The following is a 288,358-nucleotide window of genomic DNA, read 5'->3' on the forward strand; positions in this document are numbered from 1 at the left end:
AGTTGATGAAACCTACAAGAGAGAACTGTGTCCTCAAAGCTTAATTACCTATGAAATTGGGTGAGAAGCTGCCCTCCTGTTCTTTTAGTTTAATTCTAGGAAAATAAGAAATAAAATAGCACTGTTCAACTGAAAGTGAGTGGGTTGGAACCAAACATAATTTAACATCAGTTGTAGTAATCACTTACCCTCTGACTACCCTTTTAAAGAGGACAAAGTACATTCATATCAACTGTATGATTTGTTTTTGCTAGTAACCCTCACAGCAAGGCAGATATTGGAAATTATTTTTTTGTACTTATTTCTTTAACATAAAATAAACATATTTGTATACCAGAAAGTATATAAACTAGAGAAGAGGAGAAACTAAAGCAATAACCCATTATGTCCATGTAGGCTTTTTCATTTTTATTTATTATGGAGACAAGATTTTACCATGTTGCCCAGGCTGGCCTCAAACTCAAGGGATCCTCCTGCCTTGGCCTCCAGAACTGCTGGAATGACAGGCCTGAGTCATCACACTTAGTCTGTGTCATCTTTAAACATATATCTTTTTCTTGTTATATACCTGTAATCAATTTGAACCTTGCTTTCTTCACTTAATGTTGTATCCTAAGCTTTGTCTATGTTTTTTGTCTATGTTCTTTGTCTATGTTGTCTATCCTAAGTCATAACTTTTGATGGATTTATCACATTTTACTCTACAGTTCATTCATTTTCAATATTTGTCATTCTAAATAATATTAAGAGGGGCATTTTAGTGTACATAAGTTCTGGTGTTTAAGATTTCTCCCAAAGATTGAATTCTTGGAATTGTAATGATTAGATCAAAAGGTGCAAACATTTCTAGTGGCTTTTTATTTTTACTTTCAAATTTCTCTGCAAAGAGGCTGAGTAAGCGGTACACATCCTGCTTCACGTGAACCAATTCTCCACGTGCTAGCTAGAAACCAGATATGAGATGCTTAAGTTACTAATTTAATAGTGCGAAATGAATATTTGTTGGTATTCTCAGTTGAAGTCTTCCCAATGTAAAATTATCTTTCCATGTTTGTTTTCCGGTCCCATTTGACACACAGACAGTCCATGCTCACTGGAGAGAAAAGGACACAGGTTCTGAAACAGGGACTGGCTTGCCTGTGGCAGCAAAGCAGCATGTTGAAATCAGCTCCTGGGGCTTCCAGCTCTCAGTCCAGACCCCGTCTGCTTGAGGACTGGCCCTGCTCTGCCACTCTTCACTTGTGCAGAACTCTCCTTTCTTTGAGCCTCACTCTCCATTTGGAAAATAAAGTGCTCGGACTGTAATCAGTGGATTTCATCTTTAAATATTATTAAATTGAGGAAGATCTTCTTCAAATGAATGTGTGCTGAAACCCAGTATAGAAACTGTGAATGCAAAGCTTCTCTGAGTTGATTGGCAAGAGGATTGGAGGCCCCTGGTCACCTCCTTTTCTGTTTCAGAAAATCTCCATTCTTAATGTGCCTCCTTGAAATACTTAGATATCACCTAGTCCAAGGGGTTTCCAGGCAGCGCTCCCATCATCTTATCCAGCTTTGATTTTCCATCAGCTATCACAACTCAAACTCTCCAGGATGTATTTTAAACTGACTTTCGCATCTCTTTGCTAGCTTGCTCCCAAGCAGTTGGTATCTGGGAACTCTAGACTCGAATGATACAGTGAAAAGAAAACTAGGTGACTCAACAAGAAAAGAAAACTTCAGGCCAATATCCATGATTAACATAGATGCAAAAATCTTTAATAAAATACTGGCAAACCGATTGCAACAGCACATCAAAAAACTTATCCACCATGATCAAGTAGGCTTCATCCCAGGGATGCAAGGCCGGTTCAACATATGCAAGTCTATAAACAGAACCAAAGACCAAAAAAGAAAAAAAGAAAACTCAGTGTTGAGCCAGGACACCCAAGTTCTCTACCTACAACATGGGGTCTTTCCGTTGTTGATTTCCTCACCTAAAACAGAAATAATCACCTCTGGTTCTCCTGTCTTGCGGAGTTGTGAGGATCACAGGTGTTAAATTGTGTGTGCTGTTCTTCCCTCGTTCCAGGCGCATGGCAGGTTAACTTCCCTGTTGGAGATGACCATGTGATTCGCCAGCCAGTGATGCACCTGTGGAGATGATGTGTGTCATTTCTGGGAGGGGTGAGTTTTAAGAGCTGGTGCTTGATTCTCTGTGTTCTTTCTTCTCCTGCAGCAACTGTAGAAGCACATGTCAAAACTCGTTTCCAGTAAGCACGAATTTAAGAGTGATCAGTTTTAGCGGAAATTCCAGCATAACCAAACCGTCCTGGAGCATAACCAAAAAATAAAGCTTTGCTGCGTTGAGCCCTTAGATATTAGGGTTGTTTGCTATTACAGCAAAACCTAGCCCATCCTAACCAGTCCAGTGTGTGTGAGGATAATTAACATTGATATTCACATTATTCCTTAAACTTCTAGAGTTGCTGAAGCACATAGAGCTTCCAAAACCTAAAAAAAAAAAACGTTTCTCTGAAGACTGCCTTTGAATTGGACAGTTCAAAACACATTTAACAATTAGCCTAACATTTGTAAAAGCTTTTTTCTTGCATATTGGAAGCCAAAAATGTTAGTGAAACAAAGCGTTGGTCAGATATTTGGCTTTTCTCTCCCTCTCCAAATACTGGATCTTCAGGAGCTTAAAGGACTGTTTTTTTTTTTTTCCCTCCTACAGAGATTCAAGATGTCTAAACTAATCTCTTACTAATCCTCTTACTCTTCCAGCGAGTTCATGAAATCAGTGAGTTAAGCATTGCAGAGCATGCACGGTTATGAGAACAGCATGTTAGGGAAGGAAGCTGGTTTGCAAAAAGATTTCACCTGTGCTTTATCTTGACACAGCAGCCATAATACAAAAACAGTGCTTTAATTAGTGTTACTGATAGGAAATAAATTCATCCTGACCTTACAAAGCGTGAAGGTGATGCTTTGTAGAAGTTACGAAGGTGAACAGGGCCTGGTACAGGCAGCTCTGGAGTGGAGCTGGTTTTCTGACTTACACCAAGGGATCCTGCACAACTCAGAGATTGGAAGACTACATATTGGGTACTACGTTCACTACCTGCATGATGGGATCCATACCCAAACCTCAGGATCATGCAATATTCCTTGCACATGTCCTCCCTGTATCTGAAACAAAAGTTGAAATCGAAAAGAAAAATAAACATGAAAGGGAATCTGATTGCAAACCCACCTGAAAACTCCAGGAAGTCCAGTGCTATTTCAGTTCTTTCTCTCTCCTGTGTTTCCTGCATTCTGGCTCTATTCACAGGCTGCCTCTTTCCATGTGGTGACCTCTGCAGGCTCCAGGTCACGGAAGACGGAATGTTTCTCTGGACTAAAACCCCAACATTGAGTCACACTGGCTTGTATTGGGTTATGAATGTATTTCTGGACTTTCTGGACATGTAAGGAGAGGAGGATCCTTCTACCTTTCTTTTTGAGTCCTGAGCTCTGAAGAGGCCAGTTGCCACCCCCAGCAGCTGGCATTGGAGCCTGACAGGCAGCCCTGTTGACATTTCAACCACAGTTTCTGTTTACAGCCAGAATTCAAGGGTCTTCAGGAAGCCTCAGGGACCTTCCCTCTGCAGATGCAGCCACATAGCTGGACCTACGAGACATGGTGAGAAGGCAGAAAAGGGCACCATCTTTGTTGTTGAATTGCAAGAATGCATTTCATTTTTAATTTTAGATTCAGGACATACATGTGTATGTGCGTGTTTGTTACGTGGGTATATTGCATATTGGTGGGGATTGGGCTTCTAGTGTATCCATCACCCAAATATTGAACTTTGCCTCCAACCTTTAACCTTCTCTTCATCCCCCCTTTTGGAGTTCCTAGTGTGTATTATTTTCATCTTTATGTCCATGGGTACACAGTGTTTAGCTCCCACTTATAATTAAGAACATGTGGCATTTGGTTTTCCATTCCTGTGTTAGTTTGCTTAGGATCATGGCCTCCAGCTTCATCCATGTTGCTGCAAAGGGCATGGTTTCATTCTTTCTTATGGCTGCTTGTATTCATTCTGTAGTTCGCTGGAGTGTACCTTGGAAACCATCCCAAGGAGAATTCATACAGACGCAGTAACTGACTGTTATGCGGAAGAAAGAAATGTCTTCCCATCAAGTTCTCCCACATTCCCGTCCCCCACGGCCACCTGGGAAGGAGTCGGGAGAATTTATCCATGCAGACTTTGCATATGTGGCACTGAGTGAGGTGCTGTGGAGGATGTTGGAGACAGGGGATAGCAATGAGCTTTGCCCTGGGTGATTCTTATGTTATTAGAGCTGAAACTTAAACACAGGAAATGTCTAGAGACCATCAGGAAGATGTTAGACGTAGTTAGGTATGTGTACTCAGGAAGGGAGGAAGCAATGGTTACTGGAGGTGGAAAAGGAAGGGCCCGCAGGGGATGGATGGAGAGATGGTTAGAAAACAGTTGTGTTCACACCGAGCACGGTGGCTCATGCCTATAATCCCAGCACTTTGGGAGGCCGAGACGGGTGGATCACGAGGTCAAGAGATCGAGACCATCCTGGTCAACATGGTGAAACCCCGTCTCTACTAAAAATACAAAAAAAAAATTAGCTGGGCATGGTGGCGCGTGCCTGTAATCCCAGCTACTTAGGAGGCTGAGGCAGGAGAATTGCCTGAACCCAGGAGGCGGAGGTCGCGGTGAGCCGAGATCACGCCATTGCACTCCAGCCTGGGTAACGAGAGCGAAACACCGCCTCAAAAAAAAAAAGAAAAAAAATACAAAAATTAGCTGGGCTTGGTGGTGCGTGCCTGTAATCCCAGCTTCTCGGGAGGCTGAGGCAGGAGAATTGCCTGAACCCAGGAGGCGGAGGTTGCGGTGAGCCGAGATCATGCCATTGCACTCCAGCCTGGGTAACAAGAGCGAAACTCCGCCTCAAAAAAAAAAAAAAAAAAAAAAAAACAGTTGTGTTCACTATGGGCTGTGCGCTCACTGTGGGCTGTACACTCACTGTGGGCCATGCAACTACTGAGCACTTTGCATCATCCGTACATTCTCTCCCTCTCTCCTGTAGCTGAGGTAGTGCTAACAAGACAGTTTTGTAAATACACAGTCAGCTCAGAGAGGTTAAGGCCACCCAGCTGGTCGTGGCAGAGCCAAAGCCCAGTGACCTGAACATCGTCTACCGCTTCAGCCTCAGCTACTCCTGTGACAACTTTGGGTCAAAGTCTTGTCATGATCAACCTTCGTGATCCTGGCTCTTGGCTAGGATGTGCCAGGATGAGCAATTCAAATGATTGGTTTAGCCACAGGCTTCAAAGTTGTTTTTAAAGTAACATTTTTAGTGATTGAATGTCCTTTATATTAAAATATTTTTTTTTACATTAAAGAATAGTTAAACTTTTAGGACTTTAAGTAGAATTATGTAGATTATAATTAATCTAATATGGAAAACATTCCATGAAAATTGGGAATTTGTATTCAAGTATATAGCAGATTTTATTTTTTCTTTAAATTTACAACTGTGAAATTAGGATATTTGGGACAATCAAGACAGTATCTTTCGCTGAACTGGAAAACCCAGTAACACAGCATTCTCCCAGGCTAGAAGATGCCAGATTACTGAATTTTCACGGTATATTTCATTCTTGAAGATTGAAATGGCATATACTTGTGCTTAATACTTAGTTTCTGAAAACTCTAGTAGTAACAACAGCTCAATTTACTTAAAACATCGTTTTTTACTTATTTGATCAGAGATAAAACTGAAATCTCAACAAAAAAACTTTAAAAACACGGCTTATGGTCCTATAACAAGACAGTCAGATGTAATGAAATGACAGAATTAAGTCAGTAGCTTAACAATATCTTCAAGCATGCAGGCTCAGGCCGGGTGCTGTGGTTCATGCCCATAATCCCAGCACTCTGGGAGGCTGAGGCATGAGGATTGCTTGACCCCAGTAGTTCAGACCAGCCTGGGCAACACAGGGAGACTCCATCTCTACAAAAAATAGAATAATTACCCTGGCATGGTGGCATATACCTGTGGTCCCCGCTACTCAGGAACAGAACCCAGGCACCCCTGATCCCTTATGTGTGGGATGGGGGCTCCTGAGACAAGCTCGCGCTGTGGACTCTGGACATGACCCAAGAGAAATGGTGCACCTGGTTGGCTTTTTACATTGTGGAAGTAGCAATGCCCCTTGACTTGCCTGCTTCACCAAAGCCTCTTCTATCCAGAACTGCCTACCTACTTGTAGTCTCGGGCTGCCCATCTCATCAAGGTCATCCTCACTTGTGAAAAAAGAGTTACGGCAGCACCTCAGTTCTCCGTGAGCCAGGGACAGAGGAACATGAGCACCCTGCTTTCTTATCTCATCCTTGGATCACAGGCAATGTTTCTGTGTGTTCAAAAAATGCAACTCTGTCTTTTTTTTTTTTTTTTTTGAATTTTAATTTTTGAGACAGTTTCACTCTTATTGCCCAGGCTGGAGTGCAATGGCACAATCTCAGCTCACTGCAACTGCTATCTCCAGGGTTCAAGTGATTCTCCTGCCTCAGCCTCCTGAGTAGCTGGGATTACAGACATGCACCACCATGCCTAGCTAGTTTTTTCATATTTTTAGTACAAACGGGGTTTCTCCATGTTGGTCAGGCTGGTCTCGAACCCCTGACCTCAGGTGATTTGCCCGCCTCGGCCTCCCAAAGTGCTGGGATTATAGGCCTGAGCCATTGCGCCCAGCCAACTCTGCCTGGTTTTTTTTTTTTTTAATAGCTGAACTTAATTTCTTTTGTGAACCTTTATTCTTAGGGGCCATGGAAATTCCAGCTAATGAGAGTTTTTGCAATTTCAAAGAGGTTGCATCTAGTTCTGAGGGGCTTCTGCGGTGTGGGGGGAACAGGTTCTCCCCATCATCCTTGTCTACTTGGTGACTGCTGAGCATGTGTTTAGCCTGGGTTCCCTTGAAAGCAGACTTGAAGTAAGAATTTGTGTGCAGGTGGTTTATTTGGGAGCTGACCCCAGGAAATGAGTGATGCTGGGAAGGATCAGAACGTGGTGTGTTATTGAGTTGGTCATGCTGGGGACAGCTGGAGCTCCGTCCAACCAGGATGCTCTGAAGAATATGATGAAGGCATCTTGGAGTTGTTCATGTGAGGTCAACTTTCCCAGCCACTTTCCTTCCCACTGGTGGAGGGTTGTCTGGAGGGTGGGGCGCCTCCCTCACACTTCTCTGTTGCTCCTATGTTCCTGTGGCTGGGTTCCCACCTGCCCATCTCCTCCCCTGCTGGCAGTGTTGGGGAAGCCTTGGTGCAGAAAAGGAAAGGAGCTCAGCGTGCACTTGGGCAGGATGCTGTCAGTCTGATAACGATCAAAACCACTGCAAACTCAGGAGTGCAGCCGAGGTAGGAGGCGGGCACACAAGTGTCCTCTCCAGGGTACGAGACATGTCTGGCCCTCTTGCCCTACCTGGGACAGATGGGGAGCAGGGCCGAACGGTGCCCTGCTCCTGAGCCTCTGTGGTTATGGAGTCCTTGTGCTCATCAGCTTTCCATGAGGATGCCCAGTGTGGTCAGCCTAGACTTCCCAGGCAGCTTGTTTTTTTTCCCAAGTTTCCTGGGATCTCCCTGGCTCCAACTAGAGAGGACAGCCCAGGTCATGCTTCTCTTGAGACTCCTGAACTCCCTGGAGTTTCTTTTTCTCTCCCTACTTGGCTCAGAACGGTGTGGGGGAGGTGGTGACAGAGTACAAGCGTCACTTTCTCAGGAAGTCTGAAGGTCCCAGCATCCTGGCTTTCTTGGCTCCAAAATCCAGGAATCTTTTCTAGTTCAGAGATGGAAATGCTATTATTTCCGATCGTTATTATTCTATGCTTTGAGTTCCTTGGGGCTTAAATGTTGAGACTTAACATGAAGAATTTTTTTTTTTTTTTTGAGACGGAGTTTCGCTCTTGTTACCCAGGCTGGAGTGCAATGGCGCGATCTCGGCTCACTGCACCTTGTTGACCAGGATGGTCTCAATTTCTTGACCTCGTGATCCACCTGCCTCTGCCTCCCAAAGTGCTGGGATTACATCTTTGCTTTCTTTTCTTTCTTTCTTTTTTTGAGATGGAGTTTCGCTCTTGTTACTCAGGCTGGAGTGCAATGGCGCAATCTTGGCTCACTGCAACCTCCGCCTCCTGGGTTCAAGCAATTCTCCTGCATCAGCCTCCCAAGTAGCTGGGACTACAGGCACGCGCCACCATGCCCAGCTAATTTTTTTGTATTTTTAGTAGAGATGGGGTTTCACCATGTTGGCCAGGATGGGCTGGATCTCTTGACCTTGTGATCCACCTGCCTCGGCCTCCCAAAGTGCTGGGATGACAGGTGTGAGCCACAAGATGAAGAATTGAGTCCTGCCTTAGGCTGGCTTCCTCCTAGGAGCAGACTTGAAGAAGAAGGTTTCAGTACAAGTAGTTTATTTGGGATTTGGTTCTAGGAAGTGCGAGTAGTGAAGCAGGGAAGGGGAGAGAAAGCAGCCAGCAAAATGTGTATCATCAAACCAGTGACCACTGTGTGTGGCTGGGGTTTAATCCTGCTGGAGTGCTCTGAGAGCTGGCATAGAATACACGCCTCCTGCAGCCGTGAAAAAAAAAAAAAATCATTTTCTGTCCAGTGACATGGGTGCAGCTGGAGGCCATTGTCCTAAGAGAATTAAGGCAGAAACAGAAAACCAAATACCACATGTTCTCCCTTATAAGTAGGAGCTGAGCACTGGGGACACAGAAGTGCAAAGAGGAGAACAATAGACACTGAGAGGAAGGAAGGGAGACAAGGTGTGGAAAACTACCTATCGAGTGCTCTGTCCACTGTTTGCATGATGGGATACAGGCATTGGGTAAATACAGCCATTCCAAATGGAAAAAAAAGGGCCAAAACAAAGGGGTTATAGGTCCATGCAAGTCCAAAATCCAGCAGGGCAGTCAAATCTTAAAGCTTCAAAATGATCTTATTTGACTCCATGTCTCACATTCAGGTCATGCTGATGCAAGGAGTGGTCTCACATGGCCTTGGGAAGCTCTGCTTCTGTGGCTTTGCAGGGTACAGCCACCCTCCCAGCTGCTTTCACAGGCTGGTGTTGAGTGTCTTTGACTTTTCCAGGAGCACATTGTAAACTGTCAATGGATCTACCATTCCAGAGTCTGGAGGATAGTGGCCCTCTTCTCACAGCTTCACTAGGCAGTGCCCCAGTAAAAACTCTGACCCCATATTTTCCTTCTACACTGCCATGGCAGAGGTTCTCCATGAGGGCCCTGCCCCTGAAGCAAACCTCTGACTGGACATCCAGGTATTTGCATACATTCTCCGAAATCCAGGCAGAGGTTCCCAAACTTCAAGTACTGACAGCTGCCAGGGCTTGAGGCTTGTATCCTCTGAAGCCACGACCCAAGCTCTTCATTGGCCTCTTTCAGCCACGGCTGGAGCAACTGGGACATAAAGCACCAAGTCCCTAGGCTTCATAAAGCATAGGGACCCTGGGCCCATCCCATGAGACCACTGATTCCTCCTAGGCCTCCAGGCCTGTGATGGGAGGGGCCTCTGTGAAGTCTCCTGATATGCCCTGGAGACATTTTCCCTGTTGTCTTGGGGATTAACATTTGGCTCCTCCTTATGCAAATTTCTGCAGCTGGCTTGAATTTCCCCTCAGAAAATAAGATTTTCTTTTTTATTGCATCATCAGGCTACAAATTTTCCAAACTTTTATGCTCTGTGTCCCTTTTGAAACTGAATGCCTTTAACAGCACCTGAGTCACCTCCAGAATGCTTTGCTTCTTAGAAATTTCTTCCTCCAGATACTCTAAATCATCTTTCTCAAGTTCAAAGTTCCAAAAATCTCTAGGGTGGGGCAAAATGCTGCCAGTCTCTGCTAAAATGTAGCAAGAGTCACCTTTGCTTCAGTTTCCAGCAAGTTCCTCATCTCCATCTAAAACCACTTCAACTTTGAACTTATTGTTCATATCTCAATCAGCATTTTTGTCAAAGCTGTTCAACAAATCTCTTGGAAGTTCTAAACTTTCCCACATTTTCCTGTCTTCTTCTGAGCCCTTCAAACTGTTCTAACCTCTGCCTGTTACCCAGTTCCAAACTTGCTTCCAAAATATTCGGGTATCTTCTCAGCAGTGACCTAATGTACTGGTACGAATGTACTGTATTAGTCTGTTTTCATGCTACTGATAAAGACATACCTGAGACTGGGCAATTTACAAAAAATAGAGGTTTAATTGGACTTACAGTTCCACATGGCTGGGGAAGCCTCACAATCATGGTGAAAGGCAAGGAGGAGCAAGTTATGTCTTACATGGATGGCAGTAGGCAAAGAGAGAGCTTGCACAGAAAAACTTGTTTTTAAAACTGTCAGATCTTATAAGACTTATTACCTATCATGAGAACAGCATGGGAAAGACTTGTCCATGTGATTCAATTACCTCCCACTGTGTCCCTCCGACAACATCCGGAAATTCAAGATGAGATTTGGGTGGGGACACAGCTGTACCATATCAGAGGGTTTGCAAAGAAAAAAAAGTCAACTCACAAAAGTCAGATTAATTAGAGAAAAGGCATATAAATGTATTAATGTGCAATGGAAGGAGAAACACAAAGTAAGGACTCCTACCCACAAAGGGGTTCAGAAGCTTACATGCCATCTTGAAGCTCAGAAAAAATGAGACTTGCCATCAACAGTGGATTGGATAAAGAAATCTACATTTGTGGATTTATATGTGGTACATATATACCATAGAATACTACACAGCCATAAAAAGGACTAAAGGCATGTTCTTTGCAGCAGCATGGATGCAGCTGGAGGCCCTTATCCTAAGCTTATCTGTGTAGGAACAGAAAACCAAATACTGCATGTTCTCACTTCTAAGTGGGAGCTAAGCATTGGGCACTCGTGGACATAAAAATGGGAACAACAGACACTGGGGACTTTGCAAGGGGGAGGAAGGGAGAGGGACAGGGTTTGAAAACTATCTATTGGGAACTCTGCTCACCACCTGGGTAATGGGTTCAGTCATGCTACATCCCCTGAATCTAAAATAAAAATTGAAATTAAAAATAATAGCATAGGTAGGCTTGTTAAGTAGATGAAACTTCACAAGCGGCTGTCCTCAGAGGGGGTAGGTGGTAGATCGTTTTCTGAGACCCTTACAGGTGCCAGGCTCTCAATGTATCTTTCCTAGAGCCAGAAAAGAACAAGGAGAGGCCTCAGAGAAAACCTGACTGCGTCAGTTCAGACTCCCTACAGATGCACATCTCCCCCCACAGAATACAGCTTTGCAGGGAGACTTTGTTTGCTGGCTCTCTGAACAGCCATCTCAAATTATTTCAAAAATAGATTTTGGGATAAAATATTTGGTTTCCCTAAGTGATCACACTTGTATCGCTAGATCCTTAAGAATTTGCATAGATTGTAGCATCTCTAAGTGGCAGGTTCTGCTATCACCTCTACTTTACAAGTGAGGAAACTGAGGCTCAGGGAGTTTAAGTCACTGGCCAAGTGCACCATAGCAAGTAGTTAGTGAAGCTCTTTACCTGCTGTGCTTGGAATCTTCTTTTTCAGCCATACTCTTCCTTGTGCCTCGCCTCCTTCAAACCTGGAGGGCAGGGCATCATTTCAGACTGCCTTCTGCCCAGGCACAGTGGGAGATAAGCATTAATGCGGGCTTAGTATGTGTTTAATAAGTAAAAGCATGAATGCATGAATGCTAAGAACAGCTCAACTGTGATACGAAGGTGAGCTGTATTCACAGTTCATATTTAGTTGGGGTGGGGGTTAGGCAGGTATTATATATAATGTTGGATGCAAGCTGAAAAGCAATTGATGAGTGCTTACAGTGAAGCCAGCATGGCTGTCACTAGATAAAAGGGTACTTCTCCAGCCTGGAGCTATAAATATCATCTTTGCAAGTTTGCATGGCTTTTCCCAAGTCTTTTCCGAAGACCTGCGTGGCAGGAAGTCTAAATGAGTTTCCTCTCGGTTACTAGACACTTTGGAAGGGAGCTGTTGCCCAGATTTGCCATGCAATTCGCTGCCAGAAGCCTCCATCATCCTTTCCCTCCTCAGAGAGCAAGTTTTCCCATGTAATTATCCAAAGCCGTAGCTGGGAATCTAAGCAGAAGCTGGAGGGTTTCCACACAGTTGCTGCAGACTACCTGCCTGTCTTTGAAGACAGTGGCATGACAATTTGAGGAGGCACTACAGATTTCCTTAGCAGTGTCACCTCAACTGTGATCTGCCAAAGCCATTTATATGTGGATGAGACCACAATCCAACCTCAACAGTAGCGTAAGTTTAGTTCTAGACAGAAAGGGCCCCTACAAAATGCCAGTTCTGACAACTCTGCCTGCAGGTTTTGATTTTATTTAAATGAATGCTCATTGTTGGCAAGATATACCGATAAGCCCACATTTTCAAGATCAACCCACAGATGTAAAACACGAGCAGATGCTGCAGAGAGCCCTTTGATTCCCGGAAACTGCCATGTTCTGTAGGCAAAGGTTCATTCTCTTTTTTATGTTGCTGGAGGTGCTCTGGATTTTAACCCAAGTGCTCCTAACTTACACAGGGAAGAGTCACTTAGAGACTTCCTGTGTCCATAGCAGCTTTATGAGGATAGAGGGATTTTAAAGGAAAGCACAACTTGCATGCAATACCTGGAGTAATTCTGCAACTTAGTAAAAGTTTCTTTTTTTTTTTTTTTTTTTTTTTTGAGACGAAGTTTTGCTCTTGTTACCCACACTGGAGTGCAGTGGCATGATCTCGGCTCACCGCAACCTCCGCCTCCTGGGTTCAAGCAATTCTCCTGCCTCAGCCTCCCTAGTAGCTGGGACTACAGGCACGTGCCACCATGCCCAGCTAATGTTTTGTATTTTTAGTAGAGACGGGGTTTCACCATGTTGACCAGGATGGTCTGGATCTCTTGACCTCGTGATCCACCCGCCTCGGCCTCCCAAAGTGCTGGGATTATAGGCGTGAGCCACCGCGCCCGGCCCACTGGGGTATTTTTTTTTAAGACAGATTAACTGATTGCCAGGGTACTCTAAATAAGAGTTGATAATATGAATTCTCTTTGCATTCAAAGTCAATGAATCTTAAAAACAGAAAAGGGAACTAAGATGTTGGTCCTGAAGTTGCTAATGGAGACTGTCACTGGGGCCTCCTGGTAAAACACTGGCCTTTATTTCTCTCCTCCTTCTTTCCTCCCGTTTATCCATTCATCCAAGCAGGATGTGTCTTACTAGAGGCTCTATTCCCACCGCTGTTCGTAATGGAGGCACGTGGCAGTGAGGAAGGCAGGTAAGACCCTACTCATCAAATTTCATCCTAAGGCATGACGGTGTGGGAAAGGCAGGAAATATACAAGTAAGCAGATGAATAAAGAAGGTATTTTCTATGTGAAAAGGGCTATGAATAAAAATTAAATTTGTGTCTTGTAGAGAGTGCCGTGTGGAGTGCAGTGGCTACTGTAGATGGAGTGAGTTGAGAAGAGTTTCCAGAGGAGGTAACCTCTCAGCCAGTACCCGGGTGGTGAGGACGCCGCATATCAGAGGGGCTGAGGAAAGGGCGCTCCACACAGAGGACAAGCCAGGCGACCCTGACCTGAGGCTGCTCACTGCCTCCTGGGAAAAGGCTAAAGAATGATCTGAGAAAGTCATGAGTTGAAAATGTGGAGTTTGTCCGTGCCCACTAGGACGAAGAGGGGAACCAGAGCACTGTGGATGATTCTCCTTCAAGGGCTTCCATGTGAATTTCACTTTTGGAAAATGTTTTTTCAGGTATTGGTTATTTTTCTTCTTGGCCACTTGATGACACTGTTGCACCATGTAGTTTTACTAGGTCCCTTTTGAGGATGGTGTTGGAAATAATGACAGTGTATCTTCCTGAGACAGAGACAATCTTTTTTTTTTTCCATGTTAAGCAATAATTTGCTACTGTTGAAATTCTTTTCCACTAGAAAGGACAGCTTTCACCCAAAACCTAGAAAAGGGTTGCCATGTCTGTAGAGGCCAATCTTGATGGATTCTGGAACCCCAAAACCACCAAATTCTCTGTCTCAATAAAACTGCCCCATGACTCACCTCACCCTTGCAAACCAAAAAGTCTCTGAGGCAAGTCTCAATCCGTTTAGAGGTTGACTTTGCCAAGGTTAAGGACATGCCTGTGACACCCTCGGGATGTCCTGATGACGTGCCCATTCACGAAGTCACTCTCTGTTGAACAGCTGGCATCAATTAAACTTAGTGGCCTGGAAGAGGCAGAGCTGAATAAGATGTAGTCCCATGAGGAAGGAGACCCAGGCATCTAGAATGACCTCCCCCTTGACTTCCACACTGCATTTCAATAGAAAAAAAGGCTGGCTGACTGGCACCTCCTAAATTGCCTTCCTATAGATGGCAGGCATAGTATGGGGGGACTCTCTCCGGAAGGCATTGTTTTACTTAAACAAGCTCAAACCCGCACCCCACTCTTCCATCGAGCAAGACCCTTTCACATGTGATTTCCAAGACTAAACCCAAGACCCTTTCATGTGTTATTCACGTGTAATATCTAGAGTGTAAGCTTGTATAAAGGCAGAGCTTCTCTTTGTTTCTTTTTTTTTTTGAGATGGAGTTTTGCGCTTGTTACCCAGGCTGGAGTGCAATGGCGTGATCTTGGCTCACCGCAACCTCCGTCTCCTGGGTTCAGGCAATTCTCCTGCTTCAGCCTCCTGAGTAGCTGGGATTACAGGCACGCACCACCATGCCCAGCTAATTTTTTGTCGGGGTTTCACCATGTTGACCAGGATGGTCTCGATCTCTTGACCTCGTGATCCATCCGCCTCGGCCTCCCAAAGTGCTGGGATTACAGGCTTGAGCCACCGCGCCAGGCCGCTTCTCTTTGTTAAATGAGCTTGGCTGTTAGACAAATTGTTGCCTTGCTCCGGGCTGTGATAATAAAACACCTCTTCCTTCCTAGTTTGGTGTCTGAGAGGTCTGTTTCTCAAGGCTGTTCCTGATGGAGGAGAAGGAGGCAGGCAGCACCTCATGGCTCAGGGGCTCTGAGGAAGTGGTGTGCAATGATGCCCGCAGACATCCTGAGCAAGGTGGCATTTGGGTTCAGTGGGTTTGGGCAACGGTATTTATCCTCATAAATATTCTTGATTTAAAGATCTTTTAAATATTTTTTATTTGCATTTTGTACAATAGCTGTAGGGATACAAATAGTTTTGGTTACATAGATGAATTGTATAGTGTTGAAGTTGGAGATTTTAGTGCGCCTGTCACCTGAGTAGTGTACATTGTACTCATTGAGTAGTTTATTATCACTCACCTTCCTCCCACCCTCCTGCTTTTGAGTCTCCACAGTTCGTTATATTCCTCTGTATGTCTTTGCATACCCATGGCTTAGCTCCCACTTATAAGTGAGAATGTTCAATACTTGGTTTTCCATTCCTGACTTACTTCACTTAAAATAATGGCCTCTAGCTCCATTGAAGTTGTTGCAAAAGACATTATTTTATTCCTTTGTACGGATGAGTAGTATTTCATGGTGTGTGTGTGTTTGTGTACACACACCACACTTTATCCACTCATCGGTTGATGGGTACTTAGGTTGATTCCATGTAGTTGCAATTGTGAATTGTGCTGTAATAAAGATATGCATGCAGCTGTTTTTTGATGTAGTGACTTTTTGGGGAGCCGGATCCCAGGCACAGAATTTCTGGATAGAATAATAGACCTACATTAAGTTCTTTGACAAAAATCCACACCATTTTCCACAGAGGTTTTGCTAATTTACAGTCCCACCAGCTGTGTTTAAGTGTTCCATTTTCACTACATCCATACCAACATCTGTTGCTTTTTGACTTTTTTTAAATGGCCATTCTGACTGGGATAAAGTGGGGCCTCATTATGCTTCTAATTGCATTTCTCTGACGATTAGTGATGTTGAGCATTTTTTTCACATGTCTTTTGGCTTTCTGCATGTCTTCTTTTGAGAAATGTGTATTCACTTGACTCAGGGATTTTTATCCTTGCTCTTGTTTCTTCCTGGAATGTTCTTGCTTTACCTACCTAGGTGTCTTCTCTTCATTCAGGTCTCAATGCCAAGGTTTTCCCTGACGACCTGATCTAGCTTCTCTTTCCCCATTGAGATGGAGCAGGAGGCCCCTTTATTAGCAAATCCCAAGCATGAAAATCAAGGAGAATCATGAGATTTCAGGCACCTAGCTAGCTCCAGAAGTCAATAAGTTACTTGTTAATAAAGAAGGCAATAGTAGACTAAAGGGCACCTGAGGAAATTAGAGTCCTTGAGATGTTTGCTTTCCCTAAAGAACCCAAGGAGAACATCTTAACCTGTGCTCCTGAACTGTCTTTCAGAAACTCAGAACTCCACTGGGGGCCCCCAGTGAAGGGATCAGCCAACATGCAGACCTCAGGTAAGTGGGAAGTGAAGATGAACTTTAATCATCATCTTTTGTTATGAGTTTCTTTCTGGGGGGCTTGGAGGAAGTCACTCACCCTAGCCAGTTGACATTCTTCTACTGGTTGGTAAGGTAGCTATGCCTGTAATGCCAGCACTTTGGGAGGTCAAGGTGGGAGGATTGCTTGAGGCCAGGAGCTTGAGACCAGCTGAGCAACATAGTGACATTCCACCTCACTATGGTTTGGTTTTTTTTTTTTTTTTTTTGAAAAATTAAAAAATTAGGCACTGGGTTGCACACCTGTAGTCCCAGCTGCTCGAGAGGCTGAGGCAGGAGGCTGCAGTGAGCTATAATCATGCCACTGCACTCCAGCCTGGGTGACAGAGTGAGACACTGTCTCAAAAAATAAAAGGACATTTTTCTACTGACCCCAAATTTTTGAATAAAGCTGCTCTTTCGTCACCAATTGCAAATTGCAAAGTTTTTGAATCTACCTATAACCTGTAAGTCCTCACTTCAAGATACCACACCCTTCTAGGTCTAAACCAATGTGTAACCTCCATATATTAAATTGATGGTTTTGCCTGTGGCTTCTGTTTTCCTGTAATTTACCCCTTCCTTTAAAAATCTGTGCCTGCAAGCCATCGGGGAGGTTACGATCTGAGCAATAGCTGCCTGGTCATCTTTGCTTGGCATTTGCAATAAAAGCCTTTCTATTGCTGAAAAACCTCAGTGTGAGTATCTGGTTTTACTGCACCCAGGCTAGCAGCCCCCAGTGGGGTTCTAAAACATCATTTCCCTCCCTCCTACTGCTTTTTAATTATCTTCCCAGGACTAGTGGTTATCTGTAGATGCCTTAGTTACTTTTTTCTTTATTGTATGCCTCTTGTTTCCTGGCTCCCACTTGAATACAAACCCCTTAAGACCAGGCACCTCATCTGTCTTACACCTCTACCCCAGGGCTGGGATCAGTCCTGCATGTGGTTGGTCCTCAATAACTATCTGTTGAGTGAATAAATAAACTGACAGAAGACACACGTGGGAGATTGATTCCCCATTGCTTTGCTCTCTGCCTCAGTGGTACCACATTCCCCATGCTCTCCCTACCTCCCGCCCCCACTGCACCTTCCTATTCTGTGACTGAGCTTGGCTTGGCCGACCTGAGCCAATAGGGTTTTTTTTTTCCCCCTCCCAGGAGCACATTCCGGAGAACACACTGCTTGCAAAGGAACTGGGCAAATGAAGGGCTCGCTCTCTTTTATCTGGCTGGAGCAGGCTTGCAAAAGCACTTCCTTCTAGCACCCATGAGGTCATTGCCTAGTCCTGGAGGTAAGGAGAGGGTCCAGTGAGCCCTGAACCGAAAGGTTCTAAGCTCCTCTTCTCTGGGGGACCTGAGTGTGGGCCAGATGTTACCTGAAAATAACCAGGATCTGTCTGCCTGGTGAGTGACAAACTACTCTCCATGAGAAGGCAGAAAAGGCAGGTATTGAACAACAGGAGTTTTATTATTCGGCACATGTAAGGAGGACACGAGCGTATTCTCCAAAGCAGTGTGTCCCTGAGGGAAAGGGAAGGGAGGGTTTGATGGGGTGACGGGGAAGGAGGAGGGAGCACCATAGCATGGAGAGGAGGGTTCCCAGTGGTGCTGACACAGCAAGTCCATGCCAGCACATGGCGCGCGTGTTATGGTGATGAAACTGTGGCTCCTCCTGGGACGGACACTTTAGCGTGGTCATGAGGAAAGCTCACTATAAGTTACCAGGCTCAGCCAGGACCTGGTTTTAATCAAGCAGGTGACCGTATTTCACACAGAGCTTAAGAGAAATGGTGCAGGGTAGGAGGCTGTGCACCAGGCCGATGGCTCACACTGATTGAATTCCTATGATCTGGGGAGACCACCCCCCGTTTGCTTACACAGCCCCTCGAAGCAGAGTCCAAGAGAAAAAAGGCACCCACTGATTTTTCTACTTTTAAAACTTCAATGTAGTGTTACTATTATTTTTCTTTACATTAACCAAATAACAGAAGAGCTGCCAGATTGTGAATGGTTAGAGAAGGCGTGCCCTAGAAGGTGCATGAGTGAAACAATTCAAACACACATGGGATGAATTCTCCAAATCTCACATGTTCCCCAGATATGTGCAATCATGTATCAATGAAGACATTAAAAATATGCATGGGGAAGGTGTACTTTTTGTTTTAACCTACTTGGCTAAAACTGAGCACTAGGTTGATTCCTGAGTGTAGGAAAACATCTCTTATAGAGAGACCAGGTAGAGCAATGCCAAATTCATATCACAAAAGCAGTATTTCCCAGTCAGGTGTGGTGGCTCATTCCTGCAATCCCAGTACTTTGGGAGGCCAAGGTAGGCGGATCACTTGAGGTCAGAAGTTTGAGATCAGCCTGGCCAATATGGTGAAACCCCATCTCTGCTAAAATACAAATAAAATTAGCCAGATATGGTGGCTTATGCCTATAATCCCAGCTACTCAGGAGGCTGAAGCAGGAGAATTGCTTGAACTCAAAATGTCTTATCCTAAGGCTGTGAAAAAAAAGAAACAGTTTAGGCACAAAGCTCACTGCCAAAGAGTGCTCTGCCACCTCTGCTTGTCAGGGACGGAAGGGGTCTTGCTGGCAACACATTCCCACGGTTGGACGGGCCCCTGCTGAGCTGCACAGCACAGGAGGAGCAGACACTGAGATCCCTTATGTGGATGTGAGACCTGGCTGCCCACTCACACGACCTGGCGAGCTTGAAATCAGCATCTAAAATGCCCCAGGAGAACTAGGCACTGGCTCTGACAGGTTAAGAAGGCAAAAGTCTGCTGCTCTGGGGTGATGGGGGTAATTGGGGTGAGTGTTGTGAACAGAAATCATACATTTTTCAGACATTTTTTACCATCGTCAGATTTAAACTCCCATCTCCAAGTCTATGATCTTTCTTCTTCCCTCTGAAATGTGTTCTCTAGTAGGGAGTTTTCTGAGGTATGTGCCAAGGGCACATTCTGGTACAGCTTGCCCGCCCTGCCTTTCCATTGCTCCAGGAGCAGTCAGGATTTGGTAAAGGTTGGGAACGAATCTCAGAGCTCAGCTTTGAGAGTCCACACCCTGCAGTCACATCCTGGGGAGGTCACCACCCTGACTCTCTGGGTGGAGCAAACAGGCCAAGAAGACAATGGCTCCAAAGGTGTTAGGACACAGCAGCCACTGGGGACTGGGTCTAGCAGCTCAGCAGGGGGGCCAGGGAAGGGCCATGAGTCTTTTGCATTGGGAAATAGTTAGGTCTGAGACTTCCGGTGAGGGCCACAGGCAGCCTAAGCAATCTTGTGCTGGAAGAGGTGCTTCTAATCACAAAAAGGGCAGTAAGATGGTTGTTTTTTGCCTGGGAAGGACAGGTGACAAGGTGAAGGTCACAGGCAAGGTCATGGTCTTTTCCTATGTGTGGGGATGCCGAATGCTGACATCTCCATGTCCCACCTTTCTATATCCAGATGAATAATGAAGCATTTTCTCTGTGGAGGACAATATGTGGTGTATGCAGCTCTTTCTATCAGGCATGGAGATTTGCAAGCCCCGGGCTGATCTCTACCCAGCCACTTCTGCCTGGATTCGGTAAGGGCAGGTCTAGATTCCCCTATCTGCTGAGCTGTGAGAACTGCCGTCTTCAGTGTATGAGTCTTCATGGGAGCAGAGGCGTGGGCTAAGAGTTTAATATTATCACTTAAAACTTAAAAACTGGGTTGGAGCTAAGTTAGAACAAACCAAAAAGGAACTATTCTTAAGACTCGGAGGGAAATATGTGACAATGACTCATTTTAAACTAGAATCCAGTGGGGTGATGAGCTCCCTTTTGAGCATTTGACAGTGTCTATACATTCTCAAATGCAGGCATCATTAAGGGAGATGCGTCTGACAGCAGCAAGAGTCATTTTAATTGAGAAAGTGGTTTCACACAGATATATAGGAATGAAATGGATATGTCTACACACATTTAGATGTATAGACATCTATGCATAGATGTGAATCTACAACTGTGTATCGACACAGATTCTGTCCTCTTCCCTCCTTCCTTCCCTCTTTCCACAGTCAAGGTTGAGTCTAAAAGATGTTAAGAGCATCAGTTGAAAAGTAAAGCTCATTTTAAACTAGTTACTCAACTTTACGTACTGCATGTTTTCTAAAGTCAGAATATTTTTAAAGGTTCTGATTTTACTCCACAACTGAAAGAGAGCCTCTTCCTTCTTTCTTGTTTGTCTTTCTTCACCCCTTCCTGTTCTGAAGGTTTGGGAAGGACAGGACCTCCATCAGTCGCACTGGAAATGACCCTGCCCCCAGCCTTAGTTTGTGACTGACTGAAATTCCTGTGTCCTCAAAGCGGAGGTCTTCCGTTTGCACTGATTCATCGATACTCATGGTGTTGTGGGACTTTTGTGAATCTGCCGGGATATGCCATGTTATCGGCTGCAGGTTCGTGTAAAGATCTGACCCCTGAACACATCTTTTGTGAACTAACAGAGAAACAGATGCTAATAGATGTGTGTGTGTGTGTGCGTGTGTCATCCATACCTAGGGAGACAACAGGGGTGCCAACCCCCAAGAGCAGATCCCTGGCAGGGCTCAAACTGCAGGGGAGATGCTGCGGGGGTCTGTGGTTACTTTTGTGCTGAAGACCTTCTTCAATGGTGCCACTTTATCTGCAATTGTAATTATTTATCTGGAAACTAGGGACCTAGGCTTTTATGAAGTAATAAAGCTAATTAGGCACAACAAATCCTGTCTATGCTTAGTTTGCTCAGGACTGCATAGTGCATATTAGTTTGCTTGGTAGGAAACTTGGTAGGAGCCTCTGCTGTGGCATGACAGTGCTGCAGTCCTCCCAGGCTGCTTCAGCCCCACCAGAAAAGAAAATGAAACAATGCATTCGAGGCACGAGCCTGCTCAGATCACCGATTAATTACCCACTGAGCTGTGAGCCAGCCAAAGGGCTTTGTCAGCTTGCACCTTGAAGCCAATGGCAGAATTCTAGGTGCTGCAATTGGGAATATGGAACTGTGGTCAACGTACATGGCCACTGGGTACAGTCTAGGGCAAGGAGGAAGAAGTCAAGGTCACGCCAAAACCCAGGAAGAACATGGGCACCAGCCACTCAGACTTGCCACAAAACCCATCTGCTTTGACCAGTCTTGCAACGTGAGGACATTGAAAAGAAATCACCTCAACAGAGTGAGACTCTGTCTCAAAAAAAGTGGGAAAAAAAGAAAAGAAAAGAAAAAGAAAGAAATCGCCTGTACAGCTGTAAACTCCTGGGCGTTTTTGCCTAGGGCAGTTCCCAGGGGCTAGAGAAATACCACAAGAATAAAGGTGACTCATAAAACGATCATGCATGTAAATTAGAAGCAGAAAGTGTATTTTAATTAGACTTGGTTACTACTTTCACCCGAGTTTCAAGCATTAAATTTTCTCTTTCATTTCCTGCGTGAGTAATCCTGGCCCTGATTAATTGAAAACACTAGGTCCTGGCTACTCCCACACATTCCCCACGGAGGGGACTGTGCTTCCATGACAAATGGTCACAGAATGTGCTGCATTATCATTCCTCGGCAGAGCAAATAAAGAGGGGAAATCATTTATTCCCAGCATCCCCCAAGCAGCCTTCGGGGATGGCAGTGGCCAGCTCTGACACCGGCTGATTGATGGTGGCGGCACTGATTTATGTTACCCGCAGACAGAGCCCATGCCCTCTCACTCCATTAGCCAAGTCAGAAACATCAAACTTTTACGGAATCCATTTCAGCTGAAACAACAGACTCCTTTATCATTGTAGTAAGTGTTAGGAATTATATTTCCTCTGGAAAATTAATATCTTTAATGGGCCAAGTTGATAATTCAGAAAATTTTTTTGATGCCAAAATCGTTGCATTTTTACCCCGAAGAGAAGGAGTGGAAGTGGGGACTCTGTTGGTTTCTTGAGGAACTAGAAATGAGGCTCTCCCAGTGTGCCAGTGTTTGCCAACACGCTTGGCACTTTTGCAGTGCTATGGGTCAGGCACCAGATAATGCTGCCGGACCACTTTAACTTTCAAAAAAAAGTCTGTCCTTGAAGTTCAGTCTCATAAAAATGAACAAATGATTTGTGCCCTTTCTTAAGCTTTTTTTTTTTTTTTTTTTTTTTTAAATAAAAATGAATGTCTTGAAGGTCCATTTTCCAAGTGTGGATAGTTCTGTTTCTTGCTTGACATTAAAGCGAATCCTATAATTACTTTCTTCTGATCTTATTCAAGATGGTCAAAGTTGGGGTGAGACATACACAGCCTACTGTGGTTACATGATTAGTTTTGTGCGACCACCTGCTGGGCAGGTTCCTGAAGTGGTGCTTAGCTGATTACTCCACCGAGTGCTGGACAAACGGGTCAGAATGTTAGCTTTTGGCATCTTTCATATAATTTATAATGCAAAACACCTCTGGGGGTTGTAAATTTTTTTTTACTTAATTTATTCTTAAATAAAATGATAGACGACGTTCCTCTTCATTGAAAGCAAATGTTTAAAAGGTCTTTTTTTTTTCTTGTTTTTCCACATAGTGCAGATAAACACACTCAGGGACAGGGGGTAGCTGCTCAGGCATTTCCAGGTGAGATGTATCCTGTTGAAAAATAACAGCTCTCCAGAGAAGCGCCCGTCTGTGAACGGTGGTGTAGATGCACTGATCTGGCAGGGGGAGTGATCTAGGGACTGACAGCAGCCACCACATAAGATTTCCTGAAGACTGGCAGTCAGCCCTGACATTGTCATCTTCGCAAGCCCCAGAATTAGATCGGCTAAGTCAGTGTCTGCAGGATCTGCCTTCCTAGATGAGGCTTCTTGGCGCTTGTACTGATTATTTGTTGTGTGGGGGGACTCCCAGCCTCCAAGTCCCTCTATGCAACAACATGACACCTTCCTTGTAAGGAACCATTTATTCGTCCTTTAGGACCACCTTGGTGGGGCTGTTAATCAGAGTACACAGACCTTCCCTGGCCAATGAGCAGACTTGGAGTAGGTGTCTCCCAGCATTTCCAGCTGAGAGCCCAGAGCAGACTCTGACCTACGTATTTATTCTTGACGTTCCAGTGACAAGTTTTACAAGCGGATGCTCTGTATTCTGTCATTGGTTAAAGGTAAACTAACCAGGCAGCTAGTATATGTTTACTATAGGCTAAAGATAAACGAGAAAGCGCTCTTTAGAGAGAACACAGGAAAAAATCACATATCCTGCGTTCAAAGAACTAATTCATCTGGTGTGAGACATACTCATATTGGTTACTGTGTTATCATCCTTTTAGCAGTTCTCCGCTTTTGGGGGTTGGCTAGGTTTTCCTTGCCACCGCTCTCAGCAAGCAATATGATTTCTCACACACGTCAGAATTTGCTCTCAACAAGTTGGTAAGAGTAAGCACAGAAGACTGAGTTTAAGATTCCAAAGAGGCCAGGCGCGGTGGCTCAAGCCTGTAATCCCAGCACTTTGGGAGGCCGAGGCGGGTAGATCACGAGGTCAAGAGATTGAGACCATCCTGGTCAACATGGTGAAACCCCGTCTCTACTAAAAATACAAAAAATTAGCTGGGCATGGTGGCACGTGCCTGTAATCCCACCTACTCAGGAGGCTGAGGCAGGAGAATTGCCTGAACCCAGGAGGCAGAGGTTGCAGTGAGCCGAGATAGCGCCATTGCACTCCAGCCTGGGTAACAAGAGTGAAACTCCATCTCAAAAAAAAAGAAAAAAAAAATTCCAAAGAACACAGAGTTATTAGGGGCAAAAGACATCTCTAACAGTTGGATAAGTATTGCTTGTATCCATTTTCCCTTGAAAAGCAGGGCTATGCTATTAGTTACAAATGCAGGGTGCGTGTAACAGCCCGGATGTGTATTGTTTTGACGTGGATATCCGTGCTGAGCTTTAGAAACAAGCCTTGGGGAATGCTGATGAGAAGGTGAGGCTGAGTGAGGGAGAGAGGGAGAAGTGGCAGATGACTCACCAAGGAGTATATTCTAAAATCTCAAAGGAAAGCTCCGTTCTGCTGTGTACGCACTCCCAGGGGGAGGATGGTCTCCTGTCCCTAAATTCTCCCAATAGCCACATTGTGGACTCTGGCTACCAGTCGCATCTACAAAAGAACTCTTGCCTCTATCCACTTCATAGGATGGCGAGGAGTGTCTATGTGAGATTTTAATTTCCTTTTGTGTAAGATAATGAAAGCGACGTCACAGTAATATTGACAAAAGTAAGTAAAAAAGAGTGCAGAAAGTACTTAGCACAATACAGTACTGGAAAAGTGCCCGATCATTTCCTCCTGTTAATGTTTCATTGGGGCAGAAAACTCACTGCTAGAGAAAAAGAGATCAGAACTCAAAGAATGAGCTAATTCTCCAGCTGTATGATTCTGTGAAGCTGAAGCACACATATGTCAGGAAAAAAAAAATTCAATCTGTTCAAAAACGAATTTTCATGTTTGGGTCCTGGAATCAATTGTGAAACAGCTCTGTTGAGATGACACATCAGATGTCTCCCTGCCTCTATACTGCATCAGGCCAGCTTCCGTCTCCTATTTCCTTTTCTTTCCTTTTTTTTCTTTTTCTTTTTTTTTTTTTAAAGGCAGAGTCTCACTCTTTCCCCCAGGCTGGAGTGCAGTTGGTATGCTCCAGCCTCCAGCCTCAGCCTCCAGGTTTCAAGTGATCCTCCAGCCTCAGCCTCCAGGGTTCAAGTGATCCTCCAGCCTCAGCCTTCTGAGTAGTTGGGACTGCAGGTGTGCAACATCATGCCCAGCTAATTTGCTTAAAAAATTATTTTTAGTAGAGACAGGGTTTTGCTGTGTGGCCCAGGCTGGTCTCAAACTCCCGGCCTAAGGCTATATTTCTGCTTTGGTATCTTCCTGTCCTGTGCCTTGCATTCCAAGCATGAGATACCACGTCCTGCCTTTATCTCTGTCTCAATCCAGGAATAGATCCATTATCTTGAGTCTGAAAGGACTTACGCCAGGCTGAGTTTTCCCTTAGAAACAACCCCAAAACCAAGATTTTAATGCAAGTGTTTATTCAGGAGACAAACCCAGAAAGTGCAGTTGAGAAGGGCAAAGAGGCAGAGGGAGGAGAGAGGAGACACTGTGTGTTAAAGAGCTGGCCACTGTTGTGGACAGTGGGGCTCAGCTGAAACTCCGGAGGACCTGTGGAGCCCGAGCCACAGAGCTATGCCCCCTGAGGGGAGGAGTCTGCCGCATCCATCCTTCAGTCCTGCCCATCAAAGGCTTAGGGCATCAGCTCCTCGGCGCTTCCTGCCCGCCTTGCGTGGGGACCCTGATGTTTCTTAGAAAGCTCTCCAGGGACAGTCTCAGGCCCCACAGCAGGAAACCATCAGCACACATTGAACCCCGAAGGGAAACAGGCAGGGCACAGAGAGAGCCTCTGGAGAACTCAGCGTTTTCTGTGATTCAGGTTGCATCCGATGGCTCCGGAGCTTCATTCACGTGTCTGTTTCATTAGCACAGGCTCTGAAGTGGAAGTGCCCAAAGTCCATGTTGGAATGTCACTGTCAGCAGCAGCAACGATTAAGAATAACCTGGACCACCATCCCTCTGAAAAAGCACCTCCTGTGAGCCTAACCCTACATAATAAGGAAGAATGGGCTTGGGGCTGACTCACACTAGACGCTTTGAGTTGTGCCTACCTCCTGTGCCAACCACACAACCAGGTGGGTAGAAACCCCCAATGGGCCAGGTCTAAGTGGTGTGCCAAAGTCTGAAATTACTGGCAGGGTCACGCTCTGCCTTCACTCTTACTCAGAAAACTGCGAGTAGAGAGGCATAATTTTCCCAAAGGAAAGATGAGTTATGGCTGCTAGGAGAGGGAAAACCAAGGCTGAGCAGGCAAAAGCTACTGATCCCCACTTATCTGGTAGATGCATATGTGTCCTCATTTTTATTTTATGTTTTATTGTTATAATCTCGGCTTTCATTTCAGATTTGAGGGTACAGGTGCAGGTTAATTACATGGGTAATTTACGTGATGCTGAGGTTTGGGGTACAACTGATTCCATCACTCGGGTAGTGACCATCAAACCCAGTATGTTGTTTTCAACGTTTACCGCTGTCCTCCCCCTGAGTAGCCCCCAGTGTCTATTGTTCTTATCTTTATGTCCATGTGTACCCAATGTTGAGCTCCCACTTATAAGTAAGAACATGTGGTATTTGGTTTTCTGTTCCTGTGTCAGTTTGCTTAGGATAATAGCCTCCAGCTGCACATCTATGTTGCTGCAAAGGATGTGGCCTCACTCTCTTTTATGTCTGTGTCTTATTCCATGGTGTAGATGTACCACATTTTATTTACCCAGTCCACTGAGGGACACTTAGGTTGATTCTATGTCTTTGACATATGCCACCATTTTCAGAGAGGAACTTTTTGCGGATGCAGAAACCAGAGCTCAGGGAAGTTAAGAGATGTGCCTGAAGCCTCGCAGGTGGTAAAAGCTACAGCTAGAGTCTGACCAGGAAGGACACTTGGTCTTCAGAGCTTTTGCTGCAACAATGAACGTTACGGTCTCCTAAACATGGCCTGGGCGTAATCCAAGGTGCAATACGACTTAAAGGAGACAGTCAATAAAAGCATCAGCATTTCCATGGGGTGCACATATGTGTAGTTTGGTTGGTCCAATGCTAAGAAGAAAGACGGACGGAGGAATTACACTTCTCCTAGACTGACTTCTTTAGAGATCGACTCAGCCAAAAGCTGACAATAACTTCAGCTTACTTCTGAGTTACTTCTGAGTAAATGCGACTTCAGAGAAACCTCCGGAGTCAGAACAGTTTGGGGCAGAGCTCAGTTTTCTCCCTACCATCTGTTTACACTGGGCTGAAGGGGAGTGAGTCCAGTAGATGTATACATCACTGAAACATGATGATGTGGCCTCTAAGACCCCCTTACCTGAAGGATCCAACTCTTCCAGACAGAAAGATGTAGCAACAGCGGATGAAAGCTCAGGAAGATGGTCATGCTGGGTTTTACTCCAATCCCACAAATGGTTATAAAACATGACTTGGTAGAAGTCCCTCTAATTTGTAGTAGGTTGAAAATGAAACCTAGCAGAGACAGGGGAGAAAATCGAATGCAGCTGGCACCTGTTATATTAAGACCCAGAACTACCGTGATTGGGAACGGCGGCTCAGGACATCTGACCGCTGGAGTTGCAAACGGAATAGGTTTCTGCCTGAAATGGACCAGGTTCCCAGGAGGTAATGAGACTGCGTTTTGTGGATCACTGTAGGCTCTGAAACAGTCTCTGTGTCTTGCAGCTGTGGCAGAACATTTCACAATCAGAAGTGCTTTATGGTTCTGAACATTTATGTCTAAATGTTCACCTGCCACCACTTGGCAGGCCAGTGGAATTTTGGCAGTGGCTAAAACAAAAGGCCGTCTTTCTTCTCTGAGGAAGACAAGAGCCTCAGGACACTGAGTCCCTTTGTCAGAGGTGTCTCGGCTCTGGAGGCCTAATGTGAATCCCCCGAGAAGATGCGGAGTTCACATTTCCTGGACGTTTACTGCTACCTCTGGCCTGAGAGCAAGACAGAAGCCAGGGGTGGTGGGTATCTTGTCAGCAAGTGCTGCCCGGCATCTGGGCCTTCCAGTAAGCTTGAGAAGAGTTTGGAGAAGCTGTAAGTAAGTTCACAGAAAGATGGTCTCTGCTTCGAACTCTTGACACCAAAGGCCTTGGCTTATCCAGCCCCCTCCCTGCATTCCATGGCTTTTCAAAATGTGCCATGGTGGAGAAGACTCTTGAGCACCTGTAACTCGGTCACCAACTGGCTTCATCACAAAAAGAATTTATCCCTTAGAGGCCTGAAAAGTCCTAGGGCTAGGCGTGGGGTCAGCTCACCAACGTCCCCCCAACCCCACACCCATGAGCTGGAAGCAGAGGATGGGGTGCCGCACAGGAAAGCCCCCGGGAGAGGAACAGACGGTGCTCAGGCAGTAGCGGGTGCTCCGAGCTCCTCCTGCTGGGTTGGGCTCCTCCTTCGCCCAGGTCCACTCCTCTGGGACGGCGCCCATGGCCTCTGAAGACCCTCATGGCTCTCCCTCCTGACTCCCCTGCAGGGCAAAGCTTTTTCTGCCAGCACTCAGCATTTGTAGACTTTACGACTTGTCACACATTATGTGTTAAGTAAAATTATTTATTTATTTTTATTTATTTATTTATTTAAATTTCAATCGCTTTGGGGGTGCCAGTGGTTCCGGTTACATGGGTGAATTGTATAGTGGTGGAGTGTGGCATTTTAGCCACCCATCAGCACAATAGGTACTCAAGAGGTGACAAACGAATCAATCAAATCAGAAATCAGTAACAAAAATAGCTCTAGGAAATACTCAAATATTTGGAAAGTAAGTAATACACATCCAAATACATATCCTAGTCAAAAAAGTAATGGAAAATAAATTAGAAAATATTTTTCACTAAGTAAAAATGAAAATACAACATGTCAAAAATTGTAGAATACAGCTATAACTTAAATACAAATCTTCAGCAGTGAACATTTATATTAGAAGAGTCTCAAATCAATGACTTACACTTCTACCTTAAGAAACCAGTAAAAAGCAGATAAAATTAAACATAAAGGATGTAGATGAAAAAAACTTACGAACATCTCTGGCGGTCTGAATGTTGTGTCCTCTCAAAATTTATAAACTAAAACCAAATCACAGAGGTGTTGTTATTAGAAGGTGGGCTTTTTGGAAGTGATTAGTTCATGGGGGCCAAGTTCTTATGAATAAATTAGTGCCCTTACTCATGAGACCCCAAAGGGCCCCTTCACCCCTTTTGCCTTGTGAGGACATAGGAAAAAAGAATGCATCTATGAACCATCAACTAGTCCCTCATCAGAAATCAAATCTAACAGCACCTTGATCTTGGACTTTGTAACTTCCAGAATCGAGAAATCAATTGGTTTGGTTAATGAGATACCAGGGCTATAATATCTTTTAAAATAATGAGCCTGAGGGACCAAGTCATCAAAGATGAAATTAATAGGGAAGAAAAGCAGTAAAGTCAACATCAAACATTTTGAGATCAGTAAAAGCAATAAATCTCTGTCTAGCCAGGTTGCTCAGGAAAAAAAGAAGACACAAATTACCGACTTTAGAATTGAGTAACGTGACATTATTACAGATTCTAAAGATACTACAAAAAGGTAATATTATTAAATTTTTGTGAATCAGCATGACAACTTAAATAAAATTGGAAAATTTCTTGGAAAAGTACAACTACCAAAATATAAATAAAGAATAGATAACCTGCATTCCCCTGTATCTATAAAATAAAATAATAGTTGAAAACCCTTCTACAAATAAAATTTGAAGCCCAGCCAGCTAGGCTGGTGAATCCTTCCAAATGTAGAAAAAAATAATAATATTCTACACAAACTTTGCCCTTCAAGATAAAAAGAAGTATATCCGAACTTCTAAAATGCTAGCATCACCACGAACCAAAAGCAAAGATACTACAAACAAAACAATTTTCTCATAAGCATAGATATAAAAATTCAATCAATTTATGAAGCAACCAGGATACCTTCTAACATGTGAATGAGTAACATGTCCTACAGCCATACAATGGAATATTACTCAGTGCTAAAATGAAATGAGCTGTCGAGCCATTAAAAGACACGAAGGAAACTTCAATGTATATTACCAAGTGAAATAAGCCAATTTCATCATAAAGAATGCTGGATTTTGTCAAATGCTTTTTCTATGTCTATTGAAATGATTATACAATTTTTAAAAAATTCTGTTGATGTTTCATATTTATTGACATACGTAAATTGTATGTTTATTATAAGTTTTAACAATCTATGTATGATAGTTTGACGTGTAAGTCATCATTTTCATGTTCAATTGCATTAGAATATTTAATTTCTGAACCAATTTTGAAGGAATGAACTCTCATCATAAAACTATACATGAATAAAATTTCTAAGGACAATTAGTTTACTACAAATTTTCTTTTCTTTTTTTCTGAGACAGAGTCTTACTCTTGTTGCCCAGGCTAGAGTGTAGTGGCTGGATCTCAGCTCACTGCAACCTCTGCCTCCTGGTTTCCAGTGATTCTCCTGCCTCAGCCTCCTTAGTAGCTGGGATTACAGGTGTGCACCACCTTGCCTGGCTAATTTTTGTATTTTTAGAGGAGATGGAGTTTTACCATGTTGGCCAGGCTGGTCTCAAACTCCTGACCTCAGATGATCTGTCCACCTCAGCCTCCCAAAGTGCTGGGATTACAGGCATGATATTATCAATCTTTAAAAGATAATAAATCAAGCTTTGTAAGGCTTAGACAAAAAATAAAATTACATTTCATAAACATGACCTTTTCTACCAGACCATTTCCAAGAGCAAACAGAACATACTCCAATAGCTTCTATTTTAAATTTTACAAGGAAAGAGAATGTCATTGAATTCCACATTCTTCAGTTATTACCCATTTCTCTGTTTTCTTTCCCAGTAAAAGTTCTCTCAAGAATTGTCTATGCTTATTCATTCCAGTCAGGATTCTCTGGGAGCTTTTTATTGAATTGTTCCTCGTTAAAATCACTAGTACTCATCTTAATATTTCAGCAGCTCTGATATAGTTCAGAATCCTCCAGCTTTGGCTGACTAAACTATTCTATTTCTCGAGAAAGTGACCATTGTGAACATTGTTTCACAGGGAAGTTAACTTACAAGTTTTACCTTCCTTCATCTTCAATGATTTTACTTAAATGGCTGTCATCTTTCACTTGCAGCAGACCACCATGAATAAATTGGCCTTCTCAAACACTGGTTTAATCCCAGCGTCTTTGGAGCTACAGTTTTAATTTTCATGTTTCTCTACCGCATTTACATGTAAAGAAGTGTCACTACTCTAAAAAAATCCATTAAAATGTCGATCTTTTAAAAATAACTCGATGACAAAGTATTTTAAAAACATTTTTTGTGATAAGAAGTGTCACTACTCTAAAAAAATCCATTAAAATGTCGATCTTTTAAAAATAACTCGATGACAAAGTATTTTAAAAACATTTTTTGTGATAAGAAGTGTCACTACTCTAAAAAAATCCATTAAAATGTCGATCTTTTAAAAATAACTCGATGACAAAGTATTTTAAAAACATTTTTTGTGAAATTCAAAATGTTCCCCATTTTAACTATTCCAAAATCTGTTATGAGCAATATATATTGTTTCAACAATATACAAGCAAATATATATTATCTGCTTTAGAAACAGGCAAATATACAATGATGATACAATGTGATACATAAGAGTTGATTTGTGACAAGTTATATCTGAATAAGAGGCCAAAAAAAAAAAAAAGTGTGAGAAAACTATTTTTTTTACAGTATAGAATATAAGCACAAAGATTAGGCACGAGGCATCTAGATGTTTCCTAGGAACTCAAAAAATTGTGTAAAACACATGAAAGCAAATACTGCGAAACCGATGCTATCCTAAACTGGAATACCACACTCAAAGGCTGGTGCTCACTGCCCACAAGCAAGGACTCACATACGTGAGAGTCATAATTGGATTGTTGTTATATTTTTGGTCTTATTTTAAAATATGATAATGTTTTATTTAAATTAAGTTCTTAAAAATTAGATAAAACACATATAACCTAAAAAGCAACAAAGTGAAAATATACCGTGTGGGGAGAACTTTAAAAATATTTATAATGTCGGCAGGCACGGTGGCTCACGCCTGTAATCCCAGCACTTTGGGAGGCCGAGGCGGGCGGATCACAAGGTCAAGGGATCGAGACCATCCTGACCAACATGGTGAAACCCTGTCTCTACTAAAAATACAAAAAAATTAGCTGGGCGTGGTGGCACGCGCCTGTAGTCCCAGCTACTCGAGAGGCCGAGGCAGGAGAATTGCTTGAACCTGGGAGGCAGAGGTTGCAGTGAGCCGAGCCTGGCACCTGGTGATGCAGTTAGACTCTGTCTCAGAAAAATAAATTTATTTATTTATTTATTTATTTATTTTTTGAGACGGAGTTTCGCTCGTTACCCAGGCTGGAGTGCAATGGCACGATCTCGGCTCACCGCAACCTCCGCCTCCTGGATTCAGGCAATTCTGCTGCCTCAGCCTCCTGAGTAGCTAGGATTACAGGCGCGCGCCACCATGCCCAGCTAATTTTTTGTATTTTTAGTAGAGACGGGGTTTCACCATGTTGACCAGGATGGTCTTGATCTCTTGACCTCGTGATCCACCCGCCTCGGCCTCCCAAAGTGCTGGGATTACAGGCTTGGGCCACCGCGCCCGGCCCAGAAAAATAAATTTAAAAATATATTTATAATGTCATTATGTATAGTTCAAAAATAGCATATTCTGATTATTTGTGATTGTTTGAAAATAATTTTGAAACCTTTATACTGTTTTAGCCTTGTATCTAATCCTAATAGAAAAATTTATATTTTAAGAAAAAAATTGTAATTACATTTCTATAAAATAAACAAATGCATAATCATATCACTATTATATAACCTACATTATTTGCAAAGAGACTAAAACTTTCTACTGGGGATTATGATGTTAGTTCATCCTCAGCCTCTAAAACACACACATACAGAAGTAAAAGTAACAATTATTTAATGAAAAATAACTATAGGTAACTCTCCTAGTTAAGAATGAGCATCTTAAAGAAGGGGAGAGGGGAATCTTTTTGAGAGCAGTTATTAAACAATTCCTCTTTATCCAAACTTCAAAAATACGTCGATGTTTCTGGAATATAAAAAACAATTATTTTGAACATAGTTGGTGGAAGGCAACTTTGAAACAGAAAACATCTAATGAAAGTTGCCTCAAACTTAGGAAAGGTCTGATCTGTAGCCCCTGAACTGTAGCCCTGATAACAGGCAGCCACACAGAAGTCGTTTTAAATCTAGACACATAATCAATGACCACTAGCCTGTTTCCCCAACCAATCAATGTCAGCCGCTCGCTTCTGAAAGATAGCCAGTCTGAGACAAACTTACTTTAATTAGCATGCCTGGGAATGCCAACATTTCCACAACAGTTGTCCTCTGGGAACTACACTGCACCAGGCAGGTGGTGTCCAACCACTCACATCTGTGAGAGTTGGCCAAGCTTTTAACTTCACTCTTCCCCCAAATAATGTATAAGATCAGTAGCTGCTTAATCAGAAGAGACTATGCGTCACAAGAAGAGCTTTCTTTCTTACTATGAAAAGCAATAAATTCCAACTTTGTCTTTTCATATCAGATATTAAAGGCTCATAACCTTTTGAAAAAACATTTACATTTATTGCATTTACTACCCTTATATTTTATTATTCCTAATAAAAACAAGTAAAGTTTGCAACTCCTTTGACTCATTTTACCATAATTAAAACTATCATAAAAATCAGTAAAAGAAAAAATAGTCATTGTAATATTGGGCTTTACTTCCTAAATGGAAGAATATAAATATAGAAAAAATAGAGTATTAAAAATAACTAAAATCACCCCCAAAATGCACATAATGCCAAGTAAACTTGTCAGAATTAACCCATGTCATACTGCTTCTTAAGTGACAATTTGTGTTAAAAATGACACACCAGGGTAAACGCTATTCACCTATTTGATAAATACGTATTGAGTTGCTCCTTGCTATATGCTAACCCTTTTTCTACGCACTAAGGATATGGTAATGAACGGACAAAAATCCTGATCACGAGAGTGAAGTGAACACACAATAACGATAAACAGCATAAATAAATGTATATGTTAAAGGAGAAAAACTAAAACAGGAGAATAAAATATGTGTCGGAGGAGAGGGGTGGTGGAAATATTAAAAGGTCAGATATGGCCTTGCTGAGAAAGTGACTTTCAATGGAAGAACTGAAGAAATGGAGGGAGCGAGCTGGGAGGAGCTCTGTGGGAAAAGCCCTCCATACAGAGTGAGCTTCCAGGTACAGAGGGGTGCTGAATATGCTTTAAAGATTCCGAGAAGCTCAGCATGGCTGCAGTAGAGTGAAACAAACAGAAAAGTAGACATTTAAGTCAGAGAGATACCAGGTTAGATCATGTGCTGCCTTTTGGGTATTAGAAAGAAATTTGAAATGGGAATTGATTAGAAAATTTTGGGCAGAGAAGTGACATAATCTGGCATGTTTCCATAGGCCCCTGGTTTAAGAATAAATGGGAGAGGATTAAAAATAAAGAAACAAGACCAATTAGCAGTCTACTCACTCATGGAGGCAGCGGATGGTGGTGGCTAGGACATGGAACATCTGACTGGCTTCTGGTTGTATTTTGAAGGTAGACCTAACTAGATTGGCTGGCTGACAGATTAGGTGTGAGGTGTCAGAGACAGCGAAGTCAAGGATGACCCCAGGGTTTATGGTAGAGTTGCTGGAAGAGGTACCATTAATGCAAGGAGACTACATGAGGAATACGCATAAGAAAAAACATCAGGAGCCCAATTTTGGACCTGAAAGCATTGTAATACCCAGCAGCTGACTAAAAAGACATGTCAAGTAAGCAGTTTGACATCGATATCTGGAACTCAATAAAGAACCCTGGACTGGAAATATACATATGGAAATCATTGGCATGTACAAGGTAATAAATGTTATGAGAAAGACCCCGGCATAGGTCCTGGGACATTTCAATGTGTGACAGAGAAGGGACAAGGAGAAGCAAGAAAAATAGATGATGGTACATGAATGCGAAACGCAGAAGGAAAAACCAGGTGAGTGAGACCCTGAGAGCCAAGTGAAGAGAGTGTTACAGAGGAGAGAGTTTTCAGCTGGGTCACACATTGCTGACAGGTTAAAGAAAATGAGATCTAAGTAGCTGTGCCCAGCTTTATTAGAGTGAAAATCAGTGGCAAATTTAAGAATAACAATTCTAGAGGAGAAGTCTGGGGGGGGTGGATTATAGGAGTGAGGCTTATTATTTAATAGTACAACAGGGTAACTATAGTCAGTAACAATATAATTATACATTTAAAAATAACAGACTATGATTGGATTCCTTGTAGCACATACACACAAAAAAATTATTGAGGGGATAGATACCTCATTCTCCATGATGTAATTATTTTGCTTTGCATCCCTGTGTCAAAACATTTCTTGTTCATTTATGTACCTAAATCTACCCACAAAAATGTTTTAAAATTTTTTTAAAGTAAATGAAAGGGAAATATGATTTTGTGAGTAACAGAAAGTTTGATTTCAAAGACATCAGATCCAAGTGGCATGATTGTGGATGATTTAATTTTCTTCTTGTTCAGCTGTACTTTTCAACTGTTTTATGATGATTAATTATATAGCTTTTGCTTTTGTTTGAGCTGGACTCTCATTCTGTCACTCAGGCTGGAGTGCAATGATGCAATCTCGGCTTACTGCAACATCCATCTCCTGGGTTCAAGCAATTCTCCCTGCCTTAGCCTCCTGAGTAGCTGGGATTACAGGTGGCCGCCACCATACCTGGCCAATTCTTGTATTTTTAGTGAGATGGGGTTTTACTAGTTGGCCAGGCTGGTCTTGAACTCCTGACTTCAGGTGATCTGCCCACCTTGGCCTCCCAAAGTGCTGGAATTACAGGTGTGAGCCACCACACCTGGCCAATTATATATATTTTTAAAACTATATACATATGGCATTTTTTAAAAATAGTGAAACCAAGATACTAGATAATAAATTCATAAAATTATAGAACCAAAAGGACCCCTGAACATTTCTAAATTATTTAAGTTGATTATAATTTTTCTCATGTTTATGTAATAAAAACCACAGAAAAAATAAAAATTTCCTGGGCTGTATTTTTTGCTCTATACCAATACCATGCTGTTTTGGTGACTATAACCTTGTAGCATAGTTTGAAGTAGGATAATGTGATACCACCAGATTTGTTCTTTTTTTGCTGAGTGTTGCTATGGCTATGTACCTATAACCCCCAGAGCCTAAGGGAGAAGGAGACAGCAGTGGACAGAAACCTGAAAGAAGAATGATGTAGGTTAAGATCTCCTTGAATAGGAGCAAGGCCCCTACTGAGGGATCTATCAGCCTCAGCAAAGAAGCCAAGGTCTCCTAGCAGACCTGTTTCCTTCTTTGCTGTGTTCTTTGGCTGGAGAAGCAGAGGGCCGGAAGCCTACAGTCCATCATTGGAGCAGGGAGGAGAGGAGGGAGAGCTCTTGAGGAGCCCATAGAAGATATTCCAGGCCGCATGTAAACTACAAGGGCCAGGGGAACAATGGCCCTGAGTGTGATGTGCATTGCACAGAGAAGGCAAAAACAGTGAAGAAAAACCATGAGAAAAGTGTGTGGATCTGATTTGTGAATAATTAGCCCGAAGAATTTGCAAATATTTTGTTGCTTGTTCTGGTTAAGTTAAACAAAAAAACTATTGTACAAATGTTCAGAAGTACATCTCTCTTCATAAAAACTTCTAAGGTGAAATGCATTCACCATGGTTTCACCACGGAGGAAGAATATGGCATGTGAATTTACTGCCTTTTCTTTTTAACCAGTCAAGTATGCTGCGATTTGCAATCTCAAATACAGAGAGTTAAATGATTTATCGTCCTTGGGGTATATACTTAGTAATGAGATTACTGGGTCAAAGGGCAGTTCTGTCTTATATTCTTCGAGAACTCTCCAAATTGTTTTTCACAGGGACTGAAATAATTTATGTTTTATCAACAGGGCATCAGCTATCCTTTTTCTCCACAGCCTTGCCAGCTTCTGTTATTTTATGACTTTGCAATAATAGCCCTTTGACTATTTGTGAGATGTGTGAGATGGTATCTCACTGTGGTTTTGATTTGCATTTATCTGATGATCAGTGAAGTTGAGTATGTTTTAATGTTTCTTGGCCACTTGTATGTCTTCTTTTTGAGAAATACCTGTTCATGTCCTTTGCCCACTTTTTATAGGGTTTTTTTTTTTTGCTTGTGGAGTCAAGTTACTTATAGAGTCTGGATATTAGACCTTTGTTAGATACATAGTTTGTAACAAATCTACACATGTAAGCCCTTGATCTAAAACAGAAGTTGAAATTATTTTTTAAAATAGTAAATACCAATAACGTAATGCTCAATACTTAATCGAATACTTCTTAGATGCCATAAGCGCTTTATTACTCAATCCTCACACAATTAAAGGAGGTAGGTACTTTGATTTTTCCCTATTTTGCAAGTGAATTGTCTGAGCACAGTTGTGACACTTGACCAACATCAGTAGCAGACTGGGGTCTGACAGCAGCCTGTATAACCTGGGACCTGAGGTGGTAGCCTCTGTCAAGTCTCACCTTGGAGCCGGCCTAGATTTCTAGCTCTGTGGCCAGAGGGTTCTGGCCCAGCCATCTTACAAGTTGTGCAAAAGCCTGCAGTGAATCACTCAACTTTCTCAAGATCAAGTACTTTCAGAAAGCATCAAAGGCAGGCTTCAGGGAAAAAAATCACTTTAAAGTCCATAAGCATAATTGCATTGAGATCGCAGTGAATTATATGAGGACACCTCATGACCCTCTTCCCCATCATCACTCCAGTGGAAAGGGCCCTCCATAGTGCTGAATTTTCTGAGAGAGACTGTTTCTCCCCATTATCTCCAATAAACTGGATCTATTCCATAGAGCACTTAAGTTAATAGTGCCTGATGACACTCTCTGAGGCTTTCAATGAAATTAAAATGATTACAAACTAAGTGGGGCTGTCTGTACACTTACAAGGAATCTACATACACACTTGACTGGGTTGTTATCAGCTGTTAGAATTTATTCGTGCATCATGGCAAGAATGAATACAGGAAGAGAAAATATCGGGGAATGAAATGCGTTGAGATGCAGATGAACGGTGAGCATGGATGTGGGGTCCTGCATTCTTTTTGCTCCCACCCACAGCCCAGAGCCCTCTCTCCCTCCCACCTACTCCCAGGAACGCCGCTGAAACATTGTCTTTTTTACAGTTAATTGAAGGCTGGCTTATTGGCAGCACCATCCACGAAATTAAGCAGGGAGCTGAAAGATGGAGGTAAGAAACCTGCTATCTGGATTTCCTCCAAGGAGGGTTTGATTCTTATTCTCCTGTCAGATGGGCAAATTAACTTTGAAATGTCTGGGAACTGTGACCATTTTGCTGTTCACTGCTGAAGGCGCTGAAACACTGGCAAGCATTCCAAGAGACAGCCGGATAGAACAAAAAATGCCTCTGACCAGGAACAGAGGGCTGTGGAGTCCAGCCACACCCCTGCTCCAGGAGCCTGTGACCAGGGCCAGCCACTTGCTGTCAGACCTCAATTTCCTTGTCTGAGAAATGGAGATGACTGAAGCTGCCCTGCTTTCCCATTTTACAGGCTGTTCTGCTGTCTAAGTGAGGTAATGAGAGAGAAACTGCTTTGAAAAGTACAAAGTGAACCACAAGCCTTTATCCCTACTACCCAACCCTGATTTCAGAGTTATTTTGATCAAGAGGAGTGGAGAAGCGGAGGAGTGAGGGAGCAGCGGGACTCTATCCCGCCTGCCTGCCTTCTCGTGAAATGTCCCGGCTGAGACACTGATCTCGCCAAGCCTCAGATCTGTCGGCAGTAAGAGCAGGTATTGGACATCAGTGAGCCTGTTTCAAACAGACTTGTTTTCAGAATGTAATAATAATAAGAGCTAACTTCTATTAGCATACTTGCGATATACAAGATTAAAAAGTGTAAATCAATCGTATCAAAACACTCCCTTTTGTTCTAAGATAGCTTCCAGCTTTCATGCCATGCCTGTCCCTACACTGACATAAATGATTACAAAATATTTAGAAAATAGTTTTTTCTATTACTTACAGGGTTTTGTGCATTTCGTTCATTAAACCATCTAGAGAATATTTTTGTTCATGGTATTGGGTATATAATCTAATTGCTCTAATTTAACTTTTCCAAAGTGGATAAATACGGTCATGTGAATTTACTCTTTTTTCCACCAATTCAAAATGTCATTTCTGTCACACTCTAAATTCCCCACAGATCTGTTTCTGGATTCCTAATTGTATTCAACTGATCTCTTTAATTGATTTCAGTGTCAATACCACACCATTGAAATTACCATAATGGTAATACATTGGACAGGGTATTTGTCATTATTCTTTTCTTCTCTGTGGAATGCTGCCATATTTTCTTTTCCAGAGGGACCATAGCATTTGTCTCCTTCCTGGAACATATACCAATATCTCACATGCCATGAGCTGTCATTGTTCATAAAGTTGGCTTGGGTCCTGCCATCTGTAAGGTCACAATAGGATGTTTCTTCTTTACATGTTTCCACAGGGGAATAAATGCGGCTTCATAACTGCTTGCTGGATAGAAAGTGCTCTCTGTGACAGCCGGGAGCCCGTGCCTTTTCCAAAGAGGAGATTTCATTTCTGGTGACATTGGCTGCCCTGTGCTGGATTTTTACTGGCTTCCTCTTTAGAATCCAGCTCTCTCCATGCTGCCACACTGCCTACCTGCCCTCATCTCTCAGGGTAGGAGTGGTGGACCTAGATTCCAATCCAATTATGCCAGCCCCAATTTTGGGAATCTAAACAATTCCCTGTACCTCGCTGTACACCTTGGTTTCCTCATCTGCCTGTTGTTTCTGGCTTCTGGTAATACAAAATAGCCCAGCATTGGGCTGGTAACAGCTGCTTGTAGTTTCCATTTACTGCATTCTTTTTTAAAAAATTTATTTATTATACGTAAGTTCTGGAATGTGCAGGTTTGTTACATAGGTATACATGTGCCATGGTGGTTTGCTACATCCATCACCCCTTCATCTACATTAGGTGTTTCTCCTAATGCTATCCCTCCCCAATCCCGCCACCTGCTCTTCCTCCCCTAGCTCCCCACCCCCGAAAGGCCTGGGTGTGTGATGTTCCCCTCCCTGTGTCCGTGTGTTCTCGGTGTTCAACACCCACTTATGAGTGAGAACATCCAGCATTTGGTTTTCTGTTCTTGTGTCAGTTTGCTGAGAATGATGGTTTCCAGCTTCAACCATGTCCCTGCAAAGGACATGAACTCATCCTTTTTTATGGCTGCATAGTATTTCATTATGTGGAATATTATGCAGCCATAAAATATACAAATGTGTATATGTGCCACATTTTCTTTATCTGGTCTATCATTGATGGGCATTTGGGTTCGTTCCAAGTCTTTGCTATTTTGAACAGTGCCACAATAAACATACGTGTGCATGTGTCTTTATAATAGAATAATTTATATTCCTTTGGGTATATGCCCAGTAATGGGATTGCTGAGTCAAATGGTATTTCTAGTTCTAGATCCTTCAGGAATCGTCACACTGTCTTCCACAATGGTTGAACTAATTTACACTCCCACCAAGAGTATAAAAGCGTTCCTATTTCTCTACATCCTCTCCAGCATCTGTTGTCTCCTGATTTTTTAATGAGCGCCATTCTTTTTTTTTTTTTTTTTTTTTTTTGAGACAAAGACTTACTCTGTCACCAGGCACCAGGCTGGAGTGCAGTCAGGCAATCTCAGCTCACTGCAACCTCCGCCTCCTGGGTTCAAGCAATTCTCCTCCCTCAGCCTCCCGAGTAGCTGGGACTACAGGCACATGCCACCATACCAAGCTAATTTTTGTATTTTTAGTAGAGATGGGGTTTCACCATGTTGGCCAGGATGGTCTTGATCTCTTGACCTCGTGATCTGCCTGCCTCAGCCTCCCAAAGTGCTGGGATTACAGGCGTAAGCCACTGCTTCCGGCCTTAATGATCGTCATCTAACTGGCGTGAGATGGGATCTCAGTGTGATACAGAAAAAGGCGCAATGGGGTCAGATCGTGCAAAAGCGGCAACAGGACTTTGCCTGGATTTGATTCTTTACTCTGCCTGCTTTGCAGATTGCTTGTGCCTCAGAGTCCTCATTTGGAAATGGGGATCATAGAACCAGCAACCACATGGGCATTCAGCACAGGGCTCCGCACATGGAAAGTGCTCATTAAAAGTGATTACTGTTGTTAGAAAAAGAGAGAGTCAATGGGGTGTGCCAGACTCAGGGTTTCGGACTCTATGAAGGCTGGCAGGGAGCTGAGGAAGTGGGGAAAAAGCAGGAAAGGCTTCAGCAGTGAAGCCCTGGAAACAGATCTTCCTCACAGTCCATCGTGCTTCCAATGCCAAGGCTGATGCTGGCTGTTTGACAGACTTCTCCCTCCCAAACAAATTCCCATAAACCCAAGTTAATCTGAACAGCACACCGACGGCTTCAGGGGCTTCGGCGGCTAACTGGGGGCAAAGTGCTGAGAGGCTTGAGTGATGATGGATCCATCTCTTGGAAAGACTTTTCTGGAGGAGATCAAGGAAAGAAGCGGTAAAGCTGAACAAGCTATGATGGGCTGGGTATAGGGCAGAGGTGGCTGCCTCTTCCCGGTAGCCCTCTGCTCTTATGCAACATAGATTAGTGAAATCTAATTTCAGGATTTCCCATGGTTTAGGCTTTCTCTCCTATTTATTTATCTATGCTCTGTAATTTGTCTCTCACCACTGCAGAATACTTATGAATATCAATCCTGTCAGTTCCTGTACTCCAGAGTTTAATTCTTTCAGCTCTGAGGGCAAAAGCACCTTTGGATTCTTTTTTCCCCCTCTGGGCTCCTGAAGTGTTTGACTGCAACCTGGGTCTGTTCCAGGAGAGCAGACACTGGTGGGTGTTGACATCATGATATTTTTAAAAGTGGGTAACATCTGTTTAATTGTCTTAACAATTTTATGAGGTCAGTACTATTATGAGGAAACTGCGGCACTGGGAGAGAAAGAAACTTGTTTGAGGTCACATCGTAATGACTGAAGCTGGATGTGGGCCCGGGTGGCCTTGTCCAGGTCATCCCACTGTGGCAGATGCTGTCAGTGTGTCACCTACGTCTCCTGAGGGCTTTCTCTGGCCACTAAGGTGCCTGGGCAATGTACAGGCTGGCTTGAAGTTCTAGGGAGTCAGGGCCCCGGAACATCCCTCAGCAGAAGGTGGTGGACTGACACCCAGCCCTCTTGGCCTGCTAGGTTGGAGAGTTTCCAGGCGTTTTTCTGTGTCATCTCCCAGAGGTCCCCCGTGAGACTGAGCCCCTTTCTGCTGTGATAACCTGCTCACCAGCACACTTTTTCCCGTCTATTCCTCCATTCCCCTTCTTCCCTACAGGTACTTTCTAGGGTCTCCTTTCAGGAAAAAAACTTGCACAAAAATCCTTGTCTCAGAATCTGCTTCTAGGGAAACCCAGACTAAGACATACACCGGGCCAGTCTTTTCTATCTCTGGCTTATATAGTTTTAATATTTCACGTTGAACTGGCCTCCAGCCTGCCAACTGTCTGCGTGAGGCCATCCTAAACCATCCAGCTATCATGGACCCACTGCCAATGAGATTGTCTAGCAGACATCCTAATCTGGACCAGAACCACTCAGCTGACCACAGAGTCATGAGAAATAATAAAGCCATGTTGCTTTAAGCCAGTAAGTTTGAGACCATTTTGTTAGGCAGCAAAAGCTGACATGTAAGTCAGCCAGCATCTCACATGTCTCAAACCAGGGCATCTCAAGTGACACAGGGGCCAGACGACCCCAGGGAGTGAGTCTTCTGCTTCTTTCATCCACAGGCCTGACTGGCTTAGTTCAGCCAGGAGCCTTCCTAGACTCCTAGGAGGTGCGCAGGCTACCAACAACAGGAAGAAAAGTGAATTCAGATTTTATTTATGACCTGCATTAGCTTCATGTCAGAACATAAATAATTCCTCCCAAATACTGAAGCACAAAATTCATCTGCAGAGATCAAGGACAGTGTGGCCTATGCAGAGAAGACTTTATACAATCTGGCTTCCCCTAAAGCATTTCATATATTCAGAGAGCTAATTGTTCCACTGAGGTTTCTTTTGATTTCATTATATTTGAAAACAACCAGGGAGAGCAAAGAAGTTAGCTGGATCTGAAGCCAAGCAGAATGGTGCATAGGCCTGTCAGCAGGATGAGGGACACAGGACCTTCCTTCATCCTCCTTGGGTCATCTGCCTAGGGACAACTCACTCCCAGAGAGAGCAAGTGCTCCATAAATGTGCCTGCTTGGTCAACACAGTCATGGAAAGGGTGCCTGGGGTTGCCTTTGGAGATGCATTTCTACTCAGAGCTAAAAAAATTTTGAAAATGGAGCAAATGCCTCTATGCCTGGTAAGAATGCAAGAAATTTCCAGAAATTCTGGGTCTCGTACTAGGCACAGCTGAGAGAAACACAACGGAGCTGCCCCGTTAGGTGGGAAATGGGGTCGCTCTGCCCCCCGTGTTTGCTTCCACTAGGTCAGGGTGCTAGGTCCATTCACTAGCGCATAGCCCCTGAGAGCAAAGAGTTTCACTTGTGCCTCAAAGGGACCAATCCAATTCCATTTCCAAATGTTGACCAGCCACAAAGCTTTCATTGGAAACTTGTCACTAAGCATGGTGGTTCATGTGGTCTTGCTGTTGATATAACCAGTTACCTACCAATTCACACCACCAATACCCAGTGTGAGGTCTCACTTCTCGTTACTAATTTCTTCCATAGATTTAGCCTGCGTTCATTCAGGCACAGCAGTAGCCAGTCTGTGTTGGGTGATGAGGTTTGATTCATACTTCCAGGATTGTGGATCTCCTCCAAATATGGACTGTTTGCACTGAGTCATTCAATGTAAGCACAACACCTACGTTTCTAATGCTGCCATGTTAGTGAGACAGGTCCCAGCTTACAGTCTGGCCATCGTGACTGTACCTATGCTGTGGCATCAGCTGCAGTAGTCAGATTCTCTTTAACAGGTACTGTCTGCCTGAATAATTGCTGTGGATTTGTTTTAACATGCTCTCTGGAGAAGCTACACATTCTTATTCTGCGCAGACATTCTATATACGTCTTGGTTGATTAGTTTTAGATTAGGCATTTAATGAAAATAAAATGTATTTGGAGAGCTTGGAAGCCACTGTCAGTTTATCAGGAGCGCTGCAGATATAAAAACACAATTATTTGGTGGGATCCTCCTCCTTAATGGGAATGTCATGCTACAGGCAGCTCCTTGGGATGATGAAAGGAGCTGGGTGTAAAATGTAAACACGCAATTAAGGAGGCCTAGCTGTTTGGTGTGTTTATCTGCTGTGTAATTCTCCAAACTAGTTAATTTTGTGCTAAAATGCATGAAATCTAGATAATTCAGGCCTGATTTGATTATCCATCTCTTAAAAAAGAAAACTCCTTGTGTCAAATCTTTCTCCGCTGGCAAGCAGGTTGCTCGTGGGGGCTGGGTTACTTTAGTGTTTGATCTCAGACTAAATTGATGGGGGAGGAAGGGCTGCATGCCAGCAAAATGTTTGTGAAAATCTCGGTGTTATTCTATTCCAATGCAGAATGAACATGCTGAGGCCTCTTGAGTGGTCAGAGAAGTCTTGTAAATCCTAAGTTTGTAAGAAATAAAGGTGAGCTGTCTATTCTAACATTTCTCCTTCTCATTCCGAACTGCTGGTTCCAGGAGTGATGGGTAGGGAGGGTGGCTTCTCTGTGTGTCTTGCGTCTAGCCCTTGGAGAGGTGTTTTTTTGCATGTGAGCCCAACTTTATTTGAGAGTTGATGGTCTCTGAATGTTATGATTCATGACATTAAATGTTTTGTTTTGTTTTGTTTTGTTTTGCTGAGACAGGGTCTCACTCTGTTGCCCAGGCTGGAGTGCAGTGGAGCAATCACAGTTCACTGCAGCCTTGAACTCCTGTGCTCAAGAGATCCTCCCACCTCAGTCTTTCAAGTGGCTTGGACTACAGGCATTCACCACCATGCTTGTCTAATTTATTATTATTATTATTATTATTATTATTATTATTATTTGTAGAGATGGGGGTCTCACTATATTGCCCAGGCTGGTCTTGAACCCTGGGCTCAAGGGATCTCCCTGCTTTGGCCTCCCAAAGTGCTGTGATTACAAGTATAAGCCACCTTGCCCAGCCCTAAATAATACTCTTAATCTTAAATTCCTGACTAATTGATGCTTAAAAGTCTTCCATTTGCAATTCTATTGCCTCATTCTAGGTTATGAATGCTCCCAAAAGGGTAATGCAAATCTCTTTGATACAACGTAGCTCCCTCTGTCTCCTGACATGGATGGAATTTTGGAAGTTTCTTAATGATTTTCCAGCTGGTCTGGAGTTAGCAGCTTGGAATAGAGATTTACCATGAAAAATTACAAGACAGTACATATTTCTCCATGGGGAAGCCGAGTCAGAGAGGCCCGAGTCATGCAAGTTCATGTTTCACCTTTGTCATAACTGTTCTAATGACACGGTAACAAGAAGCAGATGGCTTTCCTTACAGGAGCCCTCTAGAAATCAGAGGGTGTGAACATCTGAGACAGACAGGGACTTGTTGGTGAGGGGAGCAGTAAATGAGGGAAGAGCCACAGGCTCTGACCTATACTAGGTTTCAAGGCTTATCAAACTGAGATGTACACCTGGGGTGTCCATTTAGACAGAGATGATCATTGCACTGTCTGGTCAGTGGGGTCTCTCTGAAAATGATGCCTCCCGGGATGGAGGCAGAGACCTTCCTTTCAGCCTCATCCCCATGGTCTCCCATGTCACACGAGCAACACATCTGTTTGCTACTTCCTGAAAGAGAGTGTAAGAGAACTCATGGTCACTATGAAAGGTGTGGATGCCAGAAGTCATCCAGATATTTCAGACATTCAGATATTCATGGTTAAATATATTTGTAGCCCAAAACCGTTGAAGAGTTTAAAGAGCAAAATGCATGAAATTGTTGTGATCAAATAATTTGTACAGTGACATTTAAGCTTTGTACACAAATCATATTCATTAAATATCACATTGAACCTCTAATGTTGAATTCCTCTGGATTAAGTCCTGGCCTGTTTCTCTCCTCTCTTCTTCTCCATTCTTTTACCAATTTCTCTCATTTATCCCTGAGGCTTTCAATACCTTCTGGTCACCATTGATGCCCATACAGCTAGGCTGGATGCCTCTTCTGAAAGACAAAAGTAAACCATATGTTTGATAAAGGGTTACTATTCAAAATATATCGGGAACACATACAACTCAATAGCAACCAACCAATCAAACAAATAATCCGATGTAAAAATGGGCAAATAACCTGAATAGACATTTTTCTAAGGAAGACATTCAAGTGGCCAACAGGTACAAGGGAAGGTACTCGTATCATTAACCATCAGGGAAATGCAAACCAAAAACCACAATGAAATATTACCTCACACCTGGTGAGATGGCTATTACCAAAGAAACAAAAGATAAGAAGCATGTGGGGCAAGCATGTGGGAAAAGGGGCACCCTTGTGTATTGTCGATAGGATTGTACATTTGTACAGCTATTATGAAAAATATGGAAGTTCCTAAAAAATAGAACTACCATATGATCTGCAATCCCACTTCTGGGTATACATCCAAAAGAAACAAAATCAAAGACATATCTGCACTCCCACGGCCAGTGCAGCATTATTCACTGTGGCCACGTTATGGAATCAACAATCTAAGTGTCCAGTGATAGAAGAATGGCTACAGGAAAGTGATGTTTACGTTCAATGGAATATCATTCAGCCACACAGGAAGGAAATCCTGCCACGTGTGATAATATGAATGAACCCCAAGAAGATCGTGCTACGTGAAGTAAGCCATTTAGTTACCTGTTTTTGTGTGTGTGGAGAAACACTTAAGATTGCTCTTAAATCACAAGTAAACCATACAACATTATTAACTGTAGTCACCATGTTGTAAAACAGGTCTCTGTAACTTTTTATTCTCATAACTGATGGTTTGTGCCATTTGACCAAGACCACTGGAGTATCTGTGAGCATCTGTGAAGTTCTGGAAATTTCTGTGTGCTTGGGGGATCCAATGGCTGTTATGACCAAAACTGGATTTAGCTAGTTTCTGTGGGACCCTGAGAACTGGGACGAAAAAAACAGAAATTGAATGAGTGATGCCACCAAATGCTTACTTAATGTCTGTCCATGCTCACAGCTCAGGACGAGGACAGTTTTGTTGACTAACAGCTTCGATTTCCAGAATGAAATATCTAGCGGTTGTTTGAACTGTGAAATCCTCATTATGTGAAATGCCAGATGCGAAGCCCCAGCGTGTTACCTTCTCCTGGACAGTAATGCTTCTGAACAGAAAGGGCATCTTACCCGAAGTGAGCACGCAATTAGTCTTGACAAAAAGAATTGAAAATGAAATCCTAATTTGTGCTGTGTTTATCGATCTGTGCTGCTGTTTTCGCTGCAGTCTTGAAGCTTGTCTCTATCAGCACCTCCTTCCCAGGGACAGCTCCTTTTACCTCCGGCCTGGTCACCCCTAATTGGAGTCTTGCTGTTGGTCTCCCAGAGCTTCAGGAATCTCAATTCAGCCTCAGTTAAAACAAGGGAGTTGGGTTTCCCCAACGGGACTTTGGAAAATGAATCACGGTGGTTGCTGATATTTTTGTTGGTTTTTTTTTTTTTTTTTTTTTTTTTTTTTTTTTTTTTTTTTTTTTTTCAGAAAGAGCCAATGCCGTGACAACTAGGAAGGGCCACTGCTGAATATCAAAGGAGGCGGCGGTCCTTGCAGGGAGACCAGATGATAGGACAAGGTTAGGGGTTGTTTTATGGTTTCCCTCCCCTCTGTTTCTAGAACTCACACAGAGTGTGTGAGCCCCTGAAAAGTGATTACTCTTTTGCTTGGGATGATTTTCCCAGCACATGTATAACTGACCGTGTCTCATCATTCAGGTCTGCTCAAGCACTGCATCCTCAAAGAGGCCTTCTCTGGCCATCCTATATAAAGCATCCTACCTTCCTGGGCATTCTTGCTCATGCCTTCTCAGTTTATTTACTCATATAATTTGTTGTTCTGTAAAACTGCCTCATTTATTGTCTATCCAGCTGGAATATTCCATGAGGCCAGAGACTCAGTTTGGTTTCTGCTGTCTGCTGAGCATAACTGGTCCTGGATAGATGATTGCTTAGTGAACGAATAAGTGAGCAAATTAATAAAGTCCATTATAGAGGCAGCTAATCAGGGGGGCTTTCCTTCTGTTTCAGCTGGCAGATTTTGAGAGTGAAACCCAGAATATCTCTCCAGAAAAGCCTAAGATGAGGCAAGGTTTGAATAAAGTCTAGGGGGATAGAGCTTAGTGGTGAATAAAAGGAGTCTTTTACTGCTTCCCTTAACTTCAGCTGAAAATCTTTCCTGAGGCAACATTGTCAAGCCCATTACTTTGGCTATTTTACAAGTCATCAGAGGGTCTGCAGTGGGAGATCTGTGTTGTCAGGAGACTAAACAAATGCAATTCCCTAATTAGCTTCTACACGGAAACTGCATCCAGCCCTGAGCCCAGAGCGATTTATCTTGTGTGCAGGACAGTGGTGCAGAGAGGAGGAGGAGTGGGCCAGCATCGGAAAGGGATAGATTGAGTTTAGGTGTTTAGAAATAACTGCTTTGTCAGATGAATCAGGCAGTGGGACCATCTGATTAACGATCACAGAATAATTATTTGGTGCTTTAAAGGAAGCCTAGAAGTACTAAGAGAACAAAGAATGAGAAATAGAGGGGCAAGATGAGAAAAAGTTTTCTCATTCTGCTTTGTTCCCACCATCTACCTGGGGCCACCCCCTTGTAAAAGGGAAGCTGTGTTCACACACAGATGAGTTTCAAAGAGTGTGAAATCTCACTTGAAACTGGCATTAAGATGCATCTTATGCTTAATATTTTTTTTTAATTAAGGTATAATGCAGGCAGTAAACTTTGCAAAGTGCACTAATCTTAAATGTACGGCTCAATTAATTTTTATCTCTAAAATCACCAGCCAGACAAGACATAAAGCATTTCCAGCTCCCCAGAAGAATTCCTTTTGCTTCTTTCCAGTTAATATCTCCCAGAAGTATCCACTGCCCTGAATTATACCCTCATACACTATGCAGTCTTTTGAGTCTGGTTTATTTTGTTCAGTTGCGAAAACAACGTCTGTGAGACTTACCCGTGTTATTATGTTTATTAGCAGTTTATTATTTTTAATTTGTGTCATTTTCCATTGTATACCTACACTCAATTTATTCATTTAGTCTCTTGCTGATGAACATTTGAATTGTTTCCAATTTTTGGCTATTATAAATACATTTAAAATAAATGTTTCCAATAAATGTTGGAAATATGCTTGGATATTTTATTGACTCTGCGGGTAGCCAGGAGGGTTGGCGATTGGAACTTGGAACCAAAGTCTCTAACATAAAATTTGCATCAATACCACCCTCTAGTGTCCAGCAGCCCTCCATATAGCAGAAATAACCATAATCTCTGGACCTTGCACCCAGGAAAACAATTTATCTAACCTAGGCAGCCAAAATGTTGACAATTCATTCCTCCTTATACATGATGAGTCACAAGCAAGAATAACACCTTAATATCCAACATTTATTAAACACACATTATATCCCAAGCCTTTGCAAAACTCTGCCTGGGTTACCTCATTCATTCTTATTTACAACTTACAACATAGGCATATTTTTAGCTCTCTCTCTTTTTTTTTTAAAGATGAGAGGATGTAAAAAAGATCATTCAAAGGCAAAGTACTAAGATAATATAATCTTAAATCCATTAATAATCGTAGACTCCAACAGTAACAATTTAAAATAGATGGAGTGGACAGGGTGTGTTAGGACAGAGTTAGCCATCTAGAAGTCTGTCCCCAGATAAGTCAGGACCTGGGCAAACAGCTCTATGGCACGTGTTCCAGTGTAGCTTCCTCTTTGTAGACTGACTAGCTGTGTAAGTGAGTAGTTTGTAGGCTCAGGGACGTCTGCACACGCGTGAGTTGAATGCTTCATGAAATTGCCAGTTCCTTGGTTATGCCCCAAGGTGACTGAATCAGAATTTTGGAGGATGGCTCTCAGGCATCCTGTTTTAACATGCACCTGAGATGATGCTTATGGGTATCCAGGGTGGATGTCTCTAGGGCCCCCTCCAGCACTGCCTTTTGAAGCTCTTCATCGTTCTCTCATCTGTCCAACGTGTGGGTGATTGACTGGGCCTTTGAATGCATTGACCAAGATGACTTGATGTAACAATGCCTTAATCACTAACTTTACATATATCTACTTTCACGTATACTATAACCGTTCAATTCTCCAATGCCTGCTTTTATTTGCACAAAAGTCAAGACTCACACAATGCTTAAGAGTTTGGGTCACGTGTTTTGGCTTTTGAAGTTTCTCTTTTTAATTTTCAGTAATGGAGATTGAATTAGCGGAGCATAATTTCCTTTAGAACCTAATTTTTTACTTTCTAAGTTCAAGGCTCATGATGACCTAGTTTTTCAGGGAGCAGTAATGATACAGTGTTTACATTTCATAAAGAATGCCCATGTTGGAGATGATAACATATGCTCCTTTCCTTGCTGCTGTTGTATTTGGAGGGTATTTTATAAAAGTGTCAAGCTAGTGAGTAACATATCCTTATCCATATTCAAAATTTCCAGGAAGTGATCTACAAATGGCTTCCAGTAATTTAAAGTAACTTAATATACTGTAAGCAAAAACTCCTTTTCTCATTTGTTTTCTGAAGTGAGAGAAGTATCACCTAAATATTTTATTAATAGGACTCTCAAAAAGCTTACCTGTGTCTCCAGAAAGACCAACAGCTACTGGAGGATCTTGTCCTTGGCCCAAGGGATTTCAGGAGAAGCATCTGTCTTCCAGGTGTATCATTAAGGTCAGGAAGGTGTGTCTCGATGGGTTGCAGGGAATGGTCCTCAGCTACTCCAGGCTTCCTTAGTTCCAGTCTAGGGAGCTGGGAAGGGGTCAATCTTGTGCAAGATGAGTGGCGATGCGAATGGCAGCATCGGAGGAGCTGGTGCTTGAGTGGAAGAGAAAATCAAACAGCCTGGGTTTGGGTTCCGGTCCCAGCACATACTGACTGTACACCCTTGGGCAAGTTATCTAACCTTTTTGTGCACGCACTGATTTGTAAAATGTGCATGACGATGATACAGCATCAGCCTCCACAGGGTTGCTGTTCGCACTCCACGGGAATCTGCACGAAGCTACAAGCTCAGTGCCAGCCAGCAGTCACTTTTCTTACTGTATCTGGGGCTGCAGACCCTGGTTCTCTTTACTAGGGGACCATATGAGTGTTCAGCCATGACGTTTTTACAATGTACAAATAAGTTGCTGATTTGTTCAGTTTCGGTTGGCACTTGGACTTTGCTTTCTTTTTTGTTTGTTTGTTTTGAGACAGCGTTTTGCTCTGTTGACCAGGCTGGAGTGCAGTTGCACAATCACGACTCATTGCAGACTTGAACTACTGAGCTCAAGCAATTCTCCCATCTCAGTCTCCCAAGTAATCATGACAACAGGCACATGCCATCATGTCAGGCTAATTTTTCAATTTTTTTTTTTTTTTTTTTTTTTTTTTTTTTTTTTTTTTTTTTAGGAAGAGAGTCTCGCTATGTTGTTTAGGCTTGGATAGTCTTCATAACAAAAAGTCACACAGCAGGAAAGTTGCAGTGGGCATTTCACAGCATGTTGATAAACTGAATTGTATGATTTAGATGGATGGATTAGAGTAGGGGCTTGATGGAATAAAGCCTCTCTAGACAGACTATTCATCTCTCCAACTTGCCTGTGGGTCCCATATTCCACCATTGTGATGTGCGAGAGTGTGTGGCGGCAGGTGACAGTTGTCCTGATGAAGCCCAGCGCTACCTGGCAGAATCTTGGGAGAATAAGACGCACGTGTCCTATGGGAAAAATGTGCAGCGACATGGGTGCCATGGAGCTGTCTGGAGCCAGTGAGCCAGGAAGGGCAGCCAGGTCTGCAGAGACGTGTCACTCACGGCTGCAGCCCTTCCAGCCCACATGCTCCAGCTTGCAGGTACCTGCTAACCATGTGTCTGCAGAGGAGAGACCCTCCAGCAGGTCCTTCCAACACTCCTCGGATCTGAAGGATTCTTTTTTCTCTCTCACACTCAGCCTATCTCTTCTAAATTTCAGCTTAGCCAAAGCTCTCCAGTATTTAAACATAGATTGAATCTGAATGTCTTGGGACGGTCTGTGCCACAGTTACCTCCGTTCCTACTGCTTGCCACTCCCAGCTTCACTTTTCGATTCCTGCTGATCCCTCTGGGAACTTAACTGGGCTGCCTTTGGGAAGATATGAGTTTTTCCAGGGAACCTCGCCTGCTGCCCCAGGAATCTAGTGTTTCTTTGGACTTCTGCAGCCTCCCGCATTTTCCATCCATGCTTCCCACATCGGTGTTTCTTTAAACCATTTATTAGAAAATAGTTATAGATTAGAGAAGCTGCCAAACAGGTACAGAACATTATACCCAGCTTCCGCCTATGGTAACATTTTACATAACTGTAGTGCGTTATAAAAACCAGGAACTTGGCATTGGCACAATATGATTTTGATGCATAGATAAGTTACTGATTTGTTCAGTTTTTGTTTACACTTGAATTTTTTTTTTTTTTAAATTTTAGAAACAGGGTCTTGCTCTGTTGCCCAGACTGACGTGCAGTTGCAGAATCACAACTCATTGCCACCTTGAACACCTGGACTCAATCAATTGACCTGGTCTACTCAGATTTCAGCAGTTTTTACATGGACTCCCTTTCTTTGTGTTTTGTGCACAGTTCTGTGGTGTCACCTGTATGGAGATTTGTATAGACACCACCACAATCAACATACAGAATTGTTTCCTCACCATAAGGAACGCCCTCCCCATACTGTCTGTGTCTTAATTTCCTCTTTACCTGTCTGACTTCTCCAGCAGGTGGTGAGCCTGCTCCGATCAGGATTCTGCTCACTGCTGAACCTTCTAGGACACAGAGTAGATGCTCAGAATACAGGAGTTGAACAACGAGTGAACGAATCCGGAAGTCTTTCCAGGTGAACTGCGCATGCCCAGCCCTGTGCTGTGGGGGCTTCCGGGAGAGTGCGATGTGGCTTCCGGGAGAGTGCGATGTGGCCTCCGGGAGAGTGAGATGTGGCCTCCGGGAGAGTGAGATGTGGGCTCCCGGAGAGTGAGATGTGGCCTCCGGGAGAGAGAGATGTGGCTTCCTGTCCTCTGGTGGTGACTGAGGACCTGGGCCTCTTGCAGGGAGGAGACTGCAGTTCCGAGCCTGTGACTTCCAGCGGCGAACAGGTGAGCCCAAAGCCGACGGTGCAAGACGAGCCATTTTCTGCTTCTCATGTTTGGTTTTAGGACACCCATGATGGGCATCTTGTAAGGGACATAGTTGGGGTTCCTGAGATCTTCACTCTTGCCTCATAAGCCTGACTACACTCAGAGTCCAGCACCACCACCCCCACCCCCCCACCCCCCCCCGGAAAGTCCAAAGCCATTTCTACCGCTCAGATAAAACGTTATTTTTGTTGTCTTTTGACAAAAAGACAGTAACTGAGGCACTTCTCAAGCAGTTGTGTGGGGTCCTTTTAAAAGATTAATCCGTGCTCACAATTTTCCCAGCCAAACAGTTGAGAGTGGAGAAGCCCCTCTCTTTTCACCACCATCTCTAGCTCCACGTTGTAGGTGTCTTTGGATTTATATCCTGCCTGGCTACATAGAAGAGTTTAAAAAACAGACCCCGGAGGAACATTGCTTTTTGAGGCTTTTGTTTTGCTTTTGCTCGTTTCCTCCCTGTTTTATTTACTTGTTTGCAAACTCGCAGTTATTGGAAGAAATTTTCTGAGCACACATCGTGTAGACAAGATTAATTTTGTTCCCCAATCAATTTTATTTCTGTGACTAAAAAAAAAAAAAAAATTATCTTAGGTTTCAAAGGGTCTGGTGAATAAAATTAATTGCATCAACTAAATAAAATGCATTCTGTCCAATGCATATAGATGTTCTGTCCACAAGACAAATGGACTCGGTAGTAGAAGTCTCTCTGTGGGTGAAATGCATAATAATGTAATTACTTTGCCAACAAAATGCTAACTTGCTTTAATCATTCTGTTCACAGTATAATGTAAAGTGATTTAGTGAGTAAAATGAATCCACTACAAATTGTTTTATGGTCATAATGCAGCCCTTTGGTGGAATGTAAATTGATGATAATAATTTTATGGGCAAATGATTTTTCAATTAAAATGTCTTTTTATAGACAGAATGGGAGTGTTACAAATGGCTCCCAATAACCATGTGCCAAGTCACAGGCAGAACGGGCTGTCACCTGCATTAACCAAGCCTCAATTGAAAAGACTCAAAAGCTCAAAAGGTGATTTATTTTCATCAAAACTGTAATTTCCTTCCCTCCCACTTGAGAAGTATTTTCTTCCTGCCTTTACTGACCTAATAACAAAAATTAAATCTAGGGACCAACCCACCAATCACCAGCAGCCACATTTCCTTCCTGTGCCTTAATATACTACAACGGTATTGTTCATTAATAAGCTTTTAAACCAGGGCAATTGTTACTGCTATCTAACGTGGGCCCCATTATCTCTAGTGCAATAATTACGGCACCCATGAAAATGAAATAAATTATTAGGGTGGTTTTGAATTTGAAGGCTATGGATGAAGGAAATAAGGTTTTTACCCAGGCTAATTGTCATAATTTCTTTTTAGAAAGGTGTCATTTCTGACCAGTTATGACTTTGCTGTTTCAGCTTCCTAGGTGTTTGGAAACAGCCCCTTCTACAATGAGTTTGCCTAGGTAGGGAGAAGAGCTGTGTCCTTAAGCAGCCCCATTTGCTCTGCATCAGGCTGATCACACGAGTGAAGGGCCCTGGGTGCCCCCTTCTGCCCTTGTCCCATCCAGAAAGGTTGGAAACTTGGTCACCACCATCCTTTTCTCCTTAAGCAAGGCAGCTTCATTGCTGTCCTTGTTGAGGGTTCCACATTCTTTGCAATATCCTTTTCTGAAGGCCACACCCACTGTGAATGAAGCAAATGTCTTTTAAGGCTGCACAGAGAAGAGGTCATGTCAGAGACGGTGGGTAGTTGGTTATGTCAAAGGTGGCAGAAAGGTGAGTGAGGGCAGAGACAAAGTCACTAGAGCTGGGCTGGGAAGAAGCTGGCTCTGCTTCTTCCTGGCTGTGTGATCTTGAGCCATTCTCTCTGCTGTTATTTTTTCTTTCTTTCTTTTGAGACAGAGTCTCGCTTTTGTTGCGCAGGCTAGAGTGCAGTGGCACAATCTCGGCTCACTGAACCTCTACCTCCTGGGGTCAAGCAATTCTCTTCCCTCAGCCTCCTGAGTAGCTGGGATTATAGGCGCCCACCACCACACCCGGCTAATTTGTGTGTGTGTGTGTGTGTGTGTGTGTGTTTGTGTGTGTGTGTGTATTTTTAGTAAGGACAGGGTTTCACCATGTTGGACAGGCTGGTCTCGAATTCCTGGCCTCTGGTGATCTACCTGCCTTGGCCACCCAAAGTGCTGGGATTACAGGCTTGAACCACCATGCCTGGCCCATTCACTCTGCTTTTCTGAGCCTGCCTTTCTGCATCTACAGAGTAGGGATAAAATAGTACCTACTTGTAGATTATGGAGAAGATTGAATGAGACAATGTCCAGAAAGCACTCACATACAGCCATACACAGTAAGCAATGGCTGTTATTGTCACTGCAGTCACTACCACTCAGCTAGGCCCTGGAAATTATTCGATGGGGAAATAAGACAAACTATATAAGGAATAGCCCTCCTCTTAGGAAGCATGATCTAGGTGGGAACTTACTGATTTGGTGGAGTGAAAGATTCAGATGTTCTTTATCCTCTTCTGTTTTATGTGGAATCTCAACTTCCTGTGTTTTGGGGACTCACTGGAGTTTCTGACTGCACTCACAGCTCTCAAATTTTCTTCTTCTCTTCTTCCGAGGCTGTCAGAGTCCCTCAAAGGCGATTGCTCACCCCAACAGCATTGTTCATACCCATGGGAAGAACGCCAGGGCATTGCTCAAGGTATTGTCACCTTGGGCTCCTGAAGTTTGAGATGAGTTGTACTCTTAGCTGATTAGTGAGCATCCCCTTTCTCTATTCTGGTTCACAGTTGGTCGAATTCAAGATCAGAGGCAGGGCTGCTGCAGGCCCAGGGGGCTCCTTCTGAAGCCAGCTCTGCAGCCTCCGTCTAAAGACTTTCTTTGCGCAAAATAGCAGGGCTGGTGGAGCTGGGTGGGCCAGGCAGCAGGCATTCTTGTCTTCTTGTAAAAGCACATGATAGGTGAGAGGGAGCTACTTTTCTCCTCTCAGTTCAATTAGCCAAGCTTTGTTTCTCTGGGAGCCATGATGAGTTCCAGCAAGGGAACATGACCAGTGTGTTTACTGCCAGACGGTGGCTTGCTGTGCTGATGAAATCATGAGCCACCCATGGGTGGGACTACACTGAGCATCCAGGGCCTAGCGCAGGACTGAGCAGGGGCTTGGGCAGGTACTGCGTCCATCCGCAAACAGGCCCATTTGGCAGAAACTTAAAGAAAGATAAGCAGAGAGGAGATTACTGTCTTCTCTTCGGATTCCCTCTCTGCCCCATGGTAGCTCCCCAGGACCTGTCCTATCTCCCCTTTCATTAGTTTGGGTGATCAGACCTGCGGTTGCCTCCATGAGCAGTGGCTTCAGGTGGGAGGCCAGGAGGTGGCCAGGGAGCTGAGTGGACTCAGGGCAAACGGTTACCAGCATGCTTATATTTACGCCTCACAACAGCCCTATGAGGTACTGTTATCAGCCAGAGCTTACACAGTTAGTGAGCCTGAGAGCCCAGTTTTGGACTGGCTTCAGAGGCTTCGTTCTCTCTCCCACGATGCAGCTCCTAATGAGATAGGTTAAATGGAAATCAGCCATCCACCCACTTACTTCTTCTTCAATCACTGCACATTTCTCAGTCATCTGTTACTCATCAGGGAAGATGGGGACAAAGTGGAGCAGGACACAGTCACAGCACCGAGAAACTCAAAGACGGTAGGAAGAGGGAGACATCCCAGAGAAATGAATAACTTCAGTGTGGAATTTCTTTTGAAACCTCCTTCTCTTAAGGAAGATGATTTTTAAAAGACTAAACAGAAGAAAACACATAGTTATACCTGTTCAAAAATTCTAAAATGTGGTCATCGCCTGCTAATTCCTGTTGAGATGACCTAAAACGATTGCATTTTAGCAAACACTGAATTGTGTCAAACACCTAGGCATTCCTGAAAACCGGCTTTTAGAGAATTGGAGAATCCCAGTGATGGCACAAGCCTTGGTGAGACTCCAGCCGTCAGGGCATTCCTCTCGGTGGGTTTCAGTCAAGTGGGAGAGGAGACCAATGGGACCTGCCCAGGTCTGCTAAGCTGGCTCCTCCTCTGCTCACTTTTGGGTCACTCTGGGAAAAAAAGTCCTATTTGAAACTGTGCTTTTAGGAAGTCACAAACTTTTTTTTAAAATGCTTCATTGAGATATAATTCATTTTATTTTATTTTACTTTTTTGTTTGAGAACGAAGAGATGAAGATTTTCATGCACACTCACACTTAAGATAGTTGTAATTTTTTGAAATCAGATAATCTTTCTTGAAGATTATTTTTGGCCTTTTCTGATTTACTGGATAAATTCCAGGGGGAAAAAAAAAAAGTTCAAATGTAGAGTAACAGGAAGCCATTTGTTAATTAAGCTGAGAAAGAGTAGCAAATAGATTAAAGAAACCTGAAGTCCTGTTTCTGAGGAGTCATTTCAAGTTCTGCTCAGCTCGGTGGAGAGCTATACAACGCAGCTCCGAGCTGCCATGAAGATGTGCATAGGAATGCGGCTGTCAACACTCAGATGAACTTGCATGCATGACTCAAACCGAAACGTTAACCAGCCTCACAGAATCTATTAAAAAGCCAATCAGCAGGACAAGAGAGGGAGCCAGAGCCTGGTGCAAAGAAGACTTTCAGTGCAACGTGACCCAGTTCTGCAGCAAAAATGCCGCTCTGCCTTGAATCAGTGTTTTGAAAAATCAGTGACTGACTTGGGGAAGACAATGTGGAAAATTAGTGTCCCATTGGACGGTTTTTCTGCTTCTGCACCAACTCTGCAACCTGCCTCGGTCAGACCAGGCTCAGGAACTGAAAACGGCGATTTCTTTATGGTACCTTCCTTAGACTGGTGTCAAAGCTCAGATACGATTCTGGTTTTATTTGTTTATTTCCTGCTGATAAGGGTAGGATCAGTAATTTAAAAGCCAAGTTTTCCTTTGTTTTGTATTTTGGGCATTGTGTTAAATATGTATAATTACTTTTGTTTTTTGAATCTCATGATAAAATAACCTTGATATAGAAGGTTTTTTTTTTATAGTATTTTATTTTTCTGCCTCATTTATTTATTCCAACTAACTCAGTCTAGTTCAGTTTTTTTCATGCACTCCATTAGTAAAGACTTTTCAGCCTGTCCTCTCAGTAGATCAGTATTTATTTATTTATCAACTATAAATATGTACTACTATTATTTTTATCTAATTTCTAAAGGCACAATTGGCACCTAGGACCTATTATTATTAATAAAAAAAGATATAAATTATCTTGAGTGTTTTGTTCATTTTTGTTGACCTTTTTGGACCAGTAACGTAATGAGCTAATCAGGGTTTTTAACCTCACAATGTGGCTAAGAAGGAGTCTAAACTGGGCGTCGGAGTTCCATCACCCTGTTTTGCTGTTGGTCCGTTGTGCTCATATTATCAGTACAGAGATAAGGCAGAAACCCTTTCTGAGGAGCCTGCCAGCCCCATCACCCCAAGCATGGGAATAAATAAAAATCCTGAGTTCCTTCAAGGAAACTTCAAAGCATCTAGTGAGCCATGAGAAGTAAATAAACAACTTGATAAGCAAGAAAGTAATAAATAGGAGCTTAAAACAATGGTGGAGGAAGTTAGAGTTAGGAGATGTTTGGTTTCTATAGAAACTAAAGATAACATCTTATATGATCCTGAGTTGTGTTTTGGAAAGTATGCTTCCCACTGAGGACCCACATCAAATAGATCTACGGGCATTAGACTTCGGAGAGAGGAAAACTGAAGACTCAGCTCTGACCACTTTTCTTTCTTCTAAATTGCTTCCTGGAGTAAGTCATGGCCGTGGACCAGATATCATGTTTCTTTTTCTGCGGATCTCGGCTATTTAAACAAAGCTTCTCTTCCTTAACTAATTGCAGATGAGAAAATCTTCGAATCTACCTATGACCTGTAAACCCTCGCTTCAAGATATTTTAGTCCAGATGAATATATATATATATTTTTTTAAGCAAGAAAACACATTTAATTGAAAGATTGTTGGGAGAAGTCTCAGAATCAAGTTCGGGAGGAGAGACAGAGGATTAGCTCCAAAGAATCTGTTGAAAGAACTCTTCTCCAGAGTGGTGTCATTAAGTGATTGGGCTCCTGGGTAGCTGTCTTGAAGTTTCACATTTTTGAGAGATGGGCTGTCTTGGCTTAGGTCAAGTGCCTGTCTTATTTATTTATTTTTTTAATTATTTTTTTATTGCATTTTAGGTTTTGGGGTACATGTGAAGAACATGCAAGATTGTTGCATAGGTACACACAAGGCAGTGTGGTTTGCTGTCTTCCGTCCCCTCACCTGTATCTGTCATTTCTCCCCATGCTATCTCTTCCCACCTCCCCACCCCCCCATCCCTCCCCCATTTCCCCCCAACGGACCCCAGTGTGTAGTGCTCCCCTCCCTGTGTCCATGTGTTCTCATTGTTCAACACCCGCCTATGAGTGAGAATATACGGTGTTTGATTTTCTGCTCTTGTATCAGATTGCTGAGAATGATGGTTTCCAGGTTCATCCATGTCCCTACAAAGGACGTGAACTCATCGTTTTTGATGGCTGCGTAATATTCCATGGTGTATATGTACCACATTTTCCCTATCCAGTCTATCATCGTTGGGCATTTGAGTTGGTTCCAGGTCTTTGCTATTGTAAACAGTGCTGCAGTGAACATTCGTGTGCACGTGTCCTTGTAGTAGAATGATTTATAATCCTTTGGATATATACCCAGTAATGGGATTGCTGGGTCAAATGGGATTTCTATTTTTAGGTCCTTGAGGAATCGCCACACTGTCTTCCACAATGGTTGAATTAATTTACATTCCCACCAACAGTGTAAAAGTGTTCCTATTTCTCCACATCCTCTCCAGCATCTGTTGTTTCCAGATTTTTTAATGATCGCCATTCTAACTGATGTGAGATGGTATCTCAATGTGGTTTTGACTTGCATTTCTCTGATGACCAGTGATGATGAGCATTTTTTCATATGTTTGTTGGCCTCCTGTATGTCTTCTTTTGTAAAGTATCTGTTCATATCCTTCGCCCATTTTTGAATGGGCTTGTTTGTTTTTTTCTTGTAGATCTGCTTTAGTTCTGTGTAAATTCTGGATATCAGCCCCTTGTCAGATGGGTAGACTGCAAAAGTTTTTTCCCATTCTGTTGGTTGCCGATTCACTCTACTGACTGTTTTTTTGCCGTGCAGAAGCTGTGGAGTTTGATTAGGTCCCATTTGTCTATTTTGGCTTTTGTTGCCATTGCTTTTGGCGTTTTGGTCATGAAGTCCTTGCCTACACCTATGTCCTGAATGGTTTTGCCTAGATTTTCTTCTAGGGTTTTTATGGTGTTAGGTCTGATGTTTAAGTCTTTAATCCATCTGGAGTTAATTTTGGTGTAAGGTGTCAGGAAGGGGTCCTGTTTCTGCTTTCTGCACATGGCTAGCCAGTTTTCCCAACACCATTTATTAAACAGGGAGTCCTTTCCCCATTGCTTGTTTTTGTCAGGTTTGTCGAAGATCAGATGGTTGTGGGTATGTTGTATTTCCTCTGAGGCCTCTGTTCTGTTCCATTGGTCTATATCTCTGTTTTGGTACCAGTACCATGCTGTTTTGATTACTGTAGCCTTGTAGTATAGTTTGAAGTCGGTAGTGTGATGCCTCCTGCTTTGTTCTTTTTGCTTAGAATTGACTTGGCTATGCGGGCTCTCTTTTGGTTCCATATGAAGTTTAAGGTGTTTTTTTCCAGTTCTGTGAAGAAGATCATTGGTAGCTTGATGGGAATAGCGTTGAATCTGTAAATTACTTTGGGCAGTATGGCCATTTTCACAATGTTGATTCTTCCTAACCATGAACATGGAATGTTTCTCCATCTGTTTGTATCCTCTCTTACTTCGTTGAGCAATGGCTTGTAGTTCTCCTTGAAAAGGTCCTTTATGTTCCTTGTTAGTTGTATTCCTAGGTATTTTATTCTCTTTGTAGCAATTGTGAATGGCAGTTCGTTCTTGATTTGGCTCTCTTTAAGTCTGTTACTGGTGTATAGGAATGCTTGTGATTTTTGCACGTTGATTTTGTATCCTGAGACTTTGCTGAAGTTGTTTATCAGTTTCAGGAGACTTTGGGCTGAGATGGTGGGGTCTTCCAGATATACAATCATGTCATCTGCAAATAGAGACAATTTGACTTCCTCCTTTCCAATTTGGATACCCTTTATTTCTTTTTCTTGCCTGATTGCTCTCGCTAGAACTTCCAGTACTACATTGAATAGGAGTGGTGAGAGAGGGCATCCTTGTCTAGTGCCAGATTTCAAAGGGAATGCTTCCAGTTTTTGCCCATTCAGTATGATATTGGCTGTTGGTTTGTCGTAAATAGCTTTTATTGTTTTGAGATACGTTCTGTCAATACCTAGTTTATTGAGGGTTTTTAGCATAAAGGGTTGTTGGATTTTGTCAAAAGCCTTCTCTGCATCAATTGAGATAATCATGTGGTTTTTGTCTTTGGTTCTGTTTATGTGGTGAATTACGTTTATGGACTTGCGTATGTTGAACCAGCCTTGCATCCCCGGGATGAATCCTACTTGATCATGGTGGATGAGCTTTTTGATATGCTGTTGCAATCGGTTTGCCAGTATTTTATTGAAGATTTTTGCATCTATGTTCATCATGGATATTGGCCTGAAGTTTTCTTTTCTTGTTGAGTCTCTGCCGGGTTTTGGTATCAGGATGATGTTGGTCTCGTAAAATGATTTGGGAAGGATTCCCTCTTTTTGGATTGTCTGGAATAGTTTCAGAAGGAATGGTATCAGCTCCTCTTTGTATGTCTGGTAGAATTCAGCTGTGAACCCATCTGGACCTGGGCTTTTTTTGGGTGGTAGGCTCTTTATTGCTGCCTCCACTTCAGACCATGTTATTGGTCTATTCAGTGTTTCGGCTTCTTCCAGGTTTAGGCTTGGGAGGATGCAGGTGTCCAGGAATTTATCCATTTCTTCCAGGTTTACTAGTTTATGTGCATAGAGTTGTTTGTAATAATCTCTGATGATGGTTTGGATTTCTGTGGAATCTGTGGTGATATCCCCTTTATCGTTTTTTATTGCATCAATTTGGTTATTCTCTCTTTTCTTTTTTATTAATCTGGCTAGTGGTCTGTCTATTTTGTTGATCTTTTCAAAAAACCAGCTCCTGGATTTATTGATTTTTTGAAGAGTTTTTTGTGTCTCTATTTCCTTCAGTTCTGCTCTGATCTTAGTTATTTCCTGTCTTCTGCTAGGTTTTGAGTTTTTTTGATCTTGCTCCTCTAGCTCTTTCAATTTTGATGATAGGGTGTCAATTTTACATCTCTCCTTTCTTCTCATGTGGGCACTCATTGCTATATATTTTCCTCTAGAGACTGCTTTAAAAGTGTCCCAGAGATTCTGGTATGTTGTGTCTTCGTTCTCATTGGTTTCGAAGAACATCTTTATTTCTGCCTTCATTTCATTGTTTATCCAGTCAACATTCAAGAGCAAGTTGTTCAGTTTCCATGAAGCTGTGCGATTCTGAGTTAGTTTCTGCGTTCTGAGTTCTAACTCGATTACACTGTGGTCTGAGAGACTGTTTGTTATGATTTCTGTTCTTTTGCATTGCTGAGGAGTGATTTATTGCCAATTATGTGGTCAATTTTAGAGTAGGTATGATGTGGTGCTGAGAAGAATGTATATTCTGTAGATTTGGGGTGGAGAGTTCTGTAAATATCTATTAGGTTTGCTTGCTCCAGGTCTGAGTTCAGGTCCTGGATATCCTTGTTGATTTTCTGTCTGATTGATCTGTCTAATATTGACAATGGGGTGTTAAAGTCTCCCACTACTATTGTGTGGGAGTCTAAGTCTCTTTGTAAGTCATTAAGAACTTGCCTTATGTATCTGGGTGGTCCTGTATTGGGTGCGTATATATTTAGGATTGTTAGCTCTTCTTGTTGCAGTGATCCTTTTACCATTATGTAATGTCCTTCTTTGTCTCTTTTGATCTTTATTGCTTTAAAGTCTATTTTATCAGAGATGAGAATTGCAACTCCTGCTTTTTTTTGCTCTCCATTTGCATGGTAGATCTTCCTCCATCCCTTTATTTTGAGCCTTTGTGTATCCTTGCATGTAAGATGGGTTTCCTGGATACAGCACACTGATGGGTTTTGGCTTTTTATCCAGTTTTCCAGTCTGTCTTTTGATTGGGGCATTTAGTCCATTGACATTTAGGGATAGTATTGTTATGTGTGAATTTGATACTGTCATTTTGATGCTACCTGGCGGTTTTGTTGGTTAGTTGATGCAGATTCTTGATTGTGTTGATGCTTTTTTACCATTTGGTGTGTTTTTGGAATGACTGGTACTGGTTGTTCCTTTCTATGTGTAGAGCCTCTTTCAGGAGTTCTTGTAGGGCAGGTTTGGTGGTGACGAAATCTCTGAGTGCTTGCTTGTTCACAAAGGATTTTATTTTTCCTTCACTTATGAAGCTTAGTTTGGCTGGGTAGGAGATTCTGGGTTGAAAGTTCTTTTCTTTAAGGATGTTGAATATTGGCCCCCAATCTCTTCTGGCTTGTAGGGTTTCCACTGAGAGATCTGCTGTGAGTCTAATAGGCTTCCCTTTGTGGGTAACCCGACCTTTCTCTCTGGCTGCCCTTAGCATTTTCTCTTTCATTTCAACCCTGGTGAATCTGACGATTATGTGCCTTGGGGTTGCTCTTCTTGAGGAATATCTTTGTGGTGTTCTCTGTATTTCCTGGATTTGAATATTTGTCTGCCTTGCTAGGTTGGGGAAGTTTTCCTGGATAATATCCTGAAGAGTATTTTCCAGCTTGGATTCATTCTCTTCATCACATTCAGGTACACCTATCAGACGTAGATTGGGTCTTTTCACATAGTCCCACATTTCTTGAAGATTTTGTTCATTCCTTTTTGTGCTTTTTTCTCTGTTCTTGCCTTCTCTTTTTATTTCATTGAGTTGATCTTCGACCTCTGATATCCTTTCTTCTGCTTGGTCAATTTGGCTGTTGAAGCTTGTGCATGCTTCAAGAAGTTCTCGTGTTGTGTTTTTCAGCTCCATCAATTCTCTTATATTCCTCTCTATGCTGTCCATTCTCGTTAGCAATTCGTCCAATCTTTTTTCAAGGTTCCTATTTTCTTTGCGTTCGGTTAGAACATGTTCTTTTAGCTCACTGTAGTTTCTTACTACCCACCTTCTGAAGTCTGATTCTGTCATTTCATCACCCTCCTTCTCCATCCGGTCTGGTTCCCTTGCTGGTGAGGAGTTGTGATCCCTTTTAGGAGGAGAGGTGTTCTGGTTTCGGGAGTTTTCTTCCTTTTTGCGCTGGTTTCTTCCCATTTTTGTGGGTTTATCCACCTGTTGTCTTTGTAATTACTGTCTTTCAGATTGGGTCTCTGAGTGAGCTTCTAGTTCGTGGATGCTGAAGTTACTTCTTCTTTTTTTTTTTTTTTTTTTTTTAAGCTTTCCTTCTAACAGTCTGGCCCCTCTGCTGTAGGACTGCTGAGGTCCTCTCCAGGCCCTGCTTTCCTGGGGGTCACCTGCAGCAGCTGCAGAACAGTAAGGGTTGCTGCCAGTTTCCTCTTCTGCTATCTTTGTCCCAGAAGGATGCTCGCCTACTGTCAGTCCGTTCTCTCCTTTATGAGGTGCGTCTTTGGATCTATGGGGGTCAGGGAGCTACTTGAGGAGACAGTCTATCTTTTATTGGGGCTTAAGTCCTGAGTTGTGAGCTCCGTTGTTCGTTCAGAGCTGCTGGGCAGGTATGTTTAGGTCTCCTGCAGCTGAACTCATAAAGCACTTTTTGTTGCCAGGCGCTCTGTCCCAGGGAGTTGGAGCTTTATGAGTTTCCGTTGCACTGCTGCCTTTTTTGATTTTTCTTTCAGGTCTGACCCACCCAGCTAGCAGCACGCCTAGCCACTGCCTGCCCGCAGGGGCTTTGCTGAGCTGCTGTGGGCTCCACTCAGCTGCCCTGCGCTCTTCCCTGCAGTCCTGTTTATATGGGCGTAATTAGAACTGTCTCGGCAACGGTGGCCCCGCCTCTGTTATGGTGGACTCTCTCTGTTGTGGCGGGTTGCCTCGGCAATGGCAGCCTGCCTCCGTAGGGGTGGAGAGTCTCAGTAATGGCGGAAGCCCCTCCCCCACCGAGCCGGACCATCCCGGTTCAGCTGTGCTTGGTTTGAAGGGCTCAACCCAGAGGGTTTCCAATCACTGTTTTTGTTTTCGTTGTTGCTGGGGGTGGAGGGGTGGGACCATCCGAGCCTGATCACCTGGCTCCGGGACTCAGAGTCTTTTCTTTTAAGTTGAACGACCGCGCCTTCCAGTCGCTTGTTGAAAAGGCGCCGGGATCTCCCGTGCTGCGACTCACTGAGTCGGCTCGAACTGCGGAGCCGGCTCCTGGCAGATTTTTTGCCTAGGAATCTCCTGGCCTGGCTCGCTATTTCAGATGAATGGGCAACTCTGCCGTCTCAGGGCTCCGATCGCCAGCTAAGAGGGCTCCCAGACCAGTGTCTTTTGTAAGGAGAACCGCAGCAACAGGGCGTGGTCACAGCAGCCGCGCGGGCGGAATCAGCCCCACGGGGGCCAAAACAGCCGCACCGGCTGGGACTGCAACGCTGGCGACTCCTCTGCCTGGGTATCTCCTGGGCTGTGGGCAATAAGAGTTCATTTGGAAATGCGGCGTCCACTCACCCTCTGCACTTTCACTGGAAGCCGAAGTCCTGAGCTGTTCTTAGGCGGCCATCTTCCCAGCATTCAAGTGCCTGTCTTGATCCAAACTATGCTGGGATGCAGAGTTCCCAAATGAATATATTACCTTCAGTCTTAATTTATAACTTTGCCTATAGCTTCTGCTTTTCTGAAATTTACCCCTGCCTTTAAAAACCCATGCTTGTGAGTCACTGGGGAGGTCAGGTGTTAAGCGTGATCTTCCTGATGTGTTTTGTTTGGTGCCCTGCAAATAAATGACCTTGTTTCTCCTGCTGCAACACCTCAGCGTGGATGTGTGTCTTTACTGTGCAAACCTCAGTTCAGCTCAGAAACAATATCATCTCTAGTCTACAGTTTCTCTGCAGGAATCTTCATAAGCCTTCTGTCCATTGGTGAATGTTGGTTTGGTTAAAACATGACGTCACCATCCATAAGTCCACTAACCAAGCCAAGTAACCTGCAAAAACTCCACTTGCTTCTGATCTGTGAAACCCCTCCCTCTCTCAAGGGACCTCATGGACCACATGGGACTTGTGTTCATCTGATAAAAATATCTGAGAGCAAGATCCAGAGACAATCATGTATTAAATATTAGTAAACACAGCTTTTCTTGTTAAATGTTTTCCTCCTGAGCCCAGTGGATGGTCCTGTGCATCCCTTGAGGTGCATGTAATTCCTCTGGAGAAGATGTCTGACTCCATCGGCCTCTCTCCGGATCTGAGGACCCTGCAAACACACCACAGTGGGGAGGCTTGGGGAATGCGAGCTGGTCAAGGGAGTTCTGAGATTAGCAGGGCGTGGGCCATGTGGTTACCAAATTCCTGACATGAACATGACGTCAGGAAAGAACTTGTGAGATGTGAAATTGTCAAGGAAAACCTTCACCTGCATCACAATTTTTGTAGCAGAAAATGACCACAAACTCCCTTTCGAACACTGAACCAGGAAGGAAGTGGTGATTTATTTGGCCAGGAGCTTCGGTGGGCCCGAATGTCCTGCTAACTGAGCTCCTTGAAAAAGAAAATCCTTGTCTTTTTAAAGGCTTACAATTCTAGAAATTATGTGTGAAAGGGTCTTGATCTTACAACTCTAGAAATTACATGTGAAAGAGTTTTGATCCATGAAGTAGGCATGGGGTACTTGACTTAGGTGAGGGTCTGGTATGTTTAAGTAAAAGCAATGCCTCTAGAAAGATTCCTCTATATCATATCTATGATTTATAGAGGGGATCGTGGTTAGCAGTAAGGGTCTTATCCTTAACCTGGCCAGCGGTGCCAGCCAGTCCCTCTTCTGGCTGACTTCTAACTTCTCCTTTTGAGATGCAATGTAGAAGGCTGAAGGGGAAATGGCCTTAGAAGCTGAAGACAATTAAGGGTCTCCTTCCTCATTTTGACTTCATATTTTTGGGTATTAAACCGTGTGAGTTAAACCTTCTTTCTTCTGCCTGACGCTCTGGTCTTTGACTTGGTTTTGAATCTGATGGTACAGTACCACCAAATTACCATGTGAACTGTAAACATGGTAAGCTCCCATATATGTTCAACCATAGCATTTAATGTCAGGTAGTATTGATGGATCTTTAAGTTCAACAATAAAAAACTTAATTGGGGCCGGGCGCAGTGGCTCAAGCCTGTAATCCCAGCACTTTGGGAGGCTGAGGCGGGTGGATCACGAGGTCAAGAGATCGAGACCATCCTGGTCAACATGGTGAAACCTCGTCTCTACTAAAAATACAAAACATTAGCTGGGCATTGTGGCGCATGCCTGTAATCCCAGCTACTCAGGAGACTGAGGCAGGAGAATTGCCTGAACCCAGGCGGCGGAGGTTGCGCTGAGCCGAGATCGCGCCATTGCACTTCCAGCCTGGGTAACAAAAGTGAAACTCCGTCTCAAAAAAAAAAAAAAAAAACTTAATTGGGTTTTGTTTTTCTTTAAAATCTTGTGCCTCTTCAATCTTAGCAGCCTTTTGTTCCTGCCTGTTACATGGATGTGTGCTATATCTTGCCACCCACCAGGCCATCTAGTCTGAGTTCCTCATATAACCCAGGAAAATGCGAGGCATAGAGTGGGTTCTAAAACAAAACTTTACATCAGAAGATAGAAACTGGCCACACACAGGAAAATGCAGCCGTGAGATGCATATCCCTGCAGATGTTAACGTGGTTTTTGTTAGTTGCCAGCATTTGTAAGTTACAGATGTTGCTTGAAGAGCCAGATATCCAGCTTTCTTGAGAAAGAGAAGACCTAGGGAGGCTCACCTGCACTCCTGGGGGGAAACTATCAGCTGGAGCTGACCTGTCACTGCCCTTCTCTGCAATTCAGACACTCACCAGGCTGTCCCACTAGTGGGACACAACACCACTCCCTGTTGATCCCTGACATGAAAATGGAGCATCCGTTGCTCATTTACCATAGTTCCTGTGCTTTGGGTTTGACTAGAAGAGAGATAGGCTGATCGACTCTTCGTTGACCCTGTAGCAGATGCTCTTGGTGCCCTGTGTGTCTGCTCCATGCTCCCCTCTCATGCCTAAGGCAGCTTATTAATGGTCATGGTCACACTAGTTCATTTTTCTGTGTGTGGCTGCATTTTCCTGTGTGTGGCCAGTTTCTGTCTTCTGATGTAAAGTTTTGTTTTAGAACCCACTCTGTGCCTAGCATTTCCCTGGATTATATGAGGAACTCAGACCAGATGGCCTGGTGGGTGGCAAGATATAGCACACATCCATTCCATGCAACAGGCAGGAACAAAAGGCTGCGAAGATTGAAGAGGCACAAGATTTTAAAGAAAAACAAAACCAAATTAAGTTTTTTATTGTGGAACTTAAAGATCCATCAATACTGCCTGACATTAGATGCTACACATATATGGGAGCTTACCATGTTTACGGTTCACATGGTAATTTGGTGGTACTGTACCATCAGATTCAAAACCAAGTTAAAGACCAGAGCGTCAGGCAGAAGAAAGAAGGTTTAACTCACACGGTTTAATACCCAAAAATATGAAGTCAAAATGAGGAAGGAGACCCTTAATTGTCTTCAGCTTCTAAGGCCATTTCCCCTTCAGCCTTCTACATTGCATCTCAAAAGGAGAAGTTAGAAGTCAGCCAGAGGAGGGACCGGTTGGCACCACTGGCCAGGTTAAGGATAAGACCCTTACTGCTAACCACAATACTAGTTCAGACCAGAAGTGCTTGCAAGTTACTGCTGCCCAGAGCAGCCAATAACCAATGACAAATAGAAGTTGGTGGGTAAAAAGAAGAGTCCTCACTGCCTTGCCTCCAGGTGAAGTATCTGCAGCAAGCTCCATTCTTCGTCCGAGAGTCCCCGGCTTCCAGGGGTGAATGGAGCCCGATTGCCTGAGTGCTTGAGAGCTCATTCTTCATGGCCTCCCTTCCTCTCTTGTCCTGTCTGACCTCTCCTCACCGGAGGATCACTTCCCAGAGAAATGACTTATTTCCAAACCCTTGTCTCAGAATTTTGTGTTTAGAAAATCCGAACTCACGCTCTTGTTTCTATCAGAAGTGAAGGAAAGATTGTGAGAACTCCATGTTTCAAGAAACTTGGAATTAAATCATACCTTTATTAGCTTAATGGACATGTGCAAATAGACTTTACTTTCACATGTATCTGTTAAAGAATATCCCCAGACCACTTCACCTACTCACATTACAGTTGTATAGGCATCTAAATTGGAAAATCCTGTTTTAATAGACTAAATAAAGAGCAAAAATATCTAAATTACCTCTTACTGTTCTTAAGCTTTTTAAAAGCTTTCTGAGCTTTAAGAAAGCTTCTGAGATTGAAATAAAAGCTACAACATGAAATACAATTAAAACCCCTTTTACTCTTCTAGAACTCACATCAAGGCCAGTTCCCTGCAGCCTCAAAACAAATACAAGCTAAGAGTTGAAATAGTCCCTATGCAGTCACTAGAGTTTCAGGGCATGGGTGCTTCTTGGTGTCTGCTTTGCCTAAGCATGTCATGGTAGATGCACAAGCCTTTAAAATAACTTTTTCTCATTTTCTGATCAATGAGTTTGATGATGAAGCCCTTTGAAGTGCCTGTAGTCCCAGCTACTTGGGAGGCTGTGGTGGGAGAATCACTTGAACCTGGCAAGCAGAGGTTGCAGTGAGCTGAAACCATGCCACTGCACTCCAGTCTGGGCAACAGAGTAAGATTTCATCTTAAAAGCAAAAAACAGGCCGGGTGCAGTGGCTCGTGCCTTTAATCCCAGCACTCTGGGGAGGCTGAGGCAGGCGGGTGGATCATGAGGTCAAGAGATCGAGACCATCCTGGTCAACACGGTGAAAACCCATCTCTACTAAAAATACAAAAATTGGCTGGGCATGGTGGCGCGTGCCTGTAATCCCAGCTACTCGGGAAGCTGAGGTAGGAGAATTGCCTGAACCCAGGAGGCGGAGGCTGCAGTGAGCTGAGATTGCGCCACTGCACTCCAGCCTGCACCTGGCAACAGAGGAAGACTCTGTCTCAAAAAAACAAAAACGAAAAACAAGAAAAACAGAAGAAACGTTGCAACCATTATACTATATATCTCTATCTACCTAATAAAAATAGTAAAGAAAACTTAAATTATTGTCTTCATTTAGGTTTTCAACTGCCTTCAAGCAGAAAAGCTTTTTCTTTTCTCATGTTGGCTCTAAGAATGGAGAGAAGGTAGAGAAGAAGCAGAAAATATTAAAGTTCATTAAGGAACTTGTGTTTTTTGGCAACAACAGCAGAGTGGAGATTTGCACCTTTGCCATTAAGAGGCAGAAGAAGTCGCGAAGCTCCAGGTCGCTGAAGTGGAGCCCGTCTCTGAGCCGGGGTGGGCTTCTGACATTGCGACGTATTTAAAGCATTCTGGCTCTCTGTGAGGTCATCGGGCAAATGAGTCCTCGTTACCAGGCAACCTAGTCAGGCAAATAAAAGACAATGTGTACAATCTTAGGACCTGTGTAAAATTTCACAGAACCTAGAAGAAACCTGGCCCTGAGTGCATGAGAAAGTTAGCACTACAAGGAATTGATGCCATGGACTCATTTGTTTCATCCATTAAAATGAGTGATGTGAAATTGCCATTTTTACAGATGAGCCCTCAACGTGGGCAAGCACTGTCTGGGCAGCTGAGCCACAGATAGGGTGAAAAAACAGAAGAATTCATTCTTCCCTCTCTCTCTCCCCTGGAGCTGAACACTGTTCTTCTCCTGTCCTTAACACTCTGTGTCCACCAGCCTTTGGACTCTGAGACTTGCACCAGTGGCACCAGAAATCCCAGTCTGAAAGCCTGGGACTGAGTGTTGCTTAATGGACTGAGTCAACAATGGCTGAATCATGTCAATTTCATGTGGCTTCACCTAATATTTAAAAAAACTGACATAGATAACTAAAGGCTACGTTTGCCATATTGATTAAGGATGACCTAAGAAGAAACACGACTTAATCAGAACGTGGCTCTGCCCTCTAGATGCTCGCAGAAACCACCAATCTCAAGCTACCCACAAAAGATCCACTGCCAAGCTGCAGGGCATGTGGCATCAGGGAGGTGAACCTCGTCTGGGGCATCTGGTGGGCCTGCTGGTGGGAGACGCTGTGAATGGAGCTGGAAAGAAGAGGGGCATTTGGTGTACGGCCGGGTGATGGTGGTGCCGGGTCTCCTATATGTCCTGTTCTTTCTGTTTTGTTTTTTAGTTGTTTAAGCTTTTAAGTTCAGGGGTACAGGTGCAGGTTTGTTGGATAGGTAAACTTGGATCATGGGAGTTTGTTGTACAGATTATTTCATCACCAGGATATTAAGCCTAGTGGCCATTAGGTACTTTTCCTGATCCTCTCCCTCCTCCCTCGCCCCCTGCTCTTTAATAAGTCCCAGTGTGTGTTGTTCCCCTCTGTGTGTCCATGTGTTCTCATCACGTAGCTTCCATTTATAAGTGAGAACATACGTAAGTGGTTTCTGTTCCTTTGTTCTTTACATGTAACTATCCAGATGCTACGTCTTGTGTGGGAGAGCACTGGCATGTTTGTCAACATATGGACATTAATATTAAAGTAAAAATTGAGGTAGAGTGACCCAGAAGGAAGTGCAGGCTCACCAAGAAATAAATGAGTCCCTGTACTGGTGATGGAGGGCACTTTGTAATGAATATAGTATAAACTAACTTTTTTGCTTTTCCCCCTTTCCTTCCAAGGTTAATCTTTAAGAGCCAGCAGCATAGAAGAGCATTAAGATTTATTTGTCTCGTACACTCTGAGCTGTGGTTGTGACTTAAGTTTTTCATTTTGATGATAACTAAAAATCGCTTGTGTTCATTTCCATCTCAGCAGCCAGGGATCACTTGGATAGTATCTTCAATTTCTTTTGGGTACCATTTTCCGCTGGGGGTTGTTACCAGAACTCTAGCAAGAATGATAATTTGTTATAGCATGTGAACATGTCTGTAAATCCTTAAGGGCTTGTCATATTAGAAAGAATTTAACTGCATGATATGGGCAAAGAGCTGTAGAATCAATGATAAGAAAAAATAAGGAATGGCAGGTGGTTCAAATTGATATTGACATTGCACCGTGCGATCTGTCTCTACCCCATTATATCTGCCCTCACCCTGGAGGGATGTGGAGGCTCACTGACGCTGTGTCAAGGAAGAAAGGTTAAAGAGCATCGGTTTTGAATATGCTACATATTAGTTTCTTTTGTGAACGTGTGTTGGGAATGGCTGTCCCCAAAGCTGTAATTTGTATTTTAGCTTCAGGTCTCTTAAAGATGTAGAGATTGTGTTTGTCTGAAAACAGATGAGGATTTCAAACAAAGCTAGGCTATCATAGATAATGTGCTTCCTGTCAGTCAAAATACATCTGTGGTGGGAATTCTAGGCAGACTGATTATTTTTCTGCAAAAAATAAAATAAAATTTCCAGTTGGAATGAAAAAATGTTGGTGCAGGGAAACTGAAGGAAGATGCGCCTGATATTTCCAGAAAGGAATGTGTGATTTTCATCCTTTAAGACCCTCTGAAATAAAAGCCCTGTCCAGATCTGCGTGGGGTATGTTGATTAGGAGTCCCTAGCCCCTGGGGCTGGCTGGAACACACAGACACGAATCCAGCTTGGTTCAGGATGGTCCTTCCAGCTCTTTTGTCTTTATATGTTTAATCGAGGAGTAACCTTCCAAAAAAGTGAAGATTTAGCTTGGCCACTGGGAGCTAGAAAATGTTTTCATTTCTCTAGTGCCTCTCAGTTCTGATCTCCTTTGTTGTCTGTTCAATTTTAAAGCAGACCATTCATCTACCAAGAGGTAAACACAAATCTCTCTGTCGCATTTGATAGCAGTTTGAAATTAGTGGTGAATTAAATTTGGAATTCAGTGGTCCTGTGAATGATCAGATAGCACAAGCAGCGCCTTCATGAAAAGCAAGGAACTTTCTGTTGGATATAGGAGCAGAGCTGAGCCCATGCGTCTTGGACTGGGGCATGGCTACTTGAAGAGACACTCATTTTCTATTTGTGTTTTTCTTCTGCTGTTGGTTGGAGCCTGCTTGTTTTACAGGCTCAGGTCCTGGAGGTGTTGAACAAAGGGGCTGCATTCTCTGCAGATCAATTTCCTGAAGGTGATGCAATACAGAGGCCTTAGAAACCCCACCCTGCCACAGTAAAGTCCTAGAAGAAGAGCAAACAGCAATATGAATAAATTCATATGAAAAAAGTATTCTAGAAGCAGATTCTTCTTACATTGAGTTTTATAGAAAGAAAAGGTGACTTTTTGTGAATTAACTTTTCTGCTACATATTTACCAGAAAATCTGCAGATAACTATTTGATGCCAACACCCATTAAAATATTAGTACAGTTAATGGATGAGATGATGAAATACTCAGAGATGTGGTTCATAAGCATTGGGCAGCTAAACCTGGGATCAGAGCCCCCTGGGGATTGGAGGAAAAAATGTTATCTTGGGTGTGTGTGTGTGTGTGTGTGTGTGTGTCTGTGTGTGAAAGGGAGAAGAGCCACAAATACCTTTTGAAGATCTGGGAGACCTGTCCAGCGCAGTCTCTGAGCAGAGTTTCAGAACTACTTAGAGACATACAGTGCCTGTCTCTGCCTCCATGTTTGCGGCAGAAGTGCCGGATTGAATCAATTATTCTTCAGATTCATTCCAGCCTTGTTCTCAGAAATTAAAATTAATGCTTAAAACATATTTAAAAAAATCCTCGTCACTAATCATCTGATAAATGCAAATCTAAACCACAGTGAGACACCATCTCACACCAGTCAGAATGTTTTTTGTTAGAGAAAAGCAGACACTTCTGCTCCAGGAGTGGGAATGTAAATCACTCCAGCCACAGCGGAAAGCTGTTTGGAGATTTCTCAAAGAACTAAGAGTTGAACTATGATTTGATGCTGTAATCTCATTACTGGGTATATACCCACAGGAAAATAAATCTTTCAACCAAAAGGACACATGCACCCCTATCTTCATCACAGCACTATTCACAATAGCAAATACGTGGACCCAACCTGGATGCCTGTGAATGGTGGATTGGATAAAGAAAATGTGGTGTATACATACCACGAAATATGATGCATCCATAAAAAAAGGACAAAATCGTGTTCTTTGCAGAAACGTGAATATCATTAGAGGCCATAATCCTAAGTGGATTAATACAAGAACAGAAAGTCAAATACTGCATGCTCTCATAAGTGGGAGCTAAACGCTGAGGACACATGGATATAAAGATGGCAACAGTAGACACTGGGGACTAAGTAAGGGGAGAAGGAGGGAGAGAGGAAGGGAGGGAGAAGGGCTGGAGAACTTCCTAATGGGTACTATGCTCACTGCCTGGGTGAAGGGTTCAATCATACCTCAAATCTCAGCATTATGCAATATATTAATACTTCCATGACAATTCTGTTCATGTGCCCCCGATTCTAAAATATAAGTTGCAAAAAAGAAAAAGCAGCAAAAAATGAAATTAATATGTAAGAAAAACTGCTAGAAATTTTCAAAATCTGATAATGGCCATGGTGAGGAAAGGAAAGCGGGCTGGTGCAGCATTGAAGAGAATTTACAGAGATGGGGAGAATCAGACACTTCCCCCAGGAGACTGAGCCAGGGTGTGACTGCTTGTCCCCTCTACCATGAACTCAGGTCCAGCACAGTGCCCACCATAGGTCATGATTCGGTGCACAAAGAAATACAAAGAAAACAGTCATTGAGAAACCACCTTCCTGAAAGTCCTAACCAATGTTGTAACAGTAATTACAACATTGTTATTATTAGCATTTGACACCACTAGGAAGCAGCTCTGGGCCAGGTCCTGAGCTAAGTACCTCACATGCATTATCTGGTTTAATTGTCTCACGTACACCAAATCTAAAGTAAGTGGGGGCCATTTTCTTCTCCACGATGAAACAAAAGCTTAAACAGGATAAGTCGCTCAGCCGGAGTCCATGCTCCTAGCCATGGTGTTCCACTGTCATGCCTTGAGGTTCCTGCTGGGGTTGCCCAGGCTCAGTAATTTTCACTTCTGTGAGATGTAAGCTGCGTAGGTGCAGGAACCACGTCTGGCACCAACACTGCTGTGTCCCCAGAGTCTGGCACTGCACCTGGCACGTAGTGCGGGTGCATTCATGAGGATTGAATGGATGTTGGAGGGTTGCAGAGGTGCGGATACACACTGGGAGGCCCAAGTGGCATGGCCGGGCTGCAGAACGCTGTCCCTCCCTCTGCCTTAGCTCAGGGGCAGATCTCCCCCTACGGTAGCCACTGGTGGTACCCCACCCAGGAGCCTTTGATCTGGCCAGTGCAACCACTTCTCGCCTGCTGTGGGTGTCAGCTAAAAATGGCTCACACCTGGAAATGGCTCACACCTGCACCTTTTCAGGAGCATTATTATCGCTGGTGATGTCTCAGGGTTAGGCACCACCCCTCTTTTCTCTCCTTATAAGGATGGACCGTGCTCACGTCTGCGATGCAATTCACTCTCCAGAATTAGGATCAGGTGGAACAGAGACTGCTCCTGATAGCACATGGCTGCTTCTCCCTCCCTCATTTTCTAGCAAACTTACCTGAGAGCATCTCTCAAATGATGACTTGTCCAAGAATCCGTGTCTCAGGCTTGCGGTTAGAAAACATGACCTTGGATACTCTAGAATGTAAACCTTGGAAAGGAGGTTCCTGTGTATCTCCTATCACCTCTCTATCATACTCATGGAATATTCCAGCATCTTTCCGGACTTTTTGCTGAGGCCATATGGGGTGGTTATTGCTGCCTGTTCTCTAAAGGAGTTTAACACACACAAATCCCAATCTTCTTATATTTATTAGTGAAAAGGAAGGAGAGTGACATCAAACTCGGAAACTAGAAGGAGTTTCTGCAATACCCCAGTGCCTGCAGGGTGTGGGTATCTTGGTCTAAGATGGTGACGAAGATTGGATAACAGTACTGTCAAAAGCTCAAAATGCATCCCTGCTACAGGCTGGAACTCCTGTGTGTCACACCGAAGAAGGTGGATTATCTGCAAGCAGCACCCAAAGGAGCCCCTATACGGTTCTCAGGAAAAAGACACACAGCTCTTCTTACTGACAAGGATTCAATGGCAGACTCAGATTCTGTTCAAATTTAGCAAGACCTGAAACGACTTTGAAGTGGTTAAGGGGACCTTTTGGCTGTACTGATAAACACAGAGAGTCCAGAACGAGAGAGGACAAAGTGCCACCTTGCCTGGTGTGGCTGGCCTGCAGATGGGATGGTGGAGTCAGTTAGAGAGGCATCTGTTAGGCCGGTGACTGGCAGTCTACGTGGGAAAGGGCCAGAAGGAAAGGGCCTGGGAATCAGGTCACCTGGAGGACTGAGGATGCCGAGCCTGAAAAAAGAGGCAGAGTGGGGCCTGGCCGAGGAAGGCCTGGTGCTTCTGGAAGGGTGCCAGGTGGCTGCAGAGGGACATTTCACAGTGGGTGGAAGCTGCATAAGAGTTTGACCTCAGCATCAAGAAGTCTTTCCAGCAAAGTCACTCCTGCATTTGAAGGCTGCCCTGGTGGCTTCCCAGCAAGAGCTGTTCGAGCTGAGGCTTGAGGGCTGTTTGCTTGTGCTGAGGAATGGGACAGTGTGTGCTATGCACTGGTCTATATGAGGTGGCCTCTGGGTTCCCTTTGACTCTTTAAGACTCAGATTCTCTACATTGGGTTTGAATAGAGCCATATCTGGTGGAGATGCTCTGTTTACCTAAACACATTTGTGGGGAAAAGTCTTGAGAAAAATGTGTGGATAAAACCAAGACAAGACTCAGTCCATGACATTTATAAGATTTTTCAGCCTCAGCCCTCCAGCTTGGGCAGTGAGGCTGATGCTAGGGCAGCTGGACACATATCTTAAGCCCCTGAGGCAGCCTGTCTCCTTGGGAGCTGTGCTGTGCTTCCAGAGGGTTCCAAGGAAGCACGCCTTGGAAAATACCATCAGTGAAACATCCAGATGTGTTAGTTCTGCTGTTCCTGAGCCTTCTGACCTTGGAAAAGCCCTCTAAGTCTCTGTTTCCTGTGAAGATGACAATTTCTGCTGTGTCTACAGATGAGACATAAGAGGAGATGGGAAGAAACCCAGATAGGACTTCACATTTGCAGGCTCAGCAGGGTCAGAACCAGCCTGCTTCCCATCAGAAACCCTATGGCGTTTGCCGTGGAAGGTAGCAAGTTCCTTACGAGACCTGGTGAGGCTGCTGGGAAGATGGGAAACTGGGTCAGTGATGATAGGACCCAGGTAGGAGAGAATCAGAGCTCCCGGGCCCAGGAATCTGGAAGGCACTTCGAAGTGACCTCTGAGGCCCCATGAGTGGATGACCCCTGAGGGGAAAGCATGCAGGGAAAGAGCAGGTTCCCCAGGAACAGCTTGGAGTCAGAGAAGTCAGGCAGTGGGGGATTTACAGGACTGATCAAGGAGCTCAAAACGGGGAGTAGAAGCTGGAGAATCTGGAGAGGGGAAGAAAGAAAGCTGCCGACGTGTGGATTCATACAAGCCTACGATTACCAGCAGTGGATGTCAGGGATCATGGCAGGTGAAGAACGAGAGGAAACGCTGGGCCAGTGACGGGGAAGCCACCAGGGAGTGCGCTGGACAGGACTCTCTTGGTGCCACCTAACATTAGCAGAGTCACAAATGGTAACTACTGGCTGTTAAAAATCAAAGGAAGGATTGACTCAGAAGACCATAAAGAATACCAGGCTCTGGGCTTTTCAATCTCACTTCTCTCTGCTTATCGACCTCATTTTTTTTTTTGAGTTGGAATCTTGCTCCCTTTGTTCACGCTGGAGTGCAGTGGGGTGATTTCGGCTCACTGCAACCTCTCCCTCCTGGGTTCAAGCGATTCTCCTTCCTCAGTCTACCGAGTAGCTGGGATTACAAGCGTGCGCCACCATGCCTGGCTAATTTTTGTATGTTTAGTAGAGAAGGGGTTTCGCCATGTTGACCAGGCTGGTCTAGAACTCCTGACCTCAGGTGATTCACCTGCTTCAGCCTCCCAAAGTTCTGGAATTACAGGTGTGAGCCATGGTGCCTGGTCTGGTCTTGTCTTTAAAGGGGTTATTTTTTTACAAGGCAGGAAAACCTGACCACCCGTAGGTCCTCATCATCTTAACTGCTGACACACTGGACATACAACTGGAAAGCGGCCAGATCATATGGAAAGAAGGAACTTTGACCCACAACCCCCAGCAACCAACCCAGGAAACTGGCCCCCTTATCTACAATAAACAGGCCAGGAGGCCAATGTGATGTCAGACAGAGAAAAAGTCAGACAGTTCTCTCTAGTGAAAATCCAGAAAGCTCAACAATAAATTTTAAAACAACCCCAAATGATCAAGACTTGACTTATAATTGACGGATTTCCTAATGTTTGTCCCTGTTTCCAAATTAGGGCCAATCAGTTAAATCCAAATAGGCACCCCTAACCCGCCTCCTAGGACCCCTTCTTCTAGGTAGTGTGCCTTCAGCTTCCCTGTGCCAATAACATCCAATCAGGGCACATGCGAAGCCTTCCTTTGTTTCTACTCAAATGCTTTCCCGGCCGGGCGCGGTGGCTCAAGCCTGTAATCCCAGCACTTTGGGAGGCCGAGGTGGGTGGATCACGAGGTCGAGAGATCGAGACCAACCATGGTCAACATGGTGAAACCCCGTCTCTACTAAAAATACAAAAAATTAGCTGGGCATGGTGGCGCATGCCTGTAATCCCAGCTACTCAGGAGGCTGAGGCAGGAGAATTGCCTGAACCCAGGAGGCGGAGGTTGCGGTGAGCCGAGATCGCGCCATTGCACTCCAGCCTGGGAAACAAGAGCGAAACTCCATCTAAAAAAAAAAAAAAAAAAAAAAAATGCTTTCCCACTCCTCTGTCTGAATTTGCATGATGCTAACATGCAGATGGTGGTGGCTGGCTCCATTGAAAGCTCTGAATACATGGGCTTTCCTAGTTCTCATTTTGTTTGTCTTTTATTTCCACACGTCATGCCGCAGCTCCAGTTAGAAACCTTCACGACACCATTGCAATTGGTCTGCCTTGTGCTCTGTCCCTGGATCAAGCACCTCTGCTATTCTGGGTACGCAATATTTAGATTAGCTCAGGATAGGTGCTATCCCTCAGAAAGATGCAACAGCTCCCATTCTGATTAAATGCATAGATAGGGAAGGAGCGGTGTTACTAAGAGAAAGGAAGGCTCTGCGTCTCCGTAGCTGAGACAACTCGGATGGTTGGTGCTGAGGAGACCAAAGAGCTAATGTTCTCTAGAAAGAATTAGCAGGTGCAGCTGTTTAGACAGGTGCTCAGAGTGTGCATCTCATGTGAAGATGGAGTGGAGAAACGGGAAGTGATGGAGAGGCTGCGGCTGGAGGAGTCATGACTTCAGACAAAAACCCAGAGCTGAAATCGAGACTGGGTCAGAAGGAAGGATGACAGCCAAAATTACCCTGGGGTGGAAGCAGATAAGGAGCTGTGGACAGAAAGATGCCCCAAATCAAAGCAAGAGCTTGGGATTTTCCACCAAGCGATTTTCCCGAACCTTCTTCCCCCATTCAACCCTCCTATTCCTCCTCCTGATCTCCCTTTCTGCAAAAATAACAAACTAAGCGACAGAGGCTGAGTGTTGAAAAGGGCATGTGATGCGGGCTTCCTGGACCTTTGTCTTCTATGCTTCCTCCCCGCAAGCCCCAGACGCTGCCCCGTGACACCTGCCTCAGCCTCCGGCCTCAGCCTCTGCCTCTCCCCAGGAGGAGCTCTTGGTGCTCAGTGACTTCTCTGACAACGTGAAGCCGACTCCCCTGGATGATGACATCCATTCTGCTTTATTTATTCATCATTGCACTGGTGCGGCTTGGTGAGAAGGGAAGAGAAACTTAAAATGGGAGCAGAAGATGCTTCTCATTTTTGCTTTCTCTCTCGGGAATACTGCAGGAGTGGCTGAGCCAGAGGACCGTGCTCCCTTTAGGGAAGCTGCTGTGGTATGGGAGGCTGTCAGTTTCTCCCTGGTGATCCCCACCAGCATTAGCTGCAGGGATGCAGCGATATCTGGGAGAGGTGGTAGCTCATGAGCCATCAGCCCAATTCTCTCAGCCCCCTTTCTGGTGCCTGGCAGTCAGGCAGAGTTAAAAAGGCAAATCTAGGCTCGCCCTGACAGGAGGTCTCTGCCATGGCTGATCCTCTGGCCAACCTAGTGACTGGTGTGTGGTGGGTTCAGGTGTACCTTTGGGGCCGGTGATGTCAATGGCCCCAAACTAAACTGGGATGGACAAACAGGGTGGCCATGGAAAGAACAGTAGTACTCTAAAACGAAAATTTATGAAAACTAAACTTTGGGGAACAAATAAGTGTGAAAGTCTGTCTCCAACTAAATTTGGATTCTGTTAACGTCATTCATCCAGTTACGAATCTAGGGGTTTTGTTGTATTTCTGGCTTTTGCCTCGGTTCCTAACATTCTAAGCACCACCATGGATTTATCTATTTTGAGAGAGGGTGAGCATGAGCTCTGGAAGCTTCTCTCTGCCTGGGTGTCTGGTTTCCTGGGAGAGGTAGGGGAGCCTGCATGGCCATCCCTGCATCGTTTGTGGCTCTGCTTTCTGCACCCGGCAGGTCCTGACAAGAGCCACAGCCTCTCCTGGGCATGCCACTCCTGCTGCCAGAGAGCCCTCGGTGACAGCTCGCCTTCTGGGACAGATCCGGGAGTTCTATTCCCTCCTTCCAAAGCCTGCTGCACTTCCTGCTGGCGGCCTCCTGCTGGGAATAGGAGTCTCCTTCCTATCCTGCACCCGTTCCTCTGAGGTGCCAGCTTTCACAGGAAATGGGAGGAGAAGCCTGGCTTTTGTGCTGTGTTTCCTGAGCACTTTTTTTTTTTTTGGTGGGGTTTGAACCAAAGCTTGTCTGCTTGTGCCTCAGCCCTCAAAAAATCCCCATGGAAACAATGCCCTCGTCTTCCTCCGGCAGAGGAGCTCTCTGCTCTCATCCCTGTGGGTGACACGACTTTCTGCCTCTCTCTGCCTCTGCCTCCACTGTCCTCAGGGATCTGAATGGACAATATCCTGCTCCAGGCCTGCTTCATTCTGTGACATCAACACATGCAAATAGACCCCAGAGAAGCCACCAGGCCACCAATTCATTAGACAGAACCAGAGCCTACAAACCACCTCAGGCACCAGTGGAACCCTTGCAATAAAGATACAACAAGATATACAAAACATCGTAAATACATCACGATTTTTCCTTTTTTCAGAGACAGGGTCTTGCTCTGTCGACCAGGCTGCAGTGCGGTGGCATCATCACGGCTCATTGAAGTTCAGGGTTCAGCGGATCAGTTCAGCCTGGTCAACTCAGTTCCTGCACTAAGTTCTGTTCTTTCTGTTCTCCTGGGCTCAAGTGATCCTCCCACCTCAGCCTCTCAAGTAGTTGGGACTCCAAGTGCCTGCCATAAAATTTGGCTAATTTTTAATTTTTTTTTTATTTGTTTGGTAGAGACGAGGTCTTTCTATGATGCCCAGGCTGGTCTCGAATCCTGGCCTCAAGTGATTCTCCCACCTTGGCCTCTCAAACTGCTGGGATTACAGGCATGAGCTGCTGCACTGGGCCTGAAATACATTTTGATGCCATCTTCTACATAAGAGATGGAAGCCTCTCTCTGCCATGGGTGTCTGGTTTTTCCTATATGATTTTTCCTCTGTCTTCTGAACCTCTGTAGCCCCATGTTTGGAAGTTTCTTTAGGCAGATATTGTGCATTGCTTTAATTCCTAATTCCATAGGTCTACAGGTATTGATCAACTTACGACCTGTGCAACTTATGACCATTCGGCTTTACAACCACAATCGCTAGCCACGACTGCTCCGCATCTAGCAGCGCAAACGTTGCCCAGCTGGGCGTAGGACAGTGTGGACCAGCTTCCGGCAGCACTACCATCTCCGCGTGCACCATTTCAACTGTTATCCCAGACTCGGTACAGCAATTTGTGTTTTGTGTCTTGGATACTTTTCATCAAACCCCTCCCAAGACGTCTACCAAGAGGAAACTGTCTTTTTCTATGCCTCAGCCTACCAAGAAGGAAAGAAAGGCCATCGATCTCGACATGAAAATGAAGGTAATTAAGCAGTACGAAGGAGGAACGAAAGTGAATGTGATCGCACGTGATACAAAGTTATCACACTCGACTGTGTCGATGATTTTGAAAGATAAAGAATTCATGAAGCTGCAAAAGTTTCTGCACGCATGCGATCAACAGTTAAAGCAACGAAGCAGGCCCATAATGAAAGAAAATTATGATAAAATATGACTTAAAGATTTTTATAACATAATTTCACAGTACTGCACATATAGCCTACTCAACTTGACCAAACGGTGTTACGACCGGTCTGTCGGAACCAATCGTGGTCGTAAGTCAAGCACTAGCTGTACTTGCTAAACCGTAAGCACCATAGAGCTTACACAGAATGCACCTAAGTGCTGGGTACACAGATCAAGGTATCCAATACTTCTGTGTGTATGTATGTCTGTATACACACACATATGCATATATATATGTACATCTATGTGTGTGTGTATATATTTGCTCCGTGATTTCATAAAGCCTGCTGTCATCTTTGTCACTCGGCAGATAATAGTTTCTGCTGAAAAAGTTGAGTGATTTCTTTTCTGTGCATGGGTTTCTCATCGCTCCCTGCATCTTGAAACACAAAGGATTCCTTTGACACCTGGGGAGAGGAGAGACTGGTGGCGTCTCTGCCTCAGACGCTGCAGCTGCAGAGAAATTCCCATGCTAAGGAAGATTTAGGGAGCTCTGAATACAAAGTTTGGTTCCATTCTGTGCATAATGAGAGCTTGTTCTCAAGGCTGAGGCTAGCACACATTCTCCAGGTGAGGACAGCAATTTACCTGTAGGTCTGTGAGCGGCTTGAGAATTGATTTCTCCCCAACCTCTGCCTTGCCCCACTGGGACACCTCAGCTTCTGCTCACTTGCGCCCCCAGCTGGGGCCCATGGGTCTTTTTTAAAAATTGTGCATACATTATAGGTTTATATAGTCACAGGATATATAGTATATTTTGATAAAGGTGAACAGTGGGTACTAATCCTATCGGGGTGAATAAAGTATCCATGGCCCCGAGCGGTGGCTCACGCCTGTAATCCTAGCACTTTGGGAGGCTGAGGCGGGCAAATCATGAGGTCAAAAGATCGAGACCATCCTGGCCAACATGGTGAAACCCCGCCTCTACTAAAAATACAAAAATTAGCTGGGCGTGGTGGCGTGCTATCTGTTGTGTTATCGAACACTAGGTCTTATTTTTTTTTCATTTTTCTTTTCTTTTTTTTTTTTAAATAAGAAAAAGAATAAAGAAGAGGAAGAAAGAGAAAGAGGAAGAGGGAGAGAGAATGGGGGTATTGCTTTATTGCCCGGGCTAGAATGCGATCTAAATATGGGTATGCCTATAATTGTCCTTAATAATGGAGATATAAAAGAAAATGAGGGAAGAGAATAACAAACAAGGAGCCAACGAACATTTCGTTTAAACTTCTAAGTTGATATGATGTGGTACTGATCTATGTATTCCTGTATTGGGTGCATATATATTTAGGATCTTTAGCTCTTCTTGTTGTTGCATTGATCCTTTTATCATTATATAATGTCCTTCTTTGCTTCTTTTGATCTTTGTTGCTTAATTGTAACTTCTGCTTTTTATTTATTTATTTTAGCTCTCTGGTTGGTTGGTAAATCCTTCTCCATCCCTTGTTTTGAGTCTTTGTGTATCCTTGAATGTGAGATGGGTCTGGATGCAGCATACTGATGGGTTTTAGTTTTTTATTCAAATTGCCTGTCTGTCTTTGGAATGGGGGATTTAGTCAATTTAAATTTAGAATCAATAATAATATATGTGAGTTTAATACTGCCATTTAATATTAGCTGGCTATTTTGCCCATTAGTTGATGTAAATTCTTCATTATATTGATGCTCTTTTTGGTATTTTTTTTAGAAAGGCTGATACTGTTTGTTCCTTTCTAAGTGTAGTGGTTCTTTCAGAAGCTCTTGTAAAGCAGGCCTGGTGGTGATGAAATCTCTGAGTGCTTGCTTATTCACAAAAAACTTTATTTTTCCTTCACTTGTGAAACTTAGTTTGGCTGGATGTGAAATTCTGGGTTGAAAGTTCTTTTCTTTAAGGATGTTGAATATTGGTCCCCACTCTCTTCTGGCTTGTAGGGTTTCTGCTGAGAGATCTGCTGTAAGTCTGATAGGCTTCCCTTTGTGGGTAACCTGACCTTTCTCTCTGGCTGCCCTTAGTATTTTCTCCTTCATTTCAACCCTGGTGAATCTGACGATTATGTGCCTTGGAGTTGCTCTTCTTGAGGAATATCTCTGTGGTGTTCTCTGTATTACTTGGAGTTGAATATTATCCTGCCTTACTAGGTTGGGAAAATTTTCCTGAATAATATCCTGAAGTGTATTTTCCAGCTTGGATTCATTCTCTTCCTCACATTCAGGTACACCTATCAAGCGTAGATTAGGTCTTTTCACATAGTCCCATATTTCTTGGAGACTTTGCTCGTTCCCTTTTATCCTTTTTTCTCTAATCTTGTCTTCTTGTTTTATTTCATTGAGTTGGTCTTCGACCTCTGATATCCTTTCTTCTGCTTGATCAATTCGGCTGTTAAAACTTGTGCATACTTCATGAAGTTCTCGTATTGTGTTTTTCAGCTCCATCAATTCACTTATATTCCTCTCTAAATTGTGTATTCTTGTTAACATTTCGTCAAATCTTTTTTCAAAGTTCTTAGTTTCTTTGGATTGGTTTAAAACAAGTTCTTTTAATTCACAGAAGTTTCTCATTATCCACATTTTGAAGCCTGCTTCTGTAATTGGAACACACTCGTTCTCCATCAAGCCTTGTTTCGTTGCTGATGAGGAACCGTGATCCCCTGCTGAGGGAGAGGCGTTCTGATCTTGGGTATTCTCAGCCTTCTTTGACTGTTTTATTCCCTTCGTTGTAGATTTATCCATCTGTGGTCTTTATAATTACCGTCTTTGTAGTTGGGTTTCTGAGTGGACGTCCAACTTATTGATTCTCAGTGCCGAAATCTGAGCAACTCACTGCGCCGACTAAATCAGCAGCGTTAAGATTGATGGTGCTTTTCTGACTCTGCACCAAGAACCGACGCTCCGAGGCGCCGGCAAAACCGCCTCGCCGGTCACAAGAGTCACGCTGGCGACCCGTGGGGCTCCTCCGCTGGGAATCTCCTGGCACGTGAGCAACAAGAATTCAAGAATTGTGAAGGTATGGCGTCCTCTCGTTCTTTGCGCTTTCACTGGGAGCTACAATCCCGAGCTGCTAATGATCAGCCATCTTGGATCTCTCGGTCTTATTCTTAAATACACTTTTGTACTCATTAATCCTTACTTCTTACTCCCCATTCCCCATACTACCTTTACTAGCCTCTGGCAACAATTCTTCTAGTCTATCTCTCCACAAGTAAAGTCGTTTCAATATTTAGCTCCCATAAAAAGTGAGAACATCCTTGTTAGTATAGTGGTGAGAAAATTTCTTTTAAAAGCAATGAGAACATGTGAAGCTTGTCTTTCTGTGCCTGGCTTATTTCACTTAATAAAATTTCCATTCATGTTGTTGCAGATAACATAATGTCATTCCTTTTGAAGGCTGAATAGTATTCTGTTGTGTACATGTACGTTTTCTTTATCCACTCATCTGTTGATGTGCACTCAGGATGCTTCCAAATCTTGGCTATTGTAAATAGTGCTGCAATATACATGAAAGGGCAGGTATCTCTTTGATATACTAATTTCCTTTCTTTTGGGTATATACCCAGCAGTGGGATTGCTGGATCATATCATAGCTCTATTTTTAGTTTCAAGGACCCCCAAACTGCTCTCCGTAAGGGTTGTACTAATTTACATTCCCACTAACAGCATATGAGAGTTCCCTTTTCCCCAAATCCTCATCAACATTTGTTATTGTGTATCTTTTGGATAAAAGTTAATTCTTTTTTTTTTTTTTTTTTTTTGAGACAGGGTTTCACCTCGTTGACCAGGATGGTCTTGATCTCTTGACCTTGTGATCCACCCGCCTCGGCCTCCCAAAGTGCTGGGATTACAGGCTTGAGCCACCGCGCCCGGCCAGATAAAAGTTAATTCTAAGTGAGGTGAGTTGATCTCTTACTGTAGTGTTGGTGTGAATTTCTCTAATGATTAATAATGTTGAGTATCTTTTCATATATCTGTTTGCCATATGTATGCTTTTTTTAAAAAAGTTTTGAAACAGTCTCATTCTATCACCCAGGTTGGAGGGCAGTGGCACAATCACAGCTTACCATAGCTTTGATCCCTTGAGCTCACGTAATTTTCCCATCTAGGCCTCCCACGTAGCAGGAACTAGAAACATTTGCTATCAGCAGCTAATGTGTCTTCTTTTGAAAAATGTCTGTTCAGATCTTTTGCCCATTTTAAATCAGATTATTAGTTTTTTTTTCCTACAGAGTTGTTTGTACGTCTCATATATTCTTGTAATTAACCCCTTGACAGATAGATTGCAAATATCTTTTCCCAGTCTGTGGGCTGGCTCTTCGCTTTGTTGTTTCCTTTGCTGTGCACAAGCTTTTTAACTTGAACTGACCTCATTTGTCCATTTTCTTTTGGTTGCCTGTGCTTATCGAGTATTAAGAAATATTTTCCCAGTCCAACGTCTTGAAGACTATTCCTTATCTTTTATTTTAGTTTCATAGTTTGAGGTCTTACATTTAAAACTTCAATGCATTTTGATTTGATTTTTCTATAAGGTGAGAAATACTAGTTTCATTCTTCTGCGTATGGTATCAAATTTTCCCAGCACCGTTTATTAAGGAGACCATCCTTTCCCCATTGTATATTATTGGCCTCTTTGTTGAAAATGAGTTCATCGTGGATGTATCAATTTGTTTCTGCATTCTCTCTTCTGTTTGATTGATCTATGTGTCTGTTTTCATGCCAGTGCCATGCTGTTCTGGTTACTGTAGTTGTAGAGCATAGTGTGAAGTCAAGCAATGTGACTCCTTTTGTTCATTTTTTTTCACCTCAGAATAGCTTTGAATATTCTGTGTCTTTTGTGGTTCCATATAAATTTTAGGATTGTCTTTGCTATTTCGATGAAGAATGTCATTGGTTCTTGCACATGTGTAGGAGTAGCACATTGGTGATCTTGGATTAGATCTGGAAGAATTCTCTGCATTAGCAGCCAGAGACTCATTTCTTCTCTTACCTTCCCCCAAACCAAAAGAGTATCTCTCTCTGTGCTGAGCCTCCTGGAGCTCAGACAGGAGTGATACAAGCATCCCTGTGACCACTACCGCTGGGACAGCACTGTCCGGTCTGAAGCTGGCACAGCACTGGGACTGCCCGAGGCCCCTACTGTAACAACTCCCCAGTTGCCATCTATTTTGCTCAAAGTGCCAAGGCTCTACAATTAGCAGGCAGTGATGCCAGACAGCCTTCTATCCTTCCCTTAAGTGTGGTAAGTTCCCCTGGTCCCTGGATGGGTTCAAAGGTGCTGTCTGGGAGCTAGGGCTGGGCTCATAAACCTTAGAAATCCGCCTGATGCTCTATTTTACTGTGACTGAACTGGCAGTAAAACTGTCAAACACCTTTCCACTCTTGCCTCCCTTTTCTCCAGGCAGAGTGGTCTGTCTGCATGTTCACCACCATCACAGTCCCATGGGGTATACTACCAGGTCACCACTGATGTTCACTGAGGCCCAAGGTCAGCTGCCTGGCCTGGAACTCACTCTTCAGGGCAGCGGGCTCCCCGCTGGCCCAGGGTAGGTCCAGGGATGTCATCCAAGAGCCAAGGCCTGAATCAGGGACCCCAAGAGCCCACTTGGTGCTCTTCTCCACTGTGGCTGATCTGGTGTCTAAGCTCAAGACAAAGTCCACTGTACTCTTCTCTTGGCTTTTCCAAAGCAGAGGGAGTCTCTCCTTATAGCCCCCCAGCTGGGAAGGCGCTGGGTCACACATGAAGCCACCACATCCCTAAGTCTCACTCAAGGCCCATGGCATGTACTACCTGCTTATCACTGCTGATTATTCAGGGTCCAAGGGCTCTGTAGTCAGAAAGTAAAGAATCCTCCCTTACTGAGTCCTTCCCTTCAAGGCAGCAGGTTCCTTTCTGGCCCAGGGTTTGTCTAGAGGTATTATCCAAAATCTGGGACCCGAAATGGGAGCCTCATGACTCTGACCAGTGCCCTCTCCTACTGTGGCCGAGTCAGTACCCACCTGGCAAGGCAAAGTCCTTTTTACTCCTCCCTCTTCTCAAGCAGAAGAAAGAGGTCTCTGTCAGCGCCATGAGCTACACTGCCTAGGATTGAAGGAGGGGTGGTATAGCACTCCCTTAGCTGCCCCAGCTGCTATGCCTCTAAGTCACCTGCCACCCGAAAACACTGGCTTTAAGCCCAGCCCAACACTCGGACTTGCCCAAGAGTTGCGGTCCTTGTGACCTAGACAGGCTTTCAAGTTTATTAAGGACCCCAGAGTACTTTATCCCACAGCAGCGAGCCTTCCCACAAGTCAGGCTTTAGCCACTGGGATGGGTGATTCCCTTCTGGCTGGGGCTGGTCGAAATGTTCCACCCGTGGGTGGGTACTGGCTGAGTTCAGCCCAGTTTTGCTTTCTGCTATGATCACACAGCTCTGAGTTCAACGCAAAGTCTCACAATTGCTGCACTCTCCCTCCCCCAAGCGTGCAAATTCTCTTTTTGTCAGAGAGCCACTGCTGGGACACAGAAGAGGGCTGGCATCAGCAACTCAAGACTGTCTTTCCTATCTTGTTCACTGCCTTTTTCAGTGATACAAAGTGTAAATCAGGTAGTATACTCACTTACCTAATTTATAGTTCTAATAAAGGTGCTTTTTATTTAGATAGTTACTAACTTTGTTATTCCTATGAGGAGAACAATTAGCAGAGACTTCTGTTCAGCCACCAGGCTCCACCTTTGTGATCACATACATTCTGGATGACAGTCTTATCTAGAGTATTGGGCAAATGTGAAAAAAAACAAAACTTGCTAATCCCTGTCGTGATCTTAATCTTCACATGCTGCTCTATGTCAGAAAGAGGTGTTCCTTCATATTAAGTGTCATCCACAAAGCCATTTTCACTGTCCTGTGGACACTGTGAGAGCGTTTGCTGGAAATGCCTCCCTAGCTCACCCTGCCTGCGAGCTCCAAGATCCTTCCCTTTACAACAGTCGTAGGGTCAGATTGGAAGAAACCCCCCACAAAGCTCATGTTGCAGTGTCATGTTGGCACCATCTGTCATCCCATGACTCAGCAAGATTTCTTGCATTCTGGTTGGTAACTCAAGCCTCAGAAATTGCTGCTGTGATTGTCCAAGTGCCCCAGGAAGCTCTTGAGTGTGGCGGGCATCGTGTGATGCCCCAGCAATTCTTCTCAGACTGCTTTAGGGAAACACTGGGGCTTCAAACTCATCGACCCAATTTCTAAACACATGCCAAACTCCTCATGGGAAGGGCACAGGGATCTGTGACTATTGTTACATCTCAAGGTTTCTATAAAAGCAGACATTTAGGACACGGATGAACCTGGAAACCATCATTCTCAGCAAACTGACACGAGCAGAAAATCAAACACCGCACGTTCTCACTCATAGGCGGGTGCTGAACAATGAGAACACATGGACACAGGGAGGGGAGCACTACACACTGGGGTCTGTTGGGGGGAAATGGGGGAGGGACGGGCGGTGGGGAGGTGGGGAGAGAGAGCATGGGGAGAAATGCCAGATATAGGTGAAGGGGAGGAAGGCAGCAAATCACACTGCCATGTGTGTACCTATGCAACAATCTTGCGTGTTCTTCACATGTACCCCAAAACCTAAAATGCAATTTTAAAAAAAGTAAAAAAATAAAAAAAAAACAGACATTTAAATAAAAAAGGGAAAAATCAGCAAAGCAAAATGACTGAGGCTGAAGCTACAATTTCTCCATAGTTCAGAGGCGCTAGACCTTAACAGTGGCCAATTATTTCAACAGCCAGACCTGGGTCCCTTAAAAAGGGACTGGATCTTGCAGACAGCTTCTAAAAAGGTATAAAGATATTTATTGTACTGTGCTGTTCTAGCAGTGCCCTTGTAAAGTATTTGCCAAAAACCAGGAGAAAAATAATTTTCCATTTATGAGCGGATGATTACAACAGTAACTCACCAAGAACTACCCATTAACAGTGAAAAAATAGAAACTTTTTTTTTTTTGAGACGGAGTTTCACTCTTGTTACCCAGGCTGGAGTGCAACAGCACGATCTCGGCTCACCGCAACCTCTGCCTCCTGGGTTCAAGGGATTCTCCTGCCTCCGCTTCCCAAGTAGCTGGGAGTACAGGCATGTGCCACCATGCCCAGCTAATTTTGTATTTTTTAGTAGAGACGGGGTTTCACCATGTTGACCAGGATGGTCTCGATCTCTTGACCTCATGATCCACCCGCCTCAGCCTCCCAAAGTGCTGGGATTACAGGCATGAGCCACCGTGCCCGGCCAAACAAACTCTTATACTAAAGCTGGATAGAAAGAAGTATGTGGTTGTATGTATCTTCCTTATCTGCACAATGTAGCTTTTAAAAATATTTCCTAAAGTGATACATTTATAAGAGCAGATAAGGTGCTGAAAATGGTTAAAAAGTTGACAAAAACCTTAGAGCCTCACGCCTTCAATGCTAGTGTTCAGGAAAAGCTTTGCAGTATTCTCTATTCTATAGTCACATCTTTCCAAACTTTGGAGGTGAGAAGAATGGCTCCCACGACAACTCCCTTCCATTTGGTCAAGCAAATGTCGATCTCAGCATAACTTAGGAGTCTTTCTATGTAAATTTGCAAAATAGAGCACTGACGCTGGATTTAGTTCACTTTAAGTGCTGTGATAAGAACGCTTGTGAATGAGATTTCTGCTTTTGACCAGCAAGCGTCTTTCTTCCTTCTGTTCTGCAGACTTTGCTTGGTCAGGAAAACCAAGAGACCCCATTACAATCACAGATCAGATACTTCTGCTGCCTACTCTGCCTAAGGAGATTTCCAGCCCAATTTTGGGGACCAAAAAATGCCTGTATATGTCAGCCGAGGCCATCGTAAAGAGAGGTAGTGTCATCATCGACAGGACACACAGAGGCCCGGGCGTGGATAAAGTTTTTCAGGATTTTCTCAAGTGCCTACCACTTGTAATGTCTCCGACCTAGCTGGCAGGTAGGTGGAAATTCTACAGGTGTGTCAAGCTTGAATATATAAAACCCATGTGATAGTGAGCAAATGTTACCTCCTTTTCACAGAAGCGAAACCTTTTGTGGCGCTAGCTTTAAAAACTGCTGGTCAAGGGAGCCTCCCAGTGGTTGCTGTGTAGAGCAGCATGGCGAGTGCATGTCTTTGGGTTTGTAAATCTTTCTGATACTCAGTTGCTTGAGAAAAAAGCACATGCATGTAAAAGAATGCTCCTCCGGGAGGCTGAGGCAGAAGACTTACTTGAACCCGGGAGGCGGAGGTTGCAGTGAGCCGAGATCGCACCACTGCACTCTAGCCTGGCACCTGGCAACAGAGTAAGACTCTGTCTCAAAAAAAAAAAAAAAGAATGCTCCTCCTCTCAGCCTCTATGTTCCCATCTTCATGATTGCTTCGTGATCATTTATTCTCTCTTACATCCCGCCACTTAGTCAATTACGTCAGTTTAAAGGTGGAAACAGTTGCCAGTTTCTTCACCCTTGATTTCCCTCTAAGCCTGCTGAGTAGTTTGGGGGACAATCTCATCAATTAGTTTTACATCTATCAAACATCTATCCTACAAATAACTGGACAAAGTGAACATCTGAGTAAAGATTAAAGGTGAGCTGTGGGGTATTGTGCAGAGGGTCTTCTGCAGAAGAGTATGTTTGTGAGCTGCTTGAACTCTTTATGTCAAAACAAAGGGGAGAAGTTTATTTTACATGAGTTTATTTCTTGTCTGATGGTTATAATTGTCAGTTCAGAGGTGGAAGTGTTCTCCAAACTCACCTATGTTTTCAAAAACAAATGGCTATTGAGGATGACATGTTTTACAGAGATTCTGATCCCTTTCCCCCAGCTTGAAACTCTCAAGTATTTTAAGAATGAACCTCACTCTGTGTAGGAATCAGAGAGCACTGAAGCAACACTGGCAAGCCCTCAGTGTCCTGTCACCTTACTGCTAAGCTGCTGACCTGCTGACAATCATCAATACTTTCCCTCGTGGGTCAGTATGATACAGAATTCTTTTTTTTTTTTCTTTTCTTTTCTTTGAGACGGAGTTTCGCTCTTGTTACCCAGGCTGGAGTGCAATGGCGCGATCTCGGCTCACCGCAACCTCCGCCTCCTGGGTTCAGGCAATTCTCCTGCCTCAGCCTCCTGAGTAGCTGGGATTACAGGCAGAATTCTTTTTTCCCACTGATGCCAACTCGCAGTTGATCCTATCCCATGTTTGCAGACCCCTGTTCCTACAATCACCTCTTTGTGAAGATGTTATTCCTTTCTAGTAGTAATGTTCTCCAATCTGACTGTGTTTCCTTTCTTTCCATTCCACTCCCCGCTCCTCCAGCCGTGTCCTCTCACTGGTGCCCACAGCACCATGCCCTCATGCCAGCTCCTCATCTTCCAATTTTCCTTAATGTACACTGCCTGCCTGGCTGACATTACTCTTCCAATGCTTCTCTCGCCAAGGTTTCTGGTGCCTTCACACTTAGAAACTGGAGGTCTCCATCCCAACACTCAACTCCCCAAGCCTTTTCTTTTCTTTTTCTTTTTCTTTATTTTCTTTTTTTTTTTTTTTTTTGAGACGGAGTTTCGCTCTTGTTACCCAGGCTGGAGTGCAATGGCGCGATCTCAGCTTACCACAACCTCCGCCTTCTGGGTTCAGGCAATTCTCCCGCCTCAGCCTCCTGAGTAGCTGGGATTACAGGCACGTGCCACCATGCCCAGCTAATTTTTTGTATTTTTAGTAGAGACGGGGTTTCACCATGTTGACCGGGATGATCTCGATCTCTTGACCTCGTGATCCACTCGCCTCGGCCTCCCAAAGTGCTGGGATTACAGGCGTGAGCCACTGCACCCGGCCGAGAAAGCATTTATACTATACCAGAAAACATGCATTATAAATTACAAATGAATAAAATTTCTGTATAAATATTTAAATGGCCTATCAGGTAGCAGAAAATGAAGTTTTGATTGTCTTCTGAGTATTGTGTGTTTGACAAGCAAATTGTCATAACCTATTCTAGTAATCTAGAATAGTCACCACACACACACAGACACACACACACACACTTAATATATATTTCATTTAGATTATATCTTATCTCTTCTTTGATGAATAAGGGAACACAGCACTTTTAATAATGGAAGCTTTAAGAACTCAGGAATGAACAAATGTCTGTTGGCTATTTAGGTTCTTCATGAGTCCACATTTAACATTACATTTATGTCCTCTTCAGTACCGAGTTTGTTTCTCCAACTTAGATGCACAGCTCTGACATCTGAGGGGTTATCATAGGTAATTTGATTTGCACAACAACATTTATTCAAATGGCATATCTAAAAAATTTAGTACTGGCTAAGTTAGCATAAGCATGTGGTAGAGTATTTTCCTGATAGTCAATTATTTTTTGTTTTGCTTGGGTTAGCAGTTTTATAAGTGTCGGTCTGTTTATTAGAATTATTATAGTCCTGGCCGGGCGCAGTGGCTCAAGCCTGTAATCCCAGCACTTTGGGAGGCCAAGGTGGGTGGATCACAAGGTCAAGAGATCGAGACCATCCTGGTGAAACCCCATCTCTACTAAAAATACAAAACATTAGCTGGGCATGGTGGCGCGTGGCTGTAATCCCAGCTACTCAGGAGGCTGAGGCAGAACTGCCTGAACCCAGGAGGCGGAGGTTGCAGTGAGACGAGATCGTGTCATTGCACTCCAGCCTGGGTAACAAGAGTGAAACTCCATCTCAAAAAAAAAAAAAAAAAAAAAAAGAATTATTATAGTCCTGGTCAGGCGTGGTGGCTCACGCCCATAATCTAAACACTTTGGAGGCCAAGATGGGCGGGTCACCTGAGGTCGGCATTTCAAGACCAGCCTGACCAACATGGTGAAACCCCGTCTTAAAAAAAAAAAAATTAAAAAAAAAATTAAAAAAAAAAAAAAAGAATTACCACAGTGCTTACCCACTTCAAACAATAAGATCCTAAAATGATCAGAAACCTGGTATTCAAGTCTTCCGGACCTTTTCCATCTTTTCATGAACCTTCTTCATTTTTTTTTTTTTTTCTTGAGACAGAGTTTGGTTCTATAGTCCAGGCTGGAGTGCAGTGGCATGATCTTGGCTCACTGCAACCTCCGCTTCCCGTGTCCTGGTTCAAGCAATTCTCCTGCCTCAGACTGCTGAGTAGCTCGAATTACAGGCACACACCACCATGCCCAGCTAATTTTTGTATTTTTAGTAGAGATGGGGTTTCACCATGTTGACCGGGCTAGTCTTGAACTCCTGACCTCGTGATTCACCATCCTCGGCCTTCCAAACTGCTGGGATTACAGGCATGAGCCACCAGGCCCAGCCTCATGAACCTCTTAAAGACACAATAGTCAAAAGAAATTAAAAAAGGAAAAAAAAAATAAGACACAATAGTCTAGAATTCTGCATGCTTTTGAAATTTTTAGAAATCTGTATCAATATTAAACCATTAACTGTGGAAATGGCTCAAAATGGTTATAAAGAAACAAATAAGAAATGTTGATCATATCTGTGGCCTACAATAATTTATCATAATAACCATAATTGTAACTAATAGCATATACTCAGATATATTGGACTTCCAGAAATTACATATAATTAGGCTGGGTGCAGTGGCGCAAGCCTGTAATCCCAGGACTTTGGGAGGCTGAGGCGGGTGGATCACGAGGTCAGAAGTTCAAGACCAGCCTGGCCAACATGGTGAAGCCCCGTCTCTAAAACAAAACAAACTACATATAATTTTGGAACAAATATTAATAACATATTTATTTATTTTTTGAGACAGAGTTTCGCTGTTGTTACCCAGGCTGGAGTGCAATGGTGCAATCTCGGCTGACCGCAACCTCCGCCTCCTGGCTTCAGGCAATTCTCCTGCCTCAGCCTCCTGAGTAGCTGGGATTACAGGCACGCACCACCATGCCCGCTAATTTTTGTATTTTTAGCAGAGACGGGGTTTCACCATGTTGACCAAGATGATCTCGATCTCTTGACCTCGTGATCCACCCACCTCGGCCTCCCAAAGTGCTGGGATTACAGGCGTGAGCCACCGCGCCCGGCCCCAATAACATATTTATTAAAATACAAGTTGAAGAGGTCAAATATCATTTTTAGTTTGACAGTGCTCCCCATGTAGTTTAACATATCAAATAATCTGGTTCATCGCTTTTTTTTTTTTTTTTTTTTTTTTAGACGGGGTTTCACCATGTTGGTCAGGCTGGTCTTCAACTCCTGACCTCAGGTGATCCGCCTGCCTTGGCCTCCAAAGTGCTTGGATTACAGGCGTGAGCCACCGCGCCCGGCCTCATCACTCTTTTGGATGCTCCACTGGCCCTCTGTAGCATCCAAAAGTTAGGGGTCAAAAAAAAAACAAGGTTTTAAACTGAAGTGTGATTTTGGAAAGCCTGTCAAATATATCAAATGGTGAAAACACTTTATCAAAGGAATGGCGGCAGTGGCTCACGCCTATAATCTCAGCGCTTTGGGAGGCTGAGATGGGAGGATGATCACAAGGTCAGGAGATTGAGACCATCCTGGCAAACACAGTGAAACCCCGTCTCTACTAAAAGTACAAGAAATTAACGGCCGGGTGTGGTGACTCACGCCTGTAATTCCAGCACTTTGGGAGGCCGAGGCAGGCAGATCGCCTGAGGTCAGGAGTTTGAGACCAGCCTGGCCAACATGGTGAAACCCCATCTCAAAAAAAGAAAGAAAGAAAGAAAGAAACTAGCCAGGTGTGTTGGCATGCGCCTGTAGTCCCAACTACTCGGAAAGCTGAGGCAGGAGAATGGCTTGAACCCTGGAGGCGGAGGTTGCAGTGAGCCAAGATCCCAACATTGCTCTCCAGCCTGGGCAACAAGAGCGAAACTCCATCTCAAAAAAAAAAAAAAAACTTCAGGCAGAGTCTTGTTCTGTCACCCAGGTGAGAGTGTAGTGGCGTGATCATAGCTCATTGCAGTCTCGACCTCTTAGGCTCAAGCAATTCTTCCACCTCATTTTTACGCTTTTTGGAGAGATGAGGTCTCACTATATTGCTCGGGCTGGTCTCAAAATGCTGGGCTCAAGCAATTCACCTGTCTTAGCCTCCTAATGTGCTGAGATTGTAGTCATGAGCCCCTGCACCCAGCAATTGTAAAATTCTTAATTTAATTTTGATTTTGCTAGATATTACTTGTTGAATTTACTTTAGTCAATGATTTATATTGTTATTTACAACGCTCAGAAAATACTATCTTCTGGGTAGTATTTTAGGCCTAAAACCTTTTCATTTAAAATAATTGTCTGGTGTTTGAAAACAATAGGTATTTTATATTTACTGGGGTATTTTATATATTACTGTACCAAAAATACAACCAATGCCAAATTATTCAAACTTTCTAATAAAGTTATTTAACATTATGCTCATGCAGTTGTTGCATACCAAAAAATTTAATTTCTATAATTACATTAATGGCTTTAAGTAATGGCCTATAATTACATTAATGGCCAGAAGTAAAAATGTGATAGAGGCTAGAAAAGAAAGTGGATGAAGAAAGAAAAAATGTTGATCAAAGTGTACAAAGTTTCACTTAGAAGGAATAAGATTGAGTGATTGCACAGAATGATTGCTATAATAAATAATAATGCATTCTGTATTTCAAAATTGCTATAAAGAGATTTTACATGTGCCGTGCATGGTGGCTCACATCTGTAATCCCAGCAATTTGGGAGGCCAAGGCGGGCAGATCACCTGAGGTCAGGAGTTTGAGACTAGCCTGCTAAACATGGAGAAACCCTGTCTCTAAAAAAGACAAAAAAAAAAAAAGAAAGAAAAAAGATATTTTATATGTTTTTGACACAAAAATATCGTAAGTTAATGAGGTGATGAATTTTTTTTTTTTTTTTTTTTTTGAGATGGAGTTTTGCTCGTTACCCAGGCTGGAGTGCAATGGCGCAATCTCGGCTCACCACAACCTCCGCCTCCTGGGTTCAGGCAATTCTCCCAATTCTCCTGCCTCAGCCTCCTGAGTAGCTGGGATTACAGGCACGTGCCACCATGCCCAGCTAATTTTTTGTATTTTTAGTAAAGACGGGGTTTCACCATGTTGACCAGGATGGTCTCGATCTCTTGACCTCGTGATCCACCCGCCTCGGCCTCCCAAAGTGCTGGGATTACAGGTGTGAGCCACTGCGCCCGAACTGTGGTTATATATCTATTTAATTGCACAATTTCTTTAAAAATGCATGTCATTCTATAGAAGAACTGAATAATCGAGAATGTTCATGAACAGTTGAATAAATTGTAGTGTATTTATATAATGTCACATTACAGATCAGTCAATATGAGTAAATCACAATGATAGACAGCAACAGAGACCAATCTCACAATGTTGAACAAAAAAACTGGTCAAAAATGAGAAGTTACTGTATTAATACACATATTTGAAGTTCAAAAACAGGGAACTCTAACTGATTGTACAAAATGCCAGAATGTAAGTTACCCTTCAGGGAACTGAATATTTAATTTTCTTGAAGGACTTTTCTGAAACTATTGTGATAATCATGTGATTTTTAAAAATCATATTTACAGTTTAAATATTGCTTATTGACTTGTATATATAAAAAATCCTTGCATTAATGAAGTAAAGCAAAGATTATTGTGGCAAAATAACTTTTTTATTATTATTATTTTTTTTGAGACGGAGTTTCGCTCTTGTTACCCAGGCTGGAGTGCAATGGCGTAATCTCGGCTCACCGCAACCTCCGCCTCCTGGGTTCAGGCAATTCTCCTGCCTCAGCCTCCTTAGTAGCTGGGATTACAGGCACACGCCACCATGCCCAGCTAATTTTTTGTATTTTTAGTAAAGACAGGGTTTCACCATGTTGACCAGGATGGTCTCGATCTCTTGACCTCGTGATCCACCCGCCTCGGCCTCCCAAAGTGCTGGGATTACAGGCTTGAGCCACCGTGCCCGGCTACATTTTGATTTTCTTATGGACTCAACTTGCTACTTAATGGAGGATTTCTGTTTCAATGGTCACCAGGAATATTAGCCTATGGTTTTTTTTTCTGCTGCTGTTGTTGTGTCTCCACTAGATTTTGGTATCAAGATAATAATACTGGTTTCATATGAGTTAGGGAGGAATCCCATCTTGATTTTTGGAATAAATTCAGAATTGCTACCAGCTCATCTTTGTATTTGTGATAAAATTTAGCTGTAAATTCACCTGATCCAGAGCTATTTACAGTTGGTGGATGTTTTATTACTACTCCCATTTCATTATATATTTTTGCTGTGTTCAAGATTTTTGTTTCTTATTGGTTTAATCTTGGGAGGTTCTGTGTATCTAGGAGATTATTTTCTCCATATTTTCTAGTCGGCATGCATAGAAATCTTCATAGTAGTCTCTGAGGATATTTTGTATTTATGTGAGATCAGCTGATGCAGAATAAAAGAGTGACAAAAGTAACATTGCATGATGATAAATCTCTGAAAAAACTAAATGCAGAACAAATGCACCTGAAGCCAACAAACGTAACAAAAAAATGAAGGCTGGGCACAGTGGCTCACATCTGTAATCCTAGCACTTAGGGAGGCTGAGGCAGGCGGATCATGATGTCAGGAGCTCAAGACCAGCCTTAACAACATGGTGAAACCCTGTCTCTACTAAAACATACAAACATTAGCTGGGCATGGTGGCGCGTGCCTGTAATCCCAGCTACTCGGGAGGCTGAGGCAGGAGAATTGCCTGAACCCAGGAGGCGGAGGTTGCAGTGAGCCAAGATCGTGCCATTGCACTCCAGCCTGGGTAACAAGAGTGAAACTGCTTCTCAAAAAATAGGAAAAGAAAAAAAAAAAAAGGAAAAATTCCTCCAACTTGTAAACATTTTTTGCAATGTATAACATTCACATTTAAAAATAGAAGACTGCATGGAAATGTGTACTTTGTGCTGTATCATAGAAAAAAAAAATTTTTTTTGAAATGGAGTTTTGCTCTTGTCACCCAGGCTGGACTGCAATGGCCTGATTTCGGCTCACTGCAACCTCCACCTCTTGGGTTCCAGTGATTCTCCTCCCTCAGCTTCCTGAGTAGCTGGGTTTATAGGTGCCCGCCACCACACCCACCTAATTTTTGTATTTTTAGTAGAGACGGAGTTTCACCAGGTTGGCCAGGCTAGTCTCAAACTCCTGACCTCAGATGATCCACCTGCCTCAGCCTCCCAAAGCACTGGGATTACAGGCATGAGCCACCGCACCCGGCCAGAACATTTAATTTAAAATTCTTCACTTACCATTAGCTCTCTCAAAAAATTTAATTTATAAAATATATTTTCTAGAATTTTATGTTTGTCACACTACGTGTAAGAATACAGTTTTTGTTTTACAAACAGAGAAAATGCTAATTTTGTCCTTTACCTGTGGATAGAATATGCCTTTTATTTTAATTAGCTGATCTGAAAGTTATATTGATAAAAAATGCTCCAGTTTAAATACATTTTTCAGTGCATTAAAAATACCAAGTTTCTCATCAAAACCTACAAAGGACCATGTGAAATGACATGGCATGAATATAACAGTGAGAAAACTGCAGGCATCAAACTGATAAAGGAGAAGGGGTGTGATGCATACATAATTATAATACACATGAGACAAACAAAATAAGATATTTAGGAAATAAAAGAAGCAGAATATATCTTTGAATCTTTTCAGCAAGAGTCAGCTTTCCAGTCTGGGGAAAATGTCCTCTCCACATGAAGAATCAGCATTATTTCTTCATCATTGATATTTTCCATTTCTGACTTCAAGTTACAAACTAACTCCAGCAGAAATATTTTTGGCTTATTATGGACAATCTGTTACACAGCAAGCTTTGTCACGCTCATTCGCTACATTTTTGTATAAAAACATCTTCGTAAGGCGAGGACAGTGGTTCATGGTGGTAATCCCAGCACTTTGGGAGGCAGAAGCAGGCAGATCACGAGGTTGAGAGATCGAGACTATCCTGGCCAACGTGGTGAAACCCCGTCTGTACTAGAAATACAAAAAAATTTAGCCAGCCGTAATGGAATGTGCCTGTAGTTCCAGCTACTTGTGAGGTTGAGGCAGGAGAATCCTTTGAACCCGGGAGGCAGAGGTTGCAGAGCCGAGATCGCACACCGCACTCCAGCCTGGGTGACAGGGAGACTCCATCTCATAAAAAAACAAAAAAGAGGTCGGGCGCGGTGGCTCACGCCTGTAATCCCAGCACTTTGGGAGGCCGAGGCGGGTGGATCACGAGGTCAAGAGATCGAGACCATCCTGGTCAACATGGTGAAACCCCGTCTCTACTAAAAATACAAAAAATTAGCTGGGCATGGTGGCTCATGCCTGTAATCCCAGCTACTCAGGAGGCTGAGGCAGGAGAATTGCCTGAACCCAGGAGGCGGAGGTTGCGGTGAGCCGAGATCGCACCATTGCACTCCAGCCTGGGTAACAAGAGCGAAACTCCGTCTCAAAAAAACAAACAAACAAAAAACTTCTGAAGCGTCCCTAGTACCTACCTGAACTAATTAGCTCAATGAATTAATATATTTACATGTCAATTATAGAAAGTGAAATGAACAATAACTAAAGAAAAGTAGGTTTATATAGACTTCTCCAATTAAAGGAACAAAATCAAATGTCCTAACTAAATAAGATATAACTTAAAACATGAATTGTGGAATTGCATCTAAACATTATTTTGTGTGCACAACTAAATTTCATAAAAATCATCCTTATAATCCACCCCATTCAGCTCATGTAATGAATACCTCATAAAGTATAAAAGAAAAAAAAATAGTTACTTGCTCCATAATTTTTTTTTTTTTTTTTTTTTTGGTGCTGTGACTCGGATGCTCCATAATTTTCTTACACCTAATGTTTATCTTTTTTTTTTTTTTTTTTTTTTTTTTTTTTTTTTTTTGAGACGGAGTTTCACTCCTTACCCAGGCTGGAGTGCAATGGTGCGATCTTGGCTCACCGCAACCTCCGCCTCCTGGGTTCAGGCAATTCTCCTGCCTCAGCCTCCTGAGTAGCTGGGACTACAGGCACGAGCCACCATGCCCAGCTAATTTTTTGTATTTTTAGTAGAGACGGGGTTTCACCATGCTGACGAGGATGGTCTCGATCTCTTGACCTCGTGATCCACCCGCCTCGGCCTCCCAAAGTGCTGGGATTACAGGCGTGAGCCACCGCGCCCAGCCCCTAATGTTTACCTTTAATGTATGTGTATATGTAACTCTATGTAAATAAAAACTAAACTCTGTATGTATTTGGAGGCAGACCAGGCACATGCTAAAATACAAATATTTAACAATTTTTTCATGTTTATTCATGACAGAAATGTATGGATTTTATCCTTCTATATAATTTTTATAATAAAATGATCCTTTAGTTAATAACAATTGTACATTAAAATAATGAAAAGTGTAAGATTGGCTTGTAATACAAAGGATAAAGGCTGAAGGTAATGGAATTTTATTTATCCTGATGTGACTAATACATATTATATGCCTGTATCAAAATGTCATATATTGCATAAGCATATACACATACTATGTACCCGCAGAAATTAAGAACTGTAAGTTTAAATAAGACAAAAAAAATTTAACCTATGGAAACATTTTTTAACTTATTTGCAGATGAAAGCCACTTGTGAAAGAGATTACTAGAAACGTTATAGTCCATCATGTTACCAAACAGTAGACTGTTACCATCTTTTACATACACCCTTAAGGTGGAATAGGTTAAAGTTAGAAGCATAGTGATGCTTCATTAATGCACAAGGGTCTTAACTATATTAAAAAGTTACATTTACATGTAATCCAAAAATTTTTAAATGTACTTCATTTAATTACATAAAATTACATTAAATGATATATACTAATTTAAACTTAAAATATTTGTTTTCTCACTATAACGCAGAATATTATTCTGAAAACCTACCTCATGCATCACTACTTTGTTACCCAAAAAAGAGCCTCTCCAATTACCTTTTCATCACACATCTTACATTCTTTTTTAAGACTGAATTTCACTTTTGTTGCCCAAGTTGAAGTGCAATGGTATGATTTAGGCTGTGACCTTTGACTTACAGGTTCAAATGATTTCCCTGTTTCAGCATCCCAAGTAGCTGGGATTACGGGGATGCACCACCACACCTGGCCAATTTTTTTATTTTTAGTAGAGACAGGGTTTTGCCATGTTGGTGAGGCTGGTGTCAAACCCCTGACCTCAGGTGATCCACTCATCTCAGCCTCCCAAAGTGTTGGAATTAGAAGCGTGAGCCACCGTGCCCAGCTGCGTCTTACATTTTAATATCCTTACTGTTCCATAAAAAATGTTTTACATAATGCCCACCTAATAGTCTCTCCTATCTTTGATGCAGCAACAATTGGTCACATGCTTTTGCATGTGAATACAGGAGGAATGAAGAAACGGCATAAAGTTGAGAGTTTTATTACATCATTATTCACTAATTTGAAAAGCTGTAATTTTTTCAAGATAAAACTATACTTTAAATGTAATTATAACACTGAAAATGTTCTACTTCTTTTAATGTTATATACAAATACTTTATCCACTAATGTTTAGTTTGGATTGTTTTCTATACTCAGCAGTGATTTAGTGTAATGTCTGAAGTGTCAGTGCCTTAGGTATCTCTACTGTGAATTCTCTGAAATTTACATCAATTATGGATTAATAATTTTTCATATTTACTGCATCTACAATATATTTTAGTATGAACCCTCTGGTATTTTTTATGCCATGGTTTTTGAAATATGTTTTTCCAAACTTATTACACTGGTAGGGTTTTTCTGCAATATAAATTCCCTTATATTGAACAAAGTTTGTAACATAAACCAAGTATTACAGACTAATGTTTTATAAGCTGTAAGTTTTTGAAACTGTTTTTATAAATTTATTACATTTCCAGGGGTTTCCTCCAATATAAATTTTCTGATGTTGAACAGTAAGCAACTGCTTCAGGGTTTTCTCTAGTACAAAATGTGTGTAAGATCTGTGATACAAATAATGATACTATAACCCTCTTTGTATTTGTCATGTTTGTCTTCAGAATACTCTTCTTCACTTTAAAGGCCTATTTTCTGAAAGAGTTTTTGATACTAATTGCATTTATAATGGTTTTATTAAGTGCAGACGCTCTAATGTTGAGTAAGATATGAGCAGATATTAATGGTTTTTCCATTCTTTTGTGTATACCTTTTCTAAAATAAAAACTAATTCCCATGCAATAAGGTATGAGAATTAAAAGGTTTGCCACGTTCTTCATACTTGTAGTTGTTTACACCATTATAAATGACCTTACCTACAATCAAGTGTGACAACCATTTAAAGGCTTTGTCACATTCTTTGCATTTCTAGGATTTCACACCAGTATAATTTGTTTTATAAAGTTTTTGGTGTTGTCAAAATCACTGTCACAGCCTCAGGTTTGTTGAGTTTCTCTCCAGTATGAATTCTGTTATGTGTAGTAAGGTTTGAATATTGGTTGAAAGCTTTGCCACATTCTTTACATTTGTAGGGTTGCTCTTTAGTATGAATTCTCTTATGTGTATTAAGGTGTGAGGAATAGTTAAATGCTTTGCCACACTGTTCACATTTGTAGGGTTGGTCTCCAGTATGAATTTTCTTATGTTCAATAAGGTTTGAGGATCGATTAAAAGCTTTACCACATTTTTCACATTTGAAGGGTTTCTCTCCAGTATGAATAATCTTATGTGTAGAAAGGGTTGAGGATAGTTTAAAAGCTTTGCCACATTCTTCACATTTGTAGGGCTTCTCTCCAGTATGAATCTTCTTATGTTTAGTAAGGGTTGAGGACCATTTAAAGGCTTTGCCACATTTTTCACATTTGTAGGGTTTCTCTTCAGTGTGAATTATCTTATGTTTACTAAGAGTTGAGAACTGGTTAAAAGCTTTGCCACATTCTTCACATTTGTAGGGTTTTCCTCCAGTATGAATTTTTTTATGTGTAGTAAGATTTGAAGATTGGGTAAAAGCTTTGCCACATTCTTCACATTTGTATAATTTCTCACCAGTATGAATTTTCTTATGTGTAGTAAGGTTTGAAGACTGGGTAAAAGCTTTGCCACATTCTTCACATTTGTAGGGTTTCTCTCCAGTGTGAATTCTCTTATGTTTGGTAAGAATTGAGAAATGATTAAAAGCTTTGCCACATTCTTCACATTTGTAGGGTTTCTCTCCAGTATGAGTTATCTTATGTTCAGTAAGCTTTGAGGACCACTTAAAAGCTTTGCCACATTCTTCACATTTGTAGGGTTTCTTTTCAATGTGAATTTTCTTATGTTTAGTAAGGTTTGAGGACCGGCTAAAAGCTTTGCCACATTCTTCACATTTGTAGGGTCTTTCTGCAGTATGAATTCTCTTATGTGTAGTAAGGTTTGAGAACTGATTAAAGGCCTTGCCACATTCTTCACATTTGTAGGGTTTCTCTCCAGTATGAATTCTGTTATGTTTAGTAAGAGTTGAGGGCCAGTTAAAGGCTTTGCCACATTCTTCACATTTGTAGGGTTTCTCTCCAGTATGAGTTAACTTATGTTCAGTAAGCTTTGAGGACCACTTAAAAGCTTTGCCACATTCTTCACATTTGTAAGGTTTCTTTTCAGTATGAATTTTCTTATGTTTAGTAAGGTTTGAGGACCGGCTAAAAGCTTCACCACATTCTGTACACTTGTAGAATTTCTCTGCAGTATGTATTCTCTTATGTGTAGTAAGGTTTGAGAACTGGTTAAAGGCTTTGCCACATTCTTCACATGTGTAGGGTTTCTCTCCAGTATGAATTCTCTTATGCTTAGTAAGAGTTGAGGGCCAGTTAAAGGCTTTGCCACATTCTTCACATTTGTAGAGTTTGTGTCCAGTATCAATTTTTTTATGTGTAGTAAGGCGTGAGGACCTGTTCAAGGCTTTTCCACATTTATCACATGTGTAGGGTTTCTCTGCAGTACAAATTGTCTTATGTTTAGTGATGATTAAAGGCCACTTAAAGGCTTTTCCACATTTTTCACATTTGCAGAAATTCACTCTGGTATGAATTATTTTATGTTGAGTTAGATGCGAAAGCATGCAAAATGATTTGCCACATTCTTTACATTTGAAAAGTTTTTTTTCAGTATAGCTTATCTTATGTCTGTTTGAATTTGAAAATTTATGAAAGGCTTTCACACATTTATCAAATAGAAATGTTTTTCTCTGGGTAGTTGGCAAACATTGGTTAAATCCATTATAACCTTCTCTGTGCACATGACACTCATCCACACTTTTACAGTCTTTTTTTAAATGTAAATTTTTATGTTCACAGTTTTTATATCTTCTCAGTGTCACTTTTCGGAAAGGATCTTTTAGATGTTGCTCTGGCCAAAAGTCTTGGGCGAAATGAGAACACATAACTGAAAAAAATAAAAATAACAAATTATTCCACTTGCTAGACTCAGCAATAAATATACTTAGTATATTTAACATATAAAATTATATAAGGTACATAAGCAAGATGGCACAGAAAAATACCACAGGCCCTTATTTATTTATAGGCATATAAATGTAACAAAAACATACTGATCAAAATGCATTGGTGAAAAATGTATAAATCAGTGAAGTGCCCCAGGTGAGCCCAATACAAAGAGCCACATAGAAAGAAAAGATAAATTGGTTACATTTACCGAAAACAGCTTTTTCTGATCTCTAACATAATATAGTATCTTTAGAAGTAAATTGCCAACTCCAGTTATTTTGCATTTAGGGGAATACCTGAGAGTGGATAATCTATAAAGAAAAAAGGTTTATTTTGCTTACAATTTGGCAGACTGTACAAGAAGTGTGTGCCAGCATCTGCTTCGGGTGAGGGTCTCAGGAAGCTTACTGTTACGGTGGAAGGAAAAGAGTGGAAATATCACATGGTAATAGAGAAAGTGTGAGGTGAAGGAGCCAGGTTCTTTTAATGAACCAACAGTCTTTCGAGTATAACAGAGTGCAAACTGTTTTTTGTGTTTTTTTTCCTCAGACGAAGTCTCATTCTGTCATCCAGGCTGTGGCGTCAGTGGCGCGATCTCAGCTCACTGCAACCTCCATCTCCCAGGTTCAAGTGACTCTCCTGCCTCAGCCTCCCAGGTAGCTGGGACTACAGGTGCATGCCACCACCCAGCTAACTTTTTTATTTTTTGTCGAGACAGGGTTTCACTATGTTGGCAAGGCTGGTCCCAAACTCCTGATCTCAAGTGATCTGCCCACCTCAGCCTCCCAAAGTTCTGGGATTACAGACATGAGCCACCACGCCCAGCCGAAGGTAAATATTTTTATTACTAAGAGGATGGTGCCAAGCCATTCATGAAGAATTCACTCCCACTACAAAAACACCTCTTTCCAGGTCCCACATCCAACATTGATGATTACGTTGCAGCATGAGGTTTAGAAACACGGACATCCAAACCATATCACAGACAAAGTATACTTAACAGACTCATACAAACCTTTCTAGTAAAAAGCAAGAGACTATACAATATTCTTATTTGTACTTTGTGTATTTTATTAGGATGAATACCGAGTTTTATTTATTTATTTATTTATTTATTTATTTATTTATTTATTTATTTATTTTTAATTTAAGACAGGGTTTCACCATGTTGGTCAGGCTGGTCTTGAACTCTTGACCTCAGGTGACCCGCCCGCCTTGGCCTCCAAAGTGCTTGGATCACAGGCATGAGCCACCACACCCGGCCACCAAGTTTTATTAAATTTAAGAATACCAGCTGGGTACAGTGGTTTATGGCTATAATCCCAAAATTTGGGGAAAAAAGGTAGGAGGATCACTTGGGGCCAGAAGTTTGAGACCAGCCAGGGTAACACAGTGGGGCCCTGTCTCAACAAATAATTAAAAAAAAAAATTAGCCAGGAATGGTAGTTCATGTCTGTACACCCAGCTACTTGAGGGGCTCAGGTTGAAGCATCACTTGAGCCCAGGAATTTGAGGCTGCAGTGAGCCAAAATCATGCCGCTGCACTCCAGTATGGGCGACAGAGTAAGATCCTGTCTCAAAACAACAACTACAACCAATAAATTTAAGAAGGCCAAAATTATACACTGTGTTTTTTGACCAACGTTGCATAAAACTAGGAATTAAAAGCAAAACTAAAAAAATATGAAAATAAAACACACTTTTCAACAAATTCTTTTTTTTTTTTTTTTTTAGACAGAGTTTCACTCTTTTTGCTCAGGCTGGAGTACAATAGCGCGATCTTGGCTCATTGCAACCTCTGCCTCCCAAGTTCAAGCCATTCTCCCCTCTCGGCCTCCCAAGTAGCTGGGATTACAGGCATGCACCACCATGCCCAGCTAATTTTTTGTATTTTTAGTAGAGATGGGGTTTCTCCATGCTGGTCAGGCTGGTCTTGAACTCCTGACCTCAGGTGATCTGCCCACCTCAGCCTCCCAAAGTGCTGAGATTACAGACGTGAGCCACCGTGCCCGGCCTCAACATATTCTTGCTCAAGGATCAAATAATTTAATTTTTGCAAAGTTGTCGATACAAGTTATAGTGACGAACTAATTCAATATAATCTCTACCAAAAATTCAATAGTATAATTTTTTACAGAAATATTCTTCACAATTTTAAAATCTGATGAAAAATCTCAGCCAAACAACTATGAAAACAATAAAGAGGTATTATACTTTCTGATTTCAAAACATAAAAGCTACAATTATAATGTGGTACTGACACAAAGACAGATAAGTAGATGAATAAACAGAATAAAAAGCCCTAAAATGAACCCTTCTGTTTATGATCAAATGATCTTCCACAAAGTTGCCAAGAGCAAATAATAGAAAAACAAGTCTTCAAAAAATAATGTTGAAATGTGGATATCAAAAGTAATAAAATAAAGTTGAATCATTTCCTTAAATTATATATACAAATAATTTAAGTAGCCAAAAAGAAGTAACTAACAAATCTTTTAAAAAGAAATATTAAAAAAAGACATGACATTGGTCTTGGCACCATTTTCTTAGATACAACCTTAAATGCATGAACAACCAAAAAAGAACAGAACGGTGGCTCAAGCCTGTAATCCCAGCACTTTGGGAGGCCGAGGCGGGTGGATCACGAGGTCGAGAGATCGAAACCATCCTGGTCAACATGGTGAAACCCCGTCTCTATTAAAAATACAAAAAATTAGCTGAGCATGGTGGCACGTGCCTGTAATCCCAGCTACTCCGGAGGCTGAGGCAGGAGAATTGCTTGAACCCAGGAGGCGGAGGTTGCGGTGAGCCGAGATCGCGCCATTTGCACTCCAGCCTGGGTAACGAGAGCGAAACTCCGTCTCAAAAAAAAAAAAAGAAAGAACAGAAAACTTTAGCTACATCATACCTCAAAATTTCTGTACATCAAAGAAAACATTCGATAGAGTGACAATACCTCCTAGAAAATGAAAGTATTTGCAAATCCCATGTGATATTTATTCACTGATATTCAGAATATATAAATAACTCTTAAAACTGAACAATAAACTTGAATAACTTGATTTTGAAATGGACAAATAATTGAACTAAATTTTTATCAAAAATGTACACAAATGGAAAGAAGTATTTGAAAACACACAAAATTATGATTTGTAGAGAAATGCATAAAAACTGCAATGAAAAATAAAATCACCTTACACCCATTTAGAATGGCCACTATAATAAATTTTTTTAAAACCAAAATCTGTTGATGATGCAATAAAAATAGTCAGATGCAGGGGCTCACATCTTTAATCCCAGCACTCTGCAAGGGCGAGACAGGTAAATCACCTTAGGTCAGGAGTTCAAGACCAGCCTGGCGAACATAGGATAACCTCATCTGTACTAAAAACACAAAAATTAGTTAAGCGTGGTGGTGGGTGCCTGTAAATCTCAGCTACTCCAGAAGCTAAGGCAGGAGAATTGTTTGAACCTGGGACATGGAGGCTGCCGTGAGCTGAGATTGAGTCACTGCACTCCAGTCTAGGTGACAGAGTAAGACCCAATATTTGGGGGAAAAAAAAAAAATCTGTGTTGATTGGTAGTGGAAAATAAGTATGCAGCCATTATTTAAAATGTTGTGTGTCTCAAATGATTAAAAATGAAATTATCATCAAATACAGAAATTTCATTTATGAATCTATATTCATGACAGAAAACACAGGACCTGTATGACATAAACATCCATATTTATTATATCAGTAGGCACGAAAGCCAAAAGGCTGAAGAAACTTAAATATTCCTTGATTGATAAATATATCAAAAAATAATTTTAATATAAATTTTGAGAATACTATGTCACCTGAAATTAACAAGTAAGGAAATTATGGATATCATATGACTCAACTTATTTGACATATCTTAGGTAGTCACACTAAATAAAAACAGAAAGTAAAAGGGAGTTTGTTAAGGGCTGACGAGAGTAAAATGAGTACTAGTTACTTAATGTGTATTTAGTTTCAAATGTGTAAAATTTCTAGATGCTTTTTTGAATTAACAATGTAAATATGCTTATCATGCCTGAAATGTACAGCTTTTTTTTTTTTCTTTTCTGAGTCAGGGTCTCACTCTTGTCACCCAAGCTGAAGTACAGTGGCACAATTATGGCTCACCATAGACTGTAACTCCAAAGCTCATGTAATCCTTCCCCATTAATCTTCCAAAAAGCTTAGACCACAGGTACACACCACCATGCTTGGCTACTTTCAAAAATTATTTGTAGAGAGGGAATCTCCGTATGTTGCGCAGACTAATCTCAAACTTTGGCCTCAAGCAATTCACCTGTCTTGGCCTCCCAAAATCCTGGTATTACAGATGTGAACTGACACCATGCCTGAAATGTACACTTCAATAGATTTAAGATGGTAAATTTTATGTTATATATATTTATAACACTAACATTAACAAAAAGAAAAACCTAAAAAAAATACAGAACTATAAATCTTTCTAAAAATTACCTTCAAATCACAAAAGTGTTTCTCTCACGCAGAGAAAATATATATTTATCACTAAACAAATGGTGGAAATAGACTACTTCCATGACTACTCGCTAGGGAAGATAAAACAACCATTAAAAATTAGGTAAAAAATAATAAACATAAGATACGGCATAACCAAAATTGGGGTCATATTTACAGATAAACACATATATAATATGATTGTGATAGACATATTTGATTTATGTCTTAATTAAATCCCACATTGACTTAAAGTGTACAGAACTGAAAATTGTCTAAGGCCAGGCGTGGTGGCTCACATCTGTAATCCCAGCACTTTGGGAGGCCAAGGTGGGTGGATCACTTGAGGTCAGGAGTTCAAGACTAGCCTGGCCAGCATGGTGAAATCCCGTATCTACTAAAAAATAAATAACTAAGTAAATAAATAAAATTAGCTGGGCGTGATGGCACATGCCTGCAGTCCCAACTACCTGGGAGGCTGAGGCAGGAGAATGGCTCGAACCTAGAAGGTGGAGGTTGCAGTGAGCCAAGATGGTGTCATTGCACTCCAGCCTGGCAACAGAGCAAGACTTGTCTCAAAAAAAGAAAAGAAAATTGTCTGGAAATTATAATATACATGTAAAACCAAAAAACACAATAAACTCATGTTAAGAAACCTACACTAAAAAAACGCACTAATATGAAACTGGAAAACAGTAATAAGAAAAATGTTTACTGATAATATCTAGTTTGCAAGGCCAGGCATGCCTGTAATCCCAGCACTATGGAAGGCCGAGGCAGGTGAACTACCGGAGGTCAGGACTTTGAGACCAACTTGGCCAATATGATGAAACCCTGTCTCAACTAAAAATACAAAAATTAGCTGAGAATGGTGGCATGCACCTATAATCCCAGCTACTCAGGAGGCTGTGACAGGAGAATTGCTTGAACCCAGGAGTTGGAGGTTGCAGTGAGCACTCCAGCCTGGGCAAAGAGAGCAAAATTCTATCTCAAAAAAAAAAAAAAAAAATCTGGTATTTTATTTTTGTTTATTTTATTTTATTTTTTTTTTGAGACGGAGTTTCGCTTTTGTTACCCAGGCTGGAGTGCAATGGCGCAATCTTGGCTCACCGCAACCTCCGCCTCCTGGGTTCAGGCAATTCTTCTGCCTCAGCCTCCTGAGTAGCTGGGATTACAGGCACGTGCCACCATGCCCAGCTAATTTTTTGTACTTCTAGTAGAGACGGGGTTTCACCATGTTGACCAGGATGGTCTCGATCTCTTGACCTCGTGATCCACCCGCCTCGGCCTCCCAAAGTGTTGGGATTACAGGCGTGAGCCACCACGCCTGGCCTGGTATTTTATTTTTAATGGTGCATATAGATGTACCATTAAATAAGAATTTGCCTAGATAACTACAGTATTTGACTGTAACTGTGTACTTTTGAATCACTGGCATGAACTATACAGAAGTAAAGTTTTAGAGAAAATGCAGTATAATCATAAATACGAGACTATTGAGAAACTTTTAATAAGTATTTAAAATAAACTACAGATAACATTCATATTTTAAATATATGCTATACTTACAAAAATAAAACTGCCGTAATCCAATTTTAGAAACAAAGAATAGCCTTACCTTGCTAAATTATGTATTGTAATATATATACATATATGTTAAAGAATATGATTAGAGCCTCTGATATATAAAACAAGTATTTGGGAATAAATTATATTATTTAGATATAGGATATAATACTTTTTTACCTACAGCAAACTTAAACTTTTTTTTTAAGATGGGGTTTCACCATGTTGGCCAGGTTGGTCTTGAACTTTTGACCTCAAGTGATCCACCTGCCTCGGCCTCCCAAAGTGCTGGGATTACAGGCGTTGAGCCACTGCACCAGGCCCAGCAAACTTAAATTTATAAGTAACTATATTAGTAAAAATGGAATGGCTGTTATCTAATTTACTTCAGACATAACATGCAAATTCTCATTTAATTGTCCTAAATGTCTGATTCCAAAATTATAGACACATTTGAAATAAAAAACAAACTGAGCCAGGCACAGTGGCTCATGCCTGTAATCCCAGCACTGTGAGAGGCTGAGGTGGGTAAATAATCTGAGGTCAGAAGTTTTAGACCAACCTGACTAATGTGGTAAAAATTCCCATATCTACTTAAAATATATAAAAACTAGCCAGGTTTGATGGTGGACAACTGTAACCTCAGCTACCTGGGAGGCCGAGGCAGGAGAATCAGTTGAACCTGAGAAGTGGAGGTTGCAATGAGCTGAGATTGTGCCATTGCACTCCAGCCTGGCCGACAGAGCAAGACTGACTTAAAAAAAAAAAAAGAAAAAAGAAAAAAAATAGAAAAAGAAACTAAAAACTAAAAGTGTGTAAGAAGAGTGACATCAGTAGAATGGAAAAATAAAAGGTGCCCAGGTGCCCTACTAGCTTACCCCCATAGAGCAGGAAAATTTGTCAGCCATCCCAGACAAAAATGCCTTTATGAGAGCCAGATATCATGGCTCACACCTGTAGTAACAACTACATAGTACATTGAGGTTGGAGAACTGCTTCAGGCTAGGATTTTAAGATCAGGCTGGGTTACGCAGCAAGATCCCATCTCAAAAATAAGTGCCTTCGAAAGCTTTGAGATCCCGGGAGGTAGTTGTAAAACTCTCATAAAGCCCAAGATTAAGGAGTTTGTTTTTTTTTTAGAATGCAGGCTCTCATTCAGGTGGCAAACTACGGGACCTCTGTTCTTTTTTTTTTTTTTTTCCATAGTTAAGATGAAAATTTATTGACATTCTGAAAATAAGGATTGTGAAAAACTAATGTTGCTTCTAATTTATCCTAGGAGTTACTTCCCAAAAATGTTAATCACAGTTGGATTGAAAGGGTCTTTGGGAAATGTGGCAATGTGGTTTATATAAGTATACCACATTATAAGTCTACTGGAGATCCAAAAGGATTTGCGTTTGTAGAATTTGAAACAAAAGAACAAGCAGCAAAAGCAATTGAAGTAGGTCCAGATCCTGAAGTCAGAACAGGGAAGAGGAAGAGAAGTAGCTCTGAAGATGCAGAATCCCTAGCACCACGATCAAAAATAAAGAAAATTATTCAGAAAGACATGGTTAAGGAAGCTTCAGAAGTTTCCAAAGAAAATAGAGGTAAATCTCCAAGGTTTTAATTAGATAAATTAAGCTTCTATTCACCCACTTCACAGCTCGATGTCTTAACTGACTTTTTAAATTTCAAGATATAGAAATCTCTACTGAAGAGGAAAAGGATACTGGAGATCTAAAGGATAGCTCTCTCTTAAAAACAAAAAGAAAACACAAGAAAAAACATAAAGAGAGACATAAAATGGGAGAAGAAGTTATACCATTAAGAGTACTATCAAAGTAAGTCTGTGGTTTAAATTCTGCTGTCGTTGGCTTAACAATCCACCCCTGTTCTTAACTACAAACCAGAAAATGGCCCACCCAACTTGAAAATTCTGAACTTACTCTGTAACCATCCCAAACTGCTTCCAGCCACTGTCTGTGAGAGATCCTGTTTTTCAAAAGGCCTGGAGGAAGACACCGGTTTATAGCCAGGCAGGCCTTTACTATGGACCCTGAAGCAGTTAAGTGACTGTTCCAGCTTCCTGAGCCATGGTTTACAGCCAGTTCTGCCTCCTAGAAACCCACACAGTTACCTGGGGAAATCTTCTCTAGGACTCAGTGAAAGCCATACTCATCCACATCCTGATACAAAGCCCACCATATGCAGACCTAACTACAAAAACCCACCCTAGTGCCTGCCCTATAGAGCAAAGTCCTGAAGGATATTCATTCTGCCCAAAAATAAAATGGAAATTACAACTAACCAAGTCCCTTGCAACAAGCCAACTAAAAAGGTGGCCATAGTGCAGACCCAGCAGCCTTGTGATCAAGCTATGACCCCTTTTCACTACAGGCCAGGAGCAGTGGCTCATGCCTGTAATCCCAGCACTTTGGGAGGCTGAGGCGGACAGATCACTTGAGGTTAGAAGTTTAAGACCAAGATGTCAAAACCCTGTCTTTACTAAAAATTCAAAAATTAGCCAGGCATGGTAATACATGCCTATAATCCCAGCTACTCAGGAGGCTGAAGGAGGAGAATCGCTTGAACTCGGGAGGTGGAGGTTGCAGTGAGATGAGGCCGTGCCACTGCACTCCAGCCTGGGTGACACAGCAAGACTCTGTCTTTAAAAAAAAGAAAAAAGCCGGGCGCGCTGGCTCAAGCCTGTAATCCCAGCACTTGGGGAGGCTGAGGCGGGTGGATCACGAGGTCAAGAGATCGAGACCATCCTGGTCAACATGGTGAAACCCGTCTCTACTAAAAATACAAAAAATTAGCTGGGCATGGTAGCTCATGCCTGTAATCCTAGCTACTCAGGAGGCTGAGGCGGGAGAATTGCCTGAACCCAGGAGGCAGAGGTTGCGGTGAGCTGAGATAGCGCCATTGCACTCCAGCCTGGATAACAAGAGCAAAACCCCGTCTCAAAAAAAAAAAAAAAAAAAAAAAGCCATGTTATCCAAACTGAGCTATAAATTTTATAAACTTTCTATCAAAGTTCCTGTGGCATTTTTTTCACAGTAATGGAAATTGTAATTCTAAGATATACATGAAACCAGAATAAACTTTGAACATAGCAATCTTGAGGAAAAAGAACAAAGCAGAGAAACATAATTAATAATTTGAAATTATGTAAAGATTATAGTAATAAAAACAGGATGAACTGTGCAGAAAATACACACAAAAATCCAACGGAACAGAAAGTACTACTCTCACATTTCAGATGTGATGCAAAAAAAGAACTTAAAATAGTTTCTCAAAAGTATGCAAACATCAGCCGGGCGCGGTGGCTCAATCCTGTAATCCCAGCACTTTGGGAGGCCGAGGCGGGTGGATCACGAGGTCAAGAGATCAAGACCATCCTGGTCAACATGGTGAAACCCCGTCTCTACTAAAAATACAAAAAATCAGCTGGGCATGGTGGCATATGCCTATAATCCCAACTACTCAGGAGGCTGAGGCAGGAGAATTGCCTGAACCCAGGAGGCGGAGGTTGCGGTGAGCCGAGATCGCGCCATTGCACTCCAGCCTGGGTAACAAGAGCGAAACTCCGTCTCAAAAAAAAAAAAAAAAAAAAAAAAAAGTATGCAGACATTTGTGTGTCCCCAAAAATAATGAAAATGCAGTCAAATTGTGCAGTCTCTTAAATGTCATGAAGAGGACTTTGGCTCTCACTTGAAGGAAACTTGAAGGAAGATCACCAAAGGGAAATTAGAATCCTGAGACAATTTAAAAGCATCGGACAAAAGATGCCCCTATGTGAAAGCAAAATGAAAAAACTCAGGCTTCCCAGAAACTGTTTCCTTTGGAACACAGCTTCTCAAGTCATATTTTAAGGACTGGCTTTCTTAACCTTTGCACTTCTCATCTGTGTTGTCTGCTGTATAGACTTTCACTCTCACCTACCTGAGGATTTGGCAACCATCTCATGTCTCTTCATATTCCAAGGTTCTTTTTCTTGCTCCAGACAGATGATCAGGTCTGGCTTAGAAACAGTGATACCTGTTTTAATAAAAAATAAATTACATGAATCTTGTTCATATTCTCCAATTATTAATCTAGTAATGTGTCCAGTATGAAGGGTGTGATAGAATATCCTAATAATTAATCCCAAAATACTAATTTTTATTTTTCGAGATGGAGTCTCAGTCTGTCACCAAGGCTGGAGTCCAGAGGTGTGATCTCGGCTCAATGCAATCTCTGCCTCCTGGGTTCAAGCTATTCTAATGCCTCTGCCTCCCAAGTAGCTGGGATTACAGGCATATGCCACTATGCCTGGTTAATTTTTGCATTTTTAGTAGAGACAGGGTTTTAGTAGAGGCAGGGATTACAAGCACCTGCTAGCACACTAGGCTACTTTTTTTTTTGTACATATATACATATTTTTTTTTATAAAGGTGGGATTTCACCATGATAGCCAGGCTGGTCTTGAACTCCTGACCTCAGGTGATCCACCCACCTCGGCCTCCCAAAGTGCTAGGATTAAAGGCGTGAGCCACAGCGCCTGGCCATTTGTATTTTCATTAGAGACGAGGTTTCACCATGTTGGTCAGGCTGGTCTTGAACTCTTAACCTTAGGGTGATCTGCCTGCCTTGGCTTTCCAAAGCGCTGGGATTATAGGCATGAGCCACCATACCTGGACCCAGAATACTAATTTTTCTTTCTTGCTTTCATTCTTTCTTTTTTTTTTTGAGACGGAGTTTCGCTCTTATTACCCAGGCTGGAGTGCAATGGCACAATCTCGGCTCACCGCAACCTCTGCCTCCTGGGTTCAGGAAATTCTCCTGCCTCAGCCTCCTAAGTAGCTGAGACTACAGGCACGCATTGCCATGCCCAGCTAATTTTTTGTATTTTTAGTAGAGACGGGGTTTCACCACGTTGACCAGGATGGTCTCGATCTCTTGACCTCGTGATCCACCTGCCTTGGCCTCCCAAAGTGCTGGGATTACAGGCTTGAGCCACCGCGCCTGGCTTGCTTTCATTCTTTCTTTTTTTTTAAGACGGAGTCTTGCTCTGTTGCCCAGGCTAGAGTGCAATGGTGTGATCTCGGATCACTGCAACCTCTATCTCCCGAGTTGAAGCGATTCTTCTGCCTCAGCCTCCCGAGTACCTGGGATTACAGGTGCCTGCCACCACACCCCCAGCTAACTTTTGTATTTTTAGTAGAGACAGGTTTCACTATCTTGGCCAGGCTGGTCTCAAACTCCTGACTTCATGATCCACCCACCTTGGCCTCCCAAAGTGCTGGGATTACAGCTGTGTTCCACCATGCCCAGCCTAATTTTTTAAAAAAATTTATTTTATTATGATTTTTAGATAGAGTCTTGCTGTTGCCCAGGATACAGTGCACATGTGCAATCACAGATCACTGCAACCTCTGCCTCCCAGGTTCGAGCCATTCTCCTGCCTCAGCTTCCTGAGTAGCTGGAATTACAGGTGTGCACCATCATGCCTATCTAATTTTTATATTTTTAGTAGAGATGGGGTTTCACCATCCTGGCCAGGCTGGTCTCAAACTCCTGGCCTTGTGATCCACCTGCCTTGGCCTCCCAAAATGCTGGGATTACAGGTGTGTTCCACCACTCCTGGCCTAATTTTTTTTTTTTTTGAGACGGAGTTTTGCTCTTGTTACCCAGGCTGGAGTGCAATGGCATGATCTCAGCTCACCGCAACCTACGCCTCCTGGGTTCAGGCAATTCTCCTGCCTCAGCCTCCCGAGTAGCTGGTACTACAGGCGTGTGCCACCATGCCCAGCTAATTTTTGTATTTTTAATAGAGACGGAGTTTCACCATGTTGACCAGAATGGTCTCGATCTCTTGACCTTGTGATCCACCCGCCTCGGCCTCCCAAAGTGCTGGGATTACAGGCATGAGCCACCGCGCCCGGCCTACCTGGCCTAATTTTTAACAAAAATTTCTTTTCTTTGAGAAGGAGTCTTGCTCTGTTGCCCAGGATGGAGTGCAGTAGTGCGATCTAGGCTGACTGCAACCTCTGCCTCCCAGATTCAAGCCATTCTCCTGCCTCAGCCTCCTAAGTAGCTGGGATTACAGGTATGCAACATCATGCCTGGCTAATTTTTATATTTTTAGTAGAGACAGGGTTTTGTCATGTTGGTCAGGCTGGTCTTGAACTCCTGATGTTAGGTGATCTGCCTGCCTCAGCCTCCCAGAGTGCTGGGATTATGAGTGAGCCACCATGCCTGGCCTTTAACAAACATTTCTAAATATTTAGAAAATATCTTATTTTGTAACTTCTTAAGTTCACTACCTGATAATACCGAATCAAAAATTAGTGTTGGCAAGTAGAATTTAAGTTGTGGGAAACAATATTTTATGACACTTTATTTCTGGAATTACCACTAATCCAGAGTGAAAGACACAGATTAGCTCAGAAATGTGAAAAGTTTAGGTCAAGATGAAACATCTTGAAAAAATTCTTTAGTCCATCAAAAAAATCTCCAAGATTTTTCTGAAAACAGGAAGTCTGAAAGTCATCAATGCAATGCACAAATTACCAAAAAACACTCTACAAAAAAAAAAAAAAAAAGAAAAGAAATCTTTAGGGTATATCAGAATTTGTATATTGAAGTTATGCTCACCCAGGAAGACCAGGTTTCTGTAGTTCTCTAACATCACATTTCTATATAAATTCTGCTGTGCAGTGTCCAGGCATTGCCACTCCTCCAGACAGAATTCTATGGCCACATCCATAAATGTCAATGGTCCCTAAAAAATACACATACACATACACACATTTACCAAGTGGCCATGGGGAGAATTTACAATTTGACTCAAGGTAAAATGAGAGAGTAAAGAGAAGAGGTTCTGACTTATAGACAAATTATCCAATAAAATAATTATTTACATGGAAATATTCTGTATATATATTTTTTTAGATGGGGTTTTGCTCTTGTTGCCCAGGCTGGAGTGCAATGGCATGATCTTGGCTCACCACAACCTCCACCTCCTGGATTCAATCGATTCTTCTGCCTCAGCTTCCCGAGTAGCTGGGATTATAGGCATGCACCACCACGCCTGGCTAATTTTGTATTTTTTAGTAGAGATGGGGTTTCTCCATGTTGGTCAGGCTGTTCTCCAACTTCTGACCTCAGGTGATCCACCTGCCTCGGCCTCCCAAAGTGTTGGGATTACAGGCTCTCTAATGTATTTTCTACTCCTGAGAAAAGAAAGTGGCATAAGTTCTACATCAGTGTACATATTGTACTTTTCCATACTATTTTTCTGGATGATAAACTATAAAATTAAGGGCATAAACAAATGTGAATTTTTGAGTTCTCTATTTGCATCATATAGAATGAGTTGCATATATTTTTCAGATAAATCCAGTAAGTGGAAAAGTCTGTGTTCTTTTCTAGTTTTTCTGACCTGTAAACAAATATAAGAGCTTTCATTTTCAAAAGAGAGATAAATGCAAATAAAACCTAAAAAGGAAGAGCAGTTGCCAGATAAAATGTGATGGTTTACATACATTAGTTGCATAAAGATTCTTAATAATACGGCCAGGTGTGGTGGCTCATGCCTGTAATCCCAGCCCTTTGGGAGGCTGAGGCAGGTGGATCACTTGAGATCAGGAATTTGAGACGAGTCTGGCCAACATGGAGAAACCCCATCTCTACTAAAAATACAAAAATTAGCCAGGCATGGTGGCACATCCCTGTAGTCCAGGAGGGACTTGGGAGGCTGAGGCAGGAGAATCATTTGATCCCAGGAGGCAGAGGTTGCAGTAAGCTAAGATCATGCCATTGCATTCCAGCCTGGGTGACAGAGACTCTATCTCAGAAAAAAAAAAAAAGTTCTTAATAATAAAAAGAAATATAACTAATCAACTAACTATATAGGGTAACAGCCTGTCAGAGAGCCCTTTAATCAAGTGAATAATTAACATAAACTGCACTAGAACAAATTTTTTTTTTTTTTTTTTTGAGACTGAGTCTTGCTCTGTTGCACAGGCTGGAGTGCAGTGGCACAATCTCAGTTCACTGCAACCTCCGCCTCCCGTGTTCAAGTGATTCTCCTGACTTGGTATCCCAAGTAGCTGGGACTACAGGAGCCCGCCACCACGTCCACCTAATTTTTTGCATTTTCAGTAGAGATGCAGTTTCGTGATTTTAGCTAGGATGATCTTAATCTCCTGACCTTGTGATCTGCCCACCTCAGACTCCCAAAGTGCTGAGACTATAGGCGTGAGCCACTGTGCCCAGCCTAGACCAAATTTTTTTAATGTCCTGATGCATGCAGAAAGACACAGCATCACTGCTGTGATAAATGTTCCCAAAAAGTAAATTATAATCTAAATGTAACCACAAGGAAATATCAGTTTTATGCAAAGTTCAAGATAAAGATATCGCTCATGTTCTGTCATTTTTTTTCTCCTTTGAGATGGAGTTTTGCTCTTGTTGCCCAGACTGGAGTGGAATGACGTGATTGTGGCTCACTGCAACCTCTGCCTCCTGGGTTCAGCAATTCTCCTGCCTCAGCCTCCCAAGTAGCTGGAACTACAGGCATGTGCCACCACACCTGGCTACTATTTTTGGATTTTTAGTAGAGATGGGGTTTCACCATGTTGGCTAGGCTGATCTCGAACTCTTGACCTCCAGTGATCCACCCACCTTGACCCCCAAAGTACTGGAATTAAAGGTGTAAACCACTGTGCCCAGCTGTAAGGTTTTTTTTTTGTTTTTTTTTTTTTTGAGACGGAGTTTTGCTCGTTACCCAGGCTGGAGTGCAATGGCGCGATCTTGGCTCACCGCAACCTCTGCCTCCTGGGTTCAAGCAATTCTCCTGCCTCAGCCTCCTGAGTAGCTAGGATTACAGGCACGTGCCACCATGCCCAGCTAATTTTTTGTATTTTTAGTAGAGACGGGGTTTCACCATGTTGACCAGGATGGTCTCGATCTCTTGACCTCGTGATCCACCCACCTCGGCCTCCCAAAGTGCTGGGATTACAGGCTTGAGCCACCGCGCCCGGCCAGCTGTAAGTTTTAATAGTAATTTTTAGCAGTCTATCTTTAGCACCCTAGATAGCAAATATATCCTGATAATGTTGTTCAGAACTTTCTGGTTTATAAATGCCTTCTTGTTTAAATAAGCATTTTCTCAATCCTGTTCTTCATTAACCAAATAAAAAACCCAGACTGAACCTCAACATGCCACGTTTTCCATTTTTAGTAAGAATTTCAGCTTCTCTTCAATAGAAATCTTGAGTATTCACACCTTCCCATGTTCAATAGCCACAAAAGGATCATTTTTAATATCGCAGTTCATAAATTTATGGTGAGTATTCTGCATGGCATATAAGCCCTGATGTAGAGAATGTAGAGAAGGCTCTGGTATACAGAAAAGAAATATTTGGCAGAGATCCTTGAGTGTCATAAAAATTTAGAAAGCAGTTAAACTCACTGGGGAGAAAAACCACAAGTAGAGAAGTAAAGGTTCGCAGTACTAAACGCATGGCACTCCAGGAAACAGAGTGGACACAGCTCTTGATCTGAGAGCCATTTTTTCTCTATTTCCTTCTTCTCTAGGAATCCTTCCCAGATGAGAATTTTCTGGACAAAGTATACTTGCATCTTGAGAATATGCCTTTTAAGCTGTCAGCACCACATGTTTACCTGCTATCACCACACCCATAGGCAGAAGGACCAAGACCAGCAGAAAAAGTTCACCTATTTTTGTCCTTTATAACAGAAGAGATTCAGTAAGAATGAACTGTTCCATGCAGATACAGAATAGGCCCTGTAACCACCCTTTAGCGCAAAGGTCAAACTTAACTCTTATGAATGTATCCTGAACCCTTTATACTTGATTCTAGCCTCATTTTAGAGTCACAGGAGGCACTTAATTAAAACAACATGGGCTGGGCTTGGTGGCTCACGCCTGTAATCCCAGCACTTTGGGAGGCCGAGGTGGGTGGATCACCAGGTCGGGAGTTTGACAGCAGCCTGGCCAAGATGGTGAAATCCCGTCTCTATTAAAAATATAAAAATTAGCTGGGTGTGGTAGCAAGTGCCAATAATCCCAGCTACTCAGGAGGCTGAGGCAGGAGAATCACTTGAACCCAGGAGGTAGAGGTTCAAGTGAGCCAAGACTGTATCACTAGCCTGGGCAACAGAGCAAGACTCTGTCTAAAAAAAAAAAAAAAAAAAAAAAGGCAGGCACGGTGGCTCAGGCCTGTAATCCCAGCACTTTGGGAGGCCAAGGTGGGAAGATCATAAGGTTAGGAGATTGAAACCATCCTGGCTAACATGGTGAAACTCTGTCTCTAAAAAAAAAAATTAAATTCGGAATGCTGGGAAGATGGCCGCCTAAGAACAGCTCAGGACTTCAGCTCCCAGTGAAAGTGCAGAGGGTGAGTGGACGCCGCATTTCCAGACGAACTCTTATTGCCCACAGACCAGGAGATACCCAGGCAGAGGGGTCGCCAGCGTCGCAGTCCCAGCCGGTGCGGCTGTTTTGGCCCCCGCGGGGCTGCTGTGACCACTCCCTGTTGCTGCCGTTCTCCGTACCAAAGCCAATGGTCTGGGAGCCCTCTTAGCTGGCGAGCAGAGCCCTGAGACGGCAGAATAGCCCATTCATCTGAAATAGCGAGTCAGGCCAGGAGATTCCTAGGCAAAAAATCCGCGAGGAGCCGGCGCCGCAGTTCGAGCCGACTCCGTGAGTCGCAGCACGGGAGATCCCGGCGCCTTTTCAACAAGCGACCAGAACGCGGGGTCCTTCAACTTAAAAGAAAAGACTCTGAGTCAGGGAGCCAGGTGATCAGGCTCGGTTGGTCCCACCCCTCCACCCCCAACAACAACGAAAACAAAAACAGTAATTGGAAACCCTCTGGGTTGAGCCCTTCAAACCAAGCACAGCTGAAGCGGGACGGTCCGGCTCCGTGGGGGAGGGGTTTCCGCCATTACTGAGACTCTCCACCGCTACGGAGGCAGGCTTCCGTTGCCGAGGCAACCTGCCACAACGGAGAGAGTCCACCATAACAGAGGCGGGGCCACAATTGCCGAGACAGTTCTAACTACGCCCTTATAAAAAGGACTACAGGGAACAGCTCAGGGCAGCTGGGCGGAGCCCACAGCAGCTCAGCAAAGCCCCTGCGGGCAGGCAGTGGCTAGGCCTGCTGCTAGCTGGGCGGGTCCGACCCAAAAGAAAAATCAAAAAAGGCAGTAGTGCAAGGGAAACTCATAAAGCTCCAACTCCCTGGGACAGAGACAGACAACAGGTGGATAAACCCACAAAAATGGGAAGAACTCAGCGCAAAAAGGATGAAAACTCCCGAAACCAGAACACCTCTCCTCCTAAAAGGGATCACAACTCCTCACCAGCAAGGGAACCAGACCGGATGGAGAAGGAGGGTGATGAAATGACAGAATCAGACTTCAGAAGGTGGGTAGTAAGAAACTACAATGAGCTAAAAGAACATGTTCTAACCCATCGCAAAGAAAATAGGAACCTTGAAAAAAGATTGGACGAACTGCTGACGAGAATGGACAGCATAGAGAGGAGTATAAATGAATTGATGGAGCTGAAAAACGCAACACGAGAACTGCGTGAAGCATGCACAAGCTTCAACAGCCGAATTGACCAAGCAGAAGAAAGGATATCAGAGGTCGAAGATCAACTCAATGAAATAAAAAGAGAAGGCAAGAACAGAGAAAAAAGCGCAAAAAGGAATGAACAAAATCTTCAAGAAATGTGGGACTATGTGAAAAGACCCAATCTACGTCTGATAGGTGTACCTGAATGTGATGAAGAGAATGAATCCAAGCTGGAAAATACTCTTCAGGATATTATCCAGGAAAACTTCCCTAACCTAGCAAGGCAGACCAATATTCAAATCCAGGAAATACAGAGAACACCACAAAGATATTCCTCAAGAAGAGCAACCCCAAGACACATAATCGTCAGATTCACCAGGGTTGAAATGAAAGAGAAAATGCTAAGGGCAGCCAGAGAGAAAGGTCGGGTTACCCACAAAGGGAAGCCCATTAGACTCACAGCAGATCTCTCAGCAGAAACCCTACAAGCCAGAAGAGATTGGGGGCCAATATTCAACATCCTCAAAGAAAAGAACTTTCAACCCAGAATCTCCTATCCAGCCAAACTAAGCTTCATAAGTGAAGGAAAAATAAAATCCTTTGTGAACAAGCAAGCACTCAGAGATTTCATCACCACCAAACCTGCTCTACAAGAACTCCTGAAAGAGGCTCTACACATGTAAAGGAACAACCAGTACCAGCCACTCCAAAAACACACCAAATGGTAAAAAAGCATCAACACAATCAAGAATCTGCATCAACTAACCAACAAAACCGCCAGGTAGCATCAAAATGACAGCATCAAATTCACACATAACAATACTATCCCTAAATGTAAATGGACTAAATGCCCCAATCAAAAGACTCAGACTGGCAAATTGGATAAAAAGCCAAAACCCATCAGTGTGCTGTATCCAGGAAACCCATCTTACATGCAAGGATACACAAAGGCTCAAAATAAAGGGATGGAGGAAGATCTACCAAGCAAATGGAGAGCAAAAAAAGGCAGGAGTTGCAATTCTCATCTCTGATAAAATAGACTTTAAAGCAACAAAAATCAAAAGAGACAAAGAAGGACATTACATAATGGTAAAAGGATCACTGCAACAAGAAGAGCTAACGATCCTAAATATATACGCACCCAATACAGGAGCACCCAGATACATAAGGCAAGTTCTTAATGACTTACAAAGAGACTTAGACTCCCACACAATAATAGTGGGAGACTTTAACACCCCATTGTCAATATTAGACAGATCAACCAGACAGAAAATCAACAAGGATATCCAGGACCTGAATACAGACCTGGAACAAGCAAACCTAATAGACATTTACAGAACTCTCCACCCCAAATCCACAGAATATACATTCTTCTCAGCACCCCATCACACCTACTCTAAAATTGACCACATAATTGGCAATAAATCACTCCTCAGCAAATGCAAAAGAACAGAAATCATAACAAACAGTCTCTCAGACCACAGTGCAATCGAGTTAGAACTCAGAATGCAGAAACTAACTCAGAACCGCACAGCTTCATGGAAACTGAACAACTTGCTCTTGAATGTTGACTGGATAAACAATGAAATGAAGGCAGAAATAAAGATGTTCTTCGAAACCAATGAGAACGAAGACACAACATACCAGAATCTCTGGGACACATTTAAAGCAGTCTCTAGAGGAAAATATATAGCAATGAGTGCCCACATGAGAAGAAAGGAGAGATGTAAAATTGACACCCTATCATCAAAATTGAAAGAGCTAGAGGAGCAAGATCAAAAAAACTCAAAACCTAGCAGAAGACAGGAAATAACTAAGATCAGAGCAGAACTGAAGGAAATAGAGACACAAAAAACTCTTCAAAAAATCAATAAATCCAGGAGCTGGTTTTTTGAAAAGATCAACAAAATAGACAGACCACTAGCCAGATTAATAAAAAAGAAAAGAGAGAATAACCAAATTGATGCAATAAAAAACGATAAAGGGGATATCACCACAGATTCCACAGAAATCCAAACCATCATCAGAGATTATTACAAACAACTCTATGCACATAAACTAGTAAACCTGGAAGAAATGGATAAATTCCTGGACACCTGCATCCTCCCAAGCCTAAACCTGGAAGAAGCCGAAACCCTGAATAGACCAATAACATGGTCTGAAGTCGAGGCAGCAATAAAGAGCCTACCACCCAAAAAAAGCCCAGGTCCAGATGGGTTCACGGCTGAATTCTACCAGACATACAAGGAGCAGCTGATACCATTCCTTCTGAAACTATTCCAGACAATCCAAAAAGAGGGAATCCTTCCCAAATCATTTTACGAGACCAACATCATCCTGATACCAAAACCCGGCAGAGACTCAACAAGAAAAGAAAACTTCAGGCCAATATCCATGATGAACATAGATGCAAAAATCTTCAATAAAATACTGGCAAACCGATTGCAACAGCATATCAAAAAGCTCATCCACCATGATCAAGTAGGATTCATCCCGGGGATGCAAGGCTGGTTCAACATACGCAAGTCCATAAATGTAATTCACCACATAAACAGAACCAAAGACAAAAACCACATGATTATCTCGATTGATGCAGAGAAGGCTTTTGACAAAATTCAACAACCCTTTATGCTAAAAACCCTCAATAAACTAGGTATTGACGGAACGTATCTCAAAACAATAAAAGCTATTTACGACAAACCAACAGCCAATATCATACTGAATGGGCAAAAACTGGAAGCATTCCCTTTGAAATCTGGCACTAGACAAGGATCCCCTCTCTCACCACTCCTATTCAATATAGTACTGGAAGTTCTAGCCAGAGCAATCAGGCAAGAAAAAGAAATAAAGGGTATCCAAATTGGAAAGGAGGAAATCAAATTGTCTCTATTTGCAGATGACATGATTGTATATCTGGAAGACCCCACCATCTCAGCCCAAAATCTCCTGAAACTGATAAACAACTTCAGCAAAGTCTCAGGATACAAAATCAACGTGCAAAAATCACAAGCATTCCTATACACCAGTAATAGACTTCAAGAGAGCCAAATCAAGAACGAACTGCCATTCACAATTGCTACAAAGAGAATAAAGTACCTAGGAATACAACTAACAAGGAACGTAAAGGACCTCTTCAAGGAGAACTACAAGCCATTGCTCAACGAAATAAGAGAGGATACAAACAGATGGAGAAACATTCCATGTTCATGGTTAGGAAGAATCAACATCGTGAAAATGGCCATACTGCCCAAAGTAATTTACAGATTCAACGCTATTCCCATCAAGCTACCAATGACCTTCTTCACAGAACTGGAAAAAAACACCTCAAACTTCATATGGAACCAAAAGAGAGCCCGCATAGCCAAGTCAATTCTAAGCAAAAAGAACAAAGCGGGAGGCATCACACTACCGGACTTCAAACTATACTACAAGGCTACAGTAATCAAAACAGCATGGTACTGGTACCAAAACAGAGATATAGACCAATGGAACAGAACAGAGGCCTCACAGGAAATACAACATACCCACAACCATCTGATCTTCGACAAACCTGACAAAAACAAGCAATGGGGAAAGGACTCCCTGTTTAATAAATGGTGTTGGGAAAACTGGCTAGCCATGTGCAGAAAGCAGAAACAGGACCCCTTCCTGACACCTTACACCAAAATTAACTCCAGATGGATTAAAGACTTAAACATCAGACCTAATACCATAAAAACCTTAGAAGAAAATCTAGGCAAAACCATTCAGGACATAGGTGTAGGCAAGGACTTCATGACCAAAATGCCAAAAGCAATGGCAACAAAAGCCAAAATAGACAAATGGGACCTAATCAAACTCCACAGCTTCTGCACGGCAAAAGAAACAGTCATTAGAGTGAATCGGCAACCAACAGAATGGGAAAAAATTTTTGCAGTCTACCCATCTGACAAGGGGCTGATATCCAGAATTTACAAAGAACTAAAGGAGATCTACAAGAAAAAAACAAACAAGCCCATTCAAAAATGGGCAAAGGATATGAACAGATACTTTACAAAAGAAGACATACAGGAGGCCAACAAACATATGAAAAAATGCTCATCATCACTGGTCATCAGAGAAATGCAAATCAAAACCACATTGAGATACCATCTCACACCAGGTAGAATGGCGATCATTAAAAAATCGGGAAACAACAGATGCTGGAGAGGATATGGAGAAATAGGAACACTTTTACACTGTTGGTGGGAATGTAAATTAATTCAACCATTGTGGAAGACAGTGTGGCGATTCCTCAAGGACCTAAAAATAGAAATCCCATTTGACCCAGCAATCCCATTACTGGGTATATATCCAAAGGATTATAAATCATTCTACTACAAGGACACGTGCACACGAATGTTCATTGCAGCACTGTTTACAATAGCAAAGACCTGGAACCAACCCAAATGCCCAAAGATGATAGACTGGATAGGGAAAATGTGGTACATATACACCATGGAATATTATGCAGCCATAAAAAACGATGAGTTCACGTCCTTTGTAGGGACATGGATGAACCTGGAAACCATTATTCTCAGCAAACTGACACAAGAGCAGAAAATCAAACACCGTATATTCTCGCTCATAGGCGGGTGTTGAACAATGAGAACACATGGACACAGGGAGGGGAGCACTACACACTGGGATCCGTTGGGGGGAAATGGGGGAGGGGCGGGGGGTGGGGAGGTGGGAAGAGATAGCATGGGGAGAAATGACAGATACAGGTGAGGGGACGGAAGGCAGCAAATCACACTGCCATGTGTGTACCTATGCAACAATCTTGCATGTTCATCACATGTACCCCAAAACCTAAAATGCAATAATAAAAAAAAAAATTAAATTAATTAAAAAAAGAACACAAAAAACATGCATGCTTCCACCTAGAACAATATACAGAACCTGAGCCAAACTACAAACAGAACAATAAACCTAAATAAGGCCTCCCAAAGGGGTGAGTCTGAAAGCAGAGAGAGGAACCTACGTAGAATTCTGTCCTCTATACCACTGGGTATTTCCCGTTTTGTTTTTCCTAAGCTTACCTAAGATAAACTTAAATTCCAAAGTTTACATTATTTTAAGTCTTTTTTAGCCACTGTCTTGTCAATTTTATAACATATACAAATAAGCAATTTAAATAAATCCCTGAAAGTTTTCTAGGGTAATGTTATTATAAGATAAATATGTATTCTAACAAGGTAAGATGAACAAACAATATTAACTCTTTTTTTTTTTTTTTTTTTTTTTTTGAGAAAGTCTTAGTCAGGCTGGAGTGCAGTGGCACAATCTCGGCTCACTGCAACCTCCACTTTCCGGGTTCAAGCAGTTCTCCTGCCTCAGCCTCCCAAGTAGCCAGGACTACAGGCGCACGCCACCACGCCCAGCTAATTTTTGTATTTTTAGTAGAGACGGGGTTTCACCACGTTGGCCAGGATGGTCTCGATCTCTTGACCTCGTGATCCGCCAGCCTCGGCCTCCCAAAGTGCTGGGATTACGGGCTTGAGCCACCATGCTCGGCCCAACTCTTCTTTCAGTAAACATTTCTTCAGGTAATATCAGAAGTCACAACATATACAGTGGCCCAAATAAAGCCCAAGTATTTTTGCACACATCTACTCATTGTACCAACCATATGATGCTAAATTCAACCATGTATCCAGTTGCTAGTCTAGACTAAAAATTCCTGGATGGTAGGGACCATCTATTTTTTAAATGGCCATATGAAATTGTAGAAACTAGTTTATCTGTTTGAGTCTCCAGACCTCCTCTTTGGTTTTCACCCAAGTACAAGGAAACTGGAAAAACCTCTCATCTGGCTACCAACCAAAGACATCTCTTGTATTAGAGGAGAAACAAAAACAGAATAACTCATTTATCTTAGACTGAGAGCAAATTAACTACTCTTGACAACCTGACACAATTCTGTTCTGACTTGAAAATGTCTCAAAGATTTCTAGTTGATTGTGAGAGGGTTCACAGTAACCTAGAGCTGATTGCCCAATGATAAGTCAAGCAAGAGAGAAACAGGTTGATTCTTTTTTCTTGAGAGTTTCACTCTTGCTGCCCAGGCTGAAGTGCAATGGCGCAATCTCGGCTCACTGCAACCTCCACCTCCCAGGTTCAAGCGATTCTCCTGCATCAGCATCCCAAGCAGCTGGGATTATAGGCATGTGCCACCATACCTGGCTAAATTTTTTTTGTATTTAGTAGAGATGGGGTTTTACCATGTTGGTCAGGCTGGTCTCGAACTCCTGACCTCAGGTGATCCACCCACCTTGGCCTCCCAAAGTGCTGGGATTATAGGAGTGAGACACTTGACCTGGCCTCAGGCTGATTTCAAATAGAAAACAGAACTGCCCTGGTAGAACTCCAGAACCTGCATCACATGTCCTGATTAGCTAGCTCTTGGGTAAGAAAAGACAACACGGTGGCTCATCCCAGCACTTTGGGAGGCCAAGGGGGGCCGATCACTTGAGGTCAGGAGTTCAAGACCAGCCTGGTGAACACGGTGAAACTCTGTCTTTACTAAAAATACAAAAAATTAGCTGGGCGTGGTGGGCCTGTAATCCCAGCTACTGGGGAGGCTGAGGCAAGAGAACTGCTTGAACCCAGGAGGCAGAGGTTGCAGTGAGCTGAGATGGCGCCATTGCACTCCAGCCTGGGTGACAGATCGAAACTCGGTCTCAAAACAAAAACAAGGCCAGGTGCGGTGGCTCAAGACTGTAATCCCAGCACTTTGGGAGGCCAAGGCAGGTGGATCACGAGGTCAAGAGATCGAGACCAACCTGGGCAACATGGTGAAACCCCATCTCTACTAAAAATAATACAAAAATTAGCCGGGTCTGGTGTGCACTTCTGTAATCCTAGGTACTCTGGAGGCTGAGACAGGAGAATTACTTGAGCCCGGAAGGCTGCACTTGCATTAAGCTGAGATCACGATCGCGCAACTGCACTCCAGCCTGAGTAACAGAACGAGATTGTCTCAGAAAAAAAGAAAATAAATAACAAATAAAAGATTTAGGCCAGGCGCGGTATCTCATGCCTACAATCCCAGCACTTTGGGAGGCCGAGGTGGGCGGATCAAAAGGTCAGGATTTCAACACCAGCCTGATCAACATGTGAAACCCTGTCTCTACTAAAAACACAAAAAAATTAGCTGGGCGTAGTGGTGTGCACCTGTAATCCCTGCTACTCAGGAGACTGAGGCAACAGAATTACTTGAATCCAGAAGGCAGAGGTTGCAGTGAGCTAAGACTGTGTCACTACACTCTAGCCTGGGCAATAGAACAAGACCCTGTCTGGAAAAAAATAAAATAATAAAAGGTTTAATAAAAACAAAATATGGAACATTAACATCATGAAATACTGTGGCCATAAAAAAAACCAGACTATGTCCTTTGCAGCAACATGGATGGAACTGACAGCCATTATCCCAGAAAACTAAGTAAGATGCTGGGCACAGTGGCTCTCACCTGTAATCCTAGCACTTTGGGAGGCTGAGGCAGGGCGGATCACCTGAGGTCAGGAGCTTGAGACCATGTTTGGTCAGCCAGGTCAGCCTGGCCAATGTGGTGAAACCCTGTCTCTACTAAAAATACAAAAATTTGCCGGGCGTGGTGGCTCAGGCCTGTAATCCCAGCACTTTGGGAGGCCGAGGCAGGCGGATCACAAGGTCAAGAGATCGAGACCATCCTGGCCAACATGGTGAAACCCTCTCTCTACTAAAAATAAAAAAATTAGCTGGGCGTGGTGGCATGCGCCTGTAGTCCCAGCTACTTGGGAGGCTGAAGTGAGCCAAGACTGTGTCACTGCACTCCAGCCTGGCGCCTGGCGACAGAGTGAGAATCTGTCTCAAAAAAAAAAAAAAAAGGCAGGGTGGCAGGTGCCTGTAATCCCAGCTACCTGGGAGGCCGAAGCAGGAGAATCGCTTGAACCCGGGAGGCGGAGGTTGCAGTGAGCTGAGATCATCCCAGTGCACTCCAGCCTGGGCAACAGAGTGAGACTCTGTTAAAAAAAAAAAAAAAAAAGCTAAATAAGAACACACAAACACAAAGAGGGGAACAACATATGCTGGGGCCTAGTTGAGGGTTGAGGGTGGGAGAACAAAAAGGATCAGAAAAAGTATTTGTTTAATGCTATGCTTAATACCTCAGTGACAAAATAATTTGCATACCAAATCCCCATGACACAATTTTATCTAACAGGTCTACGTGTATACCTCTGAACTAAAAGTAAAAATTAAAAGAAAAAAATTCTATGGGTGGGGGAGACTGCAATGTAGGTAGAAGGACTGGTTTATGCACAGATAGTTGCCTAGATGGGGATGTACTCTGATTTATTTCTGTGTCCATTAAGGAGGATGAGATTATAAACAGGTGGCCCAGAAACCTAGGTTGGTTAAAGAAAACAGGTTACTGCTGTAGATTCAGTGACCGGGGATGCAGACATGCCAGGAGACTCGTAGACCCTTTTGTTGGTTTTTGGCAAGAAGCACTAGGATGAAAAATGCTGTGGTGATATTCCTGGGAGGCGTGTAGACACATAAATGTCTAGTGGGTGTGTTTGTGAGTGGGTGAAATGCTGTGGTGGCAGCTGTGGGAAAAGGAGTTCTTTCGTCAGAGCTCTATTCCTTTTGTTTGTTTGCTTTTTCCCAAAAACAGGGTCTTGACCCATAGTGCAGGCTTGAGTGCAGTGGTGTGATCTTGGCTCACTGCAACCTCTGCTTTCCAGGTTCAAATGATTTTCCTGCCTCAACTTCCTGAGTAGCTAGGATTACAAGCACCGCCACTGTGCCTGGCTAATTTTTTTGTATTTTTAGTAGAGATGCGATTTTGCCATGTTGACCAGGATGGTCTCGAACTCCTGACCTCAGGTGATCCACCCACCTCAGCCTCCCAAAGTGCTGGGATTACAGGCGTGAGCTGCCACGCCGGGCCAGAGCTCCATTCCTTTAAGTTTTCAGTTCTTTCTCATTCTGGAAGAAGACCTGAAATCACAAGCCAAAAGGCAGTGTGACAGCCTGTGTACAGGAGAGCAGAGCCTCCCATTCTCAGACACCCAGAGTTCCATTCCAGGGCGGCAGGCCTCTGTGATATCTTTCTTCTGGCACCAAATCTGTAAAGTTTGCTGAACACCAAGCAATTTTCAACATATTGTCTAACATTTCAATTCTGACCCTACTCAGAGTCAGCCCAGACTGATTTAGGGCTCACTGCCACAATGCTGTCCTCACTGCAGATGCCAGTTACAAACTCCAGAGGCCCATCTATGATTCTCAGCTATTGTTTAAAAATTCAGAACTTCCTTTCGAAGGCTGAAATGGGAGAATTAACTGCGGTCAGGAGTTTGAGACCAGTCTGGCCAATGTGGTGAAACCCTGTCTCTAATAAAAATACAAAACAATTTAGCTGGGCATGGTGGCACGTGCCTGTAGCACCAGCTACTCAGGAGGCTGAGGCAGGATTGCTTGATCCTGGGAGGCAGAGGCTGCAGTGAGCCGAGATCGCACCACTGCACTCCAGCCTGGGCAACAGTGTTAGACTTTGTCTCCCAAAAAAAAAAAAAAAAAAAAAAACACAACTTCCATAACCTCCTTCAAATTCTAATTTGATAGCGCTACTTGCAGAACTCAGCAAGACACTGAATTCAGCAAAACACTACAGTTACGTTTACCAGTTTGTTATAAAAAATACAACTCAGGAAAAGTCAAATAGAAAAAGTGCATAGGACAAAGAAAAGAGATGGACAAAGGTGAAGCACATAGATAATCCTAGAAAAAAGCTGTGATTAATACAATTCATTCTTTGCATTCTGCAGGAACAGTTTATGGAAAGAAACACCCTTCTCATTATAACATAGATGGTGCTCTCCTTCTATCACCAAGTAAGACACTGACCCTGAATTTTCTTTTTCTCAAATTAGCTAAATTTGTTTTCATCAAAATAAAACACTTCTTAATCACAGTTATGTAAGTTTATCTCCTTCCCACAGGCTTCTTAACTTTAAGCTACCCTCAGTCTGAGCCATCACGCAACTCCATTTTATGTTCCTCCTAAGAACATGATGACTTCACAGTAAAATATTTTCTGATACAGAATCTGATTTTTAAGCCTCCATTTCCCATTCCCCTCCCGCCTTCTTTTTAATCTTGTGTGCTCTTCCCTAGGGCTCACACCTGTAATCCCAGCACTTTTGGGAGACTGAGGCCAACAGATCACTTGAGGTCAGGAGTTTGGGACCAGCTTGGCCAACATGGTAAAACCCTGTCTCTTCTAAACATACAAAAATTAGCTGGGCATGGTGGCGAGCGCCTGTAATCCCAGCTACTTGGGAAGGTGAGGCAGGAGAATCACTTGAAACTGGGAGGCAGAGGTTACAGTGAGCTGAGATCTCGCCATTGCACTCCAGCCGGGGGAACAAGAGTTCTGAAACTCCAGAAGGGAGGAAGGGAGGAAGAGAGAAAGAGAAAGGAAGGGAGGGAGGGAGGGAAGAAGAGAGGGAAGAAGGGGAGGGACAGGGAAGGAAAAAAAGAGAAAGAAAGCCTTTGACTGCCTAAACTTGGCAAATCCTTAAAGATGCTATAGTTGGTACTTCCTTCGGTTCCAATACCCCTTTAGAATTAAAATTTTTTACATAAATCAAACTCTATTTTACAAAGTCTACAAACTGCCTCAAAACAAAAACAACTTCATCTTTAGTAAGACTCTTCAAATCCCCTTTCATCTTAACTTTAACTGCATCTGCTTGTGGGTCCCCAGCTTCCCAGGGCTCTGCAGCTTCTTTCAGAATAAAGCCTTTTTCCATGGCTTGGATGAGCAGGCTAGGACATCTGCAAGGGAGGCTCCCCAGAAAGAACTGGGCCTTTAATAACCTTCCTTTGCAGGCTCAATATTAGCCTTTGCTTGGAGTCACTTGGCTCAAGCTGTTAAGTCAGAGTGATCCAGTTGGTTTTTGAAACTAACTGATTGAAAAATCCAGCAAAATTACACTAACACAGTGTTTATATATAAAAAGAAAATTTTAAGGTGCTTACATTTCATACCTTAGTAAGAAGAGCCAAAGTAGCTATTTCTTTCAGACAATAAATGTTATTATTGTATTATTTCCATTGAAAATTATGTAGTAAACAATTAGTCACATGAAAACACTTCTAGGAGGTACCAAGTTTCATCTCATAAAATTTAGCATTAAATTCAGAAACCAAGAAGATAGGATATAGAACACAGATAGCAACCTTCACAAATTTACCCTGAAATAGAGCAACTGATGATGTCTTTATGAATCTATAACTCATCAGTTATATACCATGTTTTCTTATGGAAATGTACTAATTTTCTACAGCCAAGGTAAGAGAGATTTCCCCTATTATTTTTCCTTGGTAGCATTCTAAAAGCTAAGCCTTGGCAATCTATTGAAAATCACCTAGCCATAAAATAAAAGACATCTGAGAAGATTCCTAAACCCAGTCTGGGAAATAAAAAGGTAAATGAGAGTTCTTAACAAATGGAATATATAATTAGGGTTTTTTTCTTTGAAACCTACCTCTTTTATGCTCTCTGTAAATATTTTCTCACCTTTTATATCCTACTAAAAAAAATGCAATTAAAATACTGAAGTCAAGCCTGGGCGCAGGGGCTCAAGCCTGTAATCCTAGCACTTTGGGAGGCTGAGGCAGGTGGGTCACGAGGTCAGGAGTTCGAGACCATCCTGGCGAACATGGTGAAACCTCATCTCTACTAAAAATACAAAAATTAGCCCAGCATGGTGGCACGTGCCTATAGTCCCAGCTACATGGGACGCTGAGGCAGAAGAATCGCTTGAACCCGGGAGGCGAAGGTTTCAGTGAGCCAAGATCATGCCACTGCACTCCACCCTGGGCAACAGAGCAAGACTCTGTCTTAAGAACAACAACAAAACTGAAGTTAAGGAGAGAGATCCAAGATGGCTGATCACTAGCAGCTCAGGATTGTAGCTCCCAGTGAAAACGCAAGGAACGAGAGGACGCCACACCTTCACATGAATTCTTGTTGCTCACGCACCAGGAGATTCCCAGCGGAGGAGCCCCACGGGTCGCCAGCGTGACTCTTGTGACCGGCGAGGTGGTTTTGCCGGCACCTCGGAGCGTCGGTTCTTGGTGCAGAGTCAGAAAAGCACCATCAATCTTAACGCCGCTGATTTAGTCGGCGCAGTGGGTTGCTCAGATATCGGCGCTGAGAATCAGTAAGTTGGACGTCCACTCAGAAACCCAATTACAAAGACAGTAATTATAAAGACCACAGATGGATAAATCTACAACGAAGGGAAGAAAACAGTCAAAAAAGACTGAGAATACCCAAGATCAAAACGCCTCTTCCTCAGCAGGGGATCACAGTTCCTCATCAGCAACGAAACAAGGCTTGATGGAGAACGAGTGTGTTCCAATTACAGAAGCAGGCTTCAAAACGTGGATAATAAGAAATTTCTGTGAATTAAAAGAACTTGTTCTAACACAATCTAAAGAAACTAAGAACGTTGAAAAAAGGTTTGACAAAATGTCAACAAGAATACAAAATTTAGAGAGGAAAATAAGTGAATTGATGGAGCTGAAAAACACAATACGAGAACTACGTGAAGTATGCACAAGTTTTAACAGCCGAATTGATCAAGCAGAAGAAAGGATATCAGAGGTCGAAGACCAACTCAACGAAATAAAACTAGAAGACAAGATTAGAGAAAAAAGGATAAAAAGGAACGAGCAAAGTCTCCAAGAAATATGGGACTATGTGAAAAAACCTAATCTACGCTTGATAGGTGTACCTGAATGTGACGAAGAGAATGAATCCAAGCTGGAAAATATGCTTCAGGATATTATTCAGGAAAATTTTCCCAACTTAGTAAGGCAGGATAATACTCAACTCCAGGTAATACAGAGAACACCACAAAGATATTCCTCAAGAAGAGCAACTCCAAGGCACGTAATCGTCAGATTCACCAGGGTTGAAATGAAGGAGAAAATACTAAGGGCAGCCAGAGAGAAAGGTCAGGTTACCCACAAAGGGAAGCCTATCAGACTTACAGCAGATCTCTCAGCAGAAACCCTACAAGCCAGAAGAGAGTGGGGACCAATATTCAACATCCTTAAAGAAAAGAACTTTCAACCAAGAATTTCACATCCAGCCAAACTAAGCTTCATAAGTGAAAGAAAAATAAAGTTTTTTGTGAACAAGCAAGCACTCAGAGAATTCATCACCACCAGGCCTGCTTTACAAGAGCTTCTGAAAGAACCACTACACATAGAAAGGAACAAACAGTATCAGCCTTTCTAAAAAATACCAAAAAGTAATATATCATTATTAATTCTAAATTTAAATTGACTAAATTCCCCAATTCAAAGACAGACAGGCAATTTGGACAAAAAACTAAAACTGTATGCTGCATCCAGACCCATCTCACATTCGAGGATACACAAAGACTCAAAACAAGGGATGGAGAGAGACTTACCAACCAACCAGAGAGCAAAAATAAATAAATAAAAAGCAGAAGTTACAATTTTTGCCTCTGATAAAATAGTATTTAAAGCAACAAAGATCAAAAGAAGCAAAGAAGGACATTATATAATGATAAAAGAATCAATGCAACAACAACAAGAAGAGTTAAAGGTCCTAAATATATACGCACCCAATACAGGAATACCCAGACATACAAGACTTATAAAGAGACTTAGACTCCCACACAATAATAGTGGGAGACTTCAACATTAATATTAGACAGATCAATGAGACACAAAATTAACAACGATGTCCAGGACTTGAACTCAGATCTGGAACAAGTGGACGTAATTAACATTTATAGAGCTCTCCACTTTACACAAAATGTACACTCTTATCAGTACCACATCATATCAACTTAGAAGTTCAAACGAAATGTTGGTTGCCTCCTTGTTTGTTACTCTCTTCCCTCATTTTCTTTCATGTCTCCATTATTAAGGACAATTATAGGCGTACCCATATTTAGACTGCATTCTAGCCCGGGCAACAAAGCAATACCCCCATTCTCTCTCCCTCTTCCTCTTTCTTCCTCTTCTTTATTCTTTTTCTTATAATTTTTTCTCTTTAAAAAAAAAAAAAAACAAAAAAAACTGAAGTTAAAATAAGTGCACACATTTTTTCAAGGTGACAAACCGAGGGATTAGCAGTGCTGATTAGAAAACAGATGTGTCTGACTCGTGTCAACTCAGGCCATCCAATCACTTGAGAGATTCTCGCACCCACTTCTGCTCACTAGAGTGCACAATGACAACCCTCTCAGGAGACATCGCACTATGCCTCAGTGACTGCCAAGATGCATTTTACTTTGCAACTTCTTGCACCATCTCACTGGGGTCAGGCTTTTTGTTTTGTTTTGTTTCTGAGATACTATTTTTACTTTCACAAATCTTAGAGAATCCAGGGGGCAGAAATTATTTCTGTGTTTTCCCCTCAACATCAGCATCTGATTGGCCAACTAGCGATGTCCTTCCATGAAATGGAAGCTAAGCTGACTTGTGTGAAGACAATCTGAATGTCTCAAAGGGTTTGCTTTTCAATGGAAGAGTCGCCCTGGAGATACACTCTGCCTCAGGGAATCCACCTGCTCCCTTGAGAGACTACACTCCATACCTCAGGTTGTCCTATAAGAAAAAATGATGTAGAAGCTGATACTCAGGGCCGGGTGCGGTGGCCCAAGCCTGTAATCCCAGCACTTTGGGAGGCCGAGGCGGGTGGATCACGAGGTCAAGAGATCAAGACCATCCTGGCCAACATGGTGAAACCCCGTCTCTACTAAAAAAATAAAAAAAATTATCTGGGCATGGTGGCGTGTGCCTGTAATCCCAGCTACTCAGGAGGCTGAGGCAGGAGAATTGCCTGAGCCCAGGAGGCGGAGGTTGCGGTGAGCCGAGATCGCGCCATTGCACTCCAGCCTGGGTAACAAGAGCGAAACTCCGTCTCAAAAAAAAAAGAAGCTGATACTCAGTAGATACTGCAGAACACATAGCCATGGTTGTTACCTTGGTTTATCCCCAGACAGTACTAAAACTCAGGATCAGAAAAAAAAAAAAAAAAAAAAGAACTGTGGCTGAGGGCACATCACCCCACAAATTTTCCTAAGGAAAAATTTTACCTAAAAATATGCTGAAAAACTCTCTCCGCCTAGGGAAAACAAAAGAAAAAGAGAAGCTAGCGGTGGTGGCTGAGGTGGGTGGATCACCTGAGGTTATCATTCAAGACCAGTCTGGCCACCATGGAAAAACCTAGTTTCTAATAAAAATACAAAAATTAGGCCAGGTGTGGTGGTTCACGCCTGTAATCCCAGCACTTTCAGAGGCCAAGGCCCCACGGATCACTTGAGGTCAGGAGTTCAAGAACAACCTGACTAACATAGCAAAACCCCATCTCTATTAAAAATACAAAAATTAGCCGGGAACGGTGGCGCACTCCTGTAATCCCAGCAACTCTGGAGGCTGAGGCAGGAGAATCACTTAAACCCAGGAGGCAGAGGTTGCAGTGAGCTGAGATCACACCATTGCATTACAGCCTGGGTGAAAAGAGCAAAACTGGCCGGGCGCGGTGGCTCACGCCTGTAATCCTAGCACTTTGGGAGGCCGAGGTGGGTGGATCACCTGAGGTCAGGAGTTCAAGATCAGCCTGGCCATCATGGAAAAACCCCATCTTTTAAAAAAATAAAAAAGAGCAAAACTCCGTCACACTAAAAAAAAAAAAAAAAAAAAAATTAGCTGGGCATGGTAGTAGGTGCCTCAAGTGGCTAAAGCAAAAGAATCTCTTGAACCAGGGAGGCAGAGGTTGCAGTGAGCTGAGATCGCGCCATTGCACTACAGCATGGGTGAAAAGAGTGAAACCACGTCACAAAGAAAAGTAAATAACAAAATTTAAAAATTAAATAAATTAGTCAGGCGTGGTGGTAGGCGCCTATAGTTCCAGCTACTCGAGTGGCTACAGCAAAAGAAGCCCTTGAACCAGGGAGGTAGAGGTTGCAGTGAGCTGAGTTCACGCCATTGCACTCCAGCCTAGGAGACAGAGCAAGACTCCGTCGTCAAACAAACAAACAAACAAACAAACAAAACGCTAAGTCAAATACATACTTTATAAACTACTACACTGGGGAAAACAAAATTCAGGCTTAACCAACTATAAAATGCCAATTTACCTGATTACATAACCAGGAAATTTCCACCTTAATCGTACAAATTTAAAAAACTATACCTAACAAATTACTGAATTTGGTTTTCTTCATCTGGCACCTTATAAAAGTCTTTCCTGGCCGGGCGCAGTGGCTCACACCTGTAATCCTAGCATTTTGGGAAGCCGAGGCGGGTGAACTGCCGGAGCTCAGAAGTTCGAGAACAGCCTGGGCAACATGGTGAAACCCCATCTGTACTAAGATAGAAAAAATTTGCTGGGTGTGGTGGTGCGCGCCTGTAGTCCCAGCTACTTGGGAGGCTGAAGCAGAATAGCTTGAACTCGGAAGAGGGAGATTGCAGTGAGCCAGAATCGCACCATTGCACTCCAGCCTGGGCGGCAGAGCGAGACTCTGTCTTAAACAAACAAATAAACAAATGTCTTTCCTTCATTCCCCATGGACCACAAACTACAAACCATAGCTGGGTGTTCTACAATTCTTAAATTGCTCTTTGATTAAATTCTTTAATATTTTTGTGTAATTATAAACTGTAATTATATATAAATTCTTTAATATCTTAATATTCTTTAATATTTTTTTCATAAATTTCTTTTCTTTTTTTTTTGGGAAAAGAGTCTCGCTGCGACGCCCAGGATGGAGGGCAATGGCACAATCTTGGCTCACTACAACCTGAGCCTCCTGGGTTCAAGCTATACTCCTGTCTCAGCCTCCGGAGTAGCTGGAACTACAGGTGCGCACCACCATGCCCGGATAATTTTTGTATTTTCAGTAGAGACGGGATTCACCATATTGGCCAGACTGGTCTCGAACTCCTGACCTCAAGTGATCTGCCCGCCTCGGCCTCCCAAAGTGGTGGGCTTACAGGCCTGAGTCACCGCACCCGGCTGAATCTCCTAAGTTTCTAATACACGAAAAGAGGGCCTGGAAACGCCACAGACCAAAGCTCTTCTAGTTCATGAACCCGCACCCCGAGTCAGGATTCTCCCCTGACGCCCCTCCCACGGTCCCTGCACAATGTGAGAGAAACGCGGTGCTGCAGGTGCAGAGCTCCCCAGAGAGGGCTCCAGGCCAGGGCACAGTCGCTAAGCAGGAAGAGAAGACGCCCGGGGGCCCGGCTGTCAGCGCGGCCGCCATCTTACGGCTGAAGGGGACAGGCCGAGCTGGGCAAGAATTCTGGGCGCAGATTGTGGAGCTGACTGCGGGGAGGCCTGAGTCCCGCCACGGCCACTTCCCACCGGTTCCAACCAGCCCCTTCGCCTCTCTTGGGATGTCCACCCGGTACTCTCACCATTTCTAGGCTTCCAGAGGGTCCTGGTGTCTTAGCTGCGGATTTCCCAATACCTGCATCTCACAGGCCCACAAAGGCAGTACCTCTAAGAGCAGAGAAAACGGAGAAGTGAAGACGAGACCGCTGCCCGGAGACAAAGGCCCCGCCATATCCCGGAAGCCGCCCTGTCAGCTCCAGCTGCGTGCCTGATTGGACGGTTTCCAGCCCAGTGCCCCTGATTGGATGTCGTTTAACGTCCTGCCCCCTCAAATCCTGAGTGACAGAAGATGCGATCAGACACTGGGCTGAATGAAGAGAGCGACAGCCTAGGCGGCAGCGTTTTCTGGCAGGGCTTCCTCCCGGAGCTGCGCCAGGCCGACCCCCGAGGGTATTTGCTTTTAATCTTGTGTATAAGGTCATATGCATTTGTAAATAATACACTATATGGCTACTAAAAAATGAAAAGAATAATTATTTTTAAATTTCAGCTCCTATGACCTTCTTGGCTTCCGGTCCTTTGAGCAGGAAAAATTACACTTTTTTTTTTGAAGCGGAGTTTCACTCTTGTTACCCTGGCTGGAGTGCAATGGCGCGATCTCGGCTCACCGCAACCTCCGCCTCCTGGGTTCAGGCAATTCTCCTGCCTCAGCCTCCTGAGTAGCTGGGATTACAGGCACGTGCCACCATGCCCAGCTAATTTTTTGTATTTTTAGTAGAGACGGGGTTTCACCATGTTGACCAGGATGGTCTCCATCTCTTGACCTCGTGATCCACCCGCCTCGGCCTCCCAAAGTGCTGGGATTACAGGCGTGAGCCACCGCGCCCGGCGAATTACACACTTTAAATATTATTTTTTATTGTCTTTTTCCTTCTTTTCTTTCCTTTCTTTTTCTTGACAGAGCCTCTCTCTCTGTTCCCCAGAGTGGAGTGCAGTGACATGATTGCAGCTCACTGCAGCCTCAGGAATCTAGGCTCGAGCAACTTACCTCAGCCTTCTGAGTAGCTGGGACCACTGGCATGTGCCACCATATTCAGCTAATTTGTTATTACATTGTAGAGATGAAGCCTCATTACGTAGCCCAGGCTGGTCTCAAACTCTAGGGCTCAACTGATCCTACCTCAGCCTCCCAAAGTGCTAGGATTGCGGGCATGAACCATCACATTCAGACAGTTGGGCACTCGCCTGGTGCAGTGGCTCACGCCTGTAATCCCAGGCACTTTGGGAGGCCGAGGTGGGTGGATCACGAGGTGAGGAGTTCAAGACCAGCCTGGCCAAGACAGTGCAACCCTGTCCCTACTAAAAATAGAAAAATTAGCTGGGTGTAGTGGCGGGCGCCTGTAATCCCAGGTACTTGGGAGGCTGAGGCAGAGAATTGCTTGAACCAGGGAGGCAGAGTTTGCAGTGAGCCAAGATCCCGCCACTGCACTCCAGCCTGGGTAACAGGGCAAGATTCCATCTCAAAAAAAAAAAAAAAAGAAAGAAAGAAAAAGAAAAGAAAAAGAAAAAAAAAGCATTGAGGTCCATTAATAGAATTCAAGCAAATGTTATGCATATTTTTTAAAGTACACTAAAAATCACATAAGAGAAAAAAATAACTAAATATTGTATAGGTAATATTACCAGAAAAAGTTTAGATTTCCCGACTTTAAGTTGCAATATGCTAATGAGATATTCTTAGTGGAGAGTATTCTATTTTTTGTTTGTTTTGTTTTGTTTTTGTTTTTGAGACGGAGTTCCGCTCTTGTTACCCAGGCTGGAGTGCAATGGTGCGATCTCGGCTCACCGCAACCTCCACCTCCTGGGTTCAGGCAATTCTCCTGCCTCAGCCTCCTGAGTAGCTGGGATTACAGGCACACGCCACCATGCCCAGCTAATTTTTTGTATTTTAAGTAGAGACGGGGTTTCACCATGTTGACCAGGATGGTCTCAATCTGCCTTGGCCTCCCAAAGTGCTGGGATTACAGGCGTGAGCCACCGCACCCGACCCATTCTATTTTTATTATAAATTCAGAATGAGATAATTTCTACGTTTTAGTGACTGATGCAAAACATAAAAATACGGAAAATCGCTATTACGTTCTCATGATGTAGTATTACTTTAAAAATAACTGGGCAAACTCAGGAAAAAACAATTTAATTTCAAGTTTCCAAATAGGTACAGAACTTTTTTTTTTTTTTTTTTTTTTTGAGACAGTCTCAGCTCTGTTGCCCAGGCTGGAGTGTAGTAGCAAGATCTCAGCTCACTGCAAACCTCCGCCTTTCCGGTTCAAACAATTCTCCTGCCTCAGCCTCCTGAGTGGCTGTGATTACATGTTCCTACCACCACACCCAGCTAATTTTTGTATTTTTAATGGAGACGTTAGTCAGGCTGGTCTTGAACCCCTGACCTTGTGATCCTCCCAAAATGCTGGGATTACAGGTGTGAGCCACTTCGCCTGGCCTAGGTACAGAACTTTTAATAAAATAATAAATGGAATCCGCAACCTCTGTCTTCTAGGTTCAAGCAATTCTCCTTCCTCAGCCTTCTGAGTAGCAGGGATTATAGGTCTGCAACATCGTGCAGCTAATTTTATATTTTTAGTAAAGACGGGGTTTCTCCATGTTGGTCAGGCTGGTCTCGAACTCCCAACATCAGGTGATCCGGCTGCCCCAGCCTCCCAAAGTGCTGAGATTGCAGGAGTGAGCTACTCTGCCTGTCCTGTTAAACTCAACTTATAATAAAACCTGATAGACATATTTGCCCAATTTTAATGTTTAACCATAAGGTAAGATTCTTATACATCTTTTATAAACCTTTACATTTTGTGTGTGTGTGTGTGTGTGTGTGTGTGTGTTTGTGTGCATGAAAGAGCAGATCAATGCTCCAAGAAAACCTGTATACCCATTTAATTTAGCCAGTATGTTCACACACAGAATCTCTTACAATTAATTTTAATAAACCTTCCACAACTTGTTTAACCTTTAGATTTTTTTTAACTTAAAACAATCTACATTCTCATGACTTATATTTCACACCAAAAACATTTTACTTTCTTTTCCCACCTTGCATCTAAAATTGTTTCCTCAGTAGTTTCAATTACATGTTACAATGTTAACTTTAGCAAGTTTTATTTTTTGTGAAAACCTTAGGAAATTCAAGATTTTCTTTATTATTATTTAATTATCATTTTGACATGGAGTCTCGCTCCGTTGCCAGGTTGGAATGCAGTGGCACGATCTTGGCTCGAGGTAACCACCACCTCCAGGGTTCAAGCAATTCTCCTGCCTCAGCCTCCTGAGTAGCTGGGACTGCAGGCACGTACCACCCATGCCCAGCTACCAAGTTAGAAATTTTAATTGTGTACTAGGTGTGGAGCCTAGCCTAGGACACACCGGACCCAAGTGCAGATTAGAGCTGACTCTACAGCACAGCCAAGGGGGTATGGCTAACTCCACATGTCCCCAGGCCTTACCTAGCAGTAAAGTAGGCAAGCTGTACAATAAGTCATAGTGACATTTCATGAAGCATTTAGGAAAACTAACAACCTTTGAATGGTATATTTCTTACATAAATTCTCTTTCAAAAATCCTTTCACGACTTACCAGACCATCGTAGACATTCTTCGACTTTCTAACCTGCCCTAAACATTCCCCATTTTTTTTCTTTTTTGAGACAGAGTCTGGCTCTGTCACCCAGGCTGGAGTACAATGGCGCGATCTCGACTTACTGCAACCTCCACCTACCAGGTTCAAGCAATTCTCCTGCCTCAGCCTCCCGAGTAGCTGGGATTACAGGCATGTACCACCATCCCCAGCTAATTTTTTTGTATTTTTAGTAGAGATGGGGTTTCACCATGTTGGCCAGGCTGGTCTCTTAACTCCTGACCTCATGATCTGCCTACCTCAGCCTCCCAAAGTGCTGGGATTACAAGCATGAGTCACCATGCCCGGCCATGACATTCCTCCTTTTAAACAACTAGTCATTTTACTTTCAGACAAGAATTTACCATATGAGATCACTTCTTACATAAAATCTCTTTATAATATTATTTGACATGGCTAATTCCACATCTCCAGGCCTTATCTAGAACCTAATGGCTTTAAGGTAGGTAACTTTCTTTAAAAGTTAAAGAAGCAGTTTATGACCTTAAAGCATTTAGCAAACTTAACATCTGATCGCATAATTTAGACTAAATGTTTTTAACAGTAATTTTTAAAGCTGTTTTTATTTCCCAAAGATTATTAAAGTTACATGACCTCAAAGGCATTACACTTTTTATTTTTCTTTGAAAATATTTAAGCACTTATGTTTGTTTAACCAACTAATTAATTTGCGATAAGCCAAGAGCGCACCATTGCACTCCAGCCTAGGCTACAGAGCGAGACTCCATCTCAGAAAAACAAAAAAAAGAAAGTAAACAACCATCCTGACCAACATGGTGAAACCCAGTCTCTTTTTTTTAACTTTTTATTTTTCCTAGCAAACAATATTCTGTCATAGAAACCCAGTCTCTACTAAAAATACAAAAATTAGCTGGGCGTGGTGGTGCATGCCTGCAGTCCCAGCTATTCAGGATGCTAAGGCAAAAGAATCGTTTGAACCCAGAGGCAGAGGCTGCAGGTAGCTGAGACTGCACCACTGCACTCCAACCTGGGCAACCGAATGAGACTTTGTCTCAAAGGAAAAAGTAAAGAAATAAAAGAATAGCTACTCTAGGCTGCGCATGGTGGCTCACGCCTGTAATCCCAGCACTTTGGCAGGCTGAGGCAGGCAGATCACCTGAGGTAGGGAGTTCAAGACCAGCCTGACCAACATGGAGAAATCCCACCTCTACTAAAATTACAGAAAACTAGCCAGGCATGGCGGCACATGCCTGTAATTCCAGCTACTTAGGAGGATGAGGTAGGAGAATCGCTTGAACCCGGGAGGCAGAGGTTGTGGTGAGCCGAGATCGCGCCATTGCACTCCAGCCTGGGCAACAAGAGCTAAACTCCATCCAAAAAAAAAGAATGGCTACTCCATAGACAGAGCAGCTCCGAGGGCTGCTGGTTGCCCATGTTTATGGTTATTTCTTGATGACAGGCTGAACAACGGGTGGATTATTTATGTCTCACCTTTTCGGACAATATAGGGGAACTTCATGACGTTGCCATGGCATTTCTAAACTGTCTTGGCTCCAGTAAGAGCACAGCAATAACAACAACCAGAGGTCACTCTCACTGCCATTTTGGTTTTAGTGGGTTTTGGCCAGCTCTTTTACTGCAATTTGTTTTATCAGCAAGGTCTTTGTGACCTTTATTTTGTGCTGACCTTCTATCTCATTCTGTGACTTAGAATATCTTAACTGTCTGGGAATGCATCCTAGGAGGTTTCAGCCTCATTTCACCCAGCTCCTATTTAAAACAGAGTTGCTCTGGTTCACACACCTCTGACAAATGTGTGCTTTATAAAAAACTGGTGGGGGGATTTGGGTCAGGAAAGCCCAGGCTGTCCAAACACTCAGAAACACCTATGTGACTGTCCTTTCCATTAGGAGCCAGGACCCAGAGAGCCACCCGCTTCATGTGTCTTTAATCTATGCTAGGACCTGCTGTTGATTCACTTCTTCTACTGAACAGGTGGCTTATGGTTGAGCTATTTACACTCAGGAGTATATTCCAGCTAGCAGGACTGTGGCTGGGTAAACCAAAAGGTATCTGAAACAGGTCTTAATCAATTTAAAAGGTTTATCTTGCCAAGGTTAAAAATAAGCCTATGACACAGTCTCAGGATGTCCTGATGATATGTGCCCAAGGTGGTCAGGGCACAGCTTGCTTTTATACATTTTAGGAAGACATGAGGCATCAATGAATATGAGTAAGATGTACATGTGATTCAGTAAAGCAGGACAACTTGAGGTAGGGGCTTCCAGATGATAAGTAAATAAGAGACAAAAGGTCAGATTCTTTTGAGTCCTTGATAAACATTCGACTGAATATACAATTTACTCTGGCTCAGTGAATCTGCATTTCTAAATTAACAATAGTGCAGAGGAAGCAAACAGATACGCATTTATCTCAGGCGAGGCTCAGAGAAATGGTTTTGAGTTCCATCTGTCATTTGTTCTCAAGGAATTTTCTTGCTGGCTAATTGTGGATACCCACAATGTAGCTTTTTTATCTTTGTATCTATCTTATTTACAAATAAAATGGGAAGCAGGTTTGCCAGACTTAGTTCCCAGCTTGATTTTTCTATTCACTTGATAATTTTGGCATCAAGAGATTTATTTTCCTTTAACAGTGGAAACCCCTTTCATGATCAAGTGTATCTGTTTAAACTAGACAGAATAAAACAAAATATCTATTCTTTTTTTTTTTTTTTTTTGAGATGGAGTTTTGCTCTTGTTACCCAGGCTGGAGTGCAATGGCGCGATCTCGGCTCACCGCAACCTCCGCCTCCTGGGTTCAGGTAATTCTCCTGCCTCAGCCTCCTGAGTAGCTGGGATTACAGGCACACGCCACCACGCCCAGCTAATTTTTTGTATTTTTAGTGGAGACGGGGTTTCACTATGTTGACCAGGATGGTCTTGATCTCTTGACCTCGTGATCCACCTGCCTCGGCCTCCCAAAGTGCTGGGATTACAGGCTTGAGAAAATATCTATTCTTAAGTAACAAACAAAGGTTAATTTAAAAAAACTCATAAACACAAATATAACTATCACTACATCTTTCAGAATAGCCCACCCTAATTCTTTTAATTCTCATTCACTATAATTCAAATAGACTTTTTGCATAATTTTATAGTGGATCTTAATGTCGGAGGCATTCAAACCAGAAATCTTGAATAGCAGCTGCGTGAAATGATGCTAACCCTACTTGGCTGCATCCCCAGGTTAGGCATTCTTGTCACAGGATGAGAGAGGAGGTCAGCACAAGATACACCGCACTTAGCAATTTGTCTCCATCTTCTCTGTTAGCAGGGTGCAAGAAGAAACAAAGAGTCACATATTTAGGTCATCGATGCAGGTATGTCACAAAGCCTCTGTGGTCAGGGTCAAGAAAGGAGTTTCCCATCCCCTATGTGTTGGTCTCGGATTCAATATATAAAATACTTAAACTATGTGAGACACAGGAAATAAGGAGAGTCACAACACTTAAGTGATTTAAAAAAACAGTATGTCATAATACCTTGCTGAACAAAGCCCATGCAGGAGACTCACCTAGACTTACCTAGGTGTTGGACCCAGCCATATATCACAATATGAACTATATGTAGAGATCAGGCAAAAAAAAATGTCACATCATAGGCAGAACCCAGGCAGTAGAAGAGAGTCACATCACCTAGGTTCTGGGTCCAGAAATACCATAATACCCTCTGAGAAAAGAGCCCTGGCAAAAGACACATCATCTAGGTGAAAGGAACAGAGATATGTCACAATGCCCCCTGTGTGTAAGGCTCAATATGAAAAAAGAAAAATCACATAACCTAAGAGCTGGGCCCAGCTATACAGCACAAGCACCTCAGTGGACAAGACCAAAGCATGAGAAAAGAGTCACATCACATAGGTGCTGGACTAAGTGATATGCTGCAATCCAAACTGTAAACACATCCCAGGAAGAAGAGGGGTCACATCGTCTAATGGGCCCAGAGATATGTCAAAGTGACCCCAGTGGAGAGGAACCAGGCAGAAGAATTGCGTAGCCTCTGTGCTGATCCCAGTGATAAGTCACTCTCATTTTTATGAGAGCAGGGCCATGGCAGGAAAGAAGAGTCACATTATCTAGGTTCCAGGGCCAAATATATGCCACAGTCTCTCCTAGAGGCTAAAGCCAAGTAAGAAAGTCACATTAGGCCATTACATAACTTCACCTGAAACCAAAAGAATGCTCGTCACACTTACCATGGGCTCATTTACTTCACTAATAACGAACACGACCATGGAAATTCTGGTGGATGTAGTGGTTCATTTTCTTATGGGTGAGATAGAAAAATGGCTTCCTGATCAGTTAATGACACACTTGCCAAAACTAGCAACGAGAATCTTAATTGCCAGGTTGATGATTCTAATAAAAAACATGCTCAATCTACGTACTCAACAAGACAGCTTCCCTTGCTTACAAGATGCTGAAACGCTTCAAAAACAACGTCTGGTATTTTTTCAAGAAGGTGATGCCTGGACAACCAGCACAAGTCATCGAGGAAGAAGACGGTAACTTGGTTGAGTTTCCTGAGCTACTCTGATACCGTGATTCAACAACTACTAGGAAATTTGATGATGGTGTTTTCCAGTCTCCTCTCTTTCTCGGACAAAGACAAAAGCATTGAAACTAGGAAAATATCCCACAATAGACTGTCTGAATAAAGAATTAAAATATATAAAAATAAAAAAAGAAACTAGGAAAATAGAGTGTTATTTGGCTGAAAACAAAATCACATTATAGGCCAGGAATGGTAGCTCACACATGTAATTCCAGCACTTTGGGAGGCCAAGGTGGGCGGACCATCTGAGGTGGGGAGTTTCAGACCAGGCTGACCAACATGACAAAACCCTGTTTCTACTAAAAATACAAAAATATAGCCGGGCATGATTGTGGTTGCCTGTAATCCCAGCTACTTAGGAGGCTGAGGCAGGAGAATTGCTTGAACCTGAGAGGCGGAGGTTGTGGTGAGCTGAGATCGCCTGGGCAACAAGAGCGAAACTCCGTCTCAAAAAAAAAAAGTCACATTATATAGATGATGGGTTCAAAAATATGTCACTATGCCCACTGTGGGCAGGGTTCAGACAAGAGGCTGACATTACCTTAGTTCTGAGCAGAACACGTCGCAATGGCTGATGAGGAAAGTGCTGACGAAAAATGTAACGTCATGTTGATGTTTGGCCCAGCAGTATGTCAAAATCTACACTGTGAGCAGAATGTATGTAGAAAAGAAGCATCACAACACCTAGGTGTTGGGCCCAGTGATAGGTAATAATTCTGTGAGCCGGAACCTAGTAGAAAGAGTCACATGGGCCAGGCACGGTGGCTTAGTCCTGTAATCGCAGCAATTTGGGAGGCCGAGGCGGGTGGATCACCTGAGGTCAGGAGTTCGAGGCCAACCTGACCAACATGGCAAAACCCCATCTCTACTAAAATACAATTACTAGCCAGATATGGTGGCAGATGCCTGTAATCCCAGCTACTCCGGAGGCTGAGACGTGAGAATAGCTTGAACCCAGGAAGCGGAGATTGCAGTGACCCAAGATTGTACCACTGCACTCCAGCCTGGGCAACAGAGTGAGACTCTGTCTGAAGAAAGTCTCATTACCTGGATGATGGGTGCACAGATAGATTATAATGCTTCCTGCAGGCAGGACCCCACCAAAGAAAAGTTGTATCACCTGGATGTTGCACATAGCAATATGTCACAATGGCCCATTAAGGCAGGACACAAGCAGAAGAGTCACATAACCAGGGTGCGGAGCTTAGCAATGTCACAATGCTCCAGTGAGCAATGCTGAGGCAAAAATACAGAGTCACACCACCAAGGTGCTGGATTCAGAAATGTGTCATAATCCAATCTGTAGGCTAGGTACCAGGCAGGAGAGTCAAAATCACTCAGGGATGGGCAAAGGGGTATGTCACAATCACAGTTGCAAAAAATGTAGGAATGAACTTAAAAATCCCACATGTCCTATTTCTAAGTATTAGAGTCAATACATTTTGTATGTTCAGTCTAAGTACACTCTAGTCACAGTCTCAAAGGTGGACTGGAAACATGCATGAGAGCCTTAATCTTTGCTGCAGACTGTGTCCCTTTAATGGACTCACAGCCTCACAGGCATGCTGAATCTTGGTCTGAGTGTCACCAACCCACATGTGAACCTAAACCACATGAGGGTCAATTTTCCAACTTTTGGCTATCTCACATCTCACTCAGATGTGAGTCAGAACTTCGACAGTGAGCTGTGTTCATGTGAAAAGTTGACAATTTTTTACTGTTGGATGGGTTTGCATATGAGTGTCATAATGTCACCTGTGTGCTAGGCCCTGAGTGCTTTAAACAATAGGCACATACCACCTGAGTGCTTTATACAATAGGCATGATAGTCACAATTTGTTCTGAGACTTTTTTTTGTCTTTGTGGAGACAAAGTGTTCCTCTTGTTGCTCAGGCTGTAGTGCAATGGTGCAGTCTCAGCTCACTGCAACCTCTGGGTTCATGTGATTCTCGTGCCTCAGCCTCCCAAGTAGCTGGGACTACAGGCACACACCACCAGCCCCCCTAATTTTTGTATTTTTAGTAGAGACGCGGTTTCGCCATGTTGGCCAGGCTGGTCTCAAACTCCTGACCTCAGGAGACCGACCCATCTCGGCCTCCCAAAGTGCTGGGATTACAGGCATGAGCCACCGTCCCTGGTGAAGATTTTCCGGCTGAGGCTTTTTTTCTAATACAAACTCATAATCAAACCTGTGGATCTAAGCTCATGTATTAGAGTCAACATCTTTCCAATTGTCTGGGTCTAGAGAAAAGAGCCCTCACCTGCCTATAAACTGGGTTTCGAAATGAGTCACCATCTTAACTGCTGTCACGTGATTACATATGACAATCACAATTTTTACTGTGGACTCCATTCACATGTGAAATTCAGGATCTCCCAGTGCACTCTATGTGTAAGGGTGTCAATGTTAACATTTAGTAGGTTCTGGATATGAGAAACACAGTCTCACCCATGTTCTTGGTCCTATCATAACACTCTCTGTACTGTCCAAAGACTACATACAAAATGTAAAGGAATGGTAATCCTTTATGATGTTCCTACCTAGAGAAGACTCAGGACTTTACCCATTTCTCTAAGTCTAGCTACAAGCACCAGTATCTCTGCTATTGACTGGTTTGTGGTATGAGGATCATCATCACAACAGTGAGCTGGACGAAAGTATATGACAGAATCTAACCTGTGAGTAGAAAGTAAATAGGAGAGTAACATCACCTGTATGCTGGGTCAGAAATATATCACAATTTGCCGGGTACGATGGCTCACGCCTGTAATCCCAGCACTTTGGGAGGCCGAGGCAGGTGGATCACAAGGTCAGGAGTTCGAGACCAGCCTGGCCAAAATGTTGAAACTCCGTCTCTACTAAAAATACAAAAATTAGCTGGGTGCAGTGGCACGCACCTGTAATCCCAGCTACTTGAGAGGCTGAGGCAGGAGAACCGCTTGAACCTGGGAGGTGGAGGTTGCAGTGAGCTGAGATCGTGCCATTGCACTCCAGCCTGGGTAACAGAGTGAGACTCTGTCTCAAAAAAAAAAAAAAAAAAAAGAAATATATCACAATTTTTCAGGACAGGGACCAGGCAGGAGAGTCATATCACCTGGTTAACTGTCCAGTGTTATGTTATAATTCCCTCTCGAAAGCAAGGCACAGACGACAATCACATTACTTGGATACTGGGACCAGCTATGTCACAATTCTCTCTGCAGGCAAGGCCTGGGCACAAGAGACATAGCACCTGGCTGCTGAACCCAGAGGTGCATCACAATCTTCCTGTGGGCATGGTGCAGATGGAAGAAGAGAGTCATACCTCCAAAGTATTGGATGCACAGATACGTCACAAGGCTTCCTATAGACAAGGCCCAAGCAAGACCTTTTCACCCATTTGGTTTGACCCAGCGATATGTCAAAATACCCACAATACAAGAGGCCCAGGTTAAAGAGAAGAGTGGTGATATCACCTAGATATAAGTCCAGTGATATGTCACAATCCTCCCCTTTTACAGGGTTCAGGTAGAAAAGAAGAGTTATGGCTGGGCACGGTGGCTCACGCCTATAATCCAAGCACTTTAGGAGGCCGAGGCGGGTGGATCACGAGGTCAGGAGTTCAAGACCGCTCGAACTCCATGTTTCACCATGGTCAACATGGTAAAACACTGTCTCTACTAAAGACACAAAAAATTAGCCAGTCATGGTAGTGCATGCCTGTAATCCCAGCTACCTAGGAGGCTGAGGCAGGAGAATCACTTGAACCCAGGAGGCAGAGGTTGCAGTAAGCAGAGATTTTGCCATTGCACTCTAGCCTGGGTAACAAGAGTGAAACTCCGTCTCAAAAAAAAAAAAAAAAAAAAATGGCTGGGTCCAACAACTAGGTGATGTGACTTTCCTGCATGGGTCCTACTAATAGAATTATGACATATCTTTCTGTTTCTCCTCTAAGTGATGTGACTCTCCTTTTCTACCTGAAACCTAGAGTAGGAGAGGAGAGTCACATCACCAAGGTGCTGGGCCTAGTGATAAATCACAATCCCTCCTTGGGCAAAAACCAAGCAGAAGACAAGGGTAACATCACCTTGTTACTAGGTCAAAAATTATGGCACAATACTCTCTGAAAAGAAGGAGCCCATGGAGTAAAGTCACATCATGTAAGAGAAGGCTCCAGAAATATGTCAAAATGCCCTAAATGAAGAAGAGAAGAGTCACATAACCGAGGAATTGGGCCTACTTACATGTCACAATCACCCAGTGGGCAGGACTGAGGCATGGAACAAAAATCACATTATGTAGGTCCTGAGACAGGTGATATGTCACAATCCCAACTGTGGAAAAGTCTCAGAGACAAAAGGAGAGTCACATCGTCCAGTTTATCAGTGCAGGCAAATGTGTACAATGTCCTCTCTGGACAGGGACCAGGCAGAAAAATCACATCACCTGTATGCTGGGCCTCGTGATAAGTCACCCCCTCTTCTGTGGTCAGGCGCCAGGCAGAAGAGAAGCGTAACATCACCTACGTGCTTGGTCCACATATGTTACAATGTCTCCTAGGGAAAAGCCCATGTAAAAGTGGAGAGTAACATAAAATAGATGATGGATTGGCCAGGCGCAGTGACTCATGCCTGTAATCCTAACACTTTGGGAAGCCAAGGCAGGTGGATCACCTGAGGTCAGGAGTTCGAGACCAGCCTGACCAACATGGTGAAAACCTGTCTCTACTAAAAATACAAAAATTAGCTGGGCGTGGTGGCACATGTCTGTAATCCCAGCTACCTGGGAGGCTGAGGCAGGAGAATCACTTGAACCCGGAGGCAAAGGTTGCGGTAAGCCAAGATCACGCCACTACACTCCAGCCTGGGCAAAAAGAGCAAAAATCCATCTAAAAAAAAAAAAAATAATAGAGCCAGGTGTGGTGGCTTACGCCTGTAATCCCAGCACTTTTGGAGGCTGAAGCCAGCGGATCACCTGAAGTCAGGAGTTTGAGACCAAACTGGCCAACATGGTGAAACCCTATCTCTACTAAAAATACAAAAACTTAGCCAGGCATGGCAATGCATGCCTATAGTCCCAGCTACTCGGGAAGCTAAGGCAGGAGAACTGCTTGAACTTGGGAGGCAGAGGCTGCAGTGAGCCAAGATTGCACCACTGCACTTCAGCCTAGGTGAAAGAGCAAGACTCCATCTCAAAAAAAAAAAGATGATGGGTCCAGAAATACAGCAAAATGTCTCCTGTAGCCAGGGTCTAAGTAGGAGATTCCTATCACCTTCTTGTTAGACCCAGCAATATGTTACAATATCCCATGTGGCACAGAAAAGAGAAACACATTACCTGGGTGCAGGGAATACTGATATGTCACAATGCCCTCTATGGCAGCACCAAGGCAAGAGTATAGGGTCACATCATCTACATGCTGGGTCCAGCGATATGTCGCAATCCTATCTGTATGCTGGGCCCAGGCAGGAGTCAAATCACTCATGTTCTGAGCAGTGGCCTGTGTCACAATCATACCTGCAGAAAGACCCAGAAATGAGATAAACAATTCTTCACATGTCTTCATTCAAGGTATGAGAGTCAATACCATTTGGATGTTGGGTTTAAGTACAGAAATCACAATCTCAATGTGGATGAATCCATGATTAACAGCCTCAATCTCTTCTGCAGACTGTGTCTCCTCAGTAAAATCACAGTCTCACAGGTGTGCTGAACCTTGATCTGAGAGGCACCAATCCATCTGTGAACCAGATTCACAAAGAAGAGTCAATTTTACAGTCAGCCATGGTGGCTCACACCTGTAATCCCAGCACTTTGGAAGGCTGAGGCAGGCGGATCACCTGATGTCAGGAGTTAGAGACCAGCCTGGCCAACATGGTGAAACCCTGTCTATACTAAAAATACCAAATTAGCCGGGCAGGGTGGCATGTGCCTGTAGTCCCAGCTACGTGGGAGGCAGAGGCAGAACAGCTGAAACCCAGGAGGTGGATGTTGCAGTGAGCTGAGATCATGCCACTGCACTCCATCTCAAAACAAAAAAACAAAGAGTCAATTTTGCAACTTTCCACTGCCTCCAGGTGTGACATCCAGAACTTCAGAAGTGGGTTGTGTTTATGTTAAGGGATGACAATATTTACTGTTGGCTGGTTGTGCATGAGTGTCATAATGTCACCTATGTGCTGGGCCACGTAAGGGCACTCAGCGTGTTACCCAAGGGCTTTATACAATATGCATTAGATTCGAATCCACTCTCAGATCTTCATGGTCGCATGAACACATGATCATACCTGTGGCCCCAGGCCCAGATTTAAGAGTCAGCATCTCTCCAATTGAATGATCCATATAGGAGAGTCCTCACCTGTCTATGGGCTATGTTTAGAAATGAGCCATCATTCCTACTCTGGCTGGATGTTTGCATATCACAGTCACAATTCCAACTGTGGACTGCATCTGCATGTGAGATTTAAGATCTCATCAATGAGCTTTGTCCATGCTAAGGTTACAATTATAATGATTGGCAAGGTGTTCATTTAAGAAACACAATCTCGGGCCGGGAGCGGTGGCTCATGCCTGTAATCCCAGCACTTTGGGAGGCCGAGGCAGGCAGATCACCTGAGGTCAGGAGTTCGAGACCAGCCTGACCCAACACCGTGAAACCCCGTCTCTACTAAAAATACAGAAAATTTGCTGGGCATGGTGGCTGGTGCCTGTAATCCCAGTTACTCGAGAGGCTAAGGCAGGAGAATCACTTGAACCCGGGAAGGAGAGGCAGTGAGCCAAAATTGCACCACTGCACCCCGGCCTGGGCAATAAGAGCAATACTCCATCTCAAAAAGAAAGAAAGAAACACAATCTCAGCCGGGTGTAGTGGCTCAGGCCTGTAATCCTAACATTCTGGAAGGTCAAGGCAGGTAGATCACCTGAGGCCAAGAGTTTCAGACCAGCCTGACCAACATGGTGAAACTCTGTCTCTAATAAAAATACAAAAATTACAAAAAAAAGAAAGAGGCCAGGCGCGGTGGCTCAAGCCTGTAATCCCAGCACTTTGGGAGGCCGAGGCGGGTGGATCACAAGGTCAAGAGATCGAAACCATCCTGGTCAACACGGTGAAACCCTGTCTCTACTAAAAATACAAAAATTAGCTGAGCATGGTGGCGCGTGCCTGTAGTCCCAGCTACTCAGGTGGTTGAGGCAGGAGAATTGCCTGAACCCAGGAGGCGGAGGTTGCGGTGAGCCGAGATCGCGCCATTGCACTCCAGCCTGGGTAACAAGAGCGAAACTCCATCTCAAAAAAAAAGAAAGAAAAAAAAATACAAAAATTAGCTGGGCATAGTGATACACGCCTGTAATCCCAGCTACTTGGGAGGCTGAGGAAGGAGAATCACTTGAACCCAGGAGGTGGAGGTTGCAATGAACTGAGATCGCACCACTGCACTCCAGCCTATGCTGGAGGGGAGTAAGACTCAGTCTCAACAAACAAAAAAAAAACACAATCTCATCTGTGTTTTTGGCTTGTGATGATACTCTCTGTGACACCTGAGAGCTTTTTACATTTGAGAGAGTGGTAATTCTCTATGACCTTTGCAAAAAAAGAAAACTCAGAATCATGTTTGTTTTCCCAAGCCTAGCAAGGCAATGTGTATCTCTTTTACTGCCTGGTTCAAGGTATGAGAATCATCATAGTGATTGTAAGTTGGGGCAAAATATATGTTACAATTACACCCATGGGTAGGGAGTGAGCGGGAGAGTCACATCACCTGGGGCTGGTCCAAAGATATGTCACAATATTTTTTGAGGGCAAGGACCAGGCAGGAGAGTCACATCACCTAGATGCTTGGCCAGAGATGCCTTAAAATCTCTCCCTATAAGATGGGCACAGGCAGCAAGTTACATCATCTGGGTGCTGGGCCCAGCGATATGTTACAATGCTCTCTGTGAGCAACACCCTGAGAGGTGAGACATATTATCTGGTTGCTGATCCCAGTGATATGTTACAATCTTTTTTTGGGACATGGTGCACATAGATGAGGAAAGTCACATCTTATAATTGATAGATGTCTAAATATGTCACAAGGTTTCCTGTGGGCAGAGCCCAGGCAGGAGCCTCCTATCCCTGAATGTCAGACCCAGTGATATGTAACAATATCCAAAATATGCAAGGTCCAAGCAAAAGATGAGAATTACATCATCTAGGTGCTGGGTCCAGTGATACATCACAATCCTCCTCCTTTGGCAGGGTGCAGGCTGAAAAAAGTCACATCACCTAGGTGATGAATTAATAAAATATGTCATAATACTCTCCTGGCCAGGGATTATGTCAGAGACTCCCATCACCTTGGTGACAGACCCAGCTATATGTCACAATACAAAATGTATGCAAGGCCCAGACAAGACAAGACAAGAATTCCAGTGTGTAGGGGCTGGGCCTAGCGATACATCTAAATCATTTTTTTTTTTTTGGTCAGAGTCCAAGCAGTAGAGAAGATAACATATAAACTAAATGCTGCATCTAGCAACATGTCACAATAACCCCTGAGAGGAGAATCCAGGCAGAAAAGTCACATCACCTAGGTGAAAGGCCCCAGAGATATTTCCTGGTGCTACCTGTTTGCAGGGCTCAGGAAGAAGACAAGAGTCAGATAACGTAGGAGCTGGTGGCACAATCACTACAGTGGGCAGGGCGTAGGCATGAGAGGAGAGTCACATCGCATCGGTGCTGGGCCAAGAGATATCTCACATTTCCTACCGTGGACAGGTTCAGAAAAAAAGAGAGATTTATTATTTAGGTGATTGGCCGAGAGATATGTCACACTGACTACTTGTACAGGGACCAAGCATAAGAATCACATCACCTATGTGCTGGGCCAAGCAATAAGTCACTCTCCTTAATGTTAGAATGACCCAGGCCCAAAGATATATTACAATCTGGGCCGGGCGCGGTGGCTCAAGTCTGTAATCCCAGCACTTTGGGAGGCCGAGGCGGGTGGATCACGAGGTCAAGAGATCGAGACCATCCTGGTCAACATGGTGAAACCCTGTCTCTACTAAAAATACAAAAAAATAGCTGGGCATGGTGGTACGTGCCTGTAATCCCAGCTACTCGGGAGGCTGAGGCAGGAGAATTGCTTGAACCCAGGAGGAGGAGGTTGCGGTGAGCCGAAAGCGTGCCATTGCACTCCAGCCTGGGTAACAAAAGTGAAACTCCGTCTCAAAAAAAAAAAAAAAGATATATTACAATCTGATCTATGAACAAAGCCCAGATAAAAAAGGAGAGTCACATAAAATAGCTGATGAGCTCAAAGATGTATCAAAATATTTTCTGTAAGCATAGTCCAGGCAGGAAACTCACATCACTTGGATGTAAAACCCACCAATATGTCACAATGTCTTATTTGAGCAGGGCCAAGAAAAAAATAAGAGTAGTGGCCAGGCGCGGTGGCTCAAGCCTGTAATCCCAGCACTTTGGAAGGCCGAGGCGGGTGGATCACAAGGTCAAGAGATCGAGACCATCCTGGTCAACATGGTGAAACCCCGTCTCCACTAAAAATACAAAAAAAAAATTAGCTGGGCATGGTGATGCGTGCCTGTAATCCCAGCTACTCAGGAGGCTGAGGCAGGAGAATTGCCAGAACCCAGGAGGCGGAGGTTGCAGTGAGCCGAGATCGCGCCATCGCACACTAGCCTGAGTAACAAGAGCAAAACTCTGTCTCAAAAAAAAAGTAGTATCAATTTGGTGCTGGATTTAGCAATATTTCACAATCTTTCCTGAAGGAAAAACTAAGAAAAAAAAGAAAATTAGGGCCAGGCACAGTGGCTCACACCTGTAATCCCAGCACTTTGGGAGGCCTAGGCAGGCAGATCACCTGAGTTCAGGAGTTCAAGACCAGCCTAACCAACATGGAGAAACCCTATTCTCTACTAAAAATACAAAATTAGCTGGGTTTGGTGGTGCATACCTGTAATCTCAGCTACTAGGGAGGCTGAGGCAGGAGAATCGCTTAAACCCGGGAGGTGGAGGTTGTCTGTGTCGAGCTGAGATCACGCCACAGCACTCCAGCCTTGGCAACATGAGCAAACTCAGTCTCAAAATATATATATATATATATATATATAAAATCAGCTATGTGCTGCAAAACGTCACAAAACTTCCTGAGAGCAGAGACCAGTAAGACAGAAAGTCAAATCACCTGTGTGACTGGTGCAAAGACATTTCAAAATGTCACCCATAAGCAGGGTCCAGGCATAAAAGTTGTATCACCCGGCTGTTGGACCCAGCAATATGTCACAAGGGCCCAAGTGGGCATATCACAGGCAGAAGAGTCACATAATGTCAGTGCAGGGCCCAGCAATGTGTCACAATGTCTGCTGCAGGCAAAACCTAAAACCAGGGAAGAATCCCATCAGCTAGGTGCTGGGTGTAGCAATATGCTACAATGTTCCAGTAAGCAGGGACAATGCAGAAGAAGACAGTCACACCACCACGATGCTGGGCACAGCAGCATGTCAACCACCATTCCAGTAATAAAGACCCAGGCAGAAAAAACACATCATTTGGTTGCTGGTCACAGCAATATGCCTCAATTTCACTGTAGGCAGGGTGCAGGCAGAAGAAAGTTTCATCTCCTAGGTGAGGAAGGCAGACATATGTCACAATGCTCCCTGTAGGAAGGGCCCAGGTAGGAGACTCCCATCCTTTAGATATTGAGCCAAGCACTATGTCACAATACACAAATATGTAGAGAATAAGAAAAGAGAGTCACATCACCTTGATGCTAGGTCTCTGTGAGCAGAGACCAGGCAGAAGAAAGTAACATCACTGGCTGGGCACAGTGGGTCACACCTGTAATCCCAGCATTTTGGGAGGCCAAGGCTGGTGGATCACCTGGGGTCAGGAGTTTGAGACCAGCATGGTCAACAGGGTGAAACCCCATCTCTACTAAAAATACAAAAATTAGCCAAGCGTGGTGGCACATGCCTGTAGTCCCAGCTACTCAGGACGCTGAGGCAGGAGAATCACTTGAACCTGGGAGGCAGAGGTTGCAGTGAGCCAAGATCACACTATTGCACTCCAGCCTGGGCAACAGAGCAAGACTCCACCTCAACAACAACAACAACAACAAGAAAGTAACATCACCATGGTGATGGGCATCACTGAGTTATATGACAAACAAAGCTTCATGTAGGCAGGGTCCAGAAAGAAAAAGTGTTACATACCCTGGGTGTTGGACCCAGCAATACGTAACTTTTTTTTTTTTGAGACAAGAGTCTCATTCTGTCACCCAGGCTGGAGTGCAGTGGCGAATCTCAGCTCACCGTAACCTCCATGTCCTGGGTTCAAGCAATTCTCCTGTCTCAGCCTCCTGAGTCACTGAAACCACAGGCACACTCTAGTTCCCACTCCCGGCTAATTTTTTTATTGTTAGTAGAGATGGGTTTTTACCGTATTGATCAGGCCGGTCTTGAACTCCTGACCTAAGGTGATACACCTGCCTTAGCCTCCCAAAAGTGGTGGCATCACAGGAATGAGCCATTGTCCCCAGTCTTACATGTAACCATTTCTAATGCAACATATTGTGCCACAATATGGCACAACATGTAGGGTACAAGTGGGAGAGTCACGTAACATGGGTACAGAATCCAGTAATATTTTATAATACTCAAAATTTGTGGGGTCCCATAAAAAGAGGACTGGGCGCTGGGACCAGTGATATACTACAATCTTACCTTTGGGATGGGACCAGGCAGGAAACTGTAATCACTCAGGTGCTGGACAAAGGAGTATGTCACCACCACACCTGCAGGAAGGTCCAGTGATGAATTAATAATCCCACACAGGTTCCCGTTCTAGGTATGAGAGTCACCACATTCTTTATGTTGAGTCTAAGTACGCTACTGACAATCTCACCAATGTCCATCCCTCTTATGAACTGTGTTCGCTCTGCCCTCAGCTCTGGTGTGAGAGTCAACATGTCCTCCAGAGGACATGAAGGCAGAATTTTCATTGGTTCAGATAGAAAAATTCTCCCCTGCCTATGAACTAGATTTAGAAATGAGTCATTATTCAAACTCTTGCTGAATGTTCACATATGACCCCACAATTTCAACTGTGGACTGTGTCTGTACATGCGATTCAGGACCTTACCAGTGGGCTCCATCACTATGTGAGGGTGACAATCATAACGGTTAGCAGGTGAGCAAAGAAGAAACACAATCTCACCTGTGTGCTGAACCCTATAGTGACACTCTCTGTACCACAAGAGATTTATATAGTATTCAAAAAAGTGGTAATTCTTGGCTGAGCATGGTGGCTCATACCTGTAATCCCAGCACTTTGGGAGGCCGAGGTGGGTGGATCACTTGAAGTCAGCAGTTCAAGACCAGCCTGGTCAACATGGTGAAATCCTATCTCTACTAAAAATATAAAAAATTACCCGGACATAGTGGCATGCACATGTGATCCCAGGTATTTGGGAGGTGGAAGCAGGAGAATCACTTGAACCCAGGAGAAGGCTGCAGTGAGCCAAGATCATGCCACTGCACTCCAGCCTGGGTGACAAAGTGAGACTCCGTCTTTAAAAAAATAAAATAAATAAAGGCCAGGTGTGGTGGCTCACACCTGTAATCCCAGCACTTTGGGAGGCCGAGGCAGGTCGATCACAAGGTCAGGAGTTTGAGACCAGCCTGACCAACATGGTGAAACCCCGAATCTACCAAAATACAAAAAAAAAAAAAAAAAAAAAAAAAAAAAAAATTAGCAAGGCGTGGCGGGATGCGCCTGTAGTCCCAACTACTCGGGAGGCTGAGGCAGGAGAATTGCTTGAACCCGGGAGGCGGAGGTTGCACAGATCCGAGATCGGGCCAATACACTCCAGCCTGGGCTACAGAGCGAGACTCCGTCTCAAAAAAACAAACAAAATTTTAACAACAGAAATTGAAGATCCCCGGGCCGCAGCCCGTCCCGCGTACACACCGAGTCAGGATTCCGCCCCGCTGACTTGCCTCTGAACAATCTGGGCAATACTCTGGGATGCCGGTGCAGAGCTGCCCAGGGAACTCCAGACAGGGCGCCACGCAGGGAAGTAGGGCGCGGGGGTGGAGCGCAGGGGTCTCAGCTGAGGGCCCAGCCGCCATCTTGCGGACAGACAGGCCTGGGGCCGAGCTGCGCCACCGGGGACTCAGGTTGGTGACCCAGGAAAGGACGGTGGGGAGACCTGTTCCCGCTTGTTTCACAGCTCGCTCCCGGCTCTCGGGAGGCCCAAGGCCGCATACTCACCATTTCCCAGCTTCCAGAATGTCCTGGCATCTTAGCTCTGCGTCTCCCAGGACCTGCAGATCACAGGCAACAGAAGCTGTGACAAAGTCACGGGACGGGGCGGAGGGGAGCGGGGGGGATACCGAGATGGAAGAGCTGAACAGCAGAAATTGATCCCAACTTCTCGCGGGTGAGACAAAGGCCCCGCCACACGCCGGAAGCCACGCCCTCCTCCCCGACGGCGCTTCTGATTGAACGGTTCCCACGCCAGCGCCACTGATTGGATAAAGCCTCAGGACCACCTCCCACCCCTACCCTCCCCAGCATTAGTGCATTTTTTAGAGGAGGAAACAGGCTCAAGTAGGCGGGATCACATACCTGAATTACAGCTAATTAACAAGTGAGCTGAGGCTTGAAATACACTTGCTCTTTCCCTTAGTCTTAGCGTATTTTCCCTTGAAATACACTTGCTCTTTCCCTGGGTCTGCTTGCATAATGCATTTTAGTAGTTACCTAAGGGTAAGAAACAGAACATTTGGACATATTATGTTGCCCAAATTTGCCCATCTTAGAAAAGCTTCACCCGATCTTTGTGAAGTGGCTATTCTCAGGGTAATTTTGCCCTGACTGTGCTGCATCTCAGTCTGACCTCTCTTTTTTTTTTTTTTTCTTTTTTGAGACGGAGTTTCGCTCTTGTTACCCAGGCTGGAGTGCAATGGCACGATCTCGGCTCACCGCAACCTCCGCCTCCTGGGTTCAGGCAATTCTCCTGCCTCAGCCTCCTGAGTAGCTGGGATTATAGGCACGCGCCACCATGCCCAGCTAATTTTTTTGTATTTTTAGTAGAGACGGGGTTTCACCATGTTGACCAGGTTGGTCTCGATCTCTCGACCTTGTGATCCACCCGCCTCGGCCTCCCAAAGTGCTGGGATTACAGGCGTGAGCCACGGCGCCCGGCCTCTTTTTTTTTTAAATTACTGGATTGGGCCAGACGCGGTGGCTCACGCCTGTAATCCCAGCGGTTTGGGAGGCTGAGATGGGTGACCTGAGATCAGGAGTTCGAGACCTGCCTGACCAATATGATGAAACCCCTGTATCTACAAAAACTAAAAAAAAAAAAAAAAAAAAAAAAAAAAAATTAGCCGGGCGTGGTAATCCCAGCTACTCCAAAGGCTGAGACAGGAAAATCACTTGAACCCCGGAGGCCGAGGTTGCAGTGAGCTGAGATTGCACCATTGCACTGGAGCCTGGGCAACAAGAGCAAAACGCCATCTAAAAAAATAAAATAAAATAAAATTACTGGACTGGCTGGGCGCAGTGGCTCGCCTCTGTAATCCCAGCACTTTGGGAGGCAGAGGCCAACGGATCAAAAGTTCAGGAGTTCAAGACCAACCTGATCAATATGGTCATTTGTATTTTTAGTATTGACAGGTTTTCACCATGTTGGTCAGGCTGGTCTTGAACTGCTGACCTCCAGTGATCGGCCTGCCTCAGCCTCCCAAAGTGTTGGAATTACAGGTGTATCAAATTATTGAACTTGAGAAGCCACTCCCCTGAGATTCTGGGGCAGTAACACAAAATAGACAATGGGCCGACTGGGTGTGGTCGACCCATCATCTATTTTGTGTTACTCTCCACTTTTACATGGGCTTTTCCCTAGGAGACACTGTAACATATCTGGGCCAAGCACCTAGGTGATAATACCCTTCTCTCCTGCCTGAGCCCTGATCACAGAACAGGGGCTGACTTATCACTAGGCCCAGCACACAGGTGATGGCCAGAATACAGAGCCAGATTAATGGTACCTAGAATCCACACATAAGGGCTGACATCCACCTGGGATTCACAAGAAAGGACCAGACTTTGGATCTTGTCCAATGAGCTGTTGTGGTTGTGTGAGGGTTCCCTGGTATAAGCTGAATCTGGTGGCAGAATCTCTTAAGTGCAAAGAAACACAGGAGCAGACGGAGGGCAGGGCCACAACTGTCCAGAGCCATGAAGACAAGTACATCTCCCATGTGTGAATTGCATTACTGGACAAAGGCATTCTTGTCCTTGTACCCAGCGGTTAGTTGAGCAGGTATAGGTAATATCAGATCTGGATTGAAAATTAAAGGCTGTTCTTTTCTCTTTTCTTTTTTCTTTTCCCCTCCCTCCCTCCCTCCTTCCCTCTCTTTTTTCCTTCCTTTTTTTTGGTTGACAAATGCTGTTTATTGGTCTGTTACACAAGAAACTATAGTTTCTGAGGCAAAAAACACATGCTCTGCTCCTTACAAAGCAACTCAGTCACTAGGGCAGGTACACAATGGCCACACATGCTTGGTAGAGGCCAGGGACTCATTAATGACAAGGATGGGCAATGGGGTGGTCTGGCCCCCAAACAGGCTGTGCAGTGCCTGGGGACAGGGCTGGACTGGGAAGGCCAGGATGGATGCAGAGGGCCGCTGGGTCCTTTCTCATGTTTCTCAAATGCAGAAAGTCTGCTAGGCTTTGGTGGCTGCTGGAAAAGCCCCAGCCCAGGGCAGGGTCTCGGTCCCAGGACAAGGCTAGCCTACATGTGTAGGGGTGGAGGAGAAAGTGGGGATGGTGGAGCCAGCTGCATGCCTAGGCCTGGGGACAGGAGCTTTGCCCTTTCTGGCACTCATGTGAGCACAGCTCCTCAAAGGGGGTTTCTGAGTTTCTAGGCCTCTTGGCATCCTGAGGAGCATGTGGAAGGCAGCCTTGCTTCTCACCAGTGACAGACGGGGTCACCCATGCATCCTCTGCCTCGCTCAGCCCCAGGGACACAGCAGATGCCTGCGACAGAAGATGGGCTGCCCTAGAGCTGAGGCCTGTCCCTGAGAGGAGGCTGTGACAGGATTGCTGTCTTACACAATTACCCTGAAACTTCTCTCAAAGCAAGTGCTCCTTGTCACATTCCAGATCATCCATTGGCAAGACTGCCACTTACAGTTTTCAGAGAACTCTCTAATGCAGAATGCAAGGGTTGGGTGTCAGGAGTGGGGGCTGTACTGATAAACGAAGGTGCACTATACACGGTTGGGGAGTCCTGAGGGTTGCCTCAGGTGGCCGAAGGCAGTGACAGTGCTGTCAAGGTGGGCTGCTCCCACCCAGAGCCCACATCTTCTGACTGCCCCAGAATCTCAGGGGAGTGGCTTGAAGGCAGCCCAGGTCTCCAGCACCCAGGACATGTGCCTAAACTGGCAGCAGTTATGGCTGCTCCAGCTGGGGCTGGTACACATACCACATACTGAGACTGCAAAGGGACCCTCAGAAGGAATACAGCACAGAGCCTCTCACCCTATGCCACCTTAGCTAAGTTGGGCCCAGGCCACTATAGCCCCTGCTAATCCTTTGGAGCCCCAGGTTCACTCACGGGCAACAGTCAAGGCTGAGGCTGCCGGTGGCAGTGGGGCTATTCCCAGACGTTTGAGAAGGGAGCAGAGTAGCTCTGTCCCGTAAGGCAAGGCTGTTCTCTCTTTTATTCTGGACCCACTGAGTCAGCCTGAGTCTCCACTGTTTGAATAACTATTGGAGCATCAGCCCAGGGCCACTGCGGATCCTCTCAGTAACACCTAGGAGTCTTTGAGACATTTGGGGATGTCCTGTGTAGACAGGGGGTCAGGCTGACAACAGAATCTAACCTTCCTCCCATCTTAGAGAAAGAATGAGCAGGCCGGGCACCGTGGCTCAAGCCTGTAATCCCAGCACTTTGGGAGGCTGAGGCGGGTGGATCACGAGGTCAAGAGATCGAGACCATCCCGCTAAACACGGTGAAACCCCGTCTCTACTAAAAATACAAAAAATTAGCTGGGCATGGTGGCGCGTGCCTGTAATCCCAGCTACTCAGGAGGCTGAGACAGGAGAATTGCCTGAACCCAGGAGGCGGAGGTTGCAATGAGCCGAGATCGCGCCATTGCACTCCAGCCTGGGTAACAAGTGCGAAAATCCGTCTCAAAACAAAACAAAACAAAACAAAACAAAACAAAAAAAGAATGAGTAATCCAGGGCTTGTTTCTCCCCTCACAGAAGCAATCTCCTTTTTTGGTGTCCAAATGGAAGTTGCTTCAGTTTACTGATACTTGGGTGAAGAACAAATAGGAGGTCTGGAGGCTCAAACTGATAGGTTAACAGATTGCTTCCATTTCATTTGGCCATGAGGTGAAGCACTCATGGATCCAAACATCCAAGAATTTTTATTGTAGAGCCAAAAAACAAATCACTGAATTAAGAGTAATGCGATCAGAATTGCATATCACTTGAGGTCAGGAGTTCAAGACCAGCCTGGCCAATATGGTGACACTCCATTGCCACTAAAAATACAAAACTTAGCCAGGTGTAGCGGTGGGCACCTGCAATCTCAGCTACTCAGAAGACTGAGACTGGAGAATCTCTTGATCTCAAGAGGTGTAGGTTACAGTGGGCCGAGATCACACCAGTGCACTCAGCCTGGGCAACAGAGTGAGACCCTGTGTGGAAAAAAAAAAAAAAAAGAAAAAAAAAAAGTAACATGATCAGAATAAAGAAAGGAGTCGTATAGTGGATTTTGGCTTCATTCAGGACACTGCTCTTATGTTCTTTTTGTGAGGACTGATGTCACCACCTGAAAGGCTACTCATGGATTGAAGAGATCTTTTTATTATTATTATTGCTATTGCTTTCCCCTTAATAAGAATAAATAGTTTCTGGGCTGGGCGTGGTGACTCATGCCTGTAATTCCAGCACTTTGGGAGGCCGAGGCGGGCAGATCACAAGGTCAACAGATCGAGACCATCCTGGCCAACATGGTGAAACCCCGTCTCTACTACTAAAAGTACAAAAAATTAGCTGGGTGTGATAGTGCGTGCCTGTAGTCCCAGCTACTTGGGTGGCTGAGGAAGAAGAATTGCTTGAAACTGAAAATGGAAGTTGCAGTGAGCTGGGATCGTGCCTCTGCATTCCATTTATCCTGGCAATAAAGCGAGATTCTGTCTCAAAAAAAAAAAAAAAAAAAAAAGTGGCCGGGCGCGGTGGCTCAAGCCTGTAATCCCAGCACTTTGGGAGGCCGAGACGGGTGGATCACGAGGTCAAGAGATGGAGACCATCCTGGTCAACATAGTGAAACCCCATCTCTACTAAAAATACAAAAATTAGATGGGCGTGTGCCTGTAATCCCAGCTACTCAGGAGGCTGAGGCAGGAGAATTGCCTGAACCCGGGAGGCGGAGGTTGCGGTGAGCCGAGATCACGCCATTGCACTCCAGCCTGAGTAACAAGAGCGAAACTCCATCTCAAAAAAAAAAAATAAACTCTGATGTTGCATAATATGATAAGCAGATATTAATGACTTTGCCACATTCTTTGTATTTGTACACCATTTCTCAAGTATAAATGCTTTCCTGTGCAATAAGTTGTGAACACTGGTTAGGAGTTTTGCCATATTCTTCACTCTTGGGAGTTATCTCCAGTATAAATTATTTTACCTGCAATCAACTGTGAAAACCATTTAAAAGCTTTTTCACATTCTTTATGTCTTTATGGTTTTGCACTAGTATATATATTTTTTAAGTTTAGAAAACTTTGTGGTGTTGTTAAAAGCACTGTGACATCATTCAGGATTGTAGCGTTTCACTCCAGTATAAATCATCTTATATTTGTTAAGAATTGAGAAGTTGTTAAGGGCTTTGTGACATTCTTCACACGCTAGGATTTCTGTCCAGTATAAATTATGTGTAATAAGGTTTGAGAACTTTTAAAGGCTTTCTCACTTTCTTAATATTTGTAGGCTTTATCTTCTACATGAATTCTCATGTTTAGTAACAGTTGAGAACTAGGTAAAGGCTATGCCACAGTCATCCCATTTGAAGGGTTTCTATCCAGTATCAATTACTTTGTGCTTAGTAAATGTTGATGATTTGTTAAAAGCCAGCCCACATTCTTCAGATTTGTAGGGATTCTCTATTATGAATTCCCTTATGTTTAGTAAAGACTGAGGAACCCTTAAAAGCTTTGACACATTCTTTAACATTCATATGGTTTTTCTCCATCATGGGTTACGTTTAGTAAGGTTTGTGGAATAGTTACTAGCATTGCCACATTCTTCTCATTTGTTGGGGTTCTCTCTAGCATGAATTCTCTTATGTACAGTCAAGTTTGAGAAACAATTAAAAGGTTTGCCACATTCTTCACATTTGTAGGGTTTCTTTCTAGTATAAATTATCTTATCCTTTGCCACATTTTTACACTTGTATGGTTTCTTTCCAGTATGAATTATCTTATGTTGAGTGAGTGTTGAGAAGTCGTTAAAGGCTTTGCCACATTCTTCACATTTGTAGGGTTTCTCTCCAGTATGAATAATCTTATGTTGAGTTAAAGTTGAGGACTGCTTAAAGGCTTTGCCACATTCTTTACATTTATAGGGTTTCTCTCTAGTATGAATTCTCTTGTGTTGAGTAAGGTGTGAAGACCAGTTAAAGGCTTTGCCACACTGTTCACATTTGTAAGGTTTCTCTCCAGTATGAATTATCTTATGTCGAGTAAGGTGTGAAGACCAGTTAAAGGCTTTGCCACACTGTTCACATTTGTAAGGTTTCTCTCCAGTATGAATTATCTTATGTCGAGCAAGAGTTGAGAAGTAATTAAAGGCTTTGCCACATTCTTTACATTTGTAGGGTTTCTCTCCAGTATGAATGGTCTTATGTCGAGTAAGGGCTGAGAAGTCATTAAAGGCTTTGCCACATTCTTTACATTTGTAGGGTCTCTCTCCAGTATGAATTCTCTTATGTTGGGTAAGGTATGAGGATCGGTTAAAGGCTTTGCCACACTGTTCGCATTTGTAGGGTTTCTCTCCAGTATGAATTATCTTATGTCTAGTAAGGTGTGAAGATCGGTTAAAGGCTTTGCCACATTGTTCACATTTGTAAGGTTTCTCTCCACTATGAATTATTTTATGTCGAGAAAGGTATGAAGACTGGTTAAAGGTTTTGCCACATTCTTTACATTTGCAGGGTTTCTCTCCACTGTGAATTCTCTTATGTCGAGTAAGGTATGAGGACCGGTTAAAGGCCTTGCCACACTCTTCACATTTGCAGGGTTTCTCTCCACTGTGAATTCTCTTATGTCGAGTAAGGTATGACGACCGGTTAAACGCTTTTCCACATTCTTCACATTTGTGGGAATTCTCTCTAATATGATTTCTCTTATGTAGAGTTAGTTGTGAAAGCATGCAAAACGATTTGCCACATTCTTCACATTTTAATATTTTCTTTTTAGTGTGTCTTATCTTATGTCTAACTGAATTTGAAAATTTATAAAAGGCTTTCACATATTTATCACATTGATATAATTTGCTCTTGATAGTTATCAGACATCGGTTAAGTCCATTAAAATCTCCTCTGCACACCTTACATTCATCCATACTTTTACAGCCTTTTCTTAGTTGTAAATTCTCATGTCCACATTTCTCATATCTCCTCAGTATGACTTTTTGGAAAAAATCTTTCATGTCTTGCTCTGGCCAAAGGTTTTCAGCAAAATGAGAACACATAACTAAAAGAAATTAAAATGACAAATTACTCCACATACTAGACCCAGGTGACAGGTAGCTTTTTTCTTTTTTTAATGTCTAAGTCTCATAGATTACAATGTATGCAAAATATCAGGGCGACATGGCCCCATCAAAAAAAGTTATAAAATTTTCATAAAGCAATCATAAAATAAAAATATGTAGATTAATTTTAGAAATTTAAAATAAATTGAATAATGAATAAAAGCACAATTATTGAATATCAGAAAAACAAAATTAGCAAAAATATTAAAGTATTTTAAAAACAGTAATTGTGGAGGTAAAAAACACAAAAAGAGATAACTAACCAATTCCAAAAGAAAAAAGTGGCATAAAAATAAAAAGTTTGGCTGAGCATGGCTCACACCTGTAATCCCAGCACTTTGGGAGGCCGAGGAGGGTGAATCACAAGGTCAAGAAATCGAGACCATCCTGGACAACATTGTGAAACCCCGTCTTTACTCAAAAGACACAAATTAGCTGGGTGTGGTGGCATGTGCCTGAAGTCCCAGCTACCCGGGAGGCTGAGGCAGGAGAATGGCTTGAACCTGGGAGGCGGAGGTTGCAGTCAGTTGAGATCACAGCACTGCACGCCAGCCTAGGGACAGAGTGAGACTCTGTCTCCAATAAAAATAAATAAATAAAATAAAAATGAAGAAGCTCAACAAACTAAAATACACACACAAGGTATTTATAAAAAACACATATATAAGAACAATTTAAAATGTCACAGACAAGAGAGAATCTCTAGAGCTGCAAGATAATGGTGATGTGTCACGCCTGTAATCCCAGCACTTTGGGAGGCCGAGGCAGGTGGATCACGAGGTCAAGAGATCAAGACCATCCTGGTCAACATGGTTGAAACCCCGTCTCTACTAAAAATACAAAAAATTAGCTGGGCATGGTGGCACGTGCCTGTAATCCCAGCTGCTCAGGAGGCTGAAGCAGGAGAATTGCCTGAACCCAGGAGGCGGAGGTTGTGGTGAGCCAAGATCGCACCATTGCACACCAGCCTGGGTAACAAGAGCGAAACTCCGTCTCAAAAAAAAAAAAAAACAACGGTGATGGGTCATTTATAAGCATAGACTTACACACTAAACAGTGAGTTGTTTTTTTTTTAATTGCAGGCCAGAAGAAAACTGTGTGATATTGTCAAAGTTCTGAAGAAAAATAGCTGTCAAGTGAGAATAATAATCATCAGCCAAAATGTCCTACCAAAGAAAAAAAAAAAAAGACCGAAAAGAACCAAATCCTGAGACAGTATATTGGCACTGCATATGGCCTATATATCAAAGACGCTGAAAAAAAGATTATTTCCACTGAAAATAACATGATGCACGAAAACACATAGTCATAAAAAATACACAAGTTCCTGGGAAACACACGTACACAAAAATAGAATTCCTGTTCGTATCCGAGTCATGGCACCAAAAAAAAAAAAAAAAAGAATTCCTTACCATTACCATAATGGGTCACAAAACATTTATAATTATTCTCTAAAATTTGAAAAATAAGAGCAAAGAAATTATTGTAAATATGTTAATAAATATACATCTTAAAAAGATATAATCAGAAACATCAATAACAAAGTTGAGGGCAGATGTAATGATCAAAATTTTTTTTTATGTAACTGAAGTTCATTTTTCACCAGATTAGATTGAATATACACTGTTTTATCTATTAGAGTTTTTGTTTTGGTTTGATTTTTTTTTTTTTTTTTTTGAGATGGAGTCTCACTCTGTTGCCAGGCTGGAGCGCAGTGGCGAGATCTTGGCATGCTGCAACCTGTCTCCCAGGTTCAAGGGAGTCCCCTGCCTCAGCCTCCTGAGTAGCTGGAACTACAGATGTATGCCACCATGCCTGGCTAATTTTTTTGTATTTTATTAGAGATGGGGTTTCACTATGCCCAGGATGGTCTGAACTCTTGACCTCGTGATCTGCCCACCTCAGCCTCCTAAAGCTCTGGGATTACAGGTGTGGGTCACCATGCCCAGCCGTAGAGGTTTTATGTAATCCCCAAGGTATCACAAAGGAAATATCTGTGTAGAGACTCAGTAGAAAATAAAAAAGTAAAAGCATATTAATACTAAAATGAAACAGACACAAAGACAGAAAGACAGAAAATGAGGAATAAAGATACAAGAATCAGATCAAATACAAAAATAACAGGAAGTCTTTGTCTTTCAGAAAATTACTTAAATATATAATTAACTTTCTAATCAAGACACATACTTTCAACAAAAGTATTTATTTGTTAAAAAAAAATTAAACTCGCCGGGTGCGGTGGCTCAAGCCTGTAATCCCAGCACTTTGGGAGGTCCAGGCGGGTGGATCACGAGGTCAAGAGATTGAGACCATCCTGGTCAACTTGGTGAAACCCCGTCTCTATTAAAAATACAAAAAATTAGCTGGGCATGGTGGCACGTGCCTGTAATCCCAGCTACTCAGGAGGCTGAGGTAGGAGAATTGCCTGAACCCAGGAGGCGGAGGTTGCGGTGAGCCGAGATGGCGCCATTGCACTCCAGCCTGGGTAACAAGAGCGAAACTCCATCTCAAAAAAAAAATACACAAATAAGAAAAAGCATTAAAAAGAACACGCAGGCCGGGCACGGTGGCTCAAGCCTGTAATCCCAGCACTTTGGGAGGCCAAGGAGGGCGGATCACGAGGCCAAGAGACCAAGACCGTCCTGGTCAACATGGTGAAACCCCGTCTCTACTAAAAAAATACAAAAAAATTAGCTGGGCATGGTGGCGCGTGCCTGTAATCCCAGCTACTCAGGAGGCTGAGGCAGGAGAATTGCCTGAACCCAGGAGGCGGAGGTTGCGGTGAGCCGAGATCGCGCCATTGCACTCCAGCCAGGGTAACAAGAGCGAAACTCCATCTCAAAAAAAAAATACACAAATAAGAAAAAGCATTAAAAAGAACACGCAGGCCGGGCACGGTGGCTCAAGCCTGTAATCCCAGCACTTTGGGAGGCCAAGGAGGGCGGATCACGAGGCCAAGAGACCAAGACCGTCCTGGTCAACATGGTGAAACCCCGTCTCTACTAAAAAAATACAAAAAAATTAGCTGGGCATGGTGGCGCGTGCCTGTAATCCCAGCTACTCAGGAGGCTGAGGCAGGAAAATTACCTGAACCCAGGAGGCGGAGGTTGCGGTGAGCCGAGACCGTGCCATTGCACTCCAGCCTGGGTAACAAGAGCGAAACTCCGTCTCAAAAAAAAAAAAAAAAAAAAAGAACATGGGCCGGGCGCGGTGGCTCAAGCCTGTAATCCCAGCACTTTGGGAGGCCGAGGCGGGTGGATCACGAGGTCAAGAGATCGAGACCATCCTGGTCAACATGGTGAAACCCCGTCTCTACTAAAAATACAAAAAAATTAGCTGGGCATGGTGGCGTGTGCCTGTAATCCCAGCTACTCAGGAGGCTGAGGCAGGAGAATTGCCTGAACCCAGGAGGCGGAGGTTGCGATGAGCCGAGATCGAGCCATTGCACTCCAGCCTGGGTAACGAGCAAAACTCCGTCTCAAAAAAAAAAAAAAAAAAAAAAAAAAGAACATGCAAAATCACTATTTTGTAGAGATATGCACAAAAATCACAATAAGCAATAAAATCACCTCACATCCATTAGAATGGCCACTATAATTTTTTTAAAAAAAACACCAAATCTGTTGATCATGCAATGAAAATGAAACCCATGTTGATTGCTAGTGATAAATCAGAAATGTAGCCATTATTTTAAAATGTTATAAATGTACCTCAAATAATTAAAAATTAAATCATAAAATGCAGCAATCTCATTTATGAATCTATACATATAATATGCAACCCAGGACCTGGAAGACGCATTTGAACGATGTTTATTGTATTAGTATTCACAAAAGTCAAAACGCTGAAGCAACCCAGATGTCTTTTAATTTGGAAACACATTGAAAAATATGGTCAGGCGCGGTAGCTCACACCTGTAATACAAGCACTTTGGAGGCCAAAGCGGGCGGATCACCTGAGGTCAGGAGTTCAAGACCAACCTGACCAGCATGGTGAAACCCCCGTCTTAAAAAAAAAAAACTATAATACATAAATACAATGAAATATTATTCAGCCTTATAAAATCTTGTCACATTTGAAGATAAACTTTGAGAATATTATGTCACCTCAAATAAGCCAGTAACAAAATAATGATACTATATAATTCCACTAATATGAGATATTTTAAGTAGTCACACTCATAAAAATAGAAAGTAAAACAGTGTTTGTCAAGGGCTGGAGAGAGGATAAACTGGGTTGTTGTTATTGAGTATCGAGTTTTAGTTTTACAAGATGGAAAATTTCTAGAAGTCTCTTGCATAACAGTGTGAATGTACTTAACATGCCTGAATGTATACCGTTTTTTTGAAACAGGGTCTTACTCTGTCACCCAATCTGGGTTGCAGTGGTGCCGCTATGGCTCACTGCAGCCTCAAACTTCCAGGCTCAAGTAATCCTCCCCCAACAATCTCCCAAATAGCTAGGACCAAAGATGCACACCACCATGGCTGGCTATTAAATATTTTTTTTTTGTAGACAGGGGGTCTTTATATGTTGCCTGGCCAACGTGGTGAAATCTCATCTCTACTAAAAATACAAAAATTAGCTGGGCATGGTTGCACAAGTCTGTAATCCCAGTTACTCTGGAGGCTGAGGCAAGAGGTTGCAGTGAGCTGAGATTATGCCACTGCACTCCAGCCTGGGCAACAGAGCAAGATTCTATCTCAAAAAAAGATGGTAAATTTTATGTTGTGTGTTTTTATAACAATACATTTTTTAAGAGAAAAATTGAAAAAAATATAGAATTATAAATCCTTTCAAAAACTGCCTTCAAATCACAAAAATGTTTCTTTCACACACACAAAATACATATTCATCATTAAACACATGGTGAAAATAAGACTATTTCTATGACTACTCACTTAGATAAATGAACCATTTTTAAAAACCAGCTAAAAAATACATACGTGATAACCAAAATTGGGATCATATTTATGGATGAAAACACATACATATATAATCTGATCGTGATAGACATATGGATAGTTTAATCTCTTTTTTTTTTCTCAAAGTGGAGACGCTCTGTTGCCCAAGCTGGAGTGCAATGGTGTGATCTCAGCTCACTGCAATGTCTGCCTCCTTGGTTCAAGTGATTCTCCTGTCTCAGCCTCCTGAGTAGCTGGGATTACAGGTGCATGCAACCATGTCTGGCTAATTTTTTGTATTTTTTGTAGAGATGGGGTTTTACCATGTTGGCCAGGCTGGTCTTAAACTCCTGACCTCAGGTGATCCACCTGCCTCAGCCTCCCAAAAGTGTTGGGATTATAAGTGTGAGCCAGCACACCTGGCCTGGATGGTTTATCTCTCTCTCTTTCTTTCTTTTTTTTTTTTTTTTTTTTGAGATGGAGTTTCGCTCTTGTTACCCCGTCTGGAGTGCCACGGCATGATCTCGGCTCACCGCAACCTCCGCCTCCTGCGTTCAGGCAATTCTCCTGCCTCAGCCTCCTGACTAGCTGGGATTACAGGCACGTGCCACCATGCCCAGCTAATGTTTTGTATTTTTAGTAGAGACGGGGTTTCACCATGTTGACCAGGATGGTCTCGATCTCTTGACCTCGTGATTCGCCCTCCTTGGCCTCCCAAAGTGCTGGGATTACAGGCTTGAGCCACTGCGCCCGGCCGGTTTCTCTCTTAATTAAAGCCCATACTGACTTAAAGTGTACAAACAGAAATGCAAATTGTCTAAAGTTATAGTATGTAAGTAAAACAAAAAAATCACAATGAACTGATGTTAAGAAACTTATACTGAAAAAAACACACTAACAAACTGCAAAACAATAAGTGAAATGTTTACTCAAATAATCCGGTATATAGCATTGATGTACCATTAAAAAATTATCTAGATAACTATCTAGATAACTATAATATTTGACTATAACTGTGTACCCATGGAAAACAGGTATTTTGAATCATTGACAGGCACTGTATGGCAGTAAAATTTTAGAGAAAAATGCAGTATAATGATAAATAGAAGATTCTAATGAGAAACATTTAATAAACGGTATGCTATTCTTTCACAAAATGAAACTGCTGTAATACAACTTTAGAAGCAAGGGGCCGGGCGCAGTGGCTCATGCCTGTAATCCCAGCACTTTGGGAGGCTGAGGCGGGTGGATCACGAGGTCAAGAGATCGAGACCATCCTGGTAAACATGGTGAAACCCCGTCTCTACTAAAAATACAAAAATTAGCTGGGTATGGTGGCGTGTGCCTGTAATCCTAGCTACTCAGGAGGCTGAGGCAGAAGAATTGCCTGAACCCAGGAAGTGGAGGTTGCGGTGAGCCGAGATCGCGCCATTGCACTCCAGCCTGGGTAACAAGAGCGAAACTCCGTCTCAAAAAAAACAAAAAAAAAATTTCAGTGCCAAGTTTTCTTCACAATAATGAAAAATACAAGGCTAAAATTTACATGAAACTACAATAAACTCTGAACAGCCAAAGCAATCTTGAGGAAAAAGAACAAAGCTGAAGGACATCATACTTTGTAATTCCAAATTATTGGGCCATGTGTGGTGGCTCACGCCTGTAATCCAAGCACTTTGGAGGCCAAGGCAGGCGGATCACCTGAGGTCGCGAGTTCAAGGCCAGCCTGACCAACATGGTGAAAGCCCGTCTTTAAAAAAAATTAATTCCAAATTATCTTTCAATAATATACTAAAAAAAAAAGGAATATGCAGAAAAATTAACAAAAAATTCAATGGAACAGTAACCACTACTCCATTCATTTCAGACATGATGCAAAAAGAGAACATAAAAAATTGTTTAACATAAAGTTTTTGAAAATAATGCAGATATTTGTGTGTCCCTAAAAACAATGAAAAAGCAGTCAGATTGTGCAGTCTCTTCTATGCCATGAAGAGGACTTTGGCTCTCACTATAAACTTAAAGGAAAATGACTGAAAGGAAAGTAGAATCTTTAGATAATTTAAAAGCATAAGACAGAAAATGTCCCTATGTGAAAGCAAAGAAAATAACAACAACAACAACTCAGGCTTCCAGAAACTATATCCTTTAGAATAAAGCTTCCCAAATGACTTTTTTTTTTTTTTTTTTGAGACGAAGTTTCACTCTTGTTACCCAGGCTGGAGTGCAATGGCACAATCTCGGCTCACCGCAACCTCCGCCTCCTGGGTTCAGGCAATTCTCCTGCCTCAGCCTCCTGAACAGCTGGGACTACAGGCGCGGACCACCATGTCCAGCTAATTTTTTGTATTTTTAGTAGAGACGGGGTTTCACCATGTTGACCAGGATGGTCTCGATCTCTTGACCTCGTGATCCACCCGCCTCAGCCTCCCAAAGTGCTGGGATTATAGGCGTCAGCCACCGTGCCCGGTCCCCAAATGACTTTTTAAGGATTTGCTTTCTCCTTGACCTTTGGATCTCTCATGTTTTATTTGGTTTCACTCTCACGTACCTGGGGGTTTGGCCACCATCTCAAATCTCTTCATATTCCAGGGCTCTTTTCCTTGCTCCAGACAGGTGATCATGTCTGGCTTAGAGACAGCAATACCTGTTTTATCAAAAATAAGTAACATGCATCTTGCTCATATTCTCCAATTATCAACTTAGCAATGTGCTCAGTAAAAAGGATATAATATTCTAATACATTTACCCCAAATACTAATTTTTAACAGAAATTTCTAAATATTTAGAAAATCCTGTATATTTGTAGGTTCTTAATTTCACTACCCAGTATTACTGAATAAAAAAATTGGCTGGGCGCAGTGGCTCAAGCCTGTAATCCCAGCACTTTGGGAGGCCGAGGCAGGTGGATCATGAGGTCAAGAGATCGAGACCATCCTGGTCAACAGGGTGAAACCCCGTCTCTACTAAAAATACAAAAAATTAGCTGGGCATGGTGGCACGTGCCTGTAATCCCAGCTACTCAGGAGGCTGAGGCAGGAGAATTGCCTGAACCCAGGAGGTGGAGGTTGCGGTGAGCCGAGATGGCGCCATTGCACTCCAGCCTGGGTAACAAGAGCGAAACTCTGTCTCAAAAAAAAAAAAATGGTGGTAGCAATTCGTTTTTACGGTGTAGGCAACAATATTTTATGCCACTACATTTCTGAAATTACAACTAATCCAGAGTGAGGGATACAGATCAGTGCAAGATGAAGTATCTTGAGGAAATTTTTTTTCCTACACTGACAAATCCTTACGATTTTCTTGAAACAGAAATTTGAAACTCATTTATGCAAAGCATAATTATCAAAATTACCAAATTACCAGAAAACACTGTATAAACAAATAAAAACAGAAATAAAGCCTTTAGGGTATATTAGGAATTGAGTATTAAAGCTATCCTCACCCAGGAAGACCAGGTTTCTGTAGTTCTCTAACATCACATCCCTATATAAATTCCGCTGAACAGTGTCCAGGCACTGCCACTCCTCCAGAGAGAATTCTACAATCACATCCCTAAATGTCAATGGTGCCTGAAAAACACACAAACACAGACATGCATATATTTACCAAGTGGTCATGGACAGAATTTTTAATCTGACTCAAGGTGTAGTTAGAGAATAGAGAAAACAGGTTCTGACTTATAGAAGTGACTGAAATTATCCAAGAAAATAGCTTTTATTTTATTTAAAAATTTTTTTTAATTTTTTTCCCTTTTTTTTGAGGAGTCTCACACTCTTCCCCGGGATGAAGTACAATGGTGTGATCTCGGCTCAATGCAACCTCTGCTTTCTGAGTCCACTTGATTCACTTGCCTCAGCCTCCTCAGTAGCTGCAATTACAGGCACACACCACCCCACCCGGCTAATTTTTTATATTTTTAGTGGAGACAGGGTTTCACTATGTTGGCCAGACTGGTCTCAAACTCCTGACCTCGTGATCTGCCTGCCTCGGCCTCCCCAAGTGCTGGGATCTACAGGTGTGGTGGGCCACCGTGCCTGGTCAAGAAAATAATTTTTTTTTTTTTTTTTTTTTGAGATGGAATTTCACTTTTATTGCCCAGGCTGGAGTGCAATGGCGAAATCCTGGCTCCCCACAACCTCTGCCTCCCAGGTTCAAGCAATTCTCCTGCCTCAGCCTCCCAAGTAGCTGGGAATACAGGCATAAGCCACCATGCCCAGCCAATTTTTTTTGTATTTTTAGTAGAGACAGTTTTCTCCATACTGATCAGGCTGGTCTGGAACTCCCAACCTCAAGTGATCTGCCTGCCTCCACCTTCCAAAGTGCTGGCATTACAGGCATGAGCCAACACACCTGGCTAAGAAAATAATTTTTAACACAAAAATATTCTCTAATGTATTCTCCGACTCTGCAAAACACACCCACACACACATTCACCAAGTGGCCATGGGCAAAATTTTTAACATGACTCAGGGTCAAATGAGAGAATAAAGAACCGGTTCTGACTTTTTTTTTTTTTTCTTCTTGTTCTTTTATTTTATTTTATTTTTTTGTTCTGACTTCTATAAGTGACTAAAATTATCTAATAAAATCATTTTCAACATAGAAACATTTTCTTTTTTTTTTTTTTTTGAGACAGAGTTTCGCTCTTGTTACCCAGGCTGGAGTGCAATGGCGCGATCTCGGCTCACCACAACCTCCGCCTCCTGGGTTCAGGCAATTCTCCTGCCTCAGCCTCCTGAGTAGCTGGGATTACAGGCACGTGCCACCATGCCCAGCTAATTTTTTTGTATTTTTAGTAGAGACGGGGTTTCACCATGTTGACCAGGATGGTCTCGATCTCTTGACCTCATGATCCACCCGCCTCAGCCTCCCAAAGTGCTGGGATTACAGGCTTGAGCCACCGCGCCCGGCTCATTTTATTTTTTTTGAGACGAAGTCTTGCTCTGTCGCCCAGGCTGGAGTGCAGTGGTACGATCTCAGCTCGCTGCAACTTCTGCCTCCTGGATTCAAGCAATTCTCCTGCCTCAGCCTCCTGAGTAGCTGGGATGACAGGCACATGCCACCATGCCCAGCTAATTCTCAGTTGAATTTTATAAGGTTTCTTTTTCATCTCTGCTGCTCTCTCATCTCCTTGCCACTGAATGGGGAACGTATGTTGAAATATACCTGACAACTTCCACCAGCACTTTCTGATGAAGAAGAATTAGAATCCCTCTCTGTTAATATACTAGAACATATTTGAGCCTGCAACATAGTTGACTAAAGAGCTATTATGGTTTTTGCGTGGCCATGTCACCTGTTTGTCCTACAACAGCAGCATTCCAAGTTAGTGAAATACAAGATACTAAAATTATGCTTACCTAGAGTTATCCCTATTAGATAGACTAATAAGCATTTTAGACTAATATCTACTATAACAATTTTATAGTAAATTTTTTTGGATATTAAATATAAATATCTAAGTATATACAATTTTAACGTACTAGTCATAATGAATGTAAATTTTTTTTTTTTTTTTTTTTTGAGACGGAGTTTCGCTCTTGTTACCCAGGCTGGAGTGCAATGGCACGATCTCAGCTCACCGCAACCTCCGCCTCCTGGGTTCAGGCAATTCTCCTGCCTCAGCCTCCTGAGTAGCTGGGATTACAGGCACGCCCCACCATGCCCAGCTAATTTTTTGTATTTTTAGTAGAGACAGGGTTTCACCATGTTGACCAGGATGGTCTCGATCTCTTGACCTCGTGATCCACCCACCTCGGCCTCCCAAAGTGCTGGGATTACAGGCTTGAGCCACCGCGCCCGGCCTGAATGTAAATTTTTTTTAAATGTCTGTAACTGCTGGGTGCAGTGGCTCATGCCTATAATCCCACCACTTTGGGAGGCCAAGGCAGGCAGATCACCTGAGGTCGCAAGTTCGAGACCAGCCTGACCAACATGGAGCAACCCCGTCTCTACTAAAAATACAAAATTTGCAGGGTGTGGCAGCACATGCCTGTAATCCCAGCTACGTGGAAGGCTCAGGCAGGAAAATCACTTGAACCCGGGAGGCAGAGGTTGTGGTGAGCCAAGATGGAGATCGCACCATTGTACTCCAGCCTGGGCGACAAGAACGAAACTCTTTCTCAAAAAAAAAAAAAAAAAAAAAAAAAAAAAGAGGCCAGGTGCAGTGGCTCACACCTGTAATCCCAGCACTTTGGAAAGCCAAGATGGGTGAATCAGGAGGTCAGGAGTTCAAGACTAGCCTGGCCAAGATGATGAAACCACATCTCTAATAAAAATACAAACAAAAATTAGCAGGGCGTGGTGGTGGGTGCCTATAATCCGAGCTACTCGGGCAGCCGAGTCAGAGAACTGCTTGAACACAGGAGGCAGAGACTGCAGTGAGCTGAAATTGTGCCACTGCACTCCAGCCCAGGAAACAGTGAGACTGTCAAAAAGAAAAAAAAGTTTTTTACCATAATTCAGATAAAACACTTTATATTTCAAAAGGATAAATAATAATATTAAAACGTCTATTTAAGAGATTAATTGAAAGTAAATTTTGTGGACTTATAGTCATACTATTGCAGAAAATACTTTTTTTTGAGACAGAGTCTCACTCTGTCACCCAGGCTAGAGTGCAATGGTGCCGTCTTGGCTCACTGCAACCTCCCCTTCGTGGGTTCAAGCGCTTCTCCTGCCTCAGCCTCCCAAGTAGCCGGGACTACAGATGTGTGCCACCACACCAGCTAATTTTTGTACTTTTAGTAGAGACGGGGTCTCGCCATGTTGGCCAAGCTGGTCTCAAACTCCTGACCTCGTGATCTGCCTGCCTTGGCCTCCTAAAGTGCTTAGGATTACAGGTGTGAGCCACTGCACCTAGCCAAAAATACTTTTTAATTTACATAAATGCAGGTTACCTACAAACACTACACATTAACTATGCTAATTGTTATGAAGTAATAAACAGAAAACAAAGTACAACTAAAGAATTCACTGTTCAGTTTATACACTGAACTGCTGCTCTCTTTTGCAGCGTGAGTACTTCAGCCTGCAAATATATATTAGATAATTACCTTGAATAATCAGTTTTCTGTCAAAGAAACTACTCAGTATCTTTTAGTCTTTATCATTCTGTATTGCCAAATTTAATCCTATTTTTGTGCTCCACTTTTGTGTGCTTTTTTTTTTTTTTTTTTTTTTGAGATGGAGTCTCGCTCTTGTTACCCAGGCTGGAGTGCAATGGCGCTATCTCAGCTCACCGCAACCTCCGCCTCCTGGGTTCAGACAATTCTCCTGCCTCAGCCTCCTGAGTAGCTGGGATTATAGGCACGCACCACCATGCCCAGCTAATTTTTTGTATTTTTAGTAGAGACGGGGTTTCACCATGTTGACCAGGTTGGTCTCGATCTCTCGACCTCGTGATCCACCCGCCTCGGCCTCCCAAAGTGCTGGGATTACAGGCTTGAGCCACCACGCCCCGCGTTTTTTTTTTTTTTTTTTTTTTTTGATAAAGAGTTTCACTCTGGTTACCCAGGCTGGAGTGCAATGGCATGATCTTGGCTCACCACAACCTCCGCCTCCTGGGTTCAGGCAATTCTCCTGCCTCAGCCTCCTGAGTAGCTGGGATTGCAGGCACGCGCCACCATGCCCAGCTAATTTTTTTGTATTTTTAGTAGAGACGAGGTTTCACCCTGTTGACCAGGATGGTCTCGATCTCTTGACCTCGTGATCCACCCGCCTCGGCCTCCCAAAGTGCTGGGATTACAGGCTTGAGCCACCGCGCCCAGCTTGTGTGCTTTTAAAGTGAGCTTTGATCTAAACAAATCTGTGTCTACTTTAAAAGACTAAAAATGAGGCTGGGTATGGTGGCTCATGCCTGTAATCCCAGCACTTTGGGAAGCTGAGGCAGGCGGATCATGAGGTCAAGAGATCAGGACCATCCTGGCCAACATGGTGAAACCCCAGCTCTACTAAAAATACAAAAATTAGCTGGGCATGGTGACGCGCACCTGTAGTCCCAGCTACTTGGGAGGCTGAGGCAGGAGAATTGTTTGAACCCAGGAGGCGGAGGTTGCAATGAGCGGAGATTGCGCCACTGCACTCTAGCCTGGCACCTGGTGACAGAGCAAGACTCTGTCTCAAAAAAAAAAAAAAAAAGACCAAAATTGAAAGAAAAAAACTTTGCCAAAGCAAAAACAAAGCAATGAATCTGAGGTCCTTAAGTTAAAAAAAAAAAAAAAAAAGACAAAAGTTTATTTCACTGTTAACATAATTTATGTATATTTCAAAGTAACAAACATAAATGTACATACCATCTAAATGCTTTAAGAAAAGTTAGATGAGGTTGGGCGCAGTGGCTCACATCTGTAACCCCAGCACTTTGGGAGGCGGAGACGGGCGGATCACGAGGTCAAGAGATTGAGACCATCCTGGCCAACATGGTCAAAACCCATTTCTACTAAAATACAAAAATTAGCTGGGACTGGTGGTGCGCCCTTGTAGTCCCAGCTGCTTTGGGAGGCTGAGGCAAGAGAATTGCTTGAACCTGGGAGGTAGAGATTGCAATGAGCCGAGATTGCACCACTGCACTCCAGCCTGGCACCTGGTGACAGAATGAGACTCAAAAAAAAAAAAGAAAGGAAAAAAAGAAAAGTGAGTTGAGCAAAATATCTTCCCTTATTTCAAGGTAGAAGAATAAAGCCTTTCATTTCTAATTTATATTGTTTTCTACAACAGCCATGTTTTCTGGACACGTTCCTGAATTCTTGGACATCTGAATTTCAGTAGACATTGGATTCAGGCATCTAAGGAGTAGCTTTGGGCACACTTTGTGCACTTAAAAGAATGTTTATGGGGGAAAAAAGCAGAAGAGAGAAATGCACTATAAAAAATCCATGGGTATATATGAATAAAGAAAGTTCTTAGAGACCTATGAGGAGACTTTGATTCTGACACAAAAATAGTGGAAGACTACAACACCCCACAGAAACTATTAGATCCTTGAGACAGAAAATAAACAAAGGTAACAGGATCTAAATATGATGCTGACCAAATTTCTATTAGACATCTACGGAACTCTCTATCTAAAACAACATAATATACATTATTCTAATCACCACATGAAACAAAATCTATTACCATACAATCAGAAACAAAACAATATTTGGCAAATACAAAAATCTCTAAATTACACCAACAATCAGAAATAAAATAAATCCCTAAATTTTACCATACAATCAGAAAAAAAAAATACTTGGCAAATACAAAAATTCCTAAATTATACCAACCACACACTAAGACCACAGACTGATGAAAATATAATTCAACTACAAAGAAAACCACTTGAAACATGCAACTATAAGAAAATCCAACAACCTGCATTTAAATGACTTTTAGGCAAATAATGAAATTAAGACAAAAATCAAGAAGCTGTTTGAAACAACTAAGAATAAAGATACAACATACCAGAATCACTGCAACACAGCTAAGGTAGTGTTAAGAAGAAAACTGATAGTACTAAATGCTCACATCAAAATGTTAGAAAGATCTTCATTAAGTGACCTAATATTACAAAACAAGGAATGAGAAGCAAAAGCAAATCAACCCCTAAGCTACCAATACATGAAAAATAACCAAAAGCAGATCTGAACTGAAGAAGACTTAGACATGTAAAACTATACAAAAGATCAGTAAATCACTGGACGCGGTGGCTCACGCCTGTAATCCCAGCACTTTGGGAGGCCGAGGAGGGCGGATCACAAGGTCAAGAGATCGAGACCATCCTGGTCAACAGGGTGAAACCCCATCTCTATTAAAAATACAAAAAATTAGCTGGGCATGGTGGCACGTGCCTGTAAACCCAGCTACTTACGAGGCTGAGGCAGGAGAACTGCCTGAACCCAGGAGGCGGAGGTTGCGGTGAGCCGAGATCGCGCCATTGCACTCCAGCCTGGGTAACAAGAGCGAAACTCCGTCTCAAAAAAAAAAAAAAAAAAACTGAGTCCTGCTGAGCAGTCTGAAAGTAAAAATTTTAAAAACAAAAAAAGAAAAATAAAAAAAAACTTGAGGTCAAGATAATTGAAAACAATTCTCTTCAATGTCACAAACCCAGGGAGTAGCAATGCTGATTAAAAAACAGACGTGTCAGGCCGGGCGCGGTGGCTCAAGCCTGTAATCCCAGCACTTTGGGACGCCAAGGCGGGTGGATCACGAGGTCAAGGGATCGAGACCATCCTGGTCAACATGGTGAAACCCCATCTCTATTAAAAATACAAAAAAATTAGCTGGGCATGGTGGCACGTGCCTATAATCCCAGCTACTCAGGAGGCTGAGGCAGAATTGCCTGAACCCAGGAGGCGGAGGTTGCGGTGAGCCGAGATCGTGCCATTGCACTCCAGCCTGGGTAACAAGAGCGAAACTCCGCCTCAAAAAAAAAAAAAGATGTGTCTGACTCATGTGTCAAGTAAGGCCATCCAATCACTTGAGAGATTCTCCCACCCCATCCTGTTCTAAGTGCTCAATTACCACCCTTTCAGGAGACACTGCACTATGCCCCACTGAATGGCCCAGGATCATTTTACTTTGTAAGTTCTTGTACCATCTAACTGGGGTCAGTTTTTTTTTTAATTTTTGTCTTTTGAAATACTATTTTTTGGCTAGGTGTGGGGGCTCACACCTGTAACCCTAGCACTTTCGGAGTCCAAGGTGGGTGGATCACCAGAGGTCAGGTGTTCAAGACCAGCCTGGCCAACAGGGCAAAACCCCCTCTGTACTAAAAATACAATAATTAGCCAACTGTGGTGGTGGGCACCTGTAACCTCAGCTACTTGGGAGGCTGAGGCAGGAGAATCACTTGAACCCAGGGGGCAAAGGTTGCAGTGAGCCAATATCAGGCCACCACACCCCAGCCAAGGCAACAGGGCGAAACTCTATTTCAAAAAACAAAACAAAACAAAAATCTCCCGATTTTTCGTTTCACAAATTTTTCACTATTTTTATTTCAAGATTTCTCTGCTTACCTAATCTAGGGGGCAGAAATTATTTCTGTGGGTGTTTTTTTTTTTTTAAGATGGGGGTTTCACCATGATGGCCAGGCTGCTCTTGAACTCCTGACCTCAGGTGATCCACCCACCTCAGCCTCCCAAAGTGCTGGGATTACAGGCGTGAGCCACCACACCCGGCCATTTCTGTTTTTTTGTTTTTTTGGTTTTTTTTTACCAGCATCTGATTGGCTTAACAGCAGTGTATCTCTAAGAAATGGAAGCTGGGTTGGGTGAAGACAATCTTAATGTGTTCGAAAAAGAACAACAGGAGATTCCTCTCCGCCCTGGGGCAGCCATCTTCTTCCTTAAGAAGCTACACTTCGTAAGTCAGGTTGTGCTATTAAAAAAGACCCAGGAGTTGACATCCACCAGACACTGTAGCAGATACAGCCATGGTGGGTATCTTGATTTATCCCCAGACAGTACTGAAGTCCAGGACCAAGAACAAAACGAAAGGGTGGTTGAAGACATCCCACCTCATAGTTTCCAAAGGGAAACCTTGACCCAAAAACATTCTGATAAGATCTCTGTTCCTATAGAAGATAAAGGCAAAAGCAGAATAAAAACTTTTTTACACTACAGCATCAGGGAATTATACTTTGCTTTCTTCTCATACAAATAGAAAACAAATCTTTTTAAAGTGCCATTTAATACTTTGTCAAAAAATGATTAATCAGGCCAGGCAAGACAATTTTAATATCTCAAGGGATTACCTTTTCAAAATAAGACTACACCAGGGCTGGGCGCAGTGGCTTACACCTGTAATCCCAGCACTTCGGGAGGCTGAGGTGGGTGGATAAGCTGAGGTAAAGAGTTCGAGACCAGCTTGACCAACATGGAGAAACCCCAACTCTACTAAAAATACAAAATTAGCCAGGCGTGGTGGCACATGCCTGTAATCCCAGCTACTTGGGAGACTGAGGCAGGAGGATCACTTGAACCCAGGAGGCAGAGGTTGCAGTGAGCCGAAATCACACCCCTGCACTTCAGCCTGGGTGACAAAGTGAAACTCCTTCTCCGGGGGGGGGGGAAAAAAAAAAAAAAAAAAATCGCCAGGCGTGGTGGCTCAAGCCTGTAATCCCAGCACTTTGTGAGGCTGAGGCGAGTGGATCACGAGGTCAAGAGATAGAGACCATCCTGGTCAACAAGGTGAAACTCCGTCTCTACTAAAAATACAAAACATTAGCTGGGCATGGCGGTGCGTGCCTGTAATCCCAGCTACTCAGGAGGCTGAGGCAGGAGAATTGCCTGAACGCAGGAGGTGGAGGTTGCGGTGAGCCGAGATCGTGCCATTGCACTCCAGCCTGGCTAACAAGAGCGAAACTCCGTCTCAAAAAAAAAAAAAAAAAAAAAATTTTTTTTCTTCAAGCTCTTCCTATAGACGACAAACTACAAACCATAGCTGGGTACTCTACAATTTTTGAAACATTCTTTTATTAAATTCTGAAACATTTTTGCGGTGACTTCTCTACATTTTTAATAGAAGACGGACTCAGAACCCCACAGACCAAAGCTTTTCCCATTCATGAACCTACTAGGCCTCCAAGTCCAAGGCTGACTATTACAGCCTTGGTGACCCGCATATACACTTCTAGTTGGCCCCCAGGAGCCAGAAAGTCTAAAGTAACCACAGGTTACCAGGTGGCCACAGAAAGAAGTAAAACAACTTGTTACCGCCTCAAACTTGCTCTGCAATTTCCCCCTGGACATTGGGTTTCTCAAAACCTCCACCCCTGTAACTACGTAATCCACTGCACTGTCCTTTTTGACTGCAACCGATACTCTCCACCCTTACGATCATGCCTGTTTGTAATAAATGACCCTACCCTTGTGATTATGCATCCTGTGATGCCAATCCCCTCCCCAAGATAAATTTCCAACCCGTACCCTTGTAATCATGCATTCTGTGATGTCCTTCCCCTCCCCACGAGAGATTTCCACCTTTAGCTGAGCATTTGCCCCAACCTGTATAACCAATTCCCTCTCCTATCCCCTTTGCCTACCCGTTTTCTTGGACTTGGCCCGCTTGCACACAAGCGCAAAATAAACGGCCTTGTTGCCCACACAATGCCTGCCTGGTGGTCTCTTTACGTGAGCGACACGTGTGACAAAACCCGCAACTCGGGTCAGGATTTTCCCTTGACCACCCTTTTGTCGTCCCTGCACAATCTGGGAGAGACCTGGCGCTGTGGGTGCAGAGCTGCCCGGAGAGGGCCTCAGGCCAGGGCACAGTCACTACACAGGCAAGAGACAGAACGCCCTGGCCAGCTGTCAGTGCAGCTGCCATCTTATGGTTGAAGGGGATTGAGACCCAGTTGGGCAAAGAGAACTGAGGCGCAGACTGTGGGGCTGACTGCGGGGAGGCCTGAGTCCTGCCACAGCCACTTCCCGCCGGTTCCAACTAGCCCATTCCCCGCTCTCTCGGGATATCGGACCCGGCACTCTCACCATTTTTCTAGGCTTCCAGGAGGTCCTGGCGTTTTAGCTGTGGTTCTCCCAATACCTGCAGGTCACAGGGCCACAGAACTGGGCCTCCAGGAGCAGAGGACACAGAGCGAGGAAGACGAGACCTGGAGCTCCCGCTGCAGCCAGAGACAAAGACCCCGCCAAACCCGGAAGCCGCCATGTCCGCTCCAGCTGCGTATCTGATTGGAAGGTTTCCAGCTCGGCATCCCTGATTGGAAGACGTTTAAAGCCCCGCCCCTTCAGGACCTGAGTGACAAGAGATGGGATTAGATGTTGGGCTGAGAGAAGACGTAGTAACAGCCTCAGCTGCCGGGTTTTCAGGGAGGGCTTCCTGCTGAATGGAGCCCCGCCCACCCCAGATGGCAGTTGCATTTAACCTTGTGTATAAGGTCTCATGCGTTTATACATAATACATTATACGGCCGGGCACGGTGGGTCATGCCTGTAGTCCCAGCTACTCGGGAGGCTGAGGCAGGAGAATAGCTTGAACCTGGGAGGTGGAGGTTGCAGTGAGTCGAGGTCGCACCATTGCACTCCAGCTGGGTGACAGAATGAGACTCCATCTCAAAAAAAAAACAAAAAAAACCCAGAAACTCCGTCTCAAAAAAAAAAAAATCGTGATGTGTCGCCGGGCGCGGTGGCTCACGCCTGTAATCCCAGCACTTTGGGAGGCTGAGGTGGGTGGATCACCTAAGGTCAGGAGTTCAAGACCAGCCTGGCCATCATGGTGAAACCCCATCTTAAAAAAAAAAAATTGTGATGTGTCACTGGGCCCAGTTTATGTGATGTCCCTCTCCTCCCTGGGCTGTACATACATTGCTATTGTGACATGGCTGGGTGCAATGTCTAGTCATGTGAGTCTCCTGTATGGGCCCTGCCCACAGGGGCATTATCACATGTCGTGTTAGCTACCTAGGTGATGTGACTCACTCCTTCCTTCTGGGTCCTGACATAAAGAAGGATACTGACTTATCACGGGACCAAGCACATAATGATGTAATTCTCTTCTTTTACCTGGGCCTTACATAATTTTGTTTTTGTGACATATTACTGGGTCCAAACCTAGAAGATGAGAGACTTTTGCCTTGGACCTGACTACAGCGGGCTTTTTGATACTTCCCTGCATCTATCACCTAGGGGATGTGTCTCTCCTCTGCCTGCACCCTGCCTTCACGGAAGATTGTGATATAACTCTGGGTCCAACAACCAGGTCATGTGTCTCTCCAGCCTTGGCATTGCCCCCCAGAAAGCACTGTGAGATATTGCTGGCTCCAGAAACTAGGTAATATGACTATGCCGACTGTGCCCTGCTTTTAGAAGGAAATTGTAACATATCATTGGCTGAGTACTCAGGTGATGTGACTGTCCTGCCTGCACATTTTGTTGATTTGATGTTTGAGAGTTATTATCTCACCTATGAGCTGAACAAAAATATACTTTACAGTTTCCAGCCCAGAGTCTCTGATTGGATAACGTTTAAGGCCCCTTCACCTTCAAGCCCTGAGTGACAGAAAATATGATCAGACGCTGGGCTGAATGAAGAAAAAGGGACAGCCCAGGTTGCAGCCTTTTCAGGAAGGGCTTCCTCCCTGAGGTAAGCCAGGCCCACCTGAGAGCACGGGAAAATTCTTATTGTTTTTTTTTTTGTTGTTGTTTTTTTTGTTATTGTTGTTTTTTGAGATGGAGTTTAGCTCTTGTTACCCAGGATGGAGTGCAATGGCGCGATCTCGGCTCACCGCAACCTCCGCCTCCTGGGTTCAGGCAATTCTCCTGCCTCAGCCTCCTGAGTAGCTGGGATTACAGGCACACGCCACCATGCCCAGCTAATTTTTTTCTATTTTTAGTAGAGACGAGGTTTCACCATGTTGACCAGGATGGTCTCGATCTCTCAACCTCGTGATCCACCCGCCTCGGCCTCCCAAAGTGCTGGGATTACAGGCTTGAGCCACCGGGCCCGGCCAGGAAAATTATTTTTTACTCTTTCTCTTTTTTTTTTTTTTTTTTTGAGGCAGAGTTTCGCTCTTGTTACCCAGACTGGAGTGCAATGGCGCAATCTCGGCTCACCGCAACCTCCGCCTCCTGGGTTCAGGCAATTCTCCTGCCTCAGCCTCCTGAGTAGCTGGGATTACAGGCACGTGCCACCATGCCCAGCTAATTTTTTGTATTTTTAGTAGAGACGGGGTTTCACCAAGTTGACCAGGATGGTCTCGATCTCTTGACCTCGTGATCCACCCGCCTCAGCCTCCCAAAGTGCTGGGATTACAGGCTTGAGCCACCGTGCCCGGCCCACATCACAATTTTTTATTGGACGGAACCCAAGCAGCAGAGAAGAGTCATATCACTTAGTTGCTGGGTCTGACAACGTATAACAATACACCCTGAGGAAATCAGGCAAGAGAGCCACATTAATTAGGTGATGGGCTCAGATCTGTTATAATGCCCCCAGGTGAGCAGGGCTAAGGAGCAAGAGAAAAGTCACATAAACTAGAGCCCAGGCCAAGTTATATGTCACAATCACTCCCGTGGGGAGCACCGAGGCATGAGAGGAGAGTCACATCACACAGGAGCTGGACCAAGCAATATATAGCAATATCCACTTTGAACAAGTCTGAAAATAAGAAGGGTCACATCAACTAGGTGATGAACCCAGAAGCATGTCGAAATGATTCCTGTCAGGAAGATCAGGTAGAAAAATTACATCATGAGTGCCGGGCTTAGTGATAAATCATTATCCCTTCTGTGGGCAAGGTCCAGGAAGAAGGAAAAAGTCACATCACCTAGCTGCTGGGCCCAAAGTTATGTCACAATATCTTCCATGGAGAAAGCCTAGGCAAGACAGAAGAGACACATCAAATAGTTGATGGGCCCAGAGGTATATCACAATGCCCTTGTGAACGGGGTCCAGACAGAAGACACAGCAACCTGCTGTCGGGACCAGCAATATGTCTCAATGCTTTCTGAGTGCAGGGTCAAGGCAAAAGAGCAACATCACCTCGGTGCTGAGCCCAGCAATATGTCACAACGCTCCCCATGGGCAAAACCTAGAAGTAAGAGAGGACTCACATCAGCTAGGTGCCGGGGCTAGCAGTTTCTTTCAATACCCCTGTAAGCAGAAAATAGGCAGGAAAAGAGAGTTAGGTCACCTGTGTGATGGGCACAGGGATGTGTCACAATCCTTCCTGTAGATAGGACCTAGGCAAGAGAGTTATGTTAGACCCAGGAATATGTCACAGTGGTCCATGCGGGCAAAGCACAGGCAGCAGAGTCACATAACCTGGTTATGGTTCCCCTATGTTAGGTGCAGTAATATGTCACAGTGCTCGCTGTGAGGAGCGCCAAGGCAGGAATAAATTTACATCACCTAGATCCTGGGTTCAGTGATGTGTCACAATCAAATCTGTGGACTGAGCCCAGGCAGGACAGTCAAAAAACTCAGGTGCCAGACAGAGGCATATGTCACAATCACAGCTGCAGGAAGGTCCGTAAATGAGATTAACCATCCTGCACATGCTGAGGTTCCAGGTATGAGAATTAACACCTCCTTTATGTTGGATCTATGTTCTGGAGTTGCAGTCTCAACCATGGACTTGATCTGTGCATAAGACCTTCAACCCGTCCTCTAGACTGTGTCTTCTTAGTGGACTCACAGTCTGTCAAGTCTCAGGTGTGCTGAATCTTGGTCTGAGAGTCACCAGCTTACCTGTAGACTTGATTCAAGAATGAAAGTCATTTCTTGAATCTTGAATGAGTTAGTTACTTCCAAGATATAATGAGGGTACAGGGAGTCGTTAAACATTCCCAATCCAATCCAAAAGCAAAAAATTTACTGGGAAAAAACAACAAAAGACAACAACCAGGACTACAGGCCTCATGCAAGTCTGAATTCTAGCAGGGCAATCATAAAATGTTGAAGCTCCAAAATAATCTTGACTCCATGTCGCAAATTGAGGGCACACTGGTGTGAAGGGTGGGCTCCCAAGGGCTCTGCTTCTATGGATTTCCAGGTTTCACTCCCACATCTGCTCTCACAGGCTAAGCAGGCAGTAAGTGCCAGTGGCTTTTCCACATGCAGGTTGTCAGCTGTTGGTGGAACTACCATAGGGAGGATGGTGGCCCCCTTCTCACAGAATCACTAGGTGGTACTCTAGTGGAAACTCTGAGGAAGGGGTTCAACCCCACATGTTCCTTCTGCACTGCCGTGGCAGAAAGTTGCCATGACAGCCCCACCTCTGCAGCAGGCTTTCGCCTGGACACCGTCTTTTGCATACATCTGCTGAAATCTCATTGGAGGCTCTAGGTGGAGCCTCCAAGCCTCCACTCTTGTACTCTGTGCACCTGAAGGCTTAAAACTACATAGAGAGCACCAAGGCTTCTAGCTTTATACCTCTGAAGAAGTAAGCTGAGCTGCACCTGGGCCCCTTTCAGACATGTCTTGAGCTGGAGAGAAAGCAGATTAAATGCAAGAAGCAATCTCCTGAGGCCATGCAGGGATGTGATGCCCTGGGCCTTGTCCATGAAACCATTCTTTTCTCCTAGGCCTCAGAACCCATGACAAAGTAAGATGCTGCAAAGCTCTCTGAAATGCCTTGGAGGCCTTTTCCCCCATCATCTTGGCCACTACCACATGGCTCCTTTTTACTTATGCCAATTTCTGAAGTCTTCCAAAATTACTCCCCTAAAAATGGGCTTTCTGTTCCACTGCATGACCAGACTACATATATTCCAAACTTTTAATCTCTGCTTCCCCTTTAAATATAAGTTCAAATTTTAGGTCATTTCTATGCTTCCTCCTGTGAAGGCAGGCAATTAGAAGCAGACACACTACCTTTTGAATGCTTCACTGTTTGTAAATTATGCTAGATACCCTAAATTATCACACTTAAGTTCAAAGTATTAAAGATCCCTAGAAAATGGGCACCAGGCAGCACATTTTTGGCTAAGGCAGAACGAAAGTGACCTTTGTTTCAGTTCCCACTAACTTTCTCATTTCCCTTTGAGACCACCTAACCTGGCCTTCACTGTCAGTATTTCTGCCAACATTTTGGTCACAACCATTTAAACAATTTCAAAGATCTTTCAAACTTTCCCTTAAATTCCCAACTCCTACCGAGCAGGGCAAACTAAAACCTCTGCCTACTGCCCAGACCCAAACCTGTTCCCAAATTGTCAGATATCTTTAGCCAAATGCTCCATTCCTCAACACCAATTTTTAGTGTTATCATATAAAAAATAGTTTTAACTGACTCACAGTTCTGCAGGCTATACACAAAGAATAATAGTTTCTGCCTCTGAGAGACCTCACAAAACTTCAAGTCAGAAAAGAGGACCAAAAAAAAAAAAAAAAAAAGACTTGAGGCTTCTCATATAACAAGTGCAAAAACAAAACAAAAAAAGAAAGGAAAAGAGGTATGACACACTTATACACAACCAGATCTCATGATCATAACTCACTAGCAGGAAAAGAGCATCAAGGAGATGGTGCTAAGCCACTCATTAATAACACACCCACATGACTCAAGCAACACCTACCTGTGCAAACTTGATCATTAAAAATTAAAATTTGGGGCCGGGCACGGTGGCTCACGCCTGTAATCCCAGCACTTTGGGAGGCCGAGGTGGGTGGATCATGAGGTCAAGAGATCGAGACCATCCTGGTCAACATGGTGAAACCCCGTCTCTACTAAAAATACAAAAATTAGCTGGGCATGGTGGCGCATGCCTGTAATCCCAGCTACTCAGGAGGCTGAGGCAGGAGAATTGCCTGAACCCAGGAGGCGGAGGTTGCGGTGAGCCGAGATCGCGCCATTGCACTCTAGCCTGGGTAACAAGAGCGAAACTCTGCCTCAAAAAAAAAAAAAAAAATTAAAATTTTTACATCAGCTTTGGCAAGGACATGATGCCCAACCATAATATTCTGCCCCAGCCCCTTCAAACCTCAGTGCTTCTCAAAGTGAGAAAGTTGCGAAAAAGGCTGCAAATTTACCAAACTTTTAAGCTCCACTTCTCATTTAAATATAAGTTCATTTTTTTGGGTAACAGGTTGTTCAACTCAGACAGGACAGCTCTTCAGCTTCGCTGCTTTGAAGTTCATTCCACCAGTTAAACCTAAATCATCACCTTCAAGTTCAAAGTTTCACAGATCTCCAGAGCAGGGGACCATGCAACCACTTTCTTTGCTAAAGCAAAACAAAAGTAACCTTGGCTCCTGTTCCCAGTAAGTTCCTGATTTCCATCTGAGACCTCCTCAGCTTGGCCTTCATTGTTCATCCTTCTGTCAGCCTTTTGACCACAACTATTTAACAAGTCTCTACAATTGTCAAAACTCTCTTTTATTTTCCTGTCTTCTTCTAAGCCCTCCAAACTCTCCAACATCTGTTTGTTACCCACTTCTGAACCTGCTTGTACATTTTCAGGTATCTTTGTCAAAGCCAGGCAATGTGGTAAAAGAAGAAAAGTCCAAGCCGGGCGCGGTGGCTCAAGCCTGTAATCCCAGCACTTTGGGAGGCTGAGGCGGGTGGATCACGAGGTCAAGAGATCGAGACCATCCTGGTCAACACGGTGAAACCCTGTCTCTACTAAAAATACAAAAAATCAGCTGGGCATGGTGGCACGTGCCTGTAATCCCAGCTACTCAGGAGGCTGAGGCAGGAGAACTGCCTGAACCCAGGAGGCAGAGGTTGCGGTGAGCCGAGATCGCGCCATTGCACTCCAGCCTGGGTAACAAGAGCGAAACTCTGTCTCAAAAAAAAAAAAAAAAAAAAAAAAAGAAAAGTCCATTTTCAGGGGGAAAATTCAAGAAGCCTTCAGATTTATGCACAAAACAAAACCTGGGTGCCAATAGCCACGACAGTGAAAAGGGGGCCTTGAAGGCATTTCAGAGCTCCACTCCACAGTACTGATTTTCTGTATGACAACAAAATAAAAAAAAAAAAGGTTTAATTGGCTCACAGTTCTGCAGGCTGTAAAGGAGGCATAGTGGGTTCTGCCTCTGGGAGGACTCAGGAAGCCTCCCAATCATACCAGAAGGTCAAAGAGCAAAGAAAGGTCTCATATGGCCCAAGTAAGAGCAAGACACAGAGAGGAAAGAGGTGCCACACACATTTAAGAAACTAGATCTCATGAGAACTCAATTATCATGAGGACAGCATTAAGGAGATGGTACTAAGCATTCACGAAGGATCCACCCTCACTCCCACACCCTCAAAATGTACCATACCCCTCTCTCCAAATAAACCCCAAATCCCCAACCCTAGTCCTGAAAACTCTCAACATGACCTCTGCCTTTCACCTCTCCCCAGCTCAGGATCCATGATTAAATCACCTGCCTCCAGGCCCAACCACCAACATAAAATATTACAATTGACATCAGTTTTAGTAGAAAAACACCCAAATCATATTATTCTGCCCCTGTCTCCCACCAAAAGTACACCCTCTTGAAGCAGTGAACCAAACCATACCTGTACACTTTTGAGTCATGGCAGAGCTGGTGGAGCTGCAGGGGTGCAGGCAGCAGTGTCCAGAGGGCGCACACAGCAGCACGGCCATGGGGTTGCCCGGGGAGACCATTCTTCTCTCCTAAATCCCAAGGTCTATGACATCAAGGGCTGCTGCAACATTCTCTGAAATGGCTTGAAGGCCTTATCCCCATTGTCTGGCTATTAGCACTGGGATCTATTTTATGCAAATCTCTGAAGCCTTCTTGAATTTTCCCTCTGTAATTCTCCTTCTCGAATTTTCTTTTGGGCCACTTGGCCAGGCTGAAAATTTTCAAAACTTTGGAGCTCTGCTTCTCATTTAACTAGGTTTCAACTTGACATTATTTCTTTGGTCACACATAAGAGCACAGGGTATTCAATGCAGGTAGGAAGCCTCTTGAGCTTTGCTGCTTAGAAGTTCATTTCACAACATGCTACCTGAATTATCACCCTCAAGTTCAAAGTTTCACAAGTCTCCATGGCAGAGGTACCATGCAGCCACGTTATTTGCTATGGCAAAACAAAAGTAATCTTGGCTTCTGTTCTCAGTAAGTTCCTCATTTTCATCAGAGACCTTCTAAGCCTGTCCTTCACTGTACATTCTTCAGTCTGTTGATCACAACTACTTAACAAGTCTACAATGGTCCAAACTTTCCCTCATTTTACTATCATCTTCTAAGCCCTTGAAACTCTCCAACCTCTGGCCCTTACCCACTTCTGAACCTGCTTCTACATTTTCAGCTATCTTTGTCTCATCCTGGGAATGTGGTAAAAAAGAAATATCAATTTTCAGGGGGAAAATTCAAGAGGGCATCAGATATTTGGATATAAAAGAATCCAATTGCTAATAGTCAAGAAATGATTAAAAAACAAAACAAAACAAAACAAAACCTTGAGGGCATTTCATAGCTCCACTCTATAGTATCATTTTTCTGTAATAGCATTTTAAAAAGACGTTTAGTTGGCTCATCGTTCTGCAGACTGTAAAGGAAGGATAGTGGCTTCTGCTTCTGGGAGGACTCAGGAAGCCTTCTAACCATACCAGAAGGCCAAGCAGCAACGAGATGTTTCACACAGCAGGAGTAGGAGCAAGACAGAGGAAGAGATACAACACCATGTTATACAACCAGATCTCATGAGAACTCACTATCAAAAGATCAGCGTCAAGAAGATTAACCAGTGGGGAAGGATCCACCACCCACAGCCACCCCCAGCCGTTTCCAGACAGAAGTCTCCTGCAGAGGCAGAGCCTCTTGGAGAACCTCTACTAAAGCAGTGCAGAAAGAAAATATGGGCTTGGATCCCCCAACCAGGAGGCCACCATCCTCCAGACCCTGAATTTATAGACCCACCAACAGCATGCACCTTCAGTATGAAAAAGCTGGCCGGGCGCGGTGGCTCAAGCCTGTAATCCCAGCACTTTGGGAGGCCGAGGCGGGTGGATCACGAGGTCAAGAGATCGAGACCATCCTGGTCAACAAGGTGAAACCCCGTCTCTACTAAAAATACAAAAAATTAGCTGTGCATGGTGGTGTGTGCCTGTAATCCCAGCTACTCAGGAGGCTGAGGCAGGAGAATTGCTTGAACCCAGGAGGCAGAGGTTTCCGTGAGCCGAGATCGCGCCATTGCACTCCAGCCTGGGCAACAAGAGCAAAACTCCATCTCCAAAAAAAAAAAAGCTACAGGCTGGCCGGGCGCGGTGGCTCAAGCCTGTAATCCCAGCAATTTGGGAGGCTGAGGCAGGTGGATCATGAGGTCAAGAGATTGAGACCATCCTGGTCAACAAGGTGAAACCCCATCTCTACTAAAAATACAAAAACTAGCTGGGCATGGTGGCGTGCGCCTGTAGTCCCAGCTACTCAGGAGGCTGAGGCAGGAGAATTGCTTGAACCCAGGAGGTGGAGGTTGTGGTGAGCCGAGATCGAGCCATTGTGCTCCAGCCTACGTAACAAGAGTGAAACTCCGTCTCAAAAAAAAAAAAAAAAAAAGAGAAAGAAAAGAAAAAGCTACAGGCACTGGACATCAGCCCAATCCATAAGAGCAGCTGCAGGGGCTGAACCCAGCAAAGCCACAGGTGCACCGCCCTAGTAGAGGTTTTCCATGAGTCTCTGCCTCTGCAGCAGGCTATTCTCCCTTCCTACTACCACCTACCCTCCACCCTACTGCCAAGCTACTCCTCCTCCCCACCCTGCCTACCCTTTTTCCTTCCATTTTCAACCCCTTCCCATTTATAATTACATCACCTCCCACCCGGCCCCACCTCCAACATTCAGGATTACAATTCACATGAGTTGTGGTAGGGAAACACGGCCAAACCCTATTATTCTAACCCTGATCCCCCAGAATCTCATGTCCTTCTCACACAGCAAAATATAATCATGCCTTTTCAAAAGTTTCCAAAAGTCTTCACTCATTCAAGCATTAACTCAAATGTAAAGACTTCAACATCGTATCTGAGTCAAGGTGATAGTCCCTTCTGCCTATGGGTCCTTGAATTTAAAAGGAAGTTTTTTTTCTTTCAAAGAACAATGATGATAGAGGTATTGGGTAAGCTTTCTCAATCAAAAAGGAAAAAATTTCCCAGGAAAAATAACACAAATGGGACTACAGGCCCCAGGCAAATCCGAAACCAAGAAGGCCAGTATCCATTCAATCTCACAGCGCCAAAATCATGAAGAGAACTCGCTATCACAAGGACAGCCGTGAGAAGATGGAGTTTAATCATTTGTGAATCATTCACCCTTCACCCCTGCCATAAACTCCACACCTTCCAACCCCAACTCTCCACCATGATTAAATTACTTTCTGCCAGGCCCCACCTTTACATTTCCCATTACAATACCATGAGTTTTGGTTGGGACACAGAACTAAATTTTACTATTCTGTCCTGGCTCCCCAAATTCATGTTCTTCTCACATTGCAAAATACTATGATGCCTTCCCTACAGTCCCCCAAAGTCTCATATTATTCCAGCATTTATACAACTGTCCAAAGCTAAAGTCTCATCTGACACAAGGCTACAGTCCCTTAGGCCCATGAATCAATGAAATATAAAGCAAGTTAAAGCACCTACTTCCAAGGTACAATGCTTGTACAGGCAATGGGTAAACATTCCTTTCTGGCAAAAGGAAACATTTTGCCAGAAAGAAAGAAACACAAAGATAGGACTTACAAGCCCCATGAAACTTCAAACCCAGAAGGCCAGTCGCTCAATCCTATGGCTCCAAAATCACCCTTTTTGAAACTTTGTTCCACATCCAGGGCACAGGGTTGTGAGTGTTGGGCTCCCAAGGCCTTGGGCAGCTCCGCACCTGTGGCTTTGCAGGGTTTATTGCCCATGGCTGTCCTCATGGGCTGGGCTGATGTTGGGTGCCAGTAGCTTTTCTCCACTGAGGGTACAAGCTGTTGGGGGATCTACAAATTTGGGGTGTATATGATGGCAGCCTTCAGTGTAGGGGCTGCCACCCCATATTTTCTTCTACACAGCCCTAGTTGAGGTTTCTTATGAGGCTTTGCCTTTTTGGCATAATTCTCCCTAGACACTCAGGCATTTTCATACATCTTCCAAAATCTATACAGAGGCTCTCAAGCCTCTAGTCTCATGCTTTGTCCACCCAGTGGCTTAACACCATGAGGAAGTTACCAAGGCTTCTAGCCTGTACTCTGGAGCAGTGACCCAAGCTATACCTGTGCATCTTTCAGCCATGGCTGCAGCTGAAGTTGGAGATGCAGAGATGCAGGCAGCAGTTTCCTGAGGCTACACATAGAGAGTGGTCATGGGACTGGCCCAAGAAACCGTTCTTCTCTCCTAGGCCCCCCACCACACCCGTGCTTGTGATTGTAAGGGCTACTGCAAAGGTCTCTATAATGCCTTCAAGGCCTTTCCCCTATCCTCTTGGCTATTAGCATTGGGCTCCTTTTTATGCAAATTTCTGAAGCTTTCCTAAATTCCCCCCTGAAAATCGGCTTTCCTTTTTGACAACTTGTCCAGGCTCCAAATTTTCCACACTTTGACTTCTGTTTCTCATTTAAGTTTAAATCCCAACCAGGGGTCATTTCCTTGGTCACACATAAGAGCACAGGCTAATCGATGCAGATGGGACACCTCTTGAGCCATGCTGCCTAGAAGTTCATTCCCAGACACCTCCTAAATCATCACCCTCAAGTTCAAAGCTTTGCAGATCTTCTGGGCAGGGTCACCATGCAGCCCCATTCTTTGCTACAGCAAAACAAAAGTAACCCTGGCTAGTGTTCCCAGTAAGTTCCTCATTTTCATCACCAGATCCCTTAAGTCTGGGCTTCACTGTCCATCCTTCTCTCAGGCTTCTGATCACAACTATTTAGCAATTTTTTACAAAGATTCAAATTTTTCCTGTTCTTCCTGTCTTTGAGACCCTCCAAACTGTCTCAACCTCTGTCTGCTATTTCCTTCTGAACCTGCTTCTACCTTTTTAGCTATCTTTGTTGTAGCCTGGCAATGTGGTAAAAGAAGAAAAGTCCATTTTCAGGGGGAAAATTCAAGAAAACTTCAGATACTTGAATGGAAAGAAGCTGAGTGCTGATTGCCAAGACAATAGGGAAAACATTTTGAAGACATTTTTATACATCCACTTCGCAGTATGAACTTTCCTTATGATCATAAAGAAAAGGAGTATAATTTGCTCATGATTCTGCAGGCTGTAAGGAAACACAGTGGCTTCTGCCTCTGGGAGAACCCAGTGAGCCTTCCAATCATACCACAGTGTCAATGGGCAATGAGATGTCTCATACAGCAGAAGGAGGAGCAAGACAGAGAGAGAAAAGAGGTGTTACATGCTGTTTTGTTTTGTTTTGTTTTGTTTTGTTTTGTTTTTTTGAGACAGAATTTTGCTCGTTACCCAGGCTGGAGTACAATGGCACGATCTCGGCTCACCACAACCTCTGTCTCCTGGGTTCAGGCAATTCTCCTGCCTCAGCCTCCTGAGTAGCTGGGATTACAGGCACGCGCCACCATGCCCAGCTAATTTTTTTGTATTTTTAGAAGAGACGGGGTTTCACCAGGATGGTGTTGACCAGGATGGTCTCGATCTCTTGACCTCATGATCCACCCGCCTCGGCCTCCCAAAGTGCTGGGATTACAGGCTTGAGCCACCGCGTCCAGCATCTCTTTCTTTCTTTCAAAAAAAAAAGAGTAGACTGGTGGCAATGATATTCAGACTCACCAAACATATTACTGAGAACCTACTGCCAGGAATTTTCATACATATTATTCAATTTAATCTTCCCAGTAAGTCAGATATTCCTATTGTACAAATTTTAAAAACCTCAGAAGCTCCCAAAGAAACATGTATTTTGAGGTCACAACAAATTCAGGACAGAGGTCCTGTTTCAATTCAGGTCTCCTGACAGTAAGTCAGTGGAGTGGGTTCTTTGAGCTCCCAGGATAGATCACTCAGCAACACATGTTTCTTTTCTTCCTCCTTCCCTCTCTCCTTCTTCTGTTCCTTCCTCCTCACCTCTCCCACCTTTCACACCTCCCCCTCCCTCCCTCCCTCTCTTCCTTCCTTCCTTCCTTCCTTCCATCCATCCATTAAAAAAAAAAAAAAATCTCATCCAAGACAAGCCTATAGTCACTTCTGCTTATGGGTCCCTAAATTTAAAAGGAAGTTCTTTTCTTTCAAGATAAAATGATGTTACAGGCATTGGATAAGGTTTTTCAGTCTGATGAAAAGAAATTTTCCAAAAAAAAAGACATAATTGGGACACAGGCCCAATGCAAGTTTAAAACCGAGCAGCACAGTATTCATTCATCACAAGAACTCACTATGACACAGACAGCATTAAGGAGATAGTATAACCACTTGTGAAGGATCTGCTGCCTAGCCCCATCTTTCACTCCTACGCCTAACACAACCCCCCAAACTCCCAACAGCCTCACTTCTAACCCCCACTGTTCATCAGGATTAAATCACCTTCCACTGAGCCCCACTTTTAACATTCCCCATTACAACTCCACACAAGTTTTGGTAGGGACACAGAGCCAAATTATATTATTCTGTCCCTGGCCCCCCTAATCTCATGTCCTTCTCACACTGCAAAATAAAATAATGCCTTCTCTACAGTCCCTCAATATCTTAACTCACTCCAGCATTTACTCAAATATCCAAAGCCCAAAGTCTCATCTGACAGAAGGCTGCAGTCTCTTCTGTCCCTGAGCCGCTGAAATACAAAGCAGGTTAGCTACTTACAAGGTAAAATGATTGTACAGGCATTGAATAAGCATTCCCAGCCAAAAGGAGGAAATTTTCCAGAAAGAAGCACAAAATACAGATGTGACTTATAGACTGCATGCAAGTCAAGAACCCAGCAGGCCAGTCGTTTAATCCTTCAGCTCCAAAATTATCTCTTTCTTCGAATCTATGTCCCACATTCTGAGCACAGGGTGGTGTGATGGCTGGGTTCCCAAGGCCTTCAGCAGCAGGGTTTATCCCACAAAGCCACCCTCATGAACTGGGCTGGTGTTGAGTGCCTGTAGCTTTTTAAAACTCAGAGTGGAAGATGGCTGATCACTAGCACCTCGGGATTGTAGCTCCCAGTGAAAACGCAAAGAACGAGAGGACGCCACACCTTCACATGAATTCTTATTGCTCACGCACCAGGAGATTCCCAGCGGAGGAGCCCCACCGGTTGCCAGTGCGACTCTTGTGACCGGCGAGGCGGTTTTGCCGGCGCCTCGGAGCGTCGGTTCTTGGTGCAGAGTCAGAAAAGCACCATCAATCTTAACGCCGCTGATTTAGTCGGCGTAGTGGGTTGCTCAGATTTTGGCGCTGAGAATCAATAAGTTGGACGTCCACTCAGAAACCCAATTACAAAGACGGTAATTATAAAGACCACAGATGGATAAATCTACAACGAAGGGAAGAAAACAGTCAAAAAAGGCTGAGAATACCCAAGATCAGAACGCCTCTTCCTCAGCAGGGGATCCCAGTTCCTCATCAGCAACGAAACAAGGCTTGATGGAGAACGAGTGGGTTCCAATTACAGAAGCAGGCTTCAAAATGTGGGTAATAAGAAACTTCGGTGAATTAAAAGAACTTGTTCTAACACAATCTAAAGAAACTAAGAACGTTGAAAAAAGGTTTGACGAAATGTCAACAAGAATACAAAATTTAGAGAGGAAAATAAGTGAATTGATGGAACTGAAAAACACAATACAAGAACTACGTGAAGTATGCACAAGTTTTAACAGCCGAATTGATCAAGCAGAAGAAAGGATATCAGAGGTCGAAGACCAACTCAACGAAATAAAACTAGAAGACAAGATTAGAGAAAAAAGGATAAAAAGGAACGAGCAAAGTCTCCAAGAAATATGGGACTAAGTGAAAAGACCTAATCTACACTTGATAGGTGTACCTGAATGTGACGAAGAGAATGAACCCAAGCTGGAAAATACACTTCAGGATATTATTCAGGAAAATTTTCCCAACTTAGTAAGGCAGGATAATATTCAACTCCAGGTAATACAGAGAACACCACAAAGATATTCCTCAAGAAGAGCAACTCCAAGGCACGTAATCGTCAGATTCACCAGGGTTGAAATGAAGGAGAAAATACTAAGGGCAGCCAGAGAGAAAGGTCAGGTTACCCACAAAGGGAAGCCTATCAGACTTACAGCAGATCTCTCAGCAGAAACCCTACAAGCCAGAAGAGAGTGGGGACCAATATTCAACATCCTTAAAGAAAAGAACTTTTAACCCAGAATTTCACATCCAGCCAAACAAAGCTTCATAAGTGAAGGAAAAATAAAGTTTTTTGTGAACCAGCAAGCACTCAGAGAATTCATCACCACCAAGCCTGATTTATAAGAACTTCTGAAAGAACCACTACACATAGAAAGGAACAAACAGTATCAGCCTTTCTAATAAATACCAAAAAGTAAAGAACATCAATATAATGAAGAATTTACATCAACTAATGGGCAAAAGAGCCAGCTAATATTAAATGGCAGTATTAAACTCACATATATCATTATTAATTCTAAATTTAAATTGACTAAATTCCCCAATTCAAAGACAGACAGGCAATTTGGACAAAAAACTAAAACCCATCGGTATGCTGCATCCAGACCCATCTCACATTCAAGGACACACAAAGACTCAAAACAAGGGATGGAGAAAGATTTACCAACCAAACAGAGAGCAAAAATAAATAAATAAAAAGCAGAAGTTACAATTTTTGCCTCTGATAAAATAGTCTTTAAAGCAACGAAGATCAAAAGAAGCAAAGAAGGACATTATATAATGATAAAAGAATCAGCACAACAACAAGAAGAGTTAAAGATCCTAAATATATACGCACCCAATACAGGAATACCCAGACATACAAGACTTATAAAGAGACTTAGACTCCCACACAATAAGAGTGGGAGACTTCAACATTAATATTAGACAGATCAATGCGACAGAAAATTAACAACAATATCCAGGACTTGAACTCAGATCTGGAACAAGTAAACGTAATTAACATTTATAGAACTCTCCACTTTACACAAAATATACACTCTTATCAGTACCACATCATATCAACTTAGAAGTTTAAATGAAATGTTGGTTGGCTCCTTGTTTGTTATTCTCTTCCCTCATTTTCTTTCATGTCTCCATTATTAAGGACAATTATAGGCATACCCATATTTAGACTGCATTCTAGCCCAGGCAACAAAGCAATACCCCCATTCTCTCTCCCTCTTCCTCTTTCTCTTTCTTCCTCTTCTTTATTCTTTTTCTTTTTTTTTTAATTCTTTTTCTTATTATTCTTTTTCTCTTTCTAAAAAAAAAAAAAAAAAAAAAACTCAGAGTGCAGGCCGGGCGCGTTGGCTCACACCTGTAATCCCAGCACTTTGGGAGGCCAAGGCGGGTGGATCACGAGGTCAAGAGATCGAGACCATCCTGGTCAACATGGTGAAACCCCGTCTCTACTAAAAATACAAAAAATTAGCTGGGCATGGTGGCGCATGCCTGTAATCCCAGCTACTCAGGAGGCTGAGGCAGGAGAATTGCCTGAACCCGGGAGGCGGAGGTTGCGGTGAGCCAAGATCGCGCCATTGCACTCCAGCCTGGGTAACAAGAGCGAAACTCTGTCTCAAAAAAAAAAAAAGAAGATAGTGTTAACCATTTGTGCCCCACACCCTCACTTCCAAACCCCACTGGTCCACCGTAATTAAATCACCTTCCAGCAAGCGCCTCCTTTAACATACCCCATATTACAATTTCACATAAGTTTTGGCAGGGACACAGAGTCAAATCATATTATTCTTCCCTTGGCCCACCAAATCTCATGTCCTCCTCACATTGCAAACTAAAATCAGGCCTTCTCTACAGTCCCCCAATGTCTTAACTCATTCCAGCATTTACTCAAATGTTCAAAACCCAAAGTCCCATCAGAGACAAGGCAGCAGTCTTCTCTGCCCCTGAGCCTCTGAAATACAAAGCTAAGTTAACTGCTTACAAGGTACACTGTACAGGCCTCGGGTTAGCATTCCAACCAAGAGAAAGAAATTTGCCAGAAAGAAGCACAAAACACAGATGGTATTTATAGACCCCATGCAAATAAAAAAACCCAGCAGGTCAGTTATTTAATACCACAGCTCCAAAACCATCTTTTCTGAATCTATGTTCCAGAGCACAGGATGGTGTGATGGCTGGGCTCCAAAGGCCTTCAGCAGCTCTGCACCTGTGGCTTTGCAGGGTTTAGCCCCCACAGCTGCCCTCATGTGCTGAGCTGGTGTTCAGTGCCTGCAGCTTTTCAACACTGAGAGTACACACTGTTGGTAAGTCTATGAAGCTGGAGTCTGGAGAATGGTGCCTCCTTGTGTGGGGCTTAACCCTATATTCTCCTTCTGTACTTTCCTAATAGAGATTTCTAACGCGGCTCTGCCTCTTGGAAAAGCTTCTGTCTGGACACCCAAATGTTTTCGTACATTCTCTGGAGTATTGGTGAAGGCTTCCAAGTCTCTAATCTTGTGTTCTGTGCACCTGCTGGCTTAACACTATGTGGAAGCCACCAAGGCTTGGAGCTTGCACCCTCTGAAGCAGTGATAAAAGCTGTACCTGTGCATCTTTCAGCCATGGCTGGACCTGAAGCTGGAGCTGAGGGGATGCAGGCAGCAGTGTCCTGAGGCTGCACACAGTAGGAGGGCCATGGGGCCGGCCTTGGAAACCATTCTTCTGTCCTGGGCCTCAGGGCCTGCTACTGCAGGGGCTGCTGCAAAAGTCTCTGAAATGCCGTCAATACCTTTTCCTCATTGTCTGGGCTATTAGCACTGGGCTCTATTTTAAGCATATTTCTGAAGCTGTCTTGAATTTTCCCCCTGAAAATTAGCTTTTCTTATTGACCATTTGGCAAGTCTTCAAATCTTTCAAATGTTTAAGCTCTGCTTCTTATTTAAATAGGAGTTCCAAATTAAGGATCATTTCTTTGGTCACACATAAGACCACAGGCTGTTTTACAGAGAGGACACCTCTTGAGCTTTGCTGCCTAGAAGTTTATGCCACCAAATACACCCTAAATTATCACCCTCAAGTTCAATGTTTCACAGATTTCCAGGGCAAGGTCACACTGAAGCAGCGTTATTTGCTACAGCAAAACAAAAGTAATCTTGGCTCCTATTCCCAGTAAGTTCCTCATTTTCATCTGAGACCTTCCAAGCCTGGCCTTCACTGTCCATTCTTCTGTCACCCTTTTAATTAGAACTATTTAACAAGTTTTTAAAATGGCCTAAACTTTCCCTCATCTTCCTGTCTTATTTCAAGCCCTCCAACTTCTTCAGCCTCTGGCTGTTAGCCACTTCTTCACCTGCTTTTACATTTTCAGCTATCTTTATTGCAGGCCGGCAATGTGGTAAAAGAAGACAAGTCTGTTTTCAGGGGAAAAATTCACAAAGGCTTCAGATATTTGCATGCAAGGAAGTTGAGTGCTGATTGCAAAGACAATAGGAAAGAGGCCCTAAAGGCCTTCCAGAGCTCAACTTCACAGCACTAATTTTCTGTATAATCATAGAGAAAAGAGACTGAACTTGCTCTCATTTCTGTAGGTTTCAAAGGAATTACCGAGTTTTCTTCTTCTAGGACAACTCAGGAAGCCTCCCAATCATATTAAAAGACAAAATTAGCTTTATTTTAACCACTTTGCCTGGGTTCAAATTTTTCAAACTTTTAAGCTCTGCTTCTCATTTAAATATAAGTTCCAACTTGAGGTCATTTATTTGGTCACACATAAAACCACAGGCTGTTTGGCACAGAGAGGACACTTCTTCAGCTTTGCTACCTAGAAGTTCATTCCACCAGATACACCCTAAATTATCACCCTCAAGTTCAAAGTTTTGCATGTCTCCAGGGCCAGATTACCGTGCAGCCACGTTCTTTGCTAAGGCATAACAAAAGTAATCTTGGCTCCTGTTCCCAGTAAGTTTCTGATTTTCATCTGAGACCTTCAAATCTGGCCTCCATGTCTATCCCTCTGACATCCTTTTAAATATAACTATTTAACAAGTCTCTACAGTAGTCCAAACTTCCCCTCATCTTTCTGTTTTCCTTCAAGCCCTCCTAACTCTCCAATCTTTGGCTATTACTCACTTCTTCACCTGCTTCTACATTTTCAGCTATCTTTCTCACAGTCCGGCAATGTGGTTAAAGAAGAAAAGTCAATTTTCTGGGGGAAAATTAACAAAGGCTTCAGATATTTGCATAAAAAGAAGCTGAGTGTTGGTGGCCAAGTCAATAGAGAAAGCCCTTGAAAGCATTTCAAAGCTTCACTTCCTAATTTTCTGTAGATCATAAAGAGGTTAAATTGGCAGAGGCTTCCACAGGAGGTAAAGGAAACATGGAAAATTCTGCTTCTGGGAGGACTCTGGAAGCCTCCCAATCATATCAGAAGACCAAACAGCAACAGGATGTTTCATATGGCAGAAGTAGAAGCAAGACAGAGAGAAAAAAGGTGCCACACCCTGTTATAAAACCAGATCTCATGAGAACTCAGTATCATTTGAAGATGGTGCTTAACCATCGGTGAAAGATCCACTCCCCACCACACTCCCACCCCCAACCATATCCCCACCCAACACCACACCACAACCCCTACCATACCACCACCCTCCACCACACCCCCAACCCCACTGTTGCCAGACAGAAGCCTGCTATAGAAGGAGAGCGCGTTGGAAAACCTCTACTGGGGCAGTAAAGAAGGAAAATATGGGCTTGGAGCCTCCACACAGGGGGCCACCAACCTCCAGTCCTTAGATTCATAAACCCACCAACAGTTTGAACCCTCAGTGTGGAAAAGCTGTGGGCCCTCAACACCTGCCCCGCCCATGAGAACAGCCATGAGGGCTAAACCCTGAGAAGCCACACGTGCACGGCTGAAGTGGAGGTTTTCCATGAGCCTTTCCATTTGCAGCGGGCTACTACTTCCCCTTCCTACTACCCACCACCCTCTCACCACCCTACTGCTAACCTACTCCCTTCCACCCTACCCACCCCTTTTTCCTTCCACCCCCACCAACCTCCCGTCCATGATTAAGTCACCTCCCACCAGGCCCCACTTCCAACATTTGGGAATACAATTCCACATAAGTTTTAGTAGGGAAACACAGCAAAACCACATTATTCTGACCCTGACACTCTGAATCTCATGTCCTTCTCACAGAGGGAAATACAAACAAGTTATTTCAAATTTCCAAAATTCTTAACTCATTCCAGCAGTAACTCAAATGCAAAAAGTTCAAAGTCTCATCCAAGACAATGCTACAGTCCCTTCTCCTGTAAGTCTCTGAATTTAAAAGGGAGTTCCTTCTTTTCAAGATACAATGATGGTATACACATTGGGTAAGCTTGCTAAGTCCAATGGGAAGAAATTTTTCAGAAAAAATAACAGAATTGAGACACAGGCCCAGTGCATGTCCAAAACCCAGCAGGACAGTATTTATTCACCACGAGAACTCATTATTACACAGACAGCATTAAAAAGACAGTGTTCAGTTATCTGCAAAGGATCGGCCCCCGCCAGCCCCATCTTTTACTCCCAACCCCACCATAACCCCCTCAAACTTCCTACACCCTCACTTCTAACTCCCACTGTCAACCATGATTAAATCACCTTCCATCAAGACCCACCTTTAACATTCCACATTACAATTCCACATGACTTTTGGTAGGGACACAGGGCCAAATCATATTACTCCTCCCCTGGCCCCCTAATCTTATGTCATTCTCACACTGCAAAATACAATGATGTCTTCTCTACAGTCTCCCAATATCTTAATTCATTCCAGCATTTACTGAAATGTCCAAAGCCCAAAGTCTCATCTGAAACAGGCTACAGTCTCTTCTGCCTCTGAGCTTCTGACATGCAAAGCAAGTTATCTTGCTTTGTATTGTACAGGCATTGCATAAGCATTCCCAGCCAAAAGGAAGAAATTTGCCAGAAAGAAGCACATGAAACTTACAGACCCCATGCAAGTCAAAAACCCAGTAGGCCAGTCATGCAATCCTACAGCTCCATAATCATCTTGTTTGAATCTACGTCCCACATCCAGAGCACAGGGCGATGTGATGGCTGGGCTCCCAAGGCATTGAGCAGCTCTGTACCTGTGGCTCTGCAGGGTTTATCCTCCACAGGTGCCCTCATGGGCTGGGCTGATGTTGAGTGCCTGCAGCTTATAACATTAAGGGTGCATGCTCTTGGTGGGTCTATAATCTGGTGTCTGGAAAATGCTGCATCCCTTTATGGGGACTCCCGTCTTATACTCTCTGTAATGCCTGAATAGAGGTTTCCCATGAGGCCCTGCCCTTGGAAAAGCTTCTGTCTGAATGCCCAGGTTTTTCTGTACATACTCTGGAGTCTAGATGAAGGCTCTCAAGCCTCTAGTCTTGTGCTCTGTGCACTTGTTGGCTTAACACTATATGGAAGCCACTATGGCTTGATGCTTTCTCACACTTAACCAGTGGCCCAAGTTGTACCTGTGCACCTTTCAGCCATGGCTAAAGCTGGAGCTGCAGGGATGCAGGCAGCAGTGTCCTGAGGCTGCACACAGCAGCAGGGCCATGGGGCTGGCCCAGGAAACCATTGTTCTGTCCTGGGCCTCAGGGCCTGTGAAGGCAAGGGCAGCTGCAAATGTGTCTCAAAGGCCTTCGATGTCTTTTTCCCACTGTCTTGACTATTAACACTGGACTCCATTTTATACACATTTCTGAAGCTGTCTTGAATTTTCCCACTGAAAATCAGCTTTTCTTTTTGATCACTTGGCCAGGTTGCAGATTTCCAAACTTTTAAGCTCTGCTTATCATTTAAATAGAAGTTTCAACTTGAGGTCATTTATCTGGTCAAACATAAGACCACATGACACAGACAGGACACCTCTTGAGTTTTGGTGCCTAGAAGTTATTTCCAATAGATACACCCTAAATTGTCACCCTCAAGTGCAAAGTTTCATGGGTATGTATCCAGGGCAGGGGCACCATACAGCCATGTTCTTTCCAAAGGCAAAACAGAAGTAACCTTGGCTCATGTTCCCAATAAGTTCCTCATTTTCATCTGAGCCTTCCTAAGCCTGGCCTTCACTGTCCATGCTTCTGTCACCTATTTAATTGTAACGATTTAACAAGTCTCTATAGAGATCCAAATTTTCTCTCATCTTCCTGTCTTCTTCAAAACCTTCCCACCTCTCCCATCTTTGGCCATTACCCACTTCTGAACCTGCTTCTACATTTTCAGTTATTTTTGTTGCAGGCTGACAATGCGGTAAAAGAAGAAAAGTTCATTTTTAGGTTGAAAATTTACACAGGCTTCATATATTTGCCTGAAAAGAAACTGAGTGCTGATTGCCAAGACAATGGAAAAAAGGCCTTGAAGGCATTTTATAGCTCCACTTCACATCACTAATTTTCTGTATGACCATTAAAAAAAAAAGTTGAACTAGCCCATGGTTCTGCAGGCTTTATAGAAAATACAGAGGCTTCTGCTGGGAGGATTCAGGACGCTTCCCAATCATAACAGAAGACCAAGCAGCAACAGGGTTTTTTGCATGCCAGAAGTGCAAGCCAGACAGAGAATGGAAAAAGATGCCACATCCTGTTATATAACCAGATCTCATGAGAACTCCCTATCACAAGATCAGCATTGTGCTTAACCATTGGTGAAAGATTCATCCCCCACCACACCCCCACTCACAACTGTTTCTAGGAAGAAGCCTGTTGCAGAGGCAGAGCCTCTTAGAAAACTTGTACTAGGGTAATGCAGAAAAAAAATACAGGCTTAGAGTCCCCACATAGAAAGGCAGCACAGCTACCAGATTCATAAACCCACCAACAGCTTGCATCCTCAGTGTGGAAAGGTACAGATACTCAACACCAGCCCAACCCATGAGGGCAGCCATGAGGGCTAAACCCTGTAAAGCCACAGGCGCACTGCCAATGTAGAGAGGTTTTTTTTTTGTTTTTTTTTCTCTTGTTACCCAGGCTGGAGTGCAATGGCGCCATCTCGGCTCACCGCAACCTCCGCCTTCTGGGTTCAGGCAATTCTCCTGCCTCAGCCTCCTGAGTAGCTGGGATTACAGGCACGTGCCACCATGCCCAGCTAATTTTTTTTGTATTTTTAGTAGAGACGGGGTTTCACCATGTTGACCAGGATGGTCTTGATCTCTTGACCTCGTGATCCACCCGCCTCGGCCTCCCAAAGTGCTGGGATTACAGGCTTGAGCCACCGCGCCCGGCCTTGTAGAGAGGTTTTCCACGAGCCTCTGCCTCAGCCGCAGGCTACTCCTTCCTACTACCCAGCACCCTCTCCCCATCTGACTCACTTCTTTTTCCTTCCACTACAACCCCCTCCAGTCCATGATTAAATCATCTGTAACCAGGCCCCATCTCCAACATTTGGGAATATAATTCCCATGAGTCTTTTTTAGGGAAACACACTCAAACCATATTATTCTCACCCTGACACCCCCGAATCTCATATCCTTGTCAAAGAGCAAAACACAAACATACATTTTCAAAAGTTTTTAAAAGTCTTAACTCATTCCAGCAGTTACTCAAATGTAAGAAGTTCAAGCCTCATCCAAGACATGGCTACAGTCCTTTCTGCCTATGAGTCCCTGAATTTAAAAGGGAGTTCTTTTCTTTCAAGATACAATCTTGAAATACAGTCCCCCAATGTCTTAACTCATTCCAGCACGTCTTAACTTCTCCCCACCCTACCCATTTTTTTCTTCCATCCACAACCCTCTCAAGTTCATGATTAAATTACCTCCCACCTGTTCCTAACTCCAACATGTGGGAATATGATTCCACATGAGTTTTTCTAGGAAAACACAGCCAAACTGCATTATTCTGACCCCGACACCCCCAGATCTCATGTCCTTCTCAGAGCAAAATACAAGCATGCCTTATCAAAAGTTTCCAAAAGTCTTAATTCGTTCCAACAAAAACTCGAATATAAAAAGTTCAAGGCTTATCCAAGAAAGGCTACAGTTTTTCTCTGCCTGTGAGTACCTGAATCTAAAAGGGAGTTCTTTTCTTTTAAGATACAATAATGGGACAGGCATTGGGTAAGCTTTCTCGGCTTAAAGGGAAGATTTTTGCAGAAAAATAACATAATTGGGACACAGGCCCAATGCAAGTCCAAAAACTAGTAGGACAGAATTTATTCATCATGAGAACTCACTATTACACAGATGGCATTAAGGAGATAGTGTTATACTGGACCGAGCATAGAAAGTCAACACCGGGCCGGGCGCGGTGGCTCAAGCCTGTAATCCCAGCACTTTGGGAGGCCGAGGCGGGTGGATCACAAGGTCAAGAGATCGAGACCATCCTGGTCAACATGGTGAAACCCCGTCTCTACTAAAAATACAAAAAATTAGCTGGGCATGGTGGCGTGTGCCTGTAATCCCAGCTACTCAGGAGGCTGAGGCAGGAGAATTGCCTGAACCCAGGAGGCAGAGGTTGCGGTGAGCCGAGATCGCGCCATTGCACTCCAGCCTGGGCAACAAGAGTGAAACACTCCGTCTCAAAAAAAAAAAAAAAAAAAAAAGTCAACACCAAGACAAAAGTATGCCAAATTGCAGGGTTTTTATTGCCGGTGGCCACAGAGGACTCGCGTCTCTCCAACCCGTGGCATCAAAAGGAGGGTGCGAATACTTTTTATACCCGAAAAGCCACCTTGGGAGTAGGGATTAGAAGTGGGGATGGGGTGAAGGGCTTCAGACATTCAGAGGGCTTGTGGATTCTGTAAATCACCTCCTGGGTGGAGACGAGGGCTCCGGACATTCCGAGGGCCAGGGGACTTTTGTCATTCCGATTGTTACTAAAGTGGTTTACAGAAGTCAAGATAAACATTAGTTTACAGACCTTAGTTACTTATTACAAGTCACAGGAGCGAAGATGGAATTAGCTTGAGCTGCTTGTCCTGGTCATTACTGGTAAGCAAAGGCTAGCAATTCTGGCAGTCACTGATAAGAGAAGGTGAGCAGCTTTTGTGGGCATTTTGCAGCGCAAACTAGCAGTTTTATTTACAGAAGCCAAGGCCAGCAGTTATTGTGAGAATGGGGCAGCCGTTACAACTTATTTCAAAAACAGCTTTTTCTTTTATAAAATGGCGTTGCTTAGGTTCTAACTTTAGGCTAGCTATGTTACAATAGTGTTTAACCATTTATGAAGGATCTGCCCCCTCCAGTCCCATGTATCACCCCCACCCCTGCTATGAACTCCCATTCTTTCCATACCTTCAATTCCAACCCTCGCTGTCCACCATGATTAAATTACCTTTCACCAAACCCCACCTTTAACATTTTCCGCTACCATTCCGTGTGAGTTTTGGTAGTGTGACATGGTAATTGCCCCATGAACTGCATACCTCAACCATACCTTGGCTTTCCATGAAACTGCTCTCTGTAACCCTAATGTGACAGGCAAGCAGTCCAAACCAATGCCATTTTGGCCCCTGTGCCATTTTAAGAAAAACTAAGACTTGTAATAAGTAACTAAGGTCTGTAATTTTCCAACTTACCCAGACAATGTGTAAACTAATGTTTATCTTGACTTCTGTGAACCACTTAAGTAACAATTGGAATGTCCAAAGCCCCTCACCCTCACTCCCGCCCAGAAGGTGGTTTACGGGCAAAAAAGGTCTTGACATCCTCCTTTCGGGGCCACGGGTTAGAGAGACGCAAGTCCTCCATGGCCGCCGGCAATAAAGACCCTGTAATTTGGCCTAGTCTTTGTCTCAGTGGTGATTTTGCACTCGCTCAGTTACAACAGTAGGGACACAGAGTCAAATTATATTATTCTCCCCCCAGCCCCCCCAATCTCATGTCTTTCTTACACTGCAAAATACAATAAGGCCTTCTCTACACTCCCTCAATATCTTAACTCAAGCCCAAAGTCTCATCTGACACAAGGCTGCAGTCTCTTCTGCCCCTGAGCCTCTGAAATACAAAGCAAGTTAACTACTTACAAGGTACAATGACTGTACAAGCATTGGGTAAGCATTCCCTGTCAAAAGGAAGAAATGTGCCAGACAGAAGCAAAAACACAGATGGGACTTACAAGCCCCATGCAAGTCAAAAACCCAGCAGGCCAGTCATTCAATCCTATGTTAGGGACAAGCTACCTCAGAAAACCCCCTTTGCATGAGCTGACCCCTTCCCCCAACTCTTGATTGCTCTGCAGCTGCAGCTCTGAACTCCTACCTAGGTGCCACATCAAGGCTGCCAGACATGCTATAATTAAGCAAAGCCTGATAACAGCCATTGGGCAACTTGGGGGAGGGCAGGGAAAACAAATGTTTGTTATCCACACTTATAAATTTCTGTTCAACACATTTTTAAAATTGTAAAAATTCTGTTTTTTTTTTTAAACTGCAACCAGAAAAGTCACAGAATTATATACTGTAAGTCTGTTACAAGTTAACAAACTAACTCTTTGCCTGTTACAAGCTGATAGATTATCTTATTCCTGAAACTCCTTTATGCCTCTCTCACCCCATGTAAACCACTCCATTTTAGAGGTTGGGGCTACCTCCTCTGACTGTTATGGGGCATCCTGTCAGGTTAATAAAACATGCTTGCCTGACTTTGCGCCTGTTCTCCTTTCCCTCAGCTAACCTTACATTCTACAGCTCCAACATCAGCTTTTTTGAATCTATGTTCCACAATCAGAGCACAGGGTGGTGTGATGGCTCGGCCCCCAAAGCCTTGGGCAGCTGTGCACCTGTGGCTTTGTCGAATTTATTCCCCCAAAGCTGGTCTTATGGGCTGGGCTGATGTTGAGTGCCCGTAGCTTTTCAAAACTGAGAGTGCAAGCTGTTCAGGTGGCTCTGTCAATGTGGGGTCTGGAAAATGGTGCCTCCCTGTGTGGGGGCTCCAACCATATCTGTTCCTCTGTGCTGCTCTAGTAAAGGTTTCCCATGAGGCTCTGCCTCTTGGAAAAGCTTCTGCCTGGACACCCAGGTACTTCTGGACAAACTCTGGAGTCTAGAGGAAGGCTCACAAGCATCTAGTCTCATGTTCTGTGCATCTGCTGGCTTAACACTATGTGGAAGCCACCAAGGCTTGGAACTTAAACCATCTGAAGCAGTGACCAAAGCTGTACCTGCGTATCTTTCAGTCAGGGCTGGAGCTGGAGCTGCAGGTATGCAAGCAGCAGTGTCCTGAGGCTGCTCACAGAAACGAGGCCACCATTCTTCTCTCCTAGGCCTCAGGGCCTGTGACAGCAAGGGCTACTGCAAAGGTCTCTGAAATGCCTTCAAGGCCTTTTTCCCATTGTCTTGGCTATTAGCACTGGGCTCCATTTTATGCAAATTTTCAAAGCCTTTTTGATTTTTTAACTTAAAATCAGCTTTTCTCTTTAACCACTTGGTCAGGCTGTGAATTTCCCAAACTTTTAAGCTCTGCTTCTCATTTATTTTTTATTTTTTAAAGTTTTTTTTTTTTTTTTTTAAAGATGGGGTTTCACCATATTGGTCAGGCTGGTCTCGAACTCCTGACCTCAGGTGATCCACCCACCTCAGCCTCCCAAAGTGCTGGGATTACAGGCCTGAGCCACCGCGCCTGGCTGCTTCTCATTTAAATAGAAGTTCCAACTTGAGGTTATTTAGTTGGTCACACATAAGTCCACAGGGTGTTTGAGGTAGACAGGACACTTCTTGAGCTTTGATGCCTAGAAGTTCATCCCACCAAATACACCCTAAACTAGCACCCTAAAGTTCAAAGTTTCACAGGTCTCCCTGGCAGGGGCACTGCACAGTCATGTTCTTTGCTAAGGCAAAACAAAAGTAACCTTGGCTCCTGTTCCCAGTAAGTTTCTTATTTTCATCTGAGATCTTCTAAGCTTGGCCTTTACTGTGCATACTTCTGTCAGCCTTTTTTTTTTTTTTTTTTTTTTTTTTTTGAGACGGAGTTTCGCTCTTGTTACCCAGGCTGGAGTGTAATGGCGCGATCTCGGCTCACCGCAACCTCCGCCTCCTGGGTTCAGGCAATTCTCCTGCCTCAGCCTCCTGAGTAGCTGGGATTACAGGCACGCGCCACCATGCCCAGCTAATTTTTTGTATTTTTAGTAGAGACGGGGTTTCACCATGTTGACCAGGATGGTCTCGATCTCTTGACCTCGTGATCCACCCGCCTCGGCCTCCCAAAGTGCTGGGATTACAGGCTTGAGCCACCGTGCCCAGTCCCTTCTGCCACTTTTGAATGAGTTTGTTTTTTTCTTGTAAATCTGTTTTAGTTCTTTGTAGATTCTTGATATTAGCCCTTTGTCAGATGGGTAGAATGCAAAAATTTTTCCCATTCTTTTGGTTCCTGGTTCACTCTAATGATGGTTTCTTGCTGTGCGGAAGCTCTGGAGTTTAATTAGATCCCATTTGTCTATTTTGGCTTTTGTTGCTAATGCTTTTGGTGTTTTAGTCATGAAGTTCTTGCCTCTGCCTACGTCCTAAATGGTTTCGCCTAGGTTTTCTTCTAGGGTTTTTATGGTGTTAGGTCTTATGTCTAGATCTTTAATCCATCTGGAGTTAATTTTAGTGTAAGGTGTCAGGAAGGGGTCCAGTTTCTGCTTTCTGCACATGGCTAGCCAGTTTTTCCAACATCATTTATTAAACAAGGAAACATTCCCCCATTGCTTGTTTTTGTCAGATTTGTCAAAGATCAAATGGTTGTAGATGTGTGGCATTGCCTACAGGACCTCTGTTCTGTTCCATTGGTCTATATCTCTATTTTGGTACCAGTACCATGCTGTTTTGATTACTGTAGCCTTGTAGGATAGCTTGAAATCAGGTAGTGTGATGCCTCCAGGTTTGTTCTTTTTGCTTAGGATTTTCTTGGCTATGTAGGCTCTCTTTTGGTTCCATATGAAGTTTAAGGTGGTTCTTTCCAATTCTGTAAAGAAGGTCATTGGTAGCTTGATGGGGATTGCATTTAATCTATAAATTACTTTGGGCAATATGGCCATTTTCATGATATTGATTCTTCCTAACCATGAGCATGGAATGTTTCTCCGTCTCTTTGGGTTCTCTCTTATTTTGTTGAGCAGTGGTTTGTAGTTCTCCTTGAAGAGGTCCTTTACATCCTTTGTTAGTTGTAATCATAGGTATTTTATGCTCTTTGTAGCAACTGTGAATGGGAGTTTGCTCATGATTTGGCTCTCTGTTAGTCTGTTATTGGTATATAGAAATGCTTGTCATTTCTGCACATTGATTTTGTATCCTGAGACTTTGCTGAAGTTGCTTATCAGTTTCAGGAGATTTTGGGCTGAGACGACAGGGTCTTTTAAATATATAATCATGTCATCTGCAAATAGAGACAATTTGACTTCCTCCTTTCCTAACTGAATACCCTTTATTTCTTTTTCTTGCCTGAGTGCTCTGGCTAGAACTTCCAGTATTATATTGAATAGGAGTGGTGAGAGAGGGCATCCTTTTCTGGTGCTGGATTTCAAAGGGAATGCTTCCAGTTTTTTCCCATTCAGTATGATATTGGCTGTAGGTTTGTTGTAAATAGCTTTTATTGTTTTCAGATATGTTCCTTTGATACCTATTTTATTGAGAGTTTTTAGCATAAAGGCTGCTGAATTTTGTCGAAGGCCTTCTCTGCATCTATTGAGATAATCATGTGGTTTTTGTCTTTGGTTCTATTTATGTGGTGGATTATATTTATAGATTTGTGTATGTTGAACCAGCCTTGCATCCCTGGATGAAGCCTACTTGATCATGATGGATAAGCTTTTTGATGTGCTGTTGCAGTCGGTTTGCCAGTAATTTATCAAAGATTTTTGCGTCTATGTTTATCATGGATATTGGCCTGTAGTTTTCTTTTTTTGTTGAGTCTTTGCTGGGTTTTGGTATCAGGATGATGTTGGTCTCATAAAATGATCTGGGAAGGACTCTCTCTTTTTGTATTGTTTGGAATAGTTTCAGAAGTGCTTTAATACCAAAGATGTGTGGGAGCATATCTGTTTTAAGCAATTAAAATTTAAAATTGTTTTAAAGAAACAGTTGTGTTTCCAAGGTACTAAACAAGAAGTTCAAACAAAGTACACGGGGAAGAGAAATGGCTATCAGTGTTGTACAGTTCAACAGGTAACATTTGCTGCTTTCTAAATTGGCTCTACTTGTAAGATTCTGAAGATTCCACTAGAAATACTTGTACATAAAGGGTAATTATGTGAGGAAATAACATCTTAATTTGCTTGACTATAAGAACCACTTCACTATAATTATATTAAAACATCATATTATACTCCTTAAATAATGTAGATTAAGAAAACTAAAATGAACAAAAAAAGCTACAATTATTTGTGTTTAGTAAACCACACATTTCAGGTTTCACCCTTGTACATTTCACCCACTACCTAGAAAAAAAATAGGCATTTGGCACTGAGGAATCATTCAGCAACTCCTGGCAGAGAACTAGATGGCTGGGTTGATGCATAAAAAGAACTAAAGCATCTCTGAAGGCAATTACTTCTAACACTGGTCAAGGCATTTGAAGCAGGGCTTGTTCTTTCTGCCTTCCACACACTCCTCAGGCTGAACGAGGTGTTTTTTAGCCACTTTGGGAATTATACTTGTTTTCATTCCTGTGATAATTATTCCTTATTTCACAAAAATGCCTTTCTGTAACATCTTGAAAATGTTACCCAAATAGTCTGTCTTGAGATACCCTCTAGTGATAACATTAAAGATCATAATCAAACACAGTTCTATGCCTGAGTATCAGGATGTGCCCAGAGTAGCAGTACCATTTGACACTTTGGGTTTAGGTTGTAATCCACCAAAAAAAAAAAAAAAAAAAAAAACCAACTCATTATTTCTATCTAGGGAAATCCTGACAAGTAATTTTATAACTAAATCACTTTATTAATTATAAAGCTTCAAAAACATGTAGTAAAAAAACTAATAGATCATGTTAATTACATGAGGCTTTTCAGGGGAAAAAAGCTATAAAAAAGAAAAAAAAAAAAAGAAAAGAAAATGGAGACAAAAAGTATCCTTGACTAATATTTTAAAGGTAAGATTCCTTATTATTATTTTTCAAAATTACATTGTCAAATTAGCATTCACTTCCTGCTAATCTCCTGAAGCCATCTCACTAAAAATTACACGTTCAAAACAACTTGATGAGCTTATTTTATTTTCTATGAGTGTATGTTTTGACTTACTTCATTAATTTTTTTTGAAATGGAATTGTTAGCTTTTAATCCTAATGCAAAGGCTTCCTTATATTCTTCTAATTCAGTTGTAACCTCTTCATAAGCAGTTTTCATTTTGGAGAGTTTACATTCCAAATCGTTAAGTATGAGTTTCTTCTTATTTAGTGAAGCTGTATTATCCTTGTTTAACTGCTCTAATTGTTTTTCATATTCTGCTTGTTTCTAAAACAAATAAAAAGTATACACTTTTAAAACAATTGTAACCTAATTATCATATATTTGTTGTCTTTCATTTTGAGTCAGTGATTCAGAGAACAATTTTAAATACATTAAAAAAAGACTGAAGGTTAAAATATTTATCAACAATATCAACAAAACTAATAACTGAATTCAGAATTAAGTCTGATTTATAAACATTAAAAATCATTATTATGTTAGTATTAATGTAATCTGGTTATATAAAAAGTAATATAATCCATTTATAATTTTCTTTTTGAGACAAAGTCTAGCTCAGTTGCCAAGCCAAAGCCCAGTGGCGTGATCTCAGCTCACTGCAACCTCTGCCTCCTGGGTTGAAGGGATTGAAGTGATTCTCCTGCCTCAGCCGCCCCAGTAGCTGGGATTACAAGCACGTGGCTCCACGATCAGCTAATTTTTGTATTTTTAGTAGAGATGGAGTTTTGTCATGTTGTCCAGGACAATCTCGATCTACTGACCTCGTGATCCACCAACCTTGGCCTCCCAAAGTGCTGGGATTACAGTTGTGAGCCACATTTATAATTTAAAAACTGAGCAAAGAACAATGTAGCTTAAGACCAATTCAAAAGTATCACATAATTTCTAAATCACAATTTTATCTTATGCCAACTAGTCTTAATAATCAAATGACTCACTACTCTGAAAGGTTGATTTTGTTATAATAACAATAAAGATTTAAATATTTAAAAGGGAGAAGAGATGCCATTTTTTTCCCTAGAAATCTACAAAGCAAAGTGTTATAAGAGATGGAGAGGAAATACAATATATATATATCCAAAATATAATTTGTGGTGAAAGGACTGAAAGCATATTACAGATAAACTTACATGATTTTAAAAACTAACCTGTAAATGGGTTTCTTCTAATTTGTCCATTGCCTGTATTGTTCTTTTTTCTAGCTCCGATGTATATTCTTGTACTTTATCAAGTTCTATCATATTGTTTTTCATATGTGTCTTAAGATTTAGTATTTCTTCTTCTAACATCTTTTTATCTTCCTCAAGTTTTTCACATTCCTGTTGTACTTTTCTCATAGATAATAACTCCTGCTGAATAACTTGATTGTCTTTAGCCAAACTGACATGTTTTGAAGATACAGCTTCCTTCTCTGCTATAAGATCATCAAACTGTATGAATAAAATAATATAGCTTGATAATGAAGTAGGCCGAGAATAATCTGATACAGAACCAATAGCAAATTTTGAAATGCATTTACTTACAATAAAATATTATCTATAATGTAGTAGATTCTTTAAATATGAACCCCTAAATTACTCAGAATTTCAAGAACAAAGGCCACAAAGTTAAGTCACAAAATTATATTCCTTACTATTATAATCTTTGCCATAGAACTTTTGCACTTGATCTTACTTTTACTTTTCTGATAATTTATTTTGTTCCTTTTTAAATGGCACTAAGTTATCTCTTGATAAAAAGTGTCTCACCCCCTTCTCTCATTATCATTTCCCATAATTTGTCAAAAAAGTTTCAGAAATATCGTATTGAATTATTTAGGTTAAAGTCCATAAATTACTCTCAGAATAAAACTTTCAAATTAATATAATACTCTATGCTAAGCATGGTGGCTCATGCCTGTAAACCCAGCACTTTAGGAAGCTGTGGCAGAAAGATCACTTGAGGCCAGGAATTTGAGATCAGCTAGAGCAACATAGTGAGAACTCCGTTTCTACAAAAAAAATTTAAAAATTAGCCAGTCATGGTGGCTTCTGCCTATAGATCCAGCTAGTTGGGAGACTGAGACAAAAGAATGGCTTGTACCCAGATTTCAGGGTTGCAGTGAATTTTGACCACATCACTGCACTTCTGCCTGGATGACAGACAATCACCATATTTCAAAACAACAACAACAAAAATAATGAATCCTGTAAACAAGGATCCTTATGCCATAAGCCTTTCCCTAAACTGAAAATGTTTCATGCTAATTTGAATTGCATTTTAAGAAATAATGATTTTGGGGGTAAAGGCCATAAAATACAGTGCCCAGAAATAAATACATATATTTACAGCCAAACTGATTTTGGACTAAGGTGCCAAGAACATACAATGGGGAAAGAACACTCTCTTCTAATGAATGGCACTGGGAAAACTAAATACCTATATAAAGAAGAATGATACTAGATTTCTATCTAACACCATGTGACAAAATAAATTCAGAATCAATTGAAGACTTAAATGAAAGGCCTAAAACTATCAAACTACTCCAAGTAAACATAGGGAAATGCTTCAGGATGTTAGTCTGCACAAAGATTTTTATGGGTAAGACATCAGAAGCACAGGCAAAAAAAACAGATAGACAAATAGTGCTACATTAAGCTAAAGAGCTTCTTCCCAGCAAACAACTGAGCGAATAGAAAGCCAGTCGAATGGGAGAAAATATTTTCAAGCTAGTCATCTAATAAGGGATTAATATCCAAAATATGCAAAGAACTCAAACACATTGACAGTAAAAAAATAATCTGCGTTTAAATCTGGGCAAAAGAGCTGATTAGCCATTTCTTAAAAAAAAAGAAAGAAATACAAATAGCCAATAAATACCTTTAAAAACGCCTAGTATCACTAATTAGTAATTAAAAATCAAACCTGCAATGTGTTATAATCTTGCTCCAGTTCAAATAAATGGCCATAATTGAAAGGACAAAAAAATAACAAATGCTGGTGAGGTTTCAGAGAACAGTAAACTCTTACATGCTGTTGGTGGGAAAGTAAATTAGTGCAGCCACTATAGAAAACAACAGGAGGTTTTCTCAAAAAACTAGTAATGGAACTGCTGAGGGATCCAGCAACCCCACTACTGGGTATTTAGCCAATAGAAAACAACAGATCAAAAGGGTATCTGTACTCCTATGTTTATTGTCTCACTATTCACAACAGCTAATGTATGGAATCAACCTACATGTCTATCAACAAATGAATGAATAAAAAATTGTGGTACAACTACACAATGGAATATCATTCACCATAAAAAGAAGTGAAATTCTGTTATTTGTGGCCATGTGGATCACTCTGGAGGATGTTATGTTAAGTGCAGACACAGAAAGATATACTGCACATTCTCACTCATGGGTGGGAGCTAAAGAAACATTGAGGGCTGGGCAACATGGCTGATGCCTGTAATTTCCTGGCACTTTGAAAGACCAAGGCAGGATAATCACTTGAGGCTAATGTTCCAGACCAGCCTGAGCAACATAGATAGACGCCTCTACAAAGTAAACAATCAGACAGGAGCGATGGTGACTCCCATAATCCTAGCCGCTCAGAGGCTGAGGTGGGAGGATCACATGAGCCCAAGAGTTTGAGACTGCAGTAAGGTAAGATCAAATCACTGTCTCTAGTCTGGGTGATTATAGTTGCCCAGAGCCCAGACTATACTAGCAAAACCCTGTCTCTTAACAACAACAAAAAACCTCATGATATCTGGTGTTCTGTGGCATTGTAGGGTAAATGTGGTTAACTATGATTTATTGAATTGTTTTTTTAAAAAAAATTTAGAAGATTTTGAATGTTCACAACTCAAATAAAAAATGGTTAAAATAGTAAATATGCTAGTTAGCTTGATCATTAAACACTATATATGTGTGTATCAAAATATCACTCTATAGCCCATAATTATACATATACATGTCAATTAAAAACAAAAGAGAAGCTATATTCATCCCTTTACAAAATACAATATTGGCCAACCTTACTGACTTCCTTCTCATCAATAGAATGCTGTAAAAGGGATACCAGGTGGCTTCTCTATCTTAGACTACTTTTCCTTTGAACTGAACCCCCAGATTGTGAGAAAACTCAGGCCACAAAGACAGCATGGGAGTGCCAGTGTTCATGCTGCCTGCCCCAACCAAGGTTCCAGTCAATGGCCAGCATCAACCATGTGGGTGAGCAAAGCTTCAGAGGATTCCATTTCCCCAACTGATCAGCTGTTCCTAGGGAAGCTGAGGGGAGCAGAGACAAGCTTTCCTGGCCAAGCTTTTTCCAAACCACAGATTCATGAACCAAATTAATTTCTTTTTTCTTTTAAGCCACAGAACTCTGGGTAATTGATAGAAAAATAAGTTTTAAAAAGAGACAAGAGAAAACATAACTTATGCAGCAGAAAAGAGTGTCCTTTAAGTAGGATCTACTAAATGTTGAGATTGATTTATTGATGACAATCATTATTGAGAAGCAGCAGATAACCAGGAGTGAGACATAAGCTGGTGAGGAGGAACTTTTCCTGAAAACCCCTTCAATTATAAACTGATAACAAGGCAAGGGTGTCTCTTTAGAATTTTCCCTTAAGTTAGGAAATAAACTAGGGAGCAAGAAGACATACAATTTAAAAAACAACTAGAAATATTTGGTTACATAACCAAAATAAGACATTTACCTTATCTCTATTAAATAACATTCTAAAAGAAGAAGGTTTGCTGGGCACGGTGGCTCACACCTGTAATCCCAGGACTTTGGGAGGCCGAGGCGGGTGGATCACGAGGTCAAGAGATCGAGACCACCCTGGTCAACATGGTGAAACCCCGTCTCTACTAAAAATACAAAACATTAGCTGGGCATAGTGGCGCGTGCCTGTAATCCCAGCTACTCAGGAGGTTGAGGCAGGAGAATTGCCTGAACCCAGGAGGTGGAGGTTGCAGTGAGCTGAGATTGCACCATTGCACTCCAGCCTGGGTAACAAGAGTGAAACTCCGTCTCAAAAAAAAAAAAAAGAAAGAAAGAAAGAAGGTTTAACGGTTTATTAATCAATCTAGTATTTAATTTTCATTTTCTTTTCCTCAATGAGAAAATAAGGGGAACATTATGGAATTATTTTTAATCTTCAGAGAAGTAAAATAAACACAGTGTGCTTTGAGTATTAAGAAATCCAATGAAATTTCTCCTTTACCTTACTTCAAGCTTGTTTGTACAGAAAAGTTAAGACCATCTCATCACTATGTTATACCGCAATGCTTCTCTATAGCACACACTTTGGCTCTGAAAATTTGAAATTCAAAATACTCATCTACTATTTGTCTCTGATAAATTGCCTAAGCATTACCTGATTATTAAGTGCTGCACTCCTAAAATTTTTCCTTGAAATGAGTTAATTTTTTTTTATTCTAAGAACTCTCTGCTGAGCTAGAAAGCAGAGCTGTGCATCTCTGTTTCAGTAAAAGGAGGTCAATACAGTGAAATGTGGTTTCTGAGGATGCAGGATCTGCACCAAGAAAAGAATTAGCCACAGTGCTACACCAGAGAACCAGCTAGCAGGTGGAAAGAGGATCTGCGAACTAAAACATGATGACTTCACTTGATTTCCACAGAGGAAAGCTGACAGCTCTGACTTAAACTTCTCATTCCTGGATGGTAAACATCTATGGATAATTCTATGAATTATAATCAGTTAGTAAAGCATAATGCACTAAACGGTAGACTATGTCAGCAGATCCTGTGACCAAAATTTACTGAAAATGAAACTAAAGAGGGAGGCACTAGATAAGAGACTAATGTTTCGATGGAGAAAAAAAAAATAAACTCTGTCTTGTAAGCCTGACTTCCCATAATGTCTTAGTGTATGTAAGGTATAAGCTGGCTACAGAATCCTTTGAGACACGAAAGGTGAACTTAAAGTTATCCCACTACATTTTATTTTTATTCTGAGATAAGACAACTTGGTAATATGCAACCTGACTGAAAAAACGTCTCATTAAATTTGATTTAGTCCTGGCATAAGAATACACATAAACAAATAAAAAATTGATAATCTAATAATAAACCTGCATATTTACAGTCAATTGATTTTATACAAGGTTAACAAAAGAACAAAATGGGAAAAGAATAGTCTTTTTGGCAAATGGTGCTGGGACAACTGAGTATTCATATGCAAAAAATAAATGAAGTTGGACTCTCACCACATACCATGTTTAAAAATTAACTCGAATCAGTTAACTGTAACAGCTAAAACTATAAAACTCTCAGAATAAAACACTGACATAAATTTTTGTGACTGCATTTGGCAGTGTTTTCTTAGCTATGACTTCAAAGAAAAAATGGATTCAATGGACTTCAAAATTGAAAACTGCTGAGCCTCAGAAGACACTATCAAGAAGCGAAAAGGCAAGCCACTGGGTAGAAGAAAATATTTGAAAATCATGTATCTGATAAGGGACTTACATATACAGGATATATAAAGAAAAGATAACCCAATTTAAAAAATTGGCAACGATTTTCAATAGATATTTCTGCAAAGAAGATATAAAGATGGATTATAAGCATATTACTAGATGCTTAATGTAATTAGTCATTAGGAAAATGTAAATCAAAACCACCATGTGGTATCACTTGACGCCATAGGATAAAATGTTTGTTCAATTAAAAAAAGAGAAAAAGTGTGTCAGCAAAAATGTAAAGAAATAAAAAATTTTATACAATGCTGCTGGGAATGTAAAGTGGAAGATGCACTTTGAAAAACAAACTGGCAGCTCCTCAAAAGGTGATGCATGAAGTTACCATATCATCCAGAAACTCCAGTCATAAGTATACACTCAAGAAAAATAAAAACATATGCAAGCACAAAAACTCATACATAAATGTTTACAGCAGCATTATTAATAAGAGTCAAAAAGTGGAAAGAATCCAAAGGTCTATCACCTTTGAGTGGAAAAGAACCCAAAGGTCATTCACCTTTGGGTAGGAAAGAACCCAAAAGTCCATTCACCAGATGAATGGACAAATAAAGTGTTTGATGTCTCCATACAATGGAATATTATTCAGCAATAAGAAGAAATTAAGTACAGATACTGATAGAAGCAGGAGACAGCAAAATGCCTAGGCAGATACTGAAGGGTCTCTGGAGAACCTCCAACCAGCCCCTCAAGTGTTTACACCAGAGGTTTTGTGCAGACAAGAGAACCTGCACAGGGTCTTGCCTGGACATGCCAGCAGCAGACTGGAGGCCCACATGCACTGGGGAAATGAGGTGGAGCCACCAGGAATTCACAACTTATGCATGGGAGCCTGGCCTCTTCAGTTCATGTGTGGTGGTCCTGATATTCAACTGTGAGGTGAAAATCTGTTTGCAGGACCCCTTTCTTGGCTGAGAGCTTTCCTTTCACTTAAATTCTGTCCTCCCCATGCTTCAATGGGTCTGCAGCCTAATTTTTCCTGGTCATGAGACAAGAACCCAGATTTAGCTGAGCCAAGAAGCAAAAACTCTGCATCAATATCTGTTACAGCATAGATGCAGCATGGAAACTTTTGCTAAATAAAATAAATCAGTCACAGTAGAATAATTGCTTTTAATTTCAGAGGCTTATAGGCAAATCTATACAAAGAAGGTGGGTGGATCCCTAGGGCTGAGAGAGGAAGGGGAAACTAGTGAAGATGGCTAAGTGATGTGGGGTTTACTTTTCGGGTGATGAAAAGATTTACTTTTGATTTAGGTTCTAAAATGAATTGTAATTATTATTGCATCTCTGAACATACTAAAAGTCAACAAATTGTGTATTTCAAATAAGTGGATTGCATGGTGTGTTAATTATTTCTCAATAAACCTGTTACCCACCCTCAAATTTATTTGGTACTAGTGATCTGGAGACATGTACTGCTTGGTTTCAGATCACTGGTCAAGGCTCCAGAGATAAAATAGACAGTATGTCCTCTTAATAGAAAAAAATATATATATCTTAAAAACTATCCTTTTCATTAGTATCAAGTCTGTAAAATTAAATGAAAATTCAAAAAATCTTTATTTTACTGCTTAAAGCACTGAGAGATTTATAAAAAGGAATAAGACCTTGTCTTCTTTTGCCCCAATTTCTATTTAAAGGGTCTGGGGAATCATACCCTTCAAACTGTAAAATCTCATTAGATGGGTTTTATTAACTCTTATAATGTGGTTTACTTTTTAACCTGATTTTGATACAGCATCACAGACAGCAGAAGCTGAAGGAAATAAAAATCTTTTACCCCAAAATAGATTTCTTTGACATATTTTGAAATGGTTGCCACAGGGCCAGGACCAAGAAATTGAAATGGCCCCATGAAGCTGTCTTCTGTGGGGAAAATTGCATCTGTAAAAAGTCTTCGTTAATGTAGTAGCCCAATCTCTCCCCTTCTAGGTCTTCCCAGATCTAGGGAAGATTAACTAAGAGCCTGATGTATTTAAAGTCTGAAAAGATGTATTTACCCTCTATTTTCTCTGACAACTGCCAGCTATGAGGGTTTGTCTACATAATAAAAACCTTGGCCTCCATAACCACCTTATCTTAATTAAGGCATTCCTTTCTACTGTTTTCAAGTTTTAGACAACAACTTAACTTTCTTTACCAACTGTCACCTGAAGAATCTCTAAAACCCACCTATGACTTGTTAGCCCCTTCTTTTTGATGTCCCACTTTCAGGCTGAACCAATATACGCCTTCTTCATATTGGTTTATGATTTTTCCCTACAGTTAATTTCTCTGCTGGAAATGTACAGAGTCAAACTGTAATGTGACTGTCTCATAAAATATTCTCAGGATCTCTTGAGATTGTGTAACCTAGGGCTGCAGTCACCATATTGGCTCAGAATAAACCTCCTTAACCATATTTTGGCAGAATTTGGATTTTTGAAATTATTAATATTTCCCCAAATTATGTGATTTTTAATCCCAAAACTGATTTAAAATGACCTTATGTTGAAATCTAAATTATTCTATTATAAAGATACATGCATGTACATTTTCACTGCAGCACTATTCATAATAGCGAAGACACGGAATCAACCCAGATGTCCATCAGTGATAGATGCGATAAAGAAAATGTGGTATCTATACACCATGGAATACTATGGAGCCATAAAAATGAATGAGATCATGCTCTTTGCAGGGACATGGATTAAATCAAAGCTGCTATCCTCAGCAAACTAATGCAGGAACAAAAAACAAACACTGCATGTTCTCACTTATAAGTGGGAGCTGAATGATGAGAACACATGGACTCGGGGAGGGGAAGAAAAAATACGATGGTCTGTTGGGGTTGGGAGGGAGAGCATCAAGATCAATAGCTAATGCATGTGGGGCTTTATATCTAGGTGATGGATTGATAGGTGCAGCAAACCATCATGGCACACATTTACCTATGTAACAAACCTGCACATCTTGCACATGTAATTTAGACCTTAAGATAAAATAAAATAAATGTTTTTTAAAAATTACCTTATGTTTTAGCTTATTCATCAGAATATTCATTTTCAGTTGATCTGTTTTTAAGTCTCCGTGGAAACTTAACTCTTCGTTTCCAAATACATTTAACATATTTATTGTCATCTCTAGGAGTTTCTTATATCTGCAGAAATGTACAGAATTAGCAAGTCAAGTATTTTAAGAGTAAATATGTAATAATTGTTTAAACAGGTATTATGGCATATCAGAGAAACGCCTCTATAAACTATGCTCCTCTCAGTTTCAACTGAGTGTAGTTTGAAAACATTCTATATGAAATTATAATCTTAGATTAATAATATGAAGAACAATTTTATGGCATATATGACAGGCAAAGTGATATTATAACCATGCAGTTGTTTTTATTTTATTTTATTTTATTTGAGATGGAATTTCACTCTTGTTGCCAGGCTGTAGTGCAATGGTGCAATCTCGGCTCACTGCAACCTGTGCTTCCTGGGTTCAAGTGATTCTCCTGCCTCAGCCTCCCAAGTAGCTGGGATTACAGGCATCCACCACCACACCCAGCTAATTTTGTAATTTTAAGTAGAGATGGAATTTCATCATGTTGGTCAGACTGGTCTTTAACTCCTGACCTCAAATGATCCATCTGCCTTGGCCTCCCAAAGGGCTGGGATTACAGGCATGAGCGATCATGACTGGCCTAACCATAGAGTTTTTATAAACTATTCATATTAATTTTGGTATGCTAACATGAAATAACCCATTACTAAATATAAGCCATACCCCAGAGATGAGGAACCAATATAAAAAAGTAAAACACATATATGGTTGAAAAAGACCAAAAAATACATTTTGATACCTGTTGACCACAGTTTATAAAAAGAAAAAAAAGTACACACAAAAAGCATCAGGGAGATCATCCAATGTAAGAAAAGAGAAATAAGAAAACATCTTTAATGTCTGAGTTGATGAGAAAAAGAAAACAGGCAGTTTTAGAAAAAAGATGATTTAAAGACTTTGAAGAAGAGAACTAGAAATCTTTGCTGACATGATGTTAATAAAATGAAAGAGATACAAAACCATGTAGAGAAAGACAATGACAGAAAAATGTTGATTAGAATCAGAAAACCAACATAGGTGCTCAGTAAATATATGGAAAAGTAGCTGTGTTGAGGACTTCAAAGACACATTCTGTTTTGTTTTTTTAATCTATGATCAAAACATGACTAGTCAGCCGGGCACGGTGGCTCAAGCCTGTAATCCCAGCGCTTTGGGAGGCTGAGGCGGGTGGATCACAAGGTCGAGAGATCGAGACCATCCTGGTCAACATGGTGAAACCCCGTCTCTACTAAAAATACAAAAAACTAGCTGGGCGTGGTGGTGCGTGCCTGTAATCCCAGCTACTTAGGAGGCTGAGGAAGGAGAATTGCCTGAGCCCAGGAGGCGGAGGTTGCGGTGAGCCGAGATCGCGCCATTGCACTCCAGACTGGGTAACAAGAGCGAAACTCCGTCTCAAAAAAAAAAAAACATGACTAGTCATTTTACTTTTTCTTTAAGTTATAGATATATTTATGTACATATAATTTATTTCTGTAAAACAGAAGTTCGACGACATGTATGCTTCATGTATACAATGGAGGTACTCATGTAAAATGAGTAAATTTATATGTTTTATATTTAAAAGAAAAAAAGCAGAAATAAAATATGAGCTACATATCAAGATAAATTTTGATGTTAAAGAATGCCACAAACACATGGACACAGAAAGGGGAGCATCACATACTGGGGTCTGTTTGTGAGGGTTAGGGAATGGACAGTGGGGAATGGGGAGATTGGGGAGGGGTAACATGGGGAGAAAAGCCAGATATAGGTGACGGGGGGATGGAGGCAGCAACCACCTTGCCATGCATGTACCTATGCAACAATCATACATGACCTGTACATGCACCCCAGAACCTAAAGTAGAAAAAAAAAGAAAGAAGAGAATGCCACAAATAGGTCTTCTTTAAAGACTCTGAATGCAGCAGAGAAGGATACTACAAAAGGAAGAAAAGATGACCAAAGACAGCAAAAAATCTTCAGAAATAAAAATTCGTACTAGATAATGAAGAGTGCAGTTGACATTATGTGTCCAAGGCTTTGTCATTACTGTTTTCAAAATTATTAAAGAATAAGTGTATTATTTTGACATTAAAAAAATTTAAGATTGTGTTGTCAGTTTCTTTTTTTTTCACATATTTTTAATATAATGTTTTTCATTCCAACCTCGCTCCAGCAGCTCAGCTGGCTCCCTCCCTGATGATGCACATACCTATAATGTTGTGAGTTTCTAAAATAAATTTTAAAATAGAATTTGTTTAATTATGAAAATACAGACATAAAATGAATTTGTATCTATGTTTTAGTCAAGTAAAATTTTAGTTAAATCAATTAATAAATGGTTAAAATGTTCTACAATAGGAAAAGCATACCCAGTTCTCTCTTCTTCTAATTCATTATTTTTCTTTCTTATTTGATTCACATTATACTCCAGTGATGATACTAACTCAAAAAGTTTTCTTAATTCTTCATTTAGTCCTTCAGGCTTGAAAAAAAAAAAGGTGTTTAAAATTATTTTTGTAAACTCTAGAGATACTCTTTTATCTCAAAAATACTATTTCTCATACGCTGATGAGTAATATGTATTTAGGCAGGTGTATAAAGTGCATTTTATAAACCTGATGCAAATAAGGACAGATTTCTATAATAGTCACTCTTCTTAAAACAGCTTTAAAAATGATTAATACTTTCATCACGATCTTTTCTGAAATTTAAAGTGCAGAAATTGTTTGTTAAAAATGAAGGTTTTACACATAAAATACTAAGGGTTAGTAAAAAAAAAATTAAAGGTAACTATATTTACATTTTAGTTGTTAAAGACGCTCTAGAAACATTGTCATTAATAGTTTAAGATAATCCAGTTTTGTTAAACTACATCTTACTAAGATTATTTATAGAAAACTCTTAACTACTTCCCATTATATTTTTGATCCTCATCTGTCTTCAGGCTGAGCTAAACACTCTCATTCACTGTAAGTATTCACCCATGGGTTTCAGTTTTTCCTTCTCTTAACCATTTCTACTTAAATAAAGTTTATTTTTTTCTACAGCAAACAAAAACATAACTTTTGTCTACTTTTTGTGGTTTTCTATTACCCTGTTTCTCCCCTTCCACTGGACTCTTTGACACGTGGTCTCATCCAGAGATCTATTTTTCATCACTTATTGTGTTTTTTTAAACTGAAATCTGATTTGTAATAATTCCAATAAAGAAGTCCCAGGGTCATGAAATTCTTTATCCTGCTTTACTCAGCAGCAACTTCGAGCAGTGACCAAATGCACCCTCTGCTCCTCTGACCCCACTTCATTTCTTTTTTTTTTTTTTTTTTTGAGATGGAGTCTCGCTCTTGTTACCCAGGCTGGAGTGCAATGGCGCCATCTCGGCTCATGGCAACCTCCGCCTCCTGGGTTCAGGCAATTCTCCTGCCTCAGCCTCCTGAGTAGCTGGGATTATAGGCACGCACCACCATGCCCAGCTAATTTTTTGTATTTTTAGTAGAGACAGGGTTTCACCATGTTGACCAGGTTGGTCTTGATCTCTCGACCTCGTGATCTACCCGCCTCGGCCTCCCAAAGTGCTGGGATTACAGGCTTGAGTCACCGCGCCCGGCCATGACCCCACTTCATTTCTAAATGCAGCAACTTCCGATGTTTAGTGCTATCCCTTTGTATTCCATTTTAAAATTTCTCGGGACTCCTAAAATCTCAAAATTTTGACCCAGATTCCCTAATCTACATTTCCAGCTCTGACCTTTTTATAAAGGTCTCTTCCTTCTAGTACACATATTATAGACAATATTCTCAACCACACACTCTTACATTGCTAGTTGGTGCAGATTACTTTTGTAGATAGTGAATCTTGTCTATTTTATGTTGATTCTTATTGGTGTTGAGTACAGTGTTTGTTTTTTTTAATCTCGAAGAGGGACAGTCTCACTCTTAGGATATTGATCAGTATACTTTGTCCTTTTTTCTTTTTTGGACTAGTATACTTTGTTCTTTTCTTCTTTCTTTTTTTCTTTTCTTTTTTTTTTTTTTTTTTTTTTTGAGACGGAGTTTCGCTCTTGTTACCCAGGCTGGAGTGCAATGGCACGATCTCGGCTCACCTCAACCTCCGCCTCCTGGGTTTAGGCAATTCTCCTGCCTCAGCCTCCTGAGTAGCTGGGATTACAGGCACGCGCCACCATGCCCAGCTAATTTTTTGTATTTTTAGTAGAGACGGGGTTTCACCATGTTGACCAGGATGGTCTTGATCTCTCGACCTCGTGATCCACCCGCCTCGGCCTCCCAAAGTGCTGGGATTACAGGCTTGAGCCACCGCACCCGGCTTTCTTTCTTTTTTTCTTTCTTTTTGAGATGGAGTCACACTCAAGTCATCTAGGCCAGAGTGCACCATCTCGGCTCACTGCAACTTCCACCTCCTGGGTTCATGTGTTTCTCCTGTCTCAGCCTCCCAAGTAGCTGGGACTACACGTGCACACCACCACACCTAGCTAATTTTTGTATTTTTAGTAGAGACAGGGTTTCACCGTGTTGGCCAGGCTGTTCTTGAACTCCTAACCTCAGGTAATTCACCCACCTCAGCCTCCCAAAGTGTTGGGATTACAGGCATGAGCCACTGTGCCCAGCCCTTTTTTTCTTTTATGCTAAAAATTTTTTCATGAGAATTAGATTATCAATTATTTGCCCTTGTTTTCTTTTGAAGAATTCCCTTTTTCATAAAGATATGATGAATCTCTTCTTCTATGATTTCTTTCAGGGGGATACTCAACTATATTATTGAAAAGCTCTAGTCAAGTAGAGGTCTTCCTTCTTCCCAATTGAGATTTTTAAATCTCAAAATGGTGTCCACCAAATGTCTTAATCTAGGTAGTCTCTTCCTTAAAAATTCATGAAATAAGAACCTTCTGGAGAAGTTAGAGGCTATTGATTGATATGGTTTAAAGCTTTTCCTTATTACATGTTTTATTTCCAAGACAGACATCTAAGTGGCTAATACTTCTATGCCTGATGTCTAACTCACTTCTATGGGAATCTATATATAAAACATTCTATTTATGACACAGAGTCTCACTCTGTTACCCAGGCTGGAGTGCAATGGCTTGATCACTGCTCACTGCAGCCTCGATATCCTGAGCTCAGGTGACCCTCCTACCACAGGCTCCCAATGTAGCTGGGGCTACAGGCATACACCACCATGCCTCAGCTAACTGTTAATGTTTTTTTTTTGTTGTTGTTGTTGTTTTTTTGTAATGACAGGGTCTCACTTATATTGTTCTGGCTGGTCTCAAATTCCTGGGCTCAAACACTGCTGCTGCTTCAGCATCCCAAAGTGCTAGTGTTACTGGCATTAGCCACCCAATCAGGTGTTTCATGGACTGGTTTGAAAGGCAGTATCTACACAGAAGCCAGAAGGCCTGTGTCTAAATTCCAGTTCTACCAGGTACTAGCTGTGTGACCTTGAAATGGAGAAAATAATACCATCTACTTGTTGGGACGATTAAACCAGGGACCAAAATGAAACATTTAGAAGAGTACATGGTAGACAGTGAGCTAAGATAATATTTGCTATTAGCATAATAATTTTTAGTGTTTTTTATATCTTTAAAACCGTATGTGTTAGGCAGGTGGCATTAAAATGAAAGTGGTCTCCTATAGCTGCCCTGAATCATTCTTCACACAACTGAAAGTGGCAGCAAATGGGGAGTGTATAATTTATAGGTCACTTTTCTCTCAGTATGACTCACTGGGCAACAACCGCATATGTACTATAATGTAAATAGCACCTCCTGGATTGAGTAGTACATAATCAACATGACTGGCAAAGACAGGCTGAAGCCACTGGACTGAAAACCTTGAACTCCATAGCTAAATCAAGTCTCCTAAATCAGTTCCCTTCCAGCAGCTGTTGCTGTTGTGCTGCTTTCATGAGCACTCTGCTGAGCACTCAGATTAAGAGGCTGTGGTGTCATTCATCAGACAGACTGCCAGAACTGTTCAGCTGACAAACTGGCAGCCATCCAGAAATACAGTTCTGGCTACAGAGTGAAGGAAGGCAAATTTAGATTCTTTTTTCATACTGAGAAAAACATGAGCATTTTATTGAACAATTCTCCTCTATTACGCTAATTGGTTTCAATTTTATATTGCTAAAAATACACTTAGAATAAAAGATTTACTGGTCAATGTCTCAAAGAGGAAATAATTGGTATGGTAAAAAGTATTCGGTTCTATGCTAAAAGCTGCCAAGCTAAAACAGTTTCAATTTATACAAGAATAGGTGACATGCATGTCATATTCTTTTCCCTTTAAGCAAATTTATGATTAGACAAAATTATATTCCATACAAAATAAAAGCCATGTAAAATTAAGGCCTAAGTTGTTCTGTAGACTGGATGACAAGTGCTGAGATGTAAGGTCAATGAGAGAACAGTCAGAGAAAGCTTCACAGAGAGGACATGGTCTGCCAAGTCCGAATGAATGAGACTAGAGGAACAGAAACTGAGAAGGCAGGAAGGACAGTATGAGTCAAATTGGTGCTGAGATCTACCCAATTAACTCTGAGAATAAAGTCCAATGGCAGGGAAATAAAAACATATGTCCATACAATAACCTGTAAATGAATGTCCACACCAGCTGTTTCTATAATAGCCAAAAAGTGAAAACAAACTAAAGGCCCATCATCTGATGAATGAATGAAAAACTGGTATAGCCATGAAATAGACTATTATTTGACAATAAGAAGAAATAAACTACGGATATGTGCTACAACATGGATAAAATTCTGAAAACATTATGCTAAGGAAAAAAGCCAGTCAGAAAGGACTTCATATTGTATGATTCTTTGTATATAAAATATGCAGAACATCAAAATCTATAGAGACAAAAGTGGATGGTGGTTGCCTATAACTGGGGCAGGTAGAGAGACATGGAGAGGAGTTGCAGCCATGGCTATGAGATACATGGTCGTTTTACAGAGTGGTAAAAATGTTCTAGCATTGATTGTGTTGATGGTTACACAATGCTGTAAATATACTAACACACACTGAGTTGTACATTTTAAATGGTTGAACTGTCTGATGTGTGAATTACTGCTCAGTGAAACTGTTTTTAAAATCCAATGGTAGAATCAAGATAATTTTTTTAACTCTCTATTTTGGTTGTACATACTCCAAATGAATGAGTATTTTAAATGAAAGTGAAGGCAATGCCTGTTGCCTAACTTTTCAAGTAGTTTGTAAATTACTCTAAAACATGTGCACTTCAAAAAATAGTATGATGGTTTTTCTGTACAAGTCAACCTAGAATCCATGAAATAAATAGGCACAGCTTCTGTGGCCATTCGCAAAAGTGAAGAAATAAGACGAGTTTCTGAAACATTCCATTCAACATTCTCCTCTGACTTAATCTGGCTTGCCTCACCAAGGCAATACAGAAATTTTCTAAAAATACTCTTTAACAGAAAAAAAGTGAATTTTCTGTGAGGAATAATGTATGGTTCTCCACTTTTCCAAGAGTACATATTGCAAGAGAAAAGGTATGCAATTATTTTTCAAAATGGCAGAATAAAATCCTGAGTTTAAGAAATAAGTACCTTATAAAGATAATAAAATAGTAATAATAAAGTATAATAAAAATACAAAATCAAGCTCTCCACTGAAATTAGTGTCCTATAACACTTTATATTATTCAACCAGCTACAGATTAACTGTTGACATGATAAATTCCATACATACTTGAAATTTCTTCTTTGAGGCATATGTCTTATCCAAATTAATGTGACAATGTGATGTACCTTCTAGTGGAGACTCTGACATAGATAATTTTTTAAGGTTATCAGCCAGTTCTTCTGAAAGTTGTCTCGTAGTCACCTGATAAAATAATTTTGTTACTAATTTTATAAATAGCCTTAGTATTAAATTGTTAACAATATTTACCTCTAACATAAATACTTTGAAAATTGTTACCAGACACATAGACTCACTTCCTTTTCCTCATATGTGCACATTCTTGTTTATTACTGAATTGAGTGAGGGATAAAGAAGATGTTATTTTCCTGCCAAATTGGTATTCTCCTACTTACATGACAGATTGATTCAGCCCACTATTCATCTTAGACCCTCAATTCAACCTGAGTTTCTCACATATTCAGTTGCCTGTTAAAATCCTTCCAACAGATGCCTATCTCAGAATAACAGTAAAATTCCAATAGTCTTCAAGACCCTAGGTAACATGGCCTCTACATCCCTCCCTGACCTCAGCTCCTACAATTCTGTCCCATACTCACTTCGTTCCCACTCTACATCAAATCTGCCACCTCTCATCAAGCTAAAAATGAGGATCCAATGTCAAACTTGTAAATCACAGAAAGCTACAAGTATCTTTGTGCTGAATAAAGTTATATACAAATGACAGCCATTGAGACCTAAAATGTAAATTATGAGCTAATTATTAATAAAAATATTCAAAGTAAATTATGAATACCTACCAGGGGAACATTAAATCAAATGTGTTTTGCTGAAATTTACATTTATTCCACCTTGTGATTTTATAACAAGTAGATGTCTTTAAAATATTAAGTGGTCAGAAAATTACATAATATGAGACTGACATATTTTCAGACTTAAGTCACACTGATATGAATCAAAACAAATTTATACCAACTAAAATACATAAAGGAGTTACTGAAGGAAAGGTGTCACAAGACACAACACACTTCAATTCATCTGGGAAATTTAGAATTAAGTGTCAAAGCAACTCACTTAATTGAATCTTAATTTCAAAATATTCATTTGAGGTGCAAGCATTTCATTTATTTGCTTCATTTTGGTCTTAAAATGTGCCAACATAAAGACATTAAATTTATTATCAGCAGTTAAGACTACATACCTTATCAACATTACTCTGTATCTGCTAAAATTTTATAGGTGATATATATATATTTTTAACAAAATCTCATTTTGTCACCAGGCTGGGGTGCAGTGGCACGATCGTGGCTCACTGCAACCTCTGCCTCCTGGAGTCAAGCGATTCTTCTGCCTCAGCCTCCCAAGTAGCTGGAACTATAAGTGTCCGCTACCCGCCTCGACCACCAAAAGTGCTGGGATTATAGGCATGAGCCACCACACCAGGCCGAGATAATGTCTTTACTCAAAGTAAAGCTACCTTTTATTTCTTGAAAATAAGGTATGTTTCCAAGCTGATACAATAAAATATTGTTTTTTGCTTTTTTTTTACTGAAACAGCTTTGTATATACATGATTTACATACTATAAAATTTATGTTTTCACATATAGTTGATTTTTAACACATTTATTCCACAACATGGAATAATATTTAGCTCTAAGTAGATTTAAGAATATTTAAATATTATTACATGCTTAACTCTAACATACATGTTTAACTCTAACATACGTACTTTAACAAATTCACTGACTTGTACAACCATCTCTACAATCCAACTTTTGAACATTTTCATCACTCCAAGACAATCTCTCATGCCCATTAGCAGTCACTACCCATTTCCAGCTTCAGCCCTACAAAAACATTAATCTACTTTCTGTCCCTATACATTTATTTTCTAGATGTTTCATGTAAATAGAATTATACAGTATGGTAAACACATTTTTATCTATTCATTTTTATATTGAACTAGGTTCAACATATAGCCAGAATGAAATGTTTAAATTTTTTTCCAGAAGACTAAAAATATTTATCTTTTTTCATACTTACTTCTTCTGCTTCTTCTTTTTCATACTGAAACAGTTTTTCTTTTAAATAATTATATTCATTCATTAATTCCTTATTTTTCTCTTCAAGAAAATCTTCCTTTCCACTCTCAAGACAGCCTCCTTCGATATTAATTACTATCTCTTTATTACTGCCATCCTTATGAGCAACCTCTAGTTGTCGTTCAAGCAAGAGATTTTCACGTTCTAGTTGACATATTCTCTCTTCACAGTTCTGCTTTAGCATGAATTGGTTCTTTTTAGCTTCTTTATTTGGATGCATCTGTTTCATTTCCTTTATTCGATGCTGTGCTTCCCTTCGGTCCATCTCTACACTTTCTAAAGCCAACGTCTTTTCCCTGAGAGCATCTCTTGTCTTGTGGAGCTTACCTTTTAAGGTATTAAACTTCATTCGAGCTTTAGAAAGTAGCACAGTAAGCAACTTGTTCTTATCCTTTAGTTGAGAAATATTAGAACTTGTTATTTCTTGTAAACAAATATCTTTTGCTCTTTGTAAAGTAAGTTCTAGGTCCTTTGTTTGCATACTTTCTTTGTGCTCATTTACAACAACAGCCAGTCTAGAATAGAGGGAATCAACTTCAGCTTCCAGTCTTTTCTTGCTGTGTTTTTCCTTCTCCAGTTTTGAATTCAGCCTTGTATTCTCAGCTTGGAGATCATTAAGCTGTTGACAATACTGGGACATTGTTTTTGTTATCATTTCCTCATTGAGTCCTACGCTCTTTTGAAAGTTAGTATTTGTTTCTTTAATACTTATAATTTCCTGAATATATTCCTTTTCCTTTTGGAGACTGTCATTTTTCATTGCATATACTTTTTGTCTGAGTATGGCAATATCTTTCTTCAACATGCAGTTTTCAGACTTCACATCCTTCTTTTTTCCATAATGTTGACACTCCTAAATAAAACAAAAGAAATTTTTAGCCAGCACTCAATAAAGTAACATATCATGATTATCTCTGAAGTGAATGAACAACCTGTACATTTATGCAATTAAAAGTTGCTATAAGTGGATATCCAGCTGGAGAAAAACTTGAAGCAAAACCTTGAACCTTAGCATAAATTTCACAAAGTTCAAAACTTTATTTGAAGTCAAAGAATCCACAGCAGTAAAAAATTACACACATACTTGAGAATTTTCAGGAATATCAGAAATGGAAAAGCCTTTCTCTGAATTACAACAAACTCAAAGCATAAAATAAAATATTAAAACTGTTGACTAAATTAAAACATTGAAAAAAGAAAATTGCATTTATACTGTGATATCTAACCCAGACATCACCCTATAGTAAGAGCTTTACCTCCACGTGTATTTGGACAGATAAAATTTCTCAAAGTGTTTAAAGTTCTGTTTTTTTATTATAGTCTATTTTGATTTCACTCAACCCTTTTTAGTCAGTTATAAGAATTATATTTACTAAATCATATATTTAGACATTGTACTAAGCACTTCTACATGCATGTATTGATGAACTTACTTACTTATCACAATTCTTAAAAAGAGAGGTTAAAAAATACAAGTAAACTGCAGGATTTTCCCCAAGGTTTTTGACTCGATTTCTAGTTCTCCACCAGATCACAGTTACTTCTGTGGTGTAAATATATCAACACAAAAACAGAGAAACAAAAAGACACAGACACAAAATGTGTCTTCTGTCTTTATCACCAGGATGCTACATGAAATAGCCAGATCAAGAAGATGTGAACTTGTGGGGCTTCAGAAACAGAAAAGAAGCTTTCCCTTTTCTGCACTAAGCTATTTTATTTCCCACTGCCTTTTATCCTTATTTTTTTATTTGGATCCTAGAATATCAAAAAAGTGAAGGTGCTCACTGAAATAGAGGAACCAAAGTTTGCCCCAACACAATGAGAAGAGTGAAATTGCTGAGTTGCTAGTGCTGAATCCTGGAAGATGAGATGTTCCCCAAATTTACATTCAATTACCACAAAAGTTTATAGCTGGAAGATATATAGTACAGCTGTCTACTCTAGCCTGATTATCTACTTCATAATGGAAGTGAAACCAAGAAATATTAAATAATTCACCAAAGCTCCTAAGGTAGCATTACCTAGCATTTCATGGCACCAAAAGGGAAGATACAATTGCATATTGCTGGATTACATAAATTTCCAGAAAAATATATCAAATTGATCAGATAAATTAAAAGTGTGACTTTGGCAAAGCAATTTAATGCCTTGGAGGATGGTGGGAGGTCTCATTTGCTTTTACCTTGAAAGAAGAAAGTATCTATATTTTTGTCTATCTTTAGAACACAATGTACAGAACTCAGCTTTGTACTATAGACTCAAATGCTAAATTTTTGGCTGGGGAATTATGCTACTTATATGATAAAATCATCCAGGTCAAACTTTACCATATTTTATTAAACAACATAATGTAAAAGTCTGATTCAACAGAAACATTGGGGAGTGGTAATTTTTTAAAAATATGCAAAAGTATATGTATTTGTTTCCAAAAATATTTACAATGGCCATGATGGAATTATACTTTTTAACAGTTTGAGTTAAACAGATAAATCTGCATGCATGAAAGCACATTAAACAGACTTCTTTGGCTGGGAATATTTGTTGCAACTCTCAAGGCTAGATACATTTTCAGGTCTCTTCTTAGTCAGTGCTTCCCTCCCATTGTATTACCATTTTATTATTTAAATAAATCGAATTCATCTTTAAATCAGTACAGAAAAAAGAATCTAGAGCTTATTTCTTTAGCAACTTCTTTTATACTTATCTGGTTCAGAAGGTCGCACGGCTAAATTATTTTCCCAGCCCATATGCCACTTGGAAGACTAGTGAGACTTAGGTTGACTAATGTACAAAGATTATGAGAATGTTTTCCAGAACTGTCATTTAGATAGCAGTACTAATCTACTTTGACACATAATTACACATTTGGATAACACCACTGTAACTAAAAACAAAATTTTCTTGAATAGAAAAGCAGAACGAATCAGATAAGTTTATAAAAAGAGAAGCAGCGGCCGGGCGCGGTGGCTCAAGCCTGTAATCCCAGCACTTTGGGAGGCCGAGGCGGGTGGATCACAAGGTCGAGAGATTGAGACCAACATGGTCAACATGGTGAAACCCCGTCTCTACTAAAAATACAAAAAATTAGCTGGGCATGGTGGCGCGTGCCTATAATCCCAGCTACTCAGGAGGCTGAGGCAGGAGAATTGCCTGAACCCAGGAGGCGGAGGTTGCGGTGAGCCGAGATCGTGCCATTGCACTCCAGCCTGGGTAACAAGAGCGAAACTCTGTCTAAAAAAAAAAAAAAAAAAAAAAAAAAAGAGAAGCAGCAAGTGAACCTCTTTCGTTTTATAGTTAAACTTTCTTCTTCAAAGCCAGGAACTCTATTTGTAGCATGCCCACCTCATTCTTAAGCCTTTGCATCTATCTCTGTGAGAAACAGGCTACATGTCTAGTTTGCTATAATTTTTACAGTCTGATTTATTTTCCTTTGAATAAAGCTTAGAAGATGACTGGCAAGGTAGATATGCTTTTGATGTTCTGTCACTAAGTGGTGAAGAATAACTCACATTTTCTAATTCAGGTTTCATGCTTTTATAGCTATTAGCAGTGGGACTGTCACATGTGGGTCCCTGAAACACACTTGCTAGTCACCTTCTAAGCTTTAGAAGAGCTTCTAAGTTCCATATGGCTTGTGGAACAAGTGCTGTATTGGTTTTCCATTTTTCTAAGTGTCTCTAACAGCAGAAATACTAGGGCTTTCTATCTGTATCATATGCTCCATTACTTTGGAGTGAGCAAACCACAAATCAACAAAGACTTTTTGGATCTCTAGACTGAGGCCAATGTCTAATGTCTAATTTGCTATTAGTAGTATTTTGGTTGATATTTTTTGTTATTTGCATATCAAACTCTTGGTCTTCTTTCGTTTCAACCATAACCAGTGGGTTCTTTAATTTTTCAATTTCTGTATCATTACAACAATTCTCTTCACCTCTGTGAAAAACAGGCTACATGTCTGGTTTGTTATAATTTATACAGTCTGATTTATTTTCATTTGACTAAAGCTTAGAAAATGACTGCAAATGTGTTGAGGGATCCAGAGTATAAACGTAATGCAAAGACATGTTTGAGATGGGCTCCTTCTGTTCAGGCAATGCCTGGAATACTACAAAGTTAGACACTCCATCAGATTACAGGGCGCTCCCTTTAGGTTTGTCCCTCTTTGGAGTTACTCTGTAAGATCTCTTCCCCAGGACAAACAGTAATTTTGGATTTTTCAAAACTTTCACCAATCTTCAGTTGAATTTTTTGTAATGAATTTTAAAGGAAGTCCTGAATATACAGATGTATGTTCTTTTTTTTTTTTTTTTTTTTTTTTGAGACAGAGTTTCACTCTTGTTACCCAGGCTAGAGTGCAATGGCGCGATCTCGGCTCACCACAACCTCCGCCTCCTGGGTTCAGGCAATTCTCCTGCCTCAGCCTCCTGAGTAGCTGGGATTATAGGCACGCACCACCATGCCCAGCTAATTTTTTGTATTTTTAGTAGAGACGGGGTTTCACCATGTTGACCAGGATGGTCTCGATCTCTTGACCTTGTGATCCACCCGCCTCAGCCTCCCAAAGTGCTGGGATTACAGGCTTGAGCCACCGCGCCCGGCAGATGTATGTTCTTTATCAAAATTCTTACTCAGTTGTGGTTCTTGAGACCTTTATTTGCAGGTTCAAAAGTGGAAAACTAATTTGCTTGTTTTGTTTCTCAGATGTCTTTTCTGTCTGGGTACATGGTTTTTTGTTTTTTTTTTTTTGAGACGGAGTTTCACTCTTGTTACCCAGGCTGGAGTGCAATGGTGCAATCTCGGCTCACCACAACCTCTGCCTCCTGGGTTCAGGCAATTCTCCTGCCTCAGCCTCCTGAGTAGCTGGGATTACAGGTACGCGCCACCATGCCAAGCTAATTTTTTTGTATTTTTAGTAGAGACGGGGTTTCACCATGTTGACCAGGATGGTCTCGATCTCTTGACCTCGTGATCCACCCGCCTTGGCCTCCCAAAGTGCTGGGATTACAGGCTTGAGCCACTGCACCCGGCCCTGGGTACATGTTTTAAAATTAACTTTATTCTGAATTAAGTGTGAACAAGGAAAAAATAGAAAATAATTAAAATCAGCCATGTGCGGTGGCTCACACCTGTAATCCCAGCACTTTCGGAGGCCAAGGTGGGTGGATCACCTGAGGTCAGGAGTTAGAGACCAGCCTGGCCAATGTGGAGAAACCCCATCACTAATAAAAATATAAAAATTAAGCGGGTGTGTTGGTGGGCTCCAGAAATCCAAGTTGCTTGGGAGACTGAGGTGAAAGAGTCACTTGAACCCAGGAGGTGGAGGTTGCAGAGCCAAGATCGCAGCATTGCACTCCAGCCTGGGCACCAAGAGCAAAATTTCATCTCAAAATAATAATAATAATAATAATAATAATAATAATTATTATTATTATTATTTAACTGTGAAATTTAATGTATGGTTTGCTACTCCTAAGTTACTGGATTATAACTAAGAAGTAAAAAAGTAATTTGCCTTGGCTTAACACAGCAAGCTTAACTCTCACTGTTTGAAGAAAACTTAATTATGAATTAAATCTGCCAGAAACGCGTTGCTAGATGATATGTAGTATCATAAAGCGATCTCTCTGAGAAGGATTTTTACCTCAGCAAACCGTAAATAGTGAACCCCTGCAGTGAATTCATACATCTGAAGAATAACTGGAGAGTAGGCAAATGCTAAATTGTCAGAATTGGCTGAAGTGTTTTAAAATTAAATACGAAATTATGATCTGTTGAACTTTAAAAGGATGGTCTAAAAGGTCACTTCATTTGGACTATGGTATGTTATCTTAAAAAAATAAACAAACAAACCAATATTAAACCAGAAATTTAAATAGTTTTATACCTGTGGCTGTTGGTTTTCACTTCTTTCAAGACTTTCTTGCCTTTCCTCTGAAGCCACTTTTAAGTCATGTTCTGCTAACAAATAAATATATTGAGTTTAAATGAATGATTTAGAACAGTTAAAGACTATAATCTTTAGAAAATTGGATACAAAACATATACATTTATTTTAGAAATTGAGAGTTTAAATGAAGCTTAATGTTTACTATAATATTTAACTTTTTAAGAAATACTTCTAATTATCTAAAACTTCAACAAACCACTTGGGGAGACACTAGATATCAGCAGGTTCGAGCCATGCAAAAATCTCAGGGTCACCCACAAATTATTCCACTCAATATAAATAAACAAAACTGCTGGAAAGAAAAATTTAAAAATACAGTGAAAACATATAAAGTAACACTTCACTATTCTCTACTTCCTAATAGTGTATTTTTTAACAACATGCTAAGTGAATTATTTACCAATAATTTGTAAAAATTTTGTTACCGTTATATCTTTATTGGCGTCCATTCTGCTTTTCACATCTGAAATGTTTTCCTCTACTATTCTGACAAATTTGTATTTGTGTTTTAAGACTCTGAATGTAGGCTTGGCACAGTAGATCAGAATTGTAATCCCAGCACTTTGAAAGGCCCAAGAGAGAGAATTGCTCAAAGCCAAGAGTTTAAGACCAGTCTGGAGACCACAGTGAAACCTTGACTCTAAAGAAAATTTGTCAGGCATGGTGGTGTGGGCCTGTAGTGCCAGCTACTCAAGAGGTTGAGGTGAGAGGCTCCCTTAAGCCCAGGAGTTTGAGTTTGCAGTGACTCTGGATCATGCTATTGCACTCCACCCTGGGTGACAGGGTAAGAACTTTTTCCAAAAACAGAAAAAATTTTTAAAAAAAGGAAAAAAAGTTTCAGAATGCTATGTGGAGTGCTCTTTTAATCTGGATATTTTTATCCACATACACAGGTGTCTCCTTCCTTGGGGATCCCTTAGTACTTTGCCAATTTGTCTAGTGTCACTTGACCATCTGAGCTGTACATGTCTTTGCATGTCTATCCTCTTTGCTGCTAGACTGTAGCAATCATCTTTGCATAAACAGTCTTTATTTTACAAAATATTTGTTAAGTTCCTGCTAAGTGCTAGGCACTGGGGTTTAAGGAATGGGATAAAACTTGTCAGGGGGCCGGGCGCGGTGGCTCAAGCCTGTAATCCCAGCACTTTGGGTGGCCGAGGCCGGTGGATCATGAGGTCAAGAGATCGAGACCATCCTGGTCAACATGGTGAAACCCAGTCTCTAGTATTTTTGTACTAAAAATACAAAAAATTAGCTGGGCATGGTGGCGCGTGCCTGTAATCCCAGCTACTCAGGAGGCTGAGGCAGGAGAATTGCCTGAACCCAGGAGGTGGAGGTTGCGGTGAGCCGAGATCGCGCCATTGCACTCCAGCCTGGGTAACAAGAGCGAAACTCCGTCTCAAGAAAAAAAAACAAAAAAAAAACAAAACTTGTCAGGGATAGCTTTTCTACAGATCACACCTGAGCTGAGACTTAGAGCATGAAGTACACCAGATTAAAAGAGGCAGAAGGTAGGAAAGGTAGTGCATTGGCAAGAGAGGAAAAGAAGCCTCCCAGAGCATATGTATTTGTCTACATGAGAGGGATGGTGATGGGGGCATTACCAGTAGCTCAATAATGGGAAAAAAAAAAGGCAGACAGAGAAAGGGCTGCAGATGGAGATTTGGGAAGAAGCCAGTTTCTGAAAGCCTTATACAAAACAACTATCATTATCATTTCTTAAATTTAGAAAAAAAAGCAAAACAAATTTAAAAAGAAAAAGACCAACATTTTATTTTATTTTTTCTTATCTCATTTGACTTGATTTTCATTAGAGGTGTGGTCTCGCTCTGCCACCCAGGCTACAGTGTAATTTTGCTGTCATAGCTAACTGTAGCCCCAAACTTCTAGGCTCAAACAACTCTCCTGCTTCTGTTTCTCAAGTAGCTGGAATTACAGGGGCAGAACACCACACCCAGTTACATTTAAAAGAAAAATAGACACGGAGCCTTGCTATGTTTCCCAGGCTGCTGGACTTCCTGGCCTCAAGGGATTTTTCTGTCTCAGCCTCCAACACTGTAGGGATTGCAGGCAGGAGCCACCATGCCCAGCAACACCAATATTTTAAATGAATAAACTGGAGGTCCATCATTTTATTTTATCATGGATGGGTGAAAACCTTATAATAGACTCAGGTAGTTCATGGATTTGTGACAAGGAAACTGTAGCATTAACTATGACTGAAGCTTCCCTGGTCTACATGGTTAAGAGTAAGACATTCAAGAGTAGAGACATTCAAGACATTTAGACCCTTCGCACCTTCTTCTTCTTCTTCTTCTTCTTCTTCTCCTTCTTCTTCTTCTTCTTCTTCTTGTTCTTGTTCTTGTTCTTCTTCTTCTTTTTCTTCTACTACTACTACTTTTTTCTTTTTTTTCAAATTTGCAGGGTTCGTAGCTGCTGTTTCTGTCAAACAAGCAAGCTTGTTATATATATACTCCTTCTGGAAAACATCATCTGGAAAACATCATCCCTCTGCCTCCTTATCTGGCAAAGTTTCACTCACTCTACATGCTTACCCTAAATCTTATACACCTTTTAGAAGCTTGTACTCATCACCACAAATTTAAAAGTGCATGGAATCTAATGAATACAACAAAATACCTAGTAAATAATAACCATATGCTCTCAGGTGACATCTATCCTCCATCTATCCTCTACATTAGGGGTCAGCACACTACAGACCACAGGCCAAATCCCGCCTAACATATGTTTTTTCTCAAAGTTTTATTTTATTTTATTTGTTTATTTTTTAAAGAAGGGGTTTCATTGTGTTGGTCAGGCTGGTCTTGAACTCCCAACCTCAGGTGATCTGTCCGCCTTGGCCTCTAAAGTGCTTGGATTACAGGCGTGAGCCACCGCGCCCGGCCCTTTTCTCAAAATTTTATGAGAGTACAGTCATGCCTATTGACTGACAGGCTACCTATGACTGCTTTCTCACCACCATGGCAGGGTTCAGTAGCTACAATAGAGATCACATGGCCTTCAGCTGTTCAAATCATTTTTGGGGAGACAGAGAGAGAAAGAGAGAGAGAGAGAGAGAGAGAGAGAGAGAGAGAGAGAGAGAAAGAGAGACACCACATGGCCTAAAATATTTTCTACTTGGCCCTTTACAGAAAAAGCTTGCCAATCTCTGCTTTATACCATGAACAGAATGCCCTAATTCTCAAATGTAATCCATTGCCTTCCCTGCTCACAATTTTCCAATGAATTCCTGCAGCAAACACTGCTAGCTCCCTACCCAAGAGCAGTTCCTTATTATTTCTTGCTGGAGAAACACAAATCTATTTGGACATTTATTATTCCAATACTCCTCCCCAGCTTCAAAAGAGAAATGATTATTCTAAGCTAATCACATAATTACATGTGCTTTCCCATTGCCTGGTTCAGGTATGAGTATGTGGTGTGACCCAGCCAATAAGATAGCAAAGGAAGCCCCCTGCATGCTTCTGAGTTTGCTCTCAATTTAAAAGACACATATGAAGAAAACCAGCCCTTCCAGCCCTTAGATACTGCCTTGTGAGAACATGATGGTTGGAGCTGCTGCTAAGTAGTCAACCATGAAAGGAGACATGAACAAGACACTGCCAACATCATAAATGAAAGAGGAACAAGTGGGATCCAGTATTATCAAGGGACCAAACAAGTCTGGTTTTTATGGTTTTGGCCACTGTCAGTTAGGTCTTTCTAGTATTTGCAGCCAAAAGCATTCTACCTGAGAAGTTTCTCCTAGCCTACAGGGTAAGATCTACTCATTTATATACTATTAAAAGTCTTTTTATTAAACTTATTTAAAGACACAGGTAAAACAACAGCAACAAAGTATTTCCTAAGCTTGCCTTTACTGACACATACTGAACATCATAAATACATAATAAATAATAGCTATAAGCTATTTTCATCCCATTCCCAACCACTTCCATATACTTTTTTTGTACTAGTAAATTTCAACTGCTTATAAACTCTACAAAGTTCACTCAGGTGTCCTACCTTTTGAACTTGCTGCTCCTCTTTTAAAACTTTCATTCTTCATGGCTGCTGCTTCTGTCAAACATGCAAGCTTGTTAGATATTCCTTCTGCCAAGAGTCATCCTACTGCCTCCCTACCTGGAAAAGTTCTACTCACTATACATGCTTACCCTAAATCCTACCCACATTTTAGAAGCTTGCATTCATCGCCACAAATGTAAAAATGACTGGCACATACTAAACATGATACACGTACGTAATGAATAACAACTATAAGCTCCCAGATGATGTTGGACACATAGTAAGCACTACATAAGGGAGCAAACAAAATAAATGACAATGGTAACAACAATCTCCTAACCGTATTTTTAAAATGTCTTTTGTAACGCTGGAGAAAAATTCTTAGTCCATAAAATACACATGATAGTTATTTTTTAAGTGGACAAGTGTATGAATAAATCAACATATTTTTCTTAAAAATTTAGTAGAAAAAATACAAAAATTAAAGTTATTTGTATTTTGTTATGAACACCTTCAAGACAAAAAGCTATGTCAATTTCATCTTTGCCTTTTGCAATTTGCCAAACCTAACTTATAGAAGTGGTTTGATAAGTATGTACTAAATTTAAGGTGTTTTTATACAGTTATTAGGTGTTACATTTTTGTTATTGTGAACCATTTTTATAATTTTATTATAATATTTTGAACCTAGAGTTTGGCTATTGGAATATTTATTATGATCACCATTTGACTAATGGTCACAGAGTGCCTTTTTTTTTTTTTTTTTTTTTTTTTTTTTTTTTTCAGAAGGAGCCTGAATGCAGTTGTGCAATCTCAGCTCACTGCAATTTCCACCTCCCGGGCTCAAGCAATTCTCTTGCCTCAGCCTCCCAAGTAGTTGAGATTACAGGTGACTGCCCCCATGAATGGCTAATTTTTGTATTTTTAGTAGAGATGGGTTTCACCATGTTGGCCAGGGTAGTCTCAAACTGATGACCTCAAGTGATTCACCTGCTTCGGCCTCCCAAAGTGCTAAGGTTACAGGTATGAGCCACCATGCTGACCCTGGTAACAGAGTATCTTGTTCCAACAAAATCACCATTATTGTGAGAATTATCCAGCATATAATAAAATGCAGCTTGTTCTAGGAAGTAAGTATGTCTCATGAGGTTCCAACTTATGAAGACTAAAGTAAAAAAAAGACCTTGTTTGTATAAGAATACGTAATATAACTTCTCCTCTTGGAAAGGAATTACTTTTCTGCCTTCCGCATTCAATAGGTAACTTCAAAAATAATCTATTTGTATGGGTGTACACTTATGACTCATTTGTTTATGGTATCAGAAAGAGATCATTGAGTTCCCAGTTCTAAAGATAGTTACTTTCTTAGTGACACAAATTCCTGTGTAATACAGTTGACCCTTGAACAACAAGAGTTTGAACTGCAGGGGCCCACTTACATGTAGATTTTTCTTCTGCCTCTGCAAACCAGAGACAGCAAAACCAAACTTTTTTCTTCCTCTTCAGCCTAATCAACCTGAATATGATGAAGATGAAGACCTTTGGGAGAATTCACTTATGCTTTTGAATAGTAAATATATTTTTTTCTTTTCTACAATTTTCTTTATAAAAGCTTCATTTCTCTACCTTATTTTATTGTAAGAACATAGTATATAATAATGCAACACATACCAAATATGTGTTCATCGACTATTTATCAGTAAGGCTTCCAGTCAATGGTCGGCTATTAATAGTTAAGATTGGAAGGAGTCAGTTATACTCAGATTTTCAACTGCACAGGGATCAGAGTCCCTAACCCCTACATTATTGAAGAATCAACTGTAATTAATATTTATTTACTAAATACAAACCATTTATTATAAAAATTAAATAGAAGATCCATTTGCCTGACAACTCCAATTTGTAATAATGTGATTATAGAGAAAAATACAACATACTAACTTAAAAATCTAATTTTTTTTTATATTACTACAAAAATATCATGTAGATTTTCAGGGATCATAAGTAGCTAAATGAATTTTTTCAGACAATACTGTTTGAGATTATAAATTAGCTACAATTAACCTCTTAAATAACTCTAAATTCTAAAGGAATTAAATTTAAAAAAATACATATATATTTTTAAACTACCCTTTAATAATTAAAACTATGTAATCTTACTTCTTTTTTTTTTTTTGGAGATAGAGTCTTGCTCTTTGATCCAGGGTGGAGTGCAGTGGTGTGATCTCAGCTTACTGCAACATCCACTTCCTAGGTTCAAGTGATTCTCCTGCCTTAGCCTCCCAAGTAGCTGGGATTACAGGTGCCAGCCATCCTGCCTGACTGATTTTTTATTTTTAGAAGAGATAGAGTTTTGCCACGTTAGCCAGGTTGGTCTCAAACTCCTGACCTCAGCAGGTCCACCCGCCTTGGTATACCAAAGTGCTGGGGTCATAGCTGTGAGCCACCGTGCCTGGCCTGTAATACTGCCTTTTAAAATCAATAAGACTACCAGAAGAAATGAGAAATTTACTAACAGAAGTCTTACCTCGATTGTTATTTCGCAGACGATTTTTAAGTATCTTATTTTTATGTTCTGAAATTTGTTGTTGAATGCTACAAGCATAATAAACATAATACATAAAATTACTATTTTAATCATAATATAAAAATATTTACCAATGTGAAATTTTAAAGCTTTTCAGACAATATCAGAGCTAATATCAGAACTCTAATGTACCATACACCTTAAAATTTTAAGCTCTATAAACTTATTAAGCTTCTAATTAAAGAAGAAAAACATAAAGTACTCATAAACTGAGAGAAGCATAGTTCAGTAAATTAATTCTAGTCAGTTTAACATCCTGGAAAGTGTCCTGCACTCAGAATAAGTCTTCGCTCTATAACCAGTAGGTATTTTGTTTTTGGACCAGTTGCTTTTAGGCTCCATGGCTTCTTCTAAAAAATAAGGATTTACTACCTTTCTTCACTAGGCTGTAAGTAGGATATAATGAGATAACATGTTTAAATGTTCAGAGAAATAGTAAAGCAATGGAACAGTTTACTCTTGAAGTGCATTGCTGAAATAATTTTGAAATCTCAACACCTGATGGGTGCGTTTTTATAGGTTCTAATATTTCAGTGTCATGGTTTTCGGAAAATGTTATTAAGTGCTAATTTTGGTTATTCGTTCTATTCATTGTGGATTGTAGTTCAGAGCATTTTAGCTAATCCATAACTTGTAACTAAATTTATATATATTATTATCTCATTAAAATAGATTACCTAATTGTCCCCTATCACTGAGATCATCAACCACACCAAGGGCAGACTAATAGATGTCAAAACCTGTCTTGGACAAGTACCATTTCTCCTCTGTCTACTCAAACCCTTAGCCAGCAGATCTGTGTTAGAGGGCTGGATCTTCATGGTCCTCTCCAACTGACATATAAGACAAAACCCTGCTTGTATTGTTTTTCAGTTCCATGGAAGAGATGCAAGTTGATGTTTCCTCATTTCCAAGTCATGTACTAACAACATATTTGCACGTAACATCCCATATGTTACTCAGTTCTGTTCTCATTTCACAGATCACCTTACATGAATACTATTTTTTTTAATTGAGATGAAGTCTCACTCTGTAGCCCAGGCTGGAGTGTAGTGGCACAATCTCAGCTCACTGCAACCTCTGCCTCCAGGGTTCAAGCAGTTCTCCTGCCTCAGCCTCCCCGAGTAGCTGAGACTACTGGAATGTGCCAACACACTTGGCACGTTTTTTTGTATTTTTAGTAGAGATGGGGTTTCACCGTGTTATCTAGGATGGACTCAATATCCTGACCTTATGATCGGCCCGCCTCAGCCTTTCAAAGTGCTGGAATTACAGGCATGAGCCACTGTATCCGGCCCAACATGAACACTTCGATGATGATAATAGTAACAATTTCAGTTTTGGTTGTCTCCCATTTTGATTTCACTCACACTGTTTCCCTGGAGCTAGTTAACAAATAGTCAAATGACATTCTGGGGACTGTGCAAAATACGGAACGCTTTAAGAATTTGTGTGCCATGTTTAGGCAGCATGCATGCTTATCTGTTCTGTATTGATTCAATATCAAAATATGTACTGCTGAAACAGGTATAAAGCCCTGTTTTATACATGGATACTCATGAGTCATGTATAAAGCTTAGCTCTGTTAAATCCAACTTACCTACTTCAGATAGAGAGAATTGTATTGAATGACTTCCTGTGAGGTAGAATTTTTAAGTATTTGAAAACTTGAGGTAGAGATGCAAGTATCCTGGCAGATTTTCATTATTATGGAAACAGACCACTGGGCCAACTGCAAGTTGGTGCCCACTACTCTACTGCAGGATAATGTGGAACCTTCTGCTATCTAACAAAAGCTGCTACACAGGACATCAAAAAGCCTCAAGGTACAGATGTGATCACAAAAGGGAATGGAAACACTGATCTCTTCCTGCAACATTATTTGAACGTTCCTGACTGTTGAGTACAATTCCAACTAATATTTGCTAGAGAAAAGACAAACATAAGTCTCAAAGGATAACTTACCATGAAGGTCTAGGCTAAGCCTAGCTAAGAGGTGGGCTACAAACAAGGTTTTTAGTTTTGACAGAGGGTCAAGTTACTCACTATGTGTTTGGTGGGTAAAGCAAGGAGGCCTCACTGCCAGAGCAGAATGCTGGGAACATTGACTGAGTATATGTACATGAATTAAAAAACACTGTAGCGAGAGAGAGATCCAAGATAGCTGATCACTAGCAGCTCGGGATTGTAGCTCCCACTGAAAGCGCAAAGAAGGAGAGGACGCCACACCTTCACATGAATTCATGTTGCTCACGCACCAGGAGATTCCCAGCGGAGGAGCCCCACGGGTCGCCAGCGCGACTCTTGTGACCGGCGAGGCGGTTTTGCCGGCGCCTCGGAGCGTCGGTTCTCAGTGCAGAGTCGGAAAAGCACCCTCAATCTTAACGCCGCTGATTTAGTCGGTGCAGTGGGTTGCTCAGATTTCGGCGCTGAGAATCAGTAAGTTGGACGTCCACTCAGAAGCCCAATTACAAAGACGGTGATTATAAAGACTACAGATGGATGAATCTACAATGAAGGGAAGAAAACGGTCAAAAAAGGCTGAGAATACCCAAGATCAGAACGCCTCTTCCTCAGCAGGGGATCCCAGTTCCTCATCAGCAACGAAACAAGGCTTGATGGAGAACGAGTGGGTTCCAATTACAGAAGCAGGCTTCAAAACGTGGATAATAAGAAACTTCTGTGAATTAAAAGAACTTGTTATAACACAATCTAAAGAAACTAAGAACTTTGAAAAAAGGTTTGACGAAATGTCAACAAGAATACAAAATTTAGAGAGGAAAATAAGTGAATTGATGGAGCTGAAAAACACAATACGAGAACTACGTGAAGTATGCACAAGTTTTAACAGCCGAATTGATCAAGCAGAAGAAAGGATATCAGAGGTCGAAGATCAACTCAATGAAATAAAACAAGAAGACAAGACGAGAGAAAAAAGGATAAAAAGGAACGAGCAAAGTCTCCAAGAAATATGGGACTATGTGAAAAGACCTAATCTACGCTTGATAGGTGTACCTGAATGTGACGAAGAGAATGAATCCAAGCTGGAAAATACGCTTCAGGACATTATTCAGGAAAATTTTCCCAGCCTAGTAAGGCAGGATAATACTCAACTCCAGGTAATACAGAGAACACCACAGAGATATTCCTCAAGAAGAGCAACTCCAAGGCATATAATCGTCAGATTCACCAGGGTTGAAATGAAGGAGAAAATACTAAGGGCAGCCAGAGAGAAAGGTCAGGTTACCCACAAAGGGAAGCCTATCAGACTTACAGCAGATCTCTCAGCAGAAACCCTACAAGCCAGAAGAGAGTGGGGGCCAATATTCAACATCCTTAAAGAAAAGAACTTTCAACCCAGAATTTCACATCCAGCCAAGCTAAGCTTCACATGTGAAGGAAAAATAAAGTTTTTTGTGAATAAGCAAGCACTCAGAGATTTCATCACCACCAGGCCTGCTTTGCAAGAGCTTCTGAAAGAACCACTACACATATGAAAGGAACAAACAGTATCAGCCTTTCTAAAAAAATTATCAAAAAGAGCATCAATATAATGAAGAATTTACATCAACTAATGGACAAAATAGCCAGCTAATGACAGTATTAAACTCACATATATTATTATTAATTCTAAATTTAAATTGACTAAATCCCCCAATCCAAAGACAAGCAATTTGAATAAAAAACTAAAACCCATCAGTATGCTGCATCCAGATCCATCTCACATTCAAGGATACACAAAGACTCTAAACAAGGGATGGAGAAAGATTGACCAACCAACCAGAGAGCTAAAATAAATAAATAAAAAGCAGAAGTTACAATTAAGCAACAAAGATCAAAAGAAGCAAAGAAGGACATTATATAATGATAAAAGGATCAATGCAACAACAAGAAGAGCTAAAGATCCTAAATATATACGCATCCAATACAGGAATACCTAGACATACAGGACTTATAAAGAGACTTAGACTCCCACATAATAATAGTGGGAGACTTCAATATTAATATTAGACAGATCAATGAGACAGAAAATTAACAACGATATTCAAGTCTTGAATTCAGATCTGGAACAAGTAAATGTAATTAACATTTATAGAACTCTCCACTTTAAATATACAAAATATACCCTCTTATCAGTATCACATCATATCAATTTAGAAGTTTAAATGAAATCTTGGTTGGCTCCTTGTTTGTTATTCTCTTCTCTCAATTTCTTTCATCTCTCCATTATTAAGGACAATTATAGGCATACCCATATTTAGACTGCATTCTAGCCTGGGCAATAAAGCAATACCCCCATCCTCTCTCCCTCTTCCTCTTTCTCTTTCTTCCTTTTCTTTATAAAAAAAAGAAAAAGAAAAAAAGAAAACTACAAAGATAAGGAAGCTCCATACCCCCTCACCATTAGCCACGCAATGGACAGAACACAGTGTCATCTCTCTGTTCACCTGAGACAAACGCACATCTCATTAGAAAAAAAAAAAAACAGAAAGTCTGAGGGCAGAGTCAGGCCGACTCCTGAGGTGCGAGGGGCCCGGGGGGCTCTAGTGAGCCTCAGGAGATTTAGAAGCAGCAGCCCTCAAAAAAAAAAAAAAAAAAAAAACACTGTAGCTGTGAACTCTGTGTATGAGTCACCATGAAGACTGAGGGATCTGAATCAGTAAAGGCATCCTGTGGGCAAAGGTCAACCATTACCAGATTGCAGGACCAGTTACAATGGCAGCAATACAGCAAGTGAATCAGTGGAAACAACGGAATGATTAGAGTGGTTTTTTCTCCCGCTTCTTCTGACTTGTAAAGCAAGACTGTCTTCCTTGGACTTAGTGAACTCCTTAGCTTTTCAAAAAATTCAAAGCAGGAAGGCATAAGAGATAGCCCCAGGGGACAATACAAGATTTTCTGCTAAACTGGACATTTCAAGACCCAATAACTAATTAGAAAAGTCAGGCCAGGCATGCTGGCTAGCAATTTGGGAGGCTGAGGCAGGAGAATCACTTGAGCTTAGGAACATGGGCAACATAGTTAGACCTTGTCAAAAAAAAAAAACAAACAAACAAACAAACAAACAAACAAACAAACAAAAAAACAGAGAAAGAAAGAAAAATAGTAAAAAGATGTGACACTACTTATATTTCACGTATAGGGGTTATACTTGGAATAAAATGAACAACATTGAGATAGATCTCTAGGGATAAAAGTTTTTAAAAGTCCTGAAAGAATCTTGCACTATTCCTACTTTTAACTAGTTTAGCTTTCTGTTTGATTTCTGGCTAAAAAGTGGACTAACTAGTTGCCATTCCTAAGTACCTCAATAAAACTGAAATGTCACCCAATGTATAAATGCAATATTTCTAATTATTTTATTTTTTTATTTTTTATTTTTTATTTTTTTTTTGAGGCGGAGTTTCGCTCTTGTTACCCAGGCTGGAGTGCAATGGCACGATCTTGGCTCACCGCAACCTCCGCCTCCCGGGTTCAGGCAATTCTCCTGCCTCAGCCTCCTGAGTAGCTGGGATTACAGGCACGCGCCACCATGTCCAGCTAATTTTTTGTGTTTTTAGTAGAGACGGGGTTTCACCATGTTGACCAGGATGGTCTCGATCTCTTGACCTCGTGATCCACCCGCCTTGGCCTCCCAAAGTGCTGGGATTACAGGCTTGAGCCACCGCGCCCGGCCGTTCTAATTATTTTAAAACTTAATTTAGTATTAACTGGTCTTTTAATATAAGCACTTACCTTATCATATCACAACAAATAGCATAATCTTCTGCATTTTGTTTAAATATATCTTGAGAAAAGATGTTAATATTTTGTTCAAGGAGAAATCTGACTATGCTTGGAAAGTTATGATGGACGGCAAGCATGAGGGCTGTTCTAAAATGATAAAGAAATGACTCCACTTAAGAACTTTAATAAAGATAGTTAACTGGCAAATTTCATACACCTTACCAATTAGTACCTTGCCTGTCAGTGCAGACATAATAACCATTTACATGTTCTAACTTATGCCTCTAAGCATCTTGGGTGCTCAAGTGTTCATCTTTGTAAATTACCACCAAGGCTAAAAGGCAGGGACAATAAGGAAGTCTCTTGTCCCACTGGGGTATGACATAATACCAGTTGCTAACTTATAGTTTTTTGATGGCCAAGAAACTATGCTGAGGTCACTTACATAAAGTAAGCAAAGATTTATATGAAGATTTCTTCATTGCTTTTCTAGTCTGGTATATTGTAATTCAAAGTCAGCTAGAGGTCAGATAACTAAGAGCTAACTGCAGGCTGAAAACAACAATAATGATAGTAATAAGAATAATGGTAATAGTAGTAGTTGTAAACTGAAAGTTAAAAAATTCAAAGGAGGAGGCCTGGGTGCGGTGGCGCATGCCTGTAATCCCAGCGGTATGGGAGGCTGAGATGGGCAGATCACCTGAGATCAGGAGTTCAAGACCATCCTGACCAACATGGAGAAACTCCGTCTCTACTAACAATACAAAACCAGCCAGGTGTGGTGGCACATGCCTGTAATCCCAACTACTCAGGAGGCTGAGGCAGGAGAATCGCTTGAACCCAGGAGGCAGAGGTTGCAGTGAGCTGAGATCACACCACTGCACTCCAGCCTGGGCAACAAGAGTGAGATTTCATCTCCAAAAAAAAAAAAAAAAAAAAAAAAAAAAAAAAAAAAAATTCAAAGGAGGAAGGTATAGGATATCATAATAATGGTAATTGTAGTAGTTTTAAACTGAAAGTAAAAGTCTGCACTTTATAAAATTAATAAAACATAAAAACCCCTTTAGCTAATAGAAAATTATAGGACCAAAAACATCAGATTACAAATAACAGTCTATAAGAGAAAATGAATCCTACTATATAGTGTTTTTATGTTGTACAGTCCAAATAATTGCCTTTCTATTTAACTATTTGTGTTATTTTTCACTATATGCCAATAACTATAAGTTAATCTTCTTATTAGTATTTCTGACTCGAGTGACTGTTACCATTCTAGAATAGTCAGGTTTTTTTAAAAACAAAAAACAAAAACAAAAAAACTACTGTACCTTCTGAAATTATCAACTGCATGTACATTTGCCCCATTTTTTACCAAAAATTCCACCATTTGCTGTTTCTTGCAAATTACAGCTAGCAAAAGAGGTGTGTTTCCCTCCTGTGAGAAAGCAAAAACAATTTATAATTCATAAAATTACATAGTTCTCAACTGAACTAAAAATCTTCTGTAAGATGCTATGAACTTAAACATACAATATACAAAGAAAGTAAATGCAAAGCCATCACATCCTTCTCCCTCCTCTGTGCTTTTCCACACACTGTCTTGCAAACATCCCTCTTCTGTCTCCCACATTAACTTCAGTCATCTCCAAAACTCACCTTACCAGGCCCCAAAATCATTGTTTCTATCACAGCATTTAACACAGTATATATTGTAATTATTTCATTGCTTCCCACTGAAAACCAAGAGCTTCTTGAGAGCAAGGGCTGTATCTTTCTTTTCTCTCTATATAACCCTAAAACCGAAGACATAGTAACAAATGCTTCAAATTTAAAAAATAAATGATCTAAATCATTGTCTCTAGAGCAATGTTTCTTAAACTGTGTTCCAAAGAATATTTGTTTTACCAGAAGTACTATACCCCAACAGAAGGATTCCATGATCATGTGCATTTGAGAAGTATTACAAAACTGTATTGTGTGTCTAACAATCAAGAAATCTCCTGAACTTTGCCTGATCCCAATTTGACCATACTTTTTGTGCCAAACGATCACATTTTAGAAACTAGAGTTTCAGGGATACAGTTGCCAGAGATTCCTAATACAGATGGAGGTTTCCTCTGGGTATCCCAAACTTGCTTGATTCACTTCTATTAATGGTGACAGGATCCCAGATGCCAATGTTAGGCACTCCTCATTCAAGTGGGTGACTAAGGAAATGAGCTCTGAAATAAGAGAAATTGGTTTCAAGTGCACTTATTTTTCTTTTTAATAAATATAGTTCATGGGTTTTCTCCTAACACAAGAGGATACATTTTCATCTTAACTGACAGAAAGCTCAATATGGTCTGTGTAATAGAGGCAGGTTTAAACATTTTGAAAATAAGGCTGGGTGCAGTGGCTCACGCCTGTAATGCCAGCACTTTGGGAGGCCAAGGCAGGTGGATCAACTGAGGTTGGGAGTTCAAGACCAGCCTGACCAACATAGTGAAACCCCGTCTCTACTAAAAATACAAACATTAGACAGACATGGTGCTACATGCCTGTAGTCCCAGCTACTTGAGAGGCTGAGGCAGGAGAATCACTTAAACCTGGGAGGTGGAGGCTGCAGTGAGCTGAGATTTCACTATTGCACCCCATCCTGGGCAATAGGAACAAAACTCTATCTCAAAAAAAAAATTAATTAAAAATAAATATCAAAAAAGCAAAGCTCAGTAAGAAATTTTATTCTCAATTATAATGATAATCCTAGGATCCTAATGCAATTTTACTTTGTAAATCCATTTGTATTGGTTTCCATTTAAATTGCCATTTAACATTTTATTTTTTAGTTTAGGCAAAATATAAATCAGAAATAGAAATACGATAGCTTACCAATAAAAGTTCTAATACCAACTCATATGGCTTATTTTTAGGATAATAAAAGCCAGTAAGCGACTTGCATTTTTAAGAGACATTGCTGAGAAGAAAGATATAATGTCTGCAATATTCATAAACTATCCAACTCTTACCAGGAATAACCTAAAAAGGTTTCTAGGCATTCTTGTGAGCAGATGACTATTTGTGATATATATATATATAAAGGGTTATAAAACTTCTGAATTCTAAAATTCAACCCCATAATTGAGAAATTTATATAAACTATAGATTATATATTATAAACAAATATACACTGTCTTGCAAACCTTGAAATCTTTAAGAAAATAGGCCGGGCGCGGTGGCTCAAGCCTGTAATCCCAGCACTTTGAGAGGCCGAGGTGGGTGGATCACGAGGTCAAGAGATCGAGACCATCCTGGTCAACAAGGTGAAACCCTGTCTCTACTTAAAAAAAAAAACAAAAAACAAAAAAACAAAAAAAAATTAGCTAGGCATGGTGCGTGCCTGTAATCCCAGCTGCTCAGGAGGCTGAGGCAGGAGAATTGCCTGAACCCAGGAGGCGGAGGTTGCAGTGAGCCGAGATCACGCCATTGCACTCCAGCCTGGGTAACAAGAGCGAAACTTTGTCTCAAAAAAAAAAGGAAATCTTAAAGAAAATACACCATAAAACAGGAGCTGTAAACTCAAATACTTCTAAGGATGAAGGAGGTTACATAAGTAAGTGAAGGACTTAGGTGGGCATAGTAGCAAACAGGAGAATATGTGCCTCCTCTACAGGGATAATCTCTGGACAGCAGACCAAACAGTGACATGGCTTATGGGACTTCAGATTTGATTCTTAAGACAAGCCTGAAGTCCAGATTTCTGCATGAGTCTCCTAAACTTTATATGTTTACTCAATTTAAGGAATCAAAGAAACAAATCTATGTGCCATGTTTATACTATAGCCCTTGTGTTTTCATATTTGTTATGAATGTGTTACTAAATGATTGTGTATAAACCAAGTATTTGCAAGTGCAGCTTTTTCTTTCTCTAGCATTATACATTTTACCAAAAAAATCAGGCCCTGATATGTATGTATGTATATGTCTAAATAATAAAAATAAAAATAAATAATAAAAATAATCCTAGCACTTTGGGAGGCTGAGGTGGGTGGATCACCTGAGGTCAGGAGTTCAAGACCAGCCTGGCCATCATGGTGAAACCTCATCTTAAAAAAAAAAAAAAAAGACTCATAATACGCACCTCAAGGATTTTCCCAACATTTATTTATTCACATTCTGTTCGTATATCATATTCCCAGATTGTTAACCAAACAGAAAATTTGTTCATGAGACTGCTGAAACTAACTTATTAAAAGAATTCCTGTTGTATTCTCAATGACTTCATGAATTTCAATGTTTAAAACTGACATTCTGATTACGCCAAAGCTCTGTACACTTAACAGATATACTGAGATAGTCCATATTAAAACTTCAACTGAAAAAAAGGGTTAGGATTTGCTACAAATCTAATTGAGAAAACCTCACTTGTAATGAAGATTTTTTGACGCATAACCACCTGAACCGTGACAAAGAAACATGAAATTGTGAAAGGATCAGCCTCTACTTATTGAAAGATCACCCACAAGCAAATTCCTAAAGATTCTCTGAATGGTAGTAAATGATTCATGGTGAGAACAAAACGGTGATAAGCTGACAGAGATATTACCAATAATATTTTCTTTCAATTCCCAGTCACAGATGTAGAGAAAGATAGATAAGTTAGGCTGATTATTATTGGAAAGGGGAACTTTGAAGGAAGTAATCCCTATCAAATGCCAACTTTTAGAGATTTCTTATGGTTTTAAGATATGAATAATTTATACACTGCACTCATCTGTTCTGTGATACTTAATTAGGAGTGTATTCAAACCTAGACATATTTTTTTGCTGTTGTTGTTTTAGACAAGAGTCTCACAATGTTGCGCAGGCTGGACCCAAAGTCCTAGCGTCAACCAATCAATCCTCTCAGCTCAGACTCCTAAGTAGCTGGGACTGGAAACATGCAACTGTGAATGACTTCAAATAATATTTTTAACCATATATGTTCAGGCCTTATTAGAGCTATTACATCAAAATCTTCAAGAGAAAGCTTATACTTGTAGAGTTTCTACAAAATTTCCCTAGGTCCCTGTAATGCACAATTCTAGCTGAGAATTAGTAGTGCAGCTGACAATCACTTCGGTTTCATTGCTCACCCGAACAGTCAAAACCCTGTATCAGTTTGGGATGTGGCCAAAAAGAGAAAAGAGTAAGACTCTTTTATTAAAATTCCAGTTAATTTTCCTGGGTATGGGTAGAACAGGGACACGTAAACTCAAAATCCCACTTGATTTTGCTATTTATAAGCTCCTTAATTCCCACCTTCCCACCAAGACATTCCAAATTTGAAAGGAGACCAATTCTTTTCCAAGTGGCTGTTTCTGCCAGGATGGGTAATAAGTCAATTACTAATTTGTTCCACCCTTTGCTGAAGTTTTTCTCACTTTGTCACCACCTATTCACTGTCATTCTGGTTTCCTCTGAGTCCTCTAAAAATTGATCTTTAGGCAAGTTTCAGTCACAGTCTTTACCAAACCAAAACTGATTACCCAAAAGCTGAAGAGAGCTTTGTCTCAATACATAAACTAGAAAAACAACAAACTAAAAAACAAAACCTCTGCTTTATATTTTCCTCTCCTTACCTAATTTCCAAGTGACCTGTATGTTTCTGATTGCTCTCCTTTCCCTTCCCATTTTTACCTCTTTTTTTTTTTTTTGAGACGGAGTTTTGCTCTTGTTACCCAGGCTGGAGTGCAACGGCATGATCTCGGCTCACCGCAACCTCCGCCTCCTGGGTTCAGGCAATTCTCCTGCCTCAGCCTCCTGAGTAGCTGGGATTACAGGCACTCGCCACCATGCCCAGCTAATGTTTTGTATTTTTAGTAGAGACGGGGTTTCACCATGTTGACCAGGATGGCCTCGATCTCTTGACCTCGTGATCCACCCGCCTCGGTCTCCCAAAGTGCTGGTATTACAGGCTTGAGCCACCGCGCCCGGCCCCATTTTTACCTCTTTAGCCTTGCCACTAAAAGATACATCAGTTGTTTTTTTTTTTAAAAGAAAATTGTCAGCAGCAGCAACATTTCCATTTATTGTAAGTTGCTTTAGTTTTGTTTTGAGCTTTAAAATAAAGCCAGTTTCCAGGGTAAATTTTTTTTCCTGTGTTTTCTTACACTAATTAGAAAAATAAAACAATCCTGGAGCAGGAAACAAATATTTGAAAAGGAAAAGTTTTACCTTTGACAAATTCACAAATATTTCCCATAAATACACTAAAAAAGCTTCTTTAGAAGTATCAATATTTAAAGTAAAATCTTACACAATTATTTCAAAATATTTTCTTTTTTTGAATTGTACTTTAGGGTCTGGGGTACATGTGCAGATCATGCAGGATTGTTGCATAGGTACACACATGGCAATGTGGTTTTCTGCCTCCATCCCCTCCGTCACCTGCATCTGGCATTTCTCCCCATGTTACCCCTCCCTGACGTCCCCACCCCCTCGCTGTCCCTCCCTCGACTCCCTCAACAGACCCCAGTGTGTGATGCCCCTCTCCCTGTGTCCATGTGTTCTCATTGTTCATCAGCCGCCTATGAGTGAGAACATGCGGTGTTTTCTGTTCTTGTGTCAGTTTGCTGAGAATTATTGTTTCCAGATTCATTCATGTCCCTACAAGGACATGAACTCATCATTTTTTATGGGTGCATAGTATTCCATGGTGTATATGTGCCACATTTTCCTTATCCAGTCTATCGTTGATGGGCATTTGGGTTGGTTCCAAGTCTTTGCTATTGTAAACAGTGCCGTAATGAACATACATGTGCATGTGTCTTTATAATAGAATGATTTGTAATCCTTTGGGTATAGACTCAGTAATGGGATTGCCAGGTCAAATGGAATTTCTATTTCTAGGTCCTTGAAGAAGTGCCACACCATCTTCCACCATGGTTGAACTAGTTTACACTCCCACCAACAGTGTAAAAGTGTTCCTATTTCTCCAAATCCTCTCCAGCATCTGTTGTCTCCAGATTTTTTAATGATTCTAACTGGCGTGAGGTGGTATCTCAATGTGGTTTTGATTTGCATTTCTCTAATAATCAGTGATGAGGCTGGGCGCGGTGGCTCAAGCCTGTAATCCCAGCACTTTGGGAGGCCGAGGCGGGTGGATCACAAGGTCGAGAGATCGAGACCAACCTGGTCAACATGGTGAAACCCCATCTATACTAAAAATACAAAAAATTAGCTGGGCATGGTGGCGTGTGCCTATAATCCCAGCTATTCAGGAGGCTGAGGCAGGAGAACTGCCTGAACCCAGGAGGCGGAGGTTGCGGTGAGCCGATATCACACCATTGCACTCCAGCCTGGGTAACAAGAGCGAAACTCCGTCTCAAAACAACAACAACAACAACAAACAAACAAACAAACAAACAAAAAATCAGTGATGATGAGCATTATTTCATATGTTTCTTGGCCTCATATATGTCTTCTTTTATTTCAAAATATTTTCATTCAGGGAGTGCTTCAGCTTCTAAACATGAAAAATTAATCCTTACCTATATCAATGTTAAAACAAATATTTCGAAAAGAAAGTTGATTGAGCTATACCTTGTTTATTGCTTCAATATTTGCACGGTGGGAAAGAAGTTTTTCTGCCAGTGAAGTCCCCTTATTATATATAGCATAATGAAGGGCAGTGTTGCCGTAGACATCTTGAATGCTTGGATTGGCACCGTGTTTCAGCAGAGAAATGGAACAATTCTCCTCCTGGCCGTGTACAGCCTATCAGTGTTAAATAAAAAACAAGACTGTAAATTCTAAGAATTCAAAATACATATTCCACAGGTTTTACCAACTAGTTATATTTAAATGAGATAAATTCATTTTATTTCTATGTATTTAAATCAAATCCATTTTATGCTGAAAGAGTTGTCTACTACATACCTTCATTAAAGGTGTCCTGTTAAGTCTGTCACCGATGTCAATCTGGCATTGTCTGCTCACTAACAGACTGACAACTTCCACATGGCCATAAGCACAGGCCAAATGCAGAGCAGTCCTGTGAGAGTAAGAGGAGTTTTCAGGAAATTGCAATGCCATATCCCAAGACCTACAATGGTTCATGTCATTGTAAACATTGAATAGCATGTTATTCCTCTGCCTTCAAAACAAATAATTTTTTTTGGAAGAAAGTACAATATTTATTAGCTCTTACTGCTCACTACCTTAATGAAGACAGCAGCCTATTTGGATAGAATGAGCTTGGTCTTTGGATTCCGTTCAACTAGGGCTTGAGTTCTACTTTGAGCTCTGTCACTTACCAGCTATTACTTAGGCTTTCCGTGCCTCAGTTTCCTCATTAATAAAATAAAGATGACAATAGCAGCTAGCTCACAGGACACCATTGCGATGCTTAAATGTGAACCTATGTAAACTATTTAGAACTGTTTTTAGAACAAGCAACAACTGAGTAATTGCTAGATTTGAGTTTTTTGAGAAAGGGTCCCACTCTGTTGCCCAGGCTGCAGTGCAATGGTGTATTTATACCTCGCTGCAGCCTGGAACTCTCAGGCTCAAGCAATCCTCCTGCCCTAGCATCCTGAGTAGCTGGGACCACAGGAGGGCACCAGCATGCTCCACTAATTTTTAAATGTTTTTTGGTAGAGTAGGAATCTCACTTTGTTTCCCAGGGTGGTCTCAAACTCCTGGCATCAAGGGAACCTCCCACCTCAGCCTTCCAAAGTTCTGGAATGACAGCTGTGAGCCACTGCACTCAGCCAGATGTTATAATTATTACTATTACTAGTACTTAAAAGTTTTTTTTCATTAAGTAAAATGACACAATTATTCCTATTTTGCAAAATGATTTAAAGATTAGGTCACATCTTAACATACCTGATATTGGAATGGCATTTGTAATTCATAACTTTTTATACCTGTAATTGGTAGCATTTAAAAAGTATCTTATTAATATAGAAAATAATATGGTATCACAATATCTGTGAGGCCTTACATTAAGTCAAATACAGTATACACTGCAGGCCTAGAGCTATTTTAGGTATCTAACTGATACTTAAATTTTAGTTCTTAAAGGAACCATGGGAAAAGAGCACTGAAATAACATGCTTTTTAAACAAATTATTTCTCACTTTGAGTTTTGAAAAATGTGAAGCCAAAAGAAACTCATGATTGAAATAAACAGGTATGGATCATTTTAGTCAACACTTAGATTTACAGAATACAGGCAAGTCAGACTTTCTAATGACTAATATTAGTATTTAAGACTGATAGATTTTCAAAACTGTAAGGAGTTAAAGGTTATCTTTCACTATTTTTTACCTTCAGAAATGCTTTTGTTTGAAAGCTGGAAGGAAAAGCTTCAATGCGATTAAGCCCTAATATTTCCATTTAACATCTCTCATCTTGCTCTGGCAGAGCAGGTAAACATAAAGTTTTTAAGAACGGAAGGGTCCTGAGAGATAGTACAATCTGTCTGCTACGTAACAGGTATTCAGGTTATGTCTGATGAATAAATGGACTGAAAGAATTGATACAGTTGGGGAGTTCAATATTTTAAAATATAACTTCTATAATCCAATATTTTCGTGATAGTAATTTTATTTGTGATTGATTATTTTTATAAGACTACAACTAAAACAAAATGATTAATCTATCATTGTTTGCATATATGTAATGAATCTATACATAAGAAAAACATATGTACATAACAAAATGTATATGTAATAAGATCTGCAAGCACAGATCAAAAGATTCCCGTTTTACTTCTGAAGAAGCTAAAACTTCAAAAAAGATAACAACCCACACCGTAATGATGAAAAATGGACAATTAGAAATTATTTTTATCTCCACAGGATTTATGTTTTTCTCATCTCCAAATTATTTCATTAATAATAAATTTTGACTAGAATTGTTATAGTCACTGAAGAAATTACAGGTTAAAAAAGGAACAAAAACTTAAAATATAAGTGCTCAGAAGTTACACATTTTATCCTATTTTGTACAAAGTTTTGGCTAACAGAACACCATAGGATGTTAGTGTGTATGTGCAAGCAAACATTGTTTTTCCTCACTGGCTGTAACAAAATACATCTTCACACAGCAAGGTATCGCTATACTTACTGCCATCTTCAGTGGTCACCTATTCATTCTATGGGTTCTTGTTAACATAAATGCTAAGAAAAACAAAATGCATGTATCTCTACTTTCTAAACGCATTTTAATATAATGGAATTGATGAGTAAAGGGCGTATGCATTTTTCAATTTGGTGTAATTACCACCAAATTGTCTCCTTGAAAAGTTATCAGCAACTTAAACTTTAAGCAGCAGTATAAGTACCACTGCTCTTTATTCTCACAAACACTGTGGATAGAAAACAGTCTCATTCCTCTTTTAACTTAAATTCTCTTACAAGAAACACTAAGGATTTTTTCCTATGTAAGTTAACTTGTGGATCTGCAAAAAAGCACTTTGCTCACTTTTAGAGTTCTTTTCTTGTGGATTTGATTTGAAACAATTCCATGTAAAATAAACGTGGTTTTTTTTGTGTTTTTTTTTGTTTTTGTTTTTGTTTTTGTTTTTGTTTTGAGACGGAGTTTCGCTCTTGTTACCCAGGCTGGAGTGCAATGGCGCGATCTCAGCTCACCGCAACCTCCGCCTCCTGGGTTCAGGCAATTCTCCTGCCTCAGCCTCCTGAGTAGCTGGGATTACAGGCACACGCCACCATGCCCAGCTGATTTTTTGTATTTTTAGTAGAGACGGGGTTTCACCATGTTGACCAGGATGGTCTCGATCTCTTGAACTCGTGATCCACCCGCCTCAGCCTCCCAAAGTGCTGGGATTACAGGCTTGAGCCACCGCGCCCGGCTAAGATGTGGTTTTTATTTATCATTTGGTTTAAGGAAAACTGATAAACATAGAGCTCACATTTTAGGAAAGTGAGTCTTTCCATTCAAGGAACCCACCTCCCACTTCCGAGTTTCCCTCTAAGAAGTCCCAGGAAAGAACCCATCTATCTATCTACAACGATTCGGATGTAAAACGGACACCGGGTTTTTAAGCTGAGAACGTTTCCCCTACTGAAAAGGACTCACGGTATTTTTGACAAGGGAATGAGTTCTCATTAGGCACTTTCCTGTCACGTATATGACAGCATGTCTTAAACATGCATATGCTCAAGTGCGTGAGTTAAACTCACTCAAATTTTGCACCAGGTTCTCCAGGCGGGGATTCCCAGCGATGGAAAGCAGCTGAGGCTCGCTTTGGCTCCGCTGCTTTGAGGCTGCCCGGCGCCCCCCAAGACCCGGTCCCAGGGGCTGCAGGGAAGCCGGGCCCGGGGATCCCCCTCTGACCCCGGGCTGAGCCCCAGCTACAAGCCCCCGCTACCTGTCCTTCCTGTCGCGGGCGTCCACATCCCGGCTCCTGCCCCTCAGGCAGCGCTCCACCGCCGCAGCATCGCCCCGGAAGGCCGCCCTGTGCATCTTCCGCAGCTCCCAGTCCCGGACGTGGTACCCGGGACCGGAGTACTCGTCGTCGGTGGAGCCCCGGAACGCCTGGCCCAGGCGTCCCCCGAAGCTGAAGAGCTTCCTCATGGTGGCGACTTCTCCTCAGAAGCCCACCACCGGCTCCTGAGCCGCCGGGCTCCTCGTGGCCTTTCCACCCTCACCCAGACCCAAGTCTGCGATCCACCCCACACCAGGGATCCGCCCCAAACCGCAATCGACCCCCAAACCCGCGATCAGAATCCGCGCTCCAGCCCGGTCTACCGGAGTCTGCAGCAGCGAGACTCGCAAACTCCGACCTCAGACCGAGGGAGCCCAGTGAAGCCGTTGGGCGCGCGCCCGGACGCCGGAAGCCGCTCCCACGCCCGCGCGCGGCCGGCAGGGGGCGGTTGCAGCTCCGGCGCAGGCGCGGCTGGCTGGCGGGTTCTCCCGGGCTCGCCTGGAACGTCCAGGAATCGCCCCCGCGCAGCGCGCCAGGCCTGAGGTACCGCCTGGCGCTTGCGGCAGCGCTGGGCCCTGCCGGTGCAGGTGGAGCTGCGTAAGCGGCTGGCGGAGATACCGGTGCAAGCCACGCCGATGCCGTCCGACCTCGCGGAGCCGCGCGGCTCTTCTCGGCTCGTTCCCCTGCTCTACCGCGTGTACTCCTTCCGCAGCGTCTACCAGACCGGCTTCCTGAAGCCGCACCGGGCCTACGTGCAGCTGCTGGTGACGGCCGCGGAGCCCACACTGACCTTCGGCATGGATGTGCCCATGCCGTGCCCGCCGCTGCCTTGGACCTCGCCGCAAACAGGTGCCTTCCTGCGCAGCCCCACAAAGCTGACGCATGCGGTGGACCGCACCATGCGCCACCAGCTGCTGCTGGAAAACTGCCCGGCCAGGAACTGCACGGCGCGCCGGACATGCTCACCCAGCTGGGCAGGCGTGCCTGGAGTGCCTGGAGCTCTTCCAGAACAGGGGCTGCCCCAATCTCCGCATGAAGGTCTACTGCGCGTGCGCGTGTCTGCAGGCAGCCCGCTGCGCTTCGCGGGACCAGCCCAGGCAGAGAGCTCTGACCCCTCCTCGCAGCCCTGCCCCCCACGCCGGAGGGTGGGCAGAGGGGGCGTTTTGCCCCCGAAACACCGGGCCGGGTCCCCGGGCGGGCCCGCTCTCCGTTCCGCGGCACGCCTCTTCTTCTGCCTCCCCGCTCCGCCCACCGATCACCCGCACGCACACCGCACACCGGAGCCCCGCCGGCCTGCCCGCCGGCACCGAGGCCAGCACCGAGCAGCGCCTGGCAGCTCGATGCACAGCCCAGAACACACACACACACCACGCGAGCCCGCGCGCGCACACACAGACACACACAGACACGCACGCACGCACGCGCACACACACACACAGACACGCGCGCGCGCGCACACACACACACACACACACACACCCCAACCCCCCGTACCCCGCGGGCAAACGGAAGGGCCGCTTTCTCCAGGCGGGAGGGAAGGCGGGTAGAGACCCGGCGACGATCCCGGACACTGAGGGAGGGACGAGTGAAGGGAGGAAAGGACGGAAGGGAGAGGGCGAGGACGGGACGGAGGTGGGGACGGAGGGTGGCAGGTAGGGTGGGACCCAGCACCTAGGTCGCGTGACACTGTCCTCCTGCCTTGGCACTCTCTGCTTGGGGCTTTGGGACATACGTCTGTGCTGGTAACTAAGATGCTGTGATTCTCTTGTCTTGCCTCATATCTGCTCACATAGGAGCCAATCACATACTGCTGGGCCCAGTATCAAGTTCCATTCATTTTCTGTCATGACCCTCTGTCTCTGGGAGCTCAGCCACTCCAAATGATTGTCTTGTTATACCTGCTCTTTGCCCACAGGAGAGGATGTGACATTGCTCTGGGCCCAGCACCCAGGTGCGGTCACTCTGCTCTCCCGACGGGGCTATGCTTACAAGAGAAAGAGTGACTGATCGCTGGGCCCAGCACACAGGTGATGCGATTTGATTTGATTGTCTGGATTCTTGCCCGCGGGCATGATCCTGACCTCCCTTTGGCCTCTTCTGCCAGACAATGTGGGTCTCAACGGTCCCTGGGGTTTCCGGCTGGAGAGGGCGGGCTACCCCCGCCCTTGGTCCCCCGGAGCTGAGGCATACTGAGGAAGGGGCGGGGGCGCTGGGTCTCTATATAAGAGCGGCCGCTGGCTGGCGGCGGCCGGACTCCTGGCTCGACCTGCCAGCGGCGCGGTGCAGGTGCAGCTGCAGTGCAGGGCTTGGCTGAGGCGCGCTCGCGAGCCGGCCGGCCCCCGCGTGCCTGCGTCTGCCTGTGACGCTCGGGCCCGGTCTCCCCGCGATGGCTCTCCCCACGGCTCCCGGCAGCCCTCTCCCCGCGGTCGCCCGAGGGCGAGGACGGCGAAAGAGGCTCGTTTGGACCCCGAGCCAAAGCGATGCCCTGCGAGCGTCCTTTGAGCGGAACCCGTACCCGGGCATGGCCACCAGAGAACAGCTGGCCCAGGCCATCGGCATTCCGGAGCCCAGGGTCCAGATCTGGTTTCAGAATGAGAGATCGCGCCGCCTCAGGCAGCACCGGCGGGAATCCAGGCCCTGGCCGGGGCCACGCGGCCCCCAAGAAGGCCGGCGAAAGCGGACCGCCATCACCCCAGCGCAGAGCGCCGTGCTCCTCCGAGCCTTCGAGCAAGAGCGCTTTCCGGACTTCGCCACCAGGGAGGAACTGGCCAGAGAGACGGGCCTCCCGGAGTCCAGGATTCAGATCTGGTTTCAGAATAGCAGGGCCAGACGTCCAGACCGAGCCGGCGGGGGACCCGCGCCCGCAGGCGGCCTGTGCAACGCGGCCCCCGGCGGGCGCCGCTCTCCCGGCTCCCGGGTCGCCCCCACCCACACCGGGGCGTGGGGGGCGGCGCTTCCCGCACCCCACGTGCCCCTTGCGCCTGGGGCTCTCCCACAGGGCCCCGTCGCGAGCCAGGCAGCAGGGGCCGTGCCCCTGCTCTGGCAAGGGCAGGCCGCACAGGCGGAAGGAACCTGGCAACCTGCCCCGGCACTCGGGGCTTTCGGGTTCGCCGCCCTGGCTCCCGGGGAAGCGGCGCTCCCCCACCCTCAGAGCCTTGGGGGCCCTCCGCACCCGAGCGGATGCCAGGAGGAGCGGGACCGGCAGCACGCCGGCCTGCCCGGGACGTGCCCCGTGGGACAGCTTGCGCCCGCTCCAGCCGACTCCCGGGGGCAAGGGGCGCTCGTGCCACACGGGGCCCACCAGGGTCCTTGGTGGGGCTGGGGCCAGGGGCCCCAGGTGGCCTGGGCGACGGGGCAACCCCAAGCCGGGCCACCTCCACCTCCACCTCCACCTCCGCAGCCCGAACCTCCGGAGGCCTCCGCCTGGCAGGGGCACATGCCAGGGCTGCAGGCGCCTTCCCAGGCGCCCCAGGAGCCGGAGGAGCGCTCGTCTGCGCTCACCTCCAGCCTGCTGGATGAGCTCCTGTCGACCCCAGACTTTGAGCAAAGGGCGCGACCTTTCCTAGAGACCGAGCCACCGGCGGAGCTGAGGGAGGTGGAAGAGCTCGCTTCGCTGGAACCGCCCCTCAGCGAGGAAGAATACCGGGCGCTGCTGGAGGAGCTTTAGAAGGCTCCTCCCACAGGGCTCCGTCACGAGTTCAATTGATTCTCCTGCCTTAGCCTCCCGAGTAGCTGGGATTACAGGCGCCAGCCATCCTGCCTCACTGATTTTTTATTTTTATAAGAGATAGAGTTTTGCCACGTTAGCCAGGTTGGTCTCAAGCTCCTGACCTCAGCAGGTCCACCCGCCTTGGTATACCAAAGTGCTTGAGTCATAGCTGTGAGCCACCGTGGCTTGCCTGTAATACTGCCTTTTAACATCTATAAGACGACCAAAGGAAATGAGAAATTTACTATCAGAAGTCTTACCTCGATTGTTGTTTCTCAGACGATTTTTAAGTATCTTATTTTTATGTTCTGAAATTTGTTGTTGAATGCTACAAGCATAATAAACATAATACATAAAATTACTATTTTAATCATAATATAAAAATATTTAGCAAACCTATGAAATTTTAAAGCTTTTCAGACAATATCAGAGCTAATATCAGCGGCGTGTCTTGCCCTCCCGCTGCCCTGTCGGGGATCCCTGAGTTCCAGGTCCGCCCGGTGAGAGACTACACACAGGGCAGGGCTGTGCTGTCATTCTTTCCCGAGCATCTCGGGGACCCGGGAGCCCGCCCAGGGCCCGGGACGTGGACGGTCTACTGCGCGTGCGCGGGTCTGCAGGCAGCCCGCTGCGCTTCGCGGGACCAGCCCAGGCAGAGAGCTCTGACCCCTCCTCGCAGCCCTGCCCCCCACGCCGGAGGGTGGGCAGAGGGGGCGTTTTGCCCCCGAAACACCGGGCCGGGTCCCCGGGCGGGCCCGCTCTCCGTTCCGCGGCACGCCTCTTCTTCTGCCTCCCCGCTCCGCCCACCGATCACCCGCACGCACACCGCACACCGGAGCCCCGCCGGCCTGCCCGCCGGCACCGAGGCCAGCACCGAGCAGCGCCTGGCAGCTCGATGCACAGCCCAGAACACACACACACACCACGCGAGCCCGCGCGCGCACACACAGACACACACAGACACGCACGCACGCACGCGCACACACACACACAGACACGCGCGCGCGCGCGCACACACACACACACACACACACACACACACCCCAACCCCCCGTACCCCGCGGGCAAACGGAAGGGCCGCTTTCTCCAGGCGGGAGGGAAGGCGGGTAGAGACCCGGCGACGATCCCGGACACTGAGGGAGGGACGAGTGAAGGGAGGAAAGGACGGAAGGGAGAGGGCGAGGACGGGACGGAGGTGGGGACGGAGGGTGGCAGGTAGGGTGGGACCCAGCACCTAGGTCGCGTGACACTGTCCTCCTGCCTTGGCACTCTCTGCTTGGGGCTTTGGGACATACGTCTGCGCTGGTAACTAAGATGCTGTGATTCTCTTGTCTTGCCTCATATCTGCTCACATAGGAGCCAATCACATACTGCTGGGCCCAGTATCAAGTTCCATTCATTTTCTGTCATGACCCTCTGTCTCTGGGAGCTCAGCCACTCCAAATGATTGTCTTGTTATACCTGCTCTTTGCCCACAGGAGAGGATGTGACATTGCTCTGGGCCCAGCACCCAGGTGCGGTCACTCTGCTCTCCCGACGGGGCTATGCTTACAAGAGAAAGAGTGACTGATCGCTGGACCCAGCACACAGGTGATGCGATTTGATTTGATTGTCTGGATTCTTGCCCGCGGGCATGATCCTGACCTCCCTTTGGCCTCTTCTGCCAGACAATGTGGGTCTCAACGGTCCCTGGGGTTTCCGGCTGGAGAGGGCGGGCTACCCCCGCCCTTGGTCCCCCGGAGCTGAGGCATACTGAGGAAGGGGCGGGGGCGCTGGGTCTCTATATAAGAGCGGCCGCTGGCTGGCGGCGGCCGGACTCCTGGCTCGACCTGCCAGCGGCGCGGTGCAGGTGCAGCTGCAGTGCAGGGCTTGGCTGAGGCGCGCTCGCGAGCCGGCCGGCCCCCGCGTGCCTGCGTCTGCCTGTGACGCTCGGGCCCGGTCTCCCCGCGATGGCTCTCCCCACGGCTCCCGGCAGCCCTCTCCCCGCGGTCGCCCGAGGGCGAGGACGGCGAAAGAGGCTCGTTTGGACCCCGAGCCAAAGCGATGCCCTGCGAGCGTCCTTTGAGCGGAACCCGTACCCGGGCATGGCCACCAGAGAACAGCTGGCCCAGGCCATCGGCATTCCGGAGCCCAGGGTCCAGATCTGGTTTCAGAATGAGAGATCGCGCCGCCTCAGGCAGCACCGGCGGGAATCCAGGCCCTGGCCGGGGCCACGCGGCCCCCAAGAAGGCCGGCGAAAGCGGACCGCCATCACCCCAGCGCAGAGCGCCGTGCTCCTCCGAGCCTTCGAGCAAGAGCGCTTTCCGGACTTCGCCACCAGGGAGGAACTGGCCAGAGAGACGGGCCTCCCGGAGTCCAGGATTCAGATCTGGTTTCAGAATAGCAGGGCCAGACGTCCAGACCGAGCCGGCGGGGGACCCGCGCCCGCAGGCGGCCTGTGCAACGCGGCCCCCGGCGGGCGCCGCTCTCCCGGCTCCCGGGTCGCCCCCACCCACACCGGGGCGTGGGGGGCGGCGCTTCCCGCACCCCACGTGCCCCTTGCGCCTGGGGCTCTCCCACAGGGCCCCGTCGCGAGCCAGGCAGCAGGGGCCGTGCCCCTGCTCTGGCAAGGGCAGGCCGCACAGGCGGAAGGAACCTGGCAACCTGCCCCGGCACTCGGGGCTTTCGGGTTCGCCGCCCTGGCTCCCGGGGAAGCGGCGCTCCCCCACCCTCAGAGCCTTGGGGGCCCTCCGCACCCGAGCGGATGCCAGGAGGAGCGGGACCGGCAGCACGCCGGCCTGCCCGGGACGTGCCCCGTGGGACAGCTTGCGCCCGCTCCAGCCGACTCCCGGGGGCAAGGGGCGCTCGTGCCACACGGGGCCCACCAGGGTCCTTGGTGGGGCTGGGGCCAGGGGCCCCAGGTGGCCTGGGCGACGGGGCAACCCCAAGCCGGGCCACCTCCACCTCCACCTCCACCTCCGCAGCCCGAACCTCCGGAGGCCTCCGCCTGGCAGGGGCACATGCCAGGGCTGCAGGCGCCTTCCCAGGCGCCCCAGGAGCCGGAGGAGCGCTCGTCTGCGCTCACCTCCAGCCTGCTGGATGAGCTCCTGTCGACCCCAGACTTTGAGCAAAGGGCGCGACCTTTCCTAGAGACCGAGCCACCGGCGGAGCTGAGGGAGGTGGAAGAGCTCGCTTCGCTGGAACCGCCCCTCAGCGAGGAAGAATACCGGGCGCTGCTGGAGGAGCTTTAGAAGGCTCCTCCCACAGGGCTCCGTCACGAGTTCAATTGATTCTCCTGCCTTAGCCTCCCGAGTAGCTGGGATTACAGGCGCCAGCCATCCTGCCTCACTGATTTTTTATTTTTATAAGAGATAGAGTTTTGCCACGTTAGCCAGGTTGGTCTCAAGCTCCTGACCTCAGCAGGTCCACCCGCCTTGGTATACCAAAGTGCTTGAGTCATAGCTGTGAGCCACCGTGGCTTGCCTGTAATACTGCCTTTTAACATCTATAAGACGACCAAAGGAAATGAGAAATTTACTATCAGAAGTCTTACCTCGATTGTTGTTTCTCAGACGATTTTTAAGTATCTTATTTTTATGTTCTGAAATTTGTTGTTGAATGCTACAAGCATAATAAACATAATACATAAAATTACTATTTTAATCATAATATAAAAATATTTAGCAAACATATGAAATTTTAAAGCTTTTCAGACAATATCAGAGCTAATATCAGCGGCGTGTCTTGCCCTCCCGCTGCCCTGTCGGGGATCCCTGAGTTCCAGGTCCGCCCGGTGAGAGACTACACACAGGGCAGGGCTGTGCTGTCATTCTTTCCCGAGCATCTCGGGGACCCGGGAGCCCGCCCAGGGCCCGGGACGTGGACGGTCTACTGCGCGTGCGCGGGTCTGCAGGCAGCCCGCTGCGCTTCGCGGGACCAGCCCAGGCAGAGAGCTCTGACCCCTCCTCGCAGCCCTGCCCCCCACGCCGGAGGGTGGGCAGAGGGGGCGTTTTGCCCCCGAAACACCGGGCCGGGTCCCCGGGCGGGCCCGCTCTCCGTTCCGCGGCACGCCTCTTCTTCTGCCTCCCCGCTCCGCCCACCGATCACCCGCACGCACACCGCACACCGGAGCCCCGCCGGCCTGCCCGCCGGCACCGAGGCCAGCACCGAGCAGCGCCTGGCAGCTCGATGCACAGCCCAGAACACACACACACACCACGCGAGCCCGCGCGCGCACACACAGACACACACAGACACGCACGCACGCACGCGCACACACACACACAGACACGCGCGCGCGCGCGCGCACACACACACACACACACACACACACCCCAACCCCCCGTACCCCGCGGGCAAACGGAAGGGCCGCTTTCTCCAGGCGGGAGGGAAGGCGGGTAGAGACCCGGCGACGATCCCGGACACTGAGGGAGGGACGAGTGAAGGGAGGAAAGGACGGAAGGGAGAGGGCGAGGACGGGACGGAGGTGGGGACGGAGGGTGGCAGGTAGGGTGGGACCCAGCACCTAGGTCGCGTGACACTGTCCTCCTGCCTTGGCACTCTCTGCTTGGGGCTTTGGGACATACGTCTGCGCTGGTAACTAAGATGCTGTGATTCTCTTGTCTTGCCTCATATCTGCTCACATAGGAGCCAATCACATACTGCTGGGCCCAGTATCAAGTTCCATTCATTTTCTGTCATGACCCTCTGTCTCTGGGAGCTCAGCCACTCCAAATGATTGTCTTGTTATACCTGCTCTTTGCCCACAGGAGAGGATGTGACATTGCTCTGGGCCCAGCACCCAGGTGCGGTCACTCTGCTCTCCCGACGGGGCTATGCTTACAAGAGAAAGAGTGACTGATCGCTGGGCCCAGCACACAGGTGATGCGATTTGATTTGATTGTCTGGATTCTTGCCCGCGGGCATGATCCTGACCTCCCTTTGGCCTCTTCTGCCAGACAATGTGGGTCTCAACGGTCCCTGGGGTTTCCGGCTGGAGAGGGCGGGCTACCCCCGCCCTTGGTCCCCCGGAGCTGAGGCATACTGAGGAAGGGGCGGGGGCGCTGGGTCTCTATATAAGAGCGGCCGCTGGCTGGCGGCGGCCGGACTCCTGGCTCGACCTGCCAGCGGCGCGGTGCAGGTGCAGCTGCAGTGCAGGGCTTGGCTGAGGCGCGCTCGCGAGCCGGCCGGCCCCCGCGTGCCTGCGTCTGCCTGTGACGCTCGGGCCCGGTCTCCCCGCGATGGCTCTCCCCACGGCTCCCGGCAGCCCTCTCCCCGCGGTCGCCCGAGGGCGAGGACGGCGAAAGAGGCTCGTTTGGACCCCGAGCCAAAGCGATGCCCTGCGAGCGTCCTTTGAGCGGAACCCGTACCCGGGCATGGCCACCAGAGAACAGCTGGCCCAGGCCATCGGCATTCCGGAGCCCAGGGTCCAGATCTGGTTTCAGAATGAGAGATCGCGCCGCCTCAGGCAGCACCGGCGGGAATCCAGGCCCTGGCCGGGGCCACGCGGCCCCCAAGAAGGCCGGCGAAAGCGGACCGCCATCACCCCAGCGCAGAGCGCCGTGCTCCTCCGAGCCTTCGAGCAAGAGCGCTTTCCGGACTTCGCCACCAGGGAGGAACTGGCCAGAGAGACGGGCCTCCCGGAGTCCAGGATTCAGATCTGGTTTCAGAATAGCAGGGCCAGACGTCCAGACCGAGCCGGCGGGGGACCCGCGCCCGCAGGCGGCCTGTGCAACGCGGCCCCCGGCGGGCGCCGCTCTCCCGGCTCCCGGGTCGCCCCCACCCACACCGGGGCGTGGGGGGCGGCGCTTCCCGCACCCCACGTGCCCCTTGCGCCTGGGGCTCTCCCACAGGGCCCCGTCGCGAGCCAGGCAGCAGGGGCCGTGCCCCTGCTCTGGCAAGGGCAGGCCGCACAGGCGGAAGGAACCTGGCAACCTGCCCCGGCACTCGGGGCTTTCGGGTTCGCCGCCCTGGCTCCCGGGGAAGCGGCGCTCCCCCACCCTCAGAGCCTTGGGGGCCCTCCGCACCCGAGCGGATGCCAGGAGGAGCGGGACCGGCAGCACGCCGGCCTGCCCGGGACGTGCCCCGTGGGACAGCTTGCGCCCGCTCCAGCCGACTCCCGGGGGCAAGGGGCGCTCGTGCCACACGGGGCCCACCAGGGTCCTTGGTGGGGCTGGGGCCAGGGGCCCCAGGTGGCCTGGGCGACGGGGCAACCCCAAGCCGGGCCACCTCCACCTCCACCTCCACCTCCGCAGCCCGAACCTCCGGAGGCCTCCGCCTGGCAGGGGCACATGCCAGGGCTGCAGGCGCCTTCCCAGGCGCCCCAGGAGCCGGAGGAGCGCTCGTCTGCGCTCACCTCCAGCCTGCTGGATGAGCTCCTGTCGACCCCAGACTTTGAGCAAAGGGCGCGACCTTTCCTAGAGACCGAGCCACCGGCGGAGCTGAGGGAGGTGGAAGAGCTCGCTTCGCTGGAACCGCCCCTCAGCGAGGAAGAATACCGGGCGCTGCTGGAGGAGCTTTAGAAGGCTCCTCCCACAGGGCTCCGTCACGAGTTCAATTGATTCTCCTGCCTTAGCCTCCCGAGTAGCTGGGATTACAGGCGCCAGCCATCCTGCCTCACTGATTTTTTATTTTTATAAGAGATAGAGTTTTGCCACGTTAGCCAGGTTGGTCTCAAGCTCCTGACCTCAGCAGGTCCACCCGCCTTGGTATACCAAAGTGCTTGAGTCATAGCTGTGAGCCACCGTGGCTTGCCTGTAATACTGCCTTTTAACATCTATAAGACGACCAAAGGAAATGAGAAATTTACTATCAGAAGTCTTACCTCGATTGTTGTTTCTCAGACGATTTTTAAGTATCTTATTTTTATGTTCTGAAATTTGTTGTTGAATGCTACAAGCATAATAAACATAATACATAAAATTACTATTTTAATCATAATATAAAAATATTTAGCAAACATATGAAATTTTAAAGCTTTTCAGACAATATCAGAGCTAATATCAGCGGCGTGTCTTGCCCTCCCGCTGCCCTGTCGGGGATCCCTGAGTTCCAGGTCCGCCCGGTGAGAGACTACACACAGGGCAGGGCTGTGCTGTCATTCTTTCCCGAGCATCTCGGGGACCCGGGAGCCCGCCCAGGGCCCGGGACGTGGACGGTCTACTGCGCGTGCGCGGGTCTGCAGGCAGCCCGCTGCGCTTCGCGGGACCAGCCCAGGCAGAGAGCTCTGACCCCTCCTCGCAGCCCTGCCCCCCACGCCGGAGGGTGGGCAGAGGGGGCGTTTTGCCCCCGAAACACCGGGCCGGGTCCCCGGGCGGGCCCGCTCTCCGTTCCGCGGCACGCCTCTTCTTCTGCCTCCCCGCTCCGCCCACCGATCACCCGCACGCACACCGCACACCGGAGCCCCGCCGGCCTGCCCGCCGGCACCGAGGCCAGCACCGAGCAGCGCCTGGCAGCTCGATGCACAGCCCAGAACACACACACACACCACGCGAGCCCGCGCGCGCACACACAGACACACACAGACACGCACGCACGCACGCGCACACACACACACAGACACGCGCGCGCGCGCGCGCACACACACACACACACACACACACACCCCAACCCCCCGTACCCCGCGGGCAAACGGAAGGGCCGCTTTCTCCAGGCGGGAGGGAAGGCGGGTAGAGACCCGGCGACGATCCCGGACACTGAGGGAGGGACGAGTGAAGGGAGGAAAGGACGGAAGGGAGAGGGCGAGGACGGGACGGAGGTGGGGACGGAGGGTGGCAGGTAGGGTGGGACCCAGCACCTAGGTCGCGTGACACTGTCCTCCTGCCTTGGCACTCTCTGCTTGGGGCTTTGGGACATACGTCTGCGCTGGTAACTAAGATGCTGTGATTCTCTTGTCTTGCCTCATATCTGCTCACATAGGAGCCAATCACATACTGCTGGGCCCAGTATCAAGTTCCATTCATTTTCTGTCATGACCCTCTGTCTCTGGGAGCTCAGCCACTCCAAATGATTGTCTTGTTATACCTGCTCTTTGCCCACAGGAGAGGATGTGACATTGCTCTGGGCCCAGCACCCAGGTGCGGTCACTCTGCTCTCCCGACGGGGCTATGCTTACAAGAGAAAGAGTGACTGATCGCTGGGCCCAGCACACAGGTGATGCGATTTGATTTGATTGTCTGGATTCTTGCCCGCGGGCATGATCCTGACCTCCCTTTGGCCTCTTCTGCCAGACAATGTGGGTCTCAACGGTCCCTGGGGTTTCCGGCTGGAGAGGGCGGGCTACCCCCGCCCTTGGTCCCCCGGAGCTGAGGCATACTGAGGAAGGGGCGGGGGCGCTGGGTCTCTATATAAGAGCGGCCGCTGGCTGGCGGCGGCCGGACTCCTGGCTCGACCTGCCAGCGGCGCGGTGCAGGTGCAGCTGCAGTGCAGGGCTTGGCTGAGGCGCGCTCGCGAGCCGGCCGGCCCCCGCGTGCCTGCGTCTGCCTGTGACGCTCGGGCCCGGTCTCCCCGCGATGGCTCTCCCCACGGCTCCCGGCAGCCCTCTCCCCGCGGTCGCCCGAGGGCGAGGACGGCGAAAGAGGCTCGTTTGGACCCCGAGCCAAAGCGATGCCCTGCGAGCGTCCTTTGAGCGGAACCCGTACCCGGGCATGGCCACCAGAGAACAGCTGGCCCAGGCCATCGGCATTCCGGAGCCCAGGGTCCAGATCTGGTTTCAGAATGAGAGATCGCGCCGCCTCAGGCAGCACCGGCGGGAATCCAGGCCCTGGCCGGGGCCACGCGGCCCCCAAGAAGGCCGGCGAAAGCGGACCGCCATCACCCCAGCGCAGAGCGCCGTGCTCCTCCGAGCCTTCGAGCAAGAGCGCTTTCCGGACTTCGCCACCAGGGAGGAACTGGCCAGAGAGACGGGCCTCCCGGAGTCCAGGATTCAGATCTGGTTTCAGAATAGCAGGGCCAGACGTCCAGACCGAGCCGGCGGGGGACCCGCGCCCGCAGGCGGCCTGTGCAACGCGGCCCCCGGCGGGCGCCGCTCTCCTGGCTCCCGGGTCGCCCCCACCCACACCGGGGCGTGGGGGGCGGCGCTTCCCGCACCCCACGTGCCCCTTGCGCCTGGGGCTCTCCCACAGGGCCCCGTCGCGAGCCAGGCAGCAGGGGCCGTGCCCCTGCTCTGGCAAGGGCAGGCCGCACAGGCGGAAGGAACCTGGCAACCTGCCCCGGCACTCGGGGCTTTCGGGTTCGCCGCCCTGGCTCCCGGGGAAGCGGCGCTCCCCCACCCTCAGAGCCTTGGGGGCCCTCCGCACCCGAGCGGATGCCAGGAGGAGCGGGACCGGCAGCACGCCGGCCTGCCCGGGACGTGCCCCGTGGGACAGCTTGCGCCCGCTCCAGCCGACTCCCGGGGGCAAGGGGCGCTCGTGCCACACGGGGCCCACCAGGGTCCTTGGTGGGGCTGGGGCCAGGGGCCCCAGGTGGCCTGGGCGACGGGGCAACCCCAAGCCGGGCCACCTCCACCTCCACCTCCACCTCCGCAGCCCGAACCTCCGGAGGCCTCCGCCTGGCAGGGGCACATGCCAGGGCTGCAGGCGCCTTCCCAGGCGCCCCAGGAGCCGGAGGAGCGCTCGTCTGCGCTCACCTCCAGCCTGCTGGATGAGCTCCTGTCGACCCCAGACTTTGAGCAAAGGGCGCGACCTTTCCTAGAGACCGAGCCACCGGCGGAGCTGAGGGAGGTGGAAGAGCTCGCTTCGCTGGAACCGCCCCTCAGCGAGGAAGAATACCGGGCGCTGCTGGAGGAGCTTTAGAAGGCTCCTCCCACAGGGCTCCGTCACGAGTTCAATTGATTCTCCTGCCTTAGCCTCCCGAGTAGCTGGGATTACAGGCGCCAGCCATCCTGCCTCACTGATTTTTTATTTTTATAAGAGATAGAGTTTTGCCACGTTAGCCAGGTTGGTCTCAAGCTCCTGACCTCAGCAGGTCCACCCGCCTTGGTATACCAAAGTGCTTGAGTCATAGCTGTGAGCCACCGTGGCTTGCCTGTAATACTGCCTTTTAACATCTATAAGACGACCAAAGGAAATGAGAAATTTACTATCAGAAGTCTTACCTCGATTGTTGTTTCTCAGACGATTTTTAAGTATCTTATTTTTATGTTCTGAAATTTGTTGTTGAATGCTACAAGCATAATAAACATAATACATAAAATTACTATTTTAATCATAATATAAAAATATTTAGCAAACATATGAAATTTTAAAGCTTTTCAGACAATATCAGAGCTAATATCAGCGGCGTGTCTTGCCCTCCCGCTGCCCTGTCGGGGATCCCTGAGTTCCAGGTCCGCCCGGTGAGAGACTACACACAGGGCAGGGCTGTGCTGTCATTCTTTCCCGAGCATCTCGGGGACCCGGGAGCCCGCCCAGGGCCCGGGACGTGGACGGTCTACTGCGCGTGCGCGGGTCTGCAGGCAGCCCGCTGCGCTTCGCGGGACCAGCCCAGGCAGAGAGCTCTGACCCCTCCTCGCAGCCCTGCCCCCCACGCCGGAGGGTGGGCAGAGGGGGCGTTTTGCCCCCGAAACACCGGGCCGGGTCCCCGGGCGGGCCCGCTCTCCGTTCCGCGGCACGCCTCTTCTTCTGCCTCCCCGCTCCGCCCACCGATCACCCGCACGCACACCGCACACCGGAGCCCCGCCGGCCTGCCCGCCGGCACCGAGGCCAGCACCGAGCAGCGCCTGGCAGCTCGATGCACAGCCCAGAACACACACACACACCACGCGAGCCCGCGCGCGCACACACAGACACACACAGACACGCACGCACGCACGCGCACACACACACACAGACACGCGCGCGCGCGCGCACACACACACACACACACACACACACACCCCAACCCCCCGTACCCCGCGGGCAAACGGAAGGGCCGCTTTCTCCAGGCGGGAGGGAAGGCGGGTAGAGACCCGGCGACGATCCCGGACACTGAGGGAGGGACGAGTGAAGGGAGGAAAGGACGGAAGGGAGAGGGCGAGGACGGGACGGAGGTGGGGACGGAGGGTGGCAGGTAGGGTGGGACCCAGCACCTAGGTCGCGTGACACTGTCCTCCTGCCTTGGCACTCTCTGCTTGGGGCTTTGGGACATACGTCTGCGCTGGTAACTAAGATGCTGTGATTCTCTTGTCTTGCCTCATATCTGCTCACATAGGAGCCAATCACATACTGCTGGGCCCAGTATCAAGTTCCATTCATTTTCTGTCATGACCCTCTGTCTCTGGGAGCTCAGCCACTCCAAATGATTGTCTTGTTATACCTGCTCTTTGCCCACAGGAGAGGATGTGACATTGCTCTGGGCCCAGCACCCAGGTGCGGTCACTCTGCTCTCCCGACGGGGCTATGCTTACAAGAGAAAGAGTGACTGATCGCTGGGCCCAGCACACAGGTGATGCGATTTGATTTGATTGTCTGGATTCTTGCCCGCGGGCATGATCCTGACCTCCCTTTGGCCTCTTCTGCCAGACAATGTGGGTCTCAACGGTCCCTGGGGTTTCCGGCTGGAGAGGGCGGGCTACCCCCGCCCTTGGTCCCCCGGAGCTGAGGCATACTGAGGAAGGGGCGGGGGCGCTGGGTCTCTATATAAGAGCGGCCGCTGGCTGGCGGCGGCCGGACTCCTGGCTCGACCTGCCAGCGGCGCGGTGCAGGTGCAGCTGCAGTGCAGGGCTTGGCTGAGGCGCGCTCGCGAGCCGGCCGGCCCCCGCGTGCCTGCGTCTGCCTGTGACGCTCGGGCCCGGTCTCCCCGCGATGGCTCTCCCCACGGCTCCCGGCAGCCCTCTCCCCGCGGTCGCCCGAGGGCGAGGACGGCGAAAGAGGCTCGTTTGGACCCCGAGCCAAAGCGATGCCCTGCGAGCGTCCTTTGAGCGGAACCCGTACCCGGGCATGGCCACCAGAGAACAGCTGGCCCAGGCCATCGGCATTCCGGAGCCCAGGGTCCAGATCTGGTTTCAGAATGAGAGATCGCGCCGCCTCAGGCAGCACCGGCGGGAATCCAGGCCCTGGCCGGGGCCACGCGGCCCCCAAGAAGGCCGGCGAAAGCGGACCGCCATCACCCCAGCGCAGAGCGCCGTGCTCCTCCGAGCCTTCGAGCAAGAGCGCTTTCCGGACTTCGCCACCAGGGAGGAACTGGCCAGAGAGACGGGCCTCCCGGAGTCCAGGATTCAGATCTGGTTTCAGAATAGCAGGGCCAGACGTCCAGACCGAGCCGGCGGGGGACCCGCGCCCGCAGGCGGCCTGTGCAACGCGGCCCCCGGCGGGCGCCGCTCTCCCGGCTCCCGGGTCGCCCCCACCCACACCGGGGCGTGGGGGGCGGCGCTTCCCGCACCCCACGTGCCCCTTGCGCCTGGGGCTCTCCCACAGGGCCCCGTCGCGAGCCAGGCAGCAGGGGCCGTGCCCCTGCTCTGGCAAGGGCAGGCCGCACAGGCGGAAGGAACCTGGCAACCTGCCCCGGCACTCGGGGCTTTCGGGTTCGCCGCCCTGGCTCCCGGGGAAGCGGCGCTCCCCCACCCTCAGAGCCTTGGGGGCCCTCCGCACCCGAGCGGATGCCAGGAGGAGCGGGACCGGCAGCACGCCGGCCTGCCCGGGACGTGCCCCGTGGGACAGCTTGCGCCCGCTCCAGCCGACTCCCGGGGGCAAGGGGCGCTCGTGCCACACGGGGCCCACCAGGGTCCTTGGTGGGGCTGGGGCCAGGGGCCCCAGGTGGCCTGGGCGACGGGGCAACCCCAAGCCGGGCCACCTCCACCTCCACCTCCACCTCCGCAGCCCGAACCTCCGGAGGCCTCCGCCTGGCAGGGGCACATGCCAGGGCTGCAGGCGCCTTCCCAGGCGCCCCAGGAGCCGGAGGAGCGCTCGTCTGCGCTCACCTCCAGCCTGCTGGATGAGCTCCTGTCGACCCCAGACTTTGAGCAAAGGGCGCGACCTTTCCTAGAGACCGAGCCACCGGCGGAGCTGAGGGAGGTGGAAGAGCTCGCTTCGCTGGAACCGCCCCTCAGCGAGGAAGAATACCGGGCGCTGCTGGAGGAGCTTTAGAAGGCTCCTCCCACAGGGCTCCGTCACGAGTTCAATTGATTCTCCTGCCTTAGCCTCCCGAGTAGCTGGGATTACAGGCGCCAGCCATCCTGCCTCACTGATTTTTTATTTTTATAAGAGATAGAGTTTTGCCACGTTAGCCAGGTTGGTCTCAAGCTCCTGACCTCAGCAGGTCCACCCGCCTTGGTATACCAAAGTGCTTGAGTCATAGCTGTGAGCCACCGTGGCTTGCCTGTAATACTGCCTTTTAACATCTATAAGACGACCAAAGGAAATGAGAAATTTACTATCAGAAGTCTTACCTCGATTGTTGTTTCTCAGACGATTTTTAAGTATCTTATTTTTATGTTCTGAAATTTGTTGTTGAATGCTACAAGCATAATAAACATAATACATAAAATTACTATTTTAATCATAATATAAAAATATTTAGCAAACATATGAAATTTTAAAGCTTTTCAGACAATATCAGAGCTAATATCAGCGGCGTGTCTTGCCCTCCCGCTGCCCTGTCGGGGATCCCTGAGTTCCAGGTCCGCCCGGTGAGAGACTACACACAGGGCAGGGCTGTGCTGTCATTCTTTCCCGAGCATCTCGGGGACCCGGGAGCCCGCCCAGGGCCCGGGACGTGGACGGTCTACTGCGCGTGCGCGGGTCTGCAGGCAGCCCGCTGCGCTTCGCGGGACCAGCCCAGGCAGAGAGCTCTGACCCCTCCTCGCAGCCCTGCCCCCCACGCCGGAGGGTGGGCAGAGGGGGCGTTTTGCCCCCGAAACACCGGGCCGGGTCCCCGGGCGGGCCCGCTCTCCGTTCCGCGGCACGCCTCTTCTTCTGCCTCCCCGCTCCGCCCACCGATCACCCGCACGCACACCGCACACCGGAGCCCCGCCGGCCTGCCCGCCGGCACCGAGGCCAGCACCGAGCAGCGCCTGGCAGCTCGATGCACAGCCCAGAACACACACACACACCACGCGAGCCCGCGCGCGCACACACAGACACACACAGACACGCACGCACGCACGCGCACACACACACACAGACACGCGCGCGCGCGCGCACACACACACACACACACACACACACACACCCCAACCCCCCGTACCCCGCGGGCAAACGGAAGGGCCGCTTTCTCCAGGCGGGAGGGAAGGCGGGTAGAGACCCGGCGACGATCCCGGACACTGAGGGAGGGACGAGTGAAGGGAGGAAAGGACGGAAGGGAGAGGGCGAGGACGGGACGGAGGTGGGGACGGAGGGTGGCAGGTAGGGTGGGACCCAGCACCTAGGTCGCGTGACACTGTCCTCCTGCCTTGGCACTCTCTGCTTGGGGCTTTGGGACATACGTCTGCGCTGGTAACTAAGATGCTGTGATTCTCTTGTCTTGCCTCATATCTGCTCACATAGGAGCCAATCACATACTGCTGGGCCCAGTATCAAGTTCCATTCATTTTCTGTCATGACCCTCTGTCTCTGGGAGCTCAGCCACTCCAAATGATTGTCTTGTTATACCTGCTCTTTGCCCACAGGAGAGGATGTGACATTGCTCTGGGCCCAGCACCCAGGTGCGGTCACTCTGCTCTCCCGACGGGGCTATGCTTACAAGAGAAAGAGTGACTGATCGCTGGACCCAGCACACAGGTGATGCGATTTGATTTGATTGTCTGGATTCTTGCCCGCGGGCATGATCCTGACCTCCCTTTGGCCTCTTCTGCCAGACAATGTGGGTCTCAACGGTCCCTGGGGTTTCCGGCTGGAGAGGGCGGGCTACCCCCGCCCTTGGTCCCCCGGAGCTGAGGCATACTGAGGAAGGGGCGGGGGCGCTGGGTCTCTATATAAGAGCGGCCGCTGGCTGGCGGCGGCCGGACTCCTGGCTCGACCTGCCAGCGGCGCGGTGCAGGTGCAGCTGCAGTGCAGGGCTTGGCTGAGGCGCGCTCGCGAGCCGGCCGGCCCCCGCGTGCCTGCGTCTGCCTGTGACGCTCGGGCCCGGTCTCCCCGCGATGGCTCTCCCCACGGCTCCCGGCAGCCCTCTCCCCGCGGTCGCCCGAGGGCGAGGACGGCGAAAGAGGCTCGTTTGGACCCCGAGCCAAAGCGATGCCCTGCGAGCGTCCTTTGAGCGGAACCCGTACCCGGGCATGGCCACCAGAGAACAGCTGGCCCAGGCCATCGGCATTCCGGAGCCCAGGGTCCAGATCTGGTTTCAGAATGAGAGATCGCGCCGCCTCAGGCAGCACCGGCGGGAATCCAGGC

The 288,358-nt window shown here is 43.6% G+C and overlaps 2 protein-coding genes and 2 long non-coding RNA genes across 11 annotated transcripts; 2 read left to right on the plus strand and 2 right to left on the minus strand.

Moving 5' to 3' along the window:
* Positions 1–682: 682 nt before the first annotated feature.
* Positions 683–38,980, plus strand: LOC141581010 (uncharacterized). The gene is made up of 9 exons (XR_012513409.1): positions 683–3,664; positions 13,284–13,353; positions 13,494–13,832; positions 16,416–16,474; positions 17,655–17,788; positions 19,952–20,072; positions 20,742–20,927; positions 25,981–26,183; positions 38,422–38,980. It is a non-coding gene; the product is annotated as an uncharacterized LOC141581010 (long non-coding RNA).
* A 14,147-nt stretch (positions 38,981–53,127) lies between these two features.
* Positions 53,128–93,251, plus strand: LOC141581138 (uncharacterized). Its single transcript, XR_012513680.1, has 3 exons — positions 53,128–53,632; positions 86,943–87,073; positions 91,893–93,251. It is a non-coding gene; the product is annotated as an uncharacterized LOC141581138 (long non-coding RNA).
* A 4,886-nt stretch (positions 93,252–98,137) lies between these two features.
* Positions 98,138–189,462, minus strand: LOC101052716 (uncharacterized). Of its 8 annotated transcripts, XM_074385634.1 has the most exons (7): positions 184,008–189,175; positions 179,156–179,282; positions 178,262–178,357; positions 169,446–170,748; positions 104,627–106,409; positions 104,420–104,559; positions 98,138–99,131 (listed from the first exon to the last, which is right to left on the minus strand). In XM_074385634.1, exons 1-7 carry the CDS (start codon positions 184,008–184,010, stop codon positions 99,014–99,016), a joined length of 3,570 nt encoding a protein of 1,189 aa, XP_074241735.1. In that variant the 5' UTR covers positions 184,011–189,175; the 3' UTR covers positions 98,138–99,013. The 8 variants fall into 8 exon arrangements, with proteins under 8 accessions (XP_074241735.1, XP_074241733.1, XP_074241729.1 ...); XM_074385632.1 differs by lacking the exons at positions 98,138–99,131; positions 169,446–170,748; positions 178,262–178,357; positions 179,156–179,282; positions 184,008–189,175 and adding exons at positions 107,012–107,077; positions 116,663–116,758; positions 119,357–119,483; positions 161,695–161,765; positions 163,244–163,260 and having other exon boundaries at positions 104,430–106,608; XM_074385628.1 differs by lacking the exons at positions 98,138–99,131; positions 169,446–170,748; positions 178,262–178,357; positions 179,156–179,282; positions 184,008–189,175 and adding exons at positions 107,012–107,077; positions 116,663–116,758; positions 119,357–119,483; positions 155,308–158,712; positions 161,695–162,685 and having other exon boundaries at positions 104,430–106,608.
* Positions 189,463–229,843: 40,381 nt separating this feature from the next.
* Positions 229,844–269,672, minus strand: LOC101050379 (ankyrin repeat domain-containing protein 18A). The gene is made up of 12 exons (XM_074384339.1): positions 269,312–269,672; positions 265,852–265,966; positions 265,516–265,689; positions 259,281–259,387; positions 257,962–258,099; positions 252,166–252,233; positions 249,639–249,692; positions 247,911–248,054; positions 245,550–245,620; positions 239,601–240,512; positions 237,605–237,739; positions 229,844–229,929 (listed from the first exon to the last, which is right to left on the minus strand). Exons 1-12 carry the CDS (start codon positions 269,515–269,517, stop codon positions 229,924–229,926), a joined length of 2,130 nt encoding a protein of 709 aa, XP_074240440.1. The 5' UTR covers positions 269,518–269,672; the 3' UTR covers positions 229,844–229,923.
* Between the last annotated feature and the right edge of the window lie 18,686 nt (positions 269,673–288,358).

This window comes from Saimiri boliviensis, chromosome 14, assembly GCF_048565385.1.
Source record: "Saimiri boliviensis isolate mSaiBol1 chromosome 14, mSaiBol1.pri, whole genome shotgun sequence".
Lineage (NCBI taxonomy): Eukaryota > Metazoa > Chordata > Mammalia > Primates > Cebidae > Saimiri > Saimiri boliviensis.

What these genes read in the sequence shown, in the direction of transcription:
- LOC101050379 (XM_074384339.1), bottom strand. Translation starts at nt 269,517, where the DNA reads ATGAGGAAGCTCTTCAGCTTCGGGGGACGCCTGGGCCAGGCGTTCCGG. An exon ending in AGGAGCAGCAAGTTCAAAAG is followed by an intron (nt 248,055 to 249,638) that starts GTAGGACACCTG and finishes CTTGTTTGACAG; the next exon opens with AAACAGCAGCTACGAACCCT. An exon ending in AGAAGAAGAAGAAGAAGAAG is followed by an intron (nt 245,621 to 247,910) that starts GTGCGAAGGGTC and finishes ATTTGTTAGCAG; the next exon opens with AACATGACTTAAAAGTGGCT.
- LOC101052716 (XM_074385634.1), bottom strand. An exon ending in CAGAAACCTGGTCTTCCTGG is followed by an intron (nt 178,358 to 179,155) that starts GTGAGGATAGCT and finishes TTGATAAAACAG; the next exon opens with GTATTGCTGTCTCTAAGCCA. An exon ending in ACCTTATTGCATGGGAATTA is followed by an intron (nt 99,132 to 104,419) that starts GTTTTTATTTTA and finishes ATCAAAATGTAG; the next exon opens with CCGGGCACGGTGGCTCAAGC.